Here is a 264517-nt window from a genome sequence, read left to right as displayed (position 1 = left end):
GAAAAGAATGTATCAACTAAAATGTGGCAGTTAATTTATATACACAGGAGGCTTTACATGCAAAAAAAAAAAAAAGGAATAGTAAAAAGACATATAACCATGAAAAAAAAAGTGGAGAAATTTTATACTTTGCATCGTTTGGTTTCTAGCTATACCAGTCAGTATTAAGTTCCTAAATTACTGCCTTGAACTCTTCTAATACTAAAGAATAAAAACATACATTAGAGATTTTTACATCTCCATATCAAACTCCCAAAGTATTTGTTCAAGATTTTTTAAAAGCATCGAAGTGATGAAAATGAATTCCATATGGTATGCTTACATATGCTAAAAGCAAACTTTATTTTTCTAATCTAAGGGAACATCTGTACTTTATAACACATTTTTGGTTGTGTGTGATAGTCTGTTTTTCATGCAAAACGGTTAGGCCACCATTATGCACTTTTTTCTTCCATGGCAGGAGTGCATTTTCAGCTACTTTGTTTTAATTAGCCTAAAATTGATAGCTTTGTTTTTAATTCTTTTCATGCTTATGCCTAACTTTTTTTTCCAATAATACTTGAAGATCATCACGCATCAATAGGTGTAGTGCAACAGAGGACTAGAGGAAATTAGCTGTCACCCACAGCCCAGGATTCTATGTTCTTATAAGCAGAAAAGGCTAAGTGTTCTTTTATGTTGATCATGCATGCAGATCATGTTATTTCTTAAAAATTAGACATTTTACATATATCTTTTCATATTGATAAAGAAATCCAAGTTAACTTGCATTTTACCAGTATACAAAACTTCCATTTTGTGTTAGTTAAATAAGAGAATTATGATAAACTGTGATGGAATCAAAGTACTGTCTTAAATAATTAAACATTTTTTACTTAATTTTATTTGATATAATTAATTTTCCATTTTGGTAAATCTTTTCTAATTAGAAATATTGTGCATTTTGTTGTGCTAATGAAAAGATATTTGTTTTAAAAAGCATTTTCATTAATCGCTGTTGTCCTTGGTACTGATGTAATAGTTTTTAGAAGGAGATTATAACACTGTTACTGAGAAAATCTCCACACTTACTTTATTATTTTAATAGCAAGAATGTCCTTAAAGTTTCAGGGAGTATAGTGGGGCTCACAGATTTGAGTCCATTGCATTGCAAAAATATTGTCTGTGCTTCTCCAAACAAAACAGAAATCGATAAATGCAAGATGACTTCAAATTTACCCTGTCTTTTGTTGATGTGGTTGCTTGGCTTTTGGTCTTGACTTTCCCATAGAGTTGTCTCTGGAAGGCAATTGATTATGTTGTCAGTAGTTGGTGCTTTAAAACACAATAGCATTTAAATTTTAATTTGGTTTTGTATGTGTCTGTTTCAAAAACAATATTATGTTTCTATGCGTTAAAGCTTCTATCCATTTATCCAAAAATTGTAAGGAACAAAAATGAACCAAATAGAGTATGGAAATTGTGTGTGTGTGTGTGTGTGTGTGTGCGCACATATGTAAGTGTGATAGAAAGTTCATTGCTACTAATGTCTGTCTGTCTCTGTCTCTGTCTCTGGTCTCTTTCTCTGTCTTTCATTCTCTCTCTCTCTCTCTCTCTCTCTCTCTCTCTCACACACACACACACACACACACACACACACACACACAAACACACTTAAATGTCACAGATTAGGCTAGGGGATAGGACCCAATATCGCCAGGTATCATAAGTGATTAAGTCTTTCCACTTTATGTAACAAGGCTCAATCACGTTATTACATTCTACCTTGAGGTTGTGGCACTCACTTTAGGTGTGATGAAAATAAGCATTTATATTTAGCTAATTTTTGCAAGAGGAGAGGAAGGCAACATTTTACATTAAAAAAGAAAAAGCTATTTCCATGATACATCCATTCCTAAACTATGAGTCATGGCACTGCATTTAATTGTTTTATTGACTTCCACGATGGAAGCCTGCAACATTTTCTTTTCCTGCTTATCACTTTAGCAGATTGCTAGATTACTTTCCACTGATTAAAAATGGCTATTTCTTACACAACTTGCTTCTTATAGTGTCAGTCGATATTTTAAAGCAATAGGTAATCCATCTCCCTTTTTTAGTTTACATAATGTTTGAAATTTTTGCATTATTATTTCTGGGCAAAAATCCTGTTTCTTCACCATACCTTCTTGTTTCCAGGCTTTTGTGTTGAGTACTCATCAGCTTTAAGAGAATAAAGAGACTTGCACTGTAGCCCTTCCTTTACTAGTCCACCAAAAAAACTACTTCTTGGTATCTACACCTTTTCTTTACTTTTTTTTTTTTGTAAGTTTTAAGGGGCTTAATTGGACTCATGATCATGGCCAAGAAAAAGCAATGATACTACCCAAGACTATGATCTGGGAAAATTTAGAATTAAATACATCAACTCTTAGTATTCCTTATACCTGTGATTTTGAAAAATATATATATTTTTCACTAAATTTTTGATGCTAAAGTTACAATTGATTTATAAAATGTTATTTGAATAATTATGAATTTCATAGTGTATGCATGACAAAATAATGAAAACTGCAAACTCATAATTATATTTCCTGAAAAAAAAAGTGCACGTTTAAGTACTTTAGTCCAGGAGGAATACATTTCAAACAATATTAAAGATGATGGTCACCTTTCATCTGAAGTCACATTTTGAGGATTTTGATGACAATAATTGTGCATATATTCATGCAGTAAACACCCAGATGCAAGCAAAAAACTAAAGGTGGCAAGGCATCACAGGTCCAGAGAATAACCTGTATAAATGCCAAAGAAATATTATTTTAAATCTCTTAAATTAATTCTTTATGAAACCACTACTGTGAAAATTAATATGCTTGAGAAGATACTGGAGTTAAGAAACATCTGAAACCACTTGCCAAACTATGTATATTTATGTGTGAATGCAGCACGATGAATGGAAAAATGAAAACCTGGGCAGAGGAATAAACAATATGATATTTGGCATCTGACAATAAGAGAGTATATAATACCCTTACAAATCTATGAAAAAACAAGGACTCACAGAGGAAACCTGAAGAACAAAGTAAAACCTACTGAGTTAGAACATACCTGATCAGGGAAAACCCTGAGGATTAAAAATAAATACAACCAAAAATATACTAAAGCTGATTTAGACTTTTGACACACTGTCTTGTTAATTTGGGAGTCTTTACAAATGGGATAAATAAAGTTCCCATTAGATCATGGAGGGAAGTCCCGAGGATGAGCTACCTAAGTGGTCATTTATGTGATCTTTAAGGATGAAATATCAATAGAGATGAACAATCGACAAATCTAGATAAAAGCATTCCCTTATGGTGCTCTTGAACAAACTAAGAGGTTCAGGGAAAGCTGGGGGATCCAAGAGAATTTCCTTGGTGTGGAGAAATATCTACAACCACGGTAGTTGTAGACGTTGGCTTATTTGCTTTTGATGAAAGCACTGATTATCTTGATGTATATAAGAGAATCATGTTAAAATGAAATGATTATTGTTATCATTATTGCTATTTTTACATACTCCTGTGTGTATTGCTATGAGTATATGGTATAAGCTAAGTGCCAACACTTATTATTTTAATTTTCACAATAACTGTACAATTAATTGAAGTAATGAATTAGTGTTGATAAGAATGATGAGGAGAGGCCCAGTGGGGCGTTGTGAACAGAGAAGAAAAAAGTGTGCTAAGACAGAGAGTAAGTAACAGCATAGCGTATTCAGAAAATTCTGAGAAATTCAGAATTGAGACATCATAAAACAACAGAAGAGTGTGTGAAGGGGAGGATGCAGAGACAAAGGGCAAAGTTGTTCAAAGTTTAAATCACAAAGAACGCTGTAGATGTGCCACAGAAGTTAACCACTATCCTATGCTTAATATAAATCTACTGAATAATACTGAGCAAACAGAAGCAAGATCATATTTATCTTTATAACATTAACTCTAATAGTGTGGGAGGAGGATGGAATGGTAGGAACGGAAGTAGACAGAACAATTAAAATATCATTAACGTAGTTAAGCTGACCAGATCTTGAATTAAGTTAGTGCTAATGGAGACAGATAGAAGAGAAAAAAGAAAGCGTATTTTAAAACAATGGAATCTGCAGATTTGACCCTTGATTAAATGTGAAAACACAGGGGAAAAATGAGGCCTAGGATGGTTTCTAGTTGTGAAACCATTTGTGGAGACTAAAACCCGGTAAATATTATTTGAGCTAAATTTGAGTTTTATAAACACCTTCCTATAATAAAAGCAAATGAAAAGGAAAAGAGAAAAAAAAAGAAAAGGAAAAGGTTTCCTTTTTCTCAGTTTGATGTATAGCAGGTGTAGGCAAAATGTTGGCTCATCCTGAAACTCAAAGGTTTTCATCAGGATCAGAGACTATTTACTTCGATCCTGCCTCCTCGTCTGTTTCTGCTCTGGCAAGAGAAGTAGCTCTCACCATCAATTGGCTAAGGCATGTTATTTGTAAATTATGCTAGTTCAGAAACACTGAAAATGGTTATCACTCAAGAAGAGAATCAACACTGCAGTTTCCACCACACAGACATCTTGCTCCCAAAGGCCATAGCTTTTAGTAACTTTCCAATGGAGGATGGAGAATTGCAAAGTGAATCGAAGATCCTCACCTTAGACTACAAATCTACTTTTGTGATACCAGAGACAGAAACAACTAGAATTACAGAACTGAGCCACTTCTGGGGAACTAGCATCACATAAGAACCTGTGTCTCTCCCAAGGAGAATGGAACTAACAGAGGACTCCAGTGCAGAAGCTTTGATTGTGCATTAGATGGTTCCTTCCCCATGGTTGCCACAGGAGATTGTGTGTGTGCTTATTTATGACCAAAATTGAGTGTGCGTTTGTGTGTGTGTGTGCGTATATATGGTATGTTTTGTGTATGGGGCAAATAGGATGGTTGTTAGAATTAACATTTTGAGGGGCGCCTGGGTGGCGCAGTCGGTTAAGCGTCCGACTTCAACCAGGTCACGATCTCACGGTCCGTGAGTTCGAGCCCCGCGTCGGGCTCTGGGCTGATGGCTCAGAGCCTGGAGCCTGTTTCCGATTCTGTGTCTCCCTCTCTCTCTGCCCCTCGCCTGTTCATGCTCTGTCTCTCTCTGTCCCAAAAATAAATAAACGTTAAAAAAAAAATTTAAAAAAAGAATTAACATTTTGACAGCTTGCATCATATTGGAAGCACATTATTATCCATAGTCTCCTAAACGTTATTCATACCTTATAGGATCAGCCTTTCAGTTTAACAATAAAAAAGGTTGTATAGTATTGAAATTATGACACACTTATTAGAATACAATCAGATTTTGTTTTGAAAACTATTGATTTTCTTTTCTCTTGAAAACAGATTGTAAAAACCAGTAACATCTTAAGGTTAAAGTGCATTCCTGTGGAAAAATATTCCAAATCAATTAGGTTATTTTGGCTTGGGTTAAAAATAATAAGATGGTGGGGCACCTGGGTGGCTCAGTCAGTTGAGCATCTGACTTCGGCTCAGGTCATGAACTGGCTCATCGTGGGTTCAAGCCCTGCATCAGGATCTGTGCTGACAGCTCAGAGCCTGGAGCCTGCTTTGGATCCTGTGTCTCCTTCTCTCTCTGTTCCTCCCCCACTTTCCCTCTCAATCTCTCTCTCTCTCTCTCTCTCTCTCAAAAAATAAAGATTAAAAAATTTAAAAAAATAATAAGATGGTATACAGATTGAAATATAATTGAAATAAGTCTAACATTGAAAGACTTGAATTATATACATACTACCCATAGTGTGTATGCATTTAGAAATGTTTTGCTCAAACATAACTCTGATTTGAATTAGAATTCAACTATAGCTTTTTGGAATATGAGTATCCGTGATAGTACTATATATTTCAGTGAAAAGTTGGAAGGATTCAACAAATCTAGAAATGATTAAGCTTCCTTTAGGAGCTCACATTTCAAAGTTTTATGGACTGAGAGAAAATAAGCCTTGTAAGGGCAGGAACTGTGTCTTACTCATATTTAAATCTCCAGATCTGGGGGTGCCTGGGTGGCTCAGTCGGTTGGGCGTCCGACTTCGGCTCAGGTCATGATCTCGCAGTCCGTGAGTTCAAGCCCCGCGTCGGGCTCTGTGCTGACAGCTCGGAGCCTGGAGCCTGTTTCGGATTCTGTGTCTCCCTCTCTCTCTGACTCTCCCCTGTTCATGCTCTGTCTCTCTCTATCTCAAAAATAAATAAATGTAAAAAAAAAAAAAAAAAATTAAATCTCCAGATCTGAACACAGAGTCTGGCTGAATCAAAATGAAAACAAACAAACAAAAAACAGATAAATGATTAAATTAGGGCTAAATGTATGGGTGTGTATATATATGCTTCATTTAATCACATAAATATACATATATATTAGCTTGTAGAAGAACACACATTTATTAAGCTCCAACTGTGTCCTACACATTATGGTAGACATTTTCATATAATAATTTATCACATATTATGCATAGAATGTGCCCATCAGTGTGTTAGGCACTACAGGAGATATAAGTGTATTTACAAGAGAAAACAAAAATTATTTTTCCTATCTTATAGTTTACAAATATGATAAACACATGAAATGTACAATGATAAAAAAGGGGACAAAGAGTTTGTTGGAAAGCACTGACAGAGGAGAAGTAAATTATATGTGGCAGAGATGGCTGTCCACCACAATTAATATTTCCCTTTCCATTGAATAGAGCTGTCATTCATCAGCTCAGGGAACACAGACAGGGAACTATATTTAATAGCAACTAAATCTTTTAATCCACTAAGAACAGAAGTGAATGTGTGCGCATTCTGGGAGAAGAAGCTGAAATGTGAGAGTGTCTTATTGATGATCTTTTTCCCATCTGGCTAGTTGCAACACAGACGATCACCAGGGCCGCATTTTAAATCCCCAGGTGAAGATGTTAGACTTTCTATCAGCATGGATCCCTGATTGATTCTGTGGATAATGGCTGACTTGCAAACCTGGACATTTATTCAGTATAGTTACATGAGCAAGATATAAGCTTACATTGAGTTTGATCCATTATACCATGCTGGGGCTATTTGTTATAGCAGTTAAGTTAAACTGCCCTAACATTTGACATTTGCATAATAGATTGGTGGTGATAGTAGACAGAAAGGTAGGTGAACTCATAAAGAAAGTCTTATGAGATAAAGTGATGTTAGACATTAAAGGACATATTTCATTACACAAAAAGAGAAAGTATGGTAGTGAAATGGGAATAAGACAGTGTGTGTGTGTGTGTGTGTGTGTGTGTGTGCGCGCGCGCGTGCGTGTGTGTGCGTGTGTGTGTGTGACTTTGATTGAGAAAGAAGTTGTGCAGATTCTCCACTGTCACTCACTAGGAAAGGATTATGGAAGAATGTGAACATCAATCTGGATGATATGTATGCTATAAAATAGGAAATTATCATAAGCATTTAAGCAAAAGAATTACATGAAAAAGACAATATTTTATGGGGCGTCTGGGTGTCTCAGTCATTAAGCATCTGACTCATGATTTCAGCTCAGGTCCTGATCTCACCGTTCATGGGATTAAGCCCCATGTCAGGCTCCGCACTGATAACATGGAACCTGCTTGGGATTCTCTCTTCCCTCTCTCTCTGCCCCTACCTTTTTAGTGTGTTCTTTCTCTCTCAAAATAAATAAACTTAAAAAAAAAAAAAAAGAAAAACCCAATATTTTAGGAGGGTTAATTTCTCAATATTGTTAAAAAAGACTTAAAGCAGGACAAAAATAATTAAATAAAGAGAATAAACTTTAACCATAAAGTAGGCACTGGCAGGAACACCTTTAAATCCAAGAGTGGCTGTTGCAAATTCCTTTAGGGCCCAGGCAAGTAGTGTAATTGTGTAGTATGAGACAATAGACACTGAATAGGAAATAGAATTATCCTCAACTGGGAGAGTATTTGTCCTGCCTAAAGATGGTCTAATACAATTAAGAGAAATTTGCCTGCAGGGCCCATAATCCATCAGTTTTGCCACCTGCTTTAATAAATATAATAATTATATTCATACATATTGATGAATGAGAGAAAGTGTGGAGAATCTATTGGAGCCAAGACCTATAAAGTATGAAGAGTATGAATGGGACTGTATATACATATGACATAATGATGTATATAAATGTTTGTGATTTGTGTACATACATATATAATTATCTACTTTAAACTCTTAATTTTCCATGACAAAACTAAAGATTAGTAAGGTGAAAAGGCTTTGGTACAGTTATACAGTAAGTAAGGAATAGGTTTAGAAGTAAAATGTACATCTCCTTTCTGAAGTCCATCATCCCTTTACATGCTATGATAATGTTGTGACACAGATGTCATTCGCCATAGCAAAGCATGTGATTGAGCTTAACATCAACAGACACGAAAGTAGACTTCACTCTTGACAAGTCCATAGTAAAGGTGTGGATACAGGGAGAGGTGAAGTATTGAAGCCAATTATGCAACCTATCACTCCATTTATTCAAAATTACGATTTAGAATGTCAGTGACATTTTATATAAAATGACTTGGAGAAACGGATAGGAAAATTAATTTGCTTCTTGCAACAGGTTTAGTTTAGTCACAAAACATAACATACTTAAATATTTAGAGATAAATCCTTTGATATTTTATTTTATTTTTAAAAATCTTTTAAATGTTTATTTTTGAGAGAGACAGAGACAGAGACAGACAGAGTGTGAACAGGGGAGGAGCAGAGAGAAAGGGAGACACAGAATCTGAAGCAGGCTCCAGGCTCTCAACTGTCAACACAGAGCATGATGCAGGCCTGGAATTCACCGAGAGATCACGAAACTAGCTGAAGTTGGATCCTTAACCAACTGAGCCACCCAGGCATCCGCCTTTGATATTTTAATTCATGAAAATCCTGTTATGTCAAATAGAACATTTTCTCACCACACTCCATTATCCTTCCTTTATTTCTTTTCTTCTTTCCTCTTTATTTGCCTTTCCCTCTTTCTCTTCCCAGAAAAATTTTAAGCATTTAGTGGTTAAGAATGCAGACTATGGAGGGGCACCTCCATTTCAGCTCAGGTAATGATCTCACAGTTTGTGAGTTAGAGCCCCGCGTGGGGCTCTGTGCTGACAGTTCAGAGCCTGGAGCCTGCTTTGGATTCTGTGTCTCCCTTTCTCTCTGCCCCTCTCCTGCTCATGCCTCTGTCTCTCTCTCTCTCTCTCTCTCTCTCTCTCTCTCAAAAGTAAATAAACAGAAAAAAAAATTAAAAAAAACAAAAAGAGTGCAGACTATGGGGTCAGATTACCCAGGTAAAAATTATGACAGATTACCCAAGTAAAAATTTTACCCAGAAAAAAATTGATTTGGGGCACATAATTTATTATATCTAAGCCATATTTCCTTTGGGGAAATAGGGATAAATGACACCTTACAAATTTGTTGCAAGGAACAGATGAGGTAAAGCAGGTAAATCACTTAGCAAAGTACCTGACCCATTATAAGTGCTCAATAAATGTTAATGATTATTGATTGTAGAAAGAAGAATTTACAAAATTCTCAAAAATAAGTATAGAAAAAGTAGGCCTACCTTACTTTCTCAGAAACAATTTTTCCTTTGGTAAAAAAAATCAAAATAATTGTCTATTTCTTAAAAGGACTTTTGACCAGTAATAGATAATTGAATAGGACTTTCTCCTCTTGTGATGTGAAAATATATCTAGGTCAAAAAAAGTGTCAATTTTTTTCTACATAGCCGACGAAAATTGCTTCATATTTGTCATGAAAACAAATGCTGTGGCAATGATCACACAGGAAGGATTATTATCCATACTGTTCTCCATTCAAAGATCAATTTTGTTATCATTTGAAATGATCCTCAATTTAAATGAGGTTGAGTATGATGTACATAGTGTCTTAAAACACTCTAATTTGAGTATTTATGATATATTTGTACATATTTGTGGTTAAAAATATAACAGTGCTTTTTAATCAAATCAAAACATCTCAAGGATTATGTTCTATCTTCAACTGGTTAAAGGCTATTCCAAGTCATAAAGATTCCATTGTCTATGTGTATTTTATAAGGTGATAGGCTTAAATCATGAGAAATATTGGCTGGAAAACTAAGTTCACAAATGTTCTTGTTTTGTGTTAAAAACCATCTATAACCCACTTTATTTTTCAGATTCTTAAAAAAAATGAAAAAAAAACAGTACTTTAGCAAGTTACTTCAGAGAAAATATTTGATAATATCATAAGATGATAACCCCAAGAGAATATAGAAGGACCCATTGTATTGATGCATTTCACGATTTCCTCTAATATTGAAATCACATGTTTTAAACTGAAAATTATCATTTTCTCAAAGCTAAATAAAAGTGGCTACTGTGTAATAAGAGCTACAGAAAGGATAAAACCTTTCACGGAAAAAGAAATCATATTTTATTCAGTGACTAACAAATTTAGAGAATTTTTATTCTCCCAAAAGGGAGAATAGAAAATGGCAGACTAACCTCATATTAAAAAGTCTATACAGGGGGCCTGGTTGGCTCAGTCCTTTGAGCATCTGACTTTTGATTTAGCCTCAGGTCATGATCCCAGGGTTTGGGATTGAGTCCTGAGTCCCAAGTTGGGCTCCATTCTGGGTATGGAGCCTACTTAAGATTCTCTCTTTAGGTCTCTCTCGCTGTCTCCCTCTACAAAAAAAAAAAAAAAAAAGTTTTACACAAATGTATAATCAACAAGTCTTTATAGGGTGCCTATCACAGAATCTTCTCAAAACATATGTATTTTTTAATGTTTGTTTATTTTTGAGAGAAAGAGAGACAGAGTGCAAGCAGGGGAGGGGCAGGGACAAAGGGAGACACAGAATTGGAAGCAGTCTCCAGGCTCTGAGCTGTCAGCACACAGCCAGATGTGGGGCTCGTACTCACAGACCATGAGATAATGAACTGAGCCAAAGTTTGACCACTGAGCCACCTAGGCGCCCCTCTCAAAACATATGTATTACAAAGAGTTGCTGACAGTGGGCCTTCAGTCCTTGATCCCAAACAAAGTTCAGTGGTCAAGCTGAGCTGTTACATATTTGGAAAGCCCTAAGGCTGTTCTCCACCATCCTTCCCTACTGATCTCTCCCTAGCCACAGGTACCTTCCTTCTTCTTGTCCTCCTGAACCTCCTTTTCTTTCTCCTTCTCCTCCTTATTAGAATTGAAACATACAAACATGGACCCACAAGTGGAGAAAGAGAAGTTACTATTGTTGTCAATTTTTTACTCTACTGAAGACTGTTAAATGAGAGTAATTCAGAGGAAACCGAAATTCAGTTTTCAATCTGTGCCATAGGGGAAAATGACACTTTCAAGACAAAGAGTAAATGTGAAGTCAATGCCGAGAGGAAAAATTGGGGGGATCAGGAAGCAAACGCAGGAGACATGGCACATTATTTGGCCTTCGAAGAATGAAGAAGTGCTTGCCAATGTCAGAAGGGCAACCCAGGAAGGAGGAACTTTGTGTGTAGATACATGCTCACCTTGAAACCACGAAATGCCTGAGGTGTAAATAACTCTGAAGCCAGCAAGTAGAAGATAGCATGCTGCCTAGGAACATCTTGGGTCAATACTATCTTCAGATTTTCCCAGTATCGGGGGTCACTCGATTTTAAATATGTTCAATATTTGTTATAATGATGCCTTATTCTCTTTCCTTTCACAACTTGCTGTTGCGGTCCCTCAGAATTTGAGGCACACTTGGTCTTGAGGCTTGAGTCAAATGATTGTGCTAAAACATTTTGCCCCCACTCTACCACTACAGGCACTAGTGTTAGCATATATACTGTGTATGTAAATACACACACTTAGTCATAGGCTGGTAATTTGCCGGAAATAAGTGGGTGTGTACGTTGAGACCAAGGAAACATGAAAATGCAAATATTTGCCCAGTTACTCCAAGTTGGAGAAAAAAGGGGCAGAGGTTTCTGGAAGGGGTGAAAGTAATGCTGTATCTTTGCTAAATATCTACATCACAAGCACACAGAGGGGTAATACTTCCTTTTGTAAAGTTACTCTGATCCTATCATTTTATTTTAATCTTTTTACTTAGAGTCCATTTGGTGTTTTTTTCTTATGTTTATTTATTTTGAGAGAGAGAGAGAGAGAGAGAGTGAGTGTGTGTGTGTGTGTGTGTGTGTGTGTGTGTGTGTGTGTGGAGGAAGGACAGAGAGAGAGGGAGAAGAGAGAATCCCAAGCAGGCTCCTCACTGTCAGCACAGAGCCCAATGCCTGGGTTTGATCTCACAAGTGGGAACCTGACCTGAGCTGAAATCAAGAGCTGGACCTTAACTGACTGAGCCACCCAGGTGCTCCTAGAGTCTATTCATTTGCAATGTACCCTGCCACTGATCTGTATTGACCCCAGTCAGCCTTTCACCACCTTGATAACTATCAATAGTCAATAAAATACTTAAGGTAAATTATTATGTAATGGCTAGTAAATCTCTGTTCTCACTTTTCTTGTTTTCCTAATTAATTTGAAATATATAAACTTTGGCAACAAAATCTAGTCTAGTCTCTATTCTTAGAACTATTCATAAATCAAAGAAATAAAATTTGAATGTGAAGAGATTTATTGTGAACATTTAAGGGACCCAGCATTCCTCTCAGGCGTTCTGGGTGTTTCAGGCCTGGCATTCATAAATGTGCCAGGGAGAGAAGCTGGAACCCCTGAGGAGCAACAGGGTTAGATTGTTAGAGGAAGCATGAGTAGGGTGGGGGAGTGAAGAAGATCAGGGTTTAGGCGGGGTGAGGAAGGGAAAGAACATGCACAACTTTGGAAGAATGGGTTTAATAGGGGACTTGAGCAATGAACACGATATTGACAAGTGCAGAAGAGTAAGACAGGATGTGTAAAGGTCAGGAATAACGTGAATAAAGAATCCAAGGTAGGGATGCATGGCTGTTAGGAGAGGAGTAATTTCTGTGTGACCCTAACTTTTGCAGATTTGTGCATTAAAATGCTGGCTTGAATTCTGATGGAATATTCTCCCCAATTTTCCTGTTCATCAGTCTTATATTTACATCTTTGACTATGGAATAGTAGTGAGCTTTTATTTATCTTTCTCTTGGTAGACTCGGCTTTTTAAAGAATGTGGTCTCTGCTAAGAATAGAAATAACTGGCACAGCTATAATAGTAGCTGTTTGTCTCTTAGAAATGCTGTGACATTAAAAAATCAATTTCCTTATTTTACTGAGTTGTAACCAAATGATAATGATTTTGTCATTTTACCTATCAGCATTCTGTCCTAACACAACTACCTGCATTTTGTAGGATAAATTTCTTGAACTTTTTTCTACTAGCCGATCCACTTTTGACCAATGTGCTAAATTTTAAAAAGTTTGCTATATATTATTTACAACACTTTATTCCCCAAACTAAGTTCATATAGCAAAATAATAGTGGAATGAGGGGGCAGGAAGCAAGAATGAAAAGGAATAATCAAGATAGAATTTCTCTTATTAAAAAAAAAGTGATAAGCCTTCACGCCAAAAATTGCTCGAAAGTTGGGAGGCAGAGATCCTCACATCGCCTATCGTTTTAGCACTGCACATAGCTTCAGCAGTATTTAGTATCCGCATAATCCATTTTATACCAATTCTCTGACTGTGTGGATACCTGAGCTTTCAGTACCTTAGAAATTATAAATTGCTGGAAATTAAATATTGAAATTTTATTTTAAAAACCAACCACATACAAATCTTTGCTTCTACGTGGCCACGTCTCTCGGCCGCATTATGCACTACAGAAGAGAGAATGGTTTGTTATTGTAGCACACTGGACTGCACAGCACAGGATACGTTTTATGTTCTATACATTCCTAGCCTTTGCGGAACTATACTTTCCAATTTATAACAGGAAATCCAATTCTATAAAAATCTAATTATTTCATATGGTGGACTCAGCATGACTCTCCCCCTCTGTTCCTTCCCCCTCTCTTTGGCTGGGTGATGAGTGTATTTCCTCTAGGGTTTATATTTTTCAACCCTGCTACATTTTGAGAACACACACACAAAAAGGGATTTGGCACACGTCTTTTCCCATCTCTTCTCAGTAATTATAGTTAATGAAATTACATGTGTTTTTTCACTTGTGTGGTCTTCTGGAAAATAAGAGTTTGTTTTATTCCAAAAAATGTCATTTCAGTATTTTGGTTGGTTCAGTATTATTATCTTTTGTCAAGGGTAGCAAGCAGATTCATTCCAAAAAATATGTTAATAATTATGGTATTAACCAAGGAAGAAATTGCTGTACTTCAAAATTAAAATTCATCTTCTGTTGCTCTGTTCTGTAATAACTAGGTCATCAGTTTGGGTGTGCCTGCTTAACATGCATTTACTATCCATATGTATTCCCTCACCTAGAGGCCTGATATTTTTAATGAGATTATATCAAAGGATGAGAAGGCTGGAGAGTAGTAACATCATTTTACAGGGTAATTCCCAGAACTCTGATCCATCTCAGTGAGGCAATTAAGACTGCTAACTACAATAAATGATACTAAGAGATTATAGAGGTTTTTCTGCATGAGTGCATAGTTTAAAAAATAATTTAGGTTTACTTAACATAAAAAACACTTCCAGAGGGGAAAATAGTGGGCTTTTTTATTTTTTTTCATTTTTCAATTTAGCTGAATGCAAAGAAGCGATTTTCTCTCACTGTGCCTGTGTGGCACTTACACGGACTCTAATGATGAATGATTTCTTTGAGGTGTACTGCTAAAAGAAGTAAATTTTAATTGTACACTCTTCCTGCATGTCACTACTGCCTATAATGTTCATTAGCATTACAGCTACTAGGTTGTTTAGCTGGGAAGACTAATAAGCCTAAATATTATTTTCACGAAGAGCTGTGTGCATTTTGCCTCTTTCTTCCTCTTTGGCTTATTACTGCCATCGCCTCCAAAACAATAGGAGTGTTCCTAAAAACAAACACGGGGAAATCAAAGTTTGTTGTCTTGAAGAGTTAATTCTGACAGAGAGGTGACCTTTATCCCTACATACTCACTTTTTTTTTAATTTTATTTTATTTTTTTATCAAGCCTCTCCAAAGGGACTCATCATATGCAGGGCTCTATGAAGAGAAAAAGAAGAGCATTGTCCTTATCACCTCCTTCCAGAAAGTGGCAGAGTAATAGGACTTTGTAAGGCGAAATGAAGCCCGGTCTGATGGCTGCTGATTAAAAATTGACTCTGCCACATCAAAGAGGAGTTGAAGGTGAAAATGATGATCACTTCCCTCTCCCAGGGACCCTGCACCATTTCTTTTATTCAACCTTGAAAGGTTCTTTCTGAATAAGATAATATCCCTCGAGTCCATTCTGCCTTGGCAGCATGGAAAAATGTAGATCAGTATGCCTATTCTTTATGAAAAAAAATGGGATTTTGTTAATGACATAGCACTTTAAAGTGATGGCTTGTATGTGGTAAATGCTGAGAAATTAATTATAAAATGCTCCTTAGACTGCAGATCAAATTAATTGCTGGTATGAGCTACTAAAAAGACCACTGTAAACCTGAACAGCCTTTACTGCTTTTTCCTGATTATTTTCACCCTTAGACCCAATATGGTTGCCTGTGCTTTGTATTTTCGCCACATTTTAGAAACACTGACTTCTCAGAAATGTTGTCATCTGTAGTATAATATGCTTATGCATAAAAGGCAAAGTGTCGCTTTTTTTTTGTCAACATGCATTACAGTTCTGTATTTCCTGAATGTCTTGTGCTACCCATTGGGAGATACAGTCCCCAGAGTATCTAAATATATAAATATACATGTATATATAACTATAGATATATATGTGCATATAACTGTAGATATAGTCTAACTAGACAAACGCATGAATATAGTAGAGTTAAAATATCTGTTAAGGAAGATTTTAGAAAACATTTATGCACTTATAGACAAATACAGAATATGAATCAACACAAAAACATCAAAGAGATGAAGAAAACATTTTATCCTACTTGGAAAAAAATAAACAGTCTTATGTACAGAATTCATAAAGATCTGATACTTAGAAAAAGTTCTCATACATTCATTTTAGATTTTCCTATTCTTCACTTGTCATTAGAGCAGACAACATTTCCAAGCAGGCCATCCCTAACTTTTTCAATTCTATCTATAATTATATAATTAGGAAATTTCTCATGGATTACCATAGAAATCAAAAACACACTATAAAAATTGAAGAGTAATTGAAGTTCTTTACAATCACTTAAATTCTTAATATATAAGTTGAAAATGAATAAAATAGAAGGCACGTGTTTGGGTAAATGAAATACCTTGAAATAATAGTTGTCTAAATAAATTTCCTTGTGAAAAATAGATTATCACTGAGGTAACACTATCCAGTTTATAGGCCTTGTTTGTCCATGTCTATGCATTGCCACAATGTTTACACACAGGAGATATTTTTAAATCTCAGAATGAATTCAGACACACGAGATGATGTTCTTTTACATTCAGCATATATAATCAAATCTATTATAATTTTTCTATTATATTTTCTTATAACATTTAAATAAAATTTTACAGTCTTGCTAACAACTAAGCGGAAAAAATCCTCTTTTTGACATGAAAGAAATTGTGATACACAATTATACCAGAAAACAGAAAATAAACTACTAAAGCCATAACATTTAAGAATAAAAATATTATTCTTATCACTTTGATGCTCTTTAATTCACTTATAATGGGAAGTACATTATTTAGTCAACTTTCACCTACAATATCTGTTCACTTGTTTGCTTTCTCATACCCAGTTTTCAAAATTACTTCAGTTTATTGTTAATGCAGGTCTCTGAAGACAACCCCTCCAAATTACAAAGTACATTATCAGAAAATGGCCTTCAGAGTAAAATAAAGTTTAATATCATTTCATCACTGGCTTTCATTACACAGTAATATATTTCATATTAAAATGTGACAATAAATGCAGTGAAGATATTTAACGTTTAATCCATTCTTATTCCTTATTATATTAATTATATTTCCATGAAAGTTATAGGATTATTAATGTAAGAATATGGCCTTTTAAATGTGTTTTTACCTTTCTACAAAATTTTTCAATATTCCCAATCAAATTAAAATGAATTTTTGCTCTGGTACTTATAGCTAGAACCTGAGTTTCACCCAAGGCATGTATTCTTTTATCCACAAAACAATAACTTAGGAGTGAAAGGTAAATTAATCCTGTCTTTTATTGTTTCTATTTCTTCAAATAATCCTTATTTTTCAATTCTTTTCATCTCTAACCTGTTTGAAAGCAGAGGCCATTTTTGTTCATTGGTTTCATCAACCTAAAATCTTTTTAATGCCTGGTACATAAAAAGCTTTCAAGAACACTTTTTTATGAAGATTTCTAATTGGTAAACATTTTCAAAATATCAGAGTCACAAAAAACTTGTGTCAAAATGGTCAGGTCAATTGTTGCTTAGTTAATGGTTCTCTAGGACTATCATAAACCTAGCTGAATTAATTTATCAAGGATCTTGTCAGTATCTACAGGAAAGAGACACAATGATTTATATTTGTTATTAGAGTCAAGATACAATGTATCAGCAATTTTATTCTAATTAGAGTGTCTGTTTTGAGATGGCAACCAAATCATTCCCCTAGCATACCTAACTCATACTGTCCATATTGCTGGTGCATCACTCAAATGGATCTGGGTAAAGTTTCATAAATTGTTGCTTTAATCCAAAATTTCTCCACCTTGGCACTGACCTTTGAGTCAGAGCCTTCTTTGTTGTGAGGGTCTGTCCTGTACATGATAGGATGTATAGCTGCATCCAGGGCCTCTACCTATTTGATGCGAGTAGCGCTCCTCCCCAACCTCTGGCCAGCTGAGAGAACCAAGAATGTCTCCAGACATTGCCAAATATTCCCTAGAGAGCCCTGGTCCTCTCAACCCCCACATCAGCCCGTTTGAGAACCCCAGTTCTCATCCTACACAGCAGGTGATTGACCTGGTGCTTCCATCTGCAAAGACCAAAAGTCGATCCTAAAATGATTCTGTGGCTTGAATTTGGTATGTTTCTGGAGTTCTCAATTAGGCTTTGTGTATTATGACCATGGAAAAATCTTGTGGTATATCCTATTTACATTTTTTATTATTCTGTCTAGTAATTTTCAGTAGCAGCTTCTAAGTTATACATAATTGTTTGGTTACCTGTCTTGTCAGCTGAATTACAACAATGTAACATGGTAGATGGTGTCACTTTTCTTTGCCACTTTACCCCAATCCCTGCTTTCAACTCTGTCAAACTCTATTTTTCCTCTGGGTCTGGGTGTGATTACCAAGATTTCACAATTGTTCAATGACTAATACAATTTCACTCCATTAATTAAAATTTATTTTAGTTTGTTTCAAAGTTGTAGCATCAAACTGAATTCAAAATTGTCCTCTTTTGAACTACTATCGCTTGAATAAAGAAAGGAGTGGTACGTTCAGTTTCTAAGACCTCTCCCCCAACCCTCGTACTTTTTTCCAGGTGCAATCTCTTCAGGGGTTAGGGATAACAAAAAAAGAATAAAACAATCATGGGTCTCCTCATCTGAATGTCCAGGTGTCATTCAGTAATCCAGTAGGATGGATTACTAGCCTTGTTCAGGTTTAGCCTATCTTTCTTTTCGTACTGCTGTGGAACTCTGGTATTTTGGTGGTTCTAAGTACATAGCGCGTGTGTGTGTGTGTGTGTGTGTGTGTGTGTGTGTGTGTGTGTGTTCTGCTAGATTGTATTCAGCATTCTCCAGCCTGCACATAAAGAACTCTTCTAAGAAACATAATCCCTTGCCTTGACTTTTCCAGGTGTAGATGACCCTAACACTTTCTAGGTATTCCATGTTTTTCACTTGACTCAGCAGCATCTACAGAGTACCACTGATCCTGCCTCTTCAAAAAATATTATGTTTATTTGTTTTTGAGAAGGGGGGAGAGAGAGAGAGAGAGAGAGAGAGAGAGAGAGAGAGAGAGAGAGAACATGAGCAGATGAGCAGGGGAGGGACGGAGAGAGAGGGAGATACAGAATCTGAAGCAGGCTCCAGGCTCTGAGCGGTCAGCACAGAGCCCAATGCAGAACTTGAACTCACAAACCAGGAGATCATGCCCTGAGCCAAAGCTGAATGCTTAACCGTCTGAACCACCCAGGCACCCCTGACCCTGCCTCTTTTTTAACCTACACTTTTGTTCTTGTGGAACCACTGGGACTAACGGGATCCTCCACTGTCCTCTCATGGAGTTGCAAAGTTGCAGACTGAAGTGAGAGTTACCTAGATCATGTTCCAGGTGTACTGCAGCACACCCTGCAGAGCCCGACTGGGACTGGCTACTCTGTAGAGTCCTTATCTCCAGCTCCCTGAAAGACCACAGCCATATTTGGGACCAGTCCTTATTTAGGAATGCCCTCACATCTCAGAGAAAAGTATTAAATATGCCTCTCTTCTTCCCCATATTTTCCTCTGGGATCCCATATTTGCGAAGTGGGACAAAAAATGAACACGCTAATGATTTAAGCTCCCAGAACGATCTCTATATAACTCCCTTCTTACGCACTCTGTTGCGCTGGAGGTAAAAGAAGGGCTTTGACAGTCACACAGCTGAGACATGAATGGCAGGTTTCCTTCACACGTACACCATTGAACTTTAGAACTTACTTTGGGAATTCTACTCACTTGGATTGGGGGAGAGAAAACTTATCACCTTGGGTAAAATACTCTGTGATAGACGGACTACTCTCACACTCATAGTTCTCTGGTAGCCCTGTGGGGAAGTGATTCTATCTGGTGACTGCCCTCTTTGATGCCTATTTTTCCCAGCTTAGGGTCAGAATTTTTAGAATGAAGGGTCAGAATTCCACATGACATCCTGTGTTCTTTGCAGGGTTATTAAATGTTCCTTCTTCTCCTTTAGGATTTACATTAAGGAGGAGTGATTTGTTCCTTAATTTGATTGTGACAAGGAAGAAAAACTTGACCTTACATTTCAATGATTGTGATGGTTCATTTTATTCATCAACGTGGAGGGTGTTTTGAATGACATTAACATTTAAATGTGGGAACTTCGGGTACAGGAGATCGCCTCCTGTAATAAGATGGTCCTCATCCAATAGAACAAAATGTCCAACCACCCTGGCAAGAGGAAATTCTCCAGAAGACTGACTTCCAACTTCATCTACACCATCAGGAGCTTCCGAGTATCTGCCAGTCAGCATTTGTACTAAATTGCACAATTAAGTCTCCTAGGTCTCTACAGCAGAGACCCACCCAACTATCCCACACTGCAGATTTTGGACTTTCCAGCCTCTAATCATGTGAGCCAATATATATAAAATTGGTTCTGTTTCTCTGGAGAACTCTGACTAATATAATAATTAAGAAAAAAGGGGCTCAACTATATTGCATCTTATAGTCATTAAAATATACAATGGATCTAAATTAATTTTTCAGATTAAAATTACTTTCCATTTCCAAAGTATTCTTATAATAGAGTGCTGAAATTCTAATTAGTGCTTCTCTTTAATTGGCAAGGGTGTCAGGGCATAAGTTCAGTTTCTGCGTGTGCCTTTTGACACATGGTAACCTTAGACAGAAAGTATATCAAATATTTTTTAAGGAGTGTATTCTAGTTCTCTTTGTGAAATGTAAATATATATGTATTCCATACACACACACACACACACACACACACACACACACACACATACATACACATATAGGTGTTAGTACATATAAACACACTACATATATTTTCACTCTAGTCTCAAGTCTTAGTTCAAATGGAATTCCATTACAAGCAAAAACCTTTTATAAGACTTGACTGCTTTTGGTTCTGTCTTCAGAAAATCATTTTCCTGTTGCAAAATTAATTTTTTTTTAAATTGTCATCAGTGGTGAAATTTTCATCTATGATTATGCCAAAAATGAAATGGAGAGCAATGTTAGTTGAGGTTTTCATTTGTGTACTTTCCAACAGCCTTGTAATTAATACTATTATTTTCCAATTTCCTTTTCTTTCCAAATTGTTCCAGTAGGGAGTGGGCACTTTTTCTCTGAAACTGGTATATTAATGCATTTACATATGGTAATGTCCTAATCTAAGACTCCTACTCTGAGCTGAGAGGTGATTTAAAATTCTTAATAAAGCCTTAAGCATTTATGATTTACTACAGGGCTCGATACCTCTCAAGAGATAGAATGCTTGAAAACAAATATGATAACAAGGTGAAGTAATATATTGGGGGATTTTATGTTTGGTGTTAGAGCAAGAATGAAGGGCAATCCCACACTGTTTTATGGTGTTATCTTCTAGGCAAATATTTATTACAACATAAAAAGCTAGATAACTTTCTTTTAAAAAGGCACACAGGTGATTTGTAATTGGAATATAAATTGTTTTAAAGTAAATTCCTGGTACTATGTCCATAATCTCTGCCTTTGACTCATTCAAACTTTTCATGAGCAAGTTGAAACAAGATAGGTGACCTAAAGTTACATAAGGAATAAGATGGATATATTGTCATTAATTTGGGTGACCTACTGGGCTGGTAGGCCAATGCCAGCACAAAAAAATTATAATAGGAATGCATAAAAAAGCCCTCTGGAATTTTTTCTGCATTCAAAAAAAGCATAAAGGGAGAAGTGGCAGTTTTTCAATAATCTGCATGAGCCAAGCTGTAATGAAAGTTTTGTGTTCAGGCTTAAGAAATATAAATCCAAATTAGTATGTTTTGTGGATTCACTTGTGTCCCTCAAAAAGATATGTTCATGTTCTAATCCTGGTGTCTGTGAATGTCACCTTTTTTCAAAGTAGGGTCTCTGCAGCTGTAACAAAATTAAGACAAGGTCATCCTACATTGAGATGAGCTCTACAGGTGTCATTAGAAGAAGAGGGTGCTTTGGACACAGACGTAAATGGAAAGGAGAATGCCATGTGAATACACATAAAGACACACAGAGCAAAATCAGGTACAAATGAAGACAGAGATTGGAGTGGTGCATTTACAAGCAAGGAAACAAAAAAATATTGTCAATAACCACCAGAAGCTAAGAAGAGGCAATCAAGGATTCTCCCCTAGGACCTTCAGAGACCAACACTTTGATGTGGACTTCTAGCCTCCAGAACACTGAAAGGATTTCAAGCCATCCAGTTTGTATTGGTTATCACAGTCCTAGGAAAGTAATACAGCATATGTTTAAGGAAAAAAAAAAGGACCAAGATTTTGCTATGTGTAGAGCAGATGAATGCAATAGTTATAGTTAATCTGGAAAGAAGTAACTAAACAGATACATGACAACTCTTCATTTCAAATTTGGAAAGAACATGCATATTCTAATGGTGCCAGTAAGTGGAACAAAGATCAATGAACTGCAGGTATGTTAAGAAAGATTATAGGTTGGTACCAGAACTTATGCATATTTAGGATTGCAGAATCTAGTATGACTCTTTTTTAGTGGAAATACATTTCTAATCATGTGAACTTGGTAAGAATACTTAGTAAGCTGATTGGAGACTGCTTGATATTTGAGGTCCTTTCCATTCTTAAAATTCTATGATTCAGAACATTGAGATAACAATACATTATCTTAAATATTTAAGCATTTCTTTCACAGTCTTGTTTCTACCATGAATTTTAATCATTTGATCTTTTCCAGAATTTAGTAAATGCTTATTGAATGCCTACATGCACTGTGCTTTTTGGTGAATATATGAGAGAGAAAAATGGTTAGGGAGCCCACTCACAGTATATAGTCAGGATGAAAATAGAGATATTTAAATAAACAATTAATGTGCATTTTAATGTTATATATACTAGAGAAATATTTGCCTTCTCTTGGGAGCCCAAAATGAATAAAACTATTTGTTTGTAGAAGGATTCATTTAAAAAGGGGTTAAATTACATAACTTCCATACGAGTATAGATATGCATCATCGCTTCTCTGCCTTTTGGCTAAGATCAAGTGTAGATGTGCATTAAGGTGCTAAAAGGAAAGGAACATTCTAGGACAAGGAAACAAGATTAATTAATGTGCAGAGGTAAGAAAGAACATGAGATAGTTAGAAACTGTGGTGTAGCATTTGGGGAGATAATAGAAAATGACGTTGAAAAAAAGTGATGATAAGTTTGATTGGTGTTCTAAAGGCTATCTCAATAACAGCAAATGTCAGTGTAACATGTGATACAACCCATTCCCTTCCAAACTTCTCAGATCAGAATTGTGCAAAGCATGATGGAAATTCCACTGCAAGTAGGTGTTGCCAAGAAGATGAGACTCACTGTCCTATGAGCTCTCAGTCTAAGAACCATGGCATCTTACTGGGAGAAGCAGGCCACCAGTAGTTTTCATCTCCTCTCCCCCAGCTACTTTGTGCAGAGGTTAAATTCCTGGTTAGTGCAGTCAGGAGTTTGGAAGTATACTTCTTCCTCCCAACACCCAGTCTGGGAGAACATGCTCTACTCAGCATGATAGGTTGAAAATTTTGAAGTAATGATTGCCATTCCCCACTTGCTATCAGGTGGAGAATCCATACTGAGAGATGCAAGGAGAGGAGACCAGGGACTATCACCCACATCCAGAAACTTAAACATGAGTAGCGGGCACTGTTACTATCCCTAGCTTTGGAACAGTAGCTCAGAGATATATTCTTTTAAGTTTATTTATCTATTTTGAGACACAGAGACAGAGACAGAGAGTATGAGCAGGAGAGGGGCAGAGAGAGAGAAAGAGAATCCAAACCAACCTCTGCACTGTCAGCACAGAGTCCAATGTAGGGCTTGAACTCACAAACCATGAGATCGTGACCTGAGCCAAAACCAAGAGTTAGATGCTTAACTGACAGAGCCACCCAGGAACCCACTCAGAGATATATTTTCAGGGGAATGTGAAGGTTATAAAAACAGATAATCTACTTTAAATTTACACTATCGTAATGCCTTAAGACATTGGAAAGAGAAACTAAACTTTAAGAAAACAAATGGAACACAATTTAAAAAATGGTTAGAGTGGAAATTATTGAAATAGAGAATAGAATATAGAGTAAATCAACAGCATCAAAAATGTGGTCTATGAAAATATAAATAAAATTGTCAAATTTATTTGAGTAATTGTGGGTTATTTGTATAATTTTATGGGGGCAATTGTGAAGATGTAATATTAGGGCTCCCAGGGAAAGTGGGTCATTACACCCATCTTTTCGTTCACATAATTTTTGCATACTCTCTTCTCTTTCTCTCTAAATTATTAAAAACAGAGCAAAGTGTTATCCCAGTATTTATTTTAACACTACACAAACTAAGAAATGAAAAACCCCTTCTTATCTCCTGGTCTCAGTCTCTAGGGAAAAAAACAAAACAAAACTGTTTCAGGTAATGGTTTGGTTCATGACCCTCTTAATTCTTCTCTGTGCTTATTCAGGCAGATCTAGATAATTCTTTTTCAGCCAAAAAGTCCTATTTTGTTATGTGGCTTTGGGCTGAACCTTACTTTTTCAATTATCAATATGCCAAGGTTATCTTTCCAGATTAGCACATATAGATTTACATGATTTTTCTTCATTTAACAAGTGCCTTATTGATGAATATTTAGGTGGTTTGCATGTTTTTGCCATTACAAACAGTGCTGCAATGAACATTCTCCAGATATCCTTGTACACTCTTCTTACAAGTGAGATTCTTAATTCATAGGATTTTCTAATAGATACTGCTGAATTATGTCCCATCTCTTTTCAGTTTGGATTAGAGCCACCTCAAGCTATCCGATGTCAAGTTAGCAAGAAGTCCGTTATTTTCCACCTGGGGCCTCTTCCTTGTCATTAGTTACCCAAGATCCCATGAGTTCTGCTAAAGCAGGGAGACCAGTTCTGCGTCCAGAGAAAAAGCTGGAAGATATGGTCAGGCCACTAGTGAAACCTATTTCAGCCATCTTTTCTCTCATTGCTACCATATGTTATCAATGCTGAAAACAAGTCCCCAGCAATGTGATATGCCCCTGTGCATTGCTGCTTTCATCTACCCACTGGGGAGATGACCCTGATGTGCCATAGCATTTCTTTTGAGAGGTGATTTCTGGAAGGTGTATGGCTATGGGTCCACTAAGCCTGAGCTCTTGGGGGTACCACTATTTACCCTGCACTCAGGGTGATGGCCGTTGTTCCCACAAAACATGTCCTCTAAGCTAGTGTGGCTGAGTGGGATGGACTTCCCACCACCTCTATGGACATCTTTCTTTTCCTCACCCTCCCTCTTTCTCACCTCTCCTCCCAAATTTCTCCTATCCTCCAAATTTTGACAAATTTAAAGTAGACTAACCAAAAAATTAGAAAGTAAACTCAAATCACTAAAATGAGGAAAGAAAAAAGGAAAATTATTACCAAACTGATTCAATAAGGAATATAAAATATGAGCGCACCTGTAACAAAGAAAACAATTGAATTGGTTGTTTAAAAACTATACTAGAAACTTCTAAGCCCAGTTGACTTCAGTGTAAATCTATCAAACTTTTCATTAAGAAGCAGCATCAGTCAGTTATTCACAAACACTTCCAAAAACAAACAAACAAAAAAAAAAACAAAAACAGAAAAAGAAAGAAAATTTCATAACTCTTTCCATGAGGCCAGTATCACCCAGAGAAGACAAAAGATGAAAATCATAAAAACCAGCCAACCAAACAAATATGTCCAATATATCATGAATATAGATGGAAAAACCCTCAGTAAACTACTAGCAAATAGAATCCAGCAACATATGAAAGGGATTAGATGCTACGATTAAATATAATTTATGCTAGGAATGCAAGGTTGGGCTTACATTAAAAACTCAATTAATAGACCACCTTATCAATAAATAGATGACAAAAACCATATGATCATCTCAACAGACACTGAATAAACATCTGACAGAATTCTATCCGCTCAAAAAAAGCAGTAAATTAGGAATACAATGCAATAATAAAACGTCAAATAGTCTATTTTAGAAATAACCTGAACACACATTTTTCCAAAGAAGATATATAAGTGCCCAAAAGTGCAGGAGAGGATGTACAACATCATTAGACATAAGGGTATGCAAATCAATGAGATTTACGTCTCACCCCTAGGATGGCTAGAATTTAAATGATAAACATAATAAGCATCGATGAGGACGTGGGGAAACTGAAACCCTAATGCATTGCTGATGGAACAGAAAATGGTATAGTCACTTTGGAAACAATTTGTCAGTTCTTCAAACACATAAACATAGAATTGTCATATGACCCAGCAAATGTTCTCCTAGGAATATTGTCAAGATAAATGAAATGTATGCCTACAGAAGAACTTGTACAGGATTGTTAGAGCAGAATTATTCATAATACCCACAAAATGGAAATAATCCAAATGCTCCTCAACTAATGAATGAATACATTCAGAAAATTAATATTTATTTAATATATTTGATAATCATGTCACATATAAATTTTTAGTGTATTTTTACAATGGAATGTTATTCAGCAATAAAAAAGAATGAAGTGTTGTGAGATGCTAAAACATGTATAAATCTGGAATATTTGCTAAAGAAAGACTTAAGTAATCAAAGCCAACTTTTTGTACGAATCTATTAATAGGATATATATGGAATAGACATATCTATAGATACAGATAGATTAGTGTTCAGGTCAGGGGCTGTTGGGAAGAAATAAGGAATGACTGCTATTGTGTATAAGATTTCCACTCAGTGTGAAGAAAATATTCTACAGTTGATTGTGGTGATGGCTACACAATTCTGAGTATGAAAAAAAATCATTGAATTGTAAACTTTAAATGTTTGAATTGTATGCTATGTAAATTATATGTGAATAAAGCTGTTATATTTTAAAAATGAGAGAAAAAGATGGTTTTCACAAATATTTTGATTATAGAACCTAATGGAACATAGTCGACATTAAACTGAACAATTAGGTATGGAAAATTCTAGTATACATCCTAGTATAGAGACATTCTCAAAAATTGGAATGGAAAATTCAGAAATAATAAGTTGAGAGGAGGTTTATTAAAAGATTCACCTTGGGCAGATTGAATTGGAGGGAGCATAAAATAATTTTATAAAGGGAGAGAGAAATGGGGGGAGGTGTGTGGGGCAAATGTAAATTTTCTTGAAGAAAGAAACAAGAGAGATCCAGAGATTTAAGGAATTCTAGAGTAGCAGAGTATAGATAGTAGGTGATGGGAAGTAGTTTAATATGAAAATAAAGTGGTGATATGGTATCTCAGACACCATGTTAAAGGCATTGAAGGATTTTCAGAATAGGATTGATGTGATCAGAATTACATTTAAGATCATTTCGGCTGCAAGTGAAGGATGGATTAGGTCATGAAACTGAAGGTACATCAATTAGAAGGTTGCTGTAATAATACATGAGAGATTATGGTGGCCTGAAGTAGAATATTGCAGTGGAGCTGGAAGGAGTAATAAACAGTCAAGAAACATTTGTGAGGGTGAATCGGAGACCTCAGTGATATGTTAGATACAACTGGTAAGAACTAGTAAGAAATCTGGTGTCACTCATAGGTTTCAGTCTTTTCTGCAGACAAATAGTGGACCAAAGAAACACTTGAAAAAGAACATCCAAAGAGGAACAAATTTAGGGTTTAAGGATAAAATTTCACTCAGATCTCTACCCTTTGAGTTTAAAATACCTGTCAGATATTTAAGTGGGAATTACCCAGGACCTTGGACCAAACTGTTATCCCAAAGTATCAGGATTACTTGTGGATATGTTAGAAAAGTAGAATCTCAAACAATGTTCCAGTACTACTGGGTCAGAATCTGGTGATTTGTATGCACCATTAAAGTTTGAGAAGTATTGCTCTAGTAGGATGTTGGATATATGGGACCGTATTTCAGCAGGAAAGTTTGAGTTGGAATTAAGGACACGGAAGTCAGTATCACATTATCGTAAATAAAACCATAAGTAATGGTGAAACTGTGTATCTTCAAAGAATGAAAAGTTGACCATCCATTCCACTATGGTATTATGATTGATTGCATTTAATACCGATCATTTTAATTTTCAATATTTATAATCCCTAATTGCCTACTAAAAAGTACAAGGTTATAAAAAAGTCAATTTCATCAGAAATATAATTATTTTCTTGATTATTGTTTCTCCCCACAATGTATGACACACTATATCTAAGCATGGTTTGCTATTGTAACCACACAATGGCATCTCAGTAGTATTATTTATTAGAAATAAAAAAGATGTATACAGATATATTTTTTAGATTTCTGAAATCTTCATCATCAAACAATTTAAGCCAGGGCACCTAAAACTTCTCTTTTCCTACAAATCTGTTTTAGCACAAATTTACACCTGGCAGATAATTCACACAGAAAGTCAATGTTTAGAAAATTTATATATTTTAGAAGCATATCTTTTCTATAGGCCTAATTTATTCCTTTCTATAAATAATTTACTCCAGTGTGGTTTCACCCTTATATAGCCAATTTGTCAACCAAGACCTCATACCAGGCAGACACATTCAAAAAGCTGTGTCTAAACTTGTCTGCATTGTGTTTTCCAGCTTGATTCCAACATTTCAACCCAGGATGTTCACTCTGCCCTGAACAGTGTGAGTGCATTTAATTACAATCTGACATGTGTATTTGAGAGAAACAAAAGGCTGTGAACCAAGGGTGATGATTAACTGTTCTACTGGATAATTGCTTAAACTACTACTTATATTATGCTGCATTATCTCTTTTGAACAAAGTGATTATTGGCCTTTTGTGTAGCGATTATCCAATGTAAGTGTAATCTTGCTGTTTTAACTCTTGTCAGAGTTTGTGTTTAATGCACTTCCATTACAATGAGGGTGCAACTTTAGGTATTCTTTCTTCAGTTGGGAGCCCTCCCAGAATCAGTCTCTTGTAGCTTTGTTTCTCTACTTGAAATATGCAACCTCTTTTGGTATTCTCGAAGAAGGGAATTAAAGATGTAATGATACAGTATCCAGGAAGAAGATATAACTTTTATATGCATACCCACAGATGGCAAACACCTCCAATATTATGATTTATACACACACACAAAATCAGCAAACTGAAACCAGGCTCTGAAAAGCTCTGAGAACAAAACTGATGTAAATAAATAAATAAATAAATAAATAAATAAATAAATAAATAAATAAATAAATTAAAAGTAGTTTACTTTTTGACCTGGACAGTACTTACAAGCCAGATTTCATTCACGTTTGTATATACAGGAAAAGTATGCACAGTGGTTTCATGATGAGCACCTATCTTCGTTATAAGAAAAAAAATTTTAAATCTCATCCTTTCAAAGTTTTAATATGTGTTTAGGTAATTATCAGCCTATAGAACTTTATTCCTCTCCAAAAAACTTCTCACCTTTCAAGCTTACACTTTCTCAGAAAAAAACTTCCATGATCCCATTCCAGGCAATTGATTTGAGTCTACTCAAAGATTTGCATAATTTCCATGAGAACTGCCTCTGATGAGACCAGAGAACATGCTATTTTAATGTTTTCCTTGAAGTATAGTTGATATACAATAAACTACACATATATGAAATGTATAACTCGGTTTTTCAGTAAGTATCCATCCTGGAAACATCTCCCCAATTAAGATGAACATTTCACTTGTGTCTTAAAGTTTTCTTGTGCCTCTTGGTCATTCCTCCCTTGTGCTCTTTCTTGAAACCCTCCGCTCCAATTCCAGACACACACTGCTCTGCTTTCTAACACTGTAATTTCCATCCTTTTCACAATTATGTGTAAATGGAATGGTAAAATGTGTACTCCATCTGGCTTCTTTCGCTCTGCATAATTTCGGGGGGATTCATACATATTGTGTGTATCTATGTTTTATTCCTTTTATTGTTCATTAGTGTCCCATTGTGTGGATATACCACATTTGTGTCCTTATTACCTGTTGGTGGAGCATCTCTGTTATTTAAAGTTTGTATCTATTGCAAATAAAGCTGCTATGAACATTTGTTTACAAGTGTGTACTGACAAGTGATTTCTTTTAGGTAAATACCTAAGACTGAGATAATTGGATCATATGGTAGATATATGTAGATGGTTTTTAAAAACTGGCAAACCCTTTATGAAGGGGTTGTACCATTTTACAATCCCAGCAGTTGCATATGTTGCTGCCAACTTCAAAACAGCTAGATGACAAGGGTTGAAGCAAAAATGTCAGTAGTATAATAGAAGTGATGAAATGATTTGCCTTTTCCATATTTGGAGACCAAGTTCCATTACAGTCTACTACTTCATTGGATCATACAAATATCCACCCAGTCTCGCCATAGTATATTTTGTATGGGAAATGTTACTATTCATATAATAACTTTGTATGATGACAAATGTTAACTAGACTTATCATAGGGGTTATTTTGTAATGTTTAAAATTACTGAACTTGGTGCCTGGGTGGCTCAGTTGGTTAAGTGTCTACTCTCGATTTCAGCTCAGGTCATGATCTCATGGATCTTTGTGAGACAGAGCCCTGTTTTGGGCTCTGTGCTTATAGCGCAGAGCTTGCTTGGGATTCTCTCTCTCTCTCTCTCTCTCTCTCTCTCTCTCTCTCTCAAAATAAATAAACATCAAAAAAAGATATTGAATTGCTATGAAGTATACCTTAAATAAATAGGCTGTTGTATGCCAATTATACTTCAATAAAAAAGCTGTTTTCAACACACACACCCACATACACACAAATCACCTTCTATATTGGTGAAAAATTATTTCCAAATCAAAAACTATCTCAAACTTGCGCTGACTAATTAAACCAGGGAAATAAATGTGCAGATTTGGTAGCACCCATTGATCTTTAACCAAAATTCCAAAGTCATTTGTTCTTTCACAAATTCTATAAATTACAAATCTTTACATGATTTATTAAAATGTCTCCATATACTTAAGAGTAAGTGTCCATTCCAATTTAATGTATGGCTTCTGTCCATGACCATTGATTTATGGCTTCTTCCTTCACAAAGGTTAAGAAAAATCCTCCTTTGAGGACTTTTTCCCATAAAATATAAACTTAAGGAAGACTTTTTTGGCAGAGTCTCTCTTGTAAGGTATTCTCTTTTGTATTGGGGAGTGCATGGTGGGCTGCACATGGGTCGGGAAACAGGTTTTCACTACCACTTGCAAAAAATGGCAGAGAGGGAAGAACACTTCCTTATGTGTAGGTTACAATGATTTGATACTTGTTGGTTGTCAGTAAAAGTTCTGCAGTGGATATAATGCTCTTGACTCAACTGATTTGAAAACCCATCTTGACTCTTATACTCAAGCCACTGACAGAGCTTTTTATTAATTATGCCTTTACAAAAATAAATCAGATAGTTCTCTGCTGAGTTACCCTTAGGGATGTGTAAAACTCATGGGCATATGGGAGATTCAAGAAGCAGTAGCTTATTATGTTACTTAGAACACGATTCTTATGGACAGGGATTTTGTAAATAGATATATCTTTGTTTGAGTTCTATTTTAAAAACTCAATATTTAGTTATCTCTGTGTGGAGTTGTTCATACACCACATCTTAGTTTATTTGTTGTACAATGTAATACATTTTGTTTTTACAGGATTTTTTAAAACAAATTTTATAAAAATGTAAATGTTTATTTTCACAAGGTTGTTGGAAATAAGAGTGAGTATAATGTGCCTGAAACACAATGCGTGGTGGGTAGTGAGAACTCAAAAATGGTAGCTGGCCTACTATGTCAGAGAAGGACAGTGAATTAGGGTTGGCACAGCTACAATTCAAGATGACTTAGGCAGAATTCGTACGTGCTCCATAACTACTTCTTTGGACTAAATTTCCTATTTTCACTGACACTCCTCTCATCTCCTCCACTTATCAAAGCATTGATCTATCAGTCATATTTGATTTATAGAAATCCTTTGTAACTCATCTGCAATCAATCAGCCAAACCTACTTTTTTGGGGTTTTTTTTTGTTTGTTTGTTTTCTCTAGTGCTGCATATCTCCACATGATCTTTGTCCAGTCCTTAGAAGCATCACCAGGCAGAGGGGTGAGAGCTGGATCCTAACCTCAGTTAGCAGTGACATGGACCAGAGTGTGTCTGCCTGTTCCCTGTTAAATGGGAGTAGTAATCAAGACAGCGCAATCTCATGGAATAGCATGGGCATTAGATATGATTACAGATTGGAAGCCCTATAAATGTCAGGCATCATTATCATTACCATCATCACATGGTGAATTTGTGATTCGTGGCTTTGCCTTAATTTCTTCAGGCCTTGATGTCTTCATCTGAGGGGGGAGAAAAGTTCTAAAGCCTGCCCTTTGCATTATCCTAACTATCAGAAACAATCAGCATGGAGAAATGTTTCCTAAAATGTAAAGCATTTTATGTTTGTGAGCATTGCTGGTTACTTCAATAACTTTAATGGAAATGGGCCATAGATACATATATTAAAAAATTTAAAAACTATTTTGAGTGACAAATCATTTCTAATGCACAAAGCTTAAAAGGTAACCCATTATGTACATGTGTGGTGGGGGGAGGTATATACATTTGCCCAGGATAATATCTGGTTAGGTCCACTTATGATAAATTTAAAGTTGTATCTTTTCCTTGACACTGCAAGTAAATCTATAGAATCTTTTTTATTTTTATCTATGAAATATGCATGAATATGTTGTTGGTGTCACTTTGGAAAGCACTGTGCTATATAGGCTTAATCCTGGCAGCCTATGGTTAGGTGTTCAATTTACTTTAATGACTCTACTTTTAGATCAAATTATACATTACTACCCAAATAGCATTTGCTATTTCACATAGTAGAAGCTAGCCCTGACTTAGCACATTATTAGAATTCCATAAACAGAAAGTTTGAGTTTAGAGTTGAACTGTATCCAAAATTAACATAACCTGACAGACTTAAAATTAGTTCCTATAAATCTGTACATGGGGATACTTAACTTCAAGTTTGAATTAAAATGAAATTAAATAAAAATTCAGTTCTTCAGTCCTACAGGGTATATTTCATGTCCACAGCAGCCATGTGAGGCCAGTGGTTACCACACTGGTGAGAACAGATATAAAAATTTCCACCAATGCCAAATTTTTACTAAAGAATACTGCTAAGAGAAAGAGATTTGTAATGACATTGTACAAACATCCAGAAAGTTTATTGCATTTGCATATCCCCACCAAACCCTCAAGTTTAAGAAAAGGAGGAGATTTGTATTTAATTTTTAGCTTTACTGTGAATTTGTCTAATTTTTTGTAAGAAAAATGTGAGGATATCTGCCTCATTCTTTATTCTTGTACCTATAATCACATATAAAAATTATTAAAAAATATTTTAAATAGTGAAATTGCTGATTTGTATATGTCTTTATTTAATTTAACTTACTTAATTCTATCTTGCAAAAGTAATTTTCAAACACTCCATCTATTTCAATATTTAGATGCTGGTCAAATTATAATCTATCATTTTGATGTTAGACATATCAGAAGAACATTTACTTATTTACCATTTCTATAGATGAGACAACTAATAAAATTAAAGATAGTAACAGACTAAGTACTGCATTTTTATGATCAATATTTCCTGAAAAAAAAACATCAAATGTCAATGAAATGCTCCACTGGACATTTTAACCTATTTTTATATCCTTAGAAACATTTAATTCATTGAGTTGTTCACCTGACATTTTTACAGATTGCTTTGATTGTAAAAATGTCATTTTGAAATGATGTTTTTACACTGCCTCGGTCTTAAAAATCAAATGGGGGATAATTCTTCATTTGAAGTTATTAAACATGGCTATAATCATAAAAATGTCATTTTAAGATAATTCTTCATTTGACCTTTTTTACACTTAGCTGCTCTTTTCTTCCTTAAAAATCTGATATTAGAAATGAAAGTTAATAGAATTTGAAGACTGTACTTAAAAATTTAAATCAGGATTTCACTGCTAATGTTGCCATTGTCTTCAGGGAGTAGTTTTACTACTGATCCCCTAAACATTACAGTTCCGGGCATTATCGGTGGAATATGTATGTGCACGCATGCACGTGTGTGCGTGTGTGTGTGTGTGTGTGTGTGTGTGTGCGTGTGTGTGTGTGAACCAATAGTGACACCCAACCATGCTTACTTGTATCTTTCCATAAATAATCTATGACTTTTTACAACTTTCATCTCCATTACTACACTTCTGTAGTACATTACTCTCTATAGGCAAATCACACAATAGTCATTTTCTTTCAGTTATGGTGACTATGAATATGGCTTTGAAGTCATGTAATTGTGACAACTACTTACAGACAAGATCTATTTTGATGCTAACTCTATGCATTTTTGCACTATACACACACACACACACACACACACACACACACATATACATCCTTGTACAGAAAGCACAAAAGGAATGAATGGTTCTCAATAGTAGTGTTTTTCAATGCCTTTTTAAAGGTATAATAACTATACTTATATTTTGTGTAAATAGAATAACAATAATAATAATAATAATAATATTTCAAGCCCATATTTTATGCCCAGAACTGATGTGAGAATTTACACTGGAATTGATTAATTTTCATAACAATCCTGTAAGGGATATGTTCTTGACTTACACCTAAAGACAGTGGATCCCAAAAGGAATAGAACCAGAATCTGAAACCAGACAGGCGGAAATACTAAAATAAATTATCTCTCTGGGTTTTTTTCTTAAACACTATTTGCATGCATATGGTGGTGTATGCAGAATTTTTGGAGTTATTATGGCAGGTAATTGGCTTCAGAAATGGAGATTCTAAGAAGGCATCTAAAAGCATCTTTCTTCTCCTTCTCCTATTTTGGCTACAAGCTATTCTCCCCTTGTAAGCCAAGCAGGCACTGGAACAAACAGGCAACTAGGACATAAGCAATACAAGAGAGACAATGATTTTAGGTTTTTTCTGCTCTGAAACCTTGGAGTCTCTAGAAACCAACATAGCCGTCCAATGCAAGGATTTTCCTGAGGCAAATCTGGTGAGACTTTGGCCAATATTCACCACTGGATCCTCCAAAGGAAGGTTGATATAGAGCACCTTAACCTAACTCTTCTTCACTTCTCAGGGAATTGAGAGGGTCAGAATAGATGATCTGAGTCTTTTTTTTTTTCTCTTTAATTGAGAGAAGCCCAGAAGTCTCTTCCTAGTGTCTGAAGAGGGGACTAATGACCTACCTTCTACTATATTCCCAGTCCACAGTAGTTAGGCCGTCCTGGCCCTGCCATCCTTGACAGATTTTATTTAATGTTCCATAGCAGCTGGATCTGAGACCCATTGAGCCATCGGGGAGAAATAACAACACAGAAAAGAGGCCATTAGCTAGAAAGAAGAAGAAAAAACAAAAATTATAATAGTTCCTCAAGAAAAAGACCAGCTAGAAGAAGTCTTCATAAACCTAAGTAACAAAACTACTAGGACTTAAGAAGATTTTAGTACACATAAGAAAATAAATCCCTGAGAAACTGAAAAAAAAGAGGGGAGAGATTTTAAAGTTAAAAAGCACTAGTAGAATATTGAAAAACAAAAAGATCATTGCTGAGACTCCGTTTGGTGTCTTGGAAGATCAATTTAAAGAGGTAAGAATGAAAGCAATCTCCCTGAAGAGAGTACTCAATCTGCATACTGAATAATCTTACATACTCTTAGGCATTTAGTAGTAAAATTCCTGAACTAAAAACCAGAGAAAAGAAAAGTTCTTAAGCTTTCTAACTGAAATAAAATCTACTTACAAAAAAAAAAAAAAAAAAAAAAAAAAAAAGAATTACATCAGCATGGAAGTTCCATCTGCAACTTTTAGGCTTAAAGCGGTGGGATGACATCTGTTAACTATGGGGAGAAAAGTTGTCAAGCCAAAAATAAAAGTATCATTGAACTATCAGGAAACTGTAAGCAGATATATACATTAAATAAGAATATATATTAACTACTTAGAAAAATGTACTTACCAAAGTGTGCTCATGAGACAACAAATAGATCAGAAAACAGACCACAAGATACAGAAAGCAGAAAAGGAAAGAAAACACAATGAGTCTTGAAACTTTTTCTTATTTGTAATATCCTCCTACTGTAGTTTCTATCTTTTGCTCTCTTTTCTGACCAGCTACCTGTACAGTGAAACCAAAGATAATAATAAGCTAAATGGAATGTGTAAAATAAGTGTTAATACAGAGCCTTGAAATTGAAGAGCCAGAGAAAACTGTAAGGGTCAGAAGTGAAAGTATTAACCTAAAACAGTTAATATAAAAAAGGAAGGGAAAGTGAGTAGCAAGATGGGGGTGGGTGAAAGTGAGATGGTAGAGGTAAGTATTGGGGACAGGATGTCTGATGGGGAATATAGTATTTTATTTTCATACACTACTCAAGAGAAGTGTTTGATTAGGACCACTTAGTATAAAATAACTCTAATATAACAGAAAAGTACAGCAGAATTTAGAAATGATAAAGTAGAGAGTAAATAAGAAATATCGCCATGTTCAACTCAAAATATAATCAAAATGAAAAGAAGTAAAAGCAAATTTAATGCTTATTTATTTTTGAGGGTGGGGGGAAGAGGGGAGGGACAGAGAGGGAGAAAGAGAGACACAGAATCGGAAGCAGGCTCCAGGCTCTGTGCTGACAGCTCAGGCTCACAAACCTCAAGATCATGACCTGAGCTAAAGTCAGAAGCTTAACTGACTGAGCCATCCAGGTGCCCTAAAAGCAAATTTAAAATAAAAAAAAAAAATGGAAGAAATGAAATCAAACTGCATCCTCGCATTAAAAGAAGTATGTTGTCAAATTCAATTAAGAAATTAAATCTTATTTTATGTTTGCTGTAGATTGTAAAATGATTCAAATCTGTTACTCTTTCCTATATCCACACCAAAGAGGCAGAGTCATTTTCCCATTGCTTAAATCTATAGCTTCACTTAAAAGTACCAGTGCACCCACATAAAGGCTAGGTCTCAAAAGGTATTACACGTTGGCCTGTGATTGCTGTTAAGCCTCTGCTACAACCAAGACAACATGCTTGGGCTAGCCTGCTGGAGGACGAGACACATAATAAAAGTTGAGTTGTCCCAAGTTGCTCCAGTAGAGACCATCCTACATCAGACAACAGACAACAGACAACAGACCCCTAGGTAAGTGAGAGAAACCAGGCAAAATATGAACTCCCACTCATTTGCAGTCGAACAATGGACACATAAACAAATCTAGTGGAGATCAGCCAACCATAGGCCAAAACAGCTAAATCCTGCCACAAAATTAGTGAGGTATGAATAAATAATTATTATTGTAAAGCTCTGGGGTTTTGTGTTTCTTATTATGATGCATTATTATGCAAATAAAAAGTAAAAAAAACTGTTTATAAGAAAGACACTAAAACAATATATATATGATAAAGAAAGTTAGAAATAAAGGATTAGATGGGAGACACCAAGCATATGCAATAAAAAAGCAAGCAAGGAGGCTAGTATAACATTTAAAAAGTGGAGTCTAAAGTTAAAAACATTTATCAAGGCAGAAAAAATACTGTATGTAATTAGAAGGCATAACTTAAGAATAAAATGTTATAATCATTAACTTGTATGCACCAAAGTAGATGATAAACTGCTTTTAGAACTGCAAAAAAAACTCAATATATAATATTAATGGGATATTTCCATATGCTTCTATCAAAACTTAATGGCTCCTGAAAGAAAAAAAAAAGTAAAAATGTAGAACATTTAATTCAATCAACAAACTTAGTTTGCTTACATATAGATTCTTAAATTCCACTTAATATATTTTTTTCCTTAAAGCTCTAAATTAAAAAAAAATGATAATAATGATACTTCCAGTTTCTGGTTCTACATGTAAGGAGCTTAAGAAATTCTACCTTAACAAGTGAAAAAAGCTGAACAGGCTGAAAAATTAACCCTTCTCTAATCCATAAGAAAGGTAAAGACTTGGAGCAAACCACTGCCTCCACGATTTGAGAGACAGGCAAATACAAGGAGTGAAGTCTTACCAGAACAAATATTCAGGAGCAGAAGCCACCATGGGAACCAATGTCAGGGCAGGAAAACCTGACTGCAACTGATGAATTGCTGGAGGCTCAGTGTGAACAACTCTGAGAGCAAAAAATTCCGAGAGGACCGATCCAAATGGGACCCACATACTTTTGTGAGGTTAGTTCTAGGAGCACTACCAAGTAGTCCCAGTAAATATTGAAGAAAAACACCTCATTCTTCCAGTGGGGAGAGGGAAAAGTAATCATTTTTAAATGATGACAAAGCCCTCTGTTTTTCCTAACCAGGCCTTCCCACTAGGGAATCTAGTTAACCAGAGCCTAAACTGCTGGGTACTATCACAGTCTGACTGACATGGTCAAAGGGAAATATCCAGCTCTAGCTCACCTTCCCATCCTGTCTCTCCTAAGGGTGGAGGAAAAACTGGGAGAAACTTGTGAAGTGCACAGTCCAAGGACATAGTTTCACCAAAAGACTGACAATTAATCATAGAGCTATAGAAAGCAACCAGTACCCCCATACCTCATCACCACATTTCCAAAGGCCTATTTGCAGCATTTCATTTTACTCAGTACATCATGTCTGGCTATCCAGAAAAAATACAAGGCATACCAAAAGACAAAAAAAGACAAAATTTGAAGAGACAGAACAAGCATCCAAATGAGACATGACAGGGATGTTGAAATTATGGGATGGTGAATTTAAGACAATTATGATGAATATGCTACAGACTCTAACAGATACAGTAGACATTATGCAAGAACAAATGGGTAACATAAGCTGAGAGATGAAAATCCATGGGGGAAAAAACAAAAATAAATGTTAGAGATTAAAAACATTGAAAGAGAAATGAATACCTTTGATGGGCTTATTAATAGACTAGACCCAAGTGAGGAAAGAATCTCTAAGCTTGATGGTATTTCAATAGAAACCACCAAAACTGAAAGGCAAAGGGAACAAAGACTGAAAGAAAAGAAGAAGAAGAAGAAGAAGAAGAAGAAGAAGAAGAAGAAGAAGAGAGAGGAGGAGGGGGAGGAAGAGGAGGAGGAGGAGGAGGAGGTGGAGGAGGAGGAAAGATGTTCAAGGACAGTGGAACAACTTCAAACAGTATAGCATATGTATAATGGGAATACCAGAAGGAGAAGAAAAAGAGATGAAAATAAGAAATATTTGAAAAAAAAAAAATCATGCCTGAGATTTTTCCCAAAAGTGATGTCAGACATCAAATCACAGATCTAGGAAGCTCAGAAGATACCAAGCAGGATAAATAACAAAAAACAAAACAAAACAAAGACAAACAAGCAAACAAAACACTAGAGTAGGTATATCATTTTCCAACTACAGACAATCAAGAACAAGAAAAAAATTTGCAAAGAAACTAGAGGAGAAAAACGCCTTGCCTATGGAGGAACAAAGATATGAATTATATCTATCTTCCCAGAAACTATGTAAGTAAGAACACAGTGGAATGAAAGTATTAAGGAAAATTTAAAGTATTAAGGAAAAAAAAAGAAACATAGAATTCTTTACACTGGGAAATTATCCTTCAACAGTGAATGAGAATTTGAGAAAATTTGATGCCAGTAGACCAGCCATATAAGAAATGCTAAGGGGTGCCTGGGCTTAGTCCAGTAAGTGTCCAACTCTTGATTTCAGCTCAGATCATGATCTCACATTTTGTGGGATCAAGCCCTGTGTGGGGCTCTATGCTGACAGTGCAGAGCCTGCTTGGGGTTCTCTCTCTCCCCCTCTCTTCCTCTCCCTGAATTTATACTCTTTCTCTCTCTCTCTAGAAATAAATAAATAAACATTTTTTAATATGTTAACAAGAATTCTTTAGAAAGACAACATGTCAGAAATTAGGATTTCCATAAAGGAAGGAAGAACATCAAAGCTACAATAAGTGAAGGTAAAGCAAAAATAAGATAAAAACAGAGAGGGAGACAAACCATAAGAGACTCTTAAATACAGAGAACAAATTGAGGGTGGCTGGTGGGGGGGGGTGGGTTGGGGGGTGGGCTTAATGGGTGATTGGCATTAAGGAGGACACTTGTTGGGGTGAGCACTGGGTGTTATATGTAAGTGATGATTCATTAAATTCTATTCCTGAAATCATTATTGCACTATATGTTAACTAACTTGGATTTGAATTAAAAAAATAACAAAAAGGTACTGAGCAAAATGAAAAGATAAAATAAGTGAAGGTAAAATATTTTTCTTTTTGATTGATCTAACATATAATAGTTTATTCAAAATGATAATAGCATAAATATATTCCATTAAATATACACACACAAATATACACATACATGTATTTATGTATGCTTATATATAAGTGAAACAAATGATAGCAATTATACAACGAATGGTGAGGGGAGGAATTAAGATTATTATTTTACATTATATGTGAAGCATATAGTGCTATTGAAGGTGGACTTACATTAGTTATGAATGTATAATGCAAACTTTAGGGCAACCACTAAAAAATAAGAAATATAATTGATATATCGAGAAAAGAGAGAAAATGGAATCATATAAAATGCTTAATTAAAAACACAAAATGTAGAAAAAGAGTGAAAGACACAAATCTAGGGATAAAAATGAAGACAGCAAATTGAAAACAGTAGCAAATATGGTAGGTATTAATCCAAACATATCAAACATCACTTTAAACATCAATGGTCTAAAACAGCAAAAAAAGACACATAGCCAGAAAGGAACAAAGAAAAAACTCTTCTTGTATTCTTCTTGAATACAAGGAACCCATTTTAAATGCAAAAGACATGTACACAATAAAGTAAATGGATAGAGAAAAATATGCCATGTTAACACTAATCAATAGTATAAATGCGAGATTCAGAAGAGATTCACATCCATAAATAATTTCATTATAAAGATTAACAAATAGAAAATTTAAAAAAAGATCTTTGAATTAATCTTAAGAAATTAAACTGAAAAAGAAACAGGAAGTGGAAATATATCAGTATTTAAGGTGAAACCAATATAAAGTTATTAGAAAAATATAAAGACATTTAAAATGTTTAATCAGCACATGAGCTTGATTATGAAAAAAGATAACAATTCATAATATTTGAGGGGTGTCTGGGTGGCTCAGTTGGTTGAGCATCCGACTTAAGCTCAGTTCATGATCTCATGGTTCATGAATTCAAGCCCTATATCAGGTTCGCTGCTGTTAGCCTGTCAGCACAGAGCCTACTTTGGTTCCTCTATCCCCCTCTCTGCTCCTCCCCACTTGCTTTCTCTCTCTCTCTCTCTCAAAAAAAAAAATTAATATTTGAAATGAGATTGAAGACAAAAGCACACATAAAATGTGCTCAAATTAATTATAAGGAAATGCATGCAACTCTACAAAAATAAATGTAAAGCCTAGAAGAAATATGACTTCCCTGCAAATATAAATATCAAAATTAACCAGAAGTGAAGCAAAAAACATAAATATGCCAATTACCATAAGAGAGAAATAGGATTGCATAGCTACCAATGAAAAAGTAACCAGAACACTACCATTTCACAGTTGTTTTCTATTCATTTTCAAATTATCCATTTCAGATTGTTAAAGATGTAAAGCTCTCAAATTCATTTTTTGAATCCAATATAACTTTAAAATCAAATCTTAAACATCATATTCAATGATGGGAGATTGAAGGCTTTTGATTAAGACAAGGGTGTCCCGTGTCACCACTTTTATTTAACATACTACTGGAAGTCTTAGCCAGAGCAATTAGGCAAGAAAAAGAAATAAATAGCCTCCAAATTGGGAAGGAAGAAGTAAAGTTATAGAAAAATCCCAGGAAATGGCAGATAACTCAATGCAAAGTATGCAAAGGATAGGAACAAACAATTCATGACCTACAAATTTAACAAATACATGAAGATATGTTCAAACCCACTAGATACATAGGGTAATAAAAAATCAAAATACCAAGGAAGTAACACTTTATTAACATTAGTTCGGCAAATGCAAATATGATAACATCTTATGCTGGCAGGAATTTAGGAAACATGGTAGTGTCATATCTTGCTGGTAGAAATATAAAATTGTTACAGACACTGGGCATCTATTAAATTAAAACATACACACAGCATTGGCTCAGGAATTTCACTCCCGTGGAAATCTTAAAAACCCATTCATTATATAAGTACATATACTGTGTATGGTGGTCAAAAATGGAAATAGACTGAATGTCCATTAATAGGAGAATAGTTGAATAATTCATAGTATATCCATATTGTGGATAATTGTAGAACCATTAAAAAGAATTATTCTTTCAGAGTTCTTAGAGTGATAAAATTTTAGGTGAGACTATTAAGATGCAAAAACAGTATAAGATATTCTCTTTTTATTATTATTATTTTTTTCATTTTTTAATGTTTATTTATTTTTGAGAGAGAGAGACAGAGCATGAGTAGGGCAGGGGCCAAGAGAGAGGGAGACACAGAATCAAAAGCAGTCTCCTGGGGCGCCTGGGTGGCGCAGTCGGTTGGGCGTCGGACTTCAGCTCAGGTCACGATCTCGCGGTCCGTGAGTTCGAGCCCCGCGTCGGGCTCTGGGCTGATGGCTCAGAGCCTGGAGCCTGTTTCCCATTCTGTGTCTCCCTCTCTCTCTGCCCCTCCCCCGTTCATGCTCTGTCTCTCTCTGTCTCAAAAATAAATAAACAAAAAAAAATTAAAAAAAAAAAAAAGCAGTCTCCAGGCTCTGAGCTGTCAGCACAGAGCCCCACACGGGGCTTGAACTCACAATCTGTGAGATCATGACCTGAGCAGAAGTCGGATGCTTAACTAACTGCCTCAAATATGTTCTCGTTCTTAAAACAAAGGCAAGAAAATTCCTGTGGGTGTGTGCTATATTTTAATATGAATTATACTCATGGTGATAAGTATGGAAGGATACAGAGTAGGTTTTAACCAGGTTTGGCATGACTATCTGTGTGAGGAAGAGAATGCGGCAGTAGGCAAATGGGAGAAGGAAAGAAAAGAAGTAAGCAATAGATAAATATTAAAAGGCCAAGAAGAGATGAATTAACTAACTTAAAAAAATAAAAATAAAAACCTTGGAGTGTTAACAGATCTTTACAGTAGCCCCAGGGTGAAATCACGCCTGTGCAAATAAGAGCATTAGTGATGAGAATGGAGAGGCTGTAACTGAGAGCTTCTGTAGCAACCAGATGCTCTCAGGTCATATTATTGACTAAACCTTTGAGGGAATTCAACAAATAATAGTACTTTTTCTCCCATCTAGTTTCTGAACTAAGTGAAGAGTAAGAAAGCAGAAAGTCAAGGACTGAACATCTATTTGTTATTCATTAGGAGAAAAATGGAGGTAAAAGCAAATGATAGTCCCAGAAGCCAATGGAACAATCGTTACAAAAAGAAGAGTATGTATATGTGTGCCTGTATGTGTATTATCGATAGTTTATGTATGAGTGATAGAAATAAAATATACATACAGAGAGATGCCACAAAGACACCAAGGAGAATGATAATAGATTTTAAAAATCCAGGTTTGGCAAAAAGTGGCTATTAGACACCTCTATGAATATGGTTTTAGTAGAGTGGTGGGAGATGTAAAAAAGCTCATTAGGCACAGAGTCAGTGAAAGAAGTGACTGCAAATAACATCTTTAGGAAGACTGCCAATAATATGAAAGAAAAATAGCAGTAGAAAAAGACCACAGTTGGATCTTGACTGGGTTTCAGGAAACAACGTACAGAAAGGCAAGTCAAAGGGCCAGTATTTGGAATAGATATTTGGAAGGTAAGTTAGTTAATTGTTAGGGGAAACCACAGAAGATTTTCTGCATACTTCACTCAAAAAATTCACTAAGACCTTAACTTTTACCATGAGAAGCCAAAGTAGTCCTCATGATTGTTATTTTTGGATACTTTGGGGAGGATAAAGCAAACATGGAAAAGATAAATGTGAAATTAAATTAGGAGTTGAGTATATATGCACGTATGCATGCATTTGTACACACACACACACACACACACACACACACACACACACACACACACATTCTGAAACAAGAAGATTGAGAGACAAAGCACTTGAAGCTATAAATGGCCTGAAGAAATTAGTTTAACGCCATAGACATTAGGAGGACAACTTAGGTAAAAGGTCTCAAAAGAAGTCATCTGATACAGTTTTCTTCTCATAGGTAGGGACGATATGATATCCGTTAGAAAGATGAACAAATGAAACATAGCAAGTTTAATCAAATTGCCCACGTTTATGCAGCTGTAGCCAGCAGATGGGGAGGTCACGTCCATAGTCATCTTTGTACCTCTGCCACCACACCCTACTGAACTCAATAAAATTTGCATTCTGACCAGACATTGTCTTCTTTATGTAGTTGTAATTGTATATCTCAGTACTTGTTATATGACCTCACAACATTTACATGGGTGTTTGCAAAACAGTGACTACTGTCCTCAAGAAACCTCCCTAAGGATGGAACATGACAAGCACAGCTATTTCCCTGAGGTATTGAAAATACAGAGGACCTCTGAATGCTATAAGGCAAGGACCTTCCGATGAGATGAACCTCCTGAAATCAACATTAATATTCAAGACCTTAACTTTTAAGACTCTATAATAACCAACCGGATGCCAGAGATGTGGATTCATTAATTGGGACACCTTTTTTCCTTGGCAACTCTTTCCCATACATCAAAACTGAATGATCACAATGAAAAGTGGTATAATTTAGAACTTTAAATCCATCGCTTTCCTTGCTTCATTTCTGTATGTAGCTTATCTGCTCATATTTGCACAGTAGTATTAATTACCGCTCTGGCAAATTACAAAAGGATTCCTGTGGAATTACATTTTACATCCACATGAATACCAAAACAATTCAGTATGATTCATATTCTAACAATGAGTACCCTAGGAATTCATAGTAATTGTGTCACTCACTGTAGCATGTTGCCAAACAATTATCATGTGCAGTTGATGAACATTTTAATAAATGCCATCATACTCTGTACTCAATTAAAACAATATCACTAATAATTAATATTAACATTATTCATATCCAGTTATGGCTGTGGGTATTGCAGGTTCTAGGAAATGACAGGAGAAATAAATGTTCATTTCAATACCATTTATAGTTTAGTCTGAAGTATTAAAATGTGATTTGCATAAAATACATGTATCATTTTCAATACAGCTGTAGCTGTAACTTAAGAAAGCAGCTTTCTCATCTGCTGAATTATTGAGAAAAGGAATGATTTTTTTAAAGAAAAACTAAAAATGCACAGATGAAGACGAATGCCTCATTTTTTATAGCTTGTTTTATCAAGAAAGCATTTAGAATTTGTTTATTGAATGATAAATGCATTTGTAGTCAGAATGAGCAGATAATGCACAAAAAATAAATATTAGATAAAATAGATCTATCCACTGTCTGAAAAAAAATTATTAAATTACTTAGGTTAAGTGATCTAAGATCCTAAAAATTGTCATCTGGGAGATGTGAACATTAAACTGCTTCAGTCATTAACATATTAATAAAACAAATTACTTTTTATGGGAGCTTCTTACTTTAAGGATGTTAAACACAAACCAGGCATGTTTTAATGGTGGGGTAAAAAGAAACAGTGTATTTCTATAAACAAATTTGCCATATACTCTACAATCCAAAGACATGCTTAGTTTTTATATAAACTTACTATCAAAAAGATGCCCCAGAATTGAAAGCCTCAATGATGCACAGACACCTGACTGCTGAGTAGTGTCTGTGAGAAATCTAAATATATCCCATCAGTTTGCCACCTTCAAACTCAGACGGGCACCAACTAGTTGCTCTTTCAGAAAGAATTCAGAGTGCCTGGGTGGCTCAGTTGGTTAAGCTTCCCACTTGGTTTTGGCTCAGGTCATGATCTCATGGTGATGAGATCAAGTCCCACACTGGACTCTGTGCTGAGCATGGAGCCTGCTTGAGATTCTCTCTCTCTCTCTCTCTCTCTCTCAGCCCCTCCCTCACTTGTGTGCACACTGCACTCTCTTAAAAATAAACAAACTTTAAAATATATATATGTAAATATATATATAAATATATTTTGCTATCTTATTATATTCTAATAATGCCCCTTCTCTTTTTAAGAATCAATCAGTTCAACTGATTAAAGCAAAGCGATAATGAGACCTGGATTATGGATCATAGCTTTCCTCATTAGATATTTTTGGCCATGAAATGGATTCTTGGTCTTAGCTGGCCATGTCACAAATACTACACAATGAAGATGAATTGCCTTAGAACAAATATTCTGTTATCTGTTGGGAATATTTCTCAGATATATATATCAAATTCCTTGCAATATTGTATCTAGATTAGAGTTTTAAAGTACTTTTGAACTATAATAGAATGTAATATGCCACAATACATAACAGGTTTAGTGGCACAATAAGATTAGAAAATGCTAATATATCCATTACACAATTGCTAAAGCTAAAAATGAATTCACTGGAACTTCAGCCTACTGGAGATGAAGAAATTTAAAAAATTTAAAATTAGGTGTTCTAGGAAATATTCCTCTTTTGATTATTGGGCAGGTGCTTCTGTGGAAAGAAAGAAAGCAAGAAACTGGACTCCTTGTAAACATGCTGATAACTCATCTCCTGGTATGAACTAATAGTATTTTCGAGGAGACTTCTGATACATGAAATGCCTTTTTTTTTTTTTTTTGCAGTGCAACCTTGGTTTAAGATTGCATACCATAAATAAAATATATGATCTATAGATTTATGAGGCATTGCTCTCTGAAGAATGTCATGTAAGCTATACAGATCTTTGGGGTATTAAATGGAGATGTGTCATAACCTAAATTCATCCTAATCTCTTTATGAACTAACCTGAAAATTTCTTTAGGAACCCAATGTACAAACAGTCAGATTATGAGACCCTAACAAGAACGAAAAACCCAAAGAGCCACATGGGGTGCTCCACACATCTTCCCACATTATCTCCATTGTGTGCATCCTTAGTGAAGGGCAATACTGTGTAAAACATGTAGTTTATGTGAATACTAACCTCTGTGTTCCCTCATCTACATCTAAATGTCTTTCACAGAGGTCAAGAATTGGGTGCAAGGCAAAGATGGCATTGACATGTTTTTCAAACTACCCACATAAGTTTCATGTAACCACTTAGTTTCCACAAGACTCTGAGCCCAAATCCCCATAAGATTTTTTTCTCAAAGTTTAGTGTCAATATCAGTGACCATTGGTAGGTATCTACAAATTCCTTAATGTTCTTTTTTTTCTCAAAGTTATATATCTTTTTTTTTTCTTTTTTTTTTTTTTTTACTTCTGGAGAAAGTTCTATATTGGTTACTGTTAGGCCAAAGAAAATCAAGTACTAGAGAATTTAAACAGAATCTATTTTTTTTCTTTAACTTTAAAATTTATTTTATGTTTTTTCCCCCTGTGTTTTATCGAAGAATGATAACTAATCCTTACTATTCCTCCAAGCAAAGCAAGTTAATCACTCTCTACTCAAAAGTTTAGGCATCCGGCATGCCTGGGTGACTTGGTTGGGTGACTGACTTTGGCTTGGGTCATGATCTCACAGCTCGTGAGTTCAAGCCCCACATGGGGCGTTGGGCTGACAGCTTGGAATCTGGATGCTGTTTCAGATTCTGTGTCTCCCTCTCTCTCTGACCCTCCCCCACTCACACTCTGACTCTCTCTCAAAAATAAATAAACATTAAAAAAAAAGTTTTAGGCATCAGTTTATGCTCCATTCAGAAAATATCTTTTCACTTTATAGATTCTCTTTAGTAGCAGAATTGTATAAAAGTCCTATGATCTGCCCCACCAGTTGTTCTCAACTCTCCCTTGTAGGAATTCCTACAGGAAGCTCTCAACCTGCAGTAACCATGCTGCTTATGTTCCATGTCCAAAAAGACCTTTAAGTGCACAAAATTTCCACAGGTGACTGTGATAAGCATACTGCTCTCCACACACTTACACATACATGAACACACACACTCATTAGGAATATTTGTTCTGAGAAATATTCCCAACAGATAACAGAATATTTGTTCTAAGGCAATTCATCTTCATTGTGTAGTATTTGTGACATGGCCAGCTAAGACCAAGAATCCATTTCATGGCCAAAAATATCTAATGAGGAAAGCTATGATCCATAATCCAGGTCTCATTATCGCTTTGCTTTAATCAGTTGAACTGATTGATTCTTAAAAAGAGAAGGGGCATTATTAGAATATAATAAGATAGCAAAATATATAAGTCCATTTATAGCCATGTTTTATTTCATGGACAGAGATCCTGAGTTTAGTACATTTATTAGTGGGATGAAAAAATTTGTCTTGCACTGGATATACAATGAAATGTGACCCTTAAAATCAAGAAAATGTTCTTATATCCTCCATTTATTCTTTAACAATATATCTGGTACACCATTATCTTTGGGGGAGTCTTTAGTTATTCAGTATGAAGCCTCATTTTCTGAGCTAAAGGTTGGAGTAATAGTATTTATTTGAAATGTAAATGAAGACTTCCACCAAGGAATGTATGTTTCATTTTGCATTTGTCTCTAATCAGAATGTCCTATGAATAATGTAGTTTGGCACCAATATTCTCATTAAGCAAGTTTCCCATTATTGCATTTTCTGATTATAATCTCCTCGTTAAACTTCCTTTACTATTCCTGCTGATAATCATTTATATGCTTAGGTCTTCAGTTTTAATCTGAACGCGCGCGCGCGCGCGCGCGCGCGCGCACACACACACACACACACACACACACACACACACACACACAGATAACCTCCTGTAGATGAGAATCAAATTATATTGATGACCAGATGTCCTTTAAATAAAGGGTTGTTATCCATTGTGTGTCCAAGAAATGGCATGGAGTTGAATTGTCAGACTGGGCTAAAAGAGAAAATGAGTTGCAAACTAGTCTCAATTTATATCCATCTACGAGGCAATTTCACAATTATACTTGATTGACAGGACTGGCCAAGAAAGAAACAGAACCGGCAGAAGAAACGGGAATAACCGGAATAATTTTGTGTTGTTGTTGTTGTTTTCTTTTTTTTTTCCTTTTGCTTTTACTTAAAAAAAACATAGAATTATACATTAGAATTTGCAAAGGACTTTTAGAGACACATGTTTCAGCTGTATGAGACCTCAAAAGATGTGCTTTCCATAATCAGAATACAGATTTCAACTGTATAACTCTTTAAAAAATAGGTCTTCAGACTTTTTAGAAAGGAAATTAGTTTTGTATCTCCTTGAAACCTTGAAAGAAGAGGTGGCTGAGTTAAGGAGTGATGATAATGAAGTGTCAAAAGTAAGCTGGAAGGATAGTTCTCATTCCTAGACACTTACCTTTCTTCCTGAGATTCCTACAAACCATCTTTGAACCATAGGAAAGAATTTATTAATCAGGGACCATTTTCTATCCCTCAATAGAAGCAAAGATACTCAGCATGCCCTGTATAAGAGTGAATCATATATATGTATCATCAATATGTTAAAGGCATAGAAAAGATGTAAAATATATAACAACTACCTTCAAGAAGAGATTGAAAGAATGGAAGATTTTCATAGTATAGTGAAAATATTTCTGTATTATTTAACTATTTTATAATGCCTTTACACTTTATATGATTACAAAGCAATACATTATTTTCTTCACGTTTTATATGCTTAAAACTTCTATTAACTGGACTTTTTATCTAAATTAGCACAGATTTCCAAAATTTCCTAACAGATAAAATTTTCCACATAAATCATATTAAATATTTTGTATGCTCTTCTTGAAAACTCTCCAAGTTTTTTTATGTTGGGTTTTATTAACATTGTCCAGAATTAGATATGGTCTTTTTGTAAGCATTGCACAAGTACTGACTTAATAAGAAGATTATGTATCTCTATGTGGACTTTTATTTTTTATAAGGAAAATGATATATATTTGGGGCAGATTTTCAAAAGAATGAAGTTGAGAAGATAGGCTTTCCATAGAACCTGTTTGATTTCATATAAGTTTAAAAATAACCTGCCAACATTAAGCAGGGGTGGTTTTGGGTAATGCAAGTGTTATTCCATGATCGGAGTATGAAGAGCCTTATTCTTCCAGATTTTTCATTCCTAACGCAGTTGCTAATTCAAAAACACCAGGGACATACCCCGTGTTTCCCTTGCTGTTAACCTTTACTCAAAAGGTTTAAAATTCAATACCATTGCACTGACTGTTATTAATATCTTGTAATTAATATCTTGACTGTTTTCTTTATGAAAAATATTGTAGAATATTCTTCGTAAGCATGTCAAAAACCTGCAATGAGCACCTATTGTACTCAAGAATCAGGCTTAGGGGTACAAGGAGATGAAAAGATGTTCCTTCCTTAGTAAAAATATTTCACCACTTACTGAACTCAGGTGCTAGGAGTTTTGCTAACCTCTTTCAGTGAATTATTTAATCCTTATAATGCTGCTCTAAAATAAGGTGTTGTGTTTATAGATGAGAGAGGAAATTTGGGCTTGATGAAGTTAAATAACTTGCTCACATAAAAATGGGAGAGTTGATCTTTCTTACTCCAAAACCCATTTTTAATTTACATTCCACACATAACTTACATATTTTCATGAATCTGTTCATTTGGATATAGGAAATTGCATTTTAAGAATATTCACCCAAGTTCTTAATCCACACAGCACTGCTCCCATACCCAACATGCTAACAGAAATAATACAAAATAGAGTATGTTGACGGTCATATCCATGATACAAGTGTCTCCAAGAGCATAGAAAAGGAGCACTGCTTCGACTTAACTCTCTAGTACCTGGAGAAGCAGGAAAGAGAGGAAGATTGTTCAGAGAAATGAAATGCTATGATCAATTATGTAAGGACAGGAAATAGATGAGAGTTCTCAACTCTTTAGTAGACATTTCTGAGTGGTGCTGGGTAATATCTTAGAACTGGCTGCACATGACTTTTGGATGGTAGGTGGGAAATTTGCCTAGGGTGTGGGAACAAGTAAAATATAAGTGAAGCCAGTGGTTGATTTCAGCAGAAACAGATTTTTATCTTAGTTCTTTTAGGTTATTATAACAAAATATCACAGACTGGGTAGCTGATAAACATCAAACATTTCCTTCTCACAGTTCTGGAGGCCGGGAAGTCCAAAATCATGGTGCCAGCAGATTCAGTGTGGTGGCTCATGAGGGCTCACTTCCTGGTTCATACACAGGTGCTTCTCGCTTTGTCTTTACAGGTCAGGAGGGGCGATGGATATCTCAAGAACTGCCATTACAAAAACACTAATCCCATTCATGAGGGCTGTACCCTCATGGCCTAATTACTTCCAGAACACCCTACTTCTTAACACCATTGCATTGTACATGAGGATTTCAACCTGTGAATTCTGGAGGCATATACTCATTCACACCGTAGCAGATTTCAAGATGGAAATTTGCATACAGGAAGTTTATTAGGAAGGATGAACTTAGCAACCATACCACTAAAGCACTAAGGAAAAGAGGGAGAAATTTAACTGTGATACAGTTGCAACTAATATCCCAACCATTAGCATATGTTGCACTGAGGGCGGGATGGCCCTTTAAAGTTGTCCCAAATTGACAGAAGATACTCAGGACTTGAACGCCAGCATTGACTAGTCATTTGATGCAAACTGCCCCTGAGGAAGAGGAATAGCTTTTATGAGGCAGCACCTTAAAGTGAGGGTAATGCCAAGAGAGGAATCTACCTGTGAGCTTTCAGCAGTCAACACTCTATCATTGGAAGGATGAGTGACTTGGTCCTAAAGGAGGATCTCGGAGGTGTACCATAGTGTTGATTGTAGTTTACCCATGTGCCGCTTAGATCCATGTGCTTTATGTGGTAAGTTTGTCTCATCTTGGAAAGCTCCTCCTGTATTGTGGCCAGTCTTTTCCTGGGGCACATTATTAAAAGTATGTTTAGTAGAAAATATTGAGCCCCTAATCACCATGCTCTTTTCAAGCTATAGCTACTGAATTTGTCCATTTGTCATTATGTTGAGCAGGGAAATGCCAAATGGTATACCAATAGACCACCTGGGTGCCAAACATATTCTTTCTTGACATATCCAAGATAATTACCTATGCCCGTGAATCCATATACATTATCACTTCAGGCCACTTCTCTTTCCATGCAATGTTTAAGGTCTAGTCCATGAAATGTGGATTGCCCATTAGGGAGATCTATCCACTACTGTCTTGCAAACCACCCTGGAGTTTAGCTGCATCACAGCAGTTATCCATTTTCAGCTCCAACCCCAAAACCAAGCCAATGTATCCATGTACCAAGATTGTTTTGTTTTCTGCCAGCTGGTCATAAGGGACATAATCCCACACAGGAGTGAGCTGAGGAAGAGGCACCAGTGTAATGATCATGGTGGATCACAAGGGGATCTAGACAATCTGCTCATAAAGTTTACCTGTGCCTATTGACTCTGCACTTCTCCAGTAACGTCTATCATATGATGGATTTCTGTTAGACATGCCTGACCTTATGACATGATGGGTATGACAAGAGCCAGCTAATTATGGACAACTCTGGCCACATGGTCCTGCTCATGTTATCTATCTCTAGCAAGGTTCAATAGCACTTCAAAAACCATTTTTAAAATGGAATTAAACTCTCTGATGTACATGGCATGGCCTTGTGCCAGAATTCTAGGGTCTATAGTATATCTTGTAATTTTTCAGCAGGGGCATTTCTTAACATAATATTTTTCCCACTGCAACACATCAAATTCCATGGGTTCTGTTGAGTTATATGGCCAAAGCAACAGTGCTGCTTTCACCCAACCTGGACCTGCTAGGAATTCTTTCCAGAACTGCCCTTCCTAATAGCTGGCAGTCTTCATTATTGTTCAGTACAAAATCAGAGATATACTCCCACATATGGTGTATGCTGCCTTCAGTACCTGAAGAAGTCTTTTAGATACTGAGCTTCTTTGCTAGTGGTGGGACATAAAAGATGAGATAATTTTTGGATCCTGCCATGCAGTGGATCACTGAACCTATGACAAAAGTACATTGATGTGGCAAGACCTTCAATCTTCACAGAGTTTTCTTCCACTGTCTAGAATATATGTTCTTTATCAAGGCCTCAAATTTAGTTGATATATTGCCATTATCTAGCTGGATTAACATAGTATGTTTGAGATAGTGGACCAAAGTGGTATTTTGCAGAATATCCGTATGGCCCAAATCTTTTTAAACTATATAGGACAGAAGGCTAGAAGGTTAATCTAGCTTTGAGACAAAACCATAAAAGTATTCTGTGGCCTATTCCACATAATATAAGCTACTTCTTGCTCTCCTGCCTGATAAGGATTAAAAACTAAGCTTTCACCAGCTCAATATCTGTATACCATGTACTTAAAGTCATATTAATTTTCCCTGGACAACAGCTGAAAATGAGGCTTCTCTCTGGATGAATTTGTGGTAGCCCACTGACATCTTCTAGGATTCACATTGGTTTTTCCTTCCCTATTATGATAATCCTTCTTCACAGGCTAAGTGACTAATATGGAGGTTCTTCTAACTACCAAGTATAAATATTATATTCATACTGAAAATGATAACTGATGTGTCAGTGACCCCACTGTACTCACTGTGAGCTAGAGTTGGGCCAGAACTCTATTACAAGGTTCATCTATGTATTTCTCTAACAGGAGATCCATAACGAGACTTTGGGCACCTAGATTTCAATAAAAACTTTCCCCCAGTATATGGCTATTCAAGTAAATAGCCTTTGAGTTACACTTGGGGGAAACATTGCTGTGTACAAGCACTATGGTATTGTACAGTCTTTCCTTTTGGTAATCTGGTTTCTCCTTCAGTTAATAGGTTCTGGATGATAGAAACTCAGGTTCTGAAACTGGGCAAGCATTCATAACTTTGTGTTTAAGTCTATCTTTCTATTCTTGATTTCATTAAATAGGTTTTGCAATACCCTCAGTTGTTTCTCATCTATTGTGCCTTTTTGAATTACATGTTCTAATAACCAACTCAAAGCTCTATAAAAGTCAACCCTCTTTGCTATAGACTAAAAATCTGTGTCCTCCCCAAAATTTGTAATCACCACTGCAATGGTATTTGGAGGTGTGACCCTCAGGAAGCCATGAGGGTAGAACCCTCTAGAATGGGATTAGTGGCCTTATAAAAAAGACCTCGGAGAGCTCCCTCATCCTTTCTGCCATGTGAGGGAGGACACAGCAAAAAGATAGCATTTATGGACTAGAAAGTTGATTCTAACCAGACACTGAATCTACTGATGCCTTGATCTTGGACCCCCCAGCCTCCAGAACTGTAAGAAATTACTTCTATTGTTAATAAGCATCGAGTCTACGGTATTCTGTTATAGCAGCCCAAACAGATTAAGATATCTTTGAACTGACACTCTGCTCCTATTTCTCATAACAATAATTTCTCACATTACTTTTGACAATTAAGGACTGCTTAATTGTTTCCAGGAATTCTGAGAACATCTCCCATTGTTCTCAGAGAATCAAATTCTGTAACAGAATCCTTTACTATCAGTTCTGTCCTACACAGGACAATCACAACTGAAATTCACACCGATGCTTAAAACTACATAATAGAGGATCCACCAGTACTTTGCTAAATGCAACCTCCTTCAGGTTTCTGGAGGTTCCTTTCTGCTGATCATAGTTTCTAGTGTGTTTCTCAGCCTAACGTCACTTACTCACCCTAGTATGACTATGTCTTTTATTGTCTTATTCCACCCTCTGTCATAGCAGTCTGTCATATCTATGTCACTTAGCCATGAGAATACTATGAGACAAGAAATAGTGAGGATACTATTTCTTCAAATGTCGAAGAACCACCCTATAAACTTGTTAGCAATAGAACCTGGAAGTTTTGCATAGAGATGCTAAAACCTGTATTATGTGATAGTGTTTCCATATTGAAACTCAACCTTTTCATGACTATCCATTTCCCCACAATCAACACCCTTCAAGATTTAATCTCAAATACACTTTCCTGGCTCCTGCCAGTACATGTAGATGGGTCCCAATGTTCTTTAGTGTTCAGTTCCTTTCTTCCTATAGCAGGCTCAACATTTCTCCATCACTTTATGTTGTGATTGACCTTAATTATTAATCTGTCCATGGAAGAAGAACGGTCTCCCTAAAGGAAGTGCATTTTGTGTTGGAAGGCATATGCCATTGCATTATCTTCAAACAAAGAGGAAGCCTAGATTTAACAGTAAAGAGTCAGCACTTCTGAAGTCCTAGAGGGTTTAGGGGAATTTGAGGTTTCAATATTGTGTACCATATGGTCACAGAGGTTCTCATCACAAGCCTCGGAGTCCCACTTATTCCAAATAAGGGTCTTTTCTTGTTATAGAGGAATGGACCTTTATTAAGACAAATTGCCACAGTAAGAAGCCAAACATGTTTGAAGATGTGCTAATTTTAAAACTAAGCCTGCCCTTGACCCTTTGCTTTATCTGCCCTCAGACCTAAAAAATTTATAATCTCTTTATATGCTACAAGGAAGCCTACTAACTTACATTCTGCCTTAAACTGATAATTAATTATCCTAAGGCTTTCTTTGACTTTCCTCCATGATCTCATAACACCCTGCAATAACATCTGATTCCACTGTCCTTATAATTTCTACATTTTTGAAACTTTCCAAGGCCAAAGATGCTGTATCAGTTAGTACGCTCTCTTCCACTGGTATCCTATCCAGTTTACCACTGAACTATTAAAAATTTTTAATAACTACACTGCTATAATATCCCAGGGGTTATCACTATTCTTCTCCAAATTCTACTAAGGGGCCTATTGTTTAGGACCTCTCCTGGCACCAAATATCATAACGTAGGTTCCCCAGAAATAGAATCTGAGAGAGATTTGCAGAGAAGACATAAATAATTTTAGGCAATGTGAGAAGTTGAACTACAATGCAGTTGCAGCACGTGTTTCAGCCAACCCCACATGGAGCTTTGATGTTGGGATAGTTCTTTTGAGATGTTCCAAGTTGAAACAAAGAGGCCATCTTTTACTTTCATATCAATCAGGTATTAGTTATCTACTGTCCCAGAGAAGGGACATTACTTTGACTGAAGCAGTTTTCTTTAGTCAATGGAATTTCTGGAGAGAAGCTAAGCTGTCTGCCGTCAGTAATCAAAATATCTCTGTCTTGAAGGGGATCTGGCTGGCACAGCAGAGCATTTAAAACATAGACTAACTTATCATTAGAGAACCAAGGATAGAGATGGAGCATATTTGCTAATCTTGACATGAGCAGGAAAGAGAAACTATTTTATTCTTTCTTTCTTTCTTTCTTTCTTTCTTTCTTTCTTTCTTTCTTTCTTTCTTTCTTTCTTTCGTTTATTTATTTATTTTTGAGGGAGAGAGAGAGAGATATCATGAGCAGGGGAGGGGCTGAGAGAAGAAGACAGAGAATCTCAAGCAGGTTCCACACTGTCAGCATGGAGCCTGACACAGGGTTCAGTCTCACAAACTGTGAGTTCAGTGTCACGAACCTGAGCCGAAATCAAGAGTCAGATGCTTAACCGACTGAGTCGCCCAGGTGCCCAAACAGAAGCCATTTTAAATTGCACAATTTCAATGAAGGTATTTATGGGCAAGGACATAAAAAAAACAGGTTCCTTCAGATAGCTGCCTTTATTTAATTATGAAAAGAGTGAAGTGATTATATCCCTACCCCCTCTTCCCTTGCAGACCATAGTAGAGGTGGTATGGCTAACAGTGAGACCTAGGAAGTGACCACAAGGAAATGCATTTTATAATTCAGTTGAGCCTTTTCCATGTAGGAAACCAGGAAATTATTTTTCTTCTATCAAAAGTTAGAATAATCTTTATAATTATTTTGTCATTGCCCTGACACAGAAAGAACTCATGCTCAGTAGCAGCATACAAAATTTCTCAGCATTGTATTGGAGAATAATGAACTTCCTTAAGTTTCCAAGTTGTAAGTATCAATAATATTTCAATTTAGGGAATCATGTATTAGTGCTAGAACAAAACTCATTCATCATTCAAAAAGTATTGAAATATCTTTAGGTTCCAGGCAATTTTTATGCACTAAAGAAATGGAAATGAATAAAACACACACACACACACCCTTTAGGAAGCTGATACATAGATGAGTCTATGATTTGATTTTATAAGCTGATAAGTTAGCCTGTTACTCTTTTATGGAGTCTGGCAGAAGACAGAGACAAAGGGACTCTACCATTCACAACACAGCAAGCGACATGGGATTCATGTTGGTGTCAGTTCTTCTGCCCCACAAAACCCACAAGGGTGATGTGCAGGTGCTCAGATAGATGGTGTTCACATATGTTTACATCACAGCAGAGGAACACAACCTGAGGAAACCGCTGTTTTATAGCAGGCAGCATGCAAACCTGCCCTTTGTCCAGGAAATAAACATTCTGTCATCCCTCCAGTTTTCTGTCTGCAAATACAGTCCTGAGAAATGGTCAAGGCCTCACGTTATCAGCAAACCCAGCAAGATATGAAGAAGCACAAGCTGCCCACAATACTATAATGAGAAAGCAAGGATATTAACTAATAATTAAAATCAGCACAATACATCTTATAATATAGCAACTTACACACCAAAATTAATAAAACCTTCTATTTACAGTCTAAATTTTTTGACAAATGCATAAAGAACTGAGGAGTCCCTGCATGTCATGTATCAGACTTAATTCAAGGAAATGCTCAGATCATTAAAGAATGATATGGTTCCCCAGAAACTTCACCTTTGTGTCCAGATGGAGGCAATGAATGACACAAAAAGAGGCTAAAGACACAGAGGCTGTCCTTAACAATGCTTGGCTTAATGCTTCACCAATTCTTTTAGGAAATAGAGATTACAAATTAACAGTAAAACCCCACTGTGGTTGTATCTTGGTAGATCTTTAGTATACAAAAATATACATAAATTATTATAATATACATACTATATTGAGGTGTTCATTTTTTTTTTTCAAATGACACCTTCTGTTGTCACCATTAAAATACATAATTAGCATAACTCCTTTAGAATTATTGGGTCATTACCCAGTTGATAATTGTAGTAAAATTGAGTTATGCAGGGAGAGCAGAAAAGGTAAAAATTCACCCCTAACGAGTTGCATCTCTAGCAAGGTATCTGGCCAAAGGTACATAATTATTGCAAAATTTGCCTAAAAACAGATGAAGGGAATTTGATAGAAGTCCATAAGGGAAATAGGACAGACATTTTTGTACATACCCCTGCTCTTCTTACTGTTAACTGTTTCTTTACAGCTAAGGACCCATTGCTGTCCTCTCTTCTATCTTCCTTCTCAAAGCAGGAAAACATCTGTCATTGATTTCATACTACTTACCTCTCATAGCAGTATTTGCATTTTAAACTTGCATGTGAAATGGTAGAAAGAAAGTCTTTGTGCTCGGTTTTAGGAATTTCATGCATCAGCAAAGTATGTGTGATATGACTGGGCAACAGTAATTGGTACAATGCCACAGAAATCTCGTGGAAACCCAGAAATTAAACTTACTTCAGTAGTCGTAAGGCATCTAGGAGTCAGGTTGACTGGAAAAGGATAGCATTCAGTTGTACCCTCTCCAGAAACAAAAGGATTATAAGTTGCTGCTATTTTTGTGCTACTTCTGCTACCACTTCTGCTGTTGCTATCATTCTACTTCAGGGTTATGTCCTAAGAGCTTCTGATCACTGTGGAATATCCCCCAGCATCACTGCTTCCTTGACACTCTCACGGCAAAGCCTGGAGAGTGTCCTGTCTTAGCACAACCTGCCCCCTATAGGTCATTTAAACACATGCTCCTTTGCTAAACTGTATCTTATGGTCTAAAACCTACTCTTTCTTAAAGGCAAAGTAGCTCGGTGAAATTTCATTGGCTTGGGGATAAGGCAGAGAACTGAATTTGCATCGAACAGTGAGAGTAATAGCCAGGTAAACTTGAGCATTAACCTCTTTCTAAAGCCTGATATACTGATCTATAGATTAAAAAAAAATCAATATCATGACAAATGGTTCCAAAGATTATAAATAAGAAAAAGTGACTGTGGCACATAGTAGATTTTCAATAAATGATAGCTATTTAGGTCCAAATCAAGTTCTAACTCCTATAACAAAGCAGTCAGTTTTCAAATGTTTTTTGAACTTTTTGTGAACTCCCTTTGAACTACAAGTCAGTGTGACACAATTTAGAAGTTAATTGTTCTTTAATTGTCTCATGTAGATTATACTTGTTTTGCCAATTTAAATGTAATTTTGTCTATCAGTTACTATTATTATTTCTGATAATAAAAACACAGTATGAAAAGTTCTGGAAATAAATACTGAGGACATTGCCAGAGGATAAGAGTTCCAGGTAAGTTCTCAGCCTAAAAAGAACTAGAAATCATTATGAGAGAATTTGAGTCCTGGTTAGGGTGGCAAGGGTGGAAGAATAGAGTTGTAATAACTGGCGTTTGCAGCCAGAGCTTGATAACAAGGATGAAAGTGTGTTTTCATTTACCAACATCTGGGTACAAGTTCGCAATGAGGTCACCAACAAGACCAATCTGACTGTGAGCCACTAATCTGCTGATAGGCATTCTGTTGATTCCTGCTAAGTTCAGGGATCATGACTGATCCTAGAGTTTAAGGCCAAGTTAGGTATCCAGGGATTGACTGAATGGCTTCACCTGAGCAGTTGACAAAAGGGGAATACAGAGAACCAGGCAGACTAACAGATGAAGGAGGCAAAGGTACACGTAGATTTCAGGGACAGTAGATTCCTACAAGGGTTGACTCTGTTCTAAGAGCACTGCTCAGCACTTATCAAAAAGTTTAACGAATGACATCAGGAAGAAAATAAGCAGTTGGAAGGTGATAAACATAAAGGAGAGGGTAAAAAAGAATACAGAGAGCAATAGATTATATAATTAGGGATTTATAACAGGATGGGAAGGGCCAACATGGTTTGAAGAATAAATACCTTCGACAAATACTAGTGTTACAGCAAGGAGAGCTAAAAAAAAAAAAAAAAAAAAAAAAAGCTAAAAGATTCCATATATAGAAAAGAAAAAAAAAGTCACCTTCAAAAAATTCTAAATTAGACTGGCAATATACTTATCAGCCTACTGAAGAAAATTTACTTTTAATTTATCAATATTTCAATGACAAAGGGCAAAATAAAGAACATTTTCAATGATGCAAAGGTACAGGAAGACATAATTTGTTATGAAGTATCTTGAAGTACTCTTGCTAAGAGATGACATTCATCAAGAAATAGGCATTGGATTCGGGAAACAGCATAACAAAACTAAAAACCTGAAAAGTGATATTTCTAGATAACACCTACCTAGTAGGCTTTGAAATCAAATAGTCTAGACAGCACAAGAGGAAAAAAGACTCCAGAATGGGGATTATCAGGGAATGGAAGATGCCACAGAAATGTATAATGAGATCAAAGTAAAAACTTCAGGATAAAAAATACATAATAAATTACATTTTTAAAAAGCAATCTTATTTCCTGGGAGAACAACAAAGAACAAAAGAAAATACCCTTACCAAAGTCATGGCTGAAAGGTAAAAGATAGGCTAATATCTAGGTATATTGCTTCCACCTCTAAAATCACCATCCACAGTTAATCCTTGGCTTTCCCCTACCATTAGGTAATTTTCACCCATTGCTTCAGAAAAAAGAAGGATGCAGTTGAGATTGTAAGATTCATTGCACTAGATTGTGTTTCAAACTAGACCTTTATTTTAGAAAATCACTTTGAAAGACAGTCCTTTTCAAAGCAGAAGACAGCTTTCAAAATGCAAAATCTTGGAGAGAGACACTTTTAAATAGCCATGTAAAGAATTCTAGGACCTGAATAAAATAACCAGAATTGTTTATTAAAGTTATTTTTTTTTAACTAACCACTTAACATTTCTTAAAATAGTCCTAGGGTCATAGAGCAAATGAGAGACAATTATTTAAGAAAATCTACTGAATCTTGATAAATACAGAAATCTCAACTCCCAGAGGATACAGCCATGAAAACAGGGCTCCCCCCAAAAAACTCAGTTTAGGACTATAGAATCTTCCTCCATAGGGCCAGACTGGTACCATATCTCTATGCTCCACTCCCCATATCTATCTTGCAGCAACTCTATTCCAAGAAAGAGAGACTGAGAAGTTTTAAGACTCTCTTTCTCAACCAGTCTTCACTCATAGGACAAGAATCTCTACCAATAATACTGGGTCCCAATGCCTCTTGCCTCAGCTAATTCATAAGATGGAAGCTCCGTACCAAATAAGGCAGACCAACAAGACAAGAGCCTATCTCCCCTGATCAGGAGCCAGTTATAAAGCAGAGGTGCGATATCAAAAAAAAAAAAAAAAAAAAAAAAAAAAAAAAAAAGTGGGCCACTCGGGGTGCCTGGGTGGCTCAGTCAGTTAAATGTCAGACTTCGGCTCAGGTCGTGATCTCACGGTTTGTGAGTTCGAGCCCCACGTCAGGCTCTGTGCTGACAGCTGGGAGCCTGGAGCCTGCTTCGGATTCTGTGTCTCCCTCCCTCTCTGCTCCTCTCCCTCTCATGCTCTGTCTCTCTCTCTCCTTCAAAAATAAATAAGAACATTAAAAAAAAAATTTTTTAAAGTAGGCCACCCAACTCTGGACAAAAAAGACATGAAAAGGTACTCTACATTGTTAGCCATCAGAGAAATGCAAAGCACTGTGAGATACACATCATATTCATTTGATTGGGTATTATCAAAAAGAAGATAATAAGAAGCGGTGATGAGAATGTGGAAATATTGGAAGCCTTATAAATTGCTGGGAAGGTAAAATGTGCAGCTTTTTCAGAAAACAGTTTGACAGTTCATCAAATGTTAAAACCAGAATAACCATATGACCCAACAATTTCACTTCTATATGTATATTTGAAAGAAATGAAAACTTATGTCCATGTAAAAACTTGTACATGAAAGTTTATGGTAGCTTTTTCATAATAGTCAAAAATTGGCAATGACCCAAATGCCCATCAACCTCCAAATGGCTAAATAAATGTGATATATTCACACACTGGAATATTATATTGCAATAAAAAGGAATGTAGTATTGATGCATACTACAATATAGATGAGCCTTGAAGAGGCTCTGATAAAAAAGAAGCCAGTCAGAAACACCATGCATTACATAAATTGATATATATGTTTCCAAAGTAAGGAAATCTATGCAGAATGTTCTAACTGAAAATGTTCTAAACTGGTGGTGATGTTAACATAACTGTAAAGAGACTAAAAACCATTGAACTGCACCCTGTAAGTGGATCAATTATCTGGAATGTGACTAATATCTCAACAAAGCTGTTAAAAATTCAAAATTGTCTCTTTATACAACAAAAGCCAAGTTTCACACTCTACATACAGACTATAACTTTAAGCTTGGACATGTGAACCTACATTTCATAGAAGGACATTAAGACTTGAGGAGGAAGTCAAGATATTCACATCTTACTTGTGCACATCTCCTAAGCTAGCTCAGCATACAAATCCCAATTTGTGTACTGTTTTTCTTCTTAATTTGGTTTGGTTTGATTTTGTTTCTGTGTACATTCGTATCACCCAACATATCATACACTAGAAAGAAACAACAGATCTAGGTTCTGAGGAAATTTATGTATTGCCAAATATGTTTCATGTATGTATATTTTTATTTATAAACATTTGCAGAGCAGAAAATCCCTTTGGTATGCCACATGTCTTGATATGAAAGACATGTTCTCCAGGGGCACCTGGGTGGCTCAGTCGGTTAAGTGTCTGACTTCAGCTCAGGTCACGATCTCATGGTTCGTGGGTTCCCGCCCTGCATCAGGCTCTCTGCTGACAGCTCAGAGCCTGGAGCCTGCTTCAGATCTTGTGTCTCCCTCTCTCTCCTTCCCTCTCCTGATCATGCTCTGTCTCTCTCTGTCTCTCAAAGATAAATAAACATTAAAAAATTTTTTTAGGGGCGCCTGGGTGGCGCAGTCGGTTAAGCGTCCGACTTCAGCCAGGTCACGATCTCGCGGTCCGGGAGTTCGAGCCCCGCGTCAGGCTCTGGGCTGATGGCTCAGAGCCTGGAGCCTGTTTCCGATTCTGTGTCTCCCTCTCTCTCTGCCCCTCCCCCGTTCATGCTCTGTCTCTCTCTGTCCCAAAAATAAATAAACGTTGAAAAAAAAAAATTAAAAAAAAAATTTTTTTAAAAAGAAAGAAAGACATGTTCTCCAAATCCAATTTTGCTTCCAACTTGGTTGTTCTTATTACCAAATTTTTTACCATGATTTTACTTTATATTTTTAATTTTCTACCCCCATTTCAGGTGGCTAGAAATACCAAAGCCAAAGGAATTATCTTAAAATAACCATTTTCATAGCTCGATTTAACCTGAACATACCTATATCTCTCTCAGGTCAGACAAATAAAATCAATGGGCAGTTTAAAATATATTTACATGTATTTCTTTTAAAATTTCCCACCTCTGGAAGAGATGAAAAACATGTCATATCATATATAAGGCCCACAGTTTATAGTCAAGAGCTTACATTTATGTATATTGATGTGATTGGAGTCTATGAAACTACATCGATAATACATATATTTATATATTTATATTTATATACTTACCCAAAGAGGCAAGAACTACAGTACATGTTTGCTTACTGGATTGTGTTTTTGTTACACTATGGTAAGTCTACAAATGGAACCCATTAAAATGTAAGAGCCAGGAATTCAGGAATTATGGAGAATTATGGAGAAGAATTACACATTAAGTATGACAGATCTTGAACAAAACTGATTCTTTTATTTTTAATAATTTCTTTTTAATTTTAGAGAGAGCAGGGAAGAGAGGCAGAGGGAGAGAGAAAGAATCTTAAGCAGGCTCCATGCTGTTGGCTCCCATGACCCTGGGATCATGACCTGAACTGAAATCAAGAGTCAGATGCTCAACAAATTGAGCCACCCAGGTGCCCCTATTTATTAACAATTTCTTGACCTTCCCTTTTATACATTCCTTTGATGAAAATGTGTGTTATTATTAAACTGCCATCTCCAGAGGATTATTCAGTTGGCATCATCCTATTTACCTCTGCTAGTGACGCCAATGTCTTGTCCCACCCCTCCATGTCTCGCCTCTTTTCTTCTATTGCCTCTTCTCTCTTATTGCTATTCCTTGAGGAAATTCTTTTGTTGGGGAATTTGTTTAAAAGAATTAATGAAGTAATTAGTTACACAATCCACAATAGAGAACCATTATGTCTTTCAATTTCCAGTTAAGCCTTTAGACAAGTTGGCAACAATACATTCAATGCCGTCTTTGAAAATATATTGACGCCTGACTTAAGAATTTCTCCTTTTACTACTAACCTCTAACAACTATCAAATCCTCTTACTCTGGAACAGTAACCAGATGTTTGCAATTTGCCCTCAGGCCAAGACTACAAGACACATATACTAAAACACAGCAAAAGGGTATTAAGTTTAAACATGTCAAACAAGAGAGTGGTTGATCAAGTCCCTCCTAGAAAGATTTTGGGTTTTTTGTTTTTGTTTTTGTTTTTGTTTTTGTTTTTGTTTTAGTATAAGCAACCTGGGAAAGTTTTTGCTAGGTCTATATCCTTAAAGGATGAGTCCTTCATTGCTGTTCCAGAACTTTCAATCCCATTCCTGAATGGTAGGAGCTATTTGACGGTAGACGTGACTCTGAAGGCTTCAGGGGAAAAAAAAATAGGTCAGGGCACATATTGCCTGCAGTTATGTGTGGATGTGTAAGGCAAATAAATGACTGTGTCCTACATTGTTTTTAAAGGAAAAGTGGAGGCCTGTGTGAGTGTGCATGGGTGCAGGCTCACACATCACTTTTAGAGAAAGTTGGAAAATTCATGGTGCTAAGGAATGATTCGGATTAGTGTGCCTATACTAATTCCGATATGGAATTCAAAACCCCCTAACAGAACAAGGTCGTCCCCCTCTCTGCTTTCAACCACACTCTCACAGAAGTGCCGAGTCATACGTCATTATTAGAGGCTGAGAAGAATGTTTCATAGAGGCGAAGCACTCAACCCTTTGCAAGCAAATTGAGGAATCGTTCTATGAATTGAGTGAGTAGAATTAGAAAGTAAGGCAAGTTAGCCTGTGAACCTCAGCCACAGGTCCAGATGAAGGAGGAATAAGGATATCTGTGCCCAAGTCCTGGAAATTCGTAGGTCATCCTTCCACCAAACCTCAGACCCTTTCTTTAATCTTTTCATGAAACTTTTCTCCAAGGCTCCAAGGTTTTACCTGCTTACTTCCTTACTTAAAGCCATAACTAGTCACTCACATGTTCTCACTGATTTCTTCTGTCTGCAAGAATGACTCTACTATTGGATATAGTTTCCTCACTTAAAAAAATGGTTTGTTTTGACTTTAAAATGTCTTTGCATTCTCATATATAAAAGAGCTTATTGTTAAATAGTGTGAAAGCAAACATGAGAAGTCAAAAAGGATCCAAGGATAGTCGAAAAGAGACTTAAAAAAAAAGGTCTTTGATTTTTTAGTTCGGGGCTCTTTCCCAGGATTGTTGGTTAATCGGCTATTATAAACATCCCATATGAAAAAAAAGTGAGGCTCTGGTGCAGTTTACGACAGATAGAAAAAAAAGGAAATGCATGAGAAAGATATTACAAAGTACATTAGTGAAAATGTGTTTTATGTCTTCTTATAAAAAGTTTGCCAACTATATATTAACTCTCAGATAAATAGAAATTGGTTAGCAAAAATTAAATGTAGCTCAGATATACGTGTGAGAAAGTGTGATGTTATATTGTGGCTTATAACAAAAGCATACTTGTTATTCATCCCTATTTCTGTCGCTCAGTTCCTAAACCCTTAGAATGTCCTAAATGCTCCTGAGAGCCCCAAAGGTGTCTTTTGTCATGTTGAAAGTTACTTTGGGCCCCCACCTAAGAAGGAAGGCCGGTTGCCAAGAGAGCCAACCAAGTGATTAGAGGGTTGGAATTTTCACTCCCATCCCCCTAACCTCTGGGGAGGAGACTGGAGCTGGAGATCGAATCAATCACCAATGGCCAGTGACTAAATCAATTTTGCCCACTTAGTGAAACTTCCATAAAAATGCAAAAAAGGCTGGGACTGGGAAAGCTTCTGGGTTGGTTAACAACTGGAGATTGGGGACAGTGGCATGCTCGGAGAATACGGAAGCTTCCTGTCCTTCCCATACACCTTGCTCTATGTGTCTCTTCCGTACAGCTAATGCAAACAGCCAATTTTGTTTGATAATGATGTGTCAATGTAGGTCCATAAGTAGTAACAAATGTACCACTGTGGTGGAGGATGTCCAGAGGGGGGAAACTGTAACTTGTGAGGACAGGAGGTGCCGGGAACTCTCTGTACTCATTTTTGCTATGAACCTAATACTGCTCTAAAAAGTAGTCAATTAAAAAACAGAGAGAGTTAAACATTGTTCAAGTGTGCTAAGGTATTTGCATTTGTTTTTCAAAGAAGGTTGAGAAACTGATAAATTGCAGATTTTCAGTCAAGTAGGCATGCTAAAGAAAAGCAATGCATGATTTCTAAACTAATGTTAAATGGGGGAAATGGCGAAATATAGGTGAATGCAATTTTAAATAATGGAGATAACCAGATTTGTCTTATTTGAATCAAAGTAGTTAAGTCATATTATATGTAAGCCCCACTCCTGTAAGTACACAAAGGTATTAAAAATAAAAAGGAAGGAGAAAGTTATATTAGAAAAATAAAGAAAAGCATTGCAGTTTGTTTCAAGTCATGTTAATATAACTTTAAAGTGAAACCAGGGGTGCCTGGGTGGCTCAGTCGGTTGAGTCACCCACTTCGGCTCAGGTCATGATCTCCCAGTTCACGAGTTCAAGCCCCGCATCAGGCTCTGTGCTGACAGCTGGGAGCCAGGAGCCTGGTTCAGATCCTGTGTCTCCCTCTCTCTCTGCCCCTCCCCCACTCATTCTCTGTCTCAGAAATAATTAAACATAAAAAAAAATTTTTTAAGTGAAACCAAAACAAAATAATAATAATACATAATGATAACAATTTTGAGTTTGTTTGCCTCTAATAATATAGCTCAAAATATGTAAAGCAACATTGACATAATTACAAACACACATTTTCAACTCTGTAATCATAGTGGGATATCTTCATAAACTTATTTTGGTAATTGATAGATAAAGCAGACAAAAATTTAGCAAGGTTATAAAAGAATTCCACTGGGCACATTAGGATTAACTTGGGAGGGATGAGCTAGGTGTATGAGCTAAGTGTTGATGTCACCTGTATTAAAACTGTGCCCTAAATGGGGCATAGACATTATTACACAAAAACCTTCTATAATTTACCTCTCCAATGAAAATATTTATAATGTCAATGAAAACAGGTTTTTGTATCACAGGACATCTCCATCTAACTATTCACGAGCATTTAATTGAGATAAATGATAAATGTTTGGTTTATTATAATAAAACTCTGAGGTAATTATTTTTAACAGATCTCTATAAAATAATAGCTCACCATTTATAACCAGCATTAGCAATAATTTTTAAGATGGACTAATTAAAAATGCATTCCTATGATATATAATAGATTCACTATAATTAAAAATATATGCATTCATGTGAATAACTATGGAAAATGTCTTACAACCTTTTCAAAATTATCCTTCTGAATAAAATTTTGTTTGGAAAAAATCAGGAACATTGTTTAATTCTGTAAATCAGGACAATCTGATTTCACACTAATATAGTTGGACTCCTGATATATCACAAAAGCTTAATATAATGATGCCTACTCTTTTAGAAAAAGGATAAATAGTTGAAATATATTACACAAATCATGCAATACTTAACTTACATACCATATTTACTTTGCAACTACTATTTGTGTTAGTTTTCATGCTTATACTATATCCTATGGAAGACATTTAAATCCTAATAAATTATAGATTTTTTTTTAAAGTAAGTTTGTTTGATGGTAGATTTGAATCAGAAGTCTTCTTACCAGATAGTGTTGTGGTTTAAAAGGCCTTTAGCTGATTTATGCAGAACTTGTCCCAAAAGAACTACATCATTTTTTTTTATTTAAGGTTTTGATCCTACAACATTGGTGCTTCAAAATATTAAAATTTAGGGGTGCCTGGGTAGCTCAGTTGGTTAAGGGTCCCACTCTTGATTTGGGCTCAGGTCATGATCTCACAGTTATGAGATCCAGCCCAGTGTGGGGCTCAGCCCAGTGTGGGGCTCTGTGCTGGGCACTGGGCATGGGGCCTCCTTAAGATTCCTTCCCTCTCCCTCTACCCCTCCCCACCATGCACTCGCACACTTGCTCGCTCTCTCTCTCAAAAACAAAACAAATAAACCCCAAAATATTAAAAATCAAAGAGCCTTCTACTCAAAAAAATTTATGGAAAACAAATATTGTTATTTTCTCCTGGCTTTAAAAGCTTATTATTTGGTTTGCAATTAAATCTGAAGTACGTTAAAACAAGAACTGAAATATTTTAAAACTTAAAAGGGGAAAAATACACAAATTTTTAGAGCAATTGCCTGAAATCTAAGTTATCTTAGTTTTCCAGAAAGTGTTGGTCAAAAACCAAAATTAAGAATCTCAAAGTACTTACTTAAAGCAAAAAATGTGATATTTCTTTATTAAAAAGAAGAACTTTTCATGTTATCATTCAGCATTCTGGGAAAGACAGTAGAATATTTATTCATTTTGTAAGAGTCTCAAAAATATAAAACAATTCTCACATATATTTTCTGAATTAGTATTCTCTCTGAAAGCATATTTTGTTCTGGAGTTGAAGTCTCGTGTATGCATATTATACCTATTTTCAAAGTGGCATCAATATACTCTTCCATAAAACCCAAGTGTTATGCAAGATTGCTTATTTTAATTTGAAAATTCTTTATAATACAAATGAACAAACATTTACTAAGCACTTATGAAAGAACTATGCTAGGATTCAAGCATAACTGTTAATCTGGGAGTAAGAAGCCATTAATGAGTACTAATACCCCACATTATTTGTAGAAGTCATAAAAAGTAAAAGCACTGAAAAGATGTGATTCTTGCATTCAAGTATTATTCAAGTTACTTAGGAAAAAATGAAATAGTGAGAGACAAAGTTAAGCATCAAAATACTTGCATATTTAAAGTTACATTAAGAAGTTGCTAGTTCTGGGCGCCTTGGGTGGCTCAGTCGGTTAAGCGTCCGACTTCGGCTCAGGTCATGATCTCACAGTTCGTGGGTTCGAGCCTCGCATCGGGCTCTGTGCTGACAGCTTAGAGCCTGGAGCCTGTTTCAGATTCTGTGTCTCCCTCTCTCTCTGCCCCTCCCCCACTCACGCTCTGTCTCTCTCTGTCTCAAAAATAAATAAACATTAAAAAAAATTTTTTTAATAAAAATAAAAAAAAGAAGTTGCTAGTCCTGAGCCTGGGCTACTAGGCAAATTTTAGCCCTCAATTATATTCTACCAATCTGCTCCTCAGTGTTAAGCAGGCTGGGTCATTCTACACTTTCAGGTCCTATGGCCCACCAAGATGTGTGCATTTTCTCTTTCGTTGCCCAGGACTGAGAGTTCTTATTAACTCACACATAGCTTTAGTACAGATGAAACAGAACATTAGGGGTGATAGCACTTTGCTTATTTAGTCCCAAATTCAAGATCAGTGTATGTTAAGTACAGAGGAGAACACTGAAGTATAAACAATAGGATTAGCAGGAAAAAACCCGAAGTATAGAAAACTAAACGTCTATATTTTAAGTACTTTTTTTTAAGTTTATTTATTTTGAGAGAAAGAGAAAGCATGAGCAGGGGAGGGTCAGAGAGAGAGAAGAGAGTGGGGCTCCCATGCAGGCTCTGCACTGATAGTGTGCAGATAGTCTGCACTGATAGTGTGGGGCTGGAACTCAGGAACCATGAGATCATGACTTGAGCCGAAGTCGATGCTTAACCAACTGAGTCACCCAGGAGCCCCAAAATGTCTAAAATGTAGAGAGCCGTCCTTGTGTAAGAGTGCTCTAAAACTTTAAAATACATTGAAGAAAAATTACTTTTACTAGAAAAACAGTGAAGATGAATGAAAAGTATTTGGGTGTTTTAGATCTTATCTATTTCATGAGCTATAAAAAGCCTAAGAATATCATAAAACAAAGTGTTGATTTCTTTCCAATTTGGTTCTCACCCAGTACTTTAGTCAGTGTGGAGTTCTGAGTTTCTAAAGTTACAATGACTGTCATTCTCAGCTAATGTTGTTGTGAGCTTCTTCCATTATCTTTGCCTCATTGGTGTTTTATTGAGAGGTAGTGGGAAGTGGGAAGTAGTAACAGCTGGTCAAACACAACCTTAATTGTGTTATAAATCATCGTGATGATACTTCAAAAAAGTTCATTAGATCCTAAAATATATGTGTAGATAAATAAAGAGGTGAAATTCAGATGAATTACTTTGAACCCTAATGTTTATTACTATAACTTCCTTCACTGCTATGCCATTGTGTCAATGAAGTAAAAGTAAATATAAATGTGGAAAACCTAATCTCATATGTTGGAAGGACTTTAATATATTAGATGCTAAGTTAAATATGTTATTTTAAAATGTTATCTTCTGAAAATTATATAATGGCTATTGGCTTTTGAATCATTGATAAAATGGTTATTCAACAACTCATTTAAAAAATGTTCCATGTTGGCACAAGAACAGACACTCAGATCAAGGGAACAGAATAGAGAACCCAGAAATGGACCCACAAACGTTTGGCTAACTCATCTTTGACAAAGAAGGAAAGAATATCCAATGGAATAAAGACAGTCTCTTCAGCAAGTGGTGCTGGGAAAACTGGACAGTGACAGGCAGAAGAATGAACCTGGACCACTTTCTTACACCATACATAAAAATAAACTCAAAATGGATGAAAGACCTAAATGTAAGACAGGAAGCCATCAAAATCCTAGAGGAAAAAGCAGGCAAAAACCTCTTTGATCTTGGCAGCAGCAACTTCTTACTCAACAGGTCTCCAGAGGCAAGGGAAACAAAAGCAAAAATGAAATACTGGGACCTCATCAAGATAAAAAGCTTCTGCACAGTGAAGGAAACAATCAGCAAAACTAAAAGGCAACTGAAAGAATGGGAGAAGATATTTGCAAATGACATATCAGATAAAGGGTTAGTATCCAAAATCTATAAAGAACTTATCACCTCAACACCCAAAAAACAAATAATCCAGTGAAGAAATGGGCAAAGATATGAATAGACACTTCTCCAAGGAAGACATCCAGATGGCCAACCAACACATGAAAAAATGCTCAACATCACTCATCATCAGGGAAATACAAATCAAAACCACAATGAGACACCACCTCACACCTGTCAGGATGGCTCACATTAACAACTCAGGCAACAACAGATGTTGGCGAGGATGTGGAGAAAGAGAATCTCTTTTGCATTGTTGGTGGGAATGCAAGCTTGTGCAGCCACTCTGGAAAACAGTATGGAGGTTCCTCAAAAAACTAAAAATAGAACTACCCTACAACCCAGCAATTGCACTAGTAGGCATTTATCCACTGGATACAGGGGTGCTGTTTCTAAGGGACATACACCCCCATGTTTATAGCAGCACTATCAATAATAGCCAAAGTATGCAAAGAGCCCAAATGCCCATCGAGGGATGAATGGATAAAGAAGTGGTATATATATATATATATATATATATATATATATATATATACACATACACACACACACACACACACACACACACACACACACACACACAATGGAGTATTACTCAGCAATCAAAAAGAATGAAATCTTGCCATTTGCAACTACATGGATGGAACTGGAGGGCATTATGCTAAGTGAACGTAGTCAGAGAAAGACAAAAATCATATGACTTCATTCATATGAGGACTTTAAGAGATAAAACAGATGAACATAAGGGAAGGGAAACAAAAATAATATAAAAACAGGGAGGGGGAGAAAACAGAAGAGACTCATAAATATGGAGAACAAACTGAGGGTTACTGGAAGGGTTGTGGGAGGGAAGATCGACTAAATGGGTAAAGGGCACTAAGGAATCTACTCCTGAAATCACTGTTGCACTATATGCTAATTTGGATGTAAATTTTAAAAAATAAAAAAATAAAACTAAAAAAAAAAATGTTCCATGAATACCTACTATGTACTTACTGGCTCATGTATTTATGTGTGAGCATTTATTGCTCACCTAGTATGTAGCAAGCATTATCCTGGTTATTGAGGATCCAACATTGAACAAGAGAAAGAAAGATTATTTTTGCTATTATCAAGTTTATGGTCTACACAGACTCTGAACAAATAATTACAGAGGTCTTTGTTTATTTACTCTTGTACAACAAAGAATATACATATTCCATCTCCAGGAAATAGATAATTTAATCAGACAGATAAAATACACATATGCAAAAGTTAACTCATCATGTAGATCAGCATTATAATGGGAATGCTGTGGTGGACACAGAGATATACCGCCCAAGTCCTCCTTTTATCCCACAAGGACTGGCTGCCCAGCCATCAATCAAGTCTCCTTTTGTCAGCATTTTCATGGTTTGGTGCAGCTATTGAAGACAATGTTATGCAAGGTCATGCCCTTCCTATGAAGACCCAAATCTAATGACTGATCAAGGCAGGGGGAAGAAAGCCCAGTCCCCAGGAGAACTGAAGGAAACTCTGGCAAGTCATAGATAGTTCATAACTCCATGTGAGGTTGGTTGAAACTTTACTGGTTATTCTACACAGTTTGACTGCCTCTGACCAATCCTTCATTTCTCCCCTCTCTCTTTTTTAGTAGTCATCCCTTAATAAATAGTCTGCACACCAAGCTCCATCTCAGTATCTGGTCTACTTTTGAAGAAACCAACCTGTGATACTTGGTATGGGGAGTCATCCTAGAAAGCAGGTAATAAGGTGGGTTTTTTGGAACTATATCCCACACTGCTTAGCTGGCATATGAGGACCACACTAGCAGTAGGTAGAATATAGATAGCTCCAGACACAAAATGGTGATCCAATTATTTAAAACTCTCACTGGTAGTGAACTGAGATGTTTTACTCAGAGAAGTCAATATACTAACTGTTGTGATTCATCAGGCAGTCAAGAAATTTGGAAGGAAATAGTAAGTCTAAGGATAATGAGGTTGGATGACTATTACAAAGTGCCACTGATAACCTATAGAAACATAAGTATGAGATGCTAATGATTAACAAGCAATTGAAAACCATGTATAAAAACAAGATGACCTTACTAGAAATTTACAAAGCTCTTATCTCATGCCTCAAAAAGGGAGGAGGCAGAGAGAGGTGAAAATCAGGCCCAGAGCTTAATAATCAGACCATTCCAGAGAACTCCAGAGAAGGTTAAACGCCAAACAACGCAGATTTTTTATGCCAAAGCCAGGACTCTGCTTGGGAATAAACAGGACTCTGGCAGTTGAGATGGAGACATTTAATTGAGTTCTCACAAAAATATTGAACCCACAGATATATGAATACATACCTTTATGCATGCAAAAATGACACATCCCTTCCTGTTAAGAATTAATGCTCTACACGTATTTGAACAAAACTGCAGGTGCCTTTTTGAGCAAGACAACGTATGCCTCTCCTCTCCCTCCACTAAGCCTGTAACTAGGGTTAAGTCATGGCATAAATTAACTAGAGCTATATTGGTCTAACAAGGAAACAAACAAACAAACAATTATATCTCCCAGAAGTAGCAACACCCAGCACAGGATCCAGGGAGCAATGTATGGACTAGATTCTAAGGATACTTAATCTAGGGGACTGGAACATAAAACTGGATCAAGGAGCATTTATTCATTTGGGAGCATTTTCCCAAGACATAGATTTAAATGCTCTAGCAATGACCCCATGAAATGTTGAGAACTCTCTGCTAGCATGGCTTCCAGGGGCAGGGAAAAAGCAATGGCCCATGATAATTAAAATTAAAATGCCAGAATTGCGTGGCAGACTGTGAAAAATGGGATTAAAAGGCTCAGTAATGTGAACATGCTGGAGTGAATAAACCATGTAAAGCAGAAATACTCACCACAGAGGGCACAGAAGTTATGCCATTACTAAGGTCTTAAGGAATGCAATAGTGAGAAAGGCAGTGGCAGTACTGAAAAGTTTGGTAGTGGTTCCCCTCTGTAAGGGGAGATGTAACAGTAGAAGAGACTTGCCACTAGCAATGGCAATGATAGGACCTTGAAACAATAGAGGTCAGGCAACTACAAGATAAGAAGCTAGACGGATGCAATTTCATAATAAGCTTCAGGTCAGAATGATAGCCAAATGTGCTTGACCCACAGAGTCATGGAGATTGTTAACAGAACATGGCATCCCTACAAACAGACTAGACTGGCAGCTAAGAAAGGCACTATTCAACTTCTGTCATCAAAAAATCAAGGATCAGTGGCAGAATGCGGACACTCATTTGAATAAAGGTCCTTTTCCACATTTCCAGACTTGAGACAATTTTCAGATCTAGAACCCATAGTCTTAAGGGAAGACCAGGTCTACAAGGGGAAGGAATCTATAACATTATGACAATTGCAAATAATAATGATATCCCTAGCCTTTTTTCAAGGAGATCTATAGTAATTTTCTTACATAACTGTACATTGGGAAAACAGAAACATTTTGAGGACCATTGTTGGATACAGGGACTGAGACAACATTGATACCTGAAATATAATGCTCTGTTAGACCAGGACACATGCATGTCAGGTAATATATCAACTCTAGGTTTGCTACATGTATATCCAGTGGGTCTTATCCCTGAATGTTTAATTGAGATGGGCACACATTAGGTTTTTGTAAATGGTTATTTATTGATTTTTGAAAGAAAGAGAGAGAGCATAAGCGGGGGAGGGGTAGAGAGAGGGAGAGAGAGAATCCCAAGCAAGCTCCATCCTGTTAGCTCAGAGCCTAACATGGGGCTCGATTCCATGAACTGAACCATGAGACCATGACTTGAGCCAAAAACAAGAGTTGGATGCTTAGCCCACTGAGTCACCCAGGCACCCTGAAATTGACACACTTTATACTTAAGCAGTTAGCACAACTAGCACATTGAGTCCTTGCCCTTTGGAATTAGAGGAAACATAATGAATGTATTAGTCAGTGTTCCCCAGAGAAACAGAACTAACCAAGTTTTATACATACATACACACACACACACACACACACACACCCCACAGAGTTATATACACATATAAAATTATAAGCTGTGTTATAAGCATATAAGTTATATACACATGTAAAGATACAAATGTTTGTGTATATATACATGAAGATATTTACATCTCACATACATGCATGTATATATGTCTTACATATATACATAAATATATCTTGCCTTTATATAAAGAGATTTTTTTTATAAGGAATTGGCCCACATGACTAGAGAGGCTGAGACATTGTAAGATCTGCAGTTAGTAAGCTAGAGACCCAGGAGAGCTGAGGATACAAGTTCAGTCTGACTCTGAAGCACTGAGGATCAGGATTGCCAATGGTATAAATTGCAGTACAAAAGAGTCCAGGCTCAAGCTCTAGGAAGAGCTTGTTTTCATTAGAATTCAAAGGTAAGAAAAAGACAATGTCTCAGCACAGACAATTAGAAAGGAGTTCCATGGGTCAGGGAGTTTCAGCCCTTTTGTTCTCTGCTGGCTTTCTTCTGATTGGATGAGGTCTGCCACACTAGGAAGGGCAGTCTATGTTACTCAGTCTGCTAATTCAAATATTAATCTTTTCCGAAACACCTCCACAGACATACCTAGACTAATATTTGCCCAACTACCTGGGGACTCTGTGGCCCAGACAAATTGATATATAAAATAACCATCAGAGTGAAGGTTTCAGTGGAATCCTCTGAAACTACTCCTCCTTCAAGATAATTAAAAAAAAAAATGCATTCCAGGAATGATCAAAAGTTGGGGCTATCCTTAAAGATCTAAAGGATGCAGGGATAGTTGTCCCCATCATATTTTCATTTAATTTACCAATCTGACCTTATAGAAACCAGATGAATTTTAGAAGATGACAGTAGATGATTACAAACTCATCTATGTATATGTAGTAACTTCAATTTTAGCTACCGTAACAGATGTAATATCCTTACTAGAATGTATTAATGTTACCCAACTACAAGAAAAACACTATGGATTTGATGGTTATATTATAATTTAGTCATAAATGAGAAGAAAGTGTGCATTCAAATAAAATAGACAACTTTATGGCAAAGAAGGTGTGGCTGTAAACCCATGACTGTGAACCCACTGGCCAATTCCACATTATACTGTCTTGGTGTAAAACCAACTGTCTTGGTGGAGTGTTGAAATGGTCTGCTGATGTGCAGTTGAAGCACTAGGGTGGAAATAATAAGAGAATCAGGTGTTATCATCGAGGATGCAGGACACCATTGCATCAAACATCTTTACATGTTACTGTGTTCACATTAGGAAAAATATATAGGTATGGAAAACAAGGGGTTAAAACAGAAAAAATATTCCACCTACTATCATTCCCAACATCCACTAGAGCTCATTGTCCTCCCATCTGCACGACTCTGCAAGAGTTCTTGAAGAGTCCCTCTGCAATAAAATCCCTCTATTATCCAGGGCTCTCCAGAGAAAGAGAACATAGAAAAAGGTTTATTATAAGCAAGTGGCAAGTGGTACATGTGGTTAAAGTGGCTGGTGAGTACAAAGTCTGTAGTGTAGGCCAGCAGGCTGGAGACCCAAAAGAACTGATGATACAGGTCCAGACCCCAGACCAGTGGACAGAAACCCAAGAAAGCCAATGATGCAGATGAGTCTAAGCCAGTCTGTTGGAGAATTCTCTCTTGATAAGGCAGGCTGGTCTTTTTCTTCTATTCAGGCCTTCAGGTATGGATGAGGCCACCCAAATTATGGAGGGCAATCTGTTTACTCACAATTCACTAATTTAAAGGTTAATCTCATCCAAAAACATCCTTCAGGTTGGCACATAAAATTAGCCATCACAAACTTACCTCTTGTCAATTGGACACCCATACTTGCCTCCTTAAATTATATTTGATTGTCAAATACAGACAATAATAAGGTTATGTTTCCACCTAATGTGATACCTAACTATTCTGTATACCACAGAAAATGCACTAATACCTCCCCCAAAAGAGGATTAAAAGTACTTGGATAATGTTTACTCTTACTTACCCTTGCTTCAAAGATTTCATCTTTGAAATTTTCATCTCTCTTTTCTCTCCTCCTGCTATCCCATTACACATATATTATACCTTTTGTAATTGGTTCTGCAATTCTTGGATATTCTGTCCTGTTTTTTTTCTTTCTTTTTCCTATTTGTATTTAAATTTTTGAAGTTCAGGGGCACCTGGGTGGCCCAGTTGATTGAGCATTCCACTTTGGCTCAGGTCATGATCTTGCGGTTCGTGAGTTCCAGCTCCATGTTAGGCTCTGTGATGACAGCCTCGAGTCTACTTTGGATTCTGTGTCTCCCTCTCTCTCTGCCTCTCCCCTGCTCATGCTCTGTCTCTCTCTCAAAAATAAACATTAAAAAATTTTGGAAAAAAATAAAAAATAAATAAATTTTGGAAGTTTATAATCCATACCTTTTTAGGCTCATTAGGTATTCCCTCAGCCAGGTCTAGTCTACTGGTGAGCCTATCAAAGGCATCCTGCACTGCTGGTTACAATTTTTGTTTCTTTGTTTGTTTTAATTCCTATTCTTAGAGTTTCCATCTCTCTGCTTATATTACCCATATGTTCTTGCATGTTGTCCACTTTTCCCATTACATCTTTCAGCATATTAATCACAGTTGTTTTAATTTCCTAGGTTGATAATTCTAATATCTCTGTCATATCTCAGTCTAATTCTGATGCTTGCTCTGTCTCTTCAAATTCTGATTTTTATCTTTTAGTATGCCTTATAATATTTGGTTGAAAGCAGAATGTGATATACTGGGTAAAAGGAACTAAGACAAATAAACCTTTAAACTTTGTGTTTATCTGACTAGAGACTAGGCTGCATTTACCATATAATGTAGGTGTCAGGGGCTACAATTTCTTCCAGTATCCCTTTTCTTGTCTTCTCTGCTGTCTTTAGGTTTCTCTAAAGACTTCTTAAGTAAGGTTTCATACTTGCAGCCTATAATCACCTGTTATTATACAGGAGCTCTACTGATATGGTGGTAAGGTATAGGGGCAAGGAAGGGAAGTATTCCATAGGCCTACTATTTGGTCTCAATCTTTTAGTCAGCCTCTTCCCCCAGGCTGTTTCTCACCTATTTTCCCACCCCTTTAGATGAGACAGAAGGCTAGAGGTAACTGGAGTTGTATATTTCTTTCACCTCAGGTCACTTAGGCTCTGGTTAAACCCAGCTCAGCTAGATTCTGATAAAGTAGTTTTCTCTTGAAAGCAGGCATTGTTAAGAACAGAATTCTCAGGGTGCCTATGTGGCTCAGTTGGTTGATGTCTCACTCTTGATTTTGAATCAGGTCATAATCCCAGGGTCATGGGATCGAGCCCCATGTCACTCAATGATGAGCATGGAGCATGCATGAGAGTCTCTCTTTCTCTCCCTTTCTCTCTCTCTCCCTCGTCCCTCCTCTGCTTGTGTGTATGCACATGTTCACTCTATCTAAAAATTTATTAATTAAAAATTAAAAAAAGAACAGAATTCTCTGTATGTATTTTTAAAAGTTTACTTTTTCCCTCCTTCTGTCAGAAGCATTGGTTCTTCTCCAGTCTTCACTGTGAGAACCTATAAGTTTCTTACACAGAGTTGAACAACCCTCAAAATTTCGGGGGCCCCTTTAAGACTGCTTCTCTTAGGTTTTTGTTTGTTTTTGTTGTTGTTTTTAAATCTCTCAAATTTGTCCACAATGAATTTCCAGCAGTTTGTCAATTATAGCTTAGGTTTTCTTACAGCAGCTCTGGCTCCCATGGAAGTTCTGTTCCTTGGCTGTGCCTTGGTGAGTTATGATTCTCTGCATCTATCTCACATCAGTCTCTTCAATTTGGGGGGCAAAAGTTGGCCCTGTGACCTTGATTCTCAGATGTATCTGAGAAGAGATGTTAATTTCCAGTTTGGTCAGCATCTATCTTGCTCTGATGTTGGAGTGATGACTACCAAGCCTGATTTTACAGGTTTTTTTGGAAACCGAAGGACTAGATTTGGTGTTTGAGGCAGTCTCTCTAAAAGCTAGTGCCACAGCAGTGTGTCGATTGGATAAGGTTCCCATATCTCCTTTCTCCCAAAATGTGTCAATGATTACCTATAATGGTAATTGTTTTTTATAGATGTTTAAAATTTATTTGATTGAATTTAGCCTTCACTTAGGAAGACAACTATTAGAATAGGAATAGGATAATTTCCTAACATGATAAAGGATATCTATATAAAGGTATTAGCAAACATTATATATCATAGTAAAATTACAAGAGTAATTCCACTGTAATGAGTTCCAAAACAATGATGTCTACTCTTGCGTCCATAATTCAATCCTGTTTTAAAAGTTTTATCCAGAGGAATCAGAAAATAAAATATGAGTTACAAATATTGGCCGGGAGTAACTTTAATTTTCATTAGTTGTATGTTCCCCCGGGAGGGAAAACAAGAGAAGCAATGTAAAAAAAAAATGAAAACCCTTGTGAGAATTCAGAAAATATGTCTCTTATTAAATAAATATGCAGAATTAAATTGCATTACAGAGTATTTGCAAAAATCAAGCTGAAAACAATGTCAGGATATAATTTACAACAAAAATTACAATAATAAAATATCTTAGCACAAACAATAAGACCTATTTTTAAATAGACAAAAAATTATAGGAGAGTAGAAAATAAAATATGAATAAATGAAGATCCATAGCATTATTCTTGGTGCAAAACTTTAATATTGTAAAAGTGTTCAGTTTCTCCTAGGTAAACTATAAAATTAACTTAGCATCAACAAAAATTTAGTGGCCACACGTCTAAAGCCATCTAAATATTAATCTTTTTGCACAGTCTCTAAAAGCCATTCAATCCAGCAAGGAGAACATGTAAAATTACTCATTTCCCAAAGAAATAAGAACACTAAAAAATTTCTCCACATGTGTGGGGAAAATAACATTCTGAAACCATTGTAGCCAGTTCTAGAATACACAACAGAATTGAGTGCCTGGCAAATAAAATGGGAGAGGTCAGTACTATCATACTAGTAGCTGAAGAAAGGCCAAATTAAATCTGACAAAAAAAAGAGAAATCTAAACTATGTGGGGAAATGTTTAAAACAAACCAAAGCTGATTCAATCAGAAAATTGCTTGATGAGGAAACAAAAGAGAAGCTTGACAGTTCATAGGAACAGAAATAACAGGCTTGTATGGCATCATTTCTAGGAGAGGAGCAGTTAACTTAGGACAGATAGACACCTCTTAGATAGAAGTAAAAGAAAAGTAAGAAGTAACAGATATTAATGATCCTACAGAAACAAGACGATCATGAAACCAGAAGATACAATCACCTACACACACACACACACACACACACACACACACACACACACACACACACACAAAACCACACAGTTCAATAATGAAACTGTAATTCACTATGTGGGAGTCAATTCTACATGTTTTTTTTTTTTTTTTTTTTTTTACGTTTCTGCTCATATTTGGGGAAGAAATACTAATAGCCTCTTTTCTGACCTTTTTTTTAAGTTTATTTATTTATTTTTGAGAGAGATTGAGAGAGAAAGAGAGCAAACAAATGAGCAGGGGAGGGCAGGGGAGAGAGACAGGGAAAGAGAATTTCTAGCAGGCTCTGTGTCTCAGTGTGGAGCCCACCTAGGGGCTTGAAATCAGGAACTGAGAGTTGATGACCTGAGCTGAATCAAGAGTTGGTCACTTAACCAACTGAGCCATCCAGGCACCCCTGACCTATCTTTTTGAAGAAGACTGCATAGCTAACAATTTTCCCTGGGAGAGGATAGAGAGACAGAAAAAGTTACTCTACCCAGCTCCTCTGGGCAATGGTAGGGCAGTTTGCTTGGAAGCCCAGTTTGAAGAATTTGGATTGCCTAAGGGCTGGGCTCCAAGCATTATACAAACACACTAGATGCAAAACATCCCCCCACCCCCGGGTCATTCCATGTTATCCCCATGACTCTGACATGACCAGGAAGCATGTGATGCTTGATGGGTTTGAGTAGTCAACCTTTTTGTCTCTGTCTTCTGCTAACATCTATGAAACAATGGCAGGGTCAGTGGCTGATTTGCAAGTACTGTCAAATCTCTTATTATTCCTGGTACTTAACTCATAGCAATAGGGAGGTTTTGAAATAAGAATATACCTTTTGATGTTGCTGGTTCTGAAAATTGAGACATTAGAAAAAGAACTGAAAAAGGAAGACAATATTTACACAAAGCCTCTATAAGAATAAAACAGAAAATGTTAGCTAAAACATTTAATTGTTGGAGATTGATGGAGCTACTCGTCAATAAATAACCACAAATCAAAGAAAGTTTTCAAGTAATTAGAGAATTATGTGCATATATAAAAACGATCAACCTTGAATTGTAAAGAGCAAATAAAACTAAAAGTGTTGTCCTATAATTGACTTAACTTTGACTCATCATTTTCTAGTGGATGTAAAAAAATGTAAAATATTTTGAATCAACTTAATCAATTACTTGTCACATGTATTCTCCAGAAACCAGCCTCTGAGTGAAAGTTTAGACAAATTTGAATGTACAGGCAGTTTACTGGGGAGTGTCTTTGGAAGAAGCACCTGTGGAAGGGAGGGGACACTCTTGGATTGGAAATGGCCCATCAGAGTCATCACACTTTGAGCCAAAATGGCTTGAACTTCGTATCCTCCACCTCCAGCCGTCTTTGGATTGCCTAGAGAGGGTATGACCTTGGATGAGGAAGCTCTGTGCAGCTGAAGCAATTCTTAAGGGGCTAACAGCTAAAGGCTATTGCATTCCAAGGAATTCCATTCCAAAGAAGTGGGAAAACACGCCCTTCCCTGAATGGAGAAAATGGGTGGTGAGTCTGTCGGTCTACCATACCAACAACATGTTTCTTATTGGAACGAAAGTTAATTTTGTTCTTTTTCCAATCATTTCTAGTAAAAATTTCCACGCCTATAGCAAAATTGAAAGAATTTTACACTTACCTATATTTCCACCACACAAATGTTATAGTTAACATTTTATTACGCTGCTTTATCACACATCTATCTGTCTATCTCTTTTTGTCATCAGTATGCTCCACCAAAACATTTCTGATGAATATCATTAAATATGATAACGTTACTTGTAACATTTACATAAAATGAAATACACAAATCTTGAGTGTATATTGGCTGAATTTTCACAAATGCATACATCTGTATCAAAACATAGAGGATTGTTATCAACCCTGAAAGTTCCCTCATTTCTCTTTCCAGTTAATCCTCCCACCCACCAAGAAGAAACTACTGTGCTGATATTTTGTGACCATAGTTTTTCTTTTTTTTTCTGTCCTAGAACTTAGTATACATGAAATCTTATTGTGTATACTCTTTTGTGTAAGTGGAAGTCTTTTCTCCCCTAAGTATAATGTTTTTGAATTTTGTGGATGTTGTGTGGTTATCTGTTGCTGTTGTGTTGCAGACTTCCATTCTGTTGTATCGTTTGTTGATGATTTTCCTGTTGGTAAATATGTTGGCTGTTTCCAGTTTTTAGCTTTATGATTAAAAATACTAATAACATTCATGCATTAATCTTTTTGAATTTTTGTTTTCCTCGGATAAATACTTATGAGTGGAAATGTGGGATCACAGGAGAGATTTATGTTTAGTTTTATAAGAACAGCCAGGTATTTTTCTGAAGTAATTGTACCATTTTATATTCTGATAAAATTTGGGAGTTTCATTTTTTCCAATGCTTGCCAACAATTGTAATTGTCAGTCTTTTTAATTTTAGACATTCTGGTACTTGTGGTGTTAAGGTGTTTTATTCAAGCATCCATGATAACTAATGTTGAGCACTTTTCTTCTCTTTGCTTTTTAATGTTTATTTTTGAGAGACAGACACAGCATGAGCGGAGGAGGGGCAGAGAGAAAGAGGGAGACACAGAATCCAAAGCAGGCTCCAGGCTCCAAGCTGTCAGCACAAAGCCCCACTCAGGGCTCGAACCCACAAACCACAAGATTATGACTTGAGCCCAAGTCAGCCGCTTAACAGACTGGGCCACCCAGGTGCCTCATGTTGAGCATTTTTCTATGTGCTTCTTGATTCTTATTATATTTTCTTTTGTGAAGTAATTATTTAAATGTTTACCCAATTTTTATTGGGTTGTCTTTTTACTGTTACATTATAAGAATTATTTATAATTTTGGATATCCAGTCCTTGTCACATACATATATTGTGAATCATTTCACCGGTCTGTGGTGTGCCTATTTCTTTTCTAAAGTGTGGTCTAGGATAAACAGAAGTTTTTAACTTTGATGACTTTCATTGTCATTTTTTGGATTATTTATTTATGTGATGTGTCCAAGAAAACTTTTGCTGTTGTTGGTCAAGTGTTCTATTTCATTATTTTTTTTTTTTTTTAATTTTTTTTTTTCAACGTTTATTTATTTTTGGGACAGAGAGAGACAGAGCATGAACGGGGGAGGGGCAGAGAGAGAGGGAGCCACAGAATCGGAAACAGGCTCCAGGCTCCGAGCCATCAGCCCAGAGCCTGACGCGGGGCTCGAACTCACGGACCGCGAGATCGTGACCTGGCTGAAGTCGGACGCTTAACCGACTGCGCCACCCAGGCGCCCCTATTTCATTATTTTTTAACAAGAAAACTTTTTTACACTTAGGTCACAAAAATTTATTTAAATAGTTATGGTTTTAACTCTTACATTTAGATATAGATTTCTACTATAATATTTGCATATAGTGTGAGGAAAGGTGCAACTTTGTTCTATATGTATATAAAGATATTCTAAAATTATTTGTTGCATAAACTTGTATTTCTTCTATTTTATTGTCTTGGCACTTTTGTAAAATCAAATGACCATGTAAGTGTGATTTTCTTTCTGAGCTCTTGATTCTGTTCTATTATTCTATTCATGACAATATCATGCTCCTTTGATTACTGTAGCTTTATAATAATTCCTGAAGTCAGGTAGTCAAATTTGCCAGTTTTATTCTTTCTTACAGACTGCTCTGGATATTCTAGTTATCTGTGATTCAATATATGTTTTAGAATCATCTTGACAATTTCTATAAATAAACCCGCTAAAATTATCATCAGAATTGTGTTGACTCTATACACAAATTTGAAGATAAATAACATCTTAAGAATATAGAGCGTTGGGGACACTTAGGTGACTCAGTTGGTTAGGAGTCTGACTTTTGATTTCAGATGCATCATGATCTCATGGTTTGTGAGACTGAGCCCTGTATCTATGGTGCTAACAGCACAGATCCTGCTTGGGATTCTCTCTCTCCCTCTCTCTGCCCTTCCCCCATTCATGCTCCCTCTCTCTCTCTCTCTCTCTCACTCAAAATAAATAAACTAATTAAAAAAAAGAATATTGAGCCTTGTAATCCATGAACATGGTGTATTTCTGCATTGATTTGGGTTGTCTTTAATTTCTCTCAGCAATGTCTCAGCAGTGTAGAAGTCCTACATGGCTATTTTCATTTTTAAACTTTTTACATTTATTTTTTATGTTTTTATTTTTATATTTATTCATTTTTTATGTAAAATTATATATACTTTAGGTGTACAACACTATGTTTTGATATAGGTATACTTTGTGAAATGATTACCACAATGAAACAAATTAACATATTCATCATATCCTGTAGTTACCTTTCTTTCTTTTTTTTTTTTCAATCCAGCAATCTCATTTCTGGGTATACATCCAAAGGAATTTAAATCACCATCTCTAAGAGATACCTGTACTTTCATTTTCATTGCATCATTATTCACAGTAACCAAGATATGCTAAAAATCTGTCGACAGGTGAATGGATAAAGAAAATGTGGTAGATATATTCATGTATGTAATTTACATATATGAATTTATATATACATATGTATATATAGCATATACATACTGTATACTATTGTGTGTGTATACACACACACAATGGAATTATATTTGAAAAATAAAGAATTCTTATCATTTGTGACAACAGAGATGAGCCTGGAGGACATTATGTTAAGTAAAATATGTCAGACATAGAAAGAGACATATCACATAATCTCACCTGTATGTAGACTCTTAAAAAAAAAAAAAAAGAAAGAAAGAAACACAGTAACAGAGAGTAGATGGTATTTACCAGAGGCTGTGGGTGGGGGGAAAGGTAGATATTGATCAAATAGTGTAAACTTTCAGTTATAAGATGAATTAATTCTGAACACCTATTGTATAGCATGATGTCAATGTTAATGATAATGTATTACATACTTGAAATTTGTTGAGGATAGACATTAGTATTCTCACCTGCAAAAAAGGTAACTTTTTATTATACACCTCAAATTAATGTAACATGGTATATCAATTATATTTCAATTTTAAAAAGGTAACTATCTTTTTAAATTTATTTATTTATTTTGAGGGAGAGAGAGAAGGCACATGCGTGTATGCATGCACCAGGCAGAGGGACAAAGAAAGAGGGAGAGAGAATCCTAAGCAGGCTCTGGACTTGACTCTTAAGCTGTCAGGTCATGACCTGAACTGAAATCGAGAATCAGATGCTTAATTGACTGAGCCACTCAGGCTCCCCAAAAGGTAACTATTTTTTAAGTTAATTTTTATTATTTATTTTGATAGAGAGCACACACATGTGTGTACACACACAAGTGGGGGAGGGTAGAGAGACAGAAAATGCCAAACAGGCTCCAGGCTCTCAGTGCGGAGTCCAGCTCGGGGCTCAAACCTGCGAACTGTGAGATTATGATCTGAGCTGAAATCAAGAGTTGGACACTCAACTGACTGAGCTACCCAGGTGCCCCAAAAGGTATCTATTTTTAAATGTAGCACTAAATATTTTGTTTGTGAGCCATATAAATATAATTCATACCTTTTTTTCTAATTTTTTGCTACTAGTATAGAAAAATACAATTGACTTTTGTACACATTCTGTGTGTGCTGCTAACTTACTAAATTCAATTTTTAGGGTTTTTTTATACTAGTTTCTTATAGATCCTTTAAACTCGTCATTTTTTTCACAGATTCTTTAGGATTTTCTATGTAGGTAATATATTAAAATCTTACTTCATTCATAAATTATTTAGAAGTGTATTGTTACTTTCCAAATATTTATTATCCCTAGATATCTCATCATTATTGATTTATGTTTTAATTCCATTGTGGTCAGAGAATATACTATGATTGCAATCTTTTTAGATTTATTAAGACTTGTTTAATAGGTAGCTTATGGCATGTCTTGGTGATCAGACCACAGACATTTGAAAAGTATGTGTGTTCCACAACCGTTGCACATAGTTTTTCAAATTAAAATTTGGTCAAAGTGGTTGACAGTGTTGATCATTTCTTTTACATGTTTAATGATTTTTATCAAGTTATTGTTAATTGCCAAGAGCAGGGTGTTAAACTATATATAATTATGGAATTTTCTATGTTAATAGAAATTTCTACATTTCTGTGTTTGATATTTTATCAGTTATTGGTTCATCTATTTTGCTGCTTGAATATAACGTACATAAAGATTTATGAATATCATGTCTTTCTGATGAGCTGATCCTTCATCATTTTGAAATGCCCTCTTTACCACAGAGAGTACTCTATTTTTCAAAGCATAACTCCCTACTGTTTCACATCAATTCTGTATATAGTTGTATCTTGTTTTTTAATCCATTCTAGCTGTCACTGCATTCCATTTGGACTGTTTAGCCCATAAACATTTAGCATACTTTTAAATATGACTGCACTTAGGTTCATTACGTTAAAATCTGATTTCTGGTTTTCCATCCTTTTTTGTTGTTGTTGCTGTTCTTGTTGTTGTCAAATTGTTCCAACTTTTCCTTCCTTTGGGTTATTTGTAATATTTTTTGAGGAGGGAAATTATACTGCTTTGCATTATTGATTGTTCTAGAAATTATATTACATATTTTTAATTTTTCACACTCTATTTAGAATTACTATTGTACCACTTCACTTTTAGAAAAGTCCATATTATTCTCCTTCATTATGGTACAGAGATAGAACATGGACCAAGGTGAAGCAGTTTTCAAACTCTGTGTGTGTGTGTGTGTGTGTGTGTGTGTGTGTGTGTGTGTGTGTGTGTGTTAGAAATGTTCTTTCAAATAGAATCTTACGAAGTTCACTCTAAAAAACAGATTAACTCAGGGCGTCTAACTGAAGTGGAAACAGATATGGGGTTATTTCAGGCACTTCTGCAGAACCACCTCTGGGGCTCTTTTGAACTATTTGAGACTCACTAATGTAGAGATTGGATTTAGTAACCATAAGAACTCCTTTCAATTCTGAAATTATTTCACATGATCATATGTGTATTAGAGTCTGACATGGTGATATGCAAGTTTTAGGAATAGGAAAGTGGGCATTTGAAGGTCATGGTTGAGTGGTCATGTAATCCTGCTATCGGTTCCTTCAGAATTATTTCTCTTATCAGTGCCCAGGGGTGATCAGGCCCCACAGATGTGCATACCATGCTTAAGACACCCATGGCTCTCAATTTATTAATTTTTAGTGAGGCATCATTGCCATGGAAACTGTAAAACATGACGTTTAAATGCTTAAAGACATCCTCTCCTATAAGAGATGAACAAGTTGCCGAATTGTAATCTGGCAGTTCACTACTCTAGAAAATGTAAAATTAAAGTAAAGGAGAAGTAACCATTCTAACAAGAAGTCCTTAAGCTAAGATGGCTTGAGACTCTGTTTCCCAATACAGTGAAAATCTTTTCAAGAGAGTAAAATTTTTGAAATCTGAATCAGGCTTCCACTCGGTCAGTGCTAAATGCATCCTCACCAATTTCTGCCTATAATCTTTAGGGTTGTGTCATCTTTAGGTGATGAGTTCTCTGTGCCCCCCTCCCCCCCGTATCTTCACATGTGCTGTATTAATTTCCTAGGGTTGCTGGAAGAAATTGTCACAAACTTGGAGACTTAAAGCAACAGAAATTTATTCTCTCACAGTTCTGGAGGCTAGAAATCCAAAATGAAGGTGTTGGCTGAGTCGTGCTCTGTCTTTGAAGGCTCTAGGGAAGACTCTTTTCTTCCTCTTCCTAGATTGTGATGATTGCTGGAAATCTTTGGCATTTCTTGGCTTGAAGCTGCCTCTCTCCAATACATGCCTTTGTCTTCACCTGGTGTTCTTCCTTGAATGTGTCTCTGTGTCTTCAAATAGCATTCTTCTCTCTGCGTCCATGTCTCACTATCCAAATTTCCCTCTTCTGTAAAGACACCAATAATTCTGAATTTAGGGGCCACCCTAATCCAGGATGACCTCATTTTAACTTGATTATATCTGGCAAATTCCCAATTTCCAAATAAGATCATATTCTAAGGTTCCAAATGGACAGGAATTTTGGGGTGACACAATTGCCACCAATACATGTGCCCATCACATTGTCTAGTCAAGCTTTAATACATGTACAAATAATCTAATTTTCCCTTATTCTACACTCTGATTCAAGGCAACTTTTCAGCCATCAATTTGCAAGTTATCTTCAGTGTGTATATTCTCCATTTTCCATTTTTTCCTTCTCCATGTCCTATTTCATTGTTGACCTCCTTCCTCCTCATTGCTAACATCGTGCTGCCATGCTCCTTCTTCCCTGTCCTGTTTCTCAAATGCAGCTGTCTAACCACATCTGACTTCCAAAGTTTCTCATTCTGCTGGTGGCATGTTTCTCTTTGGTTTCTGCACTCCACTTCTTTTTTTCTTTTCCCTATTTTTTTTTTTTTTAATTTAAATTCAAGTTAGTTAACATAGAGTGTAGTCTTGGCTTCAGGAATAGAACCCAGTGATTCATCTCTTACATATGACACCCAGTGTTCATCCCGAAAAGTTCCCTCCTTAATACCCATCACCCTTTTAACCCATGCCCCCACCCACCACCCCTCAGCAATCCTGTTTGTCCTATTTAAGAGTCTCCTATGGTTTGCATCCCTCTCTTTTTTATCTTACTTTTTCCTTCCCTTCCCCTATGTTCATCTGTTGAGCTTCTTAAATTCCACATATGAGTGAACTCATTTGATGTCTTTCTCTGACTGATGTATTTCGCTTAGCATAATACCCTCCTGTTCATTCCACGTTGTTGCAAATGGCAAGATTTCATTCTTTTTCATCACTGAGTAGTATTCCATTGAATGTTAGCTAGCTAGCTAGCTAGCTAGAGATGGTATATATATATATACACACACACACACACACACACACACACACATATATATGTATATATATATGTGTGTGTGTGTGTGTGTGTATATATATATATATATATATATATATATATATATATATATTCATCAGTTGATGGACATGAAGGCTCTTTCCATAATTTGGCTATTGTTGCTAGAGCTGCTATAAACATTGGGGTGCATGTGCCCCTTTGTTTCAGCATTTTTGAATCCTTTGGATAAATTCCTAGTAGTGCAATTGCTGGGCCATAGGGTAGTTCTATTTTTAATTTTTTGAGGACCCTCCATACTGTTTTCCAGAGTGATTGCACCAGTTTGCATCCCCACCAGCAGTGCAAAAGTGCTCCCCTTTCTCCACATCCTCGCCAATATCTGTTGTTTCCTAAGGTGTTCATTTGCCATTCTGACAGGTGTGGGGTGGTATCTCATTGTGGTTTTGATTTGTATTTTCAACTTCTTTCTAGAGTGGGACAGATTGATTTTTAATGTTTAATTTAAATAACTTATTTTTAAATGTTCAAATGGAGAAGGAAAGTACCAGACATGAAATAAGGATAGAGTCTCATAAGAGGTCATGTACATATCCAGAAGTTCAGATAATCTTAAAAACATTTTTCAGGGGCGCCTGGGTGGCACAGTCGGTTAAGCGTCCGACTTCAGCCAGGTCATGATCTCGCGGTCCGTGAGTTCGAACCCCGCGTCAGGCTCTGGGCTGATGGCTCAGAGCCTGGAGCCTGTTTCCGATTCTGTGTCTCCCTCTCTCTCTGCCCCTCCCCCGTTCATGCTCTGTCACTCTCTGTCCCAAAAATAAATAAACGTTGAAAAAAAAATTTAAAAAAAAAACATTTTTCAAAATAATTATTGTTTTGTTTTTTGCTTTTATAGTAGTCATGTGCTATAAGTTATCATAAGATTTCAAACTAATATTAAGATGGATGTGACAAGTATCTGTTTATCAAAGTAAGCTTGGATTTTAAAAGATTGAGAAACACTAACAATATACCATTTTCTTCAAATATACTTCCCCCTGAAATGGCTGGTGAATTTTTCCTTAAAGTGTAAAGTTAACAACTGAAATAAAACACTGGCTATAAAGCTTATGATACTCTTGCACAAATCAATTAAGTAAACTTAAACACAGCTATCTTCACAGCTATCTTTAAAAAATTGAATTTTTTAAAGTATCTATACCAAATAATTTGTTCCCATTAATGAAGAATTTCAGTAGCTTACTGGAAAGGGCTGATAAAATGGCCAAGATTTTCAGCAATTTATAGCCCATGGTGCACCTCCTACACTACTTGGTATTCTATGCTTCCGACATCAGCCATTTCCTACACCTTTCAATCACAGAAACTCTTTGTGTGATTCATTAAGACTACACAGTAGTGGCCTGAGATTTTAGTTTTTCTGCTGGACTTGAACTGGTGTCTGACAAAGAATCAAAAAACTCTTGGCATTTGTAGTTTGACATTGGTGATTTCAATTATTTGAGAATGTAGGTGAAGCATAAATTTTAAACATGTTCTCCTTAGGCTGGGCTAAGTCTCTTCACTAATAAAGAAAATGAAAGAACTGCCCAACCCCCACATATCAACATGGCTTTGTTGTTCCCCAGGCATCACCTTAAAGGCATAATTGTCATTAAAAGCAAGTTATGTAACATGTTCCCATTATGCTTTATTTAATCTTATGAAAGGAATGGTATACTTTTATAGAGTTTATAATATGGTAAATGGACAAAGGTCTCAACAGTTTCCCTTGGGATGATCAAATATCTATACTCTTTACCTATGTTTACTTCACATTAAGAAAATAGATTCTCTTGATGGACTGTTACAAATCACTCTGCAATAAATATACCTCACATTGAGACCCCTGAAAGCAAAGGGAGCCCTGTTTACCATCTCTGCTCTCCTCACCTCCCCTCTGCCAAATCTTACCTGAGTCTAATTGAAAGGGATCCAGAACAGGAGGATGTGCAGTAGTATTGTGGTGAAGATTAATCATTGTTAGAGGATTTGGGCTTGAATCAATGTCAGTAGATTGCTTGGTAGGCTATCTTGGGCAAGTTTCATGGCGTCTGGAAGCCTCAGTTCCTGAAGCCCAATACCGGGCGTGACAGCAATGCCATCTCAGGTTTATATCAACAACAAAAATGAAATGTGGCACCCATGTCTTTTAGCACCCTCAAGAACACTTAAGTTTTTATTTAACATTTCTCTCTTTTTTAGAGCTCTTCTGTACTTCACAGATATAAAAGGCAAAAAGTCCATGAGTAAAGATTAGATAAAAGGTGATTCTACTTACACTTATGCTAAAGTATGTTATGAGACTAGCAAAAAATTAAGCACAGTCGAAGAACGCTTGCAGCAATAGCAGCCCAAGTGGGTCTGCAAAGAATGAAGCATTGATTTGATGGCACGCACATCGTTTACAGGGGATGGCAGTGCTGGTGGTAGGAGGCATGATGATGTGAGCATCTAGGAAGAGCAGAGTGCACAATTTATCTGAACACAATTACATCTCCAGGGGCGCCTGGGTGGCTCACTCGGTTAAGCATCTGACTTCGGCTCCGGTCATGATCTCACGGTTCATGAGTTCGAGCTGTGCGTTGGGCTCAGTGCTGACAGCTCAGAGCCTGCAGCCTGCTTCAAATTCTGTCTCCCTCTCTCTCTGCCCCTCCTCAGTGCATGTTCTGTCTCTTTCTCTCTCTCTCTCAAACATGTATTAAAAAAATAAAAATTAATAAAATTAAAAAAAAAATTACATCTCCAAATACAGTCTTAAGAGATTTCAATGAGATTCAGCAACCATTCCTAGAATTTAACATGGGAATAACTCATATCAAGATTTTAGCTAAGATAGTCCGTGGTATTGCTGCCTCATCATCCATTTTGTTTGGCTAAGCAGCCTGTGGTGGGTGCAGGGGCATGTTAACCTGACACTGGTCTCCTTGTGCAACTGCATGACCAAGAGAACAGCTCTCAGGGCCACAGGCAAATGTAAGTTGCTGATAGGACTTCCCCAACAGTCTCCCCTGCCTCCCAGGGCCTAATCCTTGTGCTGCCCCTTAGATAAAATCCCCATGTAGTTTACCAAAATCCTGCTCTTTTTTTGGCTTGAATTGACCAATTAGGCCTTGGACAGGAACTTTAATGTACTCCATCCACAGACCATAATAAAAGCATGTGCCCCGGCACCTGCCTCTCTTTCTGCCTGTACCATGCCTTGACCTCCCCATGTCACCCTGTGCAGCACTGCGTGTAACTCTTCCAGAACTGCTGAGTAATAAGTTTCTCTATTTCCATTTCTCTAGTGGTCCATTGTTGAACCATTAAACTGTGGCTCACCACCTCCAGCACCCTGTGCTCCTTTAACAATGTTAATCTAACAAAGTCATAACACCCCAACAAAATTATGTGACTAACTGCATTTAGTTCATTATGAAGGAACAAGAAGAGCAAAAACTTGAAGCAGAAAACCAGGCAGCTTCAGAAACAGCTTGAAAAAAATGGCAGACATAGTTTTATAGGTGAGGACTTGGCAATTTAAAAAGTGTTTTCTCTTGGGGCACCTGGTGGCTCAGTCAGTTAAGTATCTGACTTTGGCTGAGGTCATGATCTTGGGGTTTGTGGGTCTGAGTCCCGCATTGGGCTCTGTGTTGACAGCTCAGAGCCTGGAGACTGCTTCGGATTCTGTGTCTCCCTCTCTCTCTGCCCCTCCCCTGCCTCTCAAAAATAAATAAACATTAAAAAATGTTTTCTTTTGATTATGTGTAGATTATTTGTTGTTATCTAAATCTCAGTATATTTTCTAAATTAAGTGTTCCCATTTTAAAGATAAGGTAGCCAAGAGACACAATATATCCTGATTTAACTACAAAAGCCACTTCTATATTTGAGGCAGGAACTGCCTTTTCTTTAGTTTCTCTTGAGTATTATATGTAATATTACAATATGAACTATAAAGAAGGCTGAGATGAGGAAGAGCCAAATAACCACTAGCAAACAACTAAAGGAGAAAATAACAGGGGGGAAAGACAAAGATTCTTCTGACATGACACTATATAAGAAAACAAGTCTCAGGGCTTCTCAGAGAGCATGGTTTTGATTTTTAATGCTTTTGCCATAAAACTGTAACTTCCCCTAAGAAACTACTCTTATCCTATTGATATTAAAGCAATATAATACTTAGCTGAAAATTACTCAGCTGGGTCCTGTACTCATTCTATATCTTGAAGGGATAAATACTTACTTCCTTTGTTGAATAGAAACAAAAATATGGAAAAAATATGGAATTGAGGCCACGAGGTACTGTCTTAAAGAGTTTGAAGCATCTGTTTTTTCTTCATTCAGTGAAAACATTTCTGCGCAGCTACACTTTGTGACATATAACCTTATAGAATATATAACATTGTAACTTTACAATGATTTTTTAAAATTATATTCAAAGGTGCTCTTATGCCATTCAGATGTTCAACTTACCCTGATACTGCTAAGGTATCAGGAAGGGTAAGTATCCTCTAGTCCTAGGATTAAGTCTTCTTTTGGTGAGCCTACCTCCCTGGACTGTGCCCTTCACTAGTTCATACCTCACTCCGCCCTCCTGCTTAGTGAGACAGGGTGACTAGAGAGGCTGGAGTTTGGCATCCCCACCTGACTCAGGTAGGTTAAGCTCTGATAAGACTCCAACAGTTTAGGATCTGGTTAAATAGTTCTTTCTAAAGGCAGGCCTTATTAAGAACAGAATATTCTGGGGATCTCTGGGTGGTTCAGTCAGTCAAACTTATGACTTTGGCTCAGGTCATGATCTCACGGTTTGGTTCATGATGTCTCCAACTTTTGGGTGCAGTTTGCTGTGTGATCGCATTTCTCTGAAGGATCTTAGATGACTTGTTGATTTTCATTCTGTTCAATTTTTAACATGTTACCACAGGGTGGTGACTTCTAAGATACTTACATGCTGGGACAGAAACTGGAAGTCAAGGCTGGAAGAATTTTGAGGGGTATAACGAGAAAGTTTACTAACCGGACTGTTAGTAAAAATCTAGAATTTTAGGACACTATCACTGAGGGCTCAAATGGACACGAGGAAAACATTACTGGAAAGCATCAGAAAGAGGATGGCTGTCAGGTAGTCACAGATAGCTTAGAAATATTGCCTCCTGTAGTCATGTGGAAAACAGGATGTTAAAATGATGTTTCATTATATAGTGAAGGAGAATTCTGAGAAAAGTAGTAAAGGTTCTTCCTGATTTCTTCTTCCTGTTTATAGGGATGCCTTTTGAAACCCATGGCAGGACTGTATAGGTAAGTGAAAGCACATACCCTTAAAATATTAGAGCAAAACTATAGATTCTCTGTAGACAAGTTCTCTTCTTTTAGAAACATCATTGGCCTTATGACTGGCCCTTCGTAGAGACTGACTGCTTGACCATAGACCATAATGATTCTTCTCTGGAAAGGACACTGGCAACACCCAGTTTTAGCAGTGCCAGAGCATGCCTCTAGCATCCAGTGCCCTCTTAAATGATGGCATGTGCAGCTTCGTGAGTCTAGTGGTGATAACAGGGAAACTTCATTGGAATAGTTTGGTGGGTGATCATATCTGCACAGGCTGTTTGGTTCGTGACCATTTTCACTCAGTACTCCAGTATTCCCCAGGCATCTGTGAGCTGCATGGCATACTTCCAACATTTTTCTTTTCTGATTAAAAAGCCATCAGTTTCTGTTGCTTACAACTAAGAACCCTGATTGGTATACTTTTTCACCTAGACTCAATTCCCTGAGATCAAGAACTCTTTATTTTGTTTCTTTTCTGTCTTTTTCTAGTGTTACCTTGCATGTATCCATAAACCTATGAATGTGGCTCTCTCAAATGCTGCCACATTTTCAACTGATTTGGCTTAATTGTTTGCTGATCCTTTTTGTTTTGTTGTTTTATTCTCTCTTCCCCTTTTTTTATTTGTTAGTAGAGTGGTTCAGTGTAGTCTCTATAATCAGACTAAATGGATTTGAATACTGATTCTAAATTTTACTAGCTTTGTGACCGTAGGCACAGCACTAAAACTCCATATGGCTTTTTCATATTAAAAATTGGCATGATTGTAGTATCTGACACAAAGCGTAACAGTAATTAAATTTTAATCAGATAATTCAAATAAATAAATTCAATTGCTACTTTTGTTGCTATTTTTACAATCATTTAGAACACCTGCTAGTTCTTTTGTATTTTTATATTCTCATAATAAAAACTTTATAAGGGAAGTTTTTATCATGTAATTATACTGAACCAAAATGTCCAGTATGCTGTAATTATCCATAAAGCAATTTTTGTTTATATGTTATTTTTAAATACTAAAAACAAACAAATTTGTGTAAAATCTGTAAGAGTATTTCCATCCCTTCCTTGGAGGGGGATTTTTTTTTTTTTCTATTTGAGAGCAGTGTGGGATCATTACATGGAGACACTCGGTAGAGGGCTTAATGATATTATGTAAGGTTGTCTTCACTGATGTTTGCAGTAGTTTTCACAGGTTTAAATATTAAGTTTATCCACAAAGCATTTTGATGGGGAGCAATAAAATAATTCATGCAAGCAAATATAACATTTGCAGAAAGCTTAAAATTAAATATGGCCACTGCTAAAAAAAATGTAATGCAGAAGCATAAAATACGTATGAAATTATGTAAATAGGCTGGAAAAAGTATTCCAACTAAACTTGACTACTAGTTTTCTGAAGGCTTGCCAAACTCCAAATAAAAGCTGCATTGAGTAGAATGTTTAGACATCTGGATACTTTTTCTTTAAATTCCAGGAAAATATTCCACATTTAGTTTGAAATGTGGCTACCTAAGTCGCTATTTCCACTACAGTCAAAATAGTTATTCTTTGTAATTTCCTGTTTGTCATATTACTTCTTTTCAACCAGCTGATGATCAAAGATACTCACAATATTTTTTTAAACTGTTTTTCCTGCCTAATTTTCTAGTTAGTGTTTTAACAGGCTTGCATTGGCAAGCCAACTTTTCCTTTGACCTATTCAGGCTTTCAATCTTTAGACTTCACTCCACTGCCAGAGCTATGCAATTTATTAAAATTAAATTGAACACTGCAAAAAATATTAACAAAGTTCAGCAGTTCACCAAATTTAATGTCGAAAATTATTTTTCCAGTCATGTTCATGTTGCAGGAAATTCTTTGAATACTGAATCTATCTTGGGCAATTTCAATCTATAACAAAACCAGGAAGTAGGCCTTATACTATTATGTGACTTTCTTCTTCAAAATCCTGTACGTTAACCTCTGGAAAACTAAATGTGTTTAGTTTAGTTCTGTTACATAAACCACATTTGGTGTCCTTATTATTTCACTAAGAATCTCCCAGTCTGAGCCCTAGCTCAGTCAACATTTACTTAATCACATATTAATAAAATGCAGACAGTTAGGGCGGTATTTGAGACAAGGCTTTACACAGTTAATCCAACTTCTGAATAAAGAAATTGGAATTCACACAAGTTAAACATATGTTCAGTGGAAAATAATGTGTCTTCACAATGTGTTCAATCTACTTCAATGTTATTTCTCACTTACTTCTCAATGGCAATCAACATGTGCACAAAAACAACATGGAGGTCATATAAGAATGCTCCATCTGAAAATAGAATTAGTTTTCGCTCATTTTTAAACACTATTCAAAAATTGAACTTACAAATTACCTATGTCTTGTGGCACATAAAGAGTGTGTTTATCCTTTATTATATCACATAGTGTTTTCTGAATGTAGTGTCCTTGGAAAATTTTAAGCCCCATACATTGCTTTTGTCACAATATGTCATCATATATCACGATCAAATATTTGAACTGCTTTCTTTTTGTTTCTGTTTATGAATATATAAACATCATAATTCTTTAGATGTTTATTATTATGGCAGAGGACTATTTGTATATTCAATAAGAAATAAGTATATCTATAAAGTAAATGACTTAAACATAAACGTATTGAGACCAATTCTGTGGATACCCTTGACATAGAAATATGTTCCTTGTTCCTTATAGGATATGTCTCTTCTAATTTTATTGAAATTACTTTGCTTTCCACATATTGAAAGAAAATAATTAGAACAATGAATTTTCATAGAATATTCATAATCTAAGGGCAATGTTCTATAGATAGAACTTAGCATTAAATATACATATGTATTTATATGTACATATACATTGAAATTCTTTAATGAACATTTTATCAGAAGTTTATTATGACCATAATCTGTAAAAATTGAGCTTGTATAGGTAATCATTGACTATAAGAACATACCTGAAGATTGGAGATTTTTAAACTAATAATCTGAATGCTATTAAAACTATTTAAAGCCTATTTAAGTAGATAGTTTCTTGTAAAAAAATATTAGTGGACTAGGTTTTGTATGTTTTAGAGTGCTATTTATATTTAATCATTCTGAAGTCAACAGAATGAGCATTGTAGCCTAACTTTAATGTGTAGTTCTGTCTTCTCCATGTTACAGTTAGTCATGCATGCGATTGTATCCACTTTAGGGTATCTTTGTATTCCACTTTGTCAAATAAGGCCTAAAAAGACCCAAATTAAAAAAAGCAAATGTGTTTTCTTTGCATAATGCCAATGCCAAATAATAGAAGGCCTGTGAAGTAATTAAGGACTGGTTCTAAAATATCTTATCTATGATACTAGCCGATGAAAAGACTTCAGAGGAAGTATAATAGAGGAAGGACTTTAAAATGTAAGCCCAAGTGTATAGTGACTTTATTCTTAGCATAAGTACATTAACTTTAGATTAGAACACTTTATTTACAGAAGAGATAACAATTTTCCATGATTTTTTTTAATGTTTTTGTTTTTTGAAAGAGACAGAACAGAGCATGAGCAGGGGAGGGAGACACAGAATCTGAAACAGGCTCCAGGCTTGAGCTGTCAGCACAGAGCCCAACACGGGGCTCAAACTCATGAACCAAGAGATCATGGCCTGAGCCAAAGTCAGACACTTAACCGACTGAGCCACCCAGGCACCCCATGATTTTTTTATATAATAAAATATTTAAGCATTAGTTGCATGGACTGGAGATGGACTATGGTTAGAGAAAGCAGAATAGTTTTATGTATTAAATGTTAAAACCTTCTAAATTGGAAATTGGAAAAGAGATAATTAAAACAAGATAAGTTGTTCACCTAAGCAGGAGGTCATTTTTCAGTTTGTTGTTAGTTTAATAAATTTCTAACACTACAATAGAAATTAATATTTCTCTTTCATAAACTATTTTTTTCTGAAGACTTGATTTGAGACTATGATGTATTTGTCTTGTAACAGACTAATGCTACATTTAAAAATACTTGGAAAATCCAGGTACATTACTTTTTAATTATGTTTAAAGATACTGGTGAGCTGCCAAGTCAATGAGAACTTGAGAGGCTAAGATCTTGGAAAATGAAAATGTAGAAAGAAGAGAACCCATAGACCAGAAGCCAATTTTTCTCCTGGCATAATTGCTAATTATTGGCATTATGCTGAATCCCAAGAAGTGAAACAAAAGCCTACAAATAAGAGCCATAGAAGGTTTTAACAAAAGCAGAAAATTTGGCAACTATATAGGGCTGGAGTTGTAGAAAATAGAGTAGGAGCTATCAAAGCAGCCAAGACATGTGGAACCAAGAGTTGACTAAAGAGTGAAGTTCAAAGAAGTGAACTTTATATTCAACAATTTTGCTTCTTGGCATTAGACAAATTCTTAAAGCTGCACATAAAAAGAAGTTAAAAATCTAAGTAAAAATCTGAAGACAAGGATGGACTTTTGTTCAATCCCAAGAAAAGAGAAAAAAGAAAAATTAGTTCAGGAGCTATTGAAAGGGAAGGTCCTCAGTAAGCAGTACAACTTTTCATTTGAGATCCCTGGAGACTTGTGTTCTAAAAGACAGAATAAACCAGAGATGAGTGAAACCTTATAAAAAGTCTAATCCAACTTTTAATCAGATGATTAGTCACTGAATTAAGGTAATTTATACCTAACTCTATCAGCCCATCAAAGGAAAGAATAAATCCTCTCTAGAGGAAGATCACATCATCAAAAATCTCTATTATTTATCATACAGAAAGCATAATATTCAACCCAAAATTACTAGATATACTAATAAATAAGCACAACACACCCACATGCACACACACACACACACCCCACAAACAAGTAAACAGCAAAGAGAACAATAGAAAGCAGTCATAGAATTTCAAATAGTTATAATAAATATGTTAAAAAATAGGTGAAATATATTACTAAAAATTAAAATTTATAAAAAAATTTATGATTTTTAAATTAAAAATGATATAAAATTATGAAAGATTTGGCAGAAGATTGGACACAGCCAAAGAGAAAATTAGTGAACTGAAAGATAGGTGGAGTGAAAGTACCCAGGACAATGCTCTAAGAGCACAAAAGAAAGACAATATATGAAAAAGCCTGAAAAATAATATGTGTAATTAAAGTCTTAGAAGAGAAGGAGAGAGAAACTAAAGTAGAAACTATATTTGAATAGACACTAGTTGATAATTTGCAAAATAATGACAAATATGAAGCCATATGTTCAAAAATCTGTGTGATTCTAAAAACAAAACCAAAGAATACATTTAAAAAACAGATAGAGGGATAAAACTGCATTGCTTTTGAAGCAGCATTGGGATGCCAGGGTGGCTTAGTCAGTTAAGTGACTGACTTTGGCTCAGGTCATGATCTCAGGGTTTGTGGGTTTGAGCCCTGTGTTGGACTTTGTGCTGACAGCTGGAGCCTGCTGTCTCCTCTCTCTCTTCCCCTCCCCTGCTCTCTCTCTCTCAAAAATAAAAGGAAACATTAAAAAAATAAAACAGCATCAATAAGACAAGTAGTTTGTGTCTTAAGAATAGTAATGTAAAATAGTATACAGTATAATATTGCTTTTAAGCTGCTGAAAGAAAATTACCAACAGCTTAGAATTATATGATCAGCAAGAGTTTCTCTCAAAAGTGAAGAGGAAATTAAAAAGAATTCCATAATGTCAAACCTTAGAGGCAAACTGCATCAGAAAAAATAATGAAGGGGGTGCTTCAGGCATAAGAAAAATTATCTTAGTGAGAAACATACAAATGTTGAAAGACATGAAGACCATTTGAGAGGGTAAAACATGGATTGATTTAAATGATTGTTGAATATATTATATAATAATAATGGTAATAATGTCTTTGGGAAACAAAATGTAGAATTAAAATAAATGGCATGATAATATAAAAGGCAGAAAATTTAAAACACACACACAATTAAAATGGTCCAAATAATAGCATTACTTATAAACTAGTAGCCTATAATATGGTAAGGACGCATTTGGTAATCTCTAGAGAAATGTAAGAATGGTAAAAGAAAGGGTAATTTACAAGTAAATATAAGTGGAAAATAAGCTAGTTTAAATATTTGGAAAAATGTGAGGTAATTGGAAAATAAATAATGCAGTTATAGAAATAAATAAATATTTATATTAAATATAAATGGATTAAATGTTCCAATTAAGACATCAATAGAATGGATAAAAATAAATGCTCCTTACAAGGGATGTATTTTAGGAGCGCCTGGGTGGCTCAGCTGGTTAAGTGTCTGATTTTGGCTCAGGTCATGATCTCACAGTTTGTGAGTTTAAGCCCCACGTCAGGCTCTATGCTGACAGAGCAGAGCCTGGAGCCTGCTTTGGATTCTGTGTCTCCCTCTCTCGCTGCCCGTTCCCTGCTCTCTCTCTCTCTTTCTCTCAAAAATAAACCTTAAAAACAATGAAAAAAAAAACAAGAGAAACAAATATAAATATAAGTGCCTTTAAATATAAGGGCACAAAACAATGGGAAAAAAATACAGGAATAAAAGACATGTATGAAAACACTAATCAAAGGAATCTAGTGTAGTTTAATCCATATTAGGCAGTGTGGACTTAAGGGCATGATGCATAATGCCTGACACCTGATGGAACAGGTAACAATTGTTACCTTTAGGAAAATATAGTTGGACTTCTAAACATCAAATCAAATTGGTCAGAATTTAATAACACTAAAAATAACTAGTTAAGCTTTGACAGAATCTAACCAGCTTCTGAGTGAAGATGGTGGTAGATATCTAGAATATAGTATTTAAGAATTTATATAGTGAAAAACTAAGAAACTTAGAATGATATTTTCATTTTCTAGGTTCTTAAAACCATGGCATGAATTTTCTAATTACAAGATTTCATAAATCACTAATTCTGTACAGCAAGTATTTAGGACATAAATTGTGAAATTAGACCCTGACTTAGAGTCCAGACCAGCTTGTCTTAGTGGCCTTGGCATATGAGTTATCCTCTGGAAGCTGCAGATAATTTAAGGAACCCAAACTGTATAGAAGGGAGGTCTGGCCTTTGGATGGGGATGCCCTATTAACAGGCTAAAACTTTGTCCTTATAGGAACAGGTGATGCTTGAGAACATGCTAGAGGGATTTCTAAAGATGATCGCGGCAGGAACCTCCAGGTCTAAGGCAGCACGGTTCATTTACAATGTCAAATTTTAGTATTTAATGTTTACCATATTTATCATCTCCCTTTCATTTCATTTCATTGCCTGAGGACAATTTATGACCTTTTATAAATTATTACACTGGCACTAACAAGGAGCAGATAAAGGTATGAATTTCTGAGATGCTAACAAAATGATTTTTAGCTCTGTAGATTTGCTTTATACACTGCTGTCATATCACTGTTCTAAAAATTTGATTTGATTATTTAATGCCCTAGGGAAATAATTTCAAAAGTGGTATTAATAGCAACGTCACACATACCTGTTTGATCACTGTACTATTATTACCAGAATTTGCATATGCCCTTTCCTAGATATTCATGCTCACATAGAGTTTCACTTAAATTAATCCAAGATGGGACACCTGGGTGGCTCAGTTGGTTAAAGGTCTGACTTCAGCTCAGGTCATGATCTCATGGTTCATGAGTTAGAGCCCTGAGTCAGGCTCTGTGCTGACAGCTCAAAGCTTGAAGCCTGCTTCAGATTCTGTGTCTCCCTCTTTCTACCCCTTGCCTGCTCTCATTCTCATTCTCATTCTCTCTCTCTCTCTCTCTCAAAAGTAAATACATTGAAGAAATAAAAATTAATTAATTAATCCAAAGTGATGACAAGTTTAAAATTCTGGGAGCTTTTTACGCTGAAGAAATATGACACTAATATAAGAAAACATACAAATAAATATTTTGTTCAAACCTAAATAAAATGGTAGGATTATTTTCTCAGGGTCTTTATTTTACCAAAATTGGATTTTACAGTCAACGCTTGATTATCTGTAGGGAGCTTTTCATTATTTTAATTAATCTGAGCTCATCTTGTCCTCACTTTCTTTTTGGTATTGTAATTAAATTTCATTGAAACCCCCTGTTGATTTTTCCCAACTTTTACTTATGACCATTTTTAGCCCTGGACTATGGAAATGCTATTTATTGCACACTTTAAAAATCCAAGTACAGGGGCGCCTGGGTGGCGCAGTCGGTTAAGCGTCCGACTTCAGCCAGGTCACGATCTCGCGGTCCGTGAGTTCGAGCCCCGCGTCAGGCTCTGGGCTGATGGCTCAGAGCCTGGAGCCTGTTTCCGATTCTGTGTCTCCCTCTCTCTCTGCCCCTCCCCCGTTCATGCTCTGTCTCTCTCTGTCCCAAAAATAAATAAACGCTGAAAAAAAAAAATTAAAAAAAAAAAAAAATCCAAGTACATAGTTATTTTCTCCCCATTCTGTCTTCCTCTAACCTCATCAAGGATAGATGTAAAGAAGAAACGAGAAGCTTAGGGAGAAGTCACATTGAGTCTTTCATTCATTTTGGGAGGTGACAATGGAGAAAGAAAGAATGGGATAAATAAATAGTACTAGCAAACAACAGAACTTTTCCCATCTTTCTGATTCAATCTTTCAAAGTATAGTTTATCATAGTGTCCAGTGGAGGCCAGTGCATAGTAGGTATTCAAATTTTTCTGTTGATCTATACCTATCTCACCTATAACTATCTATATCTATATCTATATCTATATCTATATCTATCTATATCTATCTATGTCTGTCTGTATCTATGTCTATATCAGAAATCAAACTCCCAAGAGTGGCAGTTTTTGCCAGTTTTCATTGCAATGGCTTTAGTTCTTTCCATTAAATTTCAAAAAACTTGTTCCACTCTAGCAGCCAGTGAGCTCAACTGAAGAAATGAAATGACAATGAGATGCAAGACACAAAAAAAGGTGTGTCTGGTCACAATAACAAGGTTGCTTTAGTAGTGGGTGATTTAGTGAAATGTAACCTGTGTCTCAAGAATACAAATTATATATTTTTGTGATATAGGCATTTGGCCACTCTAAAAGCAATGGAGGAAAATAACCACTAGAACTTTTATTCTCAAAAACATCATACAAAAATACAATATGACTGGGTGTTATCTACTTATCATTATCCATCGCTTTCTCTTTCTGCAAATATATGTCCATTCGTATTTATGTTTACGCATATATATTGACATACATGTATGTGCATATGTATATATATCAGAGAGAGTAATAAGCACATTAAGAATTAAAAGGGTAAGGCCAGTTGAAAGAACTATAGGCTATTTACATAAACTCTTCAGTTTTTAAAGCTTATGAAACACTGTCTGGAAGCTATGGATTCATAAATATCAAAACTTGACAAAGAAGGGGGAAGGTTTTGGTAAATAAAGTTCACTAAATTAAAAAAAAATTAAATAATGTAATATGAACAATTTTCAGAAACCTCAAAATGAATTTAAGAAAAGCAAAATAAATTGTGCAAACATTGTATTCTCTTACTTATAAACAATGAACTCTAATCAATTGAATTTACGTCTGTTGCTATGTCCTGATATTTCAATTCTCAATGAAGAATACTAAACTCTTTCTTGTACTAGAAAACTATTTTTTCCCTAAGTATCTTCAAAACAGTTTGAGGTACAGATTGAACCACACCATCATTTACCTTTAAAAAAAAAAAAAGCAAAGATGTCTGTCTTAAAATCAGGTAATTCAGGTAATACATAAGCAATGGGACAAAAAAATATATTGATTCCAGCAAACTCTTTTATTCACTGGTCTCTGGAAGTAGTACTTTTTCTTCTCTGTGTGCAAACATTTTTATGTGTTTTAAATATGGAATTTGTGATTATACAAACAAAATATGCTGTAGAAAGCATTTGAAGCAAATGGAAATTATATATATTTTTTGTTATTATAGCTGCAGTTTGATAAACTAACTTCATCTAGTCTCTAGGAAACCACTTAGCACCATAGAAGAGGTTACTTGTACATAAGACCCATCGCTCATAAAGAGTTAATCTAGTCCCTGCGGTGAAGCACTTTACTGTCAGAAAGCTCTTTCTCTTCACTCCCGTTCACCATAGGAACAGGCCAATTGATAATAATATACATCTCTGGAACTGCTGTGATGAATAAACATCTCTCCAAATTACTCAAATTAATTTCAGCAGGTTGCAGCATTTTCTAGTATGGATTTTTTTTAAGTCCATCTTTGTTCAAATGAGAGTTTTTCACAGACAAATGGTTTTCTCAGACTCGCATGCCAAAACCTGGGCAAACATGGAAAGCTATGGCATTTTAACATCCAAAACTGGGCCATTAAGCATGTACAAATATTTGGGCTAGTAACCTTTAGTTTCAGTGTGCAATACTAAACATTCTTATTTCCATCAGAACCGTCTATGCACAAATTCTGTAATTAAATACCACTGATTTTTCTTCCTATTGACCTTTGATACATGTAAACAGGCTCCTGGGAAGGAAGGTGTTTTTTTGTAATTCTGAGAGCCTTTATTGTTCTTATTACTTTTTTTAATCATTTTTTTCAATGTTCTAAAATTTCCCTAAAATACTATCTTATGCTTTTGTTTAATATTTTTTAATGTTTATTTATTTTTGAGAGAAAGAGAGACAGAGCACGAGCCAGGGAGGGGCAGAGAGAGAGGGAGACACAGAATCTGAAGCAGCCTCCAGCTCTGAGCTGTCAGAGCAGAGACCAACATGGGGCTGGAACCCAAAAACTGGGAGATCATGCCCTGAGCTGAAGTTGGATACTTAACCTACTGAGCCACTGGCCAGGCACCCCAATATCTTATGTTTATATAGATATTCTTCTCTAAGAAACTCAAACTATTAAGAATATGACATCTCAGTTACCCTCAGTGTGAGGGTGGAAACAAAACTTTTCTTTTTACAGATGACAAGCCTGATAGAAATAAATGTAATACCAAAGGTTTTCTTACTTATATGCACTCTCACCAATTGAATTAAAGATTTACAGTAATAATCAGAATTGAGGCACAAAAAAAATAGTATACTTTTTGAAAGGGACTCTATAACTGTATTTCCTTAGTTCAAAAATTACCCCAGTTTATTCTGAAGTTCTATGCTTGTAACATAAAGTTCACTTTCATTTATAGCTTTAGACCAATGAAGGGATGCTTAAGAATCTTAAGATGTAAATAACAGAAAATGCTGCAGCTTGCTTTCTTCCATTTTTCAAGTTTTGGGTTTTCATGGGATTTTTAGCTTTAGAGAAACTTGGATATTTTTGTACTTTTAATGTGTTTGTGGGGAGATTAAAATCCCTGTGGATGTTGGAGACGGGCATTTTAAAGGCAACTATAACATACGTTTAATAATGTCTTAAAACTCTTTGTATGATTGCCTAACTGTGGTCAGTCTGTGAGCAATCATATATTTTAGAATGCAAAGCTGCCACCTATTTTCAGGGTAAGAAAACATTTAGTAATTTTTCTCTTCAATTTCATTAAATGTTACTTGATGCTAACAGCATCAATACCTTGGAACACATATGCAGCCATATTGTTCTTAGGTTCTGTGATGGTGATGTAAGTGTGACATTTGCAATAAAGGTAAAAGCTATATTCTATAGAATATTCATTTATTTTCTATTCATTTGATCAATAAATGTTTATTAAATACCTTCTGGATTTAGAGAATGTTCTAGGGGCTGGATACATAATAGTGAACAAGACAGATGAGGTCCTTGAAATTGAAGGTACATTCTAGGCTGCTGTAGTATCAAAAATGCAGATCTACATAAAGAAAATAAGAACACAAGAGAAGGAATATGTGAAGTTAAAATAAAAGTTTTTATTTTCTTGTTCCTTATTAATCTAACAAATAATAGCTTATTCAAAATAATAATTGCAAAACTTATTAGCTATGTATGCTTATGTATGTTATATATTCATGCATATATATTTTTATTTATGTTCATGTAAAATTGGAATTAATGGCAGTAATGATACGTGAGGCAAAGGGGAATAATTAGAATTATTTTGTTATTATAAAGTATTCATATTACCTGTGAGTGATAGGTATAGTGTTACTTGAAGTAAACTTGGATTTGTTGAAAGTGAGTACTGCAACCTCTAGGCAACTGCTAAAAAAAGTAAAAAAGGAAGCATAACAACATGCTAAAGAAGGAGAGAAAATGCTTAATTGAAACCACAAAAAGCAGAAAATATGTGGAAAACAAAGAGACAAACAAAGAGCTGGGGCAACAAATAGAGAAGAAGAATATGGAAAATATTAATGCAAATATATATAAATTACTTTGAATATCAATGGTTTAAAAGCACAAATTAAAATACAGGGATTGTCAGAGTGGATCACAAAACAAGAGCCAACTCTGTTGCCTACCAGAAACCCACTTTAAATATAAAGATACATATAGTTTAAAAGTAAATGTATGAAGAAAGATATACCATGCTGATAGTAATCAAAAGAAATTAGTAGTATCTATATTAATTTTGGAAAAAGCAGACTTCGGGGTAAAAAAAAATCAGGGATGAAGAGTGGCATTACATGATGACAAAGGGGTCAGTTCTCCAAGAAGACATATGATCCTTAACGTCTATGTGCCTAACAACAGGGCATCAAAAGATGTGAGGCAAAACTGATAGAACTATAAGAAGAAATAGATGAATCTGCTATTATAGTTGGAGACTTCAACATCCCTCTATCAGAAATGTACAGACCAGCAGACAGAAAATCAGTAAGGATATAGTTGAACTCAACAATACCATCAATCAACTTGATCTAATGGATATCTATAGACTAGTTTATCCAACAACAGAATACATATTCTTCCTAAGCTAACATGAAATATTCACTAAGATAGATTACATTCTTAACAAACTTTAACAATATAGAAGAACATAAATCACACAATGTCTGTTCCTATAAATAAATAACAGAGAGCTATCTGGAAAATTTGCAAATACTTGGAGATTAAAAAACAAACTTCTAAATACTACATGGATAAATACAAATCTCAAGAAAAATTTAAAAATATTTTTCATTACATGAAAATGGAAGCACAACTTATCAAAATTTGTGGGACATACAAAAGCAGTGCTTAGAGGAAAATTAATAGCATTGAATGCATATATCCAAAAAAAGAGAAAGATTTAAAATCAGTAATCTAATATTCCACCATAGGAAGCTAGAAAAGGGTGGCAGATTAAATCCAAAGTAGGAAGAAAAGAAATAACAAAAATTACAGCAGAAATCAACAAAATTGTAGGAAATCAACAGAGAAAATCAACTAAACAAAAAGCTGGTTCTTTGAAAAGATAAATAAAACTTACAAGCCTCTATCTAGGTAGGCTAAGAAAAAAAGAGCAAATATACATATTATTAATATCAGTAATGACAGAGGGGACACCACTACAGATCCCATGGACATTAATAGGAAATAAAGGAACACTATGAATAACTCTATGTTGATAAATTTTATAACTTAGATGAAATAGACCAATTCCTTGAAAGGCACAATCTGCCAAAACTCACCAGATAAGAAATAGGCAATCTGAATAGACCTATATCTATCGAAGAATATACAAAGGACTCCTAACACTCAACATAAGAAAATAAACAACCCAAATAGAAAATGAGCCCAAACCTTAAAAAACACCTCACAAAAGAGGATATATAGATAACAAATAAGCATATGAAAAGATACTCCATGTCATATGTCATCAGGGGTGTACAAATTAAAACAACAATGGGATAGCACTACACATCTATTAGAATGGCAAAAACCCAGAACACTGGCAATACCAAATGCTGGTGAAAAACTGTAACAACAAGAACTCTCATTCATTGCTGGTAGGAATGCAAAATAGTATGGCCATTTTGGAAGATAGTTTGCCAGTTTCTTATAAAATTAAATATACTTTTATCCTACAATCCAGCATTCATATTCCTTGGTATTTACCCAAAGGAGTTGGAAACTTATGTCCACACAAAAACCTACACACAGATGTTTATAGCAGTTGTATTCATAATTGCCAAAACTTGGAATCAGCCAAGATGCCCTACATTAGGTGGATGTATAAATAAACTGTCGTACATCCAGACAATGAAATATTCAGTGCTATAAAGTCATGAAGAGACATGGAAGAAACTTAAATATATATTGCTAAATGAATGAAGCAAACTTGAAAAGGCTACATATTGCATGAGTCCAACTATATCATATAGATCAATGTATATATATATATATATATCAAAAGATCAACAGTCTTTTTAGGTACTCAGGGCAAAGGGGAGATGAATACACAGAGCACAGACAATTTTTAGTGAGTGAAACTGTTCTGTATTGAAACTATAATGATGTAAACATATCACTGTATATTTGTCAAAACCCATAGAATGTACCTATCCCAAGAATTAACTCTAAGTGTAAACTGTGGACTTTGGATTATCATGATGCATCAATATATGTTTGTCAATTGTAACAAACGTACTTCTCTGGCGGGGGAAGTTAATAATAAGGGAGGCTATGCATGTATGGGGGCAGGGGATATATGAGAAATCTCTTATTTTCCATTCAATATTGCTGTGATCTTAAAACTGCTATAAAAGATAAAGTCTATTTAAAAATAGAACATACAGAAACATATAAGAAAGGATCTTATAGAAAGAACAGAAACTCAACTCGACATACCAAGAAATTAAAAAAAAAAAAAAAGTAAGGAAAAAGTATTGGAAACCGTACTCAAACATACAATCAAGTGCTTTTGCTGGAAAAATTTTGCAGTATGAAAGGGTTCATCCTTTTCCATGCAAATCGTACCCTGGGACAACAATTGTGCTGAGATCATGGTATCACTGCAGATTGGGCATCCTTCAAAAAGTGCTTCCTACACTACAGACAAGCAGATCTTTGCTGCCTCATAGACAAATAGCAGTGATCTTAGCAGACAGTACCATCATAGTATTCATCAGCAACACCTCATGAAGGCAAAGAGCAGTGGCAGGAACAACAGTTGAATGATATAAACCAGAGCCCTACTCTTCTAGCCACAGTCAGATAGCTTTTCTGGCTGGAATTTGTATGCTGTTTGGATGAAACAAGGTAAGAGAATGGAGAATAATGCAGAAAGAAGAGAGTGAAACCACCCATGTGGCAAGTGTGCACTTGAACAGCTTAATTCACAGACTCCAAAAAGATGTAAAACCTTTCTTGATTACAATGGGTTCACAAAAGTCCATATTACATTGTGGTATTATCAGACCATTGCTTTTGGTTTAGTTTTGTCATTGTGTTTTAGATGCCTGGGAATTTAAATCTGTTGTGAGTACATAGAAAAGTAATTGCCAGTATGCTGAGCCCCACTAATCATATCTTTACCTTTAATACAGAAAGTAAAAAATAAATAAAATCCAGAAAACAAACAAAAAATATCAAGGAGACACTTAAAGTGGAAACACAGAACAAAAATGTAGAAGATAAAGTGATACAATTCAATCTATTGTGTATAGTAAGAAGTGAAATCAGCCAAAATCTAAATATATATTAAGTACCTAAAATAAAATAAAAAAGACTTAAAAATGAAAATGGTAAGAGATATGTCAAACAAATGTAAACAAAATTAAAGCAGGGTGTAAGGGATAGTAAAATTTCAGGTCAAAATACTTAATGGGGAAAAAAGAATTAATGGAGCAAGAAGGTTATTTTCTATTGGTGAACATTTATTTTTTTTTAATTTTTGTAATGTTTATTTTTGAGAGAGAGAGAGAGAGAGAGAGAGAGAGAGAAAGAGAGCAGGGGAGGGGCAGAGAAAGAGGGAGACACAGAGTCTGAAACAGGCTCCAGGCTCTGAGCTGTTAGCAAAGAGCCTGAAGCGGGGCTTGACCCACAAACCGTGAGATCATGACCTGAGCCGAAGTCGGACGCTTAACTGACTGAGCCACCCAGGCACCCCTCTATTGGTGAACATTTAATGCATATAATTTACACAGACTATGACAGCATTGAACTTACATGTGCTAAATACCACCACATTACTATTATAAAATAGGGAAATACTAGGAAAAAATAGCACAAGTAAAAATGTTATGGGAGAATGACATCATTACTCACATTCTAGTAGTCTTAATGGACAAAATATAATTAAAAACAGAGATGAATGTTGTTGATATACTGATAAGAATGATATAAGATACAACACATATATGTCAAACTTTTTATCTGCCAAACCTCATATCTAAGTATTCATAAACATTTACAAACCAATCATATGCTGGACCACAGAGAAAACTACAATTAATTTCAAAAGCTATAAATGGCAAGGGTTACATTTTCTGCAAAAGTAACAAAACACAACACAACACAACAAAAGTCTTATTTAACTTCCAAGTGTTTTCAAGAGCAGGGGTGACCTTGGTAGGTTAACATACAACTCATTTGGGAGACTAGCTCAAAAATTTAAACTGAAAAAGTAATTCTTGTTTGCATGCATTTACTAAACACCCAAAAGTCGAATCCTTATGAGTAACTTGTATACTTTTGTTATTATGTGTCTGTCCTTATCACACGTGTGATTACCTGTCCTTATGTATTTTTAACACTCGCTTTCTAGCATAATATGTATTTATGTATTCTCTTCCATCCCAGGTAATTTAACTTATTTTGTCAGGACTGTTTTGTATCTGTTACATCCCTGTAAAATTTTTGTATCTGTACATCCCTGTCTAGATTTATTTTTTTATTAAAAAATTTTTGTTTAATCTTTATTTACTTTTGAGAGAGAAAGAGAATGAGACAGAGTGTGAGCCGGAGAGGAACAGAGAGAGAGGGAGACACAATCAGAAGCAGGCTCCAGGTTCTGAGCTGTCAGCACAGACAGCGGTGGGGAGGGGCTTAAACTCAAGAACTGTGAGTTCGTGACCTGAGCTGAAGTCAGAAGCTGAACCTACTGAGCCACCCAGGGGCCCCACCTCTGTGTAGATTAAGTCACCAAATGTACTGATTGTCCCTCTATCAGAAACAGTGCTAACTATTTTGTTAAAGAAATGAATAGGGGCTCTCGGGTGGCTCAGTCTGTTAAACGCCAAACTCTTGATATTGGCTCAGGTCGTGATCTCGGGGTCATAGGATCTAGGCTCAGGTGGGCTGCTTGGGATTCTCTCTATCCAGGCTCAGGTGGGCTGCTTGGGATTCTCTCTCTCTCTCTCTCTCTCTCTCTCTCTGTCTCTCTCTGCCCCTCTCCTGCTCATGCTCTGTCTCAAAATAAATAAATACACATTTAAAAAATTTGAAACAACAAATGAATAAGACATGGACTAATTCAAAAGATACAGAATGCCATGTACCACTGCAATATCTTCCTGAAATATGACAACAGAAACATATGTTCTGAGTCTTATGGGATTTTGGAGGTTGTCTAAGTATTGTGAACCAGTGGTCACGGACTTGAGGAGTAAGAAAAATGCCAAAGAGACAATGGATAGGTTGAGTGTCACAAAGTAGGAAGGAATAATATAGTTTGGGAAAAGGAGCAAGGTACAGAGGGAACGGTATGTTCAAAAGTATAGGCGGCTATACACCATTACTATGCTCAAGCACAGGGTGCCTGCAGGAGAACAGCAATGGGCAAAACTTGATTGAAACTCTTTTTTTTTTTCAATGTTTGTTTATTTTTGAGAGAGAGAGACATAGAGGGTGAACGCGAGAGGGGCAGAGAGAGAGAGAGAGGGAGACACAGAATCTGAAGCAGGCTCCAGGCTCTGAGCCGTCAGCACAGAGCCCCACGAGGGGCTCGAAGTCACAGACCACGAGATCATGACCTGAGCCAAAGAAGGACGCTTAACCGAATGAGCCATCCAGACACCCCGATTGAAACTCTTTGGGAACAGTCCTGATAACATTCTGCCTAGCATACTCTTGGATAAAAAATGTCGCAACCTAAAAAAATCCCTTTTTAAATATAAATAATTTTTAATATCATTCAATATTTTTATCATGATTCCAAGCTCCATTTTGGCTTTTTATTTTACCTTTTTGCAACTGCACATTCAAATTTCTGTGTTTACCCATTTGTGTAGTTATTCATTTACTCATTCAGTTATTAAACAATTTGTGAAGCATTTCCCATGGAACAAGAATTGAGCTAGGCTTTGTTTTTTCAAAGGTGAATAAACACACTTCTCCAGCATTCTCTTTAGGTTTTTAGTCTAGTCATTTATTGTCTGCAGTCTTCCCAAATAATTGCAAACACTGCATAGTTACTAGCAGATGAAGTAACTTCTATACAATTAATGAAGTAAACTAATCCCAAATAAAACATCATTAGGGAAGGTCAGGAAAAGCTAGATGAATTTTCTATATTTCTTGCCAGTTTAGGTCACTAGACTAGGCCTAAATTGCCCTGTCAATAAAAAGTCATTTCTTTCATCATATTACTTATTATATACCATAATTTCCCATGACTCTTTTTACTCACATTATTTAAGCAACAGAATACGTTTAGGTTAAATAAGAATTTTTGGTGTTGCTTCTAAGACGTTCAAACATTTACCACTTCTCACCATGCCCAGTGCATTCATTTTGTATCAGATATAGGGTATTATCTGAACAAAGGCTTCTTATATCTGGAGAACTGGGAACACTAATAGGTTCTTCAGAAGACAGACTTCAACATATTGAGAAGACAAAGGACTGGGGTTCAGGAAAAGCTTTAATGCTGCTGCCATAATACTACATATGAGGAAGCTAGTAGCAATATCATCATAAACAAAACAATATACATATTTAGAATTTGATTTCATGGTCCCCAAATAAATCGAGGTATTTGGAACCCCGACTACGCCAATGCTTTTTCACAATCATTATCTTTGGATATGTATTTAGTTTTATGAGGCAATCAGAATGACCTGTCATCTCCAAATATCTTGTGTCTTCTAATGTTCTAGGGGGGAAAAAAAAAGAAACCACTCTTCTGTGTCTTACTCAGAGGTTTGTTGTTCAATTAATTGGAGGTTCAATATACCAAAATTGTTTCACCAGATGACTAAACACCTCCTGCTTTTTATTTAGAGGGTACACATGCCAGATGTGGTTACACTCTGCCCATGGCATATGGCCTTGCAAATTGTAAACCTACCCAAAAGAAAATATTGGAACCCAATTTATAAATACACCTTACAAAATACTGTTGTTTATTTCCTCTCCCTCCCCTCCCCCCACTCTTCACAAGTGTTTTCAAGATGAAAATTCTCAAAATTCTCCCAAAAGATTTAGGATGATTTGAGGTTGTCTAATATGAGGTATTCAAGCAAGATATGTTTTTTATTGTGGGTGATGGACCATATAGGAGCCAAATGTGTTACCTCTCACACTTTTCTCTAAGATTTAGCCAGTGTGTTACCTATCTGCCAATGATGCAGCTAAAAAAGTCTTACTCTTAAGGGGAGTAGAAAGAGAGAGAGAGACAGAGGATCATTCCCAAGCAAACATCATTAAGTTTTCTACCTTGGGATGGTCAAGACGATGCGACAATGACCAGTTGCATATAACAAATCATCTTTACCATACTTTTTGTCTTAGAGTTTTATAGTTTCTAAGTCATCACTTGTTGTTAAATTGTTGAATGTCCATTCATGATTAAGATGGCATTGGCAATGCATTCAGAAGTTGCAGATAGTTAAGCAAAATGGAAAAGGAAATTGGAAGTAGAAAATACCCAATCCAAGATCTTAGTCTGAGTATTGTGGAAATGGCTCGATCTGAGGATATACAGACAATATTCACTGAACTGTAATATTAGCGTACCACACAGATTAGCATTTTCTAAAAACTTAATCCCGTCAAAGAATCTTAAGGTGGAGGGGAGCTTAATTGTCTCCTGAAGGTCTGGTACCTTTCACCTGCACATAAGACAGCCATGATGATTTTCTTTTAAACCAGCAAGAGGGACAGAAAGAAAATCAGCCAGAAGTATTTGTCGGCAAGGTGCCTTAATGTCCGTTTCAAAAGTCACAGATTACAGTTTAAAATGGAAGTCCCCTTTTGAACAAAGAAGGAAAGGTTATGAGAAAATACGGTTTGCCATTATTGATGTACAAAGCCAGCTCTGATTGCCTCTGTCCTGTAGCTCCCCCACATGCATCACTTGGATATTGCCTAAATCTCTGGAAATGAAAGACAGGAGATTCCAGCTGCTGCTATGAGAACCCAGCTTGACGAGCATCACATCCAAACTGTTTTTCTCATTTAACGTACTTTATGGACTGCATGTCAGGTGGTCTCTGTGTGGTTTGCTCAGCTAATCCTAGAAACATGTAAAAGTCATACAAATTATAATTTAAAAAAAGGAAATAAAGTCAATTGACCATTGATTGTTCTTTCCTCTTATCCCAGAACCTGGTAAGAGCATCCGAGTGTAATGATTGTGAACTCAAAGAATTTCTGTTTCACTGCACTTTATCTTTGCTGGTAATGAAGTTAGTGGTTTCAACTTTAGTGTCTCTCTCTCTCTCTCTCTTCCAAAGGCCACCTTTATGAAAGACAAACAGTAATTACACACTTTTAGCACAATAGTCTGCCTTCTTTCAGTCCTTATCCCTTAATAAGTAGGGAAAGAATTAAAGAAATAGAAGCAGGCTATTTGTGGAGCAAAATATATAATTTCATTTGAAAAAATGTCAATGTAAAGAATAAAGTAGACCTGAGTTTTATGAATATAATCATTTCCTGATCATCTATTGCTAATAAAAGAGTAGTGTTTATATTTTACTTTCTAGTTTTTCCCAGTTGATGATTAACTACCTCCTATACCTGCACCCTTCTCTGTTTGAGTAGCAGCATAATGTTAACTTGTTTGAAATGTCTGGCTCTTAGATTGTTAAGGAACATAGAAAGTCTCCTCCAGTATTCTGTGCTGGACACGAGCACTGATGGCTTAAAAAGCCTTTGCATTTGTACAGATTTCTCCATCCCCTTTTTTCTGTATGTCACTATTCATTCTTAAGCGTATTTATCTACATTTTGTTAATTGTAATTTAAAATTCCATCTTAAAAGATGTACATTTATACTATAGTAATTTTGAAGGCAAGCTGTTATTTCATTGGGTTGTCACTCTCTCCAGAAATCAAACCCTCCCTGTCACATATAAATAGATTGCTTGATATACATGCAATATCCTGTTGGTGTCACGCACTCTTTTCTTTAATCTGACTGACACGGCACATAATAAAATGCTCACTTCAATATATGTCTGTTGCATTTTGCCTAATTCTGGGCTTAGTTTAATATTAGTCATGAATATTTCCTCCAACTAGACAGGAATTTGAATATATATAAGGCACAGTTTATGTTCATACTAAAGCACACGCTTCAGCCTTAGTTTTTATTGCTTACTCTGTTTGTGATGAATTAAGTCATCTCAGGGAAAGAAGTGAAGGCAACAGGGACCAGAACTGTTATCTTTATCCACAAGTCAGGTGGAGGGTGAGTGGGTGAAATTCAGCTGCTGTGTTTTACTTTCCCTGGGCATCAGAGCTGAGAGTTAGAGAGGACTACTCAGTGGGAGAAAAATAACAACAGATGAAACCATATTACGCCTGTGGATTCCTTTATGGCCTAGAAGCCACATTAGTTTCTAATGTCCTGATAATGTTATATTGATTTTATATTCTTTTTTATCATATGTAGGAACAAGTTCATCACCATTTCTTATTTTTAAGTATTTCCAAATTAAATTCGCAAAAGAAGAAAAGCCATTACAGTGATATGTATGTGAGTGTACGTGAAAATGTACATGTATTCCCAAACACTAAACATGTACACACACACATTTGTGTATGTAGAGCGGGAGTACTTACGTGATTTTATAAAGTCAAGTTCTAATAACTTGAAAACATTTTCCCTCTGGATTAAAATAAGTGTAAAATATTTTGAAAACTTACTTGACCCTCTCAAATTTATCCAGAAAGATAGTCCATATTCCTTTCCTCGGTTACCTTCTATTTTTTTTTTTAATGTGTATCACATTTTAACAGCTATAATAGTGGATTAATATTCCTTATTTTTTTGCATCCTATAATGTCTTCTGTCTCAAGACTGCAATGCCTCAATGTTATATTCAAAATTAGAACCCACATGTCAGTTGGCTTGTATATGATGCTGTGATATTCTTACCTAGGAATCTAAATAGAAAGATACCCAATAAAAATCCCATTCTAAAGTGATCTTCTGTGCTACAGGTTTGAAAATCTCACAGGACAAAACACGTTCCTCATGAACATTATAGTGTATATTAAGTATACCTCTGCAAATCACAAAAAGAGAGTTAAAATAATGCTACCCATCCCTCTAACATTTAATGGATCTTTTCGTTGTTTGTTTCACTATGTCTGATATTTGTGTGGGTATATGCGTGTACCTATCTTGCTTTTAGACACTTCTTTTCTCCATAACAGTTTTTCTGTTCTATATTTCATGTGACTATACGAAATATTTTACTTTCATATTTCATCTTTGTAACAAAAGTTTATACCATTTCTACAAAGAAATAGAGCACACATTGTTTATATGATGGGCAGCTTGGGCTCCCAATGGATGTAGACAATAGATAAAATGAACTACTGGCTAAAACAGATTAGATGCCAAACTCAGTTAGTCCTTGCTTAATTCTATAAAAGTATGTCAGTTAGGGACTTACTTGACCTAAGGAAAAAACAAATCTCAAAACAATATCCGAGCTGATTACTTATTCAAACTGATTATGCTGCAGCCACTGCTCTGTTGGAACAAAATCCAGTCATGTAAATTTAGCCCATTCCCTTGGCCAGCCTGCATAGAGAAACTGCCATTACAAGGTATTTTATGCAATGACACCAGCAACATAGAGCAGATTAATTATAAAACAGAACAGTGAAACAGAAATTATATCCTAGTTACAGCCATTTCTGTAAAAATTTTACATTGTTCTTGTTGAGTGCTTCTGATATGCTTGAAGAGTTTCATGACACAGTTGTTCTGCAAACCTTGGAATCACCTACAGCTATTAGCTAAACACCATGAGTTTTATTAGATAATTATTTATGTCACCAAAATGCTAGAAGACTGAACAGAACCAACAAGTCAGACATTTTGGATAAAAGGGAAAACAGACACCCATGAATCTGAGTAACTAAGCCCGGGTGCAAGAAACATTGGACACGCATGCTGGAATCGCAGCTCTGTGAGCCAATGCTCTAAGGCTCAAACCAGATGATCCGAAGGGGATGAGAGAGGAGATTAGAATCGGAAATGGTACTTCACCAAATGACGCTGGGTCAAGTATTGTATGCTTACTAACGTGAGTATGGAGTATAATATAGCAACTCATATTTTGAAAAGCCAGGCACAGTCTCAGGTAAGCCTATTGTTCCCCAAAGGCCGTTCGCAGTTACAGTTAACACACTCCCCTGCTTTCACCAGAGCCTTCAGGAGCCGTGACAGTGCTTGCAAATGTGATGCTCATGACAAGTCTGTCTGCTTCTAAAGCATGTCAAGAAAGCTGAACACTATTAATAATACTAATGGAGAGATTATCTTTAGCTCTGATTTTTTTTTCTCCTTTGAAAATAAAAGTGGGAGGTTTGTTTTAACACCCTGCCCTTTTCAAAAAGGTTGTGGGAAGCAATTGAGCCTCTCTGCAGAAGCCTTCCTTTTCAAGTTTCCGCTTAATTAAAACACCGCATTTGCTTGGTTACAAGTGAACTCTCCGCTAGCATATTTTGAAGCTATAAAACACGATAGTAATAAAATTAGCAGTTACTCTTTGTCAGAAGAACAGCATCTTTGTTAGACTGTGTGGACAAAGGGACAATTATATACTTTTAAAGTAGCCATTAAAGAGGCAACATTGTGCCAGCGCTTCCCTATTACAGCTGTCTGTTCTGCAAGGATACAATAAAGGTTGTAGAGTAGCCAATTAGATAGAATTAATGTGCAAATTTCTGCATAAAAAAATATGTAAGCAAAATATTGAAAACCAGTCAGGAGTGGAAAAAATAAAATCGCTAAGACAAAATAAGTAAACTGGACTTTGGATATGCCAACATGGACTGTTTCTAAGCCGATAGGTGGTGTTTCACAGAAGCATGTTGAGAACGTGACAAAAAAGATACCCATCCAGTGAAGGTCCTTTTTCAAAATGAGTTCCCAAAGTGCTCCATACCAATTTCAACAAAGTCTTGAAAATGGAAATATTTTTCATATTTTCATGATATCTAGCATTACACGGAATGCATATTTCAAGAATTTCATAATTCTTTGGCAGAACGACCTCCCTGAGCACTTACAATAGAGCTCATATTCCCCACTTGCATAACAAGGACCATTTTACGCTCTTTCTCTCTTTCATTCGTTTTAAAGCCAGAAGTTAAACAGATCGTTTTATAAGACAAAAGTAGGAAGGTCAAATTGTTTTCCTTTATCTGAAATGGTTACTGAACCCCCGGTGTTTGTCTTCTCCGCACGTTGGCATCCGGACTGCCGTTCTCTTTTGTCATGGATTTCAGCTGTAAAGTGTGTTCCTCTTTAAAACTAAGCCTCACTGTGTCATATGCTCAACCCTGCTCCATACAACCCAACACAACTTATCACACTCTGACAGCTAATATTTAAAAGAGAACACACACGTATTTTGAGGTTTGATAACTGCTATCAATCTCGATAATGGGTATCCAATCCAAAATTGTGACAGATATCTAGTGGATTGAGTATCTACCATGAGCAGCTAATGCCGAAGTAAATGAATCAGTGAGGCAGCTACTTCACACCTATAATTAAAAATAAAACAAATAAATGCCACACAAATAAAGGGAGCCTGAGAAATCTATGTCATAGCTGCAAAAATGCACCAAAGGACAAAACTTCATAGACACCAGTTTCCAATTTAGCTCTCTTTTCCTTTGGGTTTCTTAAAATAGAATATTGTGAGATATTTCTAAAGATTTCTTTTTTAATGGTTAAAATTTCAGGATTTCCAGTTCAATTTGTCATTGCACCTTGTTTTCGCAGAAGCTGCCAGCAGAGATATAGTGGGCCCTGAAACAGCATGACTTTGATGCTTAGAAAATGCTCTCTTTTAACAAAGTAAATCAAGGTACAGTGACCTCCAGAAGCCAAATTGCAGAACAGAGCATAATGGGTAATGGTATGCAAATTGCCATGCACGCGATGGGGATGTCATTACAGCAAGACCAAATGGTGGTAGCTAATGACCTCGACATTTGATTTCTAGGTGCATTTTATTTTATTTTTTCCTGATTTGAAAATATATCTATCTGAGACAGTAGCTTCAGCACACTGATGAGCCTGAATAAAAAGTGTGAATTTCTCCATAGTGACTATTGTACCTTAAATCTGCCAAATTTGAAGACAGTAGCTGAGTAGCCCTCAAATCACTCTAACGGATATACACGCAATTTGTACAATATTAATTCTAATTTTCAATTTGAAGATATATTTCCTTATAAAATTATCCTCCTAAGGAAAATGTGATGCATAAATATTTGGTTTTGGCCTTTAAATTCTTTGGACACAGAAAAGAGAAAGGGGCATAAGCGTAAATGTGTTTGTTCTGGCCTGAGATCGTCCATTCCACATTTAGTAGTAAATTATTTGGGGATTGAAAGGACTGTACTGTGTATTCTTAATAGCCATTTGTTCTAGGAAGTTCAGTTATTGAATATTGTGGCATCATTTCTATACTTCAAATGAGTTTCCCTACCAGCTGGTGCATTTTTGTTGAGGTGAACATAAAATGAAAATGTTTCACTATGAAGTCTTCCCATAACTCTAGTTAGGATTTTAAAAATAAATCATAACAAGAGCTCCAAGAAAATATTTATTGCTCTTCCCAAGCATTAGGAGAAATGCTTGCTCTGGACCTGTCATTCAGAGCAAATCAAGATACTACTGTTCAGACATTGCTAGAAGAATTACTAAAGCATTGTCAAGAATAACAGACCTGGAGAAAAGAGCCAATTGTCTCTTCATTTATTAACAATTTAAAGTATTTAAAGCTGATTGATACAAGTAAGCATGAAGTAATTTTATGTTGTGCTGAATTCTAGGGAGGTTCAAAATAGCTTCAAATTACTTTTTTGTTAAGTTATATGATTTTTGAAATGATCAGATTACATATGTCACACTGGACTGCCTCTCTAAAAATGACATTAGGATTTGTGTTGATTATTCAAAAATCTGTGTTTCTGCCATGTAACTACTTTTTTAAGAAACTGATGTCCTAGAGGAAAGATATATACATACATATATAGAGACAGACAGACACACACACACACACACACACACACACACACACACACACACGCTCCATTTTAAGTATTCTTGTTTTTATTTTGCTGCAGGTAATCAAATTGCTTACCAGGTCAACAAAAATATCAGTTAAGGTTTTCTTCTTGTTAAGTTGCCATTGGAGGAAATGTTACTTTCTTTTTTATTAATTGCAATCTATAGGTAAAATTCTCTAGATGGAAACAATGTCCATTTCCTATACTGACTTCTATGTCTCATGTATGTTCACTTGGATTTATTTTATATCCCATTATTGGTTTAGTTCAAGACAAAATAAATTAAACAATGAATAGGCTACAGATATTTCCCATGGGGCGAGGGCACTTGATTTTATTTTCCCCTCTTCCTACATAATATTGCAATAAGTGTCTTTCAAAACTTATGGCAAGCAGTCCATGTTACTGTTCTTTCTTTTATTCCAAAATATAGCATATGCATAAGTAGTGTTGGACATGAAGACTTTTTCATTAAACATGTTTGCACATTAAAATAACTCGGGTAAAATTTTAAACACATTTTGGTTAACATAACCCATGTGTATTCCTGCAGCACAGATAATCCCCCTGCACACTTTCTCCGAGAGACTGTAACAAAGGAGCAGCAATACAAACCTGAGAACAATTCTGCTTGATTTTCCTTTGCAGTCATTTTATCAGGGACAAGGAATATTCCACAGTGGTGCCCAGATGAAGGCTGCATACATTCCCGAGCATTGCATTGTAGAAGAAAATGAAAAACCTAATAGCATTTTGACGTATTCCAGTTAGGTTTTCCATTAAGAGAAAAAGGTGATATGTTCACACCATTTGTCAGGAAAAGAAGAAATGAAGAAAATGTTGACAATTTCATTACACTCTGGTTATGGGGTGATCTGAACTTACCTATTACAAGATAAAAAAAATGATTCCAGATATTATTAGTTGAAAACACTATTGTTTATAGTTACTTTAACGTGTGCTACAACTACAGAGTTGATATAACTGTATAAGCTCAGATTTAAAAGGAGATATTTTATATCATTTACAGCCTTGATCAAAAATTTGTATCCTTTTGAATGCCATAGCATCACACCAAGTCACGCATTGCCGGACATTTCTCTGTTAAATCCAGCCCCGAAAAGAGGATGTACAGATACTATAAAAATGCTTCTAAGTATATCATTCTTTTCTTGACCTATGTATTTATTCAGAAGATATTTTCCCCATTTCTCATATTTTTTTCTTGTATTATTGACTATAGGACTCCTGGATTTTCTGCTGAGAATATTTCCCCAGGGAGAACAGTTGCTGTCCATTTAAAATCAAAGTTAAAAAACTGAACATTTTTTCTAGGGTGCCAGAGAGACAAGTGTAGATTCAATATGTTCAATTAGAAATTGAGGATTACATACATAGCTTTATTTATATTTCCTTTATTAATTATTATCAGCTGTAACATTAAGGCATTTCATATTAAAGCATATTTGCTATAGAGACACTAAAGCATATTTACTAAAATATTATTTACTTCTGTGATTTTGGGGAGAATTTATTTAAAAAGTCTCATGAGCATACTTTAAAGTATCAGGAGCATAAAGATGCATAAACATAAGAACTTCTTAACTGATTTTTAGTAAACTAAGCGTTTTGGCTGGAGGATAGCCAAACATATTAATCACCTCTCACAAAACAATGTCTAACAAATACTGCAACATACGTGCACAAGACCTAGAGCCTTGACCAGTGCAGAGAGCACAGGATGGTCTACATGTATGACAATTAGAGAGAAGAAGCTGATAGGTGACCAGAAAAGAGTGGGGATAAAAAGAGGCAGCAGAGAATGCTGCACCAGAGCTCAGGTGACTCTGAGGTTATTTTGCCATCAGGATGGACTATCATACTCACTGGCACTAATGTCATCTACTTTTGGCCTCTGCACATTTGTGCGGGAAATCATGTTAGCATATGTACATTTTATGTGGTACTCATTTGTTAAGGGCGATTATCAGACTCACAGACTTCGTATCAAGGGGGGAACTCAGAAGGCCATCTGGTTCGCCCACAGTACTGAGGTGGGCTTTCTGAGCCCCATTCGGACACCAAGTTCTGTGCCTGAAGAGGCAGCTCTGAAATAAACTATCAGTTCTGTGTTCTAACCGATCGTAAAACGAATTTTAAAATATTAACTTTATTCCAAAGTAAAATGTCATTACTTCAAGTTAATCTCAATTAATGGCATTATATTATACCAGTTTAAGAGCAGATGAGCTGCATATAAAATAGGGAATTTGCATTTTTGAAACCGTGATAGTAATAAGATGCACCACATATATAAATTAAATCACTTGCTCAACATCCTAAGGGTGGTAAATGTTGACACACACCTTATTTTCAAGTCAACCCGACCTGGTTTCTGATCATACATTCCGTTTCTTGCCACAATACCACCCAGATTCCAATTTGTAAAATTGTAAACAAGCTTAGAAAAATTACTTTTTTTCTAAGAAGCAATTATAATGAAGCATCTATGGCAAAACTTAATTAAATATCTTTTAGATGTATTCAATGAATGTCTGTAATATTCTTTTCTTCTTTTTTTTTTTTTTTTACCTCTCTTTTTGTGTAAGTGAGTTTGAATGAGAATCAAGTGAAGCAATTAGGAGAAAACAAAAACGGAGGAAAGTAGGCAAATTAAAGAAGGTTGGCATAAAGAAGGTCAAAGACCAAATATTTATCACAGATTAGCATCATTGATATGGAGTGAGACAGAGTCTGTCAGGCTACCTGACCCACCTTAAGGATTTTAATCTGCCCCTTTTTCCAGAACCTTCAGTGAAAGGAACTAAAATGTTGCACAGTCAGGACAAAATCCCATCATTGTGACAACCTTTCCAATGTCCTTTCCTGGTTTCTCAGCTGGATTTTCAGGGCTCTTGTTATTTCAAAAGTTAGCTTGCGGGAGTCTCAATTGCTAATTGGAACATCTACTTAATTTATAACACTTTTAGTGGAATTTGCTAGGGTGCAATTCTACACTTGAAGGTAGAGTCTTGCAAATAATTGTTAAATCCAGCACCATTGTAAAAGGCTTGCTTTCAGACTACTCCATCTCTTGAAGCAAATAAAGCAGAGAAAGAAAAGCTAATGAAAGAGCTTTCTCACAATTTGCTATTTTTTTCAAGAAATAAATTTATCATTGTTCTGCTCTCAAGCAGAGAGTAAGGGAAACAGACAAGGAAAGAGACAAATAAAAAAGGGACATTGTAGAAAGTCAATCCTTTCTGCAAAGAGAAATAAACAGCCATTTCAAATAAACTAACTTCACCTTAGAGAATAAAATATGAAATCTACATGTGGCCAGTGAGATTGCTGAGGATGTGCCACTGCAAAGGGTTAGTTCTCAGAGTTTTCTAGCTTTTGACAGTTATCCCATCCATGGACAAAGGGAAAGTGAATGAAGGGCATTATAGCCACAAGGGCAGGATAATTAATCTCTTTTGACCCTTACTGTAACACTGTGTGGTGAACAGCAACAGGTCTATCTTGAGAGGTTAGGCTGCTGTGGGCAGATGGCAGTCCCAAATTGGACACAGCAATGGTCTAGAGAATACTGAAGCTTTCTTGTTCTCTGCAATACCCTCCCTGGTATCAATGCTGCAGAGACGACAGCATTTCCCACCAGTGGCAAAATTATCTGTGACAGTCATCATTAATATGAACTAGTGTTTGTGGAGCACTCTGAAGTGTGTAGGAAGGGTTTTTCTTACACATTATCTCCTTCCTTTCTCTGGAAAAAGTAGTATTACTATCATTATTTTGCAGGTGACCATATTGAGTGTCAAGCAATTTAAGTGAACCCAAGTCCAGACTCCAGACTTTTTCCACCGCTTTGCCTAGATATCCAATTGTTCTTCTGATCCCCTGTCATCATGTGTACTGAATTCTAGGAAACTTGTATGCCCTGTTGCTAATATCGATGACATGTAGTATAGTTTCTAGACAATTATCTTAAACAAATAGGACTTGCTCAAACAGAATATTCCAGATTCTGAGTATAGAAAATTTTGTGAAGAGCCATGGGAAGTACTACACTGAAAAGCAATTGTAGGAAATAGAGAATAATTTATTGTATTTCTGTCTTGTGTTTTCCCCCATAAAGTGCAAACATCAGAGTTTACATAATAAATGTCTTTTAAGCACCAGCTGATTTAAATATTTTTTCTTTAGCAATATCTGAAGGGGTTATTTAACTCCAGATTTTTCTGGAAGACAAAGATTTCCTGAAAATGCTCTAAATAACATCATTAAAAGCTTTTTTCGTGGTTAAATCAAACATAGTAAAGTTGGAACCAGCACTAGGTAATATAAAACCTTAACCTCCAGCTTCTCACTTCTCACTTAGGAACTAGTGAAAACTGTAGCTAGAAATGGGAACAGGAGATCTCTGTTTTTTAATTAAATTTGTTTTTTAATTAAATTTTTCTGGATCATTACCAGTAAAAAACATCTTGTAAAGTCATGAAAGAAGCAGTAGTCACAGCAGAGATTTTCAAAAGAAAGCAATAACCTGTATACACCACCAAGGGAAATAATAAGCCCAGAAAGTATACTATTTACCACTTACTGTCACATCATTCCATGGTAGTGAGAGGCAGGGCACAAAAGGCACTACTGTTCTTTTATTTTTATTCTTATTTTTTTAGGGTGAGGGAGAGAGTAGAGGAGAGGGTCAGAGGGAGAAAGAATCTTAACCATGCTCCATGCTCGGTGCAGAGCCCAACACGGGACTCAATCCCACAAACCTTGAGCTGGAATAAAGACCTGAGCCAAAATCATAACCTGAGCTGAAATCAAGAGTCAGACCCTTAACTGACTGAGCCACTCTGGCACCCCTAAGGCAATGTTCTTGGTTGTCTTGCATAATCGGCAAAGTACAAGAAAACAAGGTACGAGATAAAGATATAGATGATGCAGATGTAGATACAAATATACATATTAGACATAAGCGCATATACAAAGAGTACATGTGTCTCTTGAGGTTTTCACTAATCTGTATAACACATTCCTGTGTGTCACAGGTAAGGAGGCCACAGATTCAGTGTGTTGATTACTCTAGTGCCCCATTAAATGCACTAGAATGCCATTAATGATAATGGCTTCTTTCTCCAAAGATGTCATAGATCAGACAAAATAATATATATACACACTCTGTTCATGAAAATTGAAGAAAATAATTGAGCACTTGATGCTTAAAGAGCTGTTTATCCACTTTATCGTAGGAAAGACTTTTGAAATAGAAAGAATTGGGAGCTGTGCAAATAATTGGTGAATCAAGTCAGAGTAGAAACAAACTCTAAACAAAAGTTTAGAAAGTTTCTAAACAAAAGTACATGGAATAAAGCAGATGGTCCATGCTGGAGTTCCTTGGGTATCTAAATATAGCAGACAACTCTAATCACAGAGAGAAGTTCAGTTGTCATCCTGTGCAGGAATTTTTAAGGCAAGAAGCTGAATCTAGTACTATAACTTTGTGTGAAGTTGTAAACTGTTTGACTAAATCAATAGATACCGGCCAGATTTCCTCCAGTTAATGATCAGAATATCTAAGAGAATTGTGTGGGTCAGTGATTTATATCAGCAATTTACTCATTTACAAATACTCAGTATATTTCACTGAGCGAACAGTAAACAGAACTTTCAGAGACATATACATATTTGGAAATATAAATAATAAATCACTTTTAACAGTTAAATTGAGTTTCACACATACTTGGAGAGTGTCAGCCTGGATATTGAGATTTATAACAGTTGTCTATTTGCATAACATGCCCAAATGTGCATTTGAAGCAAACTCAGTATAATCTTATACAAAGAAATTAGTCTATCATCCCGTAAGGACAGATCACCAGTTATGTTCTGAGGAAAATGAAAGGTTGGTCACCTAAAGTAAGTTCAACAGGATAAAAACAAAATAAAATTTGAATGTGGCTCATAGGTCCATGATCTCAAAAACATCCACCCATTTAAAATAGACTCTATCCACAAGTATTTGCTTAGTAGTTTCTGGGAGTTTCTCAAAATCTCTTTGCAATCAATGTATTAGTTACTCTGTTCTTCCTGTACTGCTCTGTCTGCATGCTCCATGAGAAAAGCCACTTGTACAGCCCCAGATGCTGCCACCATACAGCTTGGGGTCATCTGTGTGTCGACCTAGTTATTATATTCTGATTTTCCTAGAGCCTCCAATCCTGGGGACACTACTGGGTCCGGAGAAAAATCATGTTTTTGGCTTCTGAATCCTCTTGACTAGTTCCATCTACATCCTCCTCTAACTTCCCATCTCTAGAGTGCCCACCCCAAGACACTTAGTGTGCTATAGAAGCCTTTCTATTGTAGTATACACTTCTTTTCCTTTTTCAACTAATGTCTCACTGCTAGCATGAGAGAACATCATCTGTCTTCACCTAGCTGTGAATAAGTCTTCCTTGCATATATGAATATATAGAAACAAATCCTGGCATTTGTTTGAAAAGAAAGGGAGGTAAGGATTGTGGTTAACAGGAAGTCAAAAGTACCTTGTGATTCAAGAACATGAACACATCTTCAGTAAAATATAATGTGGTCCATAGAAGTGAATTTTACAGATATATAAGACTCACCGTTCAGTGCTGAAATATTTGCAGATTGAGATACGACCTCACAATCTGTGTGTCTAAAATTATTACTTTCTATGTGGTAAATATATACAATGGAATATTACTCAGCCATAAAAAAGAATGAAATCTTGCCATTCATACTGATGTGGATGGAGCTAGAGAGTATTATGCTAAATGAGTCAGTCAGAGAAAGACAAATGCCATATAATTTCACTCATATGTGAAGTTTAAGAAAAACAAACAAACAAACATGGGGGGAAAAAGAAAGGCAAACCAAGAAATAGACTCTTAACTATAGAGAACAAACTGAGGGTTACTGGAGAGGAGGTGGGCAGGGAAATGGGCTAGATGGGTGATGGGTATTAAGGAATACGCTTGTGATGAGCACCGGATGATGTATTAAACAATGAATTACTAAATTCTACACCTGAAACTAATATTACACTGTATATTAACTAAATGGAATTTAAATAAAAACTTAGGAAGGAAAAACATTATTACTTTCTGCTTTGATAATATTTAAAAAAATTTTTTTTTAATTTATTCATTTTTGAGAAAGAGACACAGAACATGAACAGGGGAAGGGCAGAGAGAGAGGGAGACACATAATCCAAAGCAGGCTCCAGGTTCTGAGCTGTCAGCACAGATCCCATCGCAGGGCTCGAATTCACAAACTGTGAGATCATGGCCTGAGCTGAAGCCGGACGCTTAACCGACTGAGCCACCCAGGTGCCCCGATAACATTTTTTAATAGACTACTCACTTTCCTGCTTCTTAAATAGAATGCAATAAACAAAATTTGATTTTTGGCTGATTATGAAATATATCACAAGCCTGCCTTATTTTATGGTGCTTTGTTTTATTGTGCTTTCCAGGTACTTCACTTTTTACAAATTGAAGGTGTGTAACAACCCTGTGCTGAGCAAGTCTGTCACAGCCATTTTCCAATAGCATTACTCACTTCATGTCTCTATGCTACGTTTTGGTAATTCTTATGAAATTTCAATTTTTTTCATTATTATTATATTTGTGATGGCTTTCATTACTATTTTATTTGTCTGTGATCAGTGATCTTGGGTGTTACTATTTTAATTGTTTTGGGTGCCATCAACTGCATCCATACAAGATGGTGAGTTTAATTGATAAGAGTTGTGTATGCTGTGATTGCTCCACTGACTGGCTATTCCCCCACTTCCCTCCCTCCCTGAGCATCCCTATTTCATGAGACACACAATATTAAAATGAGGACAATTAATAACCTTGCAATGGCCTCTAAGTGTTCATGTGAAAGAGTTACTTGTCTTTCATTTTAAATCAAAAGCTAGAAATGATTGAGCCTAGGGAGGAAGGCATGTTGAAAGCTGGGACAGGTCAAAAGCTAGGTCTCTTGTGCCAAAGAGTTAGCCAAGTTGTGAATGCAAAGGAAAAGTTCCTGAAGGAAGTTAAAAGTGTTACACCAGTGAACACACAAGTGATAAGAAAGCAAAACGGCCTTATTGTTGCTACGGAGAAAGTTTGAGTGGTCTGGATAGAAGATCAAACCAGCCACAACAGTCCCTTAAACCAAAGCCTAGTCCACAACAAGGCCCTGACTCTCTTCAATTCTGTGAAGACTGAGAGAGGTGAGGAAACTGCAGAAGAAAAGTCTGAAGCTAGTGGAAGCAGGTTCATGAGGTTTAAGGAAAGCAGCCATCACCATAACATAAAGTGCAAAGTGAAGCAGCAAATGTTGATGTAGAAGCAGCAGCAAATTATCCAGAAGATCCAACTATGATAGTTAATGAAGGTGGCTACCCCAAAAGTAGATTAAAAAAATGTTTTTAATGTTTATTTTTGAGACAGAGAGACAGAGTGTGAGTGGAAGAGGGGCAGAGAGAGAAGGGGACACAGAATCTGAAGCAGCTCCAGGCTCTGAGCTGTCAGCACAGAGCCTGACATGGGGCTCAAACCCACAGACCGTGAGATCATGACCTGAGCTGAAGTCAAACGCTCAACTGACTGAGCCACCCAGGCGCCCCAAAAAAACAGGCTTTTTTTAACAACAGATTTTCAATGTAACTACTAGAAGGTGTCTCTAGTTTGGTTTTGCTGGATTCTTTTTTCACTTTTATTAAATAGTCATGACTTTTAGTCAGTTCCAAACAACAGAAAACAGAATCAAAACTGTTGAAATTTATATTTTCATTAAAATTTATATTCAGAGACATGAGGGTTAGAAGTTCTCCATCGTTACCTTTAAATTAAATTATTAAAAGAAAAGATGACAGTAGAAGTGTAACAAAAAACAATGAAACTGAAAATAGAGGTATTTGAATAGCACACTGGCACACATCATGCCAAGTAATTAAAAGTCCACAGATACTAAAGCATAATAATAATGAGGCTTAGGCTAGAGTTAGCTTAATTACATGTCAGCTGTTAACACCACAGAAGCATCACCAGATGTATTTTTCATCTGCTATTCTCCTGATTTTTAGTATTTACTTTCAGTTTATGTTTTTGTATAATAGTCACATTATTAAATATGGACATTGGAAAAAGCCTTTGGGTTAGCAAAACAGAAAACAATCTGAAGCTAGGAGTTAGGTAGCCATATTGGATTGCCACTATTGTGAGACTGGCACCATTTTTATGACATTTGTTTCTCCCTGAAGAGTTCAAATGTCTGAGGAGGAGATGCCATGTAATGTTTTATGACAAGAGAATTCTTTGGATTGTATTGAGTACAATGCCTTATATTTCAGATATGGAAATCTTTCCATCTAAAGAAATTGAGAACATTGTACAGAAAGGCATGAAAGCAAGATTTCATCAATACAAACACCTCTGCACAGAATCTACAATTAAAAGAATCCCAGGGCACACATTTCCATTCCACAAATGTTTATCTGCATATATCTTGAGACGTCTTTAATTAAATAACAGTGTTTGGAGGTAACTAAAATAACATTAAGGAAAACTCCCTATCTCCGGATTTATACCATGCTGATGACATCCTTCAGCACCTATCTTCACTGCCCATAATTGTGTATTTGGATCCGTGGAAGTAAAGGTTAGCCCATTGCACATTTTCTCTCTTTCAAAAAAAAATGTGATAGAACGGAGAACACAATGTAATTTTGTGGTTGCTGATACTAATAATATAATTAAAATTCTTAGGCTAGATCACTCCTGTCTAGATTACATAGAAAATGTATCACACTTGACTGGAAAAAGGCATAGGGTATCTGGAAATGTTTCTCATACTCATACTCAGTGTCTGAGTTCCCTACTGAATGATATATCAAATATTGGGTCTGCTTTTGTCACCTTGAATGCCTTAGGGATTTCTTCTAATAGACTTTATCAGATTATTATTGTAAACTTCTGATGTGATTTACAAGATTATTTAGTGCATTTTCCTATTTGAAGGAAATATTTGTAAGAGCAGTTATATGGAACCTTCAAAAAGAGATAGGATGAGATTTTTTTTCTCTCTTAAATGTATTGATTTACTTTTTTTTTTTTTTTTTTTGATGAGGATGTAGCTGAGAACATAGGAGAGGGGAAGATGCACTGCAGAGTGCTATCTACTTCTCACTGTGGCATGAAGGCCTATTTGCATCAAATGAAAGGGGAGTCTGAAGGTGCAAAATTATCTATGAGAACGCTGCCCAGCTAAAGCAGTGATTTCAAGGGCCCAAAAGACTGAAGTCTTCACTCGAAAGACAAACTCTCCCCTGCCTCTGCTCCTGTGCTTTTGGGGTGACCAAGCTGTATGACATTCTATGAGAAGTGAAGAAGTTCATCCATACCCACAAACAGGGCTTTACTTTTCTTTTTCTCTTTTAAGTTTATTTATTTATCTTTGAGAGAGAGAGCAAGCAGGGGAGGGGCAGAGAGAGAGAGAGAGAGAGAGAGTCCCAAGCAGGCTCTGCACTGTCAGCACAGTGACCAAGGTGGGGCTCAAGCCCACAAACCATGAAATCATGACCTGAGCTGAAACCAAGAGTAGGACACTTAACCGACTGAGCCACCCAGGTGCCCCAAAACAGGGCTTTTCTGAGGGACATTGAATTTGGCTACTGGAAGGGAGACCATTGTCAGGCAACCCAGAAAGAGCTCCTAAAATTGATTTTCAGAGAACATATTGGTCCCTGCACTCCATTCATTTTTCTAGCCTTCAATATTTATTTCACAAACAAGCTTTCTGTGTGACTCAGAAGTCTAAATTAAAAGTTATCTGTTTTAATATTATAGCACATTTATTTCATGATACTTATCATGAACTTTGTGGTTCCATGTGGTCAGAGATCATTTCTAATGGCTTTACATCTGTCAATCCAGTGACAAGCCCATTTTGCTACTTAGATGTCCATCTTCGATGCTCAAAAATTTTTTTACATACTAATTGACTAAATGAATGAATTATTGAATGAATGAGTAAAATAACCCCCATGTCTCCTCCACTTAACAAAATTGTGACAATCTTTCAAATCCTGGCTAGAGTTCCCTCTTTCACTCCAATCCCAAACTAATTAATCAATTCAAAACACTTTACCATGTAAGAGTAGCAAAGGTACTGCGTAATGCACACTCTACTCATTTATCTCACTTATATTTTTTCATTAATCATTTATTGCTTTCTATTATTAATTCCTTCTTATATATGGTTTATATGTATACTTAAATTATTAAATACTAGAGTATATAGTCTGAATCTTACAAGAAACCAGATATTTGCATATTGATTATCTTGTTATTTAAGGAAGACGATTTTCCCATAGAATATGTCACGAGCTTAGCTTTTACTCATAATCTCCTATTAATTACATTGCAACATATGGGGGCCTTCATTTTCAGTCATAGATCCTCTGATGTGTGAATATTTCTGCGTGTGCAGAGGGGTATCACTAGGAAACTTGGGATTAGGAATGAAAGGACACACGTATAACCAATTTTGCTCTGTTTTATTGACAGCAAATAAGAGTGAAAGTGTCAGCTAGAAAATAAAATGTGTTTTTTTTATTTCAAAAGCATGCTTATTCTATGAAATTTTGCCCTTCCAACAGAGAATCTAATCTCACAAACTTCTGTATTTGTTATCTCATTAATCAAGACAACAATCTTCATTTAGACAAATCACCACCCCTGCAAGGAGCCATCAGTTGGCACAATTCCAAGAGACTCTCTTTCATTAGTTATTGTGTGTAAATAGCAGTCATTTCACCTCCCCCCACACCAGCCGGCCCCTGCATAGGTGATAGCAAGAGAGGTGTCCAAGACGGAATGTAAAAGCTTTACTTTTGAGAAATAAAGTCACATAAATCACAGTCTGTGAGTTTTCACACCTTTTTCTTGCCTTCTTCTATAACATTTTTACACAGATATATTAACATAATTTACAATTCACAATTTTGTAGTTATTTGACTACAAATCATCCTCAAGGTAATTAACTTATAATGTCATCTTCTCAGAGTCCATCCCAGCTCTTGGCACATAGTAGGTATTAAATAATTATCTAAATATCTTACCTATCATAGGAATTACCAAACAACATTATGTAACTAACTGTCTGTATTGTATATAAATGTATATATCTGCAGATCTTTTTAAATTCTAACTGTAACTTAAACCCAAGCAGAAAAGCAACACTTGTAATCAATTAAAGATCCCAAGGCATTATAAAGACCTATTTAAACTAAATAATTAGCAATTTAGTGCAATATATATCCTTATATATCAGACTGAAAAATTAATAAGGCAAAAATATACTGATAACACATACTTGGATTTTATCAATGTTAAAATGTTTTATTTTACTAAAAGAATGAATTTATCTTATTTTGCTGTTATCCAATATAGTCATTATATATTGTGAACAATATATTTAATATATATTTAAGAGGGATAAGGGTAATACTTAATAAAAAAAAACGGTCTTCTGGAATAATATCATAACTTGTAGTTCTGAAACAGTAAAAACTGAATAAAAAGTTACCAGTGTTGCCCAGATTCATTAAAGTTTCTAGCACTTTTGTACATATTTTATATTTTATTAATATAGTTCAAACATATAGAAAATAACATACAATCATTCATCCATGTAGCTATCTCACTGTATTTGCTCACTTCTCTCTCCCTTTCTTCTCTATATATTGTCCAACCTTTTTTACCCAAAGGAACCAAAGTTTTGATGTTTATTGATTTTGAGAGAGAGAGAAAGAGGCAGAGCGTGTACAGGGGAGGGACAGAGAGAGAGGGAGGCACAGAATCTGAAACAGGCTCCAGGCTCCGAGCTGTCAGCACAGAGCCAACATAGGGCTTGAACTCAGGAACCCCAAGATCATGACCTGAGCCGTAACTGGATTCTTAGCTAACTGAGCTACCCAGGCACCCCAGGGTAACCAAACTTTTGATATCGGTGCACTTGGTTATAGTTTCATTACTGTGACATCATAGAAACTATATTTATTGGTCTCTGCCTCCAGCTCCTGGCACAGAGCTCCTAAAACCTTTGTAATTTCCTGAGTGAGAAGAGCACTGTAAGCATCTTTTGTTCTATTAAGACAACTCTGTGTGGGTTCTTGCATGGCTCCTCAATGGGGAATGGTCACCAGAAAGACCAAGGCATGATTGGAAGCTGTGAATTTTCAGCCCCTCTCCCCAGTCTCCAGTGAGGGGAGAGAAGCTGGAAATGGAGCAAAAAACTGATCATGCCCATGTGAAGAAGCCTCCATAAAATCCCAATAAGAGGAGTTCAAACTGCTTCTTGGCTGGCCAATACATCCTCACCGAGAGAGTGGCATACCCAGACTCCACAAGACCCTTGGTGTCTCTTCATCTCTGTCCTTTAATATATCCTGTACTAAACTGGTAAACATAAGTAAGTATTTTCCTGAGTTCTGTGGGCCACTCTAACAATTCAACTGAAACTGAGAAAGGGTCACAAGAACCTCTGATTTATAGCCAAATCAGACAGAAGTGGTGAATAACCTGAAGACCTACTCCTTGTGACTGACATCTGAAATTAAGAGGGGGCACAGTCTTGTGAGACCGAGCCCTTAACCTGTGGGGTCTGATACCATCTCCAGGTTTGGTATTAAAAGTGACTTAAATTATAGGACACACAGCTGATGTCTCAGAGAATCGCTTGTCATGGGGGAAAAAGCCTACACATTTGGTGACCAGAAGTGCCAGAATGAAGTGTGCTGTGTGAATAGTACAGGAGACACACAAGAGGAAGAATGAACTGAGTTTTTCCCTACAATGGAAGAAAAAGACTGGGTTGTTCATTTTAACTATGGATATGTATGTGTAAATGTATATATTCTTAAATCATGTACTGTTTTTATCATTTAAGAGTGACATAAAAGATAATAAATTCTATATATGTTTTGGTATCTGGGACAAATATACAATCCAGGTTGATTTCAAAATAAATAAGCACACAACACATATATCTTTAACTGTATTAGTGTTTCCACTCAGCAAAGGTAAGTATTATAATAAGAACTCATTTATGAACATTTATTCTGTACTAAGCAATAGTCTAAGTGTATTACTCGAGTTTTCTCCTTATTCCTCATAATAAAGCTAAAAGGGAAGCTCTATAAATTTCCCAATTTACAAAAATTAAAAGGAGACAATTAGAAATTATTATTTGTCTGTGGTCACCTGTGGCAGAACTGAGATTCAAAACTTAGCAGACTCCAGAATGTTCCCGTTAACCACTTTACTATACATAAATTTTGATTTTGTGAACTATCAAATATTTGTTAATATTTAGAGACTGGTATAATAGACTGTAGTAGTTATAAGAAAAAAACAAACTTATTAAAATTGAGTTCTATGCCCTCAATCTTTAATGTTTCTTAGATACGAGATTCCTTTGAAAGTCTGGCATATACTATGGGCTTTACCTTCAGATTTGGGTATACATACATGTGTATGTATGCATATATGTATACATATACATTAATTTGTGTTATATATTAGAGTTTCCTCAGATAGCCTAAACAGAAGTTTATAAATATAGAATTATACAAACATTATGTATGTTAGTCCTTTCCCAATACTTTTTTATTCATTTTATCAATTTTAGTTTTAGCTACAAAATATTTTTAGATAGATTGAATTATTATCTATTTTTAAGAACATAATTTGCTATTAGCAGATTGTATAAATAGTGTTTAGGTAACTCTCAAAGGCTGTGTAGTTTAATTCCAATATAAATATCCCAAAAGGTACAAAGGGAGCCCAAGTATTTTGGGTTTGAGGATACTTTTGTGGGCTAGCTTGAAAATGTTGCTACTTTCAATAACATTTTCTTTTCTTTTAATGTTTTTATTTATTTTTGAGAGAAAGACAGAGCCAAGAAGTCATTGGCTTCAAACTAATCTACCTCAAATCTTACATTACCAAGGTTCTCTGTAATTCTTGGTATGCAATTAAGAACTGGAAATCTTCTACTTGTCCCCAGTCACTATTTTGTTTATGGTAAGAATGGAGTGTAAGTCAAGAGTAATATGACAATGGCCAAATAGCTATAGATTTGTAGTGTGTGATCCTTGTGAGAATAAGGAAACAACAGTTATTGAGTATCTTTTGGAAAATGCATTTGACCATAGACAGCCTTCCAGGATCCCTTTGAAGACCTAATTCTCTGCTATTTGCCAGAACTCGAAATGTATATCATGGATTTAAAAACCCAAAATCCATGCCCTTAAAAAATGTTTAATTGTGCTTTAGTAATAGTCACTTTTTAAAGTTTTGTTATATTTTGACAGAGTAAAACACTGCATTTATCAAGGGCATTCTTTCTCACTTACAAACATTTTCAAACCTGTAGCAGCTGGACAATTCTTAATAGACTTGAAAGTGAGGGTAAATAGGGTTGTCATAACTAGTCAATCAGTCAATCAATCATTCTCTTTTTAACCAAAGTAATATTTTGTGGCAGTAATAGAAGGAGCATATTATCCCCCTGAAACATTGTATTCACCAGTCATAGTTTGGAAACCAAGTTCTTTCACTGGTATTTAAGCATTTCTAGTATAAGTGTTTATGGAGTTTAAGTAAGAAAAAATTCTCAGTTTCTACGTTCATAACTTGGGAAGAAATATAACTGGTATTAACTACTTCCTAGAATTTTTGTGAAAAAATACCTGGGTCAGAACCTGCACTAACACAGTATTCAGTAAAATAGACTAACATTATTTTGTTGCTATGATTTTTTTTTTTTTTTTACCTTTCAGTTTGTGCCTTTGTGGCATAATCAGTCTTTCCAGTTTCACTGAGATATAATTGACATATAGCACTGCATTCATTTAAGAGACACAGCATAATGATTTGATTTACATATATCATGAAGTAATTACAAGTTTACTTAACATAATTATCTCATACAGTTACAAAAAATATTTTTCTTGTGATAAAAACTTAGGATTACTATCTTAACTTTCATTTATAGCAAAAATATGGAACAGTTCACAAATTTATGTGTCATCCTTATGGGGGGCCATGCTAATCTTCTCTGTATCATTTCAGTTTTATTATGTGTGCAGCCAAAGCGGGCAATCTATATCTACATCTGTATCTATCTATATCAATATCTATATGCACACACACATAATGCTTATTTCGGTAGACCTTCCATCTTCCATTTTTGTCAGACAAGGCAATTCTTTTCAAGGAATTATTTCTTAACAGCAAATTAAGTAGTGAGGAAGTGAGATTCTGTTGTGTATTTCAGCAATCAACAAAAGATGAGAGTCTTCTGAAATATTTATTTTAGGTCCTAGAATTTAAACATTGGACATTTGCTCCTCTTGATCATCTTTTAAGATCAAATAATAAACAATTTGATTTGACATATTTCCTCTTTGGTGTTTCATACATCTGTTACAACATAACAAACAGGGGTAGCACTTAATGAGAATCTGGAGAAGGATGTATATAAATAAACTGAATCTCAACTTGAAAGTTACTAATTGCTCCTTGGTATTAATATGGATGTAATGTATTTATTACAGGATCTTTCTGCCAAATAACTACGGTCTATTTAAACTAGTGGCCCCATAATCACAATAATATCCTAAGTAAGAAAACTACATCATAGCCAATGTATATCACTATCACTATTATTAAATGCATCCAGCTTATTAAAATGTACCCAGCTTATTAAATGTTACATATTTCTGAATTTTTAAGGTAATTTATTGTCAAGTTAGCCAACACACAGTGTATACAGTGTGCTCTTGACATCGGGAGTAGGTTCCCGTGATTCATCACTTACATACAACACCCAGCGCTCATAGCAACAAGTGCCTTCTTCAATGCGCATCACTCATTTTCCCTGCCCCCGATCTCCTCACTCCCATCAATATCTGAATTTCTCAAGACTCAATTCAATTATCCCCAAATAATGAGTCAAAATTTCCCCCCAAATAATGTTATTTCTGAAGTGTTTAACCTTTAACATAGGGCCAGCTTCTTCTTAAGGGCTTTATCCTATATCTTTTTAGCATACTTCATATTTACCTATTTTCCATTCAAATAAGTGCATTTAAGCAGATATACTGTTTCCCCAGCATACAATAGAGATAGTAATTGTCTGCTTCTATTAATTTTCTTACTGAAAAAATATCTCTCAGTAGTATATTAATAGGTTTTAATACACTGAGGGCTTGTATTGACCCCTAAAACAGGAGATGGACAGACAGTAATACACCAAAGCATCCACCTGACTTACAAACTCCAAGTATTTCAATTGCCTTCATGACAGTTATTGTTGACTCCAGTTTTAAATGTCATTGCCAGTCAGGGTTGGTAAGAAGCTCTTTTTCCCACCCTTGATTATTTCCTAAGCCATTCAAGGTTTGGAATCGGAACATTCCTACTCAGAGTAAATATAAAATATATAGATAAGGCCTAGTGAGGGTAAAGCCAGGTCAAAAAGATGTCATTATAAATGTTATATCACTGTAGCTATCTTCATTTCCACATTTACAAAGTTTTTATAAAGTAATAAGCAAATTTTTGTCATTATTTCTGAAATTAAATCAGTCATCTACTCAACAAGCATTGAGGAACGACTGTGACAAACACTTTTCTAAGGCATGCGGTGGACAGACAGGCAAGGACCTTGCTTTCGTGGTGTTTACATTCTGGAGAGATGGGTAGGTGGATTTCAGAGTGAACGGACAGAAGAATAAAGAACAAAACCAATATTTTATTAAACAAGACAATTTAGAGAAGTGATAAGTGGCACTAAAAAGAAAACAATATTTTTGTGACACACTGAGGGGACAGATTTTAGATTCGGTGGTTCAGGAAACCCTTCTATGGGGGTGATCTTGGAAATGATCTCTGAATTATGCAAAGTACTTGACTGTATGACCAATTGGAAGCAGAGAATTCCAGGCAAAGGAAATTTTAAAAATAAGGGAAAAAATGATGGAATATTTGTATTTCGTCAAAACGTGAACCGAAGAAGTTCAAAGATATTTTAATTTTTTAAATGTCCTGAAAATATACTGATGTACTGTTTTAAGAAATGTTTAAGCAACAAATTAAAAAGTGGACAATGACTTCAGACAAAGATGTAAGAGAGCCATCTGTGAACCTAATATTCTTATTCAACACCACTGTAATGAAATTTGTGAGTCTGAGTGCTGAGTTCAACAATAATTCACTACCTATTTCTTCATAGGAAGTGAGCTCAATTATCTCAGCTATCAGAAACTTCTAGGTGATCCTCTAAAAATACTCATATGAACTATTTAGAAATATTGTTGCTGTTCCAAACCATAGTCAAAAATCCTTTTTATCCTACAACCCAGTACTCTCTCTCTCTCTCTCTCACACACACACACATACACACACACACACACACCTGAAAAATGTGTTTCCCAGAACAATACTGTGTGACGAACTCTTGATATTTTCTATCATTTCATTTTTAAAACATTTAAACATGTTTCATAACTTACTAAATTACTTTTATGACTCACCGATGGGTTTGTACGTAAAGATTGGAAATACTATTCTAAGAGACATTCACAAATCTACACACCCTAATCTATACACCAAAGACAAAAACAAAAACAAAACAACTAGGTCAATTACTATAGGCTAAAATTATTCATCCTTTCAGGAATAAACAGTAGTATAGTTCTTCAATGTTTTGCCAAATACTAAATAGAGGGGAAAAAAAGAAGAAGAAACCAGAATTAATCTTTTCTTTGCCTAACAACACGGTAATTTTGTGTTTGCTAGGAAGGCAATGTTTATATTAAATGGAGAAGTAGAAAGAATTCCATACTTATAAGGAAAGCTGATTTTCTTTCTGGTCACTCCTGACTCCATCTATTGGTCTCAATCATTCCCTAAATGTAGAAAGGAAGCATTTAAGAATTTAACAGTAGGGGTGCCTGGGTGGCTCAGTTGGTTAAGTGTCTGACTTTGACTCAGGTCATGATCTCACAGTTTGTGAGTTCGAGCTCTGCCTCAGGCTCACTGCTCTCAGCCCAGAGCCTGGAGCCTGCTTTGGGTTCTGTGTCTCCCTCTCTCTCTCTCTGCCCCTTCCCTACTCATACTTTGTCTCTCTTCCTCTCTCAAAAATAAATAAACATTAAAAATTTTTTTTAAATAAAAAAGAGAAATAACAGTAAACTCTTAAGAGAATTACAGTAAAAGATCAAAATGGTGTTAGTTAAAAAACTTCATAATAGTGAATCTAACATTACAAAAATAAACTTTTAAAAGTAATAGTTGAAATTTGTATTTATATTTATCCTTAAATTTTTAACCACCTCAAGTAGAAATGTCACATAATAAATTATTCCAAAACAAAGTTTCACGCAAATTTTGGCCTCAGAATACATATTTACACACATATTGATGTTTTGGAATTTATCCACAATTCAAACAAAAAACGTAAAGTCATATTTGGAGTATACGGATTTCAACAGACTGAAAGCCAGCCTTTAGGGTTCCTTCTTCTCAACTCTGAGCCTAAGATGATTTATGTTTCTCATTCGTTACTTTAAGATATTTTTTAAAAAGTTGTTACATATATGTTGTAAAAGTAATATTGAATAAACCAGAAAGTCTAATAAGTGCTATAGATTTATGTGGGAAGGATGCAGACCCTGACATTTATTTATCATAGGCGAACCCTCGAGCCTTGCAAGATGTCTGTTAATTCCCAGTGAGTGGGGCATGGTGGTCTGACTCCTGTGCCTTTGCTAGCTCCTTCTTGTCTACTCTGGATCACCCTGAGCCTAGCCACCAACTCTGCTATAAACCTTTACAGACTTTATTGTAGTCTTAGAAGGTTATGGGGCAAGGCGAGACCATGAATCCCACAAGCGTCCCCCATTGACTGATTCTAATCACTTGGCCTCCTACATCTAAGTTTCCAAATTCCTTCCTATGGAAATCCACAAGCTCCTGACCTTGCCTCTGGTAGAACAGTTTGATCACACTCAGGCCTCTTTAATATAGGATACTCCTACCACATGGCTTATCTTGAAGTTTCCTTCAACAGAAAATCTCCTCTGTAACAGAAATTTTCAAACACAATAGTATATATGTACATGTAGTAAAAGCATCTTATGCAGATCTGAGAAGCGCTCCATAGATGTCTTTTCACTTTTCTCTAAGGCAGCTTCCACTTTAAGCTCTGGTTGAATTGCAGGCTGCAGACACTTCACTACTGAAGGAGGAGAAACTTCCAATGAGTCCATCAGGCTCATTCTGGTGGCTTACAGAAAGTCCAAATACTTTCGTGGTGGGCCACATGATCATAAAACTACACATGGAAGCTTTTTTGTTTAAAACTCCTTTGTTGAGGTATAATTTATATCAAATAAACTATCAATTTTGAATATATAGTTCCATGAGTTTTGACACATTTATAACCCTGTGTAACTACCAATATCATCAAACATTACCCAGAAAAATTTTCTTTTATCACTATCCATCCTTCATCCCTGGTGAGGCAAACACAAATTTACTTTCTGAATCTGTTTTTTAGTTTTTCTACCTTCTAGAAACTTCTATAAATGAAATCATACAGTATGTACTCTTATATGTCTGGTCTCTCAGCATACTCTTGTTGAGATTCATACATGTTATTGTATTTATCAGTAGTATATTCTTTTTCATTGACAAGTAGTATTGCATCACACAGATACACCATAATTTATTTACCTTTTCATCTGTTTTTCAGTTTGGGAATATATCAACTTTGTGGCTCTTCCTAAAATGTATTATACAGCCCAACTCTTAGAAGATGGCGGAACAGCATGGAAGTTTTTTGTGTATCTCACGTCCATGAAATACAGCCAGACCAACACTAAACTATCCTACACACCTAGAAAACTGACTGGAGGATTAACACAACCATCTGCACAACCTGAACCACAGAATTCAGCAGGTACACAGTGTGGAGAAGTGAACTAGAAAGCGCAGGAAGGGAGGTGCTTTTGTGACCTGAGAGAGGCTGGAGACTTGGCGGGGGCGGGGGGGGGGGGGGGGGAGAATAGGGGAAAAGCACACCTCCCCAAAAGCAGCTGGAGAGAAAGTGGAAAATTAGAAACAGCCACAGGGACTAAACTAAAAAGGGAGAGAGGAGAAAGGAGACGGTTTAAATTCCATAAAGACTGTAAACAAAGGGAGCGCAAAGGCTGCAACTCCGCAGCTCGATACCTGGTGGTGCTCTGGTGGGAAGGGAGAATCCTCAGGAACAGAGTGGGGTCCAGGAGGTTCTCGGGCCACATGGGGAAAAGCGGTTCCACTGCTGGAAGGACATTTGGCAGAGACTGTTGAAGCCACCTGGTCCCAGCCCAGAAGACGGCCACATTTGCTGGTGCTGGAACAAGGTCCTTAAGGGTGAAGCCTGGTGCCGGATGTGTGTTGTGATTTTCCATAATCCCTGAAATGCTGCTGCTACACTATCTCACAACTTTTTCTGGGGCCGGCTGGCACCTGGCCACAGTCTTGGGGCACCGGCAGCAGCAGTCCCGCAAGCGTTCCTGTGTACAGCCGGCATTCAGCCATTTCTCAGTGAGACCCTCCCGCAGAGGCATGGAACGGGTCAAAGCCTCAGTCCTTTGGAAGTAAGGGGCCGGGGAAACAGCCGCATCTGAGACAAAACCCGGGAGAGGGGTACTGCCTGGGGCGTGGTCACGGAGAGTGAAAAAGCGGGGAGTGGACAAAAGCTGAAGACACAGGATGGGTGCCCGATTGCTGACCCGGGAGAACACACTGAATAGCTGGCTAGCGCCATTTTCAACAATCCCGCGCATGCGCATACGCACCTACGAGCCCCGCAACAATCCACCCCAGTAGGCTAGCAGTGCCATCTAGTGGAGAGCGGAGTTATTACACTGAGCTCCGCCCAACTGGGCCAACTTCCCTCTTCAAGAACACAAGTCTCACTTCCCGTTTAATTTATGGACTATAAAGAGCTACATAGACTGACGTCTAGGGGAAAACGAAGTAATTTCGGTCCTACATCAATCTGTTAGCAGGTTCATCTATTGGATTTTATTTCTTTTTTTTTTTCTTTTATACTTCTTTTACTTGAATACAGAAAGAGAAAAAATTCATTTTTATTTTAAATTTTTATGAAAAATATTTTTCTTTAATTTTTATTACTGCATTTTTTACTTTTGTGTAATTTTTTTCAAATTCTATTTTACTTCCATCATTGTATTTTACTCTACTTCAGTGTATTCACCTTTTCAAATATTCAAACGATCTTCTTTTTTATTTTTTCTCTTTTTTGTATCTTTTCTTTTTCTTGAATGCAGAAACAGAAAAACTTCATTTTTACCTTCAATTTATATTAAAAATATTTTTCTTTAACTTTTTTAACTATATTTTTTGCTTTAATGTAAATTTTTTCAAATTCTATTTTACTTCCATCATTTTATTTTAGTCTACTACAGTGTATTCACTTTTTCAAATTTTCAAACGATTTCCTTTTTTCCATTTTTTCTTTTTTCTCTTTATCTTTTTCATTTCTTTTCTTTTTATTGAAGAGAAAAAATTTATTTTTATTTTTAATTTTTAATAAAAATACTTTTAATTTTTTTCTACTATATTCTTTACTTCTTTGTATATTTTTTCAAATTCTATTTTACCTCCATCATCTCATTTTAGTCTACTTAAGTGTATTCATTTTTTCAAATTCTCAAACGATTTCTTTCCCCTACCCCCTTTTTTTCCTCTAATCTGTCAAACCACTTTCAACACCCAGACCAAAACACACCTAGGATCTAGCATCATTTATTCGATTTGTGTGTGTGTGTGTGTGTGTGTTTAATTATTTAATTTTAATATTTTTTTAATTTTAATTTTTCTTTTAATTTTAATTTTTCTACCTCATTAATTACTTTTCTCCCTTCAAAATGACAAAACGAAGGAAATCACCCCCAAAAAAAGAGCATGAAGAAACAACAGCCAGGGATTTAACCAACACAGATACAAGCAAGATGTCTGAACCAGAATTTAGAATCACGATAATAAGAATACTAGCTGGAGTCGAAGACAGATTAGAATTTCTGCAGAGATAAAAGAAGTAAAAAAGAGCCAGAATGAAATTATAAATGCTATAACTGAGCTGCAATCATGGATGGATGCAGTGGTGGCAAGGATGGATGAGGCAGAACAGAGAATCAGTGATATAGAGGACAAACTTACAGAGAAAAATGAAGCTGAACAAAAGAGGGAGATTAAGGCAAAAGAGTACAATATAAGATTTAGAGAAATCAGTGACTCATTAAAAAGGAACAACATCAGGGGCGCCTGGGTGGCTCAGTCGGTTGGGCGGCCGACTTCGGCCCAGGTCATGATCTCGCGGTTTGTGAGTTCGAGCCCCGCGTCAGGCTCTGTGCTGACAGCTCAGAGCCTGGAGCCTGTTTCAGATTCTGTGTCTCCCTCTCTCTGACCCTCCCCCATTCATGCTCTGTCTCTCTCTCTATCTCAAAAATAAATAAACTTTAAAAAAAAATTTAAAAAAAAAAAAAAAAAAAAGGAACAACATCAGAGTCATAGGGGTCCCAGAAGAGGAAGAGAGAGAAACAGAGGTTGAAGGGTTATGTGAGCCAATCATAGCGGAAAACTTTCCTAACCTGGGGAAAGGCACAGACATCAAATTCAGGAAGCACAGAGGACCCCCATTAGATTCAACAAAAGCCAACCATCAACAAAGTATATCATAGTCAAATTCACAAAATACTTAGGCAAGGAGAGAATCATGAAAGCAGCAAGGGAAAAAAGTCCCTAACCTACAAGGGAAGACAGGTTTGCAGTAGACCTATCCACAGAAACTTGGCAGGCAAGCAAGGAGTGGCAGGATATACTCAATGTGCTGAATCAGACAAATATGGGGCCAAAAAATCTTTATCCAGCAGGCTGTCATTCAACATAGAAGGAGAGATAAAAAGTTTCTCAGACAAAAATTAAAGGAGTTTGTGACCACTAAACCAACCCTGCAAGAAATTTTAAGGGGGACTCTCTGAGGGGAGATATATAGATATATATATATATATATATCTATAAATATATAGATCATCAACAAAGATTAGAAAAGAGCAAAGAACACCACCAGAAACTCCCAACTCTACAAGCATCATAATGGCAATAAATTCACATCTTTCAGTACTCACTCTAAATGTCAATGGGTTCAATACTCCAATCAAAAGACATAGGGTAACAGAATGGATAAGAAAACAAGATCCATCTATATGCTGTTTACAAGAGAGCCACTTTAGACCTAAAGCCACCTTCAGATTGAAAATAAGGGGATGGAGAACCATCTTTTGTCGAATGGTCAACAAAAGAAACCTGGAGTAGCCATACTTATATCAGACAATCTAGACTTTAAAATAAAGACTCCAACAAGAGATGAAGAAGGGCATTATATCATAATTAAGGGGTCTATCCACCAAGAAGACCTAACAATTGTAAACATTTATCTTCCAAATGTGAGAGCACCCAAATATATAAATCAATCAATCACAAACATAAAGAAACTCATCAATAGTAATACCATAATAGTAGGGGACTTCAACACCCCACTTACAACAATGTACAGATCATCTAAACAGAAAAGCAACAAGGAAACAATGGCTTTGAATGACACACTGGACCAGAGGACTTAACAGATATATTCAGAATATTTCATCCTAAAGCAGCAGAATATACATTCTTCTCCAGTGCACATGGAAAATTCTCCAGAATAGTCCACATACTGGGAAACAAATGAGCCCTAAGTAAGTACAAAATGATCGAGATCATAGCGTGCATATTCTCAGACCACAGTACTATGAAACTCGAAATCAACCACAAGAAAGATTTGGAAAGGTAACAAATACATGGAGACTGAAGAACATCCTACTAAAGAATGAATGGACCAACCAAGAAGTTAAAGACGATAATAAAAAGTATATGGAAGCCAATGAAAATGATAACACCACAACCCAAAACCTCTGGGATGCAGCAAAGGCGGTCAAAAGAGGAAAGTCTAAAGCAATCCAGGCCTTCCTAAAGAAGAAAGAAAGATCTCAGATACACAACCTAACCTTACGCCTAAAGGAGCTGGAAAAAGAACAGCAAATAAAACCCAAAACCAGAAGAAGACAGGAAATACTAAAGATTAGAGCAGAAATTAATGCTATCAAAACCAAAACAAAAACCAATAAAACAGATCAATGAAACCAGAAGCTGGTTCTTTGAAAGAATTAACAAACGTGATAAACCCCTAGCCAGTGTGATCAAAAAGAAAAAGGAAAGGACCCAAATGAATAAATTCAAGAATGACAGAGGAGAGATCACAACCAACACAACGGAAATAAAAACAATAATAAGAGAATATTATGAGCAATTATACGTCAATAAAATGGGCACTCTGGAAGAAATGGAAAAATTCCTAGAAATATATACACTACCAAAACTGAAACAGGAAGAAATAGAAAATGTGAACAGACCCATAACCAGTAAGGAAATCAAATTAGTAATCAAAAATCTGCCAAAAAACAAGAGTCCAGAGACAGACGGCTTTCCAGGGCAATTCTACCAAACATTTAAGGAAGAGTTAACACCTATTCTCATGAAGCTGTTCTGAAAAAGAGAAATGAACTTCCAAACTCTTTCTATGAAGCCAGCATTACCTTGATCCCAAAACCAAACAGAGATGCCACTAAAAAGAACTATAGACCAATTTACCTGATGAACATGGATGCAAAAATCCTCAATAGGATATTAACCAACCGGCTCCAACAATACATTAAAAAAATTATTCACCACAACCAAGTGGGATTTATACCTGGGATGCAGGGCTGGTTCAATATCTGCAAAACAATTAACGTGATTCATCACATCAATAAAAGAAAGGACAAGAACCATATGATCCTCACAATAGATGGAGAGAAAGCATTTGACATAATACAGCATCCTTTCTTGATAAAAACCCTCAAGAAGGTAGGGATAGAAGGAGCATACCTCGAGATCATAAAAGCCATATATGAACGACCCACTGCTAATATCATCCTCAATGGGGAAAAACTGACAGCTTTCCCCCTAAGGTCAGGAATAAGACAGAGATGTCCACTCTCGCCACTGTTATTCAACATAGTATTGGAAGTCTTAGCCTCTGCAATGAGACAACACAAAGAAATAAAAGGCATCCAAATCGGCCAGGAGGAGGTCAAACTTTCACTCTTCACAGATGACATGATACTCTCTATGGAAAACCCAAAAGATTCCACCAAAAAACTGCTAGAATTGATTCATGAATTCGGCAAAGTTGCAGGATATAAAATCAATGCACAGAAATTGGTTGCATTCCTATACACCAACAATGAAGCAACAGAAAGAGAAATGAAGGAATCGATCCCATTTACAGTTGTACAAAAAACCATAAAATACCTAGGAATAAATCTAACCATGGAGATGAAAAATCTATACACTGAAAACTATAGAAAGCTTATGAAAGAAATTGAAGAAGAACTCCCCCAAAATGGGAAAAGATCCCATGCTCCTGGATAGGAAGAACAAATATTGTTAAAATGTCAATACTACCCAAAGTAATATACATATTCAATGCAATCCCTATCAAAATAACACCAGCATTCTTCACAGAGCAAAACAAATAATCCTAGAATTTGTATGGAACCAGAAAAGACCTTGAATAGCCAAAGTAATCTTGAAAAAGAAAACCAAAGCAGGAGGCATCACAATCCCAGACTTCAAGCTATCCTACAAAGCTCTAATCATCAAGACAGTATGGTACTGGCACAAGAACAGACACTCAGATCAACGGAACAGAATAGAGAACCCAGAATTGGACCCACAAACATATGGCCAACTAATCCTTGGCAAAACAGGAAAGAATATCCAATGGAATAAAGACAATCTCTTCACCAAGTGGTGCTGGGAAAACTGGACAGTGACAGGAAGAAGAATGAACCTGGACCACTTTCTTACACTATACACAAAAATAAACTCAAAGTGGATGAAAGGCCTCAATGTAAGACAGGAAGCCATCAAAATCCTCAAGGAGAAAGTAGGCAAAAACCTCTTTGATCTTGGCCACAGCAACTTCTTACTCAACACGTTTCTAGAGGCAAGGGAAACAAAAGCAAAAATGAACTCCTGGGACTTCATCAAAATAAAAAGCTTTTGCACAGCGAAGAAAACAATCAGCAAAACTAAAAGGCAACTGAAAGAATGGGAGAAGATATTTGCAAATGACATATCAGATAAAGGGTTAGTATCCAAAATCTATAAAGAATTTATCAAACTCAACACCCAAAAGACAAATAATCCAGTGAAGAAATGGGCAAAAGACATGAATAGACACCTCTCCAAAGAAGACATCCAGATGGCCAACTGACACATGAAAAAATGTTCAACATCAGGCATCAGCAGGGAAATACAAATCAAAACCACAATGAGATACCACCTTACACCTGTCAGAATGGCTCACATTAACAACTCAGGCCACAACAGATGTTGGCGAGGATGCAGAGAGAGAGGATCTCTTTTGCATTGTTGGTGGGAATGCAAGCTGGTGCAGCCACTCTGGAAAACAGTGTGGAGGTTCCTCAAAAAACTAAAAATAGAACTACCCTACGATTCAGCAATTGCATTACTAGGCATTTATCCACGGGATACAGGTGTGCTGTTTCGAAGGGACACATGCACCCCCATGTATATAGCAGCACTATCAACAATAGCCACAGTATGGAAAGAGCCCAAATGTCCATCGATGGATGAATGCATAAAGAAGCTGTGGTATATATATACAGTGGAGTATTACTCGGCAATCAAAAAGAATGAAATCTTGCCACTTGCAACTATGTGGATTATGGAGGGCATTATGATAAGTGAAAGTAGTCAGAGAAAGACAAAAATTCTTAAGAGGACTTTAAGAGTCAAAACAGAATAACATAAGGGAAGGGGAACAAAAATAATATAAAAACAGGGAGGGGGACAAAACAGAAGAGACTCATAAATATGGAGAACAAACTGAGGGTTACTGGAGTGGTTGTGGGAGTAGGGATGGTCTAAATGGGTAAGGGGCACTAAGAAATCTACTCCTGAAATCATTGTTGCACTATATGCTAACTAATTTGGATGTAAATTTTAAATAAAGAATAAAATTTAAAAAATAAATAAATAAAACATATGGAAATCCTTGAAGAAAATAAAATAAAATAAAATAAAATAAAATAAAATAAAATAAAATAAGCTCCTTTTGGTGGATAAGAAAAAATTAAATTAAATTAAATTAAGTTAAATTAAATTAAATTAAATTAAATTAAATTAAATTAAATGTATTATACATATAGTGTAACAAATATATATAATAGAAAATTGGTCAAACCCATACTATATGGAAAAAGCATTATTTACACAATAAGCGTACCAAGTAAATTCTGAAAAACATCCCAAGGTATTTTTTAATTGTCTTACATTAACATAATTTAGGAGACCAAAAAAAGGTGACTTATTTATATTCAATGAATTCTTGAAAATTTAATCTTAAATTCTTTTTTTCCAGAAAATGATTCTGCAGTTTGTAAAAATGAGGGGTTCCATTTAGCTTAGGACCATTCCACAATAGTAAATGAGTATGGTCTCAGACTCTCAGGAACTCGCTGCATTTTAAAACTGAATTATTGCTCCTCCTTGAGAAAAATCTACAATGCCCTTATTTTTTTTTCTCACAGATTACAATTCAGCATGTTTTAGCATTCTGCTACATGAGTAACAAAGTATCAAGCCCTTGATCTGAGGAAGCAGCTAAGTAAATATCAGTTGGTTTCCAAGAACTAGTCATATGACATATTAAAATAAACCAAATGCCCAGCCTCTGGTTCATCTTAATTCAAGTATTCCATAAATTGGCAATGGCTAAAGGCACAGTTACAAAAAATTCAGATTTAAACTTTTTTTTATCATCTCTTGCAGTGAATCTCACTTGCAAACTTCTTAGCACAAGATGATTTGATAGAAACTTGCCTCTTGAACTGAAAAAAAGTGTTAAAAACATATATTTCTACATTATTTCATGACAGGAGTCTATTTGTGGCAAATAAGCCCAGCTTTAGCGTGTTTAGACCAAACATGTAGAACTCCTTCCTGGCAAGTAGTTAAATCCTTCTAGGGAAGGTAATCTAGAAAATAGAGACAGTGTAGTTCATACATTGGATGTTTCTGGGTACACAGATACTTAAATCAGAGAAGAAAATGAGGAAGTAATTGGAATTATGAATCTGAAAAGGATCAGTAGAAAGAGGGGCGGGGACAATTAAAAGTTCTCAGCATAGAAGCAACCTAAGTGTCCATCAGTAGGTGAATGAATAAGGAAAATACAGTATATACACATGACGGAATATTACACAGCCATAAAAAATGATGAAATTCTTCTATTTGCAACAATAAGGATGGACCTAGAGGGCATTATGCTAAGTGAAATAAGTCAGACTGAGAAAGACAAATACCATATTATTCCACTCATAAATTAGATTTTAAAAATGAACAAACAAACCAAAATCAAAATCAGAACTCTACAGAGAACAAACTGATAGTTGTCAGAGGGGAGGTGTGTGAGGGGTTGGGCAAAATGAGTGTAGGGGAATGGGAGATACAGGCCTCTAGTTACAGAATGAGTAAGTCACTGGAATAAAAAGCAGAGCATAAGGAATACACTCAATGATATTGTAATAGCGATTTAATGGAACAAATGGCAGCTACACTGGTGAGTATGGCACAATGTAAAAACTTGTCAAATCACTAAGCTCTACACCTGAAACTAATGTAACATTGTGTGTCAACTATATTCAAATTAAAAATAAAGATATAAAAAGAAAATAAACAAACAAATAAATAAACTTCCTCACCCAGGTAGAGGGAACTAATATTATATTGATCACTTCACATCTTTAAACACTTTTAGGAATAGGTAGATGCCATCATCCTACATGTTTTCACTCCTTTAGAAAACTCTTTTACTCAGGCACACTCCAAACCTGAATTTATCAATATCATGGACAAACCATTTTAATTTTAAAACTCTTCAAAGAAAAGGAGACACAAGAGTATTGAGGACTTTAATCAAGGAATCAAGCACATTCTTTTGTTTGTCATAATTTTTTAAAATATTAATTCTGCACGTAACTATCCATTCTTCCCAGATTCAAGTTACCCACAAATGTGATATAAGTGCCTTGAGCTTTTCCATCCAAATTATTCATATATTGTGGACAGAAGGGAGAGGAATAGAGCCTTGTGACTCACAATTGGATTCCTCTTTCTAGATTGCTAATGGTTAGCAGCTCTGGGCAAAAGTCATTTTGTTGCATCAAATTTATAAGCATGGCGTCAAGGTTTTTCATCACAGGAGACCTCGCCAAATGCCGTTACTATGCTCTAATCTGCTGATCTAATAACCCTGTCGAGAAAGAAACGAAATTTGCTCAAACTTGTTATTCTTAGTGAACCCATGCTGGTTTCTGGTTATCATCATTTCTTTTTCTAGATTCAGGAAATGGCATCTAATTCCTCCAGGTAATATTATGAGAAAATGTGAAATCTGAAATCCTTCCAAAAATTTTCCTTATCTCGTGTCACTTATAGAAAAGACACCATTAGAGCAGAATTTCCTAATTTTCCTACCATCTGTGTCTGTACGTCTTTTCCTCATGACAGTGGGGGAGGTACAGTTCTTACCGTGCTAATGTCTCTACTCTCGCTTCTAGACCCCATCATCTTTCTTGTTATCATGGAAGCCAGAGTAACTAAAGCAGAATGAGATGGGAAGTTGTAGGTACAAACAGAAACCAAACCCCAAAAGGGATCAATGTTTCAAGTGTCATAAGACAATTTTTTAGAGAATTTGAACAAGTGATGATGTAATCTAACTTTACCTGATTGAGCAAAGAAAATTTACTCGATTTGGGATTGCATCTTCCTGAATTCCCATGACTTGGTTGTATAAGATTGCCTGACTGGAGGAGGTTCTTGGAGAAAGGTAGAATCCAGAAGACCTACAACAGCCTTTACCAGTCCTTTTGCATGAAGCTCAGCCAATGGGAGTTTTAAAATTCTTGTCTTCTGGGGCGCCTGGGTGGCGCAGTCGGTTAAGCGTCCGACTTCAGCCAGGTCACGATCTCGCGGTCCGTGAGTTCGAGCCCCGCGTCAGGCTCTGGGCTGATGGCTCAGAGCCTGGAGCCTGTTTCCGATTCTGTGTCTCCCTCTCTCTCTGCCCCTCCCCCGTTCATGCTCTGTCTCTCTCTGTCCCAAAAATGAATAAAAACGTTGAAAAAAAAATTAAAAAAAAAATTCTTGTCTTCTTCTGCTCCCTCTTTATTCTAAATGTGCTTTGTATTCTATATGATATTTAATATGTGCATTGCTTTCACAGAAAAGGAAACAAATAGGAAACAAATTTAGACTAGAGAAGCTGTACCCAGGCACATCCTCTTTATGCAGCCGTCCGTCTCATCTGACCCCAAGAGAGAATTCTAATAATGTTATCGTTTGATTCCCATTTCAGGCACTTTGCATTTTTATATATGCTAAAGAATTCAGTAAGTCATCCAACTGGCATAAGCAATAGGAAAACTTCCTTTATAGCACAGGTGTACAAGCAAACAAATTCTTTCTGTGCTTGAAAATTGATCCTTCAATGTAGCAAACTTCTCAGCAGCATGCTGAACCGGCAGAAGAGGCAGAAGAGAGTACATCTGTCAGGTAGAGGAGACAGCTGGTGATCGCTTCTTCCCACCTTCCAGCAGAGTCAGGAATACATAGTGTCACCCTGAACTGTCTTTTCCCAGCCACACTACAAATTTGGATTTGCTAATAGCAGAGCTAAGTCCATGTGTGTGTGTGCGTGTGTGTGTGTGTGTGTGTGTGTGTGTGTGTGCTGTTAAGAGTGAGAGAGAGTGGGAGAGAGGGAGGGAAGGAGAGATGATGGAGGGAGAGATAAAGACAGAGATAGATCGATAGATGAAGGAAGGAAGGGAGGGAGGGAGGGAGGGAGGAAGGAAGGAAGGAAGGAAGGAAGGAAGGAAGGAAGGAAGGAAAGAAGAAAAATAACAAGAAAAGCAAGCAGTGGAGTATTAAATTAGGTTGCTAGAGTCACACAAGTGTAACTAGCTGGTTAGTTATTGATATCCTGGAAAGATAACCTCATGTCACTGAGGTCCTATAACAGGCAATATGTTGTAAATGCCTTTTAATAGCAAAACAGTGTCAGGAATATGCCACAGGAGTATTAAAGTGAATAGTTTAACATCATGCAAATGGCCAAACTCAGGCTATAAATTTATCCCTGGAACCTGAATAGAAGTCCCGCAATACTGAAAGAACTCTCTTTTGTAACCACTTCCAGGCATAGTTATGCTTTGTCCTGACAATGAGTCCCAAAGGCTCAGAGTCCATATTTAGAAATTAAATCATCACCTAACTCCTAAAGCCCACATTTTTCAAATGTTGTCAAAACCCAAAGCATAGCTGAGATACATCAAGCAGAGGTTAATAATACAATTTTGCTAAAATGGAACGGATTATCTGGCATCTAAGTCACTTCCACCTGCTGTTCTTTATAGTATATCTTTCTTAAACCATGCAACTTACACAAAAATCTTGTGGTAGATGATCCCTTTGAGACTGATTTGTCAACCTTTTTCAACATTTAATCCTTTCTTCAGCCAAATATCAGTGCCACAAAACTAACTGAGCACAATGTAGCTACTTTGCTTTTCTTTCAAATATTAGTATTACATGGCATAAGCCAAGCAAACAAGCCTGAAGAGCTCTCGATCCTGTGTGTTTTGCAGACTTTCCTGACCCCCTCTGTTGTACTCCCTGTATTTCTATGTATTTTCTAAATGTAGACAAAGGATGGTCCCCGGCCCCCAACCTCCACCTCACCAATTCTTTTAAGCTAAGATGTCTTTTAGGGTTTGGTGGTGATAAATTTCAGACATCCCAAGCTTTAATCAACATTCCTCTGGAATCTTTCAACTAAGAGCCTCACATGTTAAACAGCATTTCAAATCAGGCATGTGTTAGCCCCTAAACTGGTCTTGAAAAGCAGATTAATGATATAGGCTCTTGCAACACAACAAAATTAAACTCTACGTTGACAGTAGCTAACACGCTATCATTTTTAAAGCCTCTTCATTGATGACATTTCTATCTAATTTTTTTTTTTTTTGCCAGAAAAGTGAAAATGCCTGTCCTATCCAGTCTAACCTAACCCCACAACATTGAGTGCATATGGCTTATGCATGTTAGTTATGTTTATCAGTATGAATCTTCTGTTCTCTTCCTCTGCTTATTTTTTCCCATTTAAAGAAGAGATAGCAAACGTCTTAAAGTAAATTTTAGCTCAGCAGTATTTTCAGGTGTAAATAGAAATTGTTTCTTTTACGGGCATTGTACATTAAAGTAAATTCTGTTGCATTTGAAAACCTGTCGGCTTTATTTTGTACCGGTATTCAGAATCCTCTCCTTTGACCGATATTATATAAAGTTCCTCTGGGAAGATAATGTGCATGATTGCAGGCTTGCCTTGTTAAAATCCATGGCTTTTTTATGCAGTCATGTTTTCACCTATGAATTATGCATGAAAAAGTATCTCATTACATTTCATTTTCTTTACAGCGGCGTCCTCTCTTCTAGATGTACTCGGGTTCCCATCAGCCGAGCTTCCCTTGCCCTGCAGCTTGGCTCCTTCTTGATGCCTTCATAGTATTTTAGACAAAATGGGCGTGTTTAACTTGTCACCTCATGCCTGGTATAAATTATTCACTGCAGCTTTGCACAGATTTGTGAGATAACCAGCCCGGACTCAGGGAAACTTCACAGGCTGCATGTGGAAATGACAGAGACATGGAAGGCCGTTTCTCCAGCAGTTGTCCAAGGCAAAAGAAAAAATTGCATTGACTCCAAAACTTAGATTGACTTTAAAGCTTAAAAACCCCTCACGCACCTTCACAAAATTGAAACTAGCTATAAATGTTTGCCACTTAGATGTGTGTGTTTCAGCGTTTTAGTATTTTTCTCAGAAGTAAAGGTCAAAGAACAAAGCCCTATGCCTTTTTTTTTTCTTTCTGAAATGAAGCCACTGGTCTTCCATACATGCCAAGATGAATTAAATGTAGAGAAAAGATCACAGAATTTAATCAGCACAGTCATTCAGTGTATGTGGTTGGGAACAATCACTCAAAGAAGCATATGGAAAACTAGGTTAGTATCTTGTGTGTGTGTGTCTGTGTGCATGTGTGTGTGTGTGTGTGTGTGTGTGTGTGTGTATGTGAGAGAGAGAGAGAGAGAGAGAGAGAGAGAATTACAATTCTTCACTAAGCATATAGCTTTGATTCCAAACATTTCCTTATAAGAAAATGAAGTTAGAATCAAGATTAATTTTGTCTATGTCAAATTATGACATTCACTATAATAGAATCACATTATAAAAAGGGATCACATAAAAGTGGCAAAAAAAGAACCCTCAAAGAATCAAAGTTAATATCAAAAATATGATTAATAAATTAGCGTTTTATTTTTCTCATCCAATAAATATTTCTTGGAATCAATGACAATTATATAGGTAACTGAGGGCCACTTCCTATGAAAAGGTGAAAGATGCATTGACGTTTATTTCTAGACTCAGAAGGCTTGCTCAACTCTCTTTAGTTTTTCTTACAGGGATGTGGTCATAGTGACAAAACCACTCACATCTGAACTGTCATATATTCTTTCTAAGAACTGAAACTTTCTTTAAATGAAACCCAATGAAATGACTCATAAGCTCATTGCTCTAAGAGTACTCATGGCAGTAAGGATTATGGTTCTGACAATATGCTTTCAAAATATATCCTCCATATGTGGAATTTTCTGACGTATGAGTTCATTATAAAAGTTTTACACTTTGTAAAAGATATTTTGCTTTCCTATTCCCATTTTCTTAATAATTGTTCATGTAATATATTTTCTAAATGCATATGTATATATATACACATACATACAAAATATATTTATATAGTGTTGTATACATATTATATAAACACACATACATAAGCAGCCAGTACGTACACTCAATGCTCAAATATGTTGCAAAGAGATGGCGATGTGACTTATGAAGAGTATAAGTAATATTTCAAAGGATTTTGGTCCAATTACCATTATCAATTGTTAAACTCTGGGAAATCAAGGGTTTTTCTGGTTTCCTCTTTTTCCTCTCCTGACTTTGAGGAATCGTCATGGCAATCATTTAATAGTAATATGGAACAATGATTTTACATTTTCAAAGTAGTATTTATTTAAACAACTAAAAGCTTTTGTGATAAATATATCCCTTCTTCCCTATTTTGCTGCTATTTCTTCCTATAGTGGCTGCCTAGTCATAACTTACATACAGATCTAATGGGTCTGGCCCTCAGTCTGTTTTTATGCTAGTGCAGAGAAGGAATTAGCATTTTCAGGGGATTCCGGTTTTCTTTGAAAGCTTATTATTTGGCATAGTGATTGGCATTAAGAGAATGCTATTTAAGTATTGGCTGAATGAATGGATGACCTATTATTATAGGTAGTTCTGTAACACATGGAAATACATAGAAGATATGAATATAGTTCAATATCAATACAGGTGAAGGCGGGTGAGTCAGGTTCTAATTTTCCCTTCAACAACTGTTCTGTTGTTTCCCAGCAACAACCACAGATTAAGCTCCTGGGAGCAGATTTGTTATACCCAGCTTGATTTCTAGGAAACTTATTCAATGACATAATTTGAACAACGAGGGCAAAAGACATAATTATTGGTATGGAGTCACTTGATTGAGCACTGGCATCAGAATATTTAATATTAGGTATGATCAACTGTAGTCTAGGTTTAAATTTCTTCCAGTTTCTCTGTACTCTTGCCCATTTGGAGTGTTATTAAAATCATTCAGGATAATTTAGTGGAAATAAAATCTTATCTAAGGATCGATGCCATATTTACTTGTTTATATTACTGCTTGTGTAAATGGTTGGTTTATAATCTTCACAGTATCCAAGAGAGATACTATTCCCTCTGGGGAGAAAGTATACTAGCACCGGTGAGTATGAAACATAAGAGATCCACAGCTCTTTATGGCTTTATTCTACTTATTTTCTACTCCATCTCAGGTCTCCTCACTTTTTGTGGGGTGTGATAGACATGAAGGAATGTTTGGGTAGAGAAGGGCATTTTTCATCCTTCCACCTTCATGTATTCATGCCCTGACAGAAAAATCTCCAACAATATATTCACCTAGGAAGAATAGCTACATAAGATTTGGTTATGTTATTGTGCACTGATAATTTTGCATTATAACAGTGACTTGGAGAAACGGAGAAAGAAACGGCATTTTAATTTACACAGTAAACACAATGGCAGACAACACTGAATCCACACGCATTTCATCAGCGGAAAAGAAATTCCCCTCCGATACCTACAAGTGCATTTCTTTCAGATTTGTATAACACCGAAAAGACTTAATAACTAAAATATTATTTTCTTTTACACTGTAGTCTTTAGTACTTTCCTTCTACACAAAATATTCTATTTCTGTTCCTATTACAACATTATGTGTATTCAGAAATGTAAGCTACAAGAAAAAAATAATAAAAAAGAACATTCAACCTAATATTTTGTAGTCTAGAAGTAGAATTGATTAATTAAAGGAATGATTTATCAATTACAAGGCAAAGTGAAATAATAAGTACGTCAAGGGAAAGTGTACATTGTATATACCCTGTGCTTTCATGTGGGTAAAATATGATGTGCCAGTACTCTTATCTTGATTAATTCCAAAATGCCTCTCTCACTTATTCCAGTGCCTCACCTCTTTTCTAATCACATTGACATGTGAACTTTTTTGTCCCTGCCAAGTGAGTTATTTGCAATGACAATATTAATATATTTGAGCAGAACTGAATCAAGTTGCTTTCAAAAAAGATATAGTTATGGGGTCAGAACACATATTATTTCAAGAAAGAACTGTGTATATTTGAGGTGAGAAAGGCCTACCTAGACTCAAATAAGGCTAAAACTGATTTGGAAATCATGAAAGGTAACAGCATGGATTTAACTATGCTGTATATACATGAAAGATAAGAATAAACTTTCCATTAGTTTAAAGTTGTACATATCATGGAAATATACTTAAAGCATAATTATCAATGAAGATAGATTATTTAATAGATACTCAACTGAAACCTAGGGGAAAAAGTACAAAAGAAGGCTCAAAAGTCATGGATAACATCTAGCAGAGAAAGAATTAAAAAAAAAATGATACTTGCAACTTGTCAGCTCTAGAGATCATAAATGACTAAGTCAAATAAAATTGCCTTTAGTTACAGTAAGAGAGAATTTCTGTTGAATATCGGGATATATTTCCCCCTTCTCTAACTCTAACAGCATGGATGGCCTGAATCAAACATTTGAGAATAAATCGAATATCACTTAATGACTTCACTCTTGTTTTATTAAAAATGTTATTTTGCACCTTGTTTTGTGTTTTTAGTTTATCTTTAGATTGTGAGCTTGAGACCAAATGCTAATTATTTGATTTATCACAAGATATAGCTCAATTCGTTTTACAGATCAGCCTCCAAGGAAATACACGTTTTATTTTATTGATTTGATCTTCACACCTGATGTCTTGAAAAATTAGAGAAGCAACTCTAGTTTTGAATGATCTCAGGTTGTCATGCTCAGAAACAGAGGAATGGACCACATGATCTCTTTGATGACCCAAGTGTTGTTTATAATATATAAGGTATGATTACCAGCCCCTTTAATGGCCTCTAAAAGAATAAAAATTGAGGGTTAAAAGTGTAATGAAATGCAAATGAAACTGTCCTGGAAACAGAACTGCATATTTTATTTGTTTCTTACAGAATCTAGGACATAGAGAGTGTTCATATTAAATAGTATCCACAGTATTGGGCTTTAAAATAATGGTGGAAATAATTTATAGTAGAATTGCAGTTGCTAGTTTAAAATGAACGCTACCAAATATTTTGGAAACCAAATGAGGTTATCAATTCTATGTGAAGAAGAGTTCTAAATATCTTCTGTTCTCTTTCTTTTTGCTGTATATCCTAGATTTGTCACACGTTGAGTAGAATTTAAGCCTAGAGTTAACTTCGCATATTTGCTGCATACCCAATTTAAAATCAAATATAATTAAGGTTCAAGATTTATACTGAACACTTTCACCTAAGAGAGTGCACGCGCTCTCTCTCTCTCTCTTTCTTCCCCAAAGATTTCTCTCTTTTAATGAGGAAGAAGTAAAAGATATTAAAAACTTGTGACTTACAAAGTCCTTTTGACATTTACTCCGTTTCAGGTAGATGGTGTTTTAAATAGCTTTTTTAAACAATGCATATTTTGGGTTACACTTAATTAAATAAAAGAGAGAATAGTGCAGTCTAAATATCACTGGACTGGGGGAGCTCTCATTTTGCTGTATCCACTCAATCTCTACAGGACTTTGCATAAGTCAACCTATTTGGGCTGCGATTTTCTCAGCTGTAAATGAAACTGCTCTACTGGAACTTCTTTAAGGTCTTTGTCAATGCTAAAGTTGTATAACTTCCATAATTACTTTGAACCTCAGTTTCCTCATTTAAGCAACGTGCTTTATGATAACATCTTTCTTTAGGTCTGTTTTAAGGATCAGAGTGATTTTTTTGAAAATGAGACTTTACCATTGAAAATTGTTATTGTCATCAGTCACAGCAGTATTAGCAAGCTTAGGCAATACAAAGCTACCTTGAGGATACTGAGGAATTCAGAAGAACAGTACTATATTGTGTGACTTATCCCTTTTAAAAAATCTTTTTCAGATGATTTCAGATGAATTAGGTCCTTCACTTAAGGATTTTTTGAAGAAACATCATCAGCAAAATGATAATCAGTCTTAATAATGTATGTCATACCTTAGAAGCCTGCAGTCCAGTCCAGACTTCTGTTGGACGTCTTGTCTTGTCTTGTCTTGTGAAAACAATACTTCTTATCTCATTGGATATTTCTCCATTAACTGACCCTGTTTGGAATGTGAAATTAGCAAAAACTACTGATTGAGCCTTCACTATAGGTAAGGCATCTTGTTGAGTATTCTCAAGACACAGTTACTATCGACATAGATCCCACCCTCAAAGAACTTACAATTCAATTCAGGAGAGAAAATAAATTTTGGAAAAATTAAATCTTAATTTAAAAGATGGTAGAAAAGATGCTGCAAGAAGATTCATTATAATCAGGCAGGGCAATTTTATAGGATATTGGTATAGAATTTCAGAGGAGAAAAAGATTGCTTTAGCTTTAGGTAGTGGATTAAGCTTTTACAGTAGGAGTTGATTGTGTCTGTGTTAATAGAACTGATGAAGATAGTGTGCCCCAAATATTCCATAGGTTTCCCTATTTTTCCTAGCTTCCTTTTTAGATTGGAACCATGGAAGTATCCAAAGAAGTAAGAGAGGAAGCGACCTGTGTATTTTCTAGGTGAGGGCAATTAGGTGTCAAGCAGCATCTTCCGTCATTCTCTTTTTCAGCCTTAGAACCTGGAAGTTACTTATTCTTACAAATGGCATAGCTGTGGGATGGAGGAGAACTACTTGAGCCACCTGAGCCACTGGACCTTACCTGAGGGAGAGAGAAGTCTTGTTGGTATTTAGCCTCTGAGATTCTGTGTTTATCTTCTGTAGCAAGTTGCAGGAGTTACTCTAACACAAGGGTGGGAATAATTTAATTAGGTAAAGAGAAAGGGGAAGACATTGTAGACATATGGAATAATGTAAAACATGTGTGGGGCTAGAAGATGTAAAAATATTGCCCAGGAACAATTAAAACATACATACATGCACTCACATATACATACTCATACACATTCGATTGAAACAGAAGATGTAAAAGATATAATACTTTAACTTAAAAAATAAATTAGAACAAATTGATAGAAATTTAATTGACAGATTAAAACACATGGGTTTTATTTTATAGATGTCAGACAAACAATAAAGATTCCTGGGTAGCATAGAGAAGTTGTCAAAAAAAGTGCAACAGCTAAAAAAAGAGAGAGAGAGAGAGAGAGAGAGAGAGAGAGAGAGAGAGAGAGGCTAATTAAACTATTAAATAGTTCATCAAAGAACTGATAATCCAACATGTTGGAAATAAGAATGGGTACAAAATGAGAGCTACAAAATACGTATATGAAAATATTTAAAGTGCTGCCCCATGTCCTTTTACTAAGTTTATGTGATAAATAGTCATTGATTGCTGTATTCAAAAATAAAATTCCTGCAGAATAAAATGGAAAATGTCATATCCAAGTGAAAATATAACAAGAATATCAAAAATCTTTTCAGAGAAGTTTAGGAAATTTAATAATACTCGTTTACAAGAAAAGTGTGTGCTATTGTGGAAATATGTGAAGTAATTAAATAAGAAGAACTTGACAATTTTTTTAATCTTTAGAAATAAAATAATATTGGGGTGCCTGGTGGCTCAGTGAGTTGAGTGTCTGAGTTCGACTCAGGTCATGATCTCACCATACACGGGTTCAAGCCCCATGACGGGCTTTGCACCAACAGCGCGGAGCCTGCCTCAGATTCTCTGTCTCCTCTTTCTGCTCCTCTATTGCTCTCTCTCTCTCTCTCTCAAAAATAAACCTTAAAAAAAAGAAATTAATATATCATATGTATGCAACGTTTCTTTGAACCCACAGGCTTCAGCACTAAGATTTGGCATCCAAATGTTCCTTATTACAATAATTTAAGAATAAATGTATTTGTGTAAGTAAAGAGATACCACTCACATTTACCCAAATCAGAATTTTGACTGAATTAATTAAAACAATTTTCCTGCCAAATATAATATTCAGCAAGAAAATGGGAAACTCATTTAGAATTTGGATAATAAGATTCTTTCTAAAGTTCCGTGAAAAGAAACTGAGAAGCAAAATCGACTTTATTTTAAAATGACTGTTTATGAAAAGTTTGGATCTTTTTGCACCAAAACACTCCATTTACTTTAGGCTTACATATATGGGACTTTACTTTTTTCTTGACTTAAGAATGTATGTCAAACATATCAAATTGATACAAATGAATCTGTGCAGAACGCTCTGAAATGGGTATGTAAAGGACAGAATAAAGTTCTGCCATCTTAGAAAGGAGACGAGGTAGAAAATAGTGGTGGGAGCAATGGAGGCACGCTGAAATGATTCCAAAGTAGTGATAAAAGAAAATTCTGCTTCCCTTACACTTTTGTTTCCATGTACCCAATAAAAGTTACTGGACTCTCCACCATCGGAAATTGGCTTTTATCTAAGTTTAACATGCACCTTGGTAAAGAGGAGGGGAAACAGAACAAGGTCTATCTCTAAAACTTATTCAGATTAATATGTTAACACTAATTATATTGATATTAAGTATGAGATTTGTCTTTCAGGAGCATTATAGATAGAACTGCATGTATCTCATATCTAAAACTTTACTTCACTGAAAACTACCTCTGACAAGTAACTTTGAGTCATTTAAGCATGACAGAGGGAAAGTCTCTACACTGAATATGAATTCTAAAAGCCTCTAAGACCCACCTGAATGAATTAACAATGGTGAAATTTATGTGTAGATAACAGACAATGGAAGTGTTTAGGGAAGATAATCTGTCTTCCTGGCCTTAAGCCTCACCATTTAGGAAGATCATTCTAAAATGAGTTGGCATTTGGGTGAAGGAGGATGTGCTGTCCTCAGAATCATTACTTGAGTTTTGAGATTATGCTTCCTTTTTGTTAGAGATTATTATATTTACCTCTCTGCGGGAAGAGGATGGGACAGACAGGATTTCTAAACTCCTCACCACATGAGGCTCATTGACTCGATGAAACATTGATGTTACTTATTCAGGAGTTTACTTAATCTACCTAAAAGCTTCCCAATTATTCAGTTTCAACTCCTTTCAATTCACTAATATTCAGCACGAATTTGTCTTCAGGTCATTATTGAATTAAGGCAAGAAATGTGCTTTGCCTGTAAGTTAAATATACACAGACATACACCTCCCTCAGTGTACCAGAAATAGACATAAGGACAGCTTTTAAAATAAATAAAATAATACTCTATGTTTGGCATAGTTAGGTGTCCATTTGAAATAAAGTTATAATAGCATATTAATTTCCTCAGTATCCCTCCTTTTGTTCTAACATAAAAATTATCATTTACTTTTACAAAGTGAAGACACCACTTTAAAATAAAAAATCATGTTACAGTTCTGCAAACTGAGCACTGGAGCCAAGTTACCACACATGGAAGTAGATGTTGCTATTTCAGCTTTGTCCTTAAGGCTTGGCTGCCTTCTAAAGAACTGATTCACATTTTATGACCCTTGAACAACATGATTTCTTTAAAAAATCCAAGAAAATGGCGTAAGATGACACTAAGTGCAAAACACACTTTAAATAAATTACCTCAAAATATATCTGCGGAACTGGATTTGCAAGCATACAAAAGATGGTCACTTGTGCCTTACTGTTCAGGTGTATGCTATCACAGACCAAAGTTCATGCCTTTTGACAGTTTCTCCAATTTGATTTAATCTGCTTCATAAACTCATAAGGCAAAAGACATGTTCATGTTTTGATGTAGCCCATCAAATACTGGACATATTATATGTTAATTTGAGATATGTAAAATTTCCAAAATTGTCAGGTTAGTCTCAGGATGCTCAGAATGAATTTCTGTGATTCTAGAAGTTAAGAAGTGGAACTAGTGGGACCCTCAGTTTATTGTGATTAAAAGGCAGAAGGAGGCTAAATTTATTTTACTGGGAAACCAGAAAAATCTCAGATATAATTTTATCATAGAATGTAAAGGAGTGCAATACATAATAAACAAAATCTACCAAAGGACTGCATAAGACAAATGAACAGGATTGAAACATTCTCTGAAGAATTCGATTAACTGAATACATTAAATATTTTCAGAAGCAGTTAAAGCTGACACCTGCTGTTTACTAGAGTGGTGTGGTTTGAAGTTTTTTACCTCTTTGCAGTAAGCTGAAGAAACACAATATCTAGTTCAAATCAAAGCATTTAAAATATTCAACTGGCCTGTTTGAAGATTTTATAATATAAAATTGGCTAATTTTTAAAATCAGTTTAAAAATAGGTAATCAAATGTTGTAAGAATGCTATATAGGCTTAACAATAATATCTCATTTTCAAAAGGTATCCTGTTGCTTATAATTAAAATCTGATGAATACATGCACTGAATTTAATACCTGAAGACAATGTTTCACTACACTGATATATGGTTTAGACCTTTCTCTCTCTGAATAAATGAGACAAGAATTAGCAAACTTAACGACACTACAGAGTTTCAGAGAAAAAAATGTATATACACAAATGAATACACAATACCCTAAAATCATAGGGTCACAATGCACTAATTTTAAAAAGCCAAATAGCTGGGGAAGAGGAATTTAATACAATTTCAAATTTTTGTAAGATATCAAACTTGGATCTATCACTTGAGGAAATATGTATCTTTATAGAAGCAGAGAAAGTAATTGTGGTCTAAAATCTTAATTTTCTCTAATTAATCCACCTGCTATCCCCCCAAAATAATTTTCATTTGGACACTATTGGTCATCTTTTCCTTCGCAAATGTATTCTTCATTTGACTTCTGTGATACCCCTCTCTTTGGTTTCCTCCATTTGTCTGCTTGAGCTGCCATGACAAAATGCCACAGGCTGGGTGGCTTAAACAACAGAAACTTATGTGTCCCAACTTTGGAGAATGGAAATCCAAGATCAAGATACTGAGTCAGTATCTGGCGAGGACTCTCTCCCTGAGATGCAGATGTCCACCTTCTCACTGTGTCCTCTCACTTGGTAGAGAGAGCACACTGGTGTTTCTCCCTCTTCTTGTGACAGCACCATCCCTACTGGATTACAGACCCACCCTATGACCTCATTTATCCCTTATCACATCTTCACAGGCCCTATTGTCACATTAGGGATTAGAGCTTCAATATACAAATTCTGGGGAGACATGATTCAGCCCATAGCAGCTCTGAACATGTGGAATCTGTTCTTCATTGTCCTTAATTTTGTCTCTTTGAGCTCTGGTGACCAAATTCCAAAATGCCCTCCCATACTCTCCTGCTTCTGGTATTTACAGCTTTTTGTAGTGTCCTCCCTTTTGTACCAAGGTTGGTTTGTGTGACCAATAGAATATGGTAGAAATGATGGTATTCTACTTCCAAGGTTAGGGTAGAAAGACATTATGATTTTGATCTTGGTTGCTCTCCTGCTGTCTTGAATCACCTAGTCTAAAGGGTGGGGGAGCATCTGGGTGGCTCAGTAGGTTAAGTGTCCGACTTCGACTCAGGTCATGATCTCACGGTTTGTGATTTCGAGCCCCGCGTAGGGCTCTGTGCTGACAGCTCAGGGCCGGGAGCCTGCTTCTGCTTCTGTATCTCCCTCTCTCTCCGCCCCTCCCCTGCTCACGCTCTATCTCTCTCTGTCTCTCAATAATAAATAAGTTTAAAAAAATTTTAAATAAAATTAAAAAAAAAAAACCTAGTCTAAGGGAAGCCAGCTGCCTTATCATGAGAAACTTTCATTTTTTTATCTAAAAAACTAAAAGAAATTTTAATTTTTATAACTGTAATTAGAAATTCTCAAGTTAGTATTTATAAAAATGTTCTATGTATTGTAGTGTCACAGTGATTTGTCACTGATATATGTATCCAAGATCTGCATATAACATAAGAAGGGAAATACCCATCTAGCCTAATTTAAAGAATAAAAAACTGGCTCCCTGGATAGTCAGACTGAGATGAAACCTTTTTTTTTTTTTCTGTATCTCTCTTAGATGACTGAAAAGTCAAGCACTCTGGTACCCAGAATCTGATTTTAACATATGGGAAGCACTTTTAACTCCTGAAAACCGTGGTTTATTTCTTGATGCATAAAATGTGTTTTAAAAGAGAAAACCCTACATATTTTTTTCAAATATCTAATGAGCTATATTATAACTAAAACTGAAGATAAAGACAAGGTCTAATCATTTATTCTTAGGAAATGACATTCAATTATAATTCATACGTACCTTAAAATATATAGAAACTCAGTTTATTTCTCTTCCCTTACCCTTATCTCTGAACATCTACATTACTTTTAATAGTTCACATTATAAAATATCGGCCTTAATTTGCCTCATTGTCATATATACATGCTAACATATCACAATGATATTGTACGATAATAATCTTTCCTCTCCCTTACTAATGACATGCTTGGATTGCACATATGGCATGTACTGGTGCTTTTCCAATATTAATAGTGTCAAATTTCATGGGGAAAATTAAAACACAATACGGGATTCATTTAACAAACATGTATTGAGGGTCCAGTATGTGCAAGACACAGTTCCGGATGCTTGGGATATATTAACGGACAAAACAAAACAAAGATTCATGTTTTAAAGAGCTAACCTTCTAGACAGTAAACAAAAAGCAAGATAAGCAAATTATACAATACTATGCTAGCAGCAATTAATGCTACTAAAAAATAAAACAAAAAGTTGATCAAAGGAAGGGAAGGCATGAATAAAAATTTGAAATTTGAACAAAGACTTAAGATGGGGAAGGTAAAAATGGTGAGGGTATTCCAAGAAGAAAGCGCTACCAGAATAAAAGCCACGACAGTAGTTGTGTACATGGTGCATCAATGCAAGAAATGAGTGTGACTTGGGTGAAACAAGGGGGAGGGATAGAAGAGTAAGAAGTGGTGGTGATGGACAGATATGGTGGCTGGCAGCCATTGTAGGGACTCTGACTTTTACTCACAGTAAAATGAGAAGGCAAAGCAGGAGTTTAAACAAAGAGTGACATGCTCTGATTCATGGTTTAAAATAATAATTCTTGGTAATTCTATAATATTAGACAGTTGGCCAACAAGCATGGAAACTTAGGAGGCGGGAGTTAAGAGTTTACTGCAATAATTTAGTCTATATATCTTGTGGCACATACCAGGGTGATAGGAGTGAAAGAAGTAGAAATTGGTGGATCTCAGATGTATTTTAAAGTTAGAACTGGTAAAATTTTCTGATGAATTGGAAACAGAGGAGTCAAGGATGAATCCAAGCTTCTTGGACTGAGCAATTGGTAGAATGGATTTGCCATCAAACTGAATTGGTAAAACGCTAAGAAAACAGATTAAAGAATGAACACCATTAGTTACTTTAACTTAAAATGTGTATTACACATCCAGGTTGAGACATCAAAGGAGTAGCTGAATATATGAGTTGAGATTATGAGAAAGAAGTCTGGACTAAAGCCATAAATTAGTAAATTATTAATTTATATATGCTCTTAAAAATCATGAGACCAGATGAGATCACTAGGGTGATGCATGTAGATAAAGAAGTGCATAGGAACAAAGAAGGAGCCTTAAGATAAGCCACTATTAATTGATTATTGAGAAGGGGAGAAAACAGCAAAGGCTAAGAAATAGTGAATAGGGAAGAGAAAAAACAAGAGAATATGTAGTCTTAAAGGCCAAGTAAAAAAAGTGTGTCAAGAACTCATTGTCATGTTGCTGAAAGATCAAGTAAGGGAAGGGCAATTGGATCAAGTATTGTGAAAATTATTGGTAATATTACTATGAACACTTCAGGCAAAAGGGCGGAGGGCAGTGAAACTATTCTGTATGATAATGTAATCATGGATATATGTCACGATACATTTGCCAAACCCATCAAATGTACAGCACAAACAGCAAACTCTAATATAATTATGGACTTTGGTTACTCATATTATATAAGTATTGGCTTATCAATTCTAAGAAATTACCCCACAAATTTGAAACGTTAAGAATAAGAGAAATGAGGAGGAGGCTACATCTGGGAACTGTATTTCCTGCTCTATTCTTCTGTAAGTCTGAAACAAAATGAAGTATGTGTGCGCATATGCATATCCATACATGGATTTTAAGCCAAGTAGATTGTTACACATTAAATAAAATTCAGTAATATTTTATTTTTATTAGCATTATTAGATTGCACATTAAAGTCCCTCTAGTTAGAGGAAATGGAGATTTCTTGGTCAAAGAGTACAAGCTTTCAATAATAAGATGAAGTTCTGAGATCTAATGTACAGCATGGTGACTAATAATTAACAATATTGCAGTATATACTTGAAAGTTGCTAACAGAGTAAATCTTAAATATTCTCACCACACACACGTGCACATGTGTGTGTGCACGCAACCACATGCACAGACACACACACACACACACACACACACACACACACACAAATGGTAATTATGTGAGGCAATGGAGATGTTAGCCAACCTTACTGTGGTAAACACTTTGCCATATATATATATGTGCATCAAATCATCACATTGTTCACTTTAAAATTACACAATGTTATATGTCCATTATATCCCAATAAAGTAGGAAACAAACAAAAAAAACCCCACAAAATGGCAAAATTGCATGAAGGCTTAGGAATCTAATACAAAAATAAATATTTACTGATGAAATTGTTAGATAATATATCACCTCTGCCACTTAATAAGTATAATTTTCACTAGAGTTCATTATAGTTCTGGTACTAAACATGTCTACTTTCTGCGTGTAGTGAGTATACTACATGACTCACATATCAGATAGTCTTGAAATGTAGCTAGGCACTTACATCCTTTACAAATGGCTGCTAATAATTATGTTAAATGCTTAATTTTTAATGGACTGTAATTTCAGTAGTTAGAGTAAAAAAAATACATTATGTTCTCTGGAGATAAAAGGATCAGAGGGTTCAGATCTTATATGTTACTGCCATAAAGTTTCTTGTGACCCTTTTGGTGCAAGCGGTAATCTTAGGATGATAATTACTCTGTGCAAGATCAGAGTGCTCTACATTCAGTATAATTGCTGAGTACAAATGAACTTTATGTGAACATACCTGAAAAAAATAAACTCATTGACATTTTTAGCTTTGAATTCTGTAGCTATAATGCAAATAACAGCATGATATTGACACCTGGATAGGAAGATAAGCCATAAAAACAGTATAAGATAGAAGTGTTGAAAAAATGACAGGAAAAAAAGGGACAGAGAAGCAAACCAGTCTAAAAGTGTTCACTGAGTAAAGTGTCCCAACATGTGTTACAGTTGACCTGATGATTCTGATTTATGCCTCTTGTCCCAACCACTTTCACTCTCAAAAACTATTCCAGTTTGGATATTGAGTGACATGGTCACTCAGTGGTCAGAAATTGCTATCTTTTTTTTTAAAGTTTCGTTTAGTTTTGAGAGACAGAGGCAGAGACAGAGCACCAGTGGGAGAGGGTCAGAGAAAGAGGGAGACACAGAATCTGAAGCAGGCTCTGGGCTCTGAGCTGTCAGCACAGAGCCCGACCCCACGCAGGGCTTGAACCCACGAACTGTGAGATCATGACCTGAGCTGAAGTAGGAGGTTTAACTGACTGAGCCACCCAGGCACCCCCAGAAATTGCTATCTTACAGAAGAAGGGTACTGCTGAGGATGGATATTTATATATTTTGTCTTATAATAGTTACATATAGAATTGTCTTTTGTATATTCGTCATTTGACATTGGAGACCCATTCTGTTATTTTTCAAAGCTACTCTACATAAACAAGGCTAAACTTCACAGACAGAGAAGTAACTGAAACCCTCATACCGCTATATACACAGAGTGCGAAGCCAAGGGAAATAGACCAAAAGTGATTAGTTTATGAATTTTACCATCAGATGTTTACTCTGACTTCTCACAGAAGAATTATAGCATCATACAACCACAGAGTAATTGTCACTACTTCCAAGAAAAAAATTAGTGGGACTTTTTTCAAAAGAAGCTCAGCTTAAATTAGTCTTGCTCACAGTGGTCATTCTTTCCTAACAACAATCTCCATAGTGTCCTTTCAAATGCAGCAGAGAACCATTTTACCCATAATAAAAACACTTCAAAGTAGTTAGAACTCTGTCTCCAATACAAAGTTTAATTTGGATTTTTCTTCTAACAGGTTCATCCAAAAGTAGCCTGGTAAAGGAACAGACATCTTTAGAAGATTAAAAAATATTTTATGTTAAATGCAACTCTAAATTTTATATGGGTTACTACTTGCTTTTAATATTGTTAGTTTTAAACATATATTCCCATAATTATTCCAAGTAGGTTGAGATTTTTTTTCTTGTTTAACATTTGTACAAAAAAAAAATTCATGTTGGTGTTTTGAGGTTTTATTTATGTTGTTATAATACATTAAATTGTTTCATTTTTTAAAACTTTCGTTATTTTACTAATCATATTTTGTTAAGAAGTGTTTTTTAATGTTTCTTAAAATGTATTTATGACAGAGAAAGAGACAGAGCATGAGCAGGGGAGGGGCAGAGAGAGAGAAACAGAATCTGAAGCAGGCTCCAGGCTCTGAGCTGTCAGCACAGAGCCCGATGCGGGGCTCGAACTCATGAAACACGAGATCATGACCTGAGCCGAAGTCAGCTGCTTAAATGACTGAGTCACTGAGGCTCCCCAAGAAGTGTTTTATTTAATGTTTATTTTATTTATTTTGAGAGATAAAGAGTCCAAGTAAGGAGGGGGAGAGAGAGAATCCCAAGCAGCCTTCACACTGTCAGTGCAGAGCCAAACACAGGGCTTGATCTCAAGAACCATGAGATCATGACCTGAGCCCAAATCTAGAGTCAAACACTTAACTTACTGAGCCACCCAGGCTCCCCTTTTCAGCATTTTATAGGAGATTTTACTAACTGTTCTATAACATATTCATAACACCAAATGACCACTATAAATAACTCATTATAAGTTACATGGTAGGGACTTTTCTTCTCCTGAAACCATGGTATTTCTCAAAATTGTAGTAATCATGAACAACATTCCTTCAGTCAGCAACTGTTCATTGAACAGTTACTATGCAGTAGACATTCTGCAAGGTGCTGAGGAACCAGTGGTGAATAAGGCATAGAAGGTCTTTCTCTCACAAAGCTTAGATTCTACTTAACGTTGTGAATGAGTCTGAGTTCTCCAGAGAAACAAAACCAATAGGACATTTTTTTTGCAGTTGAAATTATCTTTTAATTAAAGACCAAGGAACAAGAAGCTCCTTTGTTACAGTGCAAAACATATGGCTCCTATTTACAGTTAAATAGACATCAGGGAGTCAAATGTTTATACCAGCACTGAACTCACTGCAGCAGGCGAACAGGGAAGCAGGATTTCCTTTACTGGCATTGAGACTGTAATACATTTTAACATGCAATACATTCTTTGGTAGACTTAATCAGTCAGTGAAATTACAGAATTTTCAAAGGAAAGAAGTAGTAAAATGTTTCATGAAAAATTTGAGCGTAGTACTTCTCATCAAGCTATTTACACAGACTTCAGGAGGAAAAAAAAAATCAATCCTAGTAAAGTTTTAAAATATTACATGAAAACATCCTAACTGACTTTGGTGCATTCAAACACACACACAAAAATGTAAATAAAATAAACTCGGTTAGATGATGAGTTTTTAAAAAGAGTTTCATGATGTTTCTAGTAATTGGGCAAATGGAAACTAAGTGAAAGAATGTGGAATTCTTTGAACATCTTTGATTAGAATATATATCCTATATCTTATCTATCTATCTATCTATCTATCTATTTTTCTACATATATATCTATCTATATCATCTACATATAGAGGGAGGCAGTGAGGGAAATATTGTAAGGATTTGGCTTATGTGATTATGGAAGCTAAGTCCAAGATTTACAGTCGACAAAAAAAACACCCAAGAGAGCTGATGGTGTAAGTTCCGGTAGTTCAAAGGTCTCCTAAAATCCAATGTCCCAACTCAAAGACAGTAAGGCAGGGAGAACTCATTCTTCCTTACTCCATCTTTTGATCTATTCAGGAAATTGGGTGAGGCCCACCCACACAGAGGACATATATAGATATGGAGGTCAAACTGCTTTACTCAGTAAAGCAAAACAAATGTTAATCTCATTCAGATACACTCTCACAGACATACCCAGAAATAATGTTTAACCAAATATATAAACACCCCCACGACGTAATCAAATTGATACATAAAATTAACCATCACAGGCAATTAGATAATAAACCAACAAGCAGTACAAACAGTAATAAATTTATTTTAAAAACAGACAGGTAATATGATAGTGACTAGTTGTATGATAGGTCAAAAAGATCTCACTGAGGTTGTAGTATTTAAATTCCTATCTAAGAAAGGAAAAGGGCTTGATATATCACACAACGGTGAAAGAATTTTCACAAGATATAAGGACATGGTTAAGGGCTAGAAGATGAGAAAGTGTTCCAAGTATCTAAAAAAAAAGGACACAGGCTTAAGTGTCTAGAGTCTGGTAACCAAAGAGTGAGTCATATTACAAGAGGCCTGAGGGGTCTGCTTTGAGGTCATGCAGATCTTTGCAGGCTGCAGTGGAGTAGAAATTTCATTTTAAGAGCAATGGGAAGCTATTTCTGGGGTTTTATGCATTGCAAAAGGCAAGAATGATTAACCAGTAGATCACCCAGATTAAGATCTATAGAAAAATCTCTGAAATTTTAAGGTGATGCATATATACAATATATGATTATCTGGATTTGGTTATGTACACATGTAGATGTGTATTTGCATGTAGATAAAATGGCAATTTTCATTTGCTCCTAGGGGAAAGGTGAAGCACTCATGGGGATTTTTGAAAAACAAAAGATAGTAGCTAAACTACATCTGATGAGAACGGGTCAGTTAACCAAAGTACTTTAGTTTTGTGAGTAGGGTCTGCAGACTAGATACACATTCCTCAACCTCCCCCAAACCGTGGTCAGCCTCCCCTCTATATACCTAAAGAATGTCAATTTTAAAAGTGTCAAATTATTAGCTTCCAATATGCCCCAGATTTTGGACCAGCTCTGCTGTTGAGATAACCTTTCACTTACAAATGTATGATAATAAATCATTGAAATTCAATGATATGTCACTGGTGTGTCGGCCTTAGTACTTTTTAAGTCATATCTGAATCCTAGCTTCTCTGAAGCTTGGAATCCCAACTTTTCTTCAAAGATAAAGAAAGAGTTTTTTCAAGTATTAATTCAAGACCATTCAATGCACTGCTTGCTTAGAAATAGAAATGTATATATTCTTTTGTTCCCTAAGATTTAGATGGAGTTATGTATGTGGTTGATAAAATTGAGTCAACCTCTATAACCTTATATTAAATCAATGATGATGCAATACACTTGAGGCAAGACATGGAAAAGCAAATATAAATATATTACAGTATATGAATTGTCAAATTTTTGGTGGCTCTTATGCTGAATAGTTGGAGTTATTATGAGATTCCCTTTTAGCACTGAGCATAGTTAAATATTCTACAAAAATAGTGATTTTAGTATCAAAGGAAACAGTAAGCATTTTAAACGTCTGAAATAAATAAAAGTTAAATTCCCATCAAAATCAACACACACACACTTACAAGTAAGTCTACCCAGGATGCTAACATTAATAGTGCCTGGTTTTAATTCCTTCAACTCCTTGCCAGGTCATTTGCTTGTTTTGTGACTTTGGATGTGTCATTTAAACTTTCTATTTCTCCATGATATTTCTGAGGATAGGAATAATCATAGTTTGTTCTTGTAGAACAGTCGTGTGTAAAACAAAACAAAACAAAACAAAACAAAAAAACATAGTAAATAGAATAGTGCCTTAGAATAGTGCCTAACATATAGTAAATACTCAATATATGTTCACTATCCTTATTATTTTTCCAAATGGAAACTGTCAGTAGACCACCATTTATATATTTATAAATTTATATAAATTTATATAAATATAAATAAATATATATATTTCTTTAGTTTTATATATAAAGATATATATATAACTAAAGATATATATATGTATATATATGTGTGTATATATATGTATCAAGCAATGAAATTTGCATATTACATAAATGTTAAAGTACATATAAATGTATATTTCTGAAGTATAGGCTGTTATTAGATATATTTACAAATTAGTTTTCTAAATGGATTTTTATGTTGTTACTACAGACAAATGTGAGGTGGGGCAGGAAGCTTCTTAGATTTTGTTTGAATTGCTCCTATATCCATGTAGGAAGATATATGAAAGTAAATTACAATCATTTAGAACTTCATATGAAGTTTATGAAACAGAAAAGTAGACAACTTACTTAATGCATAAATATAGATGCTGTATAGATAAAGATATTGTACGGACAAATATAGATAACTTGTCTATTTTTAAGTATATTTCCTTTTAAGTTTAGAAAAAATTTCATTATCTTTTCATGATAACTTTACAAAAATACCCTATTGGGGTCAGCATGACTTCTTCTTTCTAAATCCATGCAGAAATGGTCACTCCACCTCCCAAAATCTCTTTGTTTCCTCCTTCTAGAGTTAACTGGATTGGGAATTGCAGGAGTTCTGGAAGTACAAACTGAGTCTGAGACCATCTAATAAGGATTACACTGAATTTCTAAAGTGGAAGAATTAGACAAGTAAGAGAAAGAAAATGGAGTGTGCTGTGAATGGAAAGCCAAGATAGATAGATATATGGAAGTAATAGCTATGTGTAGGAGAGCCAGGAACAGAGTCTGGTTTTATTGGCCAGCTCCTAGGACCTCATGAACCCTAAGTCAAGGCACTGATATAGAGTATAGATGCATAAAAGTAAGAAATTGTTGTCTATTGTGTTCAGGAGTGTATTCCAAGAGCTTAGAATAATGCCTAGAACTGAGTAGGTGCTTAGGATGTATTTACTAAATGAATGAATATTGTATACATCTGTGTCTGCTTATTTGCCATCCATTTTTCAGTTTCAATCCTAAAAGGGTCCATGATTACAGTTAGCCAGTAAAAGTAAAAGGGGTAGAAAGACAAGATATCCAATCCCCTTGTAAGCAGCCAACTTCTCCCTTCCTCCCACCCAGGACCCAGCCCCTTTCTGTTGCCTAGAAATTCAAACTTTTTGAAAGCATCCAGAGACAACACGCCCATGATGGGCAGTAGCAACAATGGAGCATGTGAACAAATAACAAGCAGGGAAGGCAGTAAAGCGTTTATGGTATGAGGACCCCAGCCTAAAGACTGCGTTGGGAGTAATCAGATCTTTTCCTTAGAGACACCCATGAATAACTGGGGCACATTGGTTGGAGGCTAAAAACCCACTGATACATGGGGTAGCATGACTTGGAGCTTCATAACATAGTCAAACATACACATATGAAATAAAAAGATAACCCGATTTAGCTTACATAGATTATGTATGTTCAGTGTTTTCATACAAAAAGTGAGGAAAAGACACTACCTACTTCAATGGTACTTGTGAGGATTAAAGAAGAGTCTTTTAAAAAAATTTTTAAAGATTTTATTTTTAAAAGTTTCTACACCCAACATAGGCTTGAACTTATGACCCTGAGATCAAGAGTCTCTTAGCAAGGATTCTACATAATTTTTTCAACAAGCACATGTGCTCTTCCATATATTAAAAAAACCAGCTTGGAGGGAAAGAGCAACAGGAAAGAAACGTAGTTCTAGGCTTTACAGTGCATGAAGTCTGGTAAGACAGCAGATAATACTGTTACATTTCATCTAGGCCCCTAAGAAAGAATTTAAGCACACTATTGGGGGAACGAAGAAGTCATGCACTTTTCCTCTGCCTTTGAGCTCTTGGGTCTCAGTGGGTTTTCTAGTGTAGCTCATAGTTCCAGATCTCTGGCCCCACTATCCCTCCTGACTTGTCTTTCCTCACTGATTGATAGCTTTTTTTTTTTTAAATCTGGACTACTCAAGGAAGCAGGAGCCATTTATCTCATAATGGGGAAACTGTAGTCTTCCAGAGGATGAAGAAGCAGCCAGCCAACTATTAACTTCCATACTGATGCTAAGTCTCTTCATTCTATGTATTATGTGTGATGCTGTGATTAAATTCCAACAAATGTCTTATGGCCTGCCTTCAGAAGTATACTCTTTTAGGTAATGCTCATTGGCCTGAAATAATTCACTTATTTACTGAGTTATCCATATATCCACCTTTCCCAAGAGTAGTCCTCGACACTGTAGATGCAAAATTCTACCTTCTCTGGAGAAATTCGGAGTCGATGTTACCTCATCAACAAAGAATCACAACGCGGTGGTACCATATAAAAGCTAGTTCAAGGTTATTTTGAGCACTGATGTCAGAGAGACAAACAAGTTCGCGAGAGATCCCATAAGCAGTCACAGAGGAGGTTATATATAAACTGGCCTGTTTAGGCTGATTGAGAAAAAGTAAACAACAGCTTTTTGCTACAAGAGTAAATGGCAATTACATAGACAATGTCATGGGATTAAGAAAAAAGTCATTTCTTGGAAGAAATACCTTTTCTTTATGGGCAAAGAAAATTCAAATAGTATTTTATAAGAGCAAAGTAATATGATTAGATCTGTATTTTAACCTCCAAGGTGGTTCTGGGAGTTGGATGCAGGATAGACACAATTCAAAATATTGAAGGCCATATTTCCAAGTTCCTAAAAACACAAGGTTCAAACTCTCCTAATAATGAGCACAACCCTAAACTATCAAATTTATTGCCAGTAATTTCAAAAATTTTGAAACACATGTTTTGGGGTTTATACTTGAAGAAAAGAAAAGGTATTACTCCCATGACTTTTAGTCTTCAGAAATTAACCACAGCCTATCCTTAATGAGATATTTGTTTTTTAAACAGTATTATATTTTTAATGTACATATACTTAATTAACTAAAGATGAGGGTCCATGGAGGTAGTGGAAGAGGTCTAGAATTTATTCCATGAATGGAGATAAAATGAATATCTTGTTAAAAGACTAATAACTTATTTTAGTAGGACCTAAGGCATTTAACAAAATATAACTGACAGAGTAACACACAGTTTTCTTGTATCTGAGTCTTGCAAGGCTAAAATCTATAAGAAATATTGATAAAAATATTATGCTCTCTAAACAAATGAGTGAAGCAAAAATTTATCAAGCCCATTAAATTTTAAAGCTGCCACCGTCAAGTTGTTTTAGGTAGCAAGCAGCTAGAGATAAGATGCATTTGGTAGAGCTTCTAACTTTTTGACATAAATCATTTTGTTTTATCACTTTTTAATGCAGCTGGTAATAGGAGACACATTATGCATGGTATAATGCATGGCAAGAGTTTTAAGTATCTGAACATGAATTTGTGTAAGTGTGCTTAATCTAGAGAGTTTAATCAGTTTTATCAACAACACTCTGCATGGGAGAGTTGGTGGGCAGCATGGTAATGTGACCTCATTAAATTAATACTTGTGATGAGGATGAAAATGACCACCGAATATCAGAATAAATAATGCATTGTCTTGTGTTCCTGTGCCACTGCTGCTTTAGGCATCTGGGGAAATTAATAAGGGTTACTTGTGTCAATCAGGCAAATCAGAAGTAAAAAGAAATCTTCAATTAATCATGGTATTTTACAACAATCCCTTTGGAAAAAAAAGAGAACCCTATTAATAAAAAAGCATTATGCCTTCTGTTGCAGTTGACAAACAGTGATAAGCTTCTCGGGGGATGTCATGTCTGAGAGATTCATAATGAAGTTTTCCTTGTAAATTTCTCTAAAATCATTCCAACTGCAAAATCTTAGCAGTTCTGAGGCATGAAACCCTTTGGGGCTTCATCTAAAGAGGTTTTCCTTTTGGCCTTCACAGAGCGAGCTGGTGATTACTGCATAGGTTCTTTATAGCATGCTGCCAGCTGCTGTCACAGTTAAAAAGCTGAAGCATGCCCCTTGCACCAACAAATTTGGTTAATCAGGAAACTTCCCAGGGACCATCCAGGGATTAACCAGTAACTCCCCCACATATTACCAACCTTGAGACTCTCACAGTACAAACAGGCTTTACCAACTTTATACAACTTGTTATATATAACTTTTTGGTCGCCACTTTGGGGCTTATTTTTAGAAGTTTCAAACTAACCGGTTAATCAAGACGGAATTGGAATGAGATGCTCAAGGGGTGGAGTTTCTCTCAGTGTTAATCTATTATGCCATAGCACAAAGAGTGCCGATTCTTTTAGAGCGTTAGCCTTAAGTCTTCTCATCTTGAAAAGCACATATTTACTTCTTGTTAGAATGAATTCTTCTGTTAGTCTTCTCAGGAATTTTACATTTTCCCCCATTCCCTGTGATTTTAATTTCATCGCTAAAGAAGGAAAGGGGCAGGGAGACACAGACTGTTATTATGCATTCTTTGTCCTAAAATTTGAACAGCAAATAATAGCAGCCATTTAGCACTGAAATAACCATCAGCTTTGGGACAAAAAAGATAAACTTGGAGTCATCAACTCTTAAACTTTGAATATTCTTGAAAAGAATCATTCTGTGTTCCTATACATTTCATCATAAGCAAAAATCAAAGGTTTACCAGATTGTAGGAGATAATAATTTTAAATCTCCATTTTGGAACAGGACAGAACCTTGACTTTGAGGGTAGGACACATTTTAAAAATATCAAGAAATATCCAGAAAAAAAAACACTATAATTCTCCCATGTAGTCATCTCCATGATACTTTTAAATGAATAAATTAAATTTAGACATTATTATAGTGTTTTTTTTTACTATAATCCACCTATTCCACAGCTACTCTGTGGAACTCTTGTAGATAATTTTATATGTGTTATATATATACATATGTAAAGACAGAAAGTTGTATGTCACTAAATAATAGTATTTTTATAAAATTTCATTCTGGTGTTCTCAAGTTTCCTGAAAAAGAAAATGCATATGTTCAAAGTTTAATCATTTATCAAGATGTTTGAACATAAGATCCAGTTGTGAAAAAGTAATATATATTATTGATGCAAGCATGCTCTGCAACATACATATGCAATAATCAGAGCAGACTTTTAAAAAATATAGAAGGTATAAGTTAATATTTTATTGTCACAAAAAGGAATATTTTATTAAAAAAATAAAGTAAGAACACTGTATCTTATGTATATATTTTTCATCACCATAAGGTTATGACCTTGGGAACTCATTTAAAGCTTTCTTGTCATAAGTTATAAGATACAATCTTCAATGCAGTAACAAATCATATGATGCACTGCTATTATTTCTTTTATTTATCTATGGTGCTACCTATCTCTTTACCTATCTAAAGCAATTTTGGGGTTATAGTGAGGTATAAAGGCAGACTGATTCATTATTAATAGAATCCTTTTGTATAAAATAGCTTTTAAAGATGCCAAGGAGAAAATACAACTGAGAACTGAATATAAGGGCAGGAATTAAATGTGGATCTTGACTAAATTGCAAGTTTCCTACAGTGCAAAACAGCAATACTGTTTATAAATCTACTATGATTTTCTAGTTGTCGATGCACCAGGATATACATGGTAATGGCATTAGTCCTTGTCCTTTGTTAAATGTAATTGTTTCTCTAGAAGAAGTAGGTCTTTTAGAAGAATGGCTCCCCAGAGAGAAAGAGAAAAAGAGATTAAGATAGAGATTTCAGGTAGGAGCTTCTATAGAAATTAATGAAAAGACCATCACCAGAAAATGTTATGTTTCTCATCAACAAATCATGGATATTTATAAAAATCATCTGCAAAAAAAAATAAAGCATCTCAAATTAATAGGATGGTATATTTAAAGTGACTTTTAGTAGTTATGTGACTCCAGGAGTCACAACTTAAAGTCAGAACTGAAAAATAATATAAAAGTCATTTATTTTTTGCCTATGGGACAATGAATTCATTCATTAATTCACCCTTGCTGTGTTTTCAAGCCACGGATCAGTCAAAAGATATTTATTGAATACTTTAGTGCAAGGCACTATATTGCATTTTGATTTTCATATTGAGAAGCATTTAGATAGTTATTTAGGGCTACCACAAAATCTCAGACATTTTTAGATTTAGTTTGTGGCATAGAAAACATAAGTCACTCCTATCAATCACTTACTAGGTGCCCTGAAATGTCCTATATGGAATTGAATGTCTATTTGGTTTCACAATTTGCCTCTAGTCCTGCACTGGCAGCCATCTCCCTGGTTTCTTCATCATTTGACAAAATTAACTGTCAGGCACAGTGCTAGGTCTATGGATTGAAAAGAAGAGAGGAGCAATGGAGAATATGGGTCTGCCCACACAGGCTTAAATTCTACTGGAAATAAATATCGAAACATTTATGATATAATAAAGTTGAGGACTCCCAGAGATGTGTGTAATGTTGAGTGAGTGCAAGGGGGTGGGAGATTTAGCCAGCCTGCTGAAGTCAGGAGAGGCTTCTGCACAGGATAGTCTTTTAGCTGACATACTAATGTTAAGCTGAAATATTTCAGAGAGAAATGCAGGATAATGAAACTTTATATAATAAAGAATTTTCTGGGAATCAGAAAGTAATTCAAACTTTTGGGATATAAAACATAGCAAGGTTGGGCGCCTGGGTGGCTCAGTTGGTTAAGCGTCCAACTCTTGATTTTGGCTTAGGTTGTGATTTCATGGCTTATGAGTTCTAGCCGTGCTTGGGATCCATGTTGACAGTGTGCAGCCTGCTTGGGGTTCTCTCTCTTTCTCTCTCTCTCTCTCTCTGCCCTTCCCCCACTAACTCTTTCTCTTTTTCTCAAAATAAGTAAACTTAAAAAAATATTTAAAACACAAGCAGCATTGAAGATGGAGGAGTAGGAGGACCCTGAGTTCCCCTCATCTCATAGATACAACTAGATAACACTCATAACCATGTAAATAACCCAGAAAATGACCCCAAAACTGGCAGAACAAACTCCACAACTAAATGTACAGATGAGGCCAAATTGAAGAGGGTAGAAAGGTCTGAGGCTCAGTGGGGACCTAAATAGAACAAAGGACTGTTGGCAGGAGGGAAGGACATTGAAGGCACAGAGTGGGGAGAGAAACAGACTATTACATTGGGGAGCCTATGTGGGGAAGATGAATCCCCATAACACTGGCTTTGAAAGCCAGAGGAACCAAATTTGGTGAGTTCTTACAACCAGTGGGACTTAAAACCTGGAATTTTAAAAACTAGTAGGCTCAGCTTTGGGAGAGCCAGGAAACAAAGGAGCTGGCAGGTGCATGTTGTACTTTGTCCAGTGTTTTTTTTCCTGCATCTATTGAAATGACCATATGGTTCTTAACTTTCTTTTATTAATGAGGTGTATCACATTGATTGATTTGTGAATATTGAACCCTGATACCAAAACCAGATAAAGACACTACAAAAAAAGAGAACTACAGGCCCATATCTCTGATGAACATAAGTGCAAAAACCCTCAACAAAATATTAGCAAACTAAATCCAAAATGCATTTAAAAAATAATTTATTCCTAGAATGTAAAGGAATTCAATATTCATAAATTAATCAACATCACATCAATAAAAGAAAAGATACAAACCATATGATCATTTAAACAGATACCAAAAAAAAAAAAAAATCATTTGACAAAGCATAATGTATATACATGATAAAAACTTCAACAAAGTAGGTTCAGAGGGAACATATCTCAACATAATAAAGACCATATATGAAGAACCCACAGCTAACATCATACTCAATGGTGAAAAAGTGAGAGCTTTTCTCCTAAGGTCAGGAACAAGACAAAAATGTCTACTCTCATCACTTTCATTCAACATAGTACTGAAAATCTTAGAGCAATCAGACAAGAAAAAATAATAAAAAGTATCCATATTGGTAAGGAAGAAGTAAAACTTTCACTATTTGAAATGACACAATAGTATATATAGGAAATCCTAAAGACTCCACCAAAAAACTACTAGAATTGGTAAATGAATACTGTATACAAAGTCAATGTGCAGAAATCCATGGCACTTGTATACACTAATAATGAAGCAGCAGAAAGAGAAATTAGAAAACAATCCCATTTACAATTGAGAAAAATAATAAAATACCCAGGAATAAACTTACCCAAGGAGATGAAAGCCCTTTACTCTAAAAACTATAAAACAGTGATGAAAGAAATTGAAGACAAACAAATGGAAATGTATTCCATACTCATGGATTGGAAGAACAAATATTGCTAAAATGGCCATACTATCCAAGGCAATATATACATTTGATGCAATTGTTATCAAAAGACGAATAGCATTTTACGCCAGACTAGAACAAACAATATTAAAATTTGTATGAAACCACAAAAGACCCTGAAAAGCCAAAGCAATCTTGAAAAAGAAAAATAAAGGTGGAGGTATCACAATTCCAGATTTCAAGTTATATGACAAAGCTACAGTAATCAAAATAGTATGGTACTAGCACAAAAATAGACAGGTAGATCAATAGAACAGGATATAAAGCCCCCAAACAAACCCACAATTATATGGTCAATTATCTTCAACAAAGGAGGCAAGAACATGCAATGGGAAAAACACAGTTTTCCACAAATAGTACTGGGAAAACTGGACGGCTTCATGCAAAAGAATGAAAGTAAACCAATTTCTTACACCATACACAAAAATAAACTGAAAATGGATTAAATACATAAATATAAGACCTGAGACCACGAAAATCCTACAAGAGAGTGCATGCTGTAATTTTTCTGACATCAGCCATAACATTTTTCTCAATGTCTCCTGAGGCAAGGGAAACAAAAGCAAAAAGAAACCATTGGGATTTCATCAAGATAAAAAGCCTCTGCACAGCAAAGGAATCAATCAACAAAACTAAGACAACCTACTGAATGGGAGAAGATATTTGCAAATGGCATATCTGATAAAGGCTTAGTATCCAAAATATATAAAGAAATTACACAACTCAACCCCAAAATCAAATGATCCAATTAAAAAATGGGCACAAGACATAAACAGACATTTCTCCAAAGAAGACATACAGATGGCCAACAGACACATGAAAAGATGCTTAAAATCACTCACTGTCAGGAAAATGCAAATCAAAGCCACAGTGTGATATCACTGCACACCTGTCAGAATGGCAAAAATCAAAAGCTAAAGCAAACAAACAACAACAACAACAACAACAAAACAAATGTTGGCGAGGATGTGGAGGAAAAGGAACCCTCAGATGCTATTGGAGGACATGCAAACTAGTGCAGCCACTATGGAAATCAGTATGGAGGTTCCTCAGAAAGATTAAAAACGGAATTACCCTGTGATCCAGTAATCACACTGCTGGGTATTTACCCAAAGAATAAAAAACACTAAATCAAAAGGATATATATAACCTTATGTTTATCACAACATTATTTATAATATCCAAATTATGGAAACAACCCAAGTGTCCATGGATAAAAAAGAAGTGGTATGTGTGTGTATGTGTGTGTGTGTGTGTGTGTGTGTGAATATAGCTATAAAAAAGAATAATATCTTGCCATTTGCAACAACATGAATGGATCTAGAGGGTATAATGCTAAGCAAAACAAATTAGAGAAAGACAAATACCATATGATTTCATTTATATGTGGAAATTAAAAAACAAACAAATGAACGAATGTTAAAAAAGAGACAAATCAAACAACAAACTCTTCACTATATAGAACAAACTGATGGTTGCCAGAGGGGAGGTAGGTGGGTGTTGGGAAATAGGTGAGAAGGATTAAGTGTACACTTATAAGCACTCAGTTATATATGAAACTGTTGAATCACTATATTATACACCTAAAACCAATATAACACTCTATGTTAACTAGACCATAATAAAAACAAAAAAGCAAAAGCAAGGAAGATGAGAAATGATAAAAGTTCTCCAAAGACATCCTTTTAATACAGCAAGTTCTTAAAAATTGTTTCTTAAGCTAATGAAGTTTTGACGTCATCCAGAAGAAACTACTAAAGTCCTTTGCCAAAAGAGCCCAGATTAGATTCATACCTAAGCAATACCAGAGTCTGTTGTAAGTCATGAATTGTGTTATTTGTTTTGCTGAGTACCTTGGTCATATGCCCACTGGTGCTATTTTGTCTTCTTTGCTGGGAGAAAATTTGGACACGGTGTTCATCCAGAACACCTCTAGCCTCTCTAACCTACTTGTCTACTTCCCTATGTGAGACAAACTCCATTTGGCTTTTCATTTCATGAGATAGTTACAGTTCAGAGCTGTCTCTAAGCCCTTTCATCTCAGTAGAGTGTAACTTATTGTTTCCTTATCAATATAACTCTTCCATTTAATATTCATGTTTCTTCATTTCTGCCTTTTCGTCCCCCTATTCCAGTACTCCAGATTAGACAACAAATGAGGCCCATGACCCTTTTGGAATAAACCATGGGAATTAAAGTCATACTTTATGGTTAGATCATTAGAGTAACTTGCAAATTTTCAATTCCACAGGATACTCATACAGTAACATTTATTTGCAAACTGAACATGAGACTAGAGTTATGTGGCTCTATAAAAATCACCTACAGATAGGCTCATATGTAAGAAAACATAAATGTTTTTGGCTTTTTTTCCCCTTACCAAAATCACAAGCTGCTTCTTTGTTAACCCAAAGCACACATCTGTTAGAGATGAGGATTAATATACAGAATGAGTATAAAATAAATAAAGGATATTGCTATTCTATGTTACATGTATTAAAACTAAAGAAAAGCTAAGCAATTGATCCAGTCACCTAGTTAAATAGAAACTGAGTTGGAAGTAGAAGCAAGTTCTAATGAGCTGTAAAGTCCATGAATGTTTTAATGCCTATGAGACACAATCTGACTTGGTTCTCCTGGAATTCTTTGCCTACACATTACTGCCAGTGTGATAATTCTGGACTACCATGGACCAGGTGAGATAAATTGATACCACAAAGAAAAGAGAGAAATGAAGACAGACTGAAGTTTTAAGATTATAAATTTTAAGGGGAAAAAAATGACCTTTCTTTCTTATTCTTAGGTAATGACATTGAAATGCTGAGTAGAGATCAAAAGATCAAAGAGAGGACCAAACCCAGAGACCTTTAGTCTGGATGATGCCCTTTTGGGGCAGCATCACAGGCTTCTTCATCAAAACTCTGTGGACCCCCCAAAGATCAGTTCCTGTCACATTTTCCATTTATGATGATTCTCACATCAATCCCTCAACTAATTCCAAGTCAAAAGAAATCATGCTCTGGAACATTATAATTTCTGAATTAAAGGCTTTAAGATGGATTGTTGGTTTGGGGGGGGGGGGATCCTTGCAACAATTTATATTCTTCTTTAAGTAAGTATAGTTTAACAAAATTCTGAAATTCCATACGCAATCTCAAATTAAATATTTGTCTAGCAATCAGCTGTCAAAATCCTTGTTAATTAAGTGTATTATATCTGTTGTGAGGTATAGCTTATCTAACTAAAAGAGAAATATTTTTTTAACATTACAGTGAACATACTTTGCTTCTTATTTGTGAGTTAATTTATAATTCAGTTTTCATACTTATATTTTTGGCATTAAAGAGTGTGATTTATGTAAGAGAGCTTTTTAAAATTTTTCATTGGCAATATTCAATATACTAAGATATTTTGAAATTCTTAAAAAATGTCAATTTATATTACTGTATAGTATTTTATCCCCTCTATACTCTTTTACATACATTTATAACTTACTAGTTTTTAATTATCTGTGAAAAACTATTATTTCTATTTTAAACCTGGTTAGCCTTTCTACTTTGTTTCTAACTTCCAAAAAACTCTGTTTAAATTAATGCAAAAAAATTATATCTCTAAAATTTTATGGAAGCAATAAAGATAGACCAGACTGTGTGACTCGGTCAGTTAAGCGCCAACTCTTTTTTTTTTTTTTTTCAATTTTTGTTTTCAACGTTTATTTATTTTTGCGACAGAGAGAGACAGAGCATGAACGGGGGAGGGGCAGAGAGAGAGGGAGACACATAATCGGAAACAAGCTCCAGGCTCTGAGCCATCAGCCCAGAGCCTGATGCTGGGCTCGAACTCCCGGACCGTGAGATCGTGACCTGGCTGAAGTCGGACGCTTAACCAACTGCGCCACCCAGGCGCCCCAAGCACCAATTCTTGATTTTGGCTCAGGTCATGAGTTCATAGTTCATGGGTTCAAGCCCCACATCAGGGTCTGCTTTGCAGAAACTTCTTGGGATTCTCTCCCTCTCTCTCTGTCCCTCCTCCACTGGTACATACTCTCCCTCTCTCAGAATAAATAAATAAACTTAAAAAAATAGATCAGAGTTTATTAAAGTAATTTTTTTATTCTTTAACAAATTTTTAAGGTTTATTTTTGAGAGAGAGAGAGAGAGAGAGAGAGAGAGAGGGAAGGGCAGAGAGAGGGAGACACAGAATCCAAACCAGGCTCCAGGCTCTGAGCTGTCAGCACAGAGCCCTATGTGGGGCTCCAACCCACCAACCTTGAGATGATGATTTGAGCTGAAGTAGGACGTTTAACCAACTGAGCCACCAAGGCATCCCTAAAGTAAATTTTTTTTGATAGAAGATAAAGGAGAGATAGGGAGGAACAAATGGCTTAATTTTAAAAAGTGTAATTCAATAGTAAGATATGAAAGGTTTTTAAAATTTATAACAATAACAGAAAAAATACTAAGATTAAGTAAGCTCTGTTTGTCACAAATTTATTATTATTAAAACATTTGGATTTTTCAGTAGCAGATGATTTTTTTTAATATTAATGTAGTCTCTTTTTTTTAAGGGTTGTTTTCCAACAAACAATAAGAGCTATTCATGAATCTGCCTAAGAAAAAATAGCATCTTCATTACTGACTTTCATCTGATTTCCCCTGCCCACCAACCCACAGTATTCTTTGCCAAATTCAACAATGTCTCTATATTGTCCAATCCAATGGTCTATTTTTTGTATTCACCTTATTTGTGCAGTCATCAGAATTTAAACCAATGGATCTTTTCTCACCATCTTCTCTTAGATTCTTCCTACTGTTTAGTCAACTTCACTGCTTATCATTTATCTTCCCAACCAGAGCAGATTTACCATGAAGTTAACAAAAATTAAGTCTTAGTGTTTCTGATCTTAATAAACACCTTTCAAAATTTTGTACTCAATTTTGTATTTATAACTGCCTATGATTTTTCTCAAAAAATGATCACCAAAATAGTCAAGTTTCAAGCTCCATAAAACCTGGCTCCATCCTGGTCAAAAAGCTATAAACATATGAGATCTCCATTGTCCAGTCCTCCAACTTCTATTTTCTGTCACTTGCTTACTGGGTAAACTTAGTCAGACCCAAGGTTTTAGACTCCATCTGGACACTGGTGACTCTCAAATGTATATGTCCAGGCAGGACCTTTTTCCTAAACTTCATGCATGAATACCAAACAATCAATTCAACATTTCAAGTTTAATATCTCCAAAGCTAAACTTTTGATTTCATATCCAACCCTACTCCTCTGACAATTTGCTCCATCACAGCAAGTGAATAAAACTTTGAATTTTCGGTATCTATGGTCAAAATCTTTGGAATTATCATTAACTGATCTCTTTCAATTAAAGAGATTGTTTGAAGTGCTCTACCTCTACAATCAATGCTCTACCTTTTTTTTTTTTTTTTTTCAACGTTTATTTATTTTTGGGACAGAGAGAGAGACAGAGCATGAACGGGGGAGGGGCAGAGAGAGAGGGAGACACAGAATCGGAAACAGGCTCCAGGCTCTGAGCCATCAGCCCAGAGCCCGACGCGGGGCTCGAATTCACGGACCGAGAGATCGTGACCTGGCTGAAGTCGGACGCTTAACCGACTGCGCCACCCAGGCGCCCCTCAATGCTCTACCTTTAATTCATCAATAGACACCAATAAATTCTGTCAGTTCTAATGTCAAAATCCATCTTGAATCTACCAATTCTTAGTCCTCTCTCCTGCCACCCTAGTCAGACTGTCTTCAGTTAACACCTAGATTATTGAAATCACTTCCTAACTGATCTTTTTCCTTCCTCTCTTTCCTCAGAGTCAATTTTAAAGCCCAAAAGTCAGAAATATCCTCTCAAATCATAAATTAGATCATTCTGCACCTTGCTCTTGGCCTGTTAATAGGTTCCTGGCCTCCTTAGAGCACAATCCAGATTCTTTACAATAGTCTATATGGTTTTGCATGTGCTGTTTATGCTCTTTGAGCCTGTAGGACTTTATGTCATACCATGCTCACTCATACCAAACTTTCTAATCTTCTTCTTGTCCCTGCAAAATCTAAGTAACTTTGACGCAAGGCTCATACTATTCATTTTGCTTGGACATCCCTTCCTCAAGGAAAATTCATGTCCCAAAACCACACTTTACCCTGGTTTCTATTCAAGTTTTGCATTATCAGAGGATGTTTTGATATAAGTTGGAGGAAAATGTTCCCACCACTAAAACTAGTAAAGGATTTCCATCTTTAACAAACTTTATTTTCCCATGGAAATAATCCTTACCTGAAATTACATATTTTTCAAAATATTTTTTGGCATCCATCTCCCAAATGCAAGTTCTATATGTACAAGTACTAAATTAGAACTTCATTACACTGTATCTGGAGTGTACTATGCATGTATGTGTGTATAGTCAATTAAGTAAGTAATGGTATATTGAAAACGATAACTTAATGTAATATTCCAAGACCAACTGAACTTAGCTATACAAGGGCTTAGAATCACATACAGAGAAGAAATAAATAGAGACATGCTTGGCCTTCTATTTCATTTCAGAAAAAAATTAGAAGACTATCTCCATGCTGCTAATTTTCAAATATACACAAATATTAGAGTTCTATGGCTAGAAAATGGTCACTCTTCTCACTGACATTTGTTATTCATAAATCAGTTGGTCTGTACTCTAGCTAGGAATTTCCCTCACCATGAAACTAGGTATATTTATTGACATATAAAAAATAGATTGTATCTTATAGACTATGTTAGTATTCCTGAACTATTGCTTTTAATAAATAAACAACTAGATAATAAACCTATTGCTGACAACAAACCTATTACTTATAACTAATTTGGAATGATTCAGTAAAGCACTGGAAAATCACATCTAGTTCTAGGCCTCAAAAACTAGGGTTAATGAAAGTCTTGGTAAGCTTTAAATGGTGTCTAATTTTTAAAGTTTATCATTTTTCATAATGGAGAGTCAAAACTGTTGGTTATTTCCCGTTACAAAAAAATTAGCCTATTTTAGAAAAGCTAGTATATTTCCAGAGATTAATTTTTTTAATATATCCAAAAGGAATTTTCAAAATCGGCTTAAATTCTTTCTTTTAATATTACTCAAAATTATGATAAATTTATCTTTCTCACAGCATATATTATACATCATACATTTTTATTTTACTTAATTTTGCAATTGATATTTGTTATCTAAAGCTGGAAAACACCTTTTCTATAAATCACATTGTGAAGTCCCTGAATATAAATCCTGATATTTTCTATAAAAAAGACTGTTACTGAAGAAAATATTTGAAATTTCTGTCATATTTCTGTCATATGTTACCTTTATTTTTAATTCCATTTTACTGATTAAAAATAAAGTATCTACTAATATTTAAGTAATAAAAACTAATATCTACAACTTCCTTCAGAGACTGAAACAGAAGAAATACTTCCTCATTCTATGAGATTAGCATTACCCAACACCAACATGAGACAAAGACATTAGAAGAAAACTACAAATCAAAATCTCTCATGAGCACGAGATATAAAAGTCCTCAACAAATTCTTAGTATATTGAGTCCAACAACGTATAAAAAGAATTATCACTAAAATCAAGGGAACTTACCTCTGATATATAAGGCTGGTTCAACATCTGAAACTCAATTAATTCAAGCCATTACATCAATATACTAACGAGGATAATTCATATGATTATATCAATAGAAAAAAAGAACATTTGACAAATCTAACATCCATTCACGATACAAAATCTCAAAAGTAAAAACAGAGTGGAACTTCATTAACTTGAGAAATATCATCTACCAAAAACCTGCAGGAAACATTATATTAATGGTAAGAAACTAAGAACTTTCCCACTATGGGAACAAGGCAAGGATGCCCACTCTCACCATACCTAAAGATCTAAACAGATACCTCACCAAAAAGATACACAGAGGGCAAGTAAACATATGAAAATATGTTTGGCATCATGTATCTCAAGGTAATTGCAAATTAAAACAAAATGAGAATTCATGACATATCTATTAGAATGACCAAAATACAAAACACTGAAGACACCAAATACTGGCAAGGAGATGTGGATAAAAAAGAAACTTTAATTCATTGCTCTTGGGATTACAAAATGGTAGTCACTTTGGGAGAAGCTTTTATAATTTCTACAAAACTAAAGATATTCTCACCATACATATTCAGCAATTTCACCTCCTTGGTATTTACCCAAATGAATTAAAATTTTATGTCTACACAAAAACCTACACACAGATGTTTAGAGCAGCTTTATTCATAATTACCAAAACTTGGAAGCAATCAAAATGTTCTTCAGTAAATGAATGGATAAATAAACTATGGTACATCCAGATGATGGAATATTATCAAGTGATAAAAAGAAATAAGCTATCAAGCCGTGAAGTGACATAGAGGAAACCTAAATTAATATTGCCAAATGAAAGAAACCAATCTGAAAAAGCTATATACTATGTGATCCCAATTATATGACATTATGGAAAAGGCAAAACTATGAAAACAGCAAAAATATCAGTGGTTGCCAGGGATTGGGGAGGCAGTGAGAAATGAACAGGTGGAACACAGAGGGTTTTTAAGGAGTAAAATTATTCTGTATAATACTTGAATGGCGGACACATGTCATTGTATATTTGTCCGAACCAACTGAATGTACAACACCAAGAGTGAATCCTAGTAAACTTTGGATTTTAAATGACAATGATGTGTCAATGTATGTTGATGGGATATTGTAAGAATTCTACCTCTCTGGTGCAGATGTTAGTAGACAGGCTATGTATATAGGGAGGGGAAAGAGGTGGGGCTTCTGTGGGAACTCTTTTTACCTTCTGTTCTACTTTCTTGTGAACCTGAAATGGTTTTTAAAATATTTGTTTAAAAAAGAACCAGGAAAATCAGAAGTTAGGTGCCCCAGAGAGGATTGTCTGAAGTCCAGTTGCTTTCTATTCCTTTATGCTAAATAACTTATTGTAAGGCTGAAGTTGTTATTTCCTTTGTTAGTTTTGTTTTCATTTATGGATTTGGTCTATTGCTTTCTGTGACACTTACAGTGATGAAAAATGACTGTTTCTAATTTACACATGGAAAGCTATGTGTGGTACCTGAATGTTAGTATTATGAAAATTAGTGTCTTCATTTTCTAGGGCTGCCACAAAAAATTAACACTAACTTGATAACGTAAAACAACAGAAATTTATTTTCTCACAGTTCTGGAGGCCAGAAGTCCTAAATCAAGGTGCCTGCAGGGTTGGTTTCTTCTGGAAAGTGCTGAAGGAGAATTTGTTCCTTCCCTCTCTCCTATCTTCTGGTAACTGTTAGCAATCTTTGGCATTCCTTGCCATGAGGATGCCTTGATCCAATCTCTGCCTTCAGCTTCACATGGTCTTCTCTTCTGTCTCCAACTTTGTTCGCTTCTTTCATGTACACTTGCCATTTCATTTTGAGGCCACTCAGTTGATCCAGGATAATCTCATTTTGAGATCGTTCATTTATTTACATCTGCAGACATTTTTTTTTTTTCCAGATAAAGTCCTATTCACAGGTACCAGGTTTTAGGACTTGGACATATATTTTTTAAGAAGTTACCACTCAACCCACTACAATTAGTATTAATATATTGTCCCAAAATATGAAGCCAATATAATACTGTCTCCAATCAGCTTGCTCATATATTCATATTTAAAAGATGGGGGAAATAGTCAAATTTAAATTTTTTTTCAAGGATTTTTTTTCTTCCTGGCATCCACTGCTTTCTTTTAAGTTGAGAGTACACATTTTATAATGAGAAATAACTAAAAACATATTTATGTACATAAGATTTTTAATAGACAAAAATATCCTAATCATTCATATAGAATCTTACATATTTTGTTCTGTGCTATTTCCCAATTGTATGCAATTTATCAAAAGTTGTAGGGCTTTTTACAATTCTAAACAAACAACTATTTCAGACTATGTCTATAATAAACTTTAGAACTAATCATTTAGGCTAGATCATCTACTTTTATTTGCTTCTCTTTGGCTTATCTTTTTATAATTTATACATTTTTAACAACTGTATTTTAGGGATCCTAATATCAGTGCTCATATTATACCTAGTTGTGTTACACTAGGTTCCTAGGAGACCCCAAAAAGGATTTCTGCAAAAACAGAAATGAACAGGAAAATAAAATGAAAGATTATCAAATATTCTTTGGTTCTAGCTGTGCTTTTAAAAGGTGTATTCGTATTTAAATATCCCAACATGTTCATCATATAATACTGTGGTTTTGAGTTTTAAAAATCTATTCCCATTTTTTCCTTTTTTTCTTTTTTTTCCTCATACTACTTTTCAGCACTGTCACCATAATACAGAGCAAGAAAAGTGTTAAATTCACTGTAGGAAACAAGCCTTCATTTTGCTTTTTTTTTTTTTTTTTTTTTAAATAATGGGCTTATAACTATGCAGGACAAACCCTTCCTGACAGTGACAACTTTAAAGCATCTCTCTCTCCATCTTCAGCTGAAGGAAGTAAAAGCCATTGTTATTGATGTATGTGAAATTCTGGGAAAGAAGCAGAGCTGGGGAAAACATGTATGCTCCCTAATCCCAGTTAGGGGACCAATTTGCAGTTTACCAATTTCCATACAGATGGTTGTATTCATTCCTCTGCTTTGATTATTTGCCCAGTTGCAAACCACCTTCCCTCCCCAAACACACACGTTGCTTGGATTTAGCTGATGATGAGGTCTGAATATTGCTGGAATGAAGAATAGAAGGGTGTTTGAATATCATTATATTTGTCAGTGGGCTATTCAGGAGGACTAAGTTAGCAATGATTCCTCCTCCTTGTTATAAAAAAAAAAACACTCTGAATATGTTGCCATGTGGTGGAATTGGGATACAAAATTAGAGAAGAGAATGTTATTAGTGACCGAAAAATAGATTGGAATAGATTTATTCCAAGAAAAGCAACCACAAATTTTAATCTGTTTTAGAATATTTCTGATAACACTGTAGTTATTCTTCGCATTTAAGGGTTCTGGAAAATCTAAAGGATCCAGCATAGGGTGAGTTAGGTTGAAGAAAAAGTAATGCAGTGGGTGAAAGGGAAAAAGGACCTGAATCCTAAATAGAATTTTCTTAGACTAAGTTTCGGTTGAATTTCTCATAATAAATGCAGAATTCTACACTTAGATCTAATGAGCTTTTCAAAACACATAAGATACTTGCTCAAATTAAAAGTGAATTACCTGGGACTTCTATGAATTGGATCTAGGTCTATTCTTTCATGACTCAAAATTTAGTCACTACAGAAATGGGAACATAAGACCCTCCTTGCTTGATGGTGACTGATTGTCTAATATATACCCATGGCATGCATAGTAATAAATGGCTCATTTGGGAGAACGTCTTTCTTTTTCTTAATTTTTTTTAAATGTTTATTTCTTTTTGAGAGAGAGAGAGAGACATCATGAACAGGGGAGGGGCAGAGAGAGAGGAAGACACAGAATCCAAAGAAGGCTCCAGGCTCTGAGCCAATGTGGGGCTCAAACTCATGAACCGCGAGATCATTACCTGAGCTAAAGTTGGACCCTTAACTGACTAAGCCACCCAGGCACCCCTGATCAAGTATTTCCTATAAGCCCAGTCAAGGATAAAGATTTAAATCAGTCTCCCTTTTGTGTCATTTTTCCCAAAATTAACAGGTCTTATGTTTGGTATGCTTTGGGTGGTCAGCACCCATTAATGGCAGCATCCGTAATAAACCTAGTCTTCTCTTACAATCATTTCTGTGAGGATGAGGACATGGGATTCAACAACAGTTGGGAAATCGTCTTCGTGTCTTGGAGTCTGCATTCTCTCCTAACTAGAGACAGGCCCCCAACGAGGACCTCATGTTTTCCATGGTAGAACAAATCGGGACTCTTCCTGATGCTTAGTTTCACAAAGTCTTCGTCTAATGGTGTCACTTCTTCAGTGTGGTTAAAAAAAATATATTTCCCATGCTTTTAAGATAAACAGCTAATCACCTCTGAAGAGAGTGCAAGTACAGATGAACTGATTTAAAATTTTGATATTCATCTATCTGTGCTACCTCACCAGGGAGGTAAAATCACATGAATCATGCAAATGTATAAAGGTCGGATGATAAAAAACAATGCTGAGAAATTATTAGGACAAATCTTGTTTTGTCAGGGCTGCACTTAATTGAATAGCATTAATGGTATTATGTTTTTAAGCAAGGGCTAATGTGCAATTTTATTTTTTTAAAATTACCTAGAGACATATTGTTTCTGGACTATTAACTTTTTTTTTCTCAGTATTTAGATCACAACTCCTAAAGGCTTAGCTATATTTTGACAGGTACTGACAAAGAGTGCCATGGAATTGTGACTCGATTGTCACCTTCAGAGTGTTCAAGCTGAAAAACTCAGGATGAGTGCTAGGTACTAATTAGAACTGTTATATTAGGAAAGCAAATACAATGGTGTCTAACATTAAACAAAGCACAGTTCTCATCAAAAATGGTTTCTTTTGTGTGTGGGTTAGTCTATAAAACCATTTTGCATGTTAATGAAGCACAAACAATTATTGCCAGAGTAACTAGTCCCATGCAATTACAAAAATCACATAAAAGCCCTATTGTTTGTTGTCTTATGATTTTTTAATGCTAATTTTGCACTTGATAATTTCGGATTTCATTTGTACTACAGTGCACAATTAGGTTTTTATATCTGTGAAGGTGAAGGCTAGTAATAGGAAAAATAACTCCTCATGTAAAAAGTAAAAGAAATAGTCATTTCCAGAATGAGACGATCAGACAGCCTGAAAAGATGGAGAAAAGCGATGAGGCGAATTTCCATCAAGCGAAAAGGCAACATTTATGTAGCTGAAAGAAGAGGGTAACCTAGACTATTTCCCATAGAAATTGGAGAGGGAGAGAGAGACACACAAAGAGAGGGAGGCAGAGGGAGAAAAAGATTGGAAAGAAAAGAAAAACACAGAAACAGTGGAAGATAAGGTATGGGGAGGAAACTAGAATTAAGACACTCATGCTCATCACAGAATTGCCACATACTGCATGATAAACTATAGTTCCAGCTGTCAAACTAGAGTGATTCAGGGGAATGGATTCATAAGTAAAAGTCTATGGAGACAATTAGGTGTCAACTATTTAAGCAAAGAAGTGCCACTATCAAAATGCCAGTGTGAACGCTAGCTGGAATTTTAGCAAAACCTTTGAAAAATGGCTTAATTGATGAAGAATTCTTTGCATTAGTATCAGGTGAAAATGGCAGATTTGTGTCTTACTAAACCAGGCTTTCAATTTGTCTCAAAGCGCACAAGGCAACTTACTCCTTGGGCTTCACGTTTAGTTAACAATTTAATCTTTTACTCCAATAATGTAGATCTTGATGTGATTAAACAGTTTTTTCCTAGAAAAAAAATGGCATGGTGTATTGAATTTGTTTATATTTTAAAATAAATTTTTGGGAAACTGCAAACCACTTGCAATGATTTCAATCAGTGTTTACCTTCTGCAATGTTTATAAGAACTCTGGATTTTTTTGGTTGGTCTTACTTCCTGGATGGTGCAACATGTATTGGGTACAGGCTTAGATTTAATGCTACCTTAGATGTCTTTGAATACAGCACAATGTTTGAAAGATCAGAATTCATTTTTCTGTTAGGATTCTGGTTCTTATTTTTGTTTACTGCAATTTAAATACATAAAATGAAAATGTTTGTAGCTCTCTTTTATACTATTTAAAATACTGGAAATATACTTAAAATGAGCATGTTTACACTATTAGAATAAAAGCTTCAAAATCCCAAACATTTCATTTTTCACATAACTGGCTGAGTTTAATCTTCTTTCTTCTTCTTTTTTTTTTTTGCATCCCCATATTCTCATTCTTTTTTTTTTTTTTTTTTTTTTGTCTACTATTAAAAGCATTCCTCAGAACATTAGTGTTTTCCAAGGGTGAATTTTCCTATTGTTAATTTTACAATTAATTTATATCCCTGTTACTTATGGACTGTTATTGGGCCTGTATATAGAAAATACATCTTATCATATGGAAATATCATTAACATACACTTGCAACTATGTGGTATTTTAGAAATATTACACATTTTTAGGTAATAATTATTTCCTGGTTATCACAGTTTGAAGGTGTTACTGTATCTTCCTGTTTCTCTAACCTTCCTCCTCCATTATTACTATCTAATCAATGGAAGGAAGGAAGGAAGGAAGAAAAGGAGAGAAGGAGGGAGGAAAGAAGGCAGGGAAAGGGAGTCTGGGGTAGTGTCTAAGTTGTTTCTACTACTTAAAGCAAAGAAAATCCCCAGGGTTTTCTTTTAAATTTTGTCATCACTATTGCTTAACTTTGTGCACACACGATAATACACGTTCCTTAATAATGTGGAAGTCTACAACAAATATTCAGTGCATTAACCATGTACATTTTTAATGAAAAGAATTTTGAAACTCTCCGACAAATAACTAAATCTTTGGCAAAAGTAAGAATACCTGTGTGTATTTAAATATATAACAAAACTGCTTCAGTTAATGTAAAAATCATCTTTATCTCACATGAAAATAAGTGGTGACAAGCTATAGTGTAATAATCTGAAATTCATATTGAAGATTTACCTCTTTTGGTGTCTTATGGACCCACAAAAATATCTTTAAAAATTTACATGATGTCTATGCATTCTTAGGTTCAAGTCTATAGCCCAAGCCTTAGTTCCTAGATGTTAAGAAAACTTACATAGTATAAAAGGATCATTCGGCAGTTCAGCAGTGTTACTAACGAGTCTGATATAGAACTGAGTATTAGGGGTTAATAGTTTGGAAAATCAAGAGACATTTAGGAAAATGCATACTTTAGTGGGCATTACATAAAACAATCATTCTTTAAAAAGGACTAGATATATTAAGCATTTCCAAATCATTTTTCTTGTCAACTTAAAGTGCGCAATGCTTTGTTTCCATAACATTTTTCTAAGCCTTTAGACCAAACAGAGGTAATTAAAGGAGCCCACTGAAAGAATTTCTATTTATAAGTCATAAATCACAAAGTGAGTTCTCTACCTCAAATTTTAAAAGTGATAATATATCCAAAAGTAGAAATGCCACTTAATAAAAAGAATGCCACCTATGCCTGTTTTCCCTCTAAATTTAGTGTCGTGCTCTACACTTGGTTGTTTTCCATAGTGTGGGCAAGCCACTGCCAGCCTGGCTATGAAAATGGCGACAAGCACTGCCTCAGCATCTTGACGTCTCTGTGGTGAATCCTTCCTTTCCCCTTCAGCTTCCCCTTTCTGAATAGGGAGGGGGTCAGGAAATTTCAAAATATACCTCAGTTACTAAATTTCCGGGGAAGGAAATGCCATGTATCAACTATCATCTCTGCTTCCTCCTCCGCTTCCCCCGCCACTTCTTCCCCTCCAAACTGCAATGACACCTCCAATCTTTACCAGCCCAGATCCTGGGAAGGAAACTCCCTATCCTTCACCAATGCCTTCTGGTTGCTCTCTGGATGCATTCATTCCACAGCTGGGATGACTTTCCCTACTGTTTTATTTATGATGCAATCAGCTGCTGTAAGAAGGTGAACAGTAACTGCGATTCCATTGCATAAAAAAGCCTTTTTAGCCCTATGTTATAAACATTTAAAAGTCTCTCTTTTACCCTTTTAGAAAAAGCACAGCAGGAGGTAGATAGAGGTCACTGGGAGTCTCTAATTCATCTACATTTATAGTAGGTGTTGCAAGCTCTATTAGCAGAAAATGTATGACAGTCAGACCGAAGTTTAATGTTTTACTTAAAATATCTGCCTCTCTAGCTGATGCCAGAAGCTGTGCCCATGATTGGTGGCATGTAGACACTTACTAGCAAAAGCTTCCCCTTTGGCAGAAACTATCAGTTGGAAAACTGCTGTTACAATAATATATTTGAGTATCATCCCAGAAAATCCTGCTTAAGAGATTTTTTCCCCACACAAGGCAGCACTAACAGTACACAATGCTTTCTGCCAACACAGACACTGACATGCACTAAAATATTGAATGGTAACCAGACATGTGTATATTATCTTGCCGTTCACCAGTGGAAATGATTTTGCACTGGGAAAACAATGCTCTTCTCCTTGTGCCAGCGACAGTGTCCTAAGAGTAGGTTCGGCACCAATACACCAACCCAGCACCCTTCTGAGAAGGCTTGTAAAGTGCTGCACGCTGAACTGACTTCATCCTATAATTATAATGGCTTCCTTAGTGGGCCCATTTCTTCTTTGGACACTGCCATCTTGTGAGTACTAAATACATCATCAGTGAGTCTCGTTCTCATGTATTACACTAATACATCATTGGACTGACAACTGCTTCTGATGATCTATTAATGCAATACATCAGAGTGAGGTGTTTGAATAGGGTATTACTCAGAAACCAGTGCCGTCTTCATAAAGCCAGGTCCACAATCCAATTCCATTTAATTACACAGAATTCATAGCATGCTAGCAGCAGACTAATACTACCAAAATTCTAGCATCATCAAAGAAATTATTTGCATTCTCATTACATTATCAACAAAATCTTTTTCCTTTCCTGGAAATAGATCTGTCTTGTAAGTCAGTGATTCAGACTCCATGAGCTCACCATCCCCTACGACACACGAGGATCATTTTGCAATGGCCCATGAATAAAACAAATACCCTTTTCCCTATCCTAACTACTCCACATTCTATAGTCATTAAAAAGAACATCAGATTTTCCCATCTAAAACACAATTTCTTTGGTAAACATACACACTATATTGAATACTCTTTGTTTGTAGTCACTAGACGCCGTCTAAACATTTGTACTTCTGTACATATTATACAGAAAAAAGAAGAGACAAGAAAAAAGCAGCTGAATTTGCTGTAGAGTCAGTTACACTGCACTCTATGTATGTGTCATTTGTCACAAAGCTATCATAAAGCACACCCAGTCCCTCTGTTCTTCATTTCTGTATAGAACATATCTATTTGTGTTTGGATAGCTTACCGTGAAATTTAAATTGTGTCATCTATTGCTTTTTGGTGGTGTTATGAAGATTTTGAATTGTCTCTAATAATCAAGTTTCAACAATTGTATCCAACCTGAATTAACATGAATTCTTTTTAGAAATTCACTTTGTTACCTGTATATTTTGTTTGTTTGTTTCAGAATTCCTGGAGTGTTTTCCTTGGTGTTTCACAATAGTCATCCAGTATAATCTAAATGAAACAGATACCAAGATTTTACAGCATTAACCTATGAATTTTAGGTTATTCCTCTCCCAATTAAAGTTAAGACCACAATAAAGTAAACATCACAAATCAGTGCCATAGTTTATGACACAACTTAAGTCCAATTGTCTAACACCTTCCTTCCTTTGTCACAGATTTTTCAAATAGACTATTTTGTTTAAAAAGCATTTATCTATTGTTAATGTCTTTGGAGAATTCATTTTGGAGTTTATACTGAAGATAAATGCAGGCGTGTGGTTTATGAAAAATGCCTCTGCAAGTGACACGCAGCCTGATATGAGTTACCACAGTCCGTTTCACATGTGGGGCAATCCACTACTTGCCTTGCATTTATTATGTTTTCTGGCCTGTATTTTTTCTTCCTGTTATTGAGATCTTTTGATATTATATACTCTTAACTACAAAATGCTGGCAGTATATCTGCAAAGAATGATATGTGTATATATACTATATAATATCACATTTTATATTATATATATGTATTATGCCATATACACAATGTAAGAGTCCCCTCAATATCAATTGCATTCCTTAATATTGATTGCACACCTCAAATATGCATTTCATTTTAACTCAGGACAAGAATAACAACAAACCGTCATTAAAAACTACCTCAAAAAGAAAAGCTGCCTTCGGGGGCAGGAAAGTGTGTGTGTGTATGACAAAAGGAACAAGAACAATAGTAAATAATGCATGTCTTTGGATATATAGATTAATCAATCTAGTTTGAATCTGTGATAAAACTCCCTGTCACTTAAAAAAGGAATATAGATGTTTATATGCACGTGACTTCTTTATGGAGTTTATCATTCCTCAAAAGTTACAATTCTGCTTTCCATGGCATTTTCTCTCCTTTACTTTTAGTAAAACTGCCTTAGTCTCAAGATCTCCTTTATGTATGTTTCTCAAAATAGCACTCACAATTCATTTTGAACTTTTGCTAATTAAAGAATTACCTTGAGATCTGAATGCATAGAGTATGTGAATAACATGTAGTTGTTAAAAAGAAGCATGCTCATGATTAGTTCAGTTATAGATCTTTTTTTTTTTTTCTTTTCTTTAAATGGTCCCCTATGCCACTTACTAATATTTTCCACCCTTGCAGCTTTTAGGTTGTCTATCTTACAACTACTATTCTGTACCTACTTAGGCACACATGAAAAGCAATATTCCAGCTTGTTGGCTGCACTGGGTTAATACAGGGACAGTGCCTTCTGTGCTCTGAAGCGACATTGCATGTAAGTTCATGGTGACAGAGATACCCCCCGTGCAGTTTCAGGATGTCACAAGGAAGGGGAAAGATGGCCGGACTCCATCACTCTGGATGCACTCAGGGGCTGAATGAATTTGAAATATAACCAAGTCTGAATGGAAGAGTGGTCAGAAAGCCAAGAGCAATTACTTCAGCTTGCAAAATGTTTAAACGATTTACTTCACAGGACAAATGCAGAGTCTTTATGTGCTGGGAACTCTTAAAACTGCATTTGGACAAAATTTGGTGAGGCTCTTTTCACAAGCTATTGGAAAAGGGGAAGGGAAATTATTTGAGATGCCAGCAGCATTTAGTCAGGTATTTCTGAAACCCAAACCCCTATCCTGTCACCTTTGTTTCAGAAAGTCTGACTCGTTCACATTTTCCATCACCTTGGGAAGAAAGCTCAGGTAAGTGGCTTAATTTACAGATGGATGGAACAAACTTATTTAAAAATTCTCAGTATGTTATCATGAATCATGTAGGCCTATTAAACTAATTGCTAAGTAAATTTAAGCAGTATTACAGTAGAAATCAGTAGAATTTGTCATCAATCTGGAGAGATCTTTGGTGGTCTCATGCTGCCCCCCACAGATATGTCTCAGAACATTCATTATGCCATAATTACAAAGTCTCTTTGAAGAGGCTAAAAATCCCTAGACTCCTCTCATCAATTATTTTCACCTGTTAATTCATTTTGTGTGAGGTAATAACCTCGGCATAATAACAAATGTGCAAGTACTCCGATTTTGCAATTAAAAGCAGCAGGGCTTCTATTTTGATCATACAGACTGTGACATCCATCATAGAAAACAATTTGGGCCTAGCAGGATGACAGATGCCGTACTGATGGCTCTACTAACTAACTGCCTGTCCTAGGGAAAAAAAAATGGTCGGGCTGAAGCCCGCAGCTGCAAGCTATCTGATAGCTTCTGACCAGTCAGCAGGAGAAAGCCTGCAGTGACTAAATTACTGAAAGGTAATTTTACTTCACAAAATGAGGATTTCTGAGCCATAAACGTATGCATTCCAGTGGCTGCTGTAATTTGGAAACAAATAGCCCTTTTCATTTGAAAATGACTGGAATCACTGCCAGTGTTCAGGACGTTTTGTTTCTCCGGCTTTTACATGAAAAATACAATGTAATACTCATTATTTCTGCCCCCTTTCACATCTTATTAGACACAGAAGGCAAGGTGGTTATCTCTGCTCTCTTAGGCTAAATCTACACAAGGAATTTTCCCCCCAACCTCTGGACAGGTGCCTAAATAATGGAAGAGAGCTCATTTTTGTCTTTTAGTCTGTATCAAGCCCGAGTGAGCACAGTCTTGGGATGAGATCCCACTACCCCAGATCATCTGGAAGACACCCACACCTAACTGATCACACTATGGGATGAAGCTGTTTACTCACCCATCCTAGCTGTGAAAAGGGGAATTCGGTGCTAATAGATACAGATGAAAGGTTTCCGCCTTATTTTTAAGATCGTAATATTTTAAAAGATTTCATAAAGCACAATGTGGCCTCTCTTTTCACTTCAAATTAAAGTATTTGGTATCTTAACCTACACTTCACTAGAATAACTGTCTTTGAAAACATATGTTCTTATGCTACTGCCAATTTTGAAAAGAAAAATCATACGAATATGCAGTAAGTTTTGGTTAATTGAAAACATAAATATTTTCATTATTACCTTTGATAGGAAAATATCTCAATAGAAATTGAGAGGCTTTGTGCATCTGTGTTGCTCTTACAAAACTAAATTCAGGGAACAGATTATAGAACACAGGCCACTCAGTATAATAAAAGCAGATATGAAATGCAAACAAAAACCATATTCCTGGAAATTGTTATGCTTTTAGGATTATGTGTTCAGATTTCTTGAGTGAATCAGGACAACAAAGGATGAGGCCAAGACAAAAGGTTAAGCACAGTATGAACTTTCTCAGCTGCCGGGCACCTTAGGAAGATAGTGCCGTTTATGATGTTAACAGCCAATAATGCTTACATTTTACACTTTGCTCCCATATTCCTTGCAGAAAAACAGGGAAGAACACTCTGTTTCTTGGGGAAAATCTTAGTTTCTTAGTCCACTTAGTTTCTTACTCTACAGTTTCTTAGTCCACTGTATCATACTCATAAACCCTGTCATCAAGAAGGACAAACAGATGACAGAAGCAAGGATGTGCTCCTGGAGAAACACAGAGCAGTGAGGGATGTGCTTCTTTTTTCAGTGCTCCAATCAGGCTCCTTCCTAAACCTTTGAAGGTAATCCAGGGTTGGGCATGGGTCTCCTTTGACTTTTAGGAGGGTGATCCTTTCACATTCGCTATTAATAAATCCTTTAAACTTGTGCAGAATACCTCTGCATAAGGGCAAAAGCCTCCGTGAGTAGCCTGGTAAGTTTCATACACAAGTTCTTTTCATCAGGTTGCACAGTGAAAAATCAACTGAAAGAGACACATTAGAACAACGAAATTGCAATTACCCATCCGAGATCTCCTTTAATGGGATGCCAGGAGGACTTGCCCTCTATGCACACGCTCTGACTGTAACTAATGCTCAGTAGTCATCAACAAATTATGACTCGTGACACTTTTGCTGCTGCAGTATTAAGCCCAAAGTCCAATGGAGAAAATATATGGTTTTTATTACAAAATTGTTCTTGTTTACAATTCTAATATCCTCTTCATTATCTACTTTTCCAGACATTTTAGGCAGTTCTGAAGACCTGGGGCAGCACTAGTCCTGTCATAAAGAGAAATTAATGTTGTTAAAGTTGGCCTAGCTGCCCTCTGGGACAGCTGAAGATGTGGAAATATAAGGCTCTGTTTTTAAAATGAAAATGATTAAAGGCACAGACACCTTGCTCTTGGAGCAGCCACTAAAACTTTTAATAAAATACGTGGGCATACACACACAAAAGCTTCTTTTCTTTTTCTTTCTAAGTCATCATCATCATCATCTCTCTCTCTCTCTCTCTCTCAAATCCAACTTTGTTCTATAAGAAACAGCCCGCTTTCAAGATTAATAAGCGTAAAAATGACCTCATCATTATAAAGAACACATCTGTTTCATTCAGCAGTAGCTTACTCAGTAACGACCAGGCACAGAGAAACCAGGAGAGCTTTCTCCAAATAGTCAGTAAGCTAATTAGGAGCACTCTTTCACAGGTAGTCTTTACAACAACCGGCAGGCTCAATCTGGCCTCTCGAAAACACTTTAAGAAGAGCCGAGCAATCACCACTGCTGGAGGTGGGCACCCCTGCTTGTCTCTTTCCAGATTTCAAGAAGGGGTTTTCTCAGGAGGAAGCAAGGAAGAAACAGCAAGCCAGTGGAGGTTACTAGAAATCCTTTTAGAGAGAGCCTACCAAAAGTATCTTGAACAAAATGGCTCATATATCAGGAGAAAAATGGCAGGAAATAACTCAAAGGAAGAGAGCGTAACCTTTGCCATCCAAGGGCCAAAGAACGGCAGTCAGGACTTCACCTCCCTGATCCTCTCAACCTTAGTCATTTTGTCAGGTTAAGCGAATGCTCTCCATATAGAGCTGAAGAGTGAAGTAACACCCCATTCTGCTAATGTTTTAATTATAGTATTTTATTTCAAGAAGTTTTGTTTTTCCACCATTTTCTTCTTTCTTTCCTTTTTCTCTTTCTTTTCCTTTCTTCCTTTCTTCCTTCCTTTTTTCTTCCTTCCTTCCATCCTTCCTTCTTTTTGATTTCTAATTTCTTTCTGACTTCTTTTTAGTTTTTCTACTTGCCAGCATGCAGCTCAGACACAAAATTATTATTATAGACATGGGAGGAATAAAAGTTTTACCATATTCTTTAATTGTTTTCATTGTTTCACTGTTTGCTTGGTTGCTATTTACAAGAGTTACTATAGCTTCCTTAAAATATAAAATTACCGGAGGATAGTCAAGGTCACTGAGGTTCATCTTTTCCATGCACAATTCTCTCATGTAGATAATTTCATTGAACATCTGCTCTGTAAACAGACTTAGCAGACTGGAGTCACTCATTCCCATGTTTTCAAGTAGACTCATATAGAAGCCATGTGAAACCACAAATCAAGACCATTTCAACAGCATAGGAAGAATGTCACAACTCCATTACATTAAGCAGCTTGAGTATCCAAAAGACGGCCATACTGTCATGAAACACTCCCTCTGCTGTTGCTTCAGTCTGCGTCTACTTCCTCCCCTGAGTTTAGGTTTTGTTTTCTCTCTTGATTCCTTGTTCTGTGGCTCTATTACACACAGATGGAGAAAACATTTGCCCACACACAGTAATTTGAGGGGTGCCAGGCACTGCACGCTGCTGCAATAGCCACGCTTCCTCTCCTGGGGCCTCATACAAAGTGTCTGAAATTCCACAATTAGATGTCCTGTCCTGTGGACTTTGAAGGTTTTCTAACCTTCAGGAGTCACCTAATTAAATTTTAATACCCTTAAGTATAAACACCTTAACTGAAACAGCTAATACCTTGTTGGAGATTAGTTGGCGAGTAGTGTTAAAGAAATTTAGCTTTGGGATAATCGTAGCAATAACATTAACATTACTGAGACCCTGATCCGTACCACTCACTATTCTAACTTCACATGGTTGAACTTATTTCAGCACCACAACAGCCCTTAGTAAAAGAGACAATTAAGCACAGAGAGGGTAAGTCATACAGCTGTGAAGGACTGAATCCCTAATCACACCCATACATTCTGGCCCCTAATTTGACGTTTACAATGAAACAACTCCACAATTCAACTCAAATCCACAATTAAAAAGGGAGGGGGGTGCCATTTGAAGGAAGGAACTCTTAAAAGCGATGCTCCAACATCATACTGCTTTCTTCAACCTCTGCTGAAGGCCTATAGCATGACTACAACACCTCTTAAACAGTGATCACATATCAACAATCACTATCTATTCCTGTCACCAGACATTTCTCCAGCAACTCATACAGCATTTTGCTTATTTGACCCTACTTTACTGTAGCCTTTTCCTGAGAAGTTATATATCTACTCTCATTAAAATGCAAACACATGTTTGGAAAGGGATTGGCCAATGATGAAAAAGGCATCTGCTGCTGAGTCTGTGGTTTCCTTACATGAAATGTTTGTCTCCTTCACCCCAAGCTATAGCTGACATCTAAACTTTCATATGCCTGTGCTCAATTACTGGGTAGGTTGTATAAACCAATAGGTGGAAAGCAGTACATATTCTTACTGGATGTAGTATTCTCTTTTTTTTTACCTTGAAAAATAGCATAAAAATGTATCTTCAATTGATAATTCTTCAATTATCCTAAGTTAGAAAAAAAGGAAGAAAGCAATTACTAATTTCATTTATACTAATTGATATAAGTTCATTATTATCTGTAATCAGAAATCAGTGCCATATACTACTAGTAAAACCTGTCAACTCATTGAATTATTCACTTTATATTCATATATATACATATATTCATATATACATGTATACATATTCATTTGATCATTAATAAAAATATATATATACACACAATACACATATACATGACCAAATGAATAAAAGGTTATGCATATGAATACTTAAATGTTGGGTAAGAATCACAAGTGGAATGTTGTATTTGGTAAAGCAAGAGTAGTGGAGAAAGACATTCATAGATTAAAATCCTGGCACTGCTTCATAATAGCTTTCTGACCATGGTGAATGTTCTTTAATCTCTCTACACTTATATTTTCCTTTTGTTTTTTTTAACTATAGTCATCATGCATATTGGATTCCCAGAACTTACTAAATCTTATAACTGGAAGTTTGTACTCTTTGACCAACATCTCCCCATTTCCCTCATGCCTCAGCCCTTGGAAACCAATGACTGTTTGTATAAGTTGCCTATTTTAAGATTCCATGTATAATGTATTTTCTCATAGAAAAATAAAATTTTGTCAAAGCAAAAATAATTCGTACTTCATAAGATTATTGTGAAGAATAAATGAGATGTAGATTGGCTTATTTTTTATACACAAGATGAGTACTCATTATATGGTGGAAATACAATAAATATTTATTGATGATATATTTGAGTGTTTTTTTCATTGATTTTGCCTGGTATAAGTGGTCACTTTAAATTTGTAATTTCACTTATTCTTTATCTCAGATAACTTTGTTGTCTATATTTAAGATCAATACTTTTTTATGTCATCTTATTTTTGAGAAACCAAATAATTAATTATACATCTTATATATTTTCCTTTGCTTCCATATCACTCACCTTAACCATGTTATGAGTTGTTTTTGCTTTCTTCTGAGGGAGAGCTTTTGATTTCACTTTTATACCACTAACTCAAATTTCTACAAGACTGATCAAGAAAAAAAAAAAGAATATCTTAACTAGAAAAATGAGGAATTAAAGTAGAGACATTACTACTGACCTTACAGAAATAAACAGAGTATAATTGAATGCTATGAACAACTGTATGCTAACATATTAGATCATTTAGATGAAATGAAAAATTCCTAAAAATGTACAACTACTGAAACTGGCACAAGAAGAAATTTAAAAAATCTGAATAGACCTATAACAAGTAAACAGAATAATAATTTAAAAAATCCAACAAAGAAAAGTCCAGGTCCAGATGGTTTCGCTGATAAATTCCACCATATGCTTCAAAATAATTTACATATATACTTCACATCTTCTTAAAAAAATAAAGAGGAAATTTTCTCAACTCATTTTATGAAGCCAATATAACCCTGGTAATACTGACAAAGTTATCAAAGGAAAGAAAACTGGAGACTACTATTACCTATGAATACATATATAGAAATTCTCAACAATATACTACCAAACGGTATCTAGCCATATATAAAAAGGATTTATACACCATGACCAAGTGGGATTTATTCTAGGAATGCACAGTTTATTCAAGGCATGAAAGTCAGTCCATACACCATGTTACTAGAAAAAAGGACAAAACCCAAATAAATGATCAGACCATCACAATAGATGTGGAAAAAAATTAAACACAATCCAACACTCTTTCATAATAGAAAAAAAATCCAACAAACTAGGAATAGATGTGAACGTCTTCAAATTAATATAAGGCACCTACAAAAAAACCCATACCTAACACCAAACTTAATGGCACTTTCCATAAGATTAGGAACAAGACAAAGATGATCACTACTATTCAGCATTGTACTGAAGTTTCTAGCCAGGGAAATTAGATAAGACAAAGAAATAAAAGGCACCCAGATTGAAAATGGCACTTGCAAATGGCACAATTGTGTACTATGGACTATTTTGAGTGAATCATACTAAAAATACCAAAAAAAAAAAAAAATACTAGTAGGATTAGTAAACAAATTCAGCAGGTTTGTAGGATACAAGTTCAATACAGGAAATATAGTTCTATTTTTATACACTAGAAATAAACAACCTAAAAATGAAATTAAGAACATAATTTTATTTATAATAGCACCACAAAAATAAATTCCTCATAAATGTATCAAAAGAAACATAAGATTTGCACACTGAAAAAAAACCAAAATATCACTGAAACAAATTAAGATCTAAATAAATGGAAATATGTTCATGGATTGGAAGAAGGCAATTGTTAAGAAGGCAATATTCCCCAAATTGATATACCTATTCAGCACAATTCCTATCAAAATTCCAATTGCGTTTTCTGCAAAAAATGACAAGCTGGTCCCTAAATTCTTATAGAAACTTAAGAGTCCCAGAATAACCAAAAACCTTGCTGAAGAAGAAAGTTGGAGAACTCTTTATGATTTCAAATTTCACTAAAAAGCAACAAAAATCAGTAATGCATACTACTGGCATAAAGACAAAAATATAGATCAATGGAATACAATTAAGAATTCAGGTATAAATTCACACATCTAAGGACACTTGATCTTCTATAAGGTTGCTAAAATAGTGTAATGGGGAAAGAACAGTATTGTCAACAAAGAGTTGTGGGGCATCGAATATCCACATGCAAAAGAATAAGGAACTGTGTAAAGTGTTAGTTCTTAGCTTTGGCTAACAGCACTTCCTTGCTCTTGCAATGTAGTTTGTATACATGACAAATTCTGACCTGGTTTTGCTTCTGTAAGAAATTATCAAACTTCATTTCAGAAAAAGGATATTATCTGGTCATAAACAAAAGTGAAAACATTTTCATTCGCCGTTACACAGTGATTCCATGGGAGGAAGGAGACCTGTGGTGTACATTGTAAAGTATCATATGGCAAAGTTTCAGGATGACACTAGTAATGTGACCATTAGGCACACATACTCATCTGAAATAACTACTTTCACAAAATAATCCACCAAGGAGCCATTCCTTTCTTCATAATTAATATAAACGTGATTTCCTGGAGCATCCAGCAAAAATATATATTTTTAATGAGCCTTGCAGCTAGGTGCAGTTGTGAGATCCAGTTCTGGTCAATAAGATATAAGTGGAGGTCACCTGAGAATTTCACAATAAATGTGACTTCTTTACCCTTGTTCCTGACTAGAATGCAGATGTTAAGACCAGAGCTTTAACATCCACCTTTTGACCACAAAATCACCATAAAGGAAAGGACAAGGGAATCCTAGAATCCTGTCCCTAACATGAGCCCCTGTGCCAATATCAACAGGCAAACAATTTTCTCTTATATGGGAAAAACAAAACCCCAATCTCATTATGCTATTATACTGAGGTCTCCTTTACCTGCAGCTAAATTTAATTTCTAAATGATATACCTAAATGAAATCTAACTGGAAAATGTCATTATTTCTGCTCTTCCATTTTAAGTTGTTCTTTTTCCTGGTATTAACTGAATAATTTTTTCATACACCACATTTTAAAAATTCTGATGTAAGATTTGTTTTCACATTATTATAATGTAGTAACTTTATTTTTAAATAAGAGGTAATGGAAATATGCCATACGATTCCATAAGTGAGATATAAATTAATAAAGGGGAAGTTCTTAACAATGAAATTATACTCGTTGGTTTAGCACACAATTAAATAAAAAATGAAATAGCATATTGACTCAAAATTCCTTGATAGTGGATGTAATGGATATACATGAGAATGCTCAAAGGAAATCAGAATATATAACACCAACATGATAGGGCCTCACTGATTTGATGAGTGCTCACTTTCAGAAAGAAAACACTATGGAATAGGAACTAAATTTCTTCACTTAAGCATCAGAGTCAGTCCTCATTATCCTGAGGTCTGATTTTCCAAGGGGCTAAAATATTTAAATTGGTGTTGTCTATACATATGTTACTGGTTGAAGAACCAACCAGTAGCCCTATGCATCTATTTAATCAACAAGTATCCATCAAGGTCCTATCATGTACTAGAGACCGCCTGGGTTGGAGCCAGGTATCAGAGGTAATTAATATATACTTAATACCCTGCCTTTACTGGGATTGTATTGCAGGGTGATATAATTAAGGAACAGATATATATAACAAAAAATTAAAAGTGCCTTGAAGTAAAAGCCAAAATGTTTCTGCAATAGAAAAAAAAAATAAGGAGGTAATTTCCTTTGCTATAATGATCAGAGAAAGTCTTTCTGAGAAAGGGCATTTAAACTGACACTTGACCAGTTAGAACAATGAGAAGGCAATGATGCAATGAATTAGACAGACTGGGGAAGGCTAGATATTGATATACACTGAGATAACATTTCTGAGAAGAGACAGAAAAAAAGCAGTGCTTCCTTGAGCATAAAGGAAAATGGTGGGAAATGTAGTCATCAGGGGCCTGTCATAAGAGATCTTATACGCCATGTAAAGGGTTATTCTAAGTAAGGTGGAAAATTCTTTATATAAATTAAGGATGCTTTTGATTAAAAGGAACAGAAAACCTCGGTATCAATGGTCTAAACCATTTCAATTTAAATCAGTAGAAGTCTGGAGGTCAGTTGTTCCAGGATTAATTCAGTGGCTCAAAGACATCATCAAAGGTCTAGCCCTGTCCAATCTTCCATTTGGCATCTCTGGAGAGTTGGCATTATGTCTTTAGCCTTCAAGCCTCATGGTCACAATAGATAAGCAGTTGTCCTCATTAAGATAAGCAGTTGTCATCCTGTTAGTTGATCCTAACAGGAAGGAAAGGGCTAGATCAAAAGGCTTTATCCCTTATCTTTTTCTTCTGTAAATAGCATATTCCTAGTGCCAGTGCAGTTCATTGTTCCAGAGTGAAATTTAAGTTTAGGTTGAGGTTAAAGCCAGTGCTGATAGAAGAGCCAAGTACATGGATGTCTGCAGACATGGCCAAAGTTTTTCCTCAAACTTTTCTCTGTGTGCAACACAGAAGACCTTAAGGATTAGGATAATTTTAGGCAAATAAAGCTGCTAAAAGCCGGGAGAACAGATCAAATATATTATCACAATAATTTCTCATTCTTTACAAGGTTATTGAAATTTCAGCAATATCTCCTAGTCTTCTGCTAATGGAAATACAGTATGGTTCCTACTGAATTCTTTCCTTGATGTTTCTCTTCCATTTTTAATCTTAGTTCTACTTAGATATGAATTACATCATTCAGAATACTGTCTGGAGTTTATTAAAATTCTTTGTGATTACTGACACCAAAACACTGCTCTGAAATCTTTAGGACCTCTGATAATATTCCTGGCACTTTGTTTTTACAAATTGCAAGATTTTTTTTGAAAACTAACAATTTATCTTAAGGTATCAAGTTCATCAAACTCTGATTTCTCTAAAGTTTTGATTAATTTTTAATCTGTGAAAATCTGAGTGCATTAAAGAAACAGGATTCATTTGACTTCATTTTCCCATCTAATAGGGCATCCCTATTAAAGAAACTTTGAATCATCTACTTTGTATTTTTTGCTAAGCAGAATTACAGCTTTAGTTCTCAAAAATACAATTCCAGATACAGCCATTAAATGTCAAAACCACCACTTCAGAGTATTCAGTGTTCTCCATGAGGATCTTACATAGCTGGGTTATAATTCCTAGGTATATATTAAAGTACATCAAAAGAAGGCTTCCTTCTTTGTCCTTTCTTCCCTTTCTTTTTAAAATATGCAAGAGTAGTTTGTAGTCTATATTCCAGAATTTCCTGACTAAGTCAGAGTTGCATCTGGAATGATACTTGAATTCAGAGGCAGGTCTACCTCCTCATTATTCAAATCATTGGAAATGGCTCATATGATGTCATCAGCTGTCAAGAGAATTTAGTATAAATAGACCTTCCATCTGCAGACATCTAACTGGCCTTATTTTAATTGTAGTGTCAACTCATTTGTAAAATATTGTAGAAGGACAATAGACATTGAAACCTGGAATCTACCATTCTGGAGGGTGTGCTCCTGGCCAAGATGCTTTGGAAAAGGAGGATTACCAGCTTAAAGAATAGATAAATATGAGCTTGAACCAAACTTATTGTTCAAAGAGAAATAAGAGTTTGCCATCAGGATTAAAATATTTCCATTAAGACCTTGTGAAGGGTAAGGGTAAATGACAGGAAAATTTTAATCTTCCTGTGGCTTTCACTAAATATAATCTCAAGTGAGCCAACCTGGCTAAGGGACTCAGAAGAGTGAATTGTCTCATGACTTTGAAATGTCAATAACTCTTTATAAACAATGGTTTTTGCATATGGCTTAGCATCTGTCTAATTCCTCAGCCTGAGAGCTGCTACCATCTCTGAAATGAAACGTAAGAACGAACAATGTCTCATAACCCTGAAAAATCAAGGTATTCTAAGAAACATAGGGATATAGGGTAAAAATTTTTCATTTATCCTTGTGCTGGCTGGATTTGGAGTTGATTTCCATTAGCCTGGCTCTGATAGAATCCATGTGGATGTGGGTGCTTAATAGATTCTGTTTGGTGATGGGGGTGGTGGGGGTGGTTATTTCTGCAGCTGGTTTTGTGCTGAAGCCAAAAGAGTATAAAATCCTTTTAACTAGACTCCCAGCCCCCATTTGTGATAAACATAGTAGGCTGCCTCACTAGCACCAGCAACACGTAAAGTTCAGTTTCCTTCTGCAGGGAGATAAGAGGATCTTAACGGGTGGCTCTGAGCGCTGCATTTCCTATTTCACGCTCAGTGCATACGACTTAGGTTAACTCTCTTCATATGTCATGGATTCTTTAACAAGCCCACACTGCCCTTCCCAAGACACAACACTTCGCATTTCCCCCAAATGTGCAAAGCTAATTGCCTTAAACCATACTGAATGTTTAAACACAGTAATCAAAGGTGTGAATATTTCACTGGTTTTATCTAAATGATTAATTTCTGGTGTCTCTGTGTAAATAGTGCTATCCTCCAGCAGTTTCAGGCAATAGAATATCTATATTTGCTATTCAATTCTGAAATTCCAGATACAGTTGTCAGTTGTACACTTGACATGTATTGATGGCCCAGATATGAACAAGTGTCCTACAATATAAGTGGAATTCCAGGGCCTTAGTTTAAATTATGCGAGATGTGCTTCCTGTTAGGGATTCATTTGTCATGGACACCAAAGCATCTCTGTCTTTTTAAAGCCTTTAACAAGTAAAGGGAATGTCTTTTATTGATCAAAATTATAGAGGAGATATATAGTTCACCCTATGTCACTAGATGCTATAATTGCAGAATAGCATATCTTGCTCCTAAAATTATCACTTCTGCATTTAATAGTTTATGGGCAGGGCATTTGCTTTTTATAAACAATTGCATTTAATAAGTATCATTAACATACATAAACTTGATTTAAAAATCAAACAGCGAGGTAGAATTTATAATAAGAAACGTATAATTCTAACTCCTCTTCTTTGACTCTGAGAACCACTTCCTGGAAGTTACACGGTGAACATTTCCTTGTATATCTCCCATGTATCTTCACACATATGTGCATATCCCACATACATATGTAAAAACATAATTATATGCATGCACACACTCATATGTGTATACATGCATGCATTCTGACTTTTGGCACTTAATATATCAGCATTTATAATCATACAATCTGTACAATATATATCATTATTTTTGGTGCCTGCTTAGCATTCTATTATACAAATTTATCATATTTTAGGTAAATGTTCTTTATTAGTTATTTTACATTTACAATATAAAGAATTCTACCATGTGCATTTGTGACATGTATCTTTGTGCTCACGAGTAAATACATCCATAGTATAAATCTCTAAAAATTTACTCTAAAAGTTGAAATGATGGACCAGAATCCATAGAAGATTTTTATTTTCTACAGATTATTTCCTTTATATTCCAAATTCATAATATACTGTTTGCCATCCAATCTTGGGAATTAAAAGATAAGAAGAAATAATACTAGCATGAGTAAAAAGATGCAGGAGTACTTTTATTTTTTTAATTTCCATATCATCACAATTAAACTTAACTCATCCCGTAAGCCACAAGGTGCGAATAAAGCATCATTCATAAGTACATTATTCCCTAACCCATTATTTCCCAAGACATAACATAAAGTAAATTTTCTTCTTTTCTTTAAATTAAGGATTTATACCTTCTTGGATACCCATAGGGTAAGATTTGTTTAAGCCTGAGTTTATACTTCTCTTCCCTGAGTTCTTATTTAATTCAAAACTAAAGTTCTATAGTAACAAAGTGTTACCGAACAACATCCGTGGTGTGATTCTGTGGCTAAATTATGGTTTGTTTGTTTGTTTGTTTGTTTGTTTGAGTGTGTGTGATTTATTTCCCAGGAAGCAAGAATGAAAACAGGTTAACTATTCCTAGTATATATCAAGCCCTACATCATTCATTCCAGGCCACAAAGACTAGGTATGTGTGCAAAAGAAAAATTGCACTGGACCAGTTAAACAGGCAAGGAAGACTTTATTTAGACAAGACTATTACAATAGAGGAGAGAGGCTATAGAAATAGGAGAGAAAGGGGCGCCTGGGTGGCGCAGTCGGTTAAGCATCCGACTTCAGCCAGGTCATGATCTCGTGGTCCGTGAGTTCGAGCCCCGCGTCGGGCTCTGGGCTGATGGCTCAGAGCCTGGAGCCTGTTTCCGATTCTGTGTCTCCCTCTCTCTCTGCCCCTCCCCCGTTCATGCTCTGTCTCTTTCTGTCCCCAAAAAATAAATAAACGTTGAAAAAAAAAAAGAAATAGGAGAGAAAGATTAAACTCAACTCTGTTGAAACATTAAGTGGGAGGATACTTAAACAGTAGGGTGAGCTAATGGAAAAATACTTGAGGAATGTACTGGGTAGGTTTGTCAATGTTTGGTAATTGTTGCCCTTGCCCTACTCCCTCAGAAACTAGGATGCCACGGTCCTATTTTTTTATGCTTATATTTCAAAAGGATGGTTTCTAGGTCCTTAAGAAAGACAAGCCTGGGTTGTAGAAAATTTATACCTCTATCATTGGTAGAATATACCTACGAGGAACTAGGCCTTAACAAATTATAGTCTGAATTTTTCAAACTTTTGTGGTTGGAGAGTATAGATTTCTAGAAGTAAAGTATTTCAGAGCAAGTTAGATGTATTTATTATTTAACTTAGGTCAGTGCAGGAAATATGTTGTGCTTTTCACCAGGATTATATATTGATAAAAAATACTTTCCTATGATTTAACATAAACCTCATAAACAATCTTGTGAAGAAAGGAATTTGATTTTTGTAAAACTATATTACTAAAAGATACACTGAACCATACTTCCCTTATGTTTAATATAATTGTAACTTTGAAAAATAATTAATAGTTTGGGATTTCTGAAGCTTTGAATTTTTTTAATCTCAAATAATTTAGTCCATTCCCAGCAAAAATTAAATTTCGAAGGAAAAGAAGACAATATTTGAAGCTCTTATTATGGGAAACAAAATGCCCTATGAAAATGTCTTGCCACAAATAAATGATCTAATATATCACAGGATTGAACTGGATGATTGCATTTCCTCAAAACCTTAAAAAAAACTTTCCAAATCCAGCTGCCCAAACAGACTCACAAGAATTCATTTTATTAATAAGCTCCTACTGCCTCTGAGAGCTTTGATATCAGAAGGTGGGCAATGAAATGTCATAGAAAATAAAAGCATGGATTTGCCAAGAGTGTAGGAAGTAAATATACCTTCTGCAATAGCTCTTAATGCCTATGCCACTCTTCTCCTTTGTTTTACCATGTAATTTTATATTTTATAAAGTACTTCACCCAATTAGTATTGCAAATTTGTTTTGGAGTGTCCAATCTTTCACTAGAATCTGACAATATGACCTGTAATAGATGCTTGAACTGTTTGGGGAAAAATAACCTCTTTGCCAGTTGTCTATGAGGATAGTATTTGACATTCCTTTTGTATAGGATGCTTGATCATATTCACCCTTCTTTCCCAAAGATGAATAAATCTATTTGGGAGAAGTTAGCAATGCAGTTGAGTCATTTTGTGCTTTGTTATTGTTTGAGAATGTATGCATTATATGTAGAGGTTATAAATTTCAGGGTAGATCACCTTGTGTATAACAGGTTAATCCATCTAAAAAATGCCAAAACTTAAAGCAAAAGCCTCTAATGTGATAGATTTGGATATAAATATTTTTCAATTTGCTTATTCAACATAGCTTTATTAAAATGTTCATCAAGTCATCAAGAGCAAATACTAGCCATGTGAATTGTGAATGAGCACATTAGTTAATACATTTTACACTCAAAAATATATTTGCAATGAAACTTCATGACTTCAATAACTCTTGGTCATATTAATGGTAACCCCCTCATTTCCCACACTGGTCTTAGGAAAGTGTGTGTTTTAGCATCCATCAGCACTGTGCACCCTGAAATGTAATATTAACTGATTGAGACACTAACATACACATTAGCCTCAAAACTGACTTGGGTGACCTTATGACTTCATATATGAATAATGTGAAAAATCCTTTATAGTTTCATTAATAATTTTCAAATCAAGTTTCCTTACTTTAACTACATAGCACCCAAGTTCCTTTGTGAAAATACAGGCTCTGATCATTCAAAAACTGTGTATGGGTATGTGTGCGCAGCTTTCATTGAAAAGCCATTTACTTCTTTGAAGGTTTTAAACCATCTGGTTTTAAATCCAGGGATGCAATACTTTGTATCCATTTGGCTTTTAAATAATTGCAGGTTTTAGTTTTATTTTTAATTTCATTTTACCCATAATTACTGTGGTTAATGTTTAGTTCGAAATCTGAATCAGTCCCTAAATTATGACAGATCTCCTTACATGTGGTGATAGCATTTATTTATAAGAGTAATAGCAACAACAACAATAATAATAATTTTTCTAAGATCTACATGATGCTGCCTCTGATTTGAATGCCATTTTTTTTCTATTATTGGGATTAATAGCATGGGTTTTCTATATCTGCTACTTCATGATCATTATATCTAACTAAAATGACTCTTTAAAATTCAGATTCATACTTAATACTTGTAAAATAACAAATCAATCATGAAATATGGGACATTTTATCCTTTATAATATGATAAATGTTATGGAAGAACTCCCACATGGGAGTTATGTTTTGTGTAATAATTTTTAGTCAGATATCAGGTTGCACATTTGGTTATTTTTATTTTTTCAATTTTTTTGGTTATTTTTAAGTTCAAGTTATAGAAAACAGAATGGAATTGATATTCCTTAAAGATCTTTTGAGTTCCATTTATTTATGCATTCTACAAAGAATTATTAAGCATGTATTATGTGCCAGTCAGTGAACTAAGAACTCGGCATAGAGGTGAATAAGAAATAAATAAGTTAACCATTTTAAAATTGAGATAAATTATATAGTAGAGATACAGAGCAAAGTACTGTGAAATCGCAGTGTGAGGATCATTATAAATACATTTAAATATCAAATGTCTGCTTTATCATCAAGACATTGTTTAGTGAAGGATGTTAATTGATCTTCTCAATCCTCAACTGACAACAAATATTTCTCCGTTTGAGTTTTGAGTTTATTAACAGAGACAAACCTATCAGTAGATAATAACAGAATTCCACCTTTATTACAAAAAAAAAAAAAAAAAAAGCTAAATTTGAGAATATATCCTGTGTGCAGCAGCAATGGTCTTTTTAATCCTGAGCCCTCAAAATTAAACTGATGTGTTCACTTAGTCCCAGAAAGAGAAAGCTTGCCAGATAATATGGTGGTGTCACCTGTAAATACTTATGACATGGATGAGCTCCCAGAAAAATTTTGGAGCAAATAGCTGAGCCACACATGCTAATTCCAAACTCATCAATTGGGTCATTTGTCCACTTCCTTGAAAGTACTAGAAATGCAGCTGGTGACCAGGTATTAAAGAATAGCCTTCCTCATGGAAACTATAGAAATTGGGAAAATAATGTACCCCCTTGAAAACAAGACAACAGGACCAAAATGGAGGTGCTTATGCTAAGTCACTAAACGAAGACCTAATTACAGTTTTGACTTTCCCCAAAATGGAATCTTAAACCAGTCAACCAGAAATCCCTGATTAGCACTAGTTAGGTCATATGATGCCTGATAGACCCCTGAAATCCCCTAAAGGGAAGTGACCTTGCCATAACCAATCTGCTTTTTGTCTAGTATAACTTCCTTGTTCCCATTCCCTTCTGCCTATAAAAGTCTTTCATTTTGTACAGTTCCTTGGAGCTCCTTTCTCTCTGCTATATTGGATGCTGCTTGATTCATGAATTATTGAATAAAGCCAATAAGATCTTTAAAATTTACTCAGCTGATTTTTGTTTCTTAACAACCCCAAGCATGTATGTTGAAAATCCTAAAATGGTAGTGTAATTACCTTTATCTGGAAAGTCCAGTGTATCCCTATCAGCCTTTAAACATTGCCAGATATAAGCACAGTCCCATTACAGTATTAAGTGCCCCTATATATTTCAGCACAGAAGTGTTCTCTCCACTTTGCTTCCACCAAATCTGCACTATCAAATACTCACAAAGCCCTCAGCAACCTTCTTTCTATTGCCATCATGTATGAGTAAAAATTGGAGAAAACAGGTTTTCTGTGCAAGTAAATGAAAATTAACCAGTCTTTTCTCAAAAGAGAACTTGAAACTTTTCCTGACAGCTAAAATTTTATATTCTTTCTGAGCACTGTTTAACTCTTCTCCAACAAAAATAACCATCCATAATTTCGTTATCTGTGCTACTGTTTATAAAATAATAAAGTGGGGACTTAAATAAACAAAGATAAATAAAAAGCAGATGTTTGACTAAAGCCTTACATAATTCTTCAGAGCATCGAGATTTTCAGGGGCAAAGGCTGTGGTAATTCAGAAATAAAGGCTTTTGTTTTGTTCTGTATTAGATAAAAATGGATTAAAGAAAAGAAGAAAAGAAAAAAGAAAAGGAGCCCAGTACACTTACATAGTAGTTGCTGAGCATGACACTTGTATATTGGATCATCTCTTAAGTGACTTAGGGAAACCTCTAAGCCTTCAAGTCTACCTAACAACCACCACCCTCAAATTTAAATCCAGCTGATTGTCCCTTCCATTCTCTGTCACAGCTATTGCCTGCCCCCTCCTCCTACCCTTACACCTTTTCCTGTTTCCCTTCAATGTTAGGTCCATGTTGTTTTCCTTCTTTCTCTTGCAATGCCACTTTCTTTTTCTCCAATAATCCCCACTATTGTCATGCCCAGGTCTTCCTGATCCTCAAAATCCCTTGTCAATTACCTAGCATTTAGTACTCCTGATCATATCTCTGTTTGAAATTTCCCTCAACTGCTATGATGCTACACACTTTGGGTTCTCTTAAATGTTCCTTTTTCTCTTTCTTTCACTAGCTCCTTTTACTCCAGGTCTTATATCTTTTGAGGTCCAGGCAAGCATTTTCGAGTGCCTACTAAACATCTCCACTTCTTCTACAGATACCTACAACTGAACAAACAAACATTGTGGACAGGGGCTAATGTTTATGCACCCACCATTGTTATTTCCAAATGAAGAAACATCCATTAGCATAATACATTCTCTGGAGAGGAAAAGTATCTTAATTAATTGGTGATTTTGATATAAATTCTGTGCCTTCAGCTCTTATTCTCTTAGGGAGATGGTTGCCAGCAGGAAGCATGTGCTCAGCTCTGCAACTCAATATTGTTAAGTTTCATAGGGGACGACATTGTACTATGAGAGCTCACATAAAGTGGTCTGGGAACATACATCTAAAATAAATAACCATGCCAGTAAAAAGTGGAAGTTATGGAGCACTAAAAAGAACTAGTAAATTTTGAAGACCAAATATGGTCTAATACCAGGATGAAGTCTCAGATATTTTTTTCTCAGATATTTTAAATACAAAAAAAACATAAAATAGCAAGGGAAGAAATGATATTCATAGAAGATAAGGTCTGTGAGGTAAAGTGTGTACTAGAGGAGAGAACACCCGGGGGGTTGGGAAGGATACCTGGAGATTTGAGGGTGAGCTATAGATGAGGTCAGTCAGGAAGACTGGAGGAAGATTTTATGAAAGTCTTCAAACTTTTGGTTAGGGAATTTAGATCTTAATGTGTAGGCACTATGAAGATAGAAGAGGTATTTTATCCATTCTGTAACAAAATTAATTCTGAATTTTAAAACAATAACTATTATATCAGTATGGAAGATAACTGAATAACATCACTGCCATGTACCCAGTGTATAAAGCAGCTTAGATTTACTACAGGGCTTGTTAAACACAATTGTTGAGTAAATAAATTATGTAAATGGGTAGAGGGGGCCAAGATACTATTCACAATGGCTTAAGTGGTGGTAATACAAAGAGAGAAGAGGCATGGCCAAGACTATTGGAAGAAAAATAGAGTCCTTTCAATAAGAAAGTGAGGACTAACACAATTTAACATTTGCTACATGTTAGAAACTATTTTGACATGTTCACTCACTTGGTCCTCACAATAATCCTGTGAGGTGACAGAGACTCAGGGATTCAATTTGCTGAAGTCACAATGCAGGAAAATGGCAAAGAACAATTTAAATGATATTTTGACTTTAAATCGTATAGTATTCACTCCCACATGACTCCAACAGTATCAATGCAGCTTTGTCCCTTAAAGAAAGTTCCCATGATCTCTGAAGCTTGCTAAGATATTCTTAAGAATAATATCTCAACAGATTAGCAGTTTGCAGAGTGTGTTTTCTTATCTGTTAGACCTTCAAGAAGTTCTGACCCAAAATGTCAACATCCCTCAGTTAAAATCATGATCTGTCCCTACTGCTCTTCTCCTTAAGACTTTCTGTATACTCTGCATATCCATTACACTGCCAATGCCCGAGTCATACTCCTGGAAGTAATGTTAGGCCCCCTAATTACTCGCACCCTCTGCATTCAATTAAACACCAAGTTATGCCAACCTTTTCCTAAAAATTTCTCAGTCCACCTTCTCTTTTCTAGCCATCAATGAAGCCCTGGTGTAGACTCAACATCTGTCACATGTATTACTGTCAATCCTATATACTCATTTTTAGCCTTGCTCTAGCCCGATACATTTTCTGTTCTACACGTGTAAAAGCTGTATGGATCTAACCTATTTAAATATCATTTCTTTTAAATATTTTTAAATAAGTAAAAAAATTTTGTTGAATTTTTTATTGTATGAGTTATGCTTATGTAAAAAGTGCTCACTAACTTCTTTTAGATGCAAGCAAATAGATGTAAACAAATGTGGGGCACCTGGGTGGCTCAGTTGGTTGAGTGCCCAACTTTGGCTCTGGTCATGATCTCACAGTTCCTGAGTTTGAGCCCTGCAACAGGGCATCCGGTTCTCAGAGGTCAGCACAGGGATCCTCTCCCTGCCCCCCTTTCTCTTGGCCCCTCCCTCACTTGTGCTAGCTCTCTCTCTAAAAAATAAAATGAAAAACACTAAAAAATATATTTAAAGAAAAAAAACAAATGTTAATTAGAATTCTTTATTTTTTTAATGTTTATTTATTTTTGAGAGAGATTGAGACCACAATCAGGGAAGTTGCAGAGAGAGAGGGAGACAGAATCCGTAGCAGGCTCTGTGCAGAGAGGACAGCCGGATCTGGGGCTCAAACTCATGAACCATGAGATCATGACCTGCGTCAAAGTCAGCCGCTTAACCAACTGAGCCACCCAAGTGCCCCTAGAATCCTTTATTTAAATCTACCTAAGTCCATATATCATTGTACACTGCATTGGCTGAATATCAATTTCTGTTAGGTTTCTTTTTTAGTTATCTAATGCCTCTACAATCTTATCTACACTTATTTCTGAAAGTGAAAGAAATAAAAATCTCTATTATTCATCAAGATCTGCAACATTTGACCATCATCTCCACTGGCACTGTGGTTGAAACACTGCCAATTATCTTAGATACTTAAGCAATACTATATATCAAATGACTGAGTTGGGAGGAAGAAACAGGTGGAGAGGGAGAGAAAAGTAGTTTACAAAGGTGTTTAAAAATATTTCTAGGGGTGCTTGGTGGCTCAGTCAGTTAAATGTTGGACTCTTGATTTCAGCCCAGGTCAAATCCCACAGTCAGTAAGATCCAGCCCCACATCAGGCTCTGTGCTAACAGTGCTGAGCCTGCTTGGGATTCTCTCTCTCAGTTTCTCTCTGCCCACCCCCCCACCCCACCCCCGCCTAACCTAGAACTAGCACTCTCTCTTTCTCTCTCAAAAAAAAAAAAAAAAAAAAAAAACCTAAAAAAAAATAACACTTCTGGTCGAAGTATTTTGGTCCCAATTCTGCTTTGTCAGAAGTTACATTTTTTTCATGAGGACTCAACAGTCTAAATTGAATATGCAAGATTTAAGGTAGCTGAAAAATCTGTTTATTAAAGGAAGGATTTTTATATGAAAATTTCAAGACACACAATCATTTGAAAATTTAATTTTACTGGGGCATCTGGGTGGCTCAGGTGGTTAAGTGTTAGACTTCGGCTCAGGTCATGATTTCATGGTTCACGTGTTTGAGTCCCTCATCAGCCTCACTGCTGTCAGCACAGAGCCCACTTTGGATCCTCTGTCCCTTTTACTCTCTGCCTGTCCCCCACTGGTTCTCTTTGTCTCAAAATAAATGAATAAACTTAAATTTTTTTAAATTTAATTTTACTTTATCAAATCCTAGTATTTTCATCTGATTAAAGTATAACTGCATTTGTGTGTGTGTGTGTGTGGCATTCAAAAGATAGTTACCAGAAAATTTGACCACTGTATTAACTCATTCACAAAATCATGCATGGAAAGAAACATTAAAAACATTTTATAACTCAAATTGCATTACTCATGTTTGCAACCATAAATGCAATTCCACAAAGCTATTATGCTGAGTATATATTGCCATTTATTTTTTCCAAATATAAAAGCAATTGTAAACACAGGGAATAGTTATGCTATGTATGATAGAGAAATGGTGACATTTGCTTTTGTGTAGTTTCTTCCAACCCCATTTTAGGCCAGAGTTCTGTATACTACCCACATTATTGTCTCATTCTTTGGGTTTCCACAAACTTCAGACATTTTTGGCCCCCAGGTTCCCACCAGTTTCTTCTTGTTGTGAACATCCACAATTCTTTGGGCCTGACTGGCTATATTACATGGTGAGAGAATCAGGAAGACTTACTTTCAATGTGGGATAAATTAATCCCAATAATGGTAGCTAAAATTTTACAAAAAAAAAAAAAAAAAAAAAAAAAACAAAAAAACAAAAAACCTCAAATGAAGAAAATACCTAAAATGGTTATAAAAAGACTTGCCTTTCAGGGGCGCCTGGGTGACTCAGGTGGTTAAGTGTCCAACTCTTCATTTCAGCTTAGGTCATGATCTCATGGTTCTTGAGTTCAAGCCCCACATCAGGCTCCACACTGACTGAGTGGAACCTGCCTTGGTTCTCTCTCCCCTCTCTCTGCCTCTATCCCGCTTAAGCGTGCTCTCTCTCTCTCTCTCTCTCTCTCTCAAAATAAATAAACTTAAAAAAAATAAAAAGGGTTGCCTTCAGTGACACAATAATATTATGGAAAGCAAAGGGGTTCATTTTATTGTATATAGTAAGAAGCACTTGATGTAGAGAACTTCATGGTGCTTATCATGAATAGGACATTATTTATGGGAGGAAAGCACTGAGCCTATCACTGCAATGCTGGCTGAATTTCAGAAAAATAATAAAATGACTCACTTGGGATTTCCAGAACATATTCCTTCCTGCATTTTCATACCTCTCATTTCCTTACAAGAGTGCTTATAAAGAAGCATTCTCTCAACTGTAATCATTTCTTTCTTTATGACAAGAAAATCAAATCTCAGGCTAGAGAACTAATGCTTAGCACCTGTAGAAAGAATTTTTTTTATAGACAAACACATAATTGGGAAATTGACTAATGCAGTCTGTTTATTTACTAAATATCTCACGAGCTTTGTTCCAATAGCATAGTGTACATACTGAGAAATGTATTACGCACAATAGTGCAAATCTGATCAAATTGTCTAATATTGACATTCTTTAGGCAAACGTGAGCCTTTTAACTCTTATGACCTAGACTAACTAATATAAAAGTAAAGAGTATCTTCTTTAACATAAGCATATCTCTACTGGAAATTCATACAGAAATAATTGATACAAAGCCATGAGATTTTGTTTTCTACTGCATTAGTAAGAAACAAATATAAACCCCCCCCCCGCTTCAATACAATTTTGAGTGTTATACAAAGGTTTCACACTAGTGGATGGTGGAAAAGCATATATGGATAAATACTATAAATGAGTAAATCTCTGAATGACTACAAACATACAAACACAATATGTGATTAAAATATGCATGAAGACTGTAAAAATATTAAGAAAAATCCCATCAAAAGAAGGCCATGATTACCATTTTAATTCCATATAGTGTTTTACTCTTTTAATTGAAACAACTTAGCAATTATATAATTAAGGTTTTGTTTCATGACTTTTTAATATTCTCCTGTATGTATAAGCCAGTATCACAAATTATAAAATAAGTTCGTCATTATGCATCCTATCTCAGTTTGGTATTTGTGTTCATTAAACTCATTGACAGTAATGAGGATTCAAATATAACTTATGCTTAAGTGAAACTTTGATTTAAGATGGTTTATGTTCCAGGGTGCCTGGGTGGCTCAGTCAGTTAAGCATCCAACTTCGGCTCAGGTCATGATCTCGTAGTCCGTGGGCTCAAAACCTGCTGACAGCTCAGAGCCTGAAGCCTGCTTTGGATTCTCTCTCTCTCTCTCTCTCTCTCTCTCCCCATCCTCAGCTCATGCTCTGTCTCTCTCTGTCTCTCAAAAATGAGTAAACATTAAAAAAAATGGCTTTTGTTCCTATATTCCCTTCTGCTTGCCAAAATATCTAAACAGTTACCTAACTGAAGAAATGTTCTATTGTTTTGAAATGAAGTGTAACTTCTTGTACTTTCATTATCCTTCTAATATTTAGAAAATGCTTTTTATCACAAGAGTCTATCTAAACTTATTTCACAAATATTACTTCCTACACACCCACAGCATCTTGGGAGATATTGGAGATTTATTTCTACCTAGTGAGATACATTGGGTCAAGAAGCATTCTCTGTCATAGTGAAGATTGACTAGTCACTATTATAACAACAACAACCACAAAAGAAATCTTGACTTATTTATAGAGATATAGATAATGTTAATAGACTAGATATTTTGATTGGTATGTAATTTAAGATGAGTAGATTAATGATTGTATGAGTATGTTTTTGATGAATCAGCTAAGAAACCTAGAAAAGAGAGTGAAACTTCAACTGTGATTAAAAAAAAAAAAAAAAAGTGATCCCATTATATGTTGAAGCTCCTGTTATATGTTTAGGCTTTTGGTACATTTTTGGCTGCATGTGGATTCAAAATGGAAAAAAAAAAATCATTTCTGATAATGAGTCTTTGTTCAGACTATTGGCTAGTTCTTATTTAGATACCAGCTTTCTCAACAATAATGATGTTCAGTGTACAGAAGATATTTAGCCAAACCATTGCTAAAAATACTAGTATCTACACAGAGCTTTAAAGTTTGCAAAATGCTTGTGCACAATTTTTTCACATCTAACATGTGATATAGACCACACATCATTATTATCTACATTTGGAAATGAGATAGTTGAGAATAAAATATAGCCTTCCCCACATCACCCAAAATAAAGAATTTGGTTAGGACTTAGAGCCACGATCTTTGGACTACAGCCTGGTGGTAAATTATAGTACCTGCTTTAACAGGTTGCCACTGCTAACATGACCTAATGATCAGTCATTCAAACACATGACAATATGAGTTTGGATGTTACAGCTTTAGACATAAACGAAAACAAACAAAAATTCAAGATATACACCAACTTTGTGAACTTCTTTTTTTGAAAAAATGCTTATTTATTTTTGAGAGAGACAGAGAGAGTGCACACAAACAGGGAAGGGGCAGAGAGGGGGGGAATCAGAGAAAGGGGAGGACTGATCCAGAGAGAGGATATGAAGCAGGCTCCGTGCTAACAGCAGAAAATGTATGCGGGGCTCGAACTCACAAATCAGGAGATCATGACATGAGCTGAAGTCAGATGCTTAATGGACTGAGCTTCCCAGGTGTCCCTGTGAAACTTATTTCTAAAAGCTTAATGTCTCTCACTTTTTATATTCTTATACTTTTAAGAAATAAAAACTTTACAGTAGATCATGAAAAGATAGATCCAAATGTCCATGAAAAAGATATATAGACAATAAAAATATTTGAAAGATAACAAAGATTTTATTTGTATTGATGGGAATAAACATAAAGAAATCTCTTAATAGAGTTAGAAAATTTTTTTAATGTCCTTTCATTTTGAGAGAAAGAAAGAGCATGCACATGAGCTGGGGAGGAGCCCAACATGGGGCTCAGTCTCACCACGGTGAGACCATGACCTGAGCTGAAACCAAGAACCAGTTGCTTAAACAACTAAGCCACCCAGGCACTCGATTAATAGAGTTAGAATGAATTCCTTTCAATTCAAAGTGATATAGTGATCTGTGCCCCATATCCTCTTTGTTTGGCTTGGTTTTGGTTTTGGTTTGCTTTTCTTGCCATTTTTATTCAAGTAGTTCATAGAAATTATATTACAAATTACAATAAATGTTCAAAATCCCAGAATTCAAAAATTAAATAATTTATTTCAAAATAGTGTAAAAGAAAGTCAAATGTAACCATCAATTTAACACTATTTTAAATTTAACTACAAACCCAAAATAGAAAATAGTCAATGGAGTCTGTTCAATCTACAAAGTAGACATTCATGACTGAAACCAAGTAAGACCCCAAAGTCTAATTAACCAATTATACATAATACAAAAAATGTAGGTAAAGTCCATATTCAAGCTTTAAATGTGATTAAAAGTAATTATAATGTAATAATACTGAAGATACCTACTAAATAGCATCATAGTTGAACCAACTTAACCAAAAATGGGAAGATATTAGTACCCTACTCCATATAAATAAAATTCAGTAAAACTGAAAATATATTGGTATTCCAGCTCAAAAACACAGCTCCATAGCCATCAGTTTCAGCCCTAGATAAATAGTAAGACATCGAGTTTGAAGAAAAGAATAACTGTACCACTGTCCAAAACCTGTTTTGCCTCCTTTAAAGATGTCACATACGTAATTACCCTTGTGTGCTCTTAAGTGAGCAAGTATCAGATAGAACTAATAGAGGTCTTCATTCTATAAATAACCACACAATCACAAAAGTTTTCTCTCATTGTTCTTGCTATTTCATTTATTCATGGCCCTTTTATTCTATTTATCACATCATTACTCCTGTCCCCTAATGCAGGCCTGAGCAAATAGAACTGAGAGCATGCAATCTGAGAAAGGGATGCTACAAGATTTCACCTGTTCTCCTCCCTCTTTGGCACTTGTGGAGGTGAAGGACAGCACAGCTCTTAAGAACTAAGTTACTTAACACAATGACCAGGCTGAGTACTATCCTTCCAAACAGAAAGAAATGCATTATTCCTCTGTGAAACAGATTAGACTATAAGAAAGAAACAGATAAGGTGACGATATTCTCTCTTTAGATAAATAGACATACAGGTCCAAAGAAGCCATTTACAGACCCAAATGTATTCCTTGTTATTTCCTACCCCTACGTCTACACCCACCCTCACCTTAGGAAATATGTCCAGCTTCTCAGAATTTAATGATTTCAGGACCTTCATTTATGGATGATACGCCCCGTATTCTAATTTATTTGTCCTCTTCAGTATGGATTATATATACTGTCTTAGAGCTCATGGACAATATCATTATTTTCCTTATGTTAAAAAAGTTGCTTTTATTTTACTTCAGTTCAGGAGTTAAAAAATAATTTTTGTTACTTCCTCTTCTATTGTCCATGAGCACTAGAAAAGGTAAAACAATTTATATTTATCACTACTCTTAAACTTCGTACTACTTGGATATTTTTGTATGCATTACTTTATCCTACAAATAACACTATAAGGCTGGTATTATTATTTTTATTTGACAGACAAGAAAATTAAAGATCACAGAAATTAAGAACTTTTCAAATATAATAACATTCATTAGGAATGAAGAGCCAAAATTCAAGCTATCCTTGTGGTGTTTATAACATTAGAACCTATTCTACTACTACTAGACAATTCATATAACAGATATTACACTTAAGTATTCTCTGAAAACTTAATTGGAAAGTAGTTCTGATAACTTTCAATTCCACTAACTTTGTTTGAAAAATCTCTTTTGATATTTGATAAGTTTTAGAAAATTTTATAAAATTTTCTTACAAAAACTTAAGTCCACCAGTGAAAAAAGAGAGTGGAATATAGCACATTTCTGAGCCACCTTCTTTCTTTTGTAAGCAAAGTACTAGACACTGGGGCTTGCCACAAAATCACACGCCTTATCTGTGGGATTTCCAGAATGACAGTATAATGAAATGTCACTACATTGCAACAGTGGACCTATTAGCACGTCCATACATGTATATATTTATATTTCTTTGTGCCAAAGGGACTTTCATGTTTGCTGACAGCTCGTAAAAATATAAAGTTAAGATAACACGAAGGGGTGCCTGGGTGGCTCAGTTGATTAAGAGTCCAACTTCGGTTCAGGTCATGATCTCGCAGTTTGTGGGTTCTAGCCCCCTTCAGGTTCTGCACGGACACCTCAGAGCCTGGAGCCTGCTTCCAATTCTGTGTCTCCCCCTATCTCTGCCCCTCCCATTTTCATGCCCTGTCTGTCTTGGTCTCTCAATAATAAATAAACGTTAAAAAAATTTTTTAAAAAAAGAAATAACACAGGGGCGCCAGGGTGGCTCAGTCAGTTGAGTGTCTGACTTTGGCTCAGGTGATGATCTCGCAGTTTGTGAGTTCGAGCCCTGTGTCGAGCTCTGTGCTGACAGCTCGGAGCCTGGAGCCTGCTTTGGATTCTGTGTCTCCTTCTCTCTCTGCCCATTCCCCGCTTGTGCTCTGTCTCTCTCTGTCTCTCAAAAATAAATAAATAAATGTAAAAAAAAACTAAAAGAAAGAAATAACACAAAATAATATAAAACTTCAAATGAACTTTAAATTCATGTTGACGCTACCATAAATAGCTCTCAAATCATGTACTTCAATATATGTATGTGATTATGTTTTCCAAAAAAAAAAAAAAAATCCCACATTAATGTAAAAGAAAAGAACTTCTGGGATTCAGTAAGTTTATTCTTTCTTTATGAAGAAAAAAATCTATATCCTAAGGTTTCATATGCTCAATGTACTGTTTGAACATTCGTAATCCACTGATTGACTAAATTTGCAAGTCAATCCAGTTGGAAGGGTTGGACATAGAGAGTGTCTTCAGATCTTATGAGAGGATTTCACATTCTGTCTTTCCAACCTGTCTTAAGCTTAGGCTGCTACTTAAAAAAAAAAAAAAAAACTGGGTAGAATAAACAATACCAATTTATTTCTCATACTTCTGAATGTTGGAACACCTTCTTACCATAGCCTCACATGGCAGAGAGAAAGATCACCTCTCTTGTACCTCATTTTGGAAGGGCACTAATCTTATTTATGAAGGTTCCAACTTCAAGACCTAACTACTTCCCAAAGTCCCACCACCAGATATCATCACACTGAGGATTCGGGCCTAAATATATTAATTTTGGGGAGGGACATAAACATCCAGTACATAGCACATCCTATTCACAAATTTTAATTTTCCCTTAAAGGATATAAGTAATTTTGAACTTGAAAAAAAGACAAAAAAAAAAGACCAAAAGCAACAAAGATTAGAAAGGACCAGTGAACATCACCAGAAACTCCAACTCTACAAGAAACATAATGGCAATAAACTCAGTACTCACTCTGAACGTCAATGGACGAAATGCTCCAATCAAAAGACATAAGGTAACAGAATGGATAAAAAAACAAGATCCATCTATATGCTGTTTACAAGAAACCCACTTTAGACCTAAAGACACCTTCAGATTGAGATTAAGGGGATGGAGAACCATCTATCATGTGAATGGTTAACAAAAGAAACCTGGAGTAGCCATACTTATGTCACACAATCTAGACATTAAAATAAAGACTGCAACAAGAGATGAAGAAGGGCATTATATCGTAATTAGGGGATCTATTCACCAAGAAGACCTAACAATTGTAAACATTTATGCACCAAAAGTGGAGCACCCAACTATATGAATCAATTAATCACAAACATAAAGAAACATTGATAGTAATACCATAATAGTAGGAGACTTCAACCCCCACTTACAGTAATAGACAGATCATCTAAACAGAAAATCAACAAGGAAACAATGGCTTTGAATGACACATTGGACCAGATGGACTTCACAGATATATTGAGAACGTTTCATCCTAAAGCAGCAGAATACATTCTTCAGTGCACATGGAACATTCTTCAGAATAGACCATATATTGGGACACAAATCAGCCCTAAGTAAGTAAGATCGAGATCATACCATGCATATTTTCAGACCACAACGTTATGAAACTCGAAATCAACCACAAGAAAAACACTGGAAATGTAACAAATACTTGGAGACTGAAGAACATCCTACTACAGAATGAATGGGCCAACCAAGCAGTTAAAGGAAATTAAAAAGTATATGGAAACCAATGAAAATGATAACACCACAACCCAAAACCTCTGGGACGCAGCAAAGGTGGTCATAAGAGGAAAGTATGTAGCAATCCAGCCTTCCTAAAGAAGGAAGAAACATCTCAGATACACAACCTAACCTTACACCTTAAAGACCTGGAAAAAGAACAGCAAATAAATCCCAAAACCAGAAGAAGACAGGAAATAATAAAGATTAGAGCAGAAATTAATGCTATCGAAACCAAAAACAGCCCCAGTAGAACAGATCAATGAAACCAGAAGCTGGTTCTTTGAAAGAATTAACAAAAGGGATAAACCACTAGCCACTTTGATCAAAAAGAAAAAGGAAAGGACCCAAATGAATAAAATCAAGAATGAAAGAGGAGAGATCACAACCAACACAACAGAAATAAAAACAATAATAAGAGAATATCATAATCAATTATATGCCAATAAAATGGGCAATCTGGAAGAAATGGACAAATTCCTAGAAATATATAAACTACCAAAACTGAAACAGGAAGAAATTGAAAATGTGAACAGACCCATAACCAGTAAGGAAATCAAATTAGTAATCAAAAATCTGCCAAAAAACAAGAGTCCAGGGCCAGGTGGCTTTCCAGGGCAATTCTACCAAATATTTAAGGAAGAGTTAGCACCTATTCTCTTGAAACTGTTCCAAAAAATAGAAATGAAGGAAAACTTCCAAACTCTTTCTATGAAGCCAGCATTACCTTGATCCCAAAACCAGACAGAGATGCTAAAAGGAGTTCTCCACTAAAAAGGAGAACTATAGACCAATTTCCCTGATGAACATGGATGCAAAAATCCTCAACAAGATATTAGCCAACTGGATCCAACAATACATTAAAAAATATATATTCACAACGACCAAGTGGGATTTATACCTGGGATGCAGGGCTTGTTCAATATCTGCAAAACAATTAACGTGATTCAACACATCAATAAAAGAAAGGACAAGAATCACATGATCCTCTCAATAGATGCAGAGAAAGCATTTGACAAAATACAACATCCTTTCTTGATAAAAACTCTCAAGAAAGTAGGGATAGAAGGATCATACCTGGAGATCACAAAGCCATATATGAAAGACCCCATGCTAATATCATCCTCAATGGGGAAAAACTGAGAGCTTTCCCTCTAAGGTCAGGAACAAGACAGGGATGTTCCCTCTCACCACTGTTATTCAGCATAGTATTGGAAGTCTTAGCCTCAACCATCAGACAACACAAAGAAATAAAAGGCATCCATTTTGGCCAGGAAGAGGTCAAACTTTCACTCTTCACAGATGACATGATACTTTGGAAAGCCCAAAACATTACACCAAAAAACTGCTAGAACTAATCCACAAATTCAGCAAAGTTGCAGGATATAAAATCAATGCACAGAAAAGTTGTATTCCTATACACAAACAATGAAGCAACAGAAAGAGAAATCAAGGAATTGATTCAATTTACAATTACACCAAAACCCATAAAATACCTGGGAATAAATCTAACCAAAGAGATGAAAAATCTATACACTGAAAACTATGGAAAGCTTATGAAAGAAATTGAAGAAGACACACCAAAAAAATGGAAAATATTCCATGCTCCTGGATAGGAAGAACAAATATTGTTACAATGCCAATACTACCCAAAGCAATCTACATATTCAATGCAATCCCTATCAAAATAACACCATCATTCTTCACAGAGCTAGAACAAACAACCCTAAAATTTGTATGCAACCAGCAAAGACCCCAAATAGCCAAAGCAATCCTGAAAAAGAAAACCAAAGCAGGAGGCATCACAATCCTGGACTCAAGCTGTATTACAAACCTGTAATCATCAAGACAGTATGGTACTGGCACAAGAACAGACGCTCAGATCAATGGAACAGGATAGAGAACCCAGAAATGGACCCACAAATGTATGGTCAACTAATCTTTGACAAAACAGGAAAGAATATTCAATGGAATAAAGACAATCTCTTCACCAAGTGGTGCTGGGAAAACTGGACAGCGACAGGCAGAAGAATGAACCTGGACCACTTTCTTACACCATACACAAAAATAAACTCAAAATGGATGAAAGACCTAAACGTAAGACAGGAAGTCATCAAAATCCTAGAGGAGAAAGCAGGCAAAAACCTCTTTGATCTTGGCCGCAGCAACTTCTTACTCCACACGTCTCCGGAGGCAAGGGAAACAAAAGCAAAAATGAACTACTGGGACCTCATCAAAATAAAAGGCTTCTGCCCAGCGAAGGAAACAAACAAGCAAAACTAAAAGGCAACTGACAGAATGGGGGAAGACATTTCCAAATGACATATCAGATAAAGGGTTAGTATCCAAAATTGATAAAGAACTTATCAAACTCAACACCCAAAAAACAAATAATCCAGTGAAGAAATGGGCAAAAGACATGAATAGACACTTCTCCAAAGAAGACATCCAGATGGCTAACCAACACATGAAAAAAAGCTCAACATAACTCATCAGCAGGGAAATACAAATCAAAACCACAATGAGATACCACCTTACACCTGTCAGAATGGCTAACATTGTTACAACACAGGCAACAACAGATGTTGGCGAGGATGCGGAGAGAGAGGATCTCTTTTGCACTGCTGGTGGGAATGCAAGCTGGTGCAGCCTCTCTAGAAAACAACATGGAGAGGTTCCTCAAAAAACTAAAAATAGAACTACCCTACGACCCAGCAATTGCACTACTAGGCATTTATCCACGGGATACATGTGTGCTGTTTCGAAGGGACACATGCACCCCCATGTTATAGCAGCACTATCAACAATAGCCAAAGTATGGAAAGAGCCCAAATGTCCACCGATGGATGAATGGAATAAGAAGCTGTGGTGTATATATACAATGGAGTATTACTCAACAATCAAAAAGAAAGAAATCTTGCCATTCACAACTATATAGATAGAACTAGAAGGTATTATGCTAAATGAAATTAGTCAGTCAGAGATAGACAAATATCATATGACCACTCATACAAGGACTTTAAGAGAAAAAACAGATAAAAACAAGGGAAGGGATGCAAAATTAATATAAAAACAGGGAGGGGGACAGAAACATGGGAGACTCTTAAATATAGAGAATAAACAGAGGACTAGTGGAGGGGTTATGGGAGGGGGTATGGGCAAAATGGGTAAGAGGCTTAAAGGAATTCACTCCTGAAATCATTGTTGCACTATATGCTAACTAACTTGGATGTAAATTTAAAAAAAAATAGTAAATTAAATAAAGATTTTTAAATATGTACTTATAAAAAAACAACAGTATGTATTTATTATTTATATTGTTAGGTCTGGTACAAGTTATTGATAATGCAAAGTTAGGTAAGATATAGATCCATCCATCAAGGATATTTTGGTAAAGAATAATAGAATTAAGTGAATTATCACTTTCAATCCAGTGAGATAACAATATGATAGAGGAATGAATGAAGCCCAATGTGAAATGACACCATAGCAAATAAGGTAAGCATATAGATTAACTGGGATTAGGGAAAAATATTCCTACAAGAAACAATACTTGGGTTCAAGTCTGAAGAATACATGGGATAACTAGTCTAATTAGGTTTGTACTTCTCACAATTTTGGAGGCTAAAATCTGAGATCAAGATGTCAGCAGAGTTGATTTCTTCCAGACCTCTCTCTTTGGCTTGTAGATAGACATCTTCTCCCTCTGTATTCACAAGGTCTTTCCTTTGTGCATAGATCTGTCCTAATCTCATTTTATCATAAAAACACTAGTCACAATGGATTAGGCCTCACCTTGATAATCTTATTTTATTTTAACTACCCTGTTAAAACTCTCCAAATATAGTCACATTCTGAGGTACTGTGTTTCAGGACTCCAAAGTACAAATTGGGGGGGAGTGGGAGGAAACACAATTCAGCCCATAATAGTGCTCAATCTAAAAATTCATAGGGGTGCCTCGGTGGCTCATTAGGTTAAGCGTTGGACTCTTGGTTTCGGGTCAGGTCACGATTTCAATGTTTCAAGAGTTGGGGCCCATGTTGGGCTCTGTGCTGGCAGAGTGCTGCCTGCTTGGGATTCTCCCTCTTCCTCTCTCTCTCTGCTCCTTCCCAGCTTGCATGTGAGTGCTGGCACTCTCTCTCTCTAAATGCAGAAATCAATCGGGGTGCCTGGGTGGCTCAGTCGGTTGAGCATCTGACTTCGGCTCAGGTGGTGATCTCACAGTTTGTGGGATCGAGCCCCACATCAGGCTCTGTGCTGACAGCTTGCTCAGAGCCTGCAGCGTGCTTCAGATTCTGTGTCTCCTTCTCTCTTTCTCTGCCCCTCCCCTGCTCATGCTCTGTCTCTGTCTCTCAAAAATAAATAAATGTTAAAAAAAAATTTTTAAATAATCAATACATAAACATAAAAAATTCAAAATCTACTACTTACTATATACTAGAAGTTCAAACAGAAAATTTTATTGTTAACATGAAACACCAATAAATTTCACAACATAATAAGAATGGCTTTGATTTACAGTGTTCTAGATTTCCTTAATTTCTGGCATGATAGAAGACAGCTGGTTTCCCATATCTGCTTCTTCAGTCAGTAACATATGTTTTATGATATGTTAATGTCACTAAAGAATATCCAGCCAGTGGGCACCTGGATCACTCATTAGGTTAAGCCTCAGACTTCAGCTCGGGTCACACTCTTGGGGTTTGTGGGTTCCAGCCCAGCATCAGGCTCTGTGCTGACAGCTCAGAGCCTGAAGCCTGCTTTGGATTCTGTGTCTCCCTTTCTCTCTGCCCCTCCCCAGCTCGTGCTCTGTCTCTGTCTCTCTCTCAAAAATAAGTAAACATTTAAAAAATTAAAAAAAAAAGAACATGCAGCCATATCCAGACATTTGTATAGAAATGACAGAAGCATGTAAATTACTTTTTTTTAGATAATTGCAAATATCTTTCTTTTTTTTTATCAAATATCTTTCTATGGTACTATGCCAACACTCTACAAGTGGTAGTTTCTTAACCATACACTATTACATCAAAATCCATTAGTCTGTCTTGCTCTCTGATTGATGAAAGAGTAATTTGTAACTAGTCATTTGCCAAATAAATAAATAGTATTATAAATTGGTAGGACTGCCTTGATTTGTGTTGAGCAAATTTATTCCCAATTACTTTTACACCATGAAAAACACTTATCCAGGCAATCTAGGGAGTACCATGAGCCCCAGGAGAGATACAGAAAGAGTGAAAAGAAACTTGTATTTTAGAAGAGAAGGTGGGGAAAAAATTGGAGTCTTAGGACCTGAGACTGTGGACATTAGCAGTGTGTGCCAGCCTCATGTCCAAAAGATCAGGTGGATCTAGTCATATTTTAGGGGAAAAAATTTCAGAGGTCAAACTAGTTAAGAATAACCACAGAATAAATCAGCATAAGAACTAGACATCTCTTCCTTATACCAAGATGATATTTCAACAGTTGTCAGACCAATGGGAAGGAGAAGATTGAAGGTAAGAATCAATAAATGCCCAAGCAGAAATTCATGATTGGCTGAGATAATGATACCTGAAAGAGATGCTTTAAGTCTAGAAGAAATAGTTATTTTCAATGCAAAACTTAGGCTTTGATGTTTTCTAGCTTGGTTGTTGTTTATTTGTTTGCTGTTGTTTGCATTCTCCTCAGGGCATAAATAGTGGTTATGAGCAGGATGAAACCAGTTATAAAAGGAGAAACAAAGTGTGTTTTTTAAAAAATGAATAATAAATAATTAATGCAAGGTTTATGATCAATGTAGCCAATCCTTCTTACATATACAACATAAAAATGAGAGATAGAAAAAGTACGAAGATCCATGGACTGGCTTAACTAAACCTTTGCTAAATATGTAAAAACTGTCAAATATATAAAAATAAGCACCCCTGCTCTTATAAACTGCTCAAAAAAGGTCAAATCTACAAGATGAAATTCTGATATGAAATATCTACGTTTTACAGGATACAAATAAAATATTTCTTCATATTTCTAGAAAAAACAATGACCCTCCTCCTCACCTTTTCTGAAATCTGTGTTTCCACTTCAATAATTTAGTAACTCGGGAGCTAGTAACTTGTCAATTAAGATCTCTGTTAATACAACTTTTTCCTAGTGAAAATTTTTTAAATACAAAAAACAAATTTTTTATTCAAATAAAGCTTCTCTGTAATTTGCTTCTCAGCTATCTACAATAAACATGCTTTTCATACCAAGAAACTCCATTCTTTGCCAATACTAAAGACTAAGTGCCTAAATGAAATGTTTTGTATATATGCTAACCTTTAAACACCACTTATCTATATATCTATATCTATATCTATATCTATATCTATCTATGTCAATATCTATATCTATCTAAAATTAGGCTATAAGTAAAGCTCAAAAAAATGCTAATAAGTGCTAACTCAATTTATTTTTATAGTGGTTCATTAAAACTTTTTAAAAGTTTATTTATTTTAAGAGAGAGAGAAAGAACGTGAGTGGGGCAGGAGCAGAGAGTGAAGGTCAGAATTCCAAGCAGGCTCCTCGAGGTCAGTGCACAGAGCCCACTGTGGGACTCCAACTCACAAAACCATGAGATCATGACCTGAGCTGAAATCCAGTCAGATACTTAACTGACTGAGCCACCCAGGCATCCCCATTAAAACTTTTTTAATGTTCTTAATTTATATCCTAGATGTACAAAATAGAATGAGAAGAAGCAGATTCAGCTATTATTTTAATTGATTTTGGAATTGTCTTCAGAATATATATACATATACATGTATATACATATATATTTTTTCAGAATATTATATAAATAATATATATACATAATATTCTGAAAAAATATATATTTGCTATCTTTGAACATGAATGTTAAATTTTAATAAGGCTCAAGAGGTACTAAGTACCTGGAATTCAGTAAATTCTTTGTCCAAAAGGATAACCGAATCAGAAATGCTTAAGAGAACCATACAGAAGCTTCTATGAGAAAGTTAGGTTTATAAATACACATCAGCGGCGCCTGGGTGGCTCAGTGGGTCAAGCATCGGACTTCATCTCAGGTCAAGATCTCGCAGCCTGTGGGTTCCAGCCCCGCATCCAGCTCTGTGCTGACAGTTCAGAGCCTGGAACCCGCTTCGGATTCTGTGTCTCCCTCTCTCTCTGCCCCTCCCCTGCTTGCTCTCTGTCTCTCTGTCTCTCTCTCCCTCAAAAATAATAAACATAAATAAATAAATAAATAAATAAATACATACATACATACATACATACATACAAATCAAATAGATGAAAAACTATGTAATATGCAGAGTGTTATTAAACAATTGATAAGATTGTAGAGTCATGAAGAAACTCTGACTAGAAACTAATACTATCAGTGAATGACCTCTAAGAAAATCTGACAATCTGAAACTATTTACAGAAGAAGTTAGAAGTAAGATATGTAGGATTTAAATTGTGAAGATCCCAGTAAATAATATCAAGAAGTAAATCATTTCAGGGTTTGAAAACAGCAGTGTACCATAAACATTCGGGTTTACAATTATTACTTAGGCAGCATAGCAAAGGATGGACTGGAGAGAAAGGAAGCTAAAGTAAAAAAAAATACATCAGAAAGTTATGCATAAAATGCAGAAGCAAAGAAACTCACACAAAAGTAGTGGAAACTAAAGGAGAAAGATATATTCAAGAGATATTTGAAAGAAGAATTAATATGACTTGGTGATTATCATATTTCATCAATTTTAAGATGTATAAATTTACATTTTAACATTTCTGAAATCTTATAATGGATGGTGTCTCATAATCACTGAGGTCCATAGGTGGGTATCATGACTTAATTAATTGAAAATATAATTTTCAAAAACATAATGTCATGACTTACATGCAAGTTTAAAATGAATACATGTCAGGGCGCCTGGATGGCTCAGTCAGTTTAAGTGTCTGACTTCATCTCAGGTCATTATCTCATGGCTCAGGTCATGATCTCATGGTTCATGAGTTCAAGCCCTGCATCAGGTTCTCTGCTGTCAGTACAGAACCAGCTTCAGATCCTCTATCCCCCACTCTTTTTGCCCTCCCCAACTCATGCTCTTCCTCTCTCTCTCTGAAAAATAAACATTAAAAAAGAAAACATATCTAAGATTTATTAAATTCCTTAATTGATGAAGAAACCAGTGCAAGATACAAAATCAGTTCAGAGGAGTATGTGAAGAAAAAACATATATGTGTATGCAATCTGGAATGCTGAAATAAATTTGCTAATAGATGCAAAATTGGTTTATATATAATAAAGCAATAAAATGTAATAAGCAGGCTCATCTCTTCAACTAGTCAAAAATTTTATCTCTATCAGACAAGACGCGTTTTTATTTATATGGATAAGAATCACTTCCTTTTTACCTTTTTAAACTACTTAACATGTACCTCAGCAGAGTTGTGTAATAGGCTAAATAACAGAAAGAAAAACACATGAGCACACCTCCATATAATCAGATAATCTATAGAGAGTCTACTAGACAATTCCCAGCGCTGCACAGGCTCTGTTGGCATGTCGAAGTGCAAACAATGTTTTCAAACAGATATCATTGCCTGATCATACTCAACTATAAAAATTGCCAACACCATAACTTGTGATGAATAGGTGTCAGAGGTTTGAAATGAACTCTCAGAGACCAAACTACTCATGTAATCCCTAGGAATCAAATGGCTGCTTGGTAGGTTGGTAGATCAGGTATATTCAACACCATTTCTGAGCTTCAGTTGATAATTGAAAAGCTGGTTCAAGAACTCAACAGCACCACCAATCAACTGCATATAATTGACATCAATATAATACTTCACCAACAACAGCACAAGACACATTCTTCTCAAGGTCATGTGGGACATTCCCCAAGATAGACCACATTCTGAGCCAAAAAAATGCACCTTAACAAGTTTTCAAAAGTAGATATCATACAATGTGTGCTCTCAACCACAATGGAATAAAACTAGAAATCAATAAGGCAAAGATAGCTTGGAAAATCTCCCAAATACTTACTTGCAGATCAAAAACAAACTTCTAAATACAACATGAGTCAAAGGAAAAATCTCAAAAAAAAATTAATAAATACTCTGAACTAAATGAAAATACAACTTTCAAAACTTACAGGATTCAGCAAAGCAGTTCATAAAGAGAAACTCATAATATTGAATGCACATATTAGAAGAGATCTAAAATCACAAAGAAGATATAAAGATCGCAAATAGACATATGACAACATGTTCAGCATCAAGTATCATCAAGGAATTGCAAATTAAAACAACAAAGAGATTCTGCTACACATCCAGTAGAATGGCCAAAATCCAGGGGCGCCTGGGTGGCGCAGTCGGTTAAGCGTCCGACTTCAGCCAGGTCACGATCTCGCGGTCCGTGAGTTGGAGCCCCGCGTCAGGTTCTGGGCTGATGGCTCGGAGCCTGGAGCCTGTTTCCGATTCTGTGTCTCCCTCTCTCTCTGCCCCTCCCCCGTTCATGCTCTGTCTCCCTCTGTCCCAAAAATAAATAAAAAACGTTGAAAAAAATAAAAAATAAAAAATAAAAGAATGGCCAAAATCCAAAACACTCAAACACCAAATGCTGGCAAAGAGGTGGAACAATAGGAACTCTCTCATTCATTGCTGGTAGAAATCCAAAATGGTACAGCCACTTTGTATGACAGTTTGACAGTTTCTTATAAAACTAAATATACTCTTATCATACTATCCACCAATAATCCTCTTTGGTATTTTCCTAAAGAGTTGAGTTGAAAATTTATGTTCACACAAAACCCTGTACACAAAACTTTATAGCAGTTTTATTCATAATTGCCAAAATTTGGAAGCAATCAAGGTGTCCTTCAGGAGGTGAATGGATAAGATAAACTGTGAAACAACACTGGAATATTATTCAGTGCTAAAAAAAGATGGAGCAATCAAGTCACGAGAAGACATAAAGGAAACTAAAATGCATATTATTAACTGAAAGAAGCCAGTTTGAAAAGGCTACATAAGTATAATTCCAACTATATGACATTTTGCATAAGGTAGTAATGGAGACAGTAAAAAGATCCGTGAGTTCCAGAAGTTAATAGGGAGAAAGGAATGAATAGGTAGAGCAGAGAGGACTTTTAGGGCAGTGAAAATACTCTGTATGACTCTATATTGATGAAAATATGTATCTACATTTGTCAATATCCATAGAATGTACAAAACCAATATTGAGTCCTAACATTAACTGTGTAGGTTCATAGATGGTGATAAACATACCATTGTGGTGTGGAATACCAATAGTGAGAGAGTTTGTGCATGTGTGGGGACTGGGAAACACTTCAGTTTGTTGTGAACACAAAACTTCTCTTAAAAACTAAAGTTTATTATTTTTAAAAAGCTGACTTAAGAACTCAGCACCAATGACTCAGTTGAGTGTTAATACACAGACTAACAATTCTCAGTTCTGAAGCAGTTCAGAAAGTGGTACTTTGAAGGTTAAATGGTTTTAGAAGTACCTTAAACAAATTAGTTTCCTCATATTTTGTTTTAAATGTAAGTAAAAAAATAATTGATAAAACCAATGCTAACTTAAGTGTGAGAAAATTAAGTATTAAATAATATTCTGAGAGAAGAAAGCACTGTATTATTGCTAACAATAGTTTTTGTACAATATAAGATAAAAACGAATCCCTGACTAGCATTATAGAATTAGATGAAATCTGGTAGTGTAAGAACGAGTGGCAGCTGGATAGGGATTTGGCTACTCATGGTGTCACCAACTAGTTTTATGCCTATAGAAAAAGGAATTTATGGGAAAAGTAAGAGAATTACATTGGTCAGTAAAATATACAATGGAGATATCAGATTAATCAAAACTTAGAAATATCTCCATGGATGGCATGAGAAATGAAAGGCTGCAGATAGATTTGGGAGACATCAGTGCGGCTATCGATAAGATTGTTTAGGAATAGAATGTAACGAGCAATGAACAGAAACAAGGGTGAGATTTTTATTAACTGAGATGTAGATAATTAAGAAGAAGAGAACTATCCAGCATTTAATTGATTAGTAGCTAGGATGGTCATCTAGTTTCCAAGTCACAATCAAAACCAGTGTTTGTGAATAAGTGTTAGACCAGCAGGCAATGAAATATTCTAATTGGCTGTTGGACTTTGATGAATTTTTTCAAATCATAATGATATATTCATTAACATCACTATGCCCAATTAATATCTCAGTTAAAAAAAGTAAAAAATAAAACATTGTAAAATTTTATTCTTTTATTCCTTCTTTTTGCCATATACTCAGAATATGTATTTTGTACATTTTTGTATGCATAATGCCTCTTTCTGAAATCATTCCAATCATGCCCCTATATATTTCCATATCAACTCTTATCATGATGCACTCAAATTTCTTGTTTGTCCATTTTTTCCCCCTTAGAACCCTTGATTCTCAATAGTTCTAACAGTGCCTTATTTACTATTTCACCACCAGGAATGTAGCACAGTGTCTGGCAGATAGCAGGTGCTCAATAAGTGCTGTTTTAACAAATTAACTAATGAACTATTTCTTAGGACTATACTTAGATAGATAAGGGCTATCAAATAAATAGGCTAGAGGAAAGAGCAAGAACTTTGACACTACTTGCAAGTTAGGTGACCCACAGAAAGCCCCATATTCTTTCCCAATTTCCCCACTAATAAAATAGAGATGATAACCTATCTTGCAACATGGTTAAAACGAGTACATTTTATATGCAAATATAATTCCTAATTAGTCTGAGCTAATCAACATGCTTTTAAATGGAATTGTATTACAACAATAACAACAACTACAGGAACAAAAGAAAATCTTATCAGTGCATCCCGTTGTGAGTGTATATGCCTTTTTCTTGTTCTTATAAAAAATGGAAATACCTTTATTAGCCAAAATATCCCTAATCCTGGATGATCCCCATTTTGAAATCAATGCTTACAAAAGCTAAATTTGAAGTCAAGACAACAGCTTTCATAAGAATCCTTTTCTTGAGACTGAGATACAAGGTTTAAGTACCTGGCACTGTTTTAAGTGAATTAAATGTTATCAATGCTGTTAATCTTCACAAAAGCCCCTGAGATAAACTCCTGTTATTCTCATTTTCACAGATGAGGAAACTGAGATACCCAAAGGTGAACTTATCCAAGTCACAAAATTAAAAAGAGAAAGAGTCAAAATTCTTGGTATTCAAAAAGAATTCCAGAACAGTTTATAGAATGCACTTTTATCCACTGTGCCCACAGCTCTCTCATGGAGAGATATGCAAGACAGAGGTAAGATATAGTTAAATATAAGTTTAATTAGTGGTTGTCTCACAGTTACAAATTCAGATATGCAATAAGTATTCTGATATAGGTCAGAAACTTGGATCTGCATAAATATAGAATAGCATCAAAGAAAGAATAAATAAAATGTTTTCTACATGATAGTTTAAAAAGCAATTCATATTTTAAAAAATGTGAATGACTCACACAGATACCTAATAGTATTCATTAAACATTCAAGTTGACTGAGCTTCCATCTTCTCTGTGTATTTCCCAGTGAGGAGGATAATGCATAAATTGTTCTTGAGGAACTTCAATGCCTCCCTTATCCCTCACTCCCCAATTTTTCCTCCAATCTATACCCAGTAGTTATCAATAATAACTCCACCATTTCCCTCTTCCACCTACAAGAACCACACTGTATTAGCAAACTCAACTTGAGGAGACTTCAAGATCAGTCAAAAGGAATATTGATTATCCTGATCTGATGAGGACCATCCTTTTAGAAAGCACTTGAAGTGTGATGTTATTGAAAAACTGTACTCTTTAGATTTTCACCTACATGTGAGTTACCATTGCATGGCAGTCACAATAGAAAGAGCTATAAAGATGGTAGAAAAGAGATAAATAGTGCACTCTTGATCTCAAGTATCCATGAACAGTAGCAAAAACGATAAAAGGAATGTGAATGCATTTTTTTTTTTTTTTTACTGTACCGTTTACTTAGGTCAAGCTTGAGTCCAATGGCTCACCCATAACAGCAACAAATAGCTCAAAGCAATCACCAATGAAGTTTGGTTGCATTATTTATATCTAATGAATCATAACTTAAAGCAGCTATTTAAAAATATCTTAGGGGTGCCTGGGTGGCTCAGTCGGTTAAGCGTCTGACTTCGGCTCAGGTCATGATCTCACAGTCTGTGAGTTCAAGCCCCTCGTCGGGCTCTGTGCTGACAGCTCAGAGCCTGGAGCCTGCTTCAGATTCTGTGTCTCTGACCCTTCCCCTTTTGTGCTCTGTCTCTCTCTGTCTCAAAAATAAATAAACATTAAAAATATTTTAATAGTAGCTCAATTTTTCAAGTCTAGGTATCAAAATATTTGGGAAGGTGATCAGACTTAGAAAGTCTCATGGCTTTCCTTCATTCCTTCCTTCTCTCCTTCCTTTATTTCCTCCCTCTTTCCCTCTCTCCCTCTTTCCTTCTCTCCTTTCTTCTTTCTCTCTTCTTTACTCCCTCTGTCCCCTTCTCCCTTTTCTCTCTCTCCCATCCCCTCTATCCTCTCTTTTAACTTTCTTATTTCTTGGAAAGGATTAGACTCACCACTAGAAATGTCTAAATAGCTACAGTTCTTTCAATAAAATAAAATAATTCTATATATTGCAAATGTCATGTCTCCAATGTTCAAGTAATAGAATTTTTTCTCATTTTGTAATATAAGTACAGTCAAGAAAAAGTAAGAAGCATTGGTTACTTTTTCAAAATAAAAGGGAAATGTAAATTTGAAAATCTGGAAACGTTTTCCTTTTAACTTCTTGAACATCTGATGAAAATCATCAAAGGAAGCAATTCATTGCTACAAAATTCCTACTATCTTGTTGAAAAACACACATTTACTAATTATTATAAAATAATGTGAGTCTTGGAATTTACTATGTAATATTTTATGTATTGAAATTGTTTTAGAAATAAAATCCTACAAGTTTTTAAGTTAATAGTATATAGATTGCAATGTTACTGAAGATACAATAGCCATATGAAAAATCATAATAAACATCTTAGCATGAACTGCATGCATAACCCTATTTTAGCATAAGTACTTGCTGAACTCACCATATCATAAGGCAAGTATTGTGACTTTCTTTCAGAAATGTGGAAAAGCAGTTTGCTATTCTCTCCCACATTCTCTGGGTTTTTATAGGCCAGTTCACTTTGTCTCCACTGTGAAATACCTTAAAAGGTAATAAGGTATTCTGATCTAGTAGTAATTTATTATACCTGTTAATCTTGTAAAATTGCCCTTTGCATGTAATAATTTGTTATTCTTTTATTAGACCTTCTTCTGCATACTGTGTTTATCATAAAGATGTCACCATTGTGATGCCTAGCAACCATTACAATGTTCTGGAGGTGTTTGCATATATTTTCCTGGGGGAGAGATCTGCGTGGTCCCTGCATGGGAGAGCTGTCAGTGTATTCTGATGTATGAGGATAAAAGGAGCCCCTGCTGCAGACTCCAATAAGCTCAAGTCACAGCCTGAAAGCAGTGACTTGGGCATCACTATACCGTGTTAGAAAATGTGTCAATTATCACATGGACCGCCTAAGGGTATTGCCTGGGTCTAGGTCATAAAACCATCAAGACTGAAGGGAGAAAAAATTGATGAAGAAGTAAGTTGAGTTAATTGATAACAAGGAAGCCTGTATATGGAATGTTCATTGTAACTTGAGACCCCCCAATTTTTGTCTGAGAAGCTTTCCTGTGGATGATCCCATGAGTAAAACTAAAGCTGTCTATCTTCTCCGACATAAAGTATGTATAACTGGCATTTTAGGCATTTCCTAAAAGCCAGTAGGTAGTTGTCAAACTAGTCAAGAAGCCATAAAAATAAAAATAAAATCATGCTAATAATGTTATAGTTGTTTTTGCTATTATTGTGATTCTTAATATACAGTGTTATTGTTTATATGTGAATACAGTGGGGACCACTTAGATATGTAGCCTAGGGCTTAAGTCATGAAAGCTTTATGCACCACTTATGTAGGTTTCTGTGCAGTTTACTCAGGGAAAAGGGAAAATACATATTTTTCACACATTTGCAGGGGTTTCTAAGTTAGTTCAATGAGCCCCTTTTCAAATTTCCTTGCGTTCCCTTGAATTACTGATAATATTTAAGGTATTTGTATCAGATGTGTTCCTTTAAGAAACCACTCTTCACTAGGCATGGGAATAAGCATTAAAGAAACCAGCTGTTTAAATAGGGTGCCAAAACTTACCACTTGGTCAGTTTTGCTAAAAATTTTAATTTTTATTATACAACAAATCATTAGTTTTAAGTATATATTGAGGAGACAGTTTGCTCAAAATAGGCAGCAAGCCACACATAGATCCTGAGGTACCCAGGATTACTGCCTCAGACTTTTCAAAAGCACATCCTTTTCAAAATAACATTGTTAGTACAGAGGCACACAGGCCAGAAAATTATCCATCATTTTACTGGTGCTAAACAAAAAAGATTCTTCTAAACTAAATTTTCAGTTTTATATAAAAAAATATAAAAAGACATGGCCTCTCTCACATAAAATATAATAGAAGCATTTTTCATGAGAGTGATGTTAATAGTGATGATAATTATAAGCAATATTTCCCAGTATAGATTTGTTTTCTGGCACTGGATGCTTTCTTTGAAAGTTAAACCAAATATTGAGAAAAGAAAAACAAAAATGAGCTTCATTAAGATGTTTAACTAAAACCTTTTATTTCTTTAACTGGAAGCATGTTCTTACTACCAGCCAGTATTCCAGTGAAGTGGACAGACATTTTATTAAGCCTTATCTCTCATCTATTCTATTTTTGCATAAATTGGTACAATTTTTCTATGTGTGCAAGGACAGCAATGCAATCTTCCAAAGAGATAGTTTAAGTTTTTTATTTATACACTACATGGCAAGTAGGAAGATGACAGTCTCTGGAATCTATAGACTTACCTTTGCTACAAGCTAGCTATGTACCTGCCAAAGTTATAGAAGCCTTGGGTTGCATATCAAAAATAAAAGTTTAATATGGTCATACCTGCTGCAAAAACTACTACTATGAAAACAAGTGGAATAACCGCTGTTAAAATATTTCAGAACAGGCAGTACGACAAAATATTACTTCTAATTGTCCACATTAGGCTTAAATTATAGTCCATCACTATTACATATTACTATTATTTTCAAAGTACACTCAATATTAACGGCCTAGGACTTTTAAAACAGACTAAAACTTTCTTTTGATAGCTAAATAAGTTAAGAAAAGAAGGGCTATTCCAAATAGATATCAGGTTATCAATTTACCATTTTTTTCTTCCTTTATTATAATTAGAGGAATTTGTTCTGAAATGGAATGGATTATAAGGCTATTCCACAAATATATGAAAATTCCAAATTTTGGCCCGGAACTATAGGTCATGAGATAAGATACAATTCAGGTTCAGTATCTTCGGAGAGATTCCACATAAAGGGAGTAAAAGCAGAATGGGGTGGGGAGGGTAGTAATTTAAATTGAAACTGTTTCAAGGGTAATATTATATCACATTCTATTAGAAAATAATAGCAAGAATGGTCCCTGGGCACTAAAATTTAATTGGGCCTGCTCTAATAATACGGGGTGTGGAAAATACACTTTAAAACTGACCTGAGTTGTTTGCTGTGGTTTTCAATGAAGAGTTTCCTTTATCTTATTGCAACAAATTTATCTTCTAGGGATATCACAGGAAAGAAATAGGCAACTCTTCAAACAAGATAAATAGAAACTTTTTAATGAAAACTTCTGTATCTCAGGTTTATAACAATACCCATTCATTTGTACATGTGACATCATAGCTCATGAAAAAGGACTTCAGGCAGAAGAGCCATATTCTCTTAGATAATAAATAAAAAATGTGCTGATATCCAGACTGGGAGTAACCCTCTTGACCAGAGCAGAATTGCTCCTGTATTAGCTCTATACTAACTCACAGAATGCAAATAATAAGGAATACAACCCGGTTAATTAGTTGGAATTAGATGCAGCTCAAGTGACAGAAATCCAAAATGAAAGTAGATAAAATAAAGCCACTTGTTTCATTCTTTCACATAAGCAAAATCTGGGGAATTGAGTGCTCTTATGTGTTCCAAGATTAAAAGGAATATGGATATTATGTCATCAACATGTAGCTTTTACCTCATTGTCCAAGAAGGCTCTTCAAACTCCAACATCCCAAATTCACATTCCAACTGGAGGCAAAGTTGAATGATAAGAAATTGTGCATCATTGAGGATAAAAATAGAAGCTACTGATATATACTCCCAAGACACAAAGAATAAACATTTTTGTTTTCCTTACATTCATCAATCCAGGTTAATTTAGCTGGCTGCTCTTCACTTCTGTGTCCACTAAGGAACATGGATTCCTTCTTCCTTTCTTCTTCTTCATCATTCCTAGTTTTAGTTTATACAGCTGAACCTGGAACATAGACATGTCCACCTTGAAACTCACGTGAAGGGGAAAAAGTAGAACACATGAACAATTTTTCAAGACCTACATCTAGAAGTGACACATATTAATCATTTTACTCATCTTTTGTTGGCAAGAATATCATTATATGGGTACACTTAGAAGTGGGGGGCGCCTGGGTGGCTCAGTCAGTTGAGCATCTGACTCTTGATTTCGGCTCAGGTTATGATCCCAGGGTCATGGGATCACGCCCCACAAAGGGCTCCAGGGTGAGCATGGAGACTACTTATGATTCTCTCTCTCCCTCTGCCCCTCCCCTCTCTCACATATGTGTTTTCTTTATCTCTCTAAAACAAAACAAAACAAAATACAAACAAACAAAAAAGAAGTGATTAAGGGAGGGTAAGGCAGTATCAGCCTGAGCATCTACCTCCCAGCTACAAATTTATTATTATGGAAAAATAAAAAACAAATTTTACTTTTTATTTAGAAGTCTGCTCTATTCAAAATGGTCTATACATTCCTTTTCAAGTCACATATAACTGACACACACCAAACTTTCACTTTCTGGAACATAGTTGTATTTCTATAAAGAAATACTAAGGAACACATTATTTGAAACTTAAGACTTTATTTATTTTATTTTTTTTTTTAATTTTTTTTTTCAACGTTTATTTATTTTTGGGACAGAGAGAGACAGAGCATGAACGGGGGAGGGGCAGAGAGAGAGGGAGACACAGAATCGGAAACAGGCTCCAGGCTCTGAGCCATCAGCCCAGAGCCTGACGCGGGGCTCGAACTCACGGACCGCGAGATCGTGACCTGGCTGAAGTCGGACGCTTAACCGACTGCGCCACCCAGGCGCCCTTGAAACTTAAGACTTTAAAAAAAAGAGGACAAAGAGTTATGAGATGAGATAGGCATTATTGTGATTAGTGCATGAGGAAAAAGCAATTTCCATAAGGATGACATTAGGAATGAAAAATGAAGAAATGATATAGAGAAGGGTGAGGTAAGTGAGTTGTAGCAGAGTCAGAGATGTGGCCTGGGACAAAATCATGAGGATCTTTGAGGCCACACTGAGGATGTCACATTTTATTCTGAGATGCGAAGCCCTGAGACGACCCTGAGCACAGAAGTTACTGATTTTTCTTTTGTCACAATAGGCCTAATCTAGCTGCAAAGTGACTAGTTAGGAGGATATTACAGTAGTCCAGAAGAGGAAGGATGATGTTGGCCTTGCGATGTGGTCAGATACTGGACAAAGTCGGCTGACGGTTTGGATGCGGTGGGCAAAACAATAAAAGAAATCTCAAGTACTTTGAAGCAACTGGTAGAATGGATGGAGGCACTATGGACTGGCAAGGGAAACTGGCAAAGGATAAGCAGTGGAGACGAAACCAGGAGTTATATTTGGAACATGTTAAGTCTGAGTTGTAGATTTCTATCTGTGTTAACTTGAGCAAGTAACTATATCCCACATTTCTTACCTATAATTTGAGAATAATAATATTATCAACTTCATGGAGTTATTATGAGGACTAAATTAGTTAAGACATGTAAACCTTTAGAATAGTGACTACAACATAATAATGGCACAATGGGGCTAAACAACAGAAAAATATAAATGTCAAAGAGAGATCATTGGGAGAGAAGTTGGGCATATGAGTCTAGATTCAGACAGGCAGTCTTGGGCTAAGGGTAGAAATGTGAGGGCTCTAGCATCTGGGTGGTATTTAAAGCTCTAGGAGTGAGGGAGATGACTTAGGAATTGAGTGTAGATAGAAAACTAAGGAGCTCAGATGCTTAGATTGAGAAATCAATCCAGCGTTTGGAAGTGAGGAAAAATTAAGAAACCTGGAAAAGAAAACTAAAAAGAAGTAACCAGTGAGGGCATGGGAGATCCCAGTGAATAGGATGTAAGACTTTGTGTTTCCAACTTGACATACAGTGGGCCCAAAGGACCAAGACTAAATTAATAAATGGAATAAAGTGATATTTTCTTAGTGTAGTGCTGAAGTTAAAGGGACTGGTATTACACAGACATAATTGGCTGTAACTGAACACATATTGACAAAATGTGACTCCACCCCTTATTTCACATGGCCTCAGAAGCATTTGTTTAAAAATGTACCTTAAAATTTTGTCAGAAATGTATATCGAGACTACATGTTTATAGTCTTCAAAAGTCATCATGACATATGTTCACATATAGTGTTCTAGCACCACCATATTCTATAACATGTCAAAGATCACCAGAGGGGTTTCTCTCTAACACATTCAGCTCTACTTCATGATCTTTCTTTTATTGTATTTAACCTTATTATTAGAAGCTCATTCCAATAATAGAGAAGGGAGAAGCAAGATTAAATATATTTATATCTGTTTTGGTCTTCTTACCTTGCCATTGCATACCTTGCAATCATTCTGGGATTCAGAACCTCTTGAATATGTAGTTCAAGGAAAAACTGAAAGCCATTATTTTTCAAAATAAAAAATAGTTTGGGTTTTGATTTGAAGCGAAGGTTAAGTTGTAGCCTATCAAATCAGTTTTCTCAATATCGGGTGTTGTGCTTTAGAGGTAACAGCCATGTAGTCTAAACAATTTTACATTTTCTTGACAAAACATTTATGTCATATCATGGTGGCTTAAAGGGTCTGAGTCCAAAATGGAATGGACTAGAACTAACTAGTAAGTTAGGCATGATTGGGAAATGTTATTTTCCTTCAGAAGGGCAAGAATTCAATTTAATTTTCTAGAAAAGGTAATTTAGAAGTAATACTGCAGTATCTATGTTCATGCAAATGTAAGCAAACCAAACACATGCATGACACATGCACACACACACACATGCACGCACACACACACACATACACACTTTTAACATATTTCTAAAAGGTGAACGAGGACAGGAAAGGACACTGTAAGAAACAGTAAGATCAGACCAGTGACATTTAATTTCCAATAGCACATTGCCAGAGATAGAACATAAGGATAAATATTTAAGTTACATGTAATGTTATAGACCAAGAGCTCTGTTTCTCTAATCAAAACTAGTACAGGGATCTGCCAGTTGCTCAACCTCATGACCTAAGGTGATAGAAGATTCATAGCAAACTAAAACCAGCTGGATAGATGTGTAGAGTACACACAGCTGACTCCAAATCCTTGAATGGATGTACAAACACAAATATGCATGTGTACACTGTGCGTCTGCTTCCTGTCAACTGCCCTCATTAGGTGGGATAAAGGCTCAGGCACACATTTAATATAATTGCTAGTAAATATGGTAACTATTTTCTTCTACTAAAGTTACAAAATTCTTTGAATTTTATATCAGGGACTAAATTTGTAATGGAAGATGATGTTTGATGGTGTTTAAATGCAGAGTATGTCACTTTATAAAGCATAGGCCTCTTTTAAGTTATTTTTTTTTAACTTCTTGACATGTGTCACAATTTGGAATTCTGCTCTCATGGGATAAATGCCAGATTACATGGTGTAGTATTTTTATCCTCTGTACTTTCGCTGTAGAAGCATACAACATCAAAGGAGAGGCACATCACTCACATCAGCAGAAAATGGAATAGGACTATAATATGCTGGCTTTGATCTTGCCTTCTCGTAATTATCTTGGCTGCATGCATGCATTGAGAGTAAGATTTGAATTAATAAGGCCAAGAAATCTTAGAAAATGTAAGAGGTATCCCTGAATATAAACCTCACCTATCTTCAACATGATAGATTGCAGTGAAGTCTACCCAGTTGTGAGTTGTTAATTTAAAGCATTAATCGTGAAATGTTATTTTCTCTTAAAACTTGTCACTGCTATATTTAAGACAGCAACGCTGGCAATTAAGACATAATCACTTTTAAGTTCAACTCACCTCTAATAAAGAATATTTACCTAATGTTCATCTGGTTTCATGTGGGTTTTCACACCACAGGACCTAGGGTAAAAATCATTAAATGTCTTTTTTTTTTTAAGTCATCATTGCAGTTCAGTCCACTCATTACAAATTACTAGAATATTGCCTCAGGAAAGATATTGCTTTTGATATGGAAAGTAAATCAAATCATCAACATCTACATAGGATCTATAGACAGAGAATGGGGATATTATATTCTGAGCTAGTCTCTTCATTTTCCTATTTGCTTGTTTACCAGTGTCGATTGTCATACTGGCTGAGAGGATTCTATCTTCCCCTACATGAGTAAAAATTACCCTGTGTATTGGAGGTTAATAAGGTGGCTATGTTTCAGAAACATCAAAGGCCAACACACTCTAGAGATTAGAGAGAATTCGGCAGCAAAATATTTCTGCAATATGTGAGGATTCAATTCCCTTTGTACCTGATTAGCTACCACACATGAGAGGCGTAGCCCTCTGTCGACACCAAATAGTAGGTGTTTCACTCACATAAAGATGTCTCACAAGACATTGTGTACTGTCCTAACTGGAGACTGCTTCACCTACAGTAATTTCAAGATTATTCTTATAAACTTGTTAACGAATCTGTACCTGAAATAAATTAGAACCAAGGTATTCCATTTTTATGCACTAAATGCAAGTTAAATGCACATGAATAGAGCCATCAGATTGAATAATATGGAAGTCAGTCTCAGTTCCCCTCAAAACCTTATACGAAAAGAAAAGAAGAAAAAAGATGTTCTAAATCTTAGAAAGCAGGGTTAGAAGCCATTTGTGTAGCAAACTGACAAAAGAACAAATTTCTCTGAAGAAACGTTTCCTCTCAGGATTTAGAATAGCTCCTGATTCTCTCTAATGACCCAAACTCATTTTGTAATAAATTAGGGTTGAGAAATAAAGAATTTCCTTCCAAGAAAACAGCAGCCACAACTTTCATATTTTTTTCAGTGTTGTGAATTCTAGTTTGTGGTATAAACAGTAATAAAAGCATTTGCTTCCTAAAAGTGGTGTTCGATTCTATCTAGTGACTTTCCGAGAGAGCTAAACATACAGGATACTCTTTCACTGATGCTCCTATATACAGGCCGGGAAAGCTGAAAATAAAAAGCATTGCAGAGTTGTGATAAGGAATGATACATATTCTTGTCTCCCATTGCAGACTTCCCATATCCCTGGTTTGTGCTTTGACGTGGTGTGTTTGCCTCTGTTTGGTTATCTGTAGAGTGGGCCAGGAGCCAAACAAGAATTCAATTCCAGTGGAAAGGGAAGCTTTGTTTGTACCCCACCTCCTGAAGTGCTGACAAGCAAGAAACCAATCATTCTCCTAAGTATGTGCTAGCTTCCCATGGAGGTTTTATTTTTCACTCTGGGTAAAATGAGAAATGTTGAAAGTTTACAGACCAACAATTAGCTAACCCAAAGTAAGCATCTAGTCTTTAGTAACAGGAAAGCATCTTAAAGGAGAGGCAGATCTTGTCACCACTGGAGTTAAAACGCTGGAGGAACTTGCTAATTTAGGGGAGAAAAAGGCATGTGAGCAGGTGTACCACCACAATCAGAAATATTCTTAAAACAAAAGAAAGAGCACAAGTATCATGAGGTAGGCTATCTATATCCAAAGAAGGAGTAAGCCTCAGCAATCAGAGTTGGCCTCTTGTTGCAAAATTCATATGGTCTCAGTAGCTTGCGGCCCTGCCAACCAAAATTCTAAAAACTGTTTTTTTTTCCCCCTCTCCCACATCGCCCAAGTTCCTTGCAGTCTTAAGTGTTGGAGAAAAGGTCACCAGAGTTAAAGCAGTGGCTGGGAGGACTTCCCATATAAGCAAAGCCCATTCCCAGTGGCTGTTACATGTTCATTTTTCCAGCTGAATGAAATCCAACAAGAGCAGGCTTGGATTCAGGCTCACATCAGTCCAGTCCCTTCAGCGGGGCCTGGATATTAAAGTAGGGGTGATTTAGGGAGCTGTGTGTGTCGGCATCCATCAGCCAAGAAGCGCAAAACACTGCTCAGATCTGGGAAGCCCTTCAGCTTGGCCGCGTGCTCTCACCACCGCCTAAGAGTATTTGAGCACAAGATTTCTTTCCTTGTGCATTGAATGATTGTGGTGCACTCTTCGAACAGAAGGAAATATAAGACATCCAGAGTGGTTTAAGAACACCAAAGCTTCCTTCTCTGGTTTTTACTTGAACATAAAGTATATTTAAAATGCCTAAAGTTATTTTATACCAGAAATGTACAGATTCCAATATCAGCACCAGATATAAAAGTAAATTATTTCAGTAATAGAACGTTGTGGTGCAAAAACTCCTCGACAAACAACAGCTCCTTCATGATCTCTAAGCCTATCAATTACATTTTATTATTTCTCTGAATTGTGGCATTGAAAAAATTTTAGTGTTAGGTTGTTTATAGCACTTGCATATTTCTTCAGAATGCCTAAAACAAAGAGACTTTCCTGCAAATGACAGACTGTAATTTCCATATTTCAACAAATCTCTTTCATTTCCTAAATAAACAACAGAAATTTCTATCTGAGGTCCCTGTGACCTGATGACTCAGCCAGTAATTCAAACTCCTAGTGCCTCATGCAAGCAACATTTTGGAGAACTGTGGATTTAAGGGTTGTGCTGGAGAAAACAGCCATTTCAGAAAGACAGTGGGTGAATTTTCATTCCCATTAAAAGTATTCCCATATAGGGCTGATATTTGACTCACTTGTTTTCTGTCAATAATTTCGGGAGAGACAGAACTGATTAGAAGCTTCAACTCCAGTATTTACATCTCTGACTTTGCCCCTACATTTCACTTAAAATATAGACACCAGGGACATTCTATCCTGAGCTATGTAAGGGGAAGGGTGTGTTACTGTTTTATTATTGCTACCAACCACATGGCATAATTTCACAGGTGTAATTATTACCCTGATCCCGGGCTTTTCTATTGAATTAAATATTGCAGATTTCTGTTCCCACACCAGCTAAGGTGACTTTTTTTGTGTGTAATTTTACCAATAATACAGTCTATCAAAATAATTAAACATAAATTCAAGGTAAAAAGAGATTGTGATTTTTTTTTAAATGTTGAATCCTGACCTGAAGTGAAAAATGTTAATAAATACAAAAACATTGTTGCCTCTCCAACTGTCCGGATTATGCTACTAAAAGATGCATGATAGTCGTATTAAAATCTCAAGACATTTGTGACTTTATAAAAAAATAGAACTAGAAAGTTCGAGACCAGAAATATATATGCATGAAAACTACATACAAGTATTTTATGTTTCTTAAATGAAAACAGGGAATAGTAAACTAAATAAAGAGAAGAGCTATGAGGAGTTATGCACTTTGAAATATTTACAATTTATTGTTATTTGCTAAACATTGAAAATTTTTCAGGAATTTTTTCTACAGAATTTAAATAGAAATCCTTATAAATCTGCTCCGGTTAGTGTCTTATCTGGCAGGCTATGTGCATAATGCCAAAATGCTTCATTTACCTCATTACCTGGGATGCACAGAGGTTTGTATCCTGCCTCTTTGGGCCTAATATAGTTTTTGAGAAACACCAAGTAACTAAAATATTTGATGTGAAGTAAAGGCTTTAGGTGATCCTTAGTTAACCTATACAACTCAACAGGTATTTCTCAAACACCCTCAAGAGACACTAGCTTTACTTGTGGTATCTTTTGCCACAACAGTCATGGACTCTCTAACTGACTGCTAGCTCATTCTATCTGAAGTCAGAATCAGTCCAAAAGCAAGGTTCTCTCTTTTTCTTCTCTGCCTCACACCTTGCGTCAAGTATAGTTGACACTTAATAAGTAAAGTACATAATTAGAAAGAATACAGAAAGATCACTTTATGTAAACAACGTAAATGTATTAAGCAAAAATAAAAGTTTTTCAACCAGTGTGGATGCAATGGTGCAGTCAATAAACACAGTTAAGCAGTCAAAAAATAATAATACACACTTTCCATTTCTCTTGTATCTCAGTGTAGAAAATACTAATATGGACTTACCTGTAATGGTCAACCATACTTGTAAATGTCTCCATTCCATGCTTTTGAATTCCTACACAGACTATAAGTACTACAGATTCTCTAATGGATCTGGTTATCCACAAAGACTGAGAATATTTTTGTTAGAAAACCCTCAACTTGGGGGCGTCTGAGTGGCTTTGTAAGTTAAGCGCCTGACTCTCAATTTTGGCTCAGGTCATGATCTTGTGGTTCTTGGGATGGAGCCCTCATCAGGCTCTGCACTGACAGCATGGAGCCTGCTTGGGATTTTCTCTCCTTCTCTCTCTGCCCCTCTCCTGCTCTTGCACTGGCTCTCTCTCTCTCTCTCTCTCTTTGAAAATAAATAAATAAACAAAAAAATAAAGAAAAGAAAACCCTCAACTTGGCCTGAAACTTGATGTCAGGCTGTGGCAAGGTTGTAGAAGCAAATGCTGTCTTCTTAATCTGAGCACTCTTTACTTTCTCTGCAAGTAAACCAGCAAGTAATTCCTAAGGAATTTTGGTAACATTTGCCTTGATTCGGCAATGTCTTTTATTTGGGGTGCGGGGAGCAATTTCTAAATGACCTCAATTTTTTTCAGATCACATGCCTATCATTCCTGGTCGTCTTTGTAAAGCAGATCATATGTTCCTGTGAGTCCTTTCAGATTTCAATTGCTCATTTACATATGCTCTGAGATCTATAATCTTACCAAGTCTATTGCTATTCAGTTCATAAAATATTGTTTCAGATAGAAACACTTGACCTCTAAGAAGAGTCAGTGAAAAAGATGAATGCTGTATTTGACCTTACAATGCTTAGTGTCTAGTGAGAAAAACAGAAAAGTAAACAAAAAAATCAAAACACACTATGATAAAGTCTATGTTAGGTATAATATAGGATTTCAAGGAAGCATATCACCTAATTCAAATATGGAGGTTCAGAGATGTCTTCTTAGAGAAAGTAGAAGTCTAAATTGAAGTCTGAAGGATCAAATGAAACCTGAGGTAAGTTTGAAAGTGGACTGGCTCATTGGAGGGTGGAGCAGCTGGGCTATAAGGTAAAAAACCTGGATGATCGGGAGAGTGCTCTAAACAAAAGATTCCACATAAAGGTCCTAAGGCAGGAGGAAACAACTGCCAGGGTCAGTATGTTAGAGAGGAGACATCTGGAATCAAGTAACACAGAGTCTTGAAAGTGACATGGAAGTATTTAGACTTCAGTCTAAGAGCAACAGAGAGCTGTTGGAGGAGATTCTAGGAGAGTGGTGACAGGACAAGATTTGTGTTTTAGGAAAATCACTTTGATAGGGGCGTGTGCATAGCAGATGGGAAGAAGATAAGACAGAGAGGACAGTAAAGTAACCCTGATCTGGCTGAAGATGGACTTTACCCAGGAAGTGGGGCACACTATGCTCTGGCCCTGGAGAGCAGCGATAAGAATGTACACAGACAGACAGATAGATATTTTTGAGTCAATATCTGAGTGCCTATATTTTCTTTTAAAAAAAAAAGCTGTTATAATACATTAATAGGGTTACGTGTTAAATAGAGTTAAAAGATCAGACTGAAGATTAGAAAATGTGAATATGTTGGGTAGCAGTCTTCAAAGCTGTGGGGGTTTTTCCAATAGTTCATTCAGTAAAACGGGTATGTACGATGAAAAGCGTGACCGAGTAGTTGCTCTGGAATTGTGTTTTACAAGTGCAGTGCAGAAAAAGAGATACTATAGAAGTGGGGGACTGATAGCTATATGGTTTCATGAGTTTGTGCCAGGGACAAACACAAACATGTGTTGGGGCTGGAAATAAGAGCAAGTTTATTACAAGAAGATATGTGCAGCTTTTATGGTAATCTGTGATGACTTCTGCTTAGTTATATACTAACTTCTTGTATAGATCAAGAAATGGGTATTTTATAATCCCTAACCCCTAAGCACTACAATCTAAGCTTGGGGACATCGAGAGCAAGAGGTTGCTGATGAGTGGGTTGTGTGTAGAGAAGTTGTAGGGAGGATAAATGAAAAAATGGAGATCACTAAAGGCACCATATAAGTGAGTGCATAAGATAGTCGGAATGATTAAGTAGTTTTTGGATAAAGATTCAGGAATTAGAGTTAAAATTTCTTGATCTGATAGTATTTCTAGATGACAAATCCATGAGATACTCATGGAAATGGGTAGCCAAACTGAGTGTGTAATCTGTGCATCTATGGGTGCATGGGTGGATGGGTGGGTGGGGTTAGCAGGGGAGATCAAAGTTAAGAGCCATGAATGTGGACAGTAGAATGGATAACCTGCATGAAAAGCATTGTCACAAAGCATAGTGCCTGGGTATTAAAAAAGGCAATGCAAATCCTTAACTGTGGAGCAGTAAGAAAAACAGAAGATGGTAGCAGTGAGGGAGGACAGGCAGTGAGTTGGGAAGGTAGGCACTTGGGACAGCGTGTATCGTTTAAAACTCATAATTAGGACGTAGCAGAATGCCTTTTCCACCTTTAGATCCTGTGATAAATACGTAGTTAAGAAGGACTATAGAAGTGTTTCATATTATACAACGTTCCAGAATATTCTCTATGAATTTTGAGAGGGAGGAAAGGAGAAGCAGGGAGAAATGAAGCAAAGAAAAAATGGGTATGGGAAAGAAAGCAACACAGGCAGTAACTGGAAGGCTTAGAAGTTTAGGTAGTGACCAAGGATTAGAGGAACATGAGATGTCGTGTAATTAGATTAAATGCAATTAGAAAATAACGTTTGAAGTTAGTCAAACAAAGGGATTCAGGGAGTTTTGCCAAAGAGAATGTTCCTTTTGGTAACCAACGGCTCTGGTAGCATCTGAATACGCCAAAGAAACTTGAAAGACTTTTCTCAAAACAGAGAGCAGAGTCTGACATCACTTTCACATGACTGAAAAAAACAGAAGTTTAATTGAACTGGACTCATTATGAAACCTCACTGAATTCCATTATCAATTAGGAAAGACCTCGTACTAGCATAACCAAACAATAATTTTCCTGACTTCCTCATTTTTTCCTGCTTTTTTTGGCCATGAAGAAGCCAGAGGAATATTCAGGAATGTTGGGATGGGGAAAGTAAGGGAGGATTACAGTTCTGGCTCCTGACTCTACTCCACTTCAGCTTCCCACCCTTTGCTCTTCCCTGTCTCTAAAAAAAGCAGAATAAAGCTTATTTTTAACAAAGTTGACTCTTCTGTCTCCATTCGGCTTATTCAATAATTTTGAACTAGAAAGACCTAAAAATCAGGTCATATGACCTGCTTGAAAACACCCCTAGAATGTGAGAAGCAATCTGAATGAACTTTAATAGTGCCTTGCTGAGATATATTTAACCACAAAATGTTGGGGTTGCTTAAAGGAAAGATAACATGAAAATTATTCTGTTATCTTTGTATTGTCTAGTACTCACCCCTGCCTCCCAGTGGTCTTGAGTATGGCAAGGCTGAGAAGCAGACTGCAGCCAGTATAAATTCCATTAAAATATTGCATTAACCAGAATTTGGTCCTGAACAGAGAGCACCACTAGCTGAAAAGATGCTGGAGCGTGATGAAAAATTTAGCTTATGTTGATTAACTATCTTGAGAAATATAATTTTTGTGAACCTTTAAATTATTCTGAAATTAAGTTTTATAGTAGCTGTATATGTATATGGGCATATTTGTGGGTACAAAAGAGATGAAGGTAGCTTTGCTGTATACTTTGCAAGGCAAATTTCTCTGACATCATCACAAAACAGGAATACTTTTCCCCCTCTTTAATATTGGCTAAATTTTTCCATTAAACTAAAATACTGAGTTTGATTATATAGAAATATCTACCTGTGGCTATTATTTTTTTATTTATCATTTTGTATAACTTGATCTTTATACAATGTGAATGTCAACTGCATATGATTTTGCCTTTTGATGTTAAAAGCTTTTGTCCATTGGTGGGACAATTATAATGATAGCATTTTCAGAGTTAAAATGTATTTTAAGCTGCAATAGAGCATAATATTTAGGGAACTTTTAATGTGCCAGTAGGTGCTGAATTACATATTTGAGTTACCCCATTTTATCTGATGACTCTTTTATTTGTAGAGTTTAATAAATATTTCTTAAACTCTTCAGAGTAGACGAGGTCTCCTTTATCTAATTTCCTCTTCTGGGATTCATAAGAGACTGTACAAGTAATTCTACACTATTACTAAAATTCTCAGACTAAGAAATCCAACAAGCTCTCAGGATAACATATTTCAGTGTTTAACAACAGGTGTATTGAGAGTTTTCACTACTTTCTTCTAGCATTTTTAACTAAATCTATATCTTGTTGTTTGTTTCACCGTGGATGTAATGAATAACAAGACAAACGGACAAAAGTATTCCTTCCTTTCCTTCAATATCTGAACTTCACACTTGCTTTGTCTCATTCAATCTTTTATAATGATTCCTTGTAATTGGGAATACCTCTCTTGAAAATGCTTAAAAAAAAAAAAATATATATATATATATATATATATATATATATATATATATATAACAAATGGAATGGAATGGTACCCATAGATAAGAAACTTGGGTATAACTAATTTGTCTTGCTTCATCAAACATTGGGTCCTAAGAATTTCAAAACAGGGTATACTTGCAAATGAATACACTGGCCATAATATTCAAATTCAGTTTCATTTTCTTATACAGTCCCTGTAAAGATGATCTTTAAGGTTTTTGTGTCATCATCGATTTACATAAAGTATATGAAATATTTTTCCTACCTTGTGTATAAAATAAAAAATGCACTGGGATTTCTATTGAAAACTTTAAAAAATGTAATAGATTCTCTTTTTCTATATGATTTTTAGAATAAAATTATTAGTTAATTTCCTATACTATCAACTCTTTATTCTTGGGTACAATAATTTGGATGTAAATTTTAAAAAATAAAAAATAAAATAAAAAAAAAGTTAAAAAAAATACTGAGGCGGGGTGCCTGGGTGGCTCAGTAGGTTGGGCGTCCGACTTTGGCTCAGGTCATGATCTCATGGTCCGTGAGTTCTAGCCCCACATCAGGCTCTGTGCTGACAACTTGGAGCCTGGAGCCTGCTTCAGATTCTGTGTCTCCCTCTGTCTCTCTGCCCCTCCCCTGCTCATTCTCTATCTGTCTCTCAAAAATAAATAAACATCAAAATTTTAAAATAAATAAATAAATAAATAAATAAACAAACAAACTGAGGCAAATTACAACAATTTGTAAACTGTACTTATTGTAAGAATCAAGTGTAAAAATAATGCTGTAAGACTTGCAATAGTAATAAACTTAAGCCAGTTCAAATCTACTACAGAATAACTAAGTAGTTCCTGAAGACAGTCACGTTTTTTGTCCTTTTCCCCATAAACTGGAATGGTACCAAGGGACCAGGCAGCTCCATATACCTAGGTGGGGTGGAAATAGAAGAAATCCATCAGGAGAAAAAAACTGAGGGACACTCAACTTCTATACTTCGTCACCTTCCCAGTACCCTCTCCCCAGCTGCCCCCAGCTCACTCTGCAAGTCAGCAGGCAGAAAGATGCAGCCAGAAAAAACGTTGTTTTAATTGTTCATCTGATGTAAGACCCCAAATTATTCTATCTTTATATAAGTTAGTATATTTGTATTGGGGGCTTGTAATTTCAGAACCAGAAAAACAAATATGGGGAAATCTTCATAGGAAAAATATGCTTTAATACTTTTCTCAGTGGGAGAGGATATGGGAGTAGAAGCAATATATAAGTTCAAATATTCAGTGTAGTGGATTACAACCTGTCTAATCAATTGACAAAGGATTTCCTCTAGTGACTAGTCATGGGTCATCAGGCAAGTTACATCAACTTTATGTACCCAAATTTCCTCATCTATAAAATAATGATATTCATAGTTCACAGAGTTGTTTTGAGGAATGTTATATAGTTTTTAAAAGTCAATTTATGGATTTAGAACAACATTTGGTATGCAGTAAGAACTCAATAACTAGTTGTTACTTTATAATGTATTTCATTTAAAATTCACATTCCTGCTAATCTTCTTAAATTATGACTTTGTGATGCAAACATTTTAACAATATCAGGGCTTCCCAGTCAATAAAATGTTTCCTCACTTAAAAACTCAAACCACTATTCTAATATTCACTTTAAGGTTTTCTTCTATATAAAAACTTGTTTTCTGTTTCCTATCTGAGGTATGCTTATCCATACAATTTCCATCTTTGATTCACAGTGTATAGTATTCACAGATGTATAGCTGGTGCTATACTTATGCTATTTGAACTTTCTGTATTTATATGCAGCCCATGCAAAGATGTTAAGTTGTTCATAACAGTAAAACTGTCTATATTTGGGTCCGCATTTTGAATACAACCTAAAAATAAACTCGTTTAAACTGGAGACTAGCTCACTGGTTTAATGAACTTGTTTTTCACTAAAGAAATCTGAGTTCTGAAATGTATTGGTTTATTAGAGGACAACTGTAATCTAAGCCTTGTTTATTCCAATGGATCTCATTCTCACTGTCACCTACCCCAACTCTATTCCTCCACTTCTACTTCCTTCAGACACAGAGGAACACTTCACACACACGCACTGTGGTGTGATTGACTATTCCCATTCACAGTGCCAGTCAAGGCATGTTTAAGATGAATTAGTTTATGCGAAAGTAGAAGTTTGCTATTCACCTACCTATATGTTGTCAGCATCTCTGACAGATCCCAGTGACTTCTACCACTAAGGGCAAGGAAGAAATAATCTATTCATACACTTCTTACAGATCATCTGATCACAGTAATTTCTTCAGAATTATGAATGGAATCGAGGGGGAACAAGCTTCATTGTCTTTTATAGCCATTTAACAATCTCTAAGCTTCACTAGAATCTTCTCATTGGGGAGTGTTCTGCCCAATGTCTTCCTCTGTATTTATTAGTTTATTAATTTATTTGTTACATTTTATCTTGGCGCTCCCTTTGAAAATGTGTAACAACATGATGCATTTGGTCTGCTCTGTTTAAAGTTAAATACTGCCTTTTTAATTTTCACTTCCAATAGAAGATATGTGACAAATGACATAGTAATTTTCCTATTTCTTCATGTTCATAAAACATTGATAATATGATTTTTACCTTCCCTTTGTTCTCAATTAAATGAAATGCTCCAGTACAATTAATGTGCTCTTGCAATTTAGGTTTTCTTTAGAGGTTTCTCTTGTCTCTGATTAACAGCATTTTCCATCCATTCTGAGAACCCCCGACTGCTATTCAGAATGTTCCATTATGCCTGCCAGCTATAAATACAATTGTGAACCAATATCATTTTAATTGTTTCACTAATAACTTGTTTTAAATGATTCAACAGTCATCAGGAAAGATAAGTGCTCTTGTACCCTGCAGGCTTATGGGCATGAGGGTATGAGGCAATGTAGAGTGCTGTATCAGAATAATGAAACCGTATGCAGAAGATAATGACAAAGCACTCACACTGCTGTAAAGATAAATGAAAACAGTAGATCTTCTTTCCTCAGTAATATAACATCCATTTCTAGCTCCCATTTCAATCATTAGACCTTCCAAACAGATTAATGCACAAATACACATATGCAACATGTCCTATCCTAATAGCCATATGCTCCCATTTTTCCAGGCGGACTGTGAATGATGGAGTTAACGAGCTTTACAAATGCTCTTGTTAATTAACAAAAATTGTTA

General features: G+C 35.7%; 1 long non-coding RNA gene and 1 other non-coding gene across 5 annotated transcripts; both read right to left on the bottom strand.

Annotated features, from left to right (window-relative positions):
* Positions 1-88368: 88368 nt before the first annotated feature.
* LOC147572038 (uncharacterized) lies at positions 88369-257468 on the bottom strand. 4 transcript variants are annotated; one of them, XR_015247036.1, is made up of 4 exons: positions 256815-257468; positions 252751-252813; positions 248752-248871; positions 88369-88655 (listed from the first exon to the last, which is right to left on the bottom strand). It is a non-coding gene; the product is annotated as an uncharacterized LOC147572038 (long non-coding RNA). The 4 variants fall into 4 exon arrangements; XR_015247034.1 differs by lacking the exon at positions 88369-88655 and adding an exon at positions 192637-199970; XR_015247033.1 differs by lacking the exon at positions 88369-88655 and adding an exon at positions 238225-240710 and having other exon boundaries at positions 240958-248871.
* LOC112859822 (U6 spliceosomal RNA) lies at positions 137447-137552 on the bottom strand. Its single transcript, XR_003223554.2, has one exon. It is a non-coding gene; the product is annotated as a U6 spliceosomal RNA (small nuclear RNA).
* Positions 257469-264517: the final 7049 nt, after the last annotated feature.

This window comes from Puma concolor, chromosome F2 (assembly GCF_028749965.1).
Source record: "Puma concolor isolate L17-30 chromosome F2, mPumCon1.1.hap2, whole genome shotgun sequence".
Lineage (NCBI taxonomy): Eukaryota > Metazoa > Chordata > Mammalia > Carnivora > Felidae > Puma > Puma concolor.
Note: the sequence above shows the minus strand (reverse complement) of the source record. Positions and strands in the feature narration are given on the sequence as shown.